At 43.8% G+C, this 285543-nt stretch overlaps 9 protein-coding genes across 16 annotated transcripts in view; 4 read left to right on the top strand and 5 right to left on the bottom strand.

Moving 5' to 3' along the window:
• The window catches only part of TFAP2A (transcription factor AP-2 alpha), a 20822-nt gene extending 8217 nt beyond the window's left edge, over positions 1–12605 (bottom strand). Inside the window, exons 1-3 of one of the 4 annotated variants that reach the window (XM_063325927.1) lie at positions 12488–12605; positions 3983–4417; positions 933–984 (exon numbers count right to left, since the gene is read on the bottom strand). In XM_063325927.1, the coding sequence (XP_063181997.1) occupies positions 933–984; positions 3983–4417; positions 12488–12520 (520 nt within the window). In that variant the 5' untranslated portion in view covers positions 12521–12605. Of the gene's footprint in view, positions 1–932; positions 985–3982; positions 4418–5730; positions 6604–6782; positions 7245–9189; positions 9352–12487 lie in introns of those variants that run through there. The other 3 variants (XM_063325925.1, XM_063325929.1, XM_063325928.1) reach the window with 3 other exon arrangements.
• A 21611-nt stretch (positions 12606–34216) lies between these two features.
• Positions 34217–54009, top strand: GCNT2 (glucosaminyl (N-acetyl) transferase 2 (I blood group)). 2 transcript variants are annotated; one of them, XM_063323959.1, is made up of 3 exons: positions 34217–35207; positions 51846–51938; positions 53118–54009. In XM_063323959.1, exons 1-3 carry the CDS (start codon positions 34286–34288, stop codon positions 53306–53308), a joined length of 1206 nt encoding a protein of 401 aa, XP_063180029.1. In that variant the 5' UTR covers positions 34217–34285; the 3' UTR covers positions 53309–54009. The 2 variants fall into 2 exon arrangements, with proteins under 2 accessions (XP_063180029.1, XP_063180030.1); XM_063323960.1 differs by lacking the exon at positions 34217–35207 and adding an exon at positions 46187–46874.
• Positions 54010–61280: 7271 nt separating this feature from the next.
• LOC134511638 (transmembrane protein 14C-like) lies at positions 61281–65183 on the top strand. The gene is made up of 4 exons (XM_063325924.1): positions 61281–61450; positions 61814–61915; positions 64049–64133; positions 64367–65183. The coding sequence occupies exons 1-4, from the start codon at positions 61375–61377 to the stop codon at positions 64422–64424; spliced, it is 321 nt and encodes a 106-aa protein (XP_063181994.1). The 5' UTR covers positions 61281–61374; the 3' UTR covers positions 64425–65183.
• A 2334-nt stretch (positions 65184–67517) lies between these two features.
• On the bottom strand, positions 67518–101423 carry MAK (male germ cell associated kinase). 4 transcript variants are annotated; one of them, XM_063325921.1, is made up of 15 exons: positions 101287–101423; positions 95654–95992; positions 93883–93937; positions 92840–92961; positions 91723–91802; positions 89151–89283; positions 88890–89061; positions 84360–84527; positions 82249–82569; positions 81008–81198; positions 80335–80465; positions 78628–78759; positions 76631–76705; positions 73751–73879; positions 67518–69054 (listed from the first exon to the last, which is right to left on the bottom strand). In XM_063325921.1, exons 2-15 carry the CDS (start codon positions 95752–95754, stop codon positions 68900–68902), a joined length of 1965 nt encoding a protein of 654 aa, XP_063181991.1. In that variant the 5' UTR covers positions 95755–95992; positions 101287–101423; the 3' UTR covers positions 67518–68899. The 4 variants fall into 4 exon arrangements, with proteins under 4 accessions (XP_063181991.1, XP_063181990.1, XP_063181992.1 ...); XM_063325920.1 differs by having other exon boundaries at positions 101283–101406; XM_063325922.1 differs by lacking the exon at positions 101287–101423 and adding an exon at positions 101057–101162.
• Positions 101424–108124: 6701 nt separating this feature from the next.
• On the bottom strand, positions 108125–113599 carry GCM2 (glial cells missing transcription factor 2). Its single transcript, XM_063323958.1, has 5 exons — positions 113558–113599; positions 111941–112193; positions 111428–111540; positions 109184–109309; positions 108125–109006 (listed from the first exon to the last, which is right to left on the bottom strand). The coding sequence occupies exons 1-5, from the start codon at positions 113597–113599 to the stop codon at positions 108125–108127; spliced, it is 1416 nt and encodes a 471-aa protein (XP_063180028.1).
• A 3723-nt stretch (positions 113600–117322) lies between these two features.
• SYCP2L (synaptonemal complex protein 2 like) lies at positions 117323–144990 on the top strand. Its single transcript, XM_063323957.1, is given in 33 exon segments — positions 117323–117358; positions 118681–118705; positions 119756–119841; positions 119978–120066; positions 120168–120202; positions 120955–121097; positions 121559–121611; positions 121972–122017; positions 122817–122909; positions 123003–123063; positions 123505–123653; positions 124496–124556; positions 126905–127017; positions 127477–127546; positions 127713–127758; positions 128380–128434; positions 129366–129380; positions 129382–129455; positions 131060–131108; positions 132227–132282; positions 132896–132950; positions 133483–133639; positions 134739–134788; positions 135888–135984; positions 136406–136497; positions 136668–136731; positions 138465–138596; positions 139336–139460; positions 141336–141430; positions 142896–142995; positions 143075–143133; positions 143612–143681; positions 144931–144990. Coding segments are annotated over 33 exon segments (2511 nt in total).
• Positions 144991–153100: 8110 nt separating this feature from the next.
• ELOVL2 (ELOVL fatty acid elongase 2) lies at positions 153101–204140 on the bottom strand. The gene is made up of 8 exons (XM_063325919.1): positions 204065–204140; positions 178015–178078; positions 172352–172539; positions 160462–160539; positions 159207–159378; positions 156950–157074; positions 154971–155105; positions 153101–154328 (listed from the first exon to the last, which is right to left on the bottom strand). Exons 1-8 carry the CDS (start codon positions 204065–204067, stop codon positions 154200–154202), a joined length of 894 nt encoding a protein of 297 aa, XP_063181989.1. The 5' UTR covers positions 204068–204140; the 3' UTR covers positions 153101–154199.
• An 8944-nt stretch (positions 204141–213084) lies between these two features.
• SMIM13 (small integral membrane protein 13) lies at positions 213085–226168 on the top strand. The gene is made up of 2 exons (XM_063325918.1): positions 213085–213583; positions 222499–226168. Exons 1-2 carry the CDS (start codon positions 213508–213510, stop codon positions 222690–222692), a joined length of 270 nt encoding a protein of 89 aa, XP_063181988.1. The 5' UTR covers positions 213085–213507; the 3' UTR covers positions 222693–226168.
• Positions 226169–238771: 12603 nt separating this feature from the next.
• On the bottom strand, positions 238772–278859 carry NEDD9 (neural precursor cell expressed, developmentally down-regulated 9). Its single transcript, XM_063325916.1, has 7 exons — positions 278736–278859; positions 261848–262288; positions 246199–246300; positions 244901–245002; positions 243231–244454; positions 242802–242891; positions 238772–241409 (listed from the first exon to the last, which is right to left on the bottom strand). Exons 1-7 carry the CDS (start codon positions 278745–278747, stop codon positions 240900–240902), a joined length of 2481 nt encoding a protein of 826 aa, XP_063181986.1. The 5' UTR covers positions 278748–278859; the 3' UTR covers positions 238772–240899.
• Between the last annotated feature and the right edge of the window lie 6684 nt (positions 278860–285543).

The raw sequence follows: 285543 nt of genomic DNA, 5'->3' as shown, positions 1-285543 counted from the left end.
ACAGACGGGGGGGGGGAGGATGAAACTTTGAGCTGGCTGGCTGTACAGCCATTGAGGTTAGAGAGGAGAGCGGCTCTGTTCAGCACCGGTGGCAGCCGGGGGACCCAAATTCCCGGCGGCTGGACAACCGTGGCACCCCTCGGCGCGGGTACCAGTCAGCTACGCCTGCAGCCCCGCCAGTTTTAACTCCAGCAGCAGCTCCCTACGCAGGATCCAAACGCAAACCAGCCGCTTTACACCGACAACTTCCTTTGCAAACTGCCCGGGTGCCACCTTTCCCAATCCTTCGGCCGTCCGAAGAAAGACGGGAGAAGAAAAATTGAGCGGAAACGCGCCGTAAATATTTTGCACGATTTTGGGGACCAGGCTTCTGAGCAATTCCGTTCCAAGCGAAGCAAGCGCACAAAGCCAACGAAACCCAAACCGCTCCGAAGGACAGACATCAGTTTGCAGAAGCTCGCCCCTTGTTCGCCAACAACCCGGCTCATCACCGCCGTGATTTAAATAAGAAAACCCGAAGAAGGAGGAACAACGTTTTCTCTTTTCACAGCCCAGTTTACCGACAACGATTAAACCCCGCCGCTCAGCCGGATCCACGGGGCAAACCATGAAACCGAATTGCTCGCTAATGCACTCAAGTACCGGCTCGGATTTTCTAGATCATCTGCTAACATTTTTCCTCGTTAACGACAACAATAATTAAAATACCCGGCAAACGTGGCCATTTAAGAGGGCGGATTTCAAGCCGCATCGCCCGTTTTCTTTTCCCTGCCTCCAACCTTTTGGCCAACAGTTACGTGCCAGAGGAAGGAGCCCAGGGCCGGGGGACCGGGGGTGGGGGTGGGGTGTTGGGGGGAGGCCGGGTAAGTCCTCCCTGCAAGTAGTCCCCAGCCTGTGACGACACGTTTGGTATGCGCAAGGAAACGGCTTACCTTTCTTAATTACAGTTTGATCTGGGATGTTAATACCGGGGTCTTCTACGTGCTGCAACAAAAGGAACAGGCAGGGATGTAAACGCACAACCACAACAAAAGGCGGGGAGGGCTGGAGTGCGGGAGAAGTTGTGTGTGTTTCCCCCCTTCCCCGAGAACGGTGCAGGGAGGGAAACGAACACATCCTTCGGCGGGAGAAGGGATTTAGGGGGGATTTCCTTCATCGGGAGGAATGCTGCATCCCTCCCCGCTCTTCCTCCGTTCCCCAAGAAATAGAAAAAAAAAAAAAAAATCAAATCACCCCCACACCCCCGGGGCTTGCCCGGCCGAGCCCAACACCCAAGCGGCCAGCAGCTCCTGCGGGTTCCCTCCGAATCCCCCCTTCCCCTTTCCTCCTCCCCGGGAATCGGCCCCGGCCCGGCCCTTCCCCACTCCCGTGCCCGCGGGAGGGAAAGCACAAAGGAGCGGGGACGGGAGCGGGGACCGGTGCGGTGCCGGGGATGGGGATGGCGGGGGGGGGGGTGTCCCACGCGGCCCCACGCACCCCCGGGCTCCCCCCACTATTGTCCCCTCGCAGGTTCCGCGGTCGCGGCTACAGCTGGGGTTCGCGCGGCGGAGTCACGACGTGATTAGAAAGTCAAATGAAATCATGTTTTCTAATTCCAAAAACTGACAGGCAATATAATGTCTGGCTGTGTTTACAAATTAACACCAGTGCTGCTGAGATAGAAGATTTCGCAATCGTTACAAAACCCAGGCATTACCATTTAAAAAACTATTACTTCCTTCTCTAGTCTTTGTCCAACAATAATACTGATTCTAACATTTTCCATTCTGTCTTGGATTTATGCTCCTGTTAATTGTGCCTGATCTCAATGATTCCGGGTGGATGGTACTAAGTTGCTTTATTACAGGTTTTATTATACTCAATGCTCTCATTTGTAACTTGCCTAAAGTGCTTCTGGATTTAAGTATAATTAAATTGAGAAATGTTCAGAAATGACTACTGCTGCAGTTCTTGTGTTTTAACTATATGGGGAAATATGATCCCTTTATGCATGCACCCTAAACCCATAAAGTAAATGTAGTGTGGCATAATACTTTTATTTGTGTTATTTCTACACATATTCCATACAGGGAGGACTGTTAAGTTTAAAATCCCACAGAGATATTTATGATTAAATAATTTTCACCGTCTATTTGATTTTCTTAAATATTTAGCGGTCTTTTTTATTAAAGGTTAACTGTTGCAGCAACGGAAAAATTAAAAACCGACCCTTTCCTGACCCACATTTCTATAAAGGATTTTTTTTAAATAACTAGATAAAATACTCCTGAAAGATACATCCTCTTATTTTTATGCTTTCCTTCATGCAGCCTGCTGATTCAGTTTTGCAGAGAAAAAAAAAAAATTGGCTGGGCTGGTTTAAGGATTTAAACCAGATGGCATTTGGTTTTCACGAAGTACAGCAATGCTATTAATTCATAGATCCCTGAAAGGCAAATCAAATGATTTGTACTTAAAATATCTGCAGAGGAGGCTTCCCGAATGAGCCCACTGCCACGGAGCACCATTGAGGAGAAGGAGAATTCGAGGGAACATTTTAGGTCATGTTCTTCCTACAGCAATCAGAGGCTTGCAGTCAACAAATTAAGTTTATTCTTACTATTGCCTCCATGTTATTTTATATCAAGTTTAAAGAATCGACCTGCTTTTAACGGATCCAAATTGGTTACTAAATCCTCCACTTTGGGAAACGTATGCGTTTATTGCAAAACTGCTAAACATAACCAGCGATTTTCTGTGGCTAATTTAGCCAGATGAGGGCTGTAATAAATTCACTATTTTTCCCGAGTATAATTTACAAAAGATTTCAAAATGACCCCCAAAAATAGGTAAGTTCATCTGAACATTATCCTTGCAACACGAAACTGTACTCATTAAACTGTCAGCGAATATATTGTTGTAATATTTGATCCTGTAATTTGGGATGGCATTTCAGCAAAAATCACATCCAGATACCACAGTTCCCTCCTCCTCTTTCCTCCTGCAAATCGAGCAGCTTCAGTCCCTCCGCACGAGCACTGTAGGCTTTAATAAATTTATTGGCATGTTCTAATTCCATTTTCGTGGAGAAACCCAGAAAGATGAACTTTGATCACAGCCTATCGCATTGCATAAGGCCACTTTCCTAACTGAACAATAGCCCTGGCTTGCTTTGTAAATAGCCCGTGCGCTAATGTCATGCTTAATTAGAAATCATTTTTTTAATCTGTATTTATCGATAACAGAATTAGGTCCCCCAAATAACGCATCCTCCAATAGGCTCCCAACATTTAATTTAATATAGGGTGTAGCAGGTCTGGCTCGAATTTGATAACCTATAGCTAATGATTTATGAGGTCATCCCTTTGCACCGCTGCTAAAAGAAGAAGGCAGTGTTTTAATATACCTCTTCCCTGATTTGTCAATTAATTCCTTTAGAGAAGAGGATCTGCCCCTATCCTCTTACAACTTCGGATTTCGTTATCCCATATGCCAATTCTGTAATCACGGGAAACCGATTTTTCCGTCTTAGGCCACTTTCACCCACTTTTTCTTTTTTTTTCTTTTTTCCTTCCCCCTTTACGTTTGCCTGGGAGGACATTTAATGAGATCTCGCGTTTCAGACTCGTGTTTTTCCCAAGGCAGCGAGAAATCCCCAAATGCACGGCCCTGTGGTGATATTATATATTCTTCCAATCGTAACAGCTTATTGTCATTGAGAAGGAAAGATATTGTTAACGATGACAGTAATTTGATTTATTTATATTTTAGCGGGCGCGTTAGCGGGGAGGCGTCGCGCAGGGATGGGCTGCGAGAACCTATTGTTCTAGGTGGGGTCTTCGCCTTTCCCTGGGGAGGGGGGTGTCTTTTCTTCCCTCCCCCTTTTTTTTGGGGGGGGGGAGGGGGGTGTCCCCCTTCCTCCCCGTGAAGTTCGTCTCCCGCGGGGATGGGGACGGGGGGGAGAGGGGCGAGCGGGCCCCCGGGGGGAGCCCCTTTTGCTTACCGGCACGTCCTCGATGGCGTGTGGGATGGAGTGGAGGGGCAAGTCGGCCAGCCCCGAGCCCAGCCCGTGGGGGGCGTGCAGCAGGTCGTCGTGCCGCCGGTAGTCCCTGCGTGGGTCCAGCCCCGAGAGCTGGTGGGGCAACCCCCGGTGCGTGTGGAGTAGCCCCGTCTCCTGGCTCTGCCTCTGTCCCGGCCATCCTGGGTGTTGGGGCTGCGGCTGGGCATGGAGGGGGTTGAGGCTGTAGGGGTCGTTGACGTGGGAGTAGGGGTCCTGAGACTGGGGGTAGATGGGTTGGTAAGGCGGGGGGAAGTAGGGGGGCTGGAAGTCGGCGTTGGGGGTGTGGGAGAGCGGCGGGGCGCTGGTGTAGGGAGACTGACCCACGGTCCCCAACTGGGGTAGCCGGGCTGTCCCGTTGCTGGTACTGTCGTGGCGCTCCTGAGGTGGAGAGGGGGGGTGGGGGGGGAACGACAGCGAGGGGAGGGGGGGGGGGGGGAGGGGGAGGGAGAAGGAGAAGGAGGAGGGGGGGAGAAAAGAAAAACAAAGATAAAATCAAACTGTTTCTCCTCAAAATCGGCTTGAGAATTTCACCTATCGGGCAAAGATGGGCAATTCGTCCGCTCCGAGGCGGAGAAGAGCAGGTCTGGGGGTTTCTCTGCCTCTAGTTTCCCTTCGCACACAATTAAGAGGCAGTCTCGCTTTTTAAATAATAAGAATAACGGCAATAATGATAACAGCAATAATAGCAATAATTATAACAGGATTGTTTATAATAATTAATAAAACATTGCGGCGATACAACGTGGATTCCCAACAGATCGCGCCCCGGCATTTCAGGAGCAGGTATTTCCCGCAAATAAAAAGATTAATTCATAAGTGGGCATTATAAAAATAATAATTCTATCACGACCCAAAAATCCTCCCTCTGGCCCTGGACAGAACCGAGACAAATACCGGCGCTGGGATTACTGATAACGCATCCTGAGAAAACCCTGGAAAATCCAAGCCCACTGCCATTTTGTTACCAGAAGACGCCGAAACAGGCTCTAAAACAAACCGTCCGTTCCCCCCGCGAGTTTTACAAAGGTTTCGGGGCGAAGACACTGACACAGTCCCCCGCCTACGGGGAGAGCCCTCCCGGTGCCAGGCCGAGCGATTTGGGAGCGGAGGGGGCCGCCGGGGCGCCGGGGAAGCGGAGGAATGCGCCGGGCAGGAGGGGGGGAGCATCGCCCCGAGCCCCGCCGCACCGACGGGGCCAGCGGCTACCGAAATGCTCCCGGGCGTTTCGGCACGGTTCTGCCGGGTGCCGGGCAGAGGAGCCCACAGGTACGTCCGGGGAAAAAGGCATGGCCTCCACGGAGGAAGAGGAGGAGGAAGAGAAGGATTCAAGGGAAAGAGCCAGGATCCCGAAAAAAAGGGAAACGAGAAAGCTGAAAATATCCCGTTTGCAGGTGGCAAGGTGAAGAAATCGAAGCGGTAGGGTCCAAGCAAAGCCTTTTGCCGTTCGCTCGAAGCAGACCAAAAAATAAAATATAAAAAATAAAAGGGGGGGGGGAGAAAAAAGAAAGAAAGAAGGGGACGTAAAAAAAAAAAAAAGGTAAACCACCGAATTTATAAAAATGAAAGAAAGCAAAAAAAAAAAAAACCCTCTCCGGAAAGCTGGATGCGAAACCCCGACCGCCACCGCCGACAACAATAGCAACACCCAGCACATACCAAACCCCCTCCGAGAGAAACGTGAAGCAACTCACCATAGCCGAAAAACTGTGTACTAACATCTGCGAAGAGTCGGGGGTTACAAGTCAAGGTAGAAAAAAAAAAAAGAAGAAGAAAAAAAAAAGGCAGAGGAAAGGGACCGGCGGAGCCGCAGCCCCCGGCGGAGCCCCGCGGGTGCGGGCGGTGCGCGGGCGCGGAGGGAGCGCGGCCGGACCCGGCGCTAGGCGCGGGCGGCGGGACCGGGGCGCCGGGGCTGCTCCTGCACCGCGGGCGCGCCACGATAATCCATCAGAACTTGCACCGATCTCTGCTGCCCTTCATCGGGTGTTGCCAAGGCGAGCTCTCTATCCTGGCGTGGTGTGAGGAGCCAAAGTTGGTTGCTTTTTTTGTTTTTCCTTTTTTGTTTGTTTGTTTTGCGCTTTTTTTTCCCCCTTTTTTTTGATTTTGTTTTTAGCGTGTGTGTGTGTGTTTCTTAATCCTTTTTTTTTTTTCCTCTGTCTCTTTCTTTCTTTTTCTCCTTTGACTTAGCTGCTGCTTCACTTGAGCTCCTAATAACAGATCTGCTGCCTTCCTGGAGACTCCTAATAGCAGATATTCATGACTATTAATATTACACGAATACTTAATAAGGGAAGAATGGCTGGAAATCGAGCGTGAAGCGAGAAGGCAACTCAAGGCAGAGCCTGTTCTAAATGACGTCCATTGAATGAAGAATCAGTGTATCTAATCAGAGATGGGGGAGAGGGAGAGGGAGAGAGAGACAAAAAGGGAGAGAGAGGGAGCGGGAGAGAGAGAGGGGGGACATGCTGCTGCGTCTGACGAATCACAGGAAAGGGGCAACATTTTAAAAGGTTGCAGGGCATGCAAAAGTGAAAGAGAAAGAGATCCGGAGAGAGGGAGAGGGTGGGAGCCAGGAGGGGGGTGCGGAGGGAGGGGGGTGGTGGGAGAGACGGGCAGAAGGAGAGAGAGGGGAGGGGGCGCGGGATCCCCCCTTCCTCCCCTTCCCTTCGCTTCCCCTCCCTTCCCCCCCCCCGCCCTTGCCGCCGCCTCCCGCTGCCCCCAGCCCCGCGGTCCTTCGCGGGCGCACCTCGGGCTGCGGCTGCTGCGCGTAGCCGGCCTCAAAGCCCAGGGAGAAGAGCGGCTGCTGGCTGCCCGCTTGGCTCTTGCCGCCCTCGGCCGCGCTGCCGCCGCTGCCGCCGCCTTTCCGCGGGGTGGGCTCCGCGGGGCCGCCCGCCGCCGCCGCCGCCCCGTCCATGCCTCGACGGCGCCCCGCCGAGGGGCTCCCCTGGCCGCTGCCCCCGCGGCGGCCGCCCCGCGCCGCCGAGCCGGCTCGCCTCGGTGCCCCGCGTCCCGGAAACCGGCTGGGAAAGTTGGGGTTGGTTTTTTTTTTTTTTGGTTTTTTTTTTTTGGGTGTCTCCCCGTCTGGGTGTCAGCCCTCCTCCTCCTCCTCTTCCTCCTCCTCTGGTTCGAGCCCAGCGCCGAGGCCAGCGGGCTCCCGGAGCGGGGGGGCTGGGGAGCCCAAGGAGCATCCACCGGGCTCCCCGCGGCCCCCCTCTCGGAGGATCCGGGAAAAGACAGGGGGGGAAAATGCAGGAGGCGGCGAGGCGAGGCGGGGAGGGAAGGGAAGGAAGGAGGGCGGGAGGGACGCGGTGGGGCGAGGGAGCCGGGGGAAAAAAAAAAAAAAAAAAAAAAAAAAGGCAAGGCGAGCGCTTCTCCCGGCCCAGACAAGCCGGGGCTCCGGCGCAACCCGTCGGACTGGCTGTGCAACTCCCAAACAAACTCCCTCAAACAGGCACCGCTCCTCCGCCGCTGCCCCGCCGCAGCCTCCGCGCCGCCGGCGCCCGGCTCCGCGCTCCGCCCGCTCCCTCCCGGCCCCGGGCGCGCAGCGCGGCTTCTTGCCGGGCTTTTATTCCGCTTTTCTTTTCATTCCACTCCCCCCCCCCCCGCCTTATTCCCCGTCTTTTAAAGGCAGGTCCTATCCCCGTCAGGGTACAGTCACCCTCTTTTCCATCCTCTCGCTCCCGAGGAAAACGCGGGGAGCCAGCCGCACACGCCCGCACAAAAGCCGGCGGGCTCCGGCGGAGCGGCCGCCGGTCCCTATCCGTCTTTGGTAACACCTCGCTGCAAAGTCCCATTAGCGCAAGGCAACAAAAGCCATTCGCGATGAAATCCACACGCTCGCACGTGTGCACGCTTGAACACCGATCCTGGGGGGGAGGCAGGGGGAGAGACACGCTTTCCTCCCGAAATCCAGCTGAGGAATACATATATTATTTTCTTCCGGCTTACCAAAAATAAAATAAAATAAAATAAAATAAACCCACCCCTGACACCTCATTCCTAGAAATCAAACATCCGCCAGCGAGTAGATCTAAGAGCTCAGCTCCCGCACCGGGAGGCAGCTTTATCCCAAACTCCTCGATCCGGGACTAAACCACCAAATCGTTTAGTCGGCGGCGAGTCTGGCGAGTCCCTCGGTCCCTTCCCTAAGCTACAGCATCGCACAAAGCAGCGGCAGGATCGGATTGGGAGGGTGGCCCCCCCTTCGCCCCAGACTTGCATCGTCGGCAAGGCTCCGCCGAGGCTGGGGGGACCTTCCCGCGTGGGTCACGGCCAAATCACTGCGTTCATTTGCAAAGTGGAGTCCTTTATTGCGCGGTTTAAACGCACTGCACAGATAACTTTTGCGAAACGGGTGGCAATAGTATTCGTTGGTTTGAGACTAAGCATGGGTCCCAGGCATCACTCTTCTTTTTTCCTCTTCTTCTTTTTGTCAGATTAAAAGACACTCGCCTCTTGCTAAAAATACGGATGCACACAGACACATAGGGAGATGCGCGCACACAATCTGTGCTGAACGGCTCCAAAACCAAATTAGGTGGCTTGTAATTTTTTTTTTTTTTCAAGCGGTTAAAATATTATTGCTCAAAGCAATGGAAGTGTGGCCCTGAAAATTAGGAGGCTGGGGGAACACCGCTCCCAAACCCGTGATTTCTGTTCAGCAGCTGACCCCTGCAAATTTGTGCAGCTCGGTATAATCAACCCGCAGCTACATCGAAAAGGCTGAATTTAAGCGTCGGTCCTGAGCCAATTTATTGGGATACCTCGGGTACCTGGCGTGTAAGAATAATTATCTTCCCTTTGTCTCTTTGCCCTTTCATTCATTCATTCATTCATCCGTCCATTCATTCAGCCATCCATCCATCCATCCATATGGATGAGTGTAGCATCCTACAGAGCCTTATCTACGAAGGATCTACCTATAGACCAGGCTGCTGCTGGATCCTGTTTGCCTTTCCTCACACACTTCCAACAAAGCCGGGTTTCCACAAACCCCGAACTTCCCGGGGAAGGACCCCAGCCCCTCTCCAGCTGCAGGACCGCAAGAAAGCCTGGCGAAGGAGCAGAAGTTTTCCTAAACGAAATTGAGAGACGGAGGGATGCTCGCAGCTGCGGGGCCGGAGAGCTCTGCCCCAGCCGGGGGAAGCGCTTACCTCACATTCCTCATACTTGATATTATCCGTCAGTTTCCAAAGCATTTTCATGGATTGGCGTGAGACAGAGAGAGGATTGGGTTCTCCCTGCCTTTCCCTACGGTGGCGGTGCCGGGGCGGCGTGGGGAGCGCGGCTGGCGGAGGCTCTGCAGCGCTCCCGTCCGCGCTCGGAGATCTCCCTCTAATGGTGGAAACTTTTCCCTTTTCCCAGCTCTTTACCCACAGCCTAATCGCCTCATTAGCATATCAACAACAGCCCAATTGCTCGCCAGCACAACAACCTGCAGCGATGGACACAGGTAGAAAGGACCCACGAGCGAGAAAAAAAAAAAAAAGAAAAAAAAAAAAGCCTTTCTCCAACCCTCCGAACCTCGGCGCGGGGCGGGGGGGGGAACAACGGGGCCCTGCCTGCCTGTCGCCGCTCCCCCCGCGCCTCTGCCTGCCAGAGGGGAGGAAAGTGGCCAGCGAAATCAAAGAGGCGACCGTCCCCTCATCTGCAGAGAGTTTAGGGCTAGCCATGAAGCCACCCCCTTCCCCCCCCACCCCTTTTTTTTTTCCACAGGGTTTAAAGATACCAAAGCGAGGAGAAACGAGACTCGGGTCTTGTTCTAACGAAGGTTATTGTCTGCGGAGGCTTCTGTTGCCCTCTGGTTTTGATTTGATCTTTTTGGTGGATATTTGAAAAGCTCCTTTCTTTTGCAAACTGTTTAGTTCCTCTTGGCTCTGTTGGCTATTGGTCTTCAAAAATAATAATAATTAAAAGAAACCCAACCCCAAAAACCCAAAACACAAACAAACCCAACATAACCTCCCAGATAGAAGTGGGCGAGCGGTAATGTGAATGCAGCAGGAGCCAAAAAGTCTTTTGCAAGCGCTTGAGCAAAGGGACAAAACAATGACCATAATAAAACTTTGGTACTTTCTTAGGTGGAGCGCTTCGTTTGCTTAACAATGTGCCGCTAAGTGAGCTCTCAGCCCCCCCTCCTCGGGGGGGTTGCTTTTCCACCCTTCTCCTCTTTTATTTCCCCGGGTGCCCAGCCTTGATCCATCCACCGAAAGGCTTCGTTTTCCCCGGTTTTCTTCTTTTTTTTTTTTTTTTTTGTCCCCCCGTCTCGCTGATCCCGCGCCGCTCCTAACGGCGAGGCATCCTGCTCTCCGTGGGGCCGGCGTGCCTCCCCACAGCGTTCCCCGGGGCCGGGCATCCCCGCGTGGGGTTGGGGTGCCAGCACCTGGCTGCCCTGCCGCTCCCCGAAACTTCCCTCTGCCAACCGCAAAACCTGCCCTGTCGGCCTGGGAGACCCTCCCGAGGCCACCCCCCTCCCCCCCGACGCCGGGGGAAAATGTATTGCCTCCGGGAGCAAACGGGCCCCTCCGCTCCGCGGGGGGAAGCCGCCGTGGGCCCTCGGGGGACCCGGCACACGCGTCCCCACGCCGGGAAGGGTGGCAAAGGCGCCTCCAGGCTCTCGGGCCTGCTCCTTCACACACACGCACATCTACATCACCAAAATTGGATTATTATTTTTTCCCCCCCCTCCTCCTCCTTTCCCCTTCCCCCCTCCTCCGCCCCCCGATGCTCTTTTTCACCAGCGCTTTTGTCTGCAAGTGGCAGGAGAGTAAATTGTTGTTTTTACTCCCATTGAGGTTCAAATGGAGCTGGCAGATTAAGCCTAGTTAATGCCTCCGGGGGGGGGGGGGGGGGGGGGGGGGGGGAGAATGAGAAAAAGAGGAGGGGAGGCGGGTAACGAAGGGGCCCATCGTCCCTCAGCGCAGTCCTGGCGGAGCCGGGCCGGCCGGGACAGCCCCCGACCCGGGACAGCCTCCCACCCGCGGCCGCCCGGGACTCCCGTGGCCAAAGGCGTGGCCCCGGGGCAGAAGGCCCAGCTGGGCCCGTGTGCGGGGATAGGAAGGAAAGGGGAGGCTTTCCCCGAAGAGACACCCCCCAACCCGGGGCAGCGGGAGGCGGCTGCTGCCCCCCCCCAGCGGCGGGTCCACCCGACCCGGCCCGGCGGGAGGGGGGGCCCGCAGCGGCGGGGAGCGGGAGCGAGGAGGGCCGGGGAGTAAGGAAAAGTCGGGAATAGATTTCAAGGCAGATAGCCCGTAAGTGCGATTACATAAGAGTTGCCTTCAGTGCAAAAAATAAAAAAAATTTCAAATCCTCTCTTGGTCGCTTCTCCGCGCCGACCTGATAAAAAGACGCCACTTGTAACTGTAAAAATAATTAAAAATATACTTGTTTACTGCATTTTCTTCCCTTTTTAAAATTTTTTTTGGACGACTTACTGCTACCCTAAAAAAAATAAAAATTAAATAAGGCAGCCCGGAGAAGGAGTTGGTCGCGAGATTTTGAAAAGTTGGGAGCAGAAAAAGAAGCTAGGCTCCCATCTTCAACTGGACTGTCCTGGGGAAAATAATAATAATAATAAAAAAAGGTCGTTTTCGGTAATAAAAGCCCGGGTGTTTGAACGGGACGGTTCCTCTTCCCTTTTATCAGCCGGCAAACGCCGCGATCCGGCCCGATCCGTGAGGCTGCAGGGATTTCCAAGCGTCTCCCGCCCCGGGACCAGCCGCAACTCCACGCGTGTCCTCTCGCCCCTGGTGCGGGTTGGTCCCCCCGGCTCCGCGGGGCTGGGCGAGGCCCCGCCGGGCCGCGCTTTCCCCCACGCCTGGCCGCTTTCGCTGATGGGTGCTGCTTTTCCTTCCAGCCCATCCCCGCGGGAGCGCCTTCCACGGGCGCGTCTACCGCCGGCGCGGGAGCCGGCAGCGTTATTTTACCACGGGACGGGCTCGGGTGGCAGCTCACGGCGAGATTTCAGTCCCCGTCCCCCCAACTTCCCCGCTGCCCGTTCCCGAAGCGCGGCGGGCCCCACGCCACGCCGGAGGGCGCTGGCCCCGCGTGGGGTCCCGGCGCGCTCCGTGGGCAGCCCCAGGGCTCCTCCGGCGGGACGGGCGCCGCCAGCCCCGGGCAAAGGGACGGCGGGCGGGCGGGCACACGCCGCCCTTCGCCGGCCCACTCTGCCCTTCGCCGGCCCACGCTGCCGGGCAGCTCAGCCCCGGGCCGGGACACCCCCGGCGGCGGCGGGGCAGCCCTCGCCCCTCCCGGCCCCAGCCCGCCACTCTCTACCTGTTGCGGCCGGGGGCAGCTACCAGCACGGGGAGCCGCAAAAGTCGCCAACCCCGGGATCGCGTTTGCCCCCGCTCCCTCGCAGCCCGTCACCTTTCCCGCTCCAGCCCTGCCTCCCGTCCCAAAATAACAATACCCCCCTCCCCGCCCCGGCACAGGGCAGGAGGGTCGCCTTACCTGCCAGTCCCCCATTTTGGCAAGGATAGACATCCTGGCTGCAGGCTCCGGATCCCCAGGTGCCTGCCGGTCATGGACTGCGAGGGCGAGCCAGCCGCCCGGGATGCCTGTGGGTAAATCCTCCCCTTACCTGCGCCGGGACTCTCTCACCTGGCCATAAAGAGCTGGGTGCTCCCTGCCTGCGCCTGCGCGCTGCCTCCGCGCTGCCTGCGCGCTGCCCCCCGCCACCCGACTCCCACGGCCACCGGCCCGGCCCCGACGCCCACCGGGGACCCCCTCCCAGGGCACACGGCAGCTGCCAGCTTCGCTGCTCCGCCGCTCCCTGAGTCCTAAACCATAGCGGGGGGCAGCTCTGCCCGCCCGCATGGGGACGGGCGAGCACCCCCCTCCCCTCCCTCGGGGGGGCCGGTAGGTTTCCTCGGGGACAAGTTACCAGTGAGTGTGTGCTCGTAGTAGTAGTAGTAATAATAATAATAGCATCAGCCCCAAAAGACAAAGCACCGGGGGGGCTGAACTAGCCCAAGTGGGTAACGGAGGCGCTGCAAGTGGCCGGGGGCGTCCACGGGGAAACAAAGAGACCCCCAGGTGCAGACGGTGTTCCCATCCCCTAATACGCGGGGCGGGGGGGGCGGGCGGCAGCGGCCGGGGGTGGGGGTTGTGACACCCGGCGGGACGGGGTCTGGCCCGCTGGGCTGCGTGGGGTGAGGATGCTGCCACCCGCTCCCCCCAGGAGAAGCCGGCCTGTGACAGTCTGTGGCCCTAGGACTTCTGGGTGTCCGTACCCCTTGTTCCCGCCTGTGTTTTTTTCCCCTCGGGGATTCAAGTGCCGAAGTGCCCTGGGAAGTTGCCAGGGCACAGCGCAGCTCTGATTTCACGCCCCCGAAAGAGAGGGGGCATGGCCCCCGCCCCATCTCCAGGGGCTGGGCACAGGGGGAAGCGGGGGCGGGAAGCAGTACTCCAGCTACAGGATTTTGGGGAGGGATGCACTTAATTTCCACTTCGCAGTTGCACAGCGAGACCTTCGCATTTCAGAGGCAGAGGAAGGTGGCACCGCGCCCCAGGTGTGGGGGTCACTTTGAGGCCTCTTAAAAGCTGGGGTGCGTTGCCCCCCACCTATGAGGCTGTGCCGGGTCGGGTCTCGGGTCCTGGGCTGGGCTGGGCTCAGCCCGCAGTAGAGAGAAAGGGAATGCACCCTCTTACCTTCACCCTAAAAGCTTGGGGACAAGGACCTTGCAGAAGGAGGGACAAGCCCTGTCTCCAGGCAGGTGGGAAGGGGGAGGCGAGAGCCGGCACCCGCAGCCATTCGGCTCCGGGGGAGGGCCGGGGCCGCGTGCACGTGAAGCCCCAGCTCCAGCAGTGCCGGGGTCTCCGCTTCACGCCGCCCCCGCCCCAGGGAGCCGGAGTCGGTGGGGACCGGCCGGTCCTGCGGGGCGGGAGGCGGTCAATGGGCCGTGCGAGGCGCGCTTCACACCGCCGCTCCCAGCGCCGGCCCGCGGTGTACAGTTAGCGTCAAATTACAGTAATTAGCCGGGCACCGGAATTTAATTACCCAGCCCTGCCCCTTCCCCACCCCTCCGGTGCCGCGGAGGCTCCTTCCCGGGGAAGACGCGGAGCAACGACGGCCCCCTGCAAAAATGGGAGAGGGATGGGGGAGATGCGCGACGGTTTTGCGGCTGTGGGACTCCGCCGCCTCTCCTTTCCCTGCTTCCCGGCAACCCTGCCCCTCCGAGCCCTCTCCGGGAGACGGCGATTTTGGCCCCGTTACGATTGTTTAAAAATGCTTTTTTTTTTTTTTTTTTTTTTTTTTTTTTTTTTTTCGGGGAATTAATCCGATTTGAAGGTGGCCTTCGGCGAAACGTTGCCGGTGAAGTTGGACGCCACTTTTCCTGCTGTCCTCCCGCTGGGATCTTTCCCTTCTTCCCTGCCTCCACCTCCCCCCGCGCAGGGTTAAATTTCCCCGGTCAGGACCCTGGTCCCGCAGCCCGGCTCTGCCCCGCGGGACTTGGCAGAGAGGCGGCCCCGGCACAGCCCGCCGGCGGGGCGGGGGCGGGGACCGGGATTTTGGGACTACGGGGCAGCCCTGGCTCGCTTCGGGCTCATCCCTGCGTGGTTTTTTTTTAGCCCAGGGGAGGAAGGCATGGGCTGGGTGTGCTGCAGACCCCGGGGGTTGCGGGGCGCTGCTTTTCCCCTCCCCGAGGCGTTTGGTGACCGCACTTCGGGGGGGGTTAATTCGGCTTCCCTGTCCCGGGCGTTTAGAGGGCTCCTTTCCCTCGCAGCCTTAAGGGCAAATCCGACGGGTAAAGGTGGAGGGGTCTGAAACCACCCCACCCCGGGCTTCTGTCACCCCTGAGGTGCCAGCTCTGGGTGTCTTCCTCGTCCTGCCTGCCCTGCCGCCTGCCTCCTCCCCGCGCGAAGGGAAGATGAGGCTGAAGAAACTTCTCTCCCCCGACGAAACAGTCTCTTTTACAGCAAAGACATATGCAGCTTTTTTTTTATTTTTATTTTTTTTTCTTCCCCGGTCTTTGTCACACCGGCTGGTTCACAGCTCGGCAGTGATTTTGGCTCCGAGGAACATCGGAGAGAGTCACCGCGGAGCTCCATCGCCTCTGATTTATACCTGATGGACGCGCCAGGTCCCTCCCCGTGTGTCACAGCGCGGGCAGCAGACGGGGCAAAGCCCTGCCCGCTCCCCTTCCCCTCCGCCGGCAGCACTGTTTTGGCTAAACCCTGACACACATCTCTTCCCAGCTAGGAAACCACAACGGGGGGTTGTGGATGCTCCATCCCTGGAGGTGTTCAAGGCCAGGCTGGATGGGGCTTTGAGCAGCCTGGTCTAGTGGGAGGTGTCCCTGCCCATGGCAGCGGGGTTGGAACTAGATGATCTTTAAGGTCCCTTCCAACCCAAACCATCCTATGATTCTATGAAGAGATGATTTCGGGGAGCCCGGTACCGAGTTTCCCCAGCCGGTCTGAGTTACCGGCAGCTCCTTGCACCCCTGAGCCGGGAATATCCCCACCTGCCTGGCCCCCAGCCGCCGGACAGGTCTCCCCTTCTCCCTCCTGCCTGCCCCCGGGAGCAGGAGCGGTGGGATAAACCCGGCTCCCAATGCTCTGCGGGGAGTTGGGAGTTGGTTATTCCTCGCACTGTTGCTTTTCCCTTCTCCCTGCCCCAATGCCGCCCGGCTGGGGAGACGCTCGGCGCGGCTGATTTTCACCGGCTCGCTGCCACCTACATCGTCTTTTTGTCTTTTTTTTTTTTTTTTAAATTAATTTTTGGCCGTGGCCGGCCTGTGCCCGTGGGGCCACTAGCAGCCCAGCCAGGGCCGGCAGAGGCGCTGCTCCGCGCCGTCTGGTCCCGGGGCTGCGGCCGGCAGTGGGGCGGGCTTGCACCCCTCCTGGGGTGTCGGGAGGGACCCCCCCGGGACCCCCCCCTTCTCCTCTCCCCTCCTCTTCCCAGGCTGAACTCCTGGCGCCGGTGTTCCTGGAGGGAGAAAGGCGAGGTTGGTGTGGGTCTGCCTCGGCTCTATGGGGGCGGGGGAAAGCGGGGCACCGGCTGCCCGCCCCCGGATTGAGGGTCTCCTCCGCCCTGGTGACGGGGCTTCTTCCCGAGCGCACCTTTGCGCAGAGGGGGAGCAGAAGGGGCAAAATCCGTCAGGGCATAAAAAAAACAAACCCCAAAACCACCCCAAAACCTACAAAACTAAGACAAAAAAGAAAAAAAAAAGAAAATGGACACGCCCCCGCCTTTCCTCGCCTCGCACTTTGCGGTCCGATAGGATTCAATGAATTTTTTGGGGCCGGTGCCGGAGAAAGGCGGGGGGTGCTGCGTCTCTGGTTTTCGCGGAGATGTTTTTCCTCGGCTTATTTGGGGGGGAGGGGGGGGGTTACGTCTTGCTTTTATGCCCTGCCGTGGGGGAGCCGGCTCCCGGGGTGGAGCAGCCTCAGCCCTCTCCCCGGCGGGTCCGGGGAGGTCCTTCCCATGCGCGACGTGGGGATGGTGTGAAGGGGAGGAAAGAAAGGATAAGAGAAGGAACCCCTCCGCTTCCACCCGTGACCGTCCTGCCCACAGTGCAGTCTCCCGAACCACGACACCCGGCAGCTCATTTTAACAGAGTTTGTTTTCTTTCCAGTCCGTTTCCCACGGGAGAGATGCTCACCGAGTGCAACAAGTCGCTTCAGCCTCTCCCGGCACCTCACGAAGCCAAAGCCCCTTCCCTCCTCTTCCTCCTCCCGCTCCCCCCGCCGCGGCTTTGCTCCGGGACACGCTTTGGAGGGGGGTGCGGAGCGTCACGCGTGGGGCGGGCGAGGGACCGAGCGCGGAGCCGGCGCCCCCGCGGAGGAGCGGGAGGAGGATGACGATGAAGGTAAAGATGCTGCGCACCCAGGTTCGGCACTGCCGCACCTCTCCGCTCGTCCCCTGCTGCGCCCCCCGCCCAGAGACTCCCGGGGCCCCCGGCCCGGCGCTTTCAAGCCCCAGAGTGTTGTCAGGGAGATGAGCAGTTTAGACATCAGCTTTGCGTATAAATAGCTATTTTTAATTTATTTTTTCCCCAATGCCAAATGAAGGGGCAGGGGAGATCAGAGTGCAACTTTTTGAAAGCGAGATGAAAACTTTTTTTAGGGGGTGGCGGATGGGAGAAAAAGCAGTTTTTCCAAGGAGCACGTGGGTCTCGCCTGCCCCTTTAATATTTATTTGCTAAACTGTCTACGCTAAAGCAACTAAACAAGCAAAACCGGGAAGCAATCAAGAGTTAAACCGGAGCGCACACTGCGGTACCAGCGCAATCCATCTACTGAGGTGTTTGCATGAGCAACCACATGGTACAAATTCCCATGCTGTAGATGTCCTATGGAAATGTAACAGGTACATTCAGCTTCCCCAGGTACCTCTTTCTCAACCTTGGCCCTTTAGGGCTGGGCACTATCATTGCCATCACCAGAAAACGAGCTCCTAAAAAGACAGTCTCTATGAATGAAGCATTGGTAGGATAAAACTCTGTGCTTCAGCTTTTTTTATTATTATTATTTTTATTTATTTATTATTACGGCAGAAGCAGTTGTATGGTCTCATATACGAATCTTTGTGAGAAATTTGTCTTTTTTGTAAAGCACAATAAATCCACGCTAAAGGCACCAGACGCTTTTGTCTTCAGAAAAAGAAATCTATCCACTATAAGCATGTCAATATCTGATTATTTGTGTATTCCAACCTGGCCACTTTTCCTGTTGTACATTTCATTTTCTAAACAGAAGAAAACCCCCACCCAGTTTTAATAAAATAGTTGCATTTGCAGCTCGGATATAAAATTGGAGTATTTTCTGGGCAATTCTGACTGCTCACATGTCCTCCAAAAAAGCTTTTGCACAGGCAACTATTTTGCCAACAATCTCATGGCTGCAGTAGACTGCAGTTTTACTGACCATACCACCCCAAAATAAGCACAAATAAGTTTTATTTTACATCTATTTTTAATTTTTCATCAATAAAATTGTCAGATGAAATGCAGAAAACAGTATGCTGCCTAAAGCCCTTCAACACGACCTGCCCGATCAAAGTGTTATTGCTAATATAAATGTTCTAGGAAGGGCTCCTTTTCTTTAGGCGAAGCTTCGGCGCCTTCGCTCCCCCCTCTGCCCTAAAATCCACTGATGCAACTGCACATATCCACCCAACTGCACATATCCTGAGTACGAAACACAAAGTTACGCTCTAGCGTTAAGTCTCTACGCTGAGAGTTTTGCTTGGATTAAGATTTCGAAACTCAGCCTATAATAAGATATGCCATAAAACCTCAAACAACCCTCCTCCCCCAGGGATATTTATCTTACACATTTAATTGCCCAGTAAAATAAATTCTGTATGTGTACACTTATATGGGAAGGATTTTGATCTGGTAATTCTGGCGTATCTTCTGATCTGTAGCAGCTTAGAATGAGTCTGTACTAACATCCCTAGAAGCTGTGGAGAAGCAGAAACTGTGCCCTGCTAAATAACGCCTATTCAGCTGCTAAATATTTACACATAGGCAGGAATAAGCTTTCCTTGTAATGCTATCTCTTAACTATATATTAGCATTCAAGAAGAAAAACAAATGCAAGTCATTTAAGCATAGGCCAAATCCCTGCTTCTGCTAAAGCAAATAACAGAGCTCCGCTAACTTGCGTGGGGCAGAACGGGGCTCCTCCATGTTACTTACCTTCATGTCATATTAACACTGTCATTTTTATAATGACTTCCTTCTCAAAGCACTCGCTACTGTATAATAAGCTTCAAAAACCCTCGAGAGGTGCAGTGTTATTACTTTATCTGCTTTACAGATAAGTAAACCGATGCAAGGGGAAGATAAGGAATTTCCCCGAGGTCTGCAGCTGGTTTCCTGGAGATCAAGTGAACGAAAAGAAGGAAAAGAAAGAAGGAAAAGAAGGAAAAGAAGGAAAAGAAGGAAAGGAAAAGAAGACCAAGAACCAGGACTGAACTAACCACCAGACCAGTATCTGCTCCTCCCACTGCGGGTGACAACACATCCCACAGCCAGGAAAGTGGTATCAAGAGGAGCAGCAGGTGATCAGGATCCATATAAAACAGGTCATTTGCAGTCAGATGCCTAACTGTGCTGTTTTATAGCTAAACTTGGGCACCCGTGTTCGAAACTCTCAGCTTCTCTAATGATACCGTGGAGTTGCATCCATTCCGGCATGATATGATACATTGGAAGTAGAATTTCATTCTTTAGCGCATTGAATAAAACACCCTAATAATTCCAAGACATGTTTAAAAAACAAAGCTTGGTATTACCCACAGCAGAGTTTAAATAAAATCTACTTTGATACATCTATGCTAACATTAGAACTGCTGTCTGCAAGGCGTATATTTTAAAGTGTCGAATAATTACAAAAAGCCGTATTACTGGAAAATGACTGTTGGAGGCTCTGATGTCCAAAACAATATTAATCTGCACAAAAAAAAAAAACCAACCTCTAAGCGATTTTTTTTTTTTAAATGAGAAATTTCCAAAGCTGTAGTCTTTAATCTAGCCCAGCTTGCATGCAGCTGCAATACATTTAGCCTTTAACATTAGCTCTAGCCATTGTCCTAGCACATGCCTACACCCCACGACACTTTATGGTATTAAAAGCAATGCTGTACGGCCAGAGCAACTTGTCACTAAGATGTATCACTTGGAGGAGAGTAAAACAAAACAAAACAGTGAACAGTGTGGCTTTTTTTTTTCCATGGCAGCCTATACTGTGGGTCTAGTATGCTTGGCTCGGTTGTGTTTATGTGGTGTTTTGTACCAGCGTGTGCTGCCTGCCTCCCTGACAGCTACGGAGTAAAACCTCTGGAAGTGAGTGAAAGAGCAGGCCATGTATTGGATAATCTGGTATAATTGCTCCATACAGCCACTGAAGGAATACCAACCCGCTATGTGTGTATAAGCTAATGGCAGTCGAGAGCTGATGTAATCACTCTTACGCTGGCCTCCTCCCTATTCCAAAGGGAAAGGAGGGTGCGGTTGGAGGATGGAGGTTACGGCTGACGTGCACCCACATTACAGCCCTCCCGGGAATTTTCACCTTGGTGTCCATTACAGCAGCTGCAGACACCACCGCGCCAGACGCAACTCCTAGGGACAAACTGCCTCAAAAGAGGTTTGGACCATCATCATCATCATCGCACCCATGAAAGCAAACAGTTACTCAGAGATCAGACAGCAAACTTTTTATTTTCCAAAGGGCGGTATTACAATACTAGAGTGAATTTAGCTGGGCCATTTGTTCGGAGCGAGTTTGGGGCTGTTCTTTCGAAGCGCTGTGCAAGAAGGACAAAGTGATGCCTCAGCCTCCGAGGGGAGCCAGGCCCCCACACCTTCGGCGGCAACTCCTTGGGACTCCTCCTGGGAGAGGCGCAGGGTTATTAGCAGCCAGCAGCCACCCAGCCTGTTTACACCAGGCGAGTTTAAGCGGTTGCGAAGCCCCAGCGCGTTGGCAAATGAAATCAGGCCGGGGCTGATAAGCTGCTCCCTTAACACTACCCGCTCCGGAGCTGAGCCCTCCCCGCTGCCTGACTCCTCGGCGTGAGGAGTCGGCCCAGAAAAAAGCCATGCAGGAAAAGGCTCAGGCTTAGGTTCCTTTTCCTGAGTCTTTGGCGCCCCTGTGCGTCTCCTTTTTGGGAAATCCAGTGGCAGAACAAGCCCAGACTTTTCTTGCTCTAACCTAGCACCAGAAACAACCACGCTTGAAGGTGGGAGAGCTCTGCAAGGGCGGCCTGGGACACTGCTACCCACCAGCCTGACCCTAATTTGAGCTGTGCAACTTCCCCCTCCTTACCTGTCCTCCTTTAGGTGCCGGAATTGCCCTCTTTGGCAACTTCATCTAAAGTGACTAATGTTTTTAGAGTGCCACTTCCTGGAGTCATGACATTTATCATTATCTTTTCTACATCCCTATATCTCCCACTATGCATGAGGTGCAGACTGGAAAGAGCCTTAAAGAAAAGAAGTAAAAATAAAGCATTTGAAGTATCCTAGGCTCTCAAGGGGTCAGATTTACAAATTGGACAGGCAATACTGTGCTTGTGGGAAATACACGCCTGTACCTCTGTATCGGATTGCAGTATAAACCCCTGCATTCTTCAAAGGCAAAAGCAAAGGAAATTCAGCATAAAAACTTATGAAAATCCTAAGAGGAACTGTAAATATTTTTTTCTGTGAGTTAGGTGGCATTATTTGTCACGCATCTTCAAGATAACTGGGACACAAAGGAATGAAGTGAATCGCCTAAGGGTACAGGGACGCTGTGAGACAGCTGGACAAAGAGGGAAGAAACCGAGCCAGCCTGAGTTCTGGCAAGATTTACCCTGTCAGAGGTCTCAGTATAAAACTGAATCTCCGAAGTCTTTGTCCTTTTTCCTGTCTTCCAGCTGTCAGTACTTAGTTCAAAACACGTAAGAGAGGTACATGTCTGAGGGGTGGGGTGTTTATTTGGGGCTATTCAGAAAACACACGCACTCCGCAAAGTGTCACTGGAAAAATATGGCATGCAAATGCAGACAGGCTATCACTTGCCCCGGAATCAGAATCACCTGCTTCACACTTAACCTTGCTAACCTACAACAAGCCCTCCTCTCCTGACGCCTATCTCACCCTTCCCTGCCTTTAGACAGATGGCCCCAGCTGTAGGCAATGTAGATGTAGGCCTGCCCTGCCTATATTTATGGGTGGGTGTTTACCCTGCCTTTGTTTCCCACCTGGGGTGCTTATTACTCCTTTCACCAGCTCTTCCCCCACAGCCTCCCTTGCTACAGGTAAATCTGGCCCCTAAGGCTACAGCTCCCCACACCAAGAGAAGCTGTCCCCAAAGGCATCTCTCACCTCCCTCCCCCTGATTTCTTGTTCTGTTTCCACCCTTCCCCTCCCCTCACACAGTATGGGGTTGCCCCACCGAAGCTCTTGGTAAGGCGCACTGCTGAAACTATCCGTCCAGCTTAAAAATAACTTGGCGAGAGAAAAGGGAGGAGGGTGCTTAAATCAAGGGACTTGTCCTGGGTAAGGACCCAAGACACCTATCTGCCTTGCTGCCCACCTCCCTGCTGGGATACAAGCGTGTCTTAACCTCTGCCCAGTCTTACAACATGCTACAGGTTGAGTTTCAAAACCTGTCAATAAGCTACTTCTTAATCTTCTTTTAGACCCATTAAGGAACCTGAGCTTTGTTAATAGTCCTGCATCCATGTGGACCCTCCCCAGGAGGAAAGCCTTCCCCCATGTTCCTGGGAATCCTGCTCTGGGCAGCACAGGTGATGGGAGGATGGTCTTCGTCTCAACGGGGTGTAGCTCTTCTGCTTACGTCTGTTTTGTGCTCTTCCTGCGCAGAGGGAAAGTGGTGCTTCTTCGTTTTGGAAGGCCAGCGTTGGTTGCAAAAGCTGATGGCTAATTGAGTGGATGAGTGCGGGGTCAAGTTCAGCCCTGGGATGGTGTGAAATTGATTTCCAGTGCAGGAAAAGGGTTTCTATATTTTTCCCCTACGACAGGGCCCGTTAGCTAAAGAAGGGATCTATCCTGCTTGTAAGGGAGCAAAGCACAAATAGAGGTCCTAAGGGCTGTAAGCCCCAACTGCCTACACTAATGGGTCATGTGTTGGCTTGACCCGGTTTACAGGCTGTTGATTGAGCATAAGAATTTAGAGCAGGAACAAAAAATTGTCCCATAAATAGGCTGTCTGCATTTTAAACTAAATTAGCCCCTCAGTGAATGGCCTCCTCTACTGAATTACAGCATGACTGAGCCTGCGTTGGGGATTGAAAGGGATTCATGTGGCTGGTTAAGAGCAGCATTATTAAGATTATTATTGGGGGCTGGATCAGGCCCAATATGAATGCAATTATTCAGGACCTTTGAGCTACAATTATGTGTGACAGAAGAAGCCTAAGTAGCTGATGGCAGAGAGAATTTGGCCTTTACGGCCATGTAACTCATATACAAGCAGACAGGGCTTAGGGCACTGACAGACGGGTTGTGGTGAAGCTTGCTGTGCTGGTTGAAGATGTTTCCATCGCCAGCCGCTCACTCCAATAAAAGAGCTGGCGGAAGGGAATTGGTTCCTGAGCCTCAGTTGCTCCTGGGAGAAGCTCAGCACCTCAGGCTGTGGTTTCACACCATGGAGAGTTCAATGACAATAGTAGCCTTGAGGGATTCACACAGTCTTCCTCAGCCTCCTGTCAACTTTTTGCAGACCTGCTGGACTGATTCAGTTCATTAAAGAAAAAGAAAAAAAAAAAAAGGGTGGGGAAATTACCCTCTCCTCCAAATTTACGCAGATCAGTTCCTGATTATAGTCCGGCCTAAGCCCTCAAGCCCATGGAGCTGAAGGTGTAGGACGGGGACTGCCACCAATTTGGAAACCAGGGCCTTGTCTTAAACTGCTGTCGAGGGTGTTTTTCTCCTGCCTCCCTTCCATTCCTGTGCCTGGATAGTGGCTTGGCTCCTGCTGCAGGACAGGAGGGCTCGTCCTCGAGGCAGTCTCTTCTGGCTGGCCTGTCCAAGCAGGGAGACAGAAAGCAAGTAGGAAATCAGAGTGGAAACAGCATGGAAAAGAGTGTTTGGAACAGCACGAATTTTCGCATGCGTTTTCACCTCCAAGTTCGTCCCAGCTGGTTTACACGCAGCAGAAAACACTACCTCTTTATAATGGGTGACTACCTACAATTTATTGGAACTGAGCTGTTGCTAAACACATGGAGTAGCGATGTATTAACACATTGTAAAAGGCTGTTTGATCACCATGGGATTCCAGATGAGCTAACAACAGAAAATAAGCTGTGATTCACAAATGACTCATTTCAGCATTTCTCTTTGATGCAGCAGTTCAAGCAAGCCCTGTCTATGCACATTCAAATGAGTTCACTGAATAGTCATTGAGCTCAGCAATGCCACGCTTACAAAGTCGTTTTTACAAAGTCTAAGTACAGTTTTTTAAGTATAAAAATTGGGCAATTTCTGGCAAGCCGTGACAATGCGTGACTCTTAGTCGCTCTTGCCCGGCAAGCCCTTCCTACACTTAAAACCTCGACACCAAGTATTAGTTTCCCATGATTCAAGTCCTCCATATCCGAGGGTCCTGAGAAATCATTCCCTGTGAATCCCGCATCTCCTGTCAGGTTGGAAGTAACAGCAAAGGGTGCGATGTCCCAGCGGGACGCGTTTCCCACGGGCTCGGCACGACGCTGCCCTCTCCTCCCCCTCTTCCTCTTCCTCCTCCTCCTCCTCCTCCTCCTCCTCCACCACCTCCTCCCGGCCTCCGCTACCGGTCGCGAAACCTCGTCGATACTTTAGTCAGCATTGCCACCCAGTGGCAGAGGGGACAAGTGACAGCGGAAAAGCTTGCCGGCCGGAGGAGGGGGGCACCTTCGTTCGTTTGTTTGGCCTCTATACCCGCTGATGATGCGGCTCGACAGTTGGCCCAAACTTGGGCAGCGACCTAGTGGTTGGATGTAATACATCGTTTATTGATAGCTTGCGGCATCACTACAGTTTAGCACCAGTTTGCTGTTACCCGGGATGTTGTGGAGAAGGAGGTGAACTTTTACAGTAATCTGGGGAGGGCGCGCTAACTGAAGGGCACCCACCCTGTTTCAGAGAATGTCTGGCAGTGGATCCTAAATCCTACTTGTATTTGGAGGTGTTTGGGGTTTTTTTGTTTGTTTGTTTTTCTGGTATAGGTATTTGGTGCTTTAGTAGAAGTTTGCTTTATTATTGATTTATGGATTGCAGAGCTGAGTAAATTACAAAATGAACTCTCTAATGCATTCGCCTGGCCCTAGAATTTTTTCCTGAGATGCTGCTCGCCAGGGTGCTCCCCAAAACCTCAAGCCTTAAGTAGCCAGTGCAGAAGAGTACTGGTAAAAATAATCTGCAAAAATATAGGGTCATTCTTTTCCCAAGAAAACTTGCAATATTTACGTTGGTTTGGTCTGGTCTGGTCTGGCCTTTGGAACACATCTATCACCCACCCACTTTCATGGCTTGGCCGTGCAGCCATTTCTTATTGCCCAGCGGGAAATCCTCTGAATCAGCTGGGTTGCAAAGGACCAAAGCCCAACCCAAAGGAGCCAATGAATGACGGTCATTTTCCAATACTAATTGGACAAAAATCCCCAAAACCAACTGCTTGGGTTTAAGTGCTTGCATTAAGAATAGTCAGAAGGACTGTTTTTCTTTTTGCAAAAGCCAGATAGATGGAATAGCACAGAGGTTACTCTGCAAGCCCCAGTACAACTGCTGGTCCTGCTGCCACAGCAGAGATTCTCACCACAGGACAGAAGGTGCTTCCTGGTGAATGCCAAGGCCAGACTGCTTGGGGACAGTATGGTGGCCTGCAACAGTTTTGCCACAGAGAGCTGATATATGACACCAGTGCCTATGCAGCTGAAACCAGGGTGGAATATGTGATACTTAAGACCAGGCAGCCATCAGGAAGAAGACCACCCTCCTGGTGCCCCTGTGGAAGCAGTCAGGTCCTAGCAGAAAGCGAGAACATGCAGAGGCTTCATCCATAGCTCCCCAACTGGCTGTGTAGTTTTCCGCATTGGTGTGGCAACAACAGGACTGGTTGAAGGAAGAGAGAGCAAGAACCCACCTTTGCGAGAGAAAGGTAAAGCAGGGGAACGCCGACAAACATGGTGTGCTTTTAGACCCAATCAAATAAGATGCAAACCACCACGAATTTTATGCTGTACACAGAGCAGCATCACTAGAGCTCAGTCCCCGAGCAGGCTGGATATTAAATTGATCAAACTGGTAATGAAAGTGGGAATTACTCCATCTCATTCGACACAAGGCAGGTGACCTTATTAAAAAATATGCCAGTGTATTTAATGGGGTAGGGCAGTTTCTTGGGGAATTCACGATTAATGTGGCTATAACTCCAGAGATCCCACAGCTAACGCCCCTGGAAAAAGTCTTACTTCCACTATGAGATGGCCCAGCTGAAATTTTTGAGATGGGGCTGTCTGAACACAAGGCGCATGAATTCACCCACCGTTTTCTGACAGAGAAGCCAAGTCACTCAAGAACTGCTGCATTGATCAGAGGACATGGTGGCCTCATGCTGGACATGGCAAGCTGGGTATGTGAGAAAACTCAGAGCCTGCTGAGGGATGCAGTGTGCCTTTCTGCGGTCTCTTCAGGCTAACCACCAGGAACAACTTGAACTCCCATGCTGTTTAGTCACCACCGAAACAACAGAAGCTGCTGTCTGAGACAATGACTGCATGTAATGTTCTGAGCAAGACCTAACTTGGAGAAACTTCAGTATCCACTGACAACAACCGGCCTGGAGCAGGGCAGTGTTTGCAGCTGTCTTGAGCTATATGTATGTATATGAAAAGGACCTGAGAGTGAGAAAAGCAACTGTCTGTGCACTTCTTGAGAGAGAGCAGGAACTTAGGAGGATCATAACATCCCAGCCCAGTATTATGTCCCCAGCAGGTGCCAGAAGTTGAGGCCTATGGAAGAGCAAAGGAGAAAGGCAAGGAAATGTGGTACTTCTCCTGACGGCCTTCCAGGCCAGCTCCAACCATTTGCAGACCAGGGTCTTCCCAAGATGGAGATGGTTGCTGTGTATTCAAGAATGGTCCTCTCTCTCATGATCTTACCCAGCCACTTCTTGAACAGAGACCACAGGGAGATGGTGTGAGCAGGGATTTAGGAGTAAAGCAGCCTGTTTTCTTCTGCTTGCTATAGGTGAGGGGAAAGAAGCCTTTGTGCACATTCATTACAAATAAAAAGGAGTATAGCAAAAACTAACCTAAATATAGGCTTGGGTTTCAGGCCAGGGAGCATTATCAGTGTGAGCAACAGGCAAGAAGCTGTAAGTAGCTCCCAAACAGAGAAATTGAGCCAAACTGGAAGAAAAGAAACAGAGACTTGCAAAACTTCGAGACTGTGGAGTGGAATTGCAGTTCAAGGCAGGGTCCAGGCATGCTGCAAAAGGAAGGTCCCAGAAAGCACTGTGAAATAACCAGTCACAGGACATAAAACCCATGCCAGCTATGTATGGTAACTGGGGAACCCAATAAGAAAACTCTGGCCTGGGAGAGGCAGTTGAGCAGGAAAGGACCAGACAAGAAGAGGCTGGCTGCAGGAACTGAGGAATGTGCTGTTGTGCGAGGCAGGAGATTTCCAGTAGTTTTCTAGCCTCTTTACAGCCTTCCAGTGACCCAATATGGGGAGACTAGATTGTCCCAGCTTCAGTAATGCCATCAGGGTCTGTCTTCAACCTCACGGTGACTGGTGATTGCAGCAACTGCCCTTCCCATAAGAGAGCCATAAAAAGTTTTTGCAGAAGCAGTAGAACAAGGGACCAAAACACAAGCATGAGCCTCCACCCAAACCAAAAGCAAACAGGAAGGTGCTTGGCAATTTGAAACACCCAGGAGTGGAGTTTGGGGCTTTTGCTGAACGCTGTTTTGGGGCTTTTGCTGAACGCTGTTTTGGGTGTGCGTACATCAGCATCTCTAGGAGATAATCAGGAAAAAGACATGGAGATGGATGTGGAAACTTAATAGAGCCTGAAGCGGGGCTGGTTCTGAAAAGGGTAATACTGGTTAATTGGTGTAGATGGCAAGGACAGTGGAAAAAGACTGTCTTCACAGCAGGACAGTGGCAATTTCAAGTGCAAGTTTGAGTCTTACACAGTGTGAGGCAGATACATCAACTTGCTTTGCCCAGACTTTTGATTATACGAAGAGGAGACCTTGGCACACAGTAAAGCCTCCAGAGGGAAAAGGAGGCAATGGAAGCTAATCTTAGGCTAAGCCTTAAGAAAAATGTTGTACTTTGGGTTACAAAACGCAGCACTTCTGCTGGAGGGAAGAAAACTGCAGCTGCACAGCACTGGCCCACTTCTTTCCCAGTTTGGCAGCCAGCGTTTGTCACTAGTCACAAGTTACTTGTGACTTGTCGTTACTCACTAAGAACCCTGCAGGCTCTAATGGTCATGGATGTCTAATATTACCTCCTGAGCAGACCTGGAGTGCAGTGTGATGGGGATGCTTTCAATACTAAAGCCCTGTGGGAGACTCTGGAGCCCTTACAAACCAGGTGGTAACTCACTGCTGCTCACCAGCGTGGTGGGGTGGGAAAGAGACTTTTTCAAGGCAAGTCCTGTCTCGATTCTACCTAAACCTAACAAAAAGTCTGTCCCAGCCAGGAAGACTTTAAGGACAACAGATAACTACCGCAGCCCTCCGGAAGAGGGTCTTGATAATTCACTGAAAGAAAACTAAGAAAAGAGATGGGACAGGCATCAAGCTAATTTGTGTTCTGATGAGAAAAGACATGAGAGGTGAAATACCTGTCAATAGGTAAACAGTTACAGATTTATCATTTATTACATTATTTTTCTTTGTGCTTAGGATGAATCACAGAATTTTCATACAAATGCTTTTCCTTCTAGAATGGTCCAGGACTACCCTGAGCTTATCAAAATTGCAATGCTAATGGTAAGTAGTAGAGATGACGAGTATATTTCTAAGTGATGACAAAGTCCTTCTGTTAACAGTTCCTAGATGTAATAGGATCCCCAGCCCGGCTACAGCCAAGCTAAGAGATACTGTAATACAGACAATCATAGGGAAGAGAGCTGGGAAAGACCTAGAAAATTACCAGGTCTGGACCAGTATGACCTGCAAAACTGCTGAAAAAGCTACGCCTAACCTGCTCCTGAAAACCATCAGCAGGAAAATTCCAGCCTCTCCAGACAATGTAATCCACATTTAACTGTTTATCACTACAAAGCTTTCCTAATGTCTGATCTTCACCTCTCCTGATGTTATCTCAGATGATTAGTTCTTGTCCTATGCACTGAGAACATGAAGAATCGGCTACTCCCTTTCTATTTGCATCAGGATTTGCTTCTGGTTTTGCCTTTTTTACATATTTGAAAACTTCCTGGCTACTTCCTTTTTTAAAATGACAACCATATCTATTCTGTCATTCCTGACAGGTCCCTAGATCCCTATGGACTCTCTGCCCATTTCATATCTGGTAGCAAATTATATTGCCAGAATAAAGAGCATGATAACGCTAAACGTTTAGTGGAGCCATTAGAAATAAATACAAGGAGTGACCCGTGTAGCTGCTCTCTCGCTGGCACAGCCAGACACATGAACCAGCAGGCAAGGCTGTGGTTCGCCTTGTTTGGCAGAGGAGATCAATCCCAACCTGCAGATGGAGTTGCTTTACTCCTCTAGCTGCTAAAGGCACCTGCAGCTGGGAACCGGCCCTTGGCCATGCAGAGGCCGGGCTGCAGGGACGCTGCCCTGACCTGGCACCTCCCTAAGGGTCTGGCACCAGCTGCCCCACTTCACCCACTGAGGGAACACCTCGAGTTTGTGTTCATAAAGCTAGCAAGTGCCCAAATATTTGCAAACTCCAGTGTAAGCTACCTTTGGACACTCCTCCAGCGCAAATAATAGCTGCATGTGTACATTTGTACTTTACTGTACATTAATGCATATATTAATCTGCAGTAACAAAATAGATCTCTCCCCATGCCTTGACTACACTGGCGTCACCTATAAAATCCAGTCATATTTAACAGAAGAAAACTAACTTCCCCACCACAGCCTGCCTGTCCTCTATTAGGACATGTTTAATTACGTCTTGCTTTCTCTGCGCAGCAAGATAACTGAGCAGGGAAGAGAATGCCGTGCTGTTGCTCCTGAGCAGCTGATGAGGAGTAGTTTGCACAGAGGCGAGTACGTGTCCCCTCTGGAAATTAATTGGAGAAAGGAGCAGTAGAGTGCTCTGCTTCAGACCAGTAGCAAGTCTGACTTGCAAAATGCGCTCTGCTAGAGACTAGGCAGCTTACCTGTTCCTGAAACCTTTATATCTTAAAAGTCTACTGCAAATTCAGACAAGCAGCGAAGTTCCCACAGTGTAAGAGGCTCTGCGTCTGGAGCTTGGGAGCACAGCAAGACAAAAGCGGATGGGATGGTGTACTGTCTGGCCCGTGCTGTTTGCGCAGACAGATGTGTTCACTGACTGTGTACGATTAGATTACTCGATGATTTTACCGGACCATGTGAGCTGAGCTACTGTTTACCTTGATGTGTCACTGCATCTCTCCTCCCATTTGCTGCGAGTGCTGCTGCGTTGTGACTGTCCGGTGTCAGTGCGTCTGCCTGGAAGCTCCTGTTTCAGGTAGGCTCGTATTTTTTTCTCTTCGAATCACCAGATCATGGCTGACTGGGAAGTGCAGGAATGCCAGGGGCTGCTCTGAACGGGAAAAAAAGAGAGGGCAGAAGAAAAGAGATAGAAATAAACTTTAACTGCTCTTGTGCTAAGACTGCTTTCTCTTTCCCTGTGTCATACAGTATGTATATACCTTCGAGCTCAGGCAGGGCGTGTGTCTAAGGCACGTGTTAGAGAAGATTGCTTCCAGGCAGGGTTGCTCCAAGAGGAGAGTTTTGGGGAGACCGTGCACGCTGCATGGCATCCCAGAGCAGTACAAGACTCAGCACAGAGCAGCACAACACCAAGTTTCATCTTAGTGCAAGAAGGTGTGACGGATGAGGAGATCCTTTACTTAGGCACAAAACAGCGCACCGTGACTACCTGCATTTCCTAACCAGAAAAACCACACTGAGGAGAAGTTGTTTGCTCACAATGGCCTTGCTGTGATTTTAACAACGGTGCCAATTCAAACTGACAGCTTTGCATGCGAGGGTCATGAAAAGGAATGTCATGATACAGATGGTTTTGTCCTAACAATAGAATAGAAAATACCAAGTGACTCCAAATAGACATGAAATGTATAATGTTTGTCACTACTAACCGAGGCCAAACAGGAACTTGAAACCAATGTGCAAAGCCTGTGCATCTTGCTTTTTAATTAGCTGGCAAATTAGCTGAAACCAATTACCTATATTGATTAGGGCCAGGAGCAGTTTACTGAGTACTAACTATATTGCGAAGATAATATCCTCATTATCAGGAAAGGTCGGTTCCCATGCATCCACAGGGAAGCCATTTCAATTGCTAATCCTACTGGGGAGTGCGTTTCCGCTACAGGAGCCACACCAAAAGTTCCTTTCATGCTACAATGAGAATTGCTACAATGCAGGTCCAGGGAACAATAAAGAGGAGCTACACTGCAAGTCTCAGTCAGCAACAGTTTTATTTCTACTAGCACAGACCCCTTTTATGCAGCCTCTGTCAAATAGCATGGTGTATTTGATCTTCTGTTATCGTTTTGGCCAGTAACTCTGTTTTTGCACCCAAAATATGCAGAGGCCCAATACAATCCACAACAGGAGAAGCCATGGGCATCATGAAGTCCACTGCCACTTTGCTGCTCTTTCACTGACGTTTGCCATGATATGGTTCAGATTTGCATCTAGATTTGGCTTCTCCTTCATCTGAACTTATGATGAGCCTGTAAAATTAACAACTCACTAATAGCTGAGAAAGAGTGTTTCCATCGAGGTGGCTCATGTGACTTGCACACTCTATTTCTTTGTTTCCCTGCCCTTTTTGTGTGTGTGTGTTATGTGTGATTTCTGCCTATAATTGCAGGTGTGGATCTTACTTCCCAAAGATCACCACAAGGTAGAACTAGTGAAAAAAAAAAAAAGTTTTGAAAGCTTGGTTTTCCACAGCAATCATTTGCATGCATGTTTTCAGGTTTTTTGATACTAACTGTGCTGGAGAATTGAGGTACCAGGATTAAGAAGTAGAACCACGCATGCAGCCTTCCTTCCCTGAAGGCTCGTAGTACCAAAGGATCATGGTTAGCCTGGATTGCCGCAACGGTGTTGGCAGCAACGTCTGTGCAAGAAAAACACCACCACCAAGGAAAAGCTAAATCTTGCATTTCACTCCTATGATGAGCAGGCCTATGTCTTGTTTTCTGCATGTAGCTTACTTGTTTGCTAGAGACCATAGCAGTACTGCAAACTTCAACACCTAAGAGAAAAACAGTCTCCGTATACACACACGCATGTATAAATATATATATTTTAAGTTCTTAAAAGTCTTCCTAGCTGTGTAGTAGGTTACACAGTGCCTAAAACAGAGTTTTAAAAGCACCTGAGCCGTCAGTTTCAAAGGCATCTAAATGCCTTGGAAGACCTCAGCCTTTGATACTTTAGAAAAGCTACCTGTGTTTTCTGCCCCCAGCTGAGACTTCTCCAAGAAAATAGTGGCTCCTGCAGGAATGTTGGCACCTGCCGCCCCTTTTCCTCCTTCCACATTTTCCTAACTCCAGCTGGATGGAGGTCTCATGTTAAGACCATGGCACAGGGGAAGAAATGGTTCTTGTAGCTAGCTGGCTCACTTGAGCAGTTGGGAAGACATTGAACTCGATGGTCCATGGAGTGCACAGAGGAGAGCAAGGGGCTGCTGGCCTTATAGTCACTGGTGGTCATGGCAGTTTGTGCTACTAAAGTGTTAAGCAAGTGAGTGTTGTTCACTCCTAGTTCACTCCTAACTCACTGTAACAATCAAATTAGGAAGGAGCAGTGGCTTGAAGCGTTCCAGGCAGGTCTGTGCACATCAGGACAGCATTCACCAGTCACTGCACTGGGATATGTTGTCCCTTCACGGTGGTGTTTGCTGTACATTTCTTTGCTGGACTTGGACAGTGGTCTCAGCATCTGCTCATCTCTCTGAATCCCCAACAGTACAGTACAGTACAGTACAACACTACAAGCTGTACCATTGGGCTGTGGCAGCATTTTCCAGATGATTTCTCATCAGGCGAGTAAGGCGAGTCTCCGTTACCTCCTGGGACTTTGCACACCTCCGTTCCAGCCCCTCAGCTCCGTCGGAGCCGTCCTCCTTCCAAAGGTGCTGGTGTCCACAAAGAAGGCTGCACTGGATCTCCAGTGTGACCACGGCTGTCCCTACCTGTCCCTGCTGACGCCCTGGTGAGAAGCTGCTCTGCTGCTTGCCATCAGTGGGTAAGCTTGACTGACAGGTCTGTCCTGCACCGGTGAGCCTCTTGGGGGACAATCTAGCCACAAGTCCTTACAAAGTTTCTCGACTGCTCCTCTCCTCATTACAGCTTGTGACTGTACCTGATGGGTTGAAACTCCTGCTTGCAGCCTTCAATCTGTTTGAACGGAGACTCCCAGCAGTGTTTGGGGCCAGGATGGGAGGAAAGCGCAGCTTCTGTGAGGGACCTGCCAGCGCCTGAGGTGGCTTCTCTGCATGAGCTGGAAGGTTGGTGATAGTATTTCTGCTTTTGTAGCATGCTGGACTGCCCAGTCAAAACATTTATCGGTGTAATCTCAGATCATCTGATATTTCCTCAGCATTACTTCATGTTGCATCAAAATAATGTGATGTTGAAAAAAGTTAATAAGGTCCAGTCATGCTGTCTCATGGCAGCAGATCCACATGAACAGACTCGGAGTTAGAAGAGGGAGAGTTACCAAGTATTTCACTTCAGTCAGAGCCATGCCAGAAGCTCATTGTATAAACATGTTGTTATACCAAATGCATGCAAGGCTTTTAGAAACAAGAATGTCTCATCAGAAAGCCTAAGGTTAGCTTAAGTAGTTTAAATAGCAGGTTTCGCTAACCCAGCTCCTTCTGATGGATGTAAGCCCAGAGCTCATCACAACTCGTCCTTAGCTGAAACTATTTGGCAGATTTCAAATTTACAAATGAAGAAAACATTGCTGAAAAAACCCAATGGCTCTGATATAACTCTACACAGAGGAAAAAAGACTGTCCTGCTTCTAATACGTGAGTGTTGGTGGCCTTACGCAGTGGCATGGTATGCTGAACAAGCCTTTCGTAATTCTGAAGCAGCGATGACTGATACACTTGGGTGGTTCAAAAAAATACTTCCTATAAGTAAAAAAATAGAATAATGCAAGAGGTAAATATGAGGTTTTCCTGCCACAGGGTGCACGCACAGGAAGTTTTACAGCTATATGCAAGGAGAGTGGGGAGGGTGCAGTTAAGATATTGAATTCAGGGACACTGTGAAATATGTAGTGCCGTCTGTTCGTTGCCAAGGTAGTAATTATGCAATGTGTCTGTTTAATCCTCAGGGTGCCATGAAGCAGCTTCTGTCTGCAAGTTGTTCGTTACTTGTGCTGCTTCCACAGCAACAATGTCTATGAAACTATTAATATTGAAAGTAAGGACGGGCAGCTGCATACTATGCATCAGGTGGACGCATGCGTTCTCCGGCAGGAAGCAAGCGCAGCCAGCAAAACAAGCTGTTTGTGGTGTCTGATCTGACCTCTTTGCAATATTTCAAGTGAGACTCTCTTTCTGAGCAGCAATGAATATTCTCAGGTACTGCTTCGTTGCTGTTTTGGTTCTCAGTGTTTCGCTTCCATTTGTTTTCTACGCTGTTGATTTGCATGCACAAAAATCTCTTCAGAGGCTGAACCTCTCTGTGAATTCAACTTTAGCAGAAGCCTGTAATGCACTTATTGAAGATAAGGCACCCTTTCTGAAGGAAAATGCTTTAAAAACATCATTCAGCGAATCCAGTTGCACGGAGTACATCACGCAGAACCACTACATCACCCACGCCCTCTCGGCTGAGGAGGCCGCCTTCCCTGTCGCCTATGTCATGACCGTGCACAAGGAGTTTGAGACCTTCGAGCGGCTCTTCAGGGCGGTGTACATGCCCCAAAATGTCTACTGTGTCCACGTGGATGCCAAGGCGCCGGCCCCCTTCCAGCAGGCGGTGCGGCACCTGGTGGGCTGCTTCCCCAACGCCTTCCTCGCCTCCCGGGCGGAGCAGGTGGTCTACGGCGGCATCTCCCGCCTGCGGGCTGACCTCCACTGCATGAGGGACCTGCTGGCCTCGGCCGTGCCCTGGCGCTACCTGCTCAACACCTGTGGCCAGGACTTCCCCTTGAAGACCAACCGGGAGATCGTCCGGCTGCTGAAGAGCTTTGGGGGCAAGAACATCACCCCCGGGGTGCTGCAACCCCCCCACATCACCGCACGCACCAAATACGTCCACAGGGAGCAATTATACTCTTTCTTTTCTTTCATGTTGAGGACACTTGTGCATAAGGCGCCCCCCCCCCACAACCTGACCATTTACTTTGGCTCTGCGTACGTGGCTGTCACCCGACCCTTCGTGGAGTTTGTGCTGCAGGACCAGCGTGCCATCGATCTGCTGGCGTGGTCCGAGGACACCTACAGCCCTGACGAGCACTTCTGGGTGACGCTGAACAGGATCCCGGGTGAGTGTGCCTTCACTTTTGTTTTCTGTAGATAACACACGTGCACACAGAGAGACATACATCTGAGGATGATTTTGACAAAGCCTAGATGCAAAGTTTAATTGATATAAATTGATCATAATGGATATAAAAGGCTGGTCTATCAAATAAGCTTACTTGCCCTTTTTAACCATTGGGGGAGAGGTGACTGTGCTGTGCAGGATGTGCGTTACCATTCTGCATCTGAGCAGGAAGAAGCCCAGGGGATCTAAGTGCAAATTTAAATCCTTGGACATTTCAGCTGATTTAAGCCTTTTACCTGTAAAAACTGAGGTGAAGAAAAGAGAAGGAATAAAGATTAAAATATGTAAGCTATGTAAGCATTATAGAGAAGATCTTAATTTTGCTGGGGGGAATTTTATTCTTCCACAAATAGAAGTCAGTTCCTCCCTCTCTATCTATTATTCCAGAGCCAGAAAATCTGAGTTCAGGCTTGAATCTGCTTTTAGTCATCATGTGCTTTTCTGCGGGCACACACATGTGCACACACACCAGCTCTCCAGTAACACCTGCAAAAAATCCCTGTACTCATAACTATTGCCTTAATTCCATTGTACATAGTCAACGATTTGTTCAGAGAAACAGAATCAGAACCAGTATTTTCATCTTTACCTTATATATTTACAATTAGTTTTACCTTGTTCATACAACTGGGAAAGGGTCAGAAGATGCACAGGACTTCTCCCCCATGCACATTGCTTTTAGAAGTACCTGGGTAGGACTTTACTGCTCCCGACTCCCTAGAGCTTCACAGCAGCCCTAGGCAAGGATATAAGGAATGGAAGCAAGGATGAATTTCTTCTCTTGTCTTTTTTTTTTTTGCCTTTCCACCCTCTCCCTCCTGTAAACTTGTGGGAAACGAGAACAGGTAGCAGTAACAGAGAGGCAGAGCATGTCTACTTCAGCCTAAGCAGCAGACTGTGGGTCCATCTTGCAAGGCCAGCCTGCTTTCAAATGATCACATAACTCTCTGAGAATAGCGCTTGATCTTCCGATAATTGTATTTTACAACTGGCATGCACATGATGCACAAACAATTACTGATTGAGATATTTACGGTATAATCATCAGCATATATTATTTGTAGCTAGCTGACTTTTCCAGGAAGCCGGTTGCTGTGATCTTATTATAGCTCTTTGCCTCAAAAGCAACCTGGGACCAGATATGTTCTCCACATTCAGAAAGCTTTAGCTGGTTGCCATTTGTTGTACTGCACTGTGTAGTTTACATAGGCTGCGTATTTCATTGTTTATTTCCATGATCATCACCATATGCTTTCCAGTGTTGCACGTTGGCATAACACTTTTTTGTGTGTGTTCTCTTTGCATCCAAAAAAGGAATCCGAAAAAGATGAAACATTTCCACAACAGATACGTTTTCTTCCTCTTCCTTGTTTTCCCTGCCATCACTTTAGGGTACCTGGCCAAAAGTGGCCGTGCAGGTCTGACAGATGTACTCAGGGGCTGATGTGTCCAGAATTTTGAATCCAAACTTGTAAGCATAGCATAGGGTGTCAGACATGCACCTGAACGTATCCAAGTCAGATCCAGAGCTGGGATGAGAAGTCGTCTCTATCAGTGCATGGAATGTTAGCCTGGGACTCAGTTCCCAGCTCTAACAAAAACCTCACGTCCAAGTTTGACCAAGCCACTTCCTTTTAGCTTTTCAGGCATATCAAAGGGAGATAATGGTGTCAGGCAGTGGTCCAGGTGTTAGTACAAATAGTTGTAGGCCTCCAGGCAAGTGGAGACATCATTTAAGGACCAGTTTGGATGTACAGCATATCATGAAAGAACTAAACCAAATAGATATTTGTGATTTCAGATAGCCATGATAATCTCAGTTCAGATAAAAGATAAAAAAAGATTGTTTGGTCCCTGAATCTTAAAGTAGCATGCTTATTAACCGGAGTCATGCAACAAAGACCACGATTTACTTTTTTTTTTAGCCCCACCTAAAGGCTAAAGACTTTCAATTCCCATTCAGTTGGTTTTCAAATAACAGTCTTAAGTTACCTTTGGTATTTCTGGCAGGCCACTTTTCTCCCACGTGGCTCCTGTGTGACAGAGAATTCTTGAAAGTCACTTTTGAGATAAGGAAAAGAAGCATGGGGGAATTAGGGGAAAGTATTTGCAAAGTATCTAGGCCTGAAGTGACTGGCCCTAAATCATTTCCCCCAGCTCTCACAAGAAGCACGTACCACTGCAGTGCAGGTTAACAGCCATGTCCCAGCCCAGCAGCGTAACCACTGGGCCACCTTTCTCCTCTCTGCTCACATAGAGCAGAAAGTAGGTTCTGGTCACCATGGCTGAGGTGGGGAGAGGCGTGCATCCACAGTCCATGCTACTGAGTCCTAGGGTATGTTTACTGAATCCTCTTCCAAGCCAAGGTCCTGTCCCCACTATCATGTGATATGGTCACAGCATATGCATGATTTGGGATGCAGGCAGTCTCAGGTGATAATCCCTCAAGGGTATGCACTATGTACATTGACGTATGCTGGTAACTTACATACACATACTAGTAACTTACACATTGCTCAAGTGCGAAAATAAAGGTCAGGATGAGTAACAGCAGCACTTCTCATTTAGAGACACCAACACGCTTTTACAAGGGAGATCGGTGCTATTATTCCCCATTCATAGAAGCAGGCAGAAAGGAGCAAAATGATATTCCCAGTGTCTTTAACCAGGCCGTGGGCAAAAGCAGCACTGGAGCACCGACACCTGACTTCCAGTCTAATGCATTGGATTAAACTGCTTTTGCAGAATTGTCTCACCTGCAGAATAACTGAGCGTGGTTGCACTGTCGCTTCTGCATCAGCCCCATTTCTGTACTACGGGTGAGGGTGCACAAGACGGCTCAGCACTAAAACCTTATTGTTGCCAAAATAGGGGATTTTCTCCTGCTCATCCCTTCCCACTGCTTTCTGCCCAGCAGTCCTGTTCCGGGACTTTTGCCATTTCAACACACTAGATCTAAAGAAAAACAATCTACTTTTTTTCTAAGTCTCTGAATTGAATTGACTTGGTGTAGAATCTGGTCAGCACTGGAGTCAGCACAAATTAAAGATGGGGGTGAACATGCAGATATGAGCAAAAAGGAGAGGAAAATGGGAAGGAGAGGAGGAACGGGAGCCAGCCCTTCGCCTTTCAGTCAAAGCCTGGCTCGATCCACCTTCTACAATGCCACTTGCATACAGGCATTTTTTAACATCCGAGCTTGGAAGGATAGGGCAGAAATATTTAAAGGCATTGCGTGTATTTTATCAGTATCAACAGTTTCTGTACAATTTTCATTCCAATGCAGACAAGATGTATTTGGGAAATACAACACTGCTAGTCAAACAAATTTTTGTTATTGCATTTAAGACATATTTGTAGGAAATGAGGATATGAGATAGAAGCTTTAACTTAAAAGTCCCATGGGTTATATCACTCTTAGAAACTTTGCCTGTTTAAAACTCACGTGCTCAAGTCTTTGTGCTAAAGCTTTTACTTATAGGAAGTTCTCTCATGTTGATCTCAATGAAAAAAATCGTAACTTTGTCTGCTTTAATTTTAAAAATTATACCGTGCACACCTTCCAACTGACAAGTAAGCTATAAGGAAATATTCAAGAGTGCATCCTCACAGCCAAAATAAACATGTTAAAAGGGCTAGCCCATAGTCTGATGAACAAATGTCATCTGCGTGCCACGGGTAGTTTACTGCAATATCCTGCAAAAATAGCATCTGTTTTCTACTTCGGCCTTTCTACTAGGTGCTGCTGGCACCAGGTTCATCTATACAGATGGTCTTTCTGTCTTAAATGACCTAGGTTAACGCCAGCCTGGAAAATGTAAAAGAGTTTATTTGTAATCGATCCTTGCCCTGGATTAATACACAGTCCTATAAATGGCTCTGCTGGCAGGACCAGAGGGGCTTAGTGGGAATGAACAACCAGGACGTTCAGGGACAGTGAATAAATCACCAGGGCCGGCAGTATTTATTTAGGTAAGAGGCTCATCTCCCAGAGTACTTTAACCACCATCCTCACCCCTTCTCTCAAAGCTGTGATTGAACACACTTGTGCACGTGCAAAGTCTCTTTCCTAGTCTCCTGCAGCTGTTTTCCAAGTTTCTTGTTCAGGTTTCATTTTAGGGAATTTCTCCCAAATTCAGGCATGCCAAGAATGTCCTATTTTATACAGACTCTTTCCGAGTCCCTCTTGACAGCTTCTTGCCTAGTTGGGCTCTGTCCTCTCTGCCCTGTTGCAAAGAGACCAGAACTGTTACTGCAGCCTGGGAAACATACCCGAGGTGCTGCCTCTTACCTGCTTTACCAGAATACGTGCAACAGCTTCTGTTGTTGTGGTGGGGCAGCAGCATTTTAATAGTTGCTGTCTTTAGCTTCAAAACTTAACCAACGTGCATCAAGGTGCCATACCATTGAAAAAGCAAATGAGGTCTTAGCTATTTAATCACGAAGAGATGTTGGCAGAGCATCCTCTACTCCACAGGGCTTCTGACCAGAGCCAGCCCTGAGGTGCCCTCCACTCTGTTCACTAGCGGATATGAAGGACCTCTCCATTCCTAGGGGCAGGAGTTGCTACAGCTGGATTTAGAAGTGAATTGCAGTCAAGACTCAAGAAATCGGGTGGAGAAGCAGAGAAGTTTGGGAATGACTCTTCTGGGAGCACACAGGCGCAGTGGAGTGTTGTACCACGATATCCAAGCAGGCCAAATACTACAAGCAATCTAGGCATAACAAGAAACCCAGCTACCACCAGGAGAAACTGGGTTTTGTGTCTCTACTCTGATGCTTTTGGGGAAGGATTATTCCTAGCAAGGTACCGTTCCCCCAGGCTTCACTGTGTGGCTCCACAGAAACTGCATCAGCACAACTGAGGGCTATGAACAAGAGGAGCAAGAACTTCAGGAATACGCTTCACGTCGCATTGTCACTGAGGGAATCGGTTGGGGAATCGCTGCCGCACAACTAGCCGGTGTGTCTCCAAAAGGCACTGTGTTGCACAGACAGAGCACAGCGCTCTGGATGCAGGCTTTGCACAGATACATTTGCTTTGCTGATTGTGGTTACACAATTAACGTTTTAGTTGTGTCGTAGTTTAACCCCAGCTGGCAACTAAGCCTCACAGAGTCACTCGCTCACATTCCCCAGTTGGGATGGGGGAGAGAATCAGAAGAGTAGAAGTGAGAAAAAACTCCTGCGTTGAAGTAAAGGCAGTTTAACAAGTAAAGCAAAAGCCACGCATGCAAGCAAAGCAAAATAAGGAATTCATTCACTACTTCCCACTGGGAGGCAGGCGTTCAGCCATCTTCAGGAATGCAGGGTTCCATCACATGTAACGGTTACTTGGGAAGACAAAAGGCCGTAACACCGAACATTTCTCCCCTTCCTCCTTCTTCCCCCAGCTTTATAGGCTGAGCATGGTGTCATATGGCATGGAATATCCCTTTGGTCAATCGGGGTCAGCTGTCCTAACTTTTTGTGCACTCCCAGTCTACTCACTGGTGGGGCAGTGTGAGGAGCAGAAAAGGCCTTGATTGCTCAGCAACAACCAAAAATATCAACGTGCTACCAACATTACTCTCATCCAGGATCCTTGTTCCTGGCTGCCACAAAACATCCCTGCATGAGAGCATTCATATCCAGACACACTGCTTTTTTGACCTTACCCCAAGTCCAGCGTCGATAACCCCATCCCAGTACGCATGTCTCCAACTCAGATGCACGTATGGCAGGGAAGTACTGGGGGGACACCAGGCTCTGGGGGGATCACTTGCCAGGGGCATTGATCTCAGTTTTGCAGAGATGCAACGAGTGTTGCCAGTCCCAATATAAGGGCTGTTAAATCCTTAGCAATCCCCTCAGGCTGTGAGCTGCGAGGCAAATTTTGCACGTAGCAAGTGTCTGGTACAGAAATCACCCACTCATTTCCTGTCCTGTGCCTAGTTACGTTCCGGCAACTGAGCAAGGCTGCAGATGTGTCCTGCCCTGCGAGAGCGGCCCTTCTAAGCTCCCATGATAAGACTCCTAACATGTGGTTCCTTTCTCTCCCCGAAAATGCTGGCGATGCAGCAATGGTGCCATGCTCAGCAATGTTTTGTTTCCTGTCACTGCAGAGAGCAACAGCAACTAGTTCGGGGGACATTTGCCCTTACATGGAGTGCAAGATGGTTAGCAGCCATGCCAGCCATTAGCCACAGTAATGCACCCCTCTTCCCTGCTGTCTGGCTGGCTGGCACAAAATTCACCCAGCCACCCATGGACAGTATGGTCCCACCTCTGGGATGTGCCTTGGTCATGCACATCCCTCCACAGAGATCACGAGTGGCGCTTGGCAGTCCCTTGGTTTAAGTCAAGCTGGGGTTCTGCAAGGAAAGTGCCGGGGCAGAACCACTTTTATTCCTGGTTTCTGCAAGAAGCCTGCAGAATGGGGACCTGCTGTGGGTCATATGTCCCAGAGACGGGGGGTAAAAAAAGCACACTTTTGCTCTTGTGCCAGCCCAAAAGGGACATTGGGTACACAGCATGCCATTGCTGCCTGCTGCAAAACTAGACAAACTTTGCATCAGCGTGAATAGGAGGTAGCCAATTACTAGAGGGGCTAGCCCACAGTGTCCTGTGCAAGCCCACAAACCCAGACCGCACTCTGATCTGAATGCACAGATCCCAGAACCACCAGGCCTCCAGCAGCTTCCTGTCAAGCACAGGCATCTGGGGACATCCGCAACCTCAGCCTGGTATCTTTGAGGTTTTTTCTCCTGTTGCTGACAATCTGACACAGAAATTGGGAATCTGTGGAAGATGATGTTGCATTCCAGCTTGTGCGAACTTTTCCAGCTGTGTGCCAAGCACAATTTTAAGTGTTTTTGACACATTTGCATACTGTGTCTATCTAAGTGCAAAAAATCAGACTCACCCCAGCTCTCTCCAGGCAGGATGAAGGTTGCTAACATATTCATTCATTTTACCAATGATCGGGAAGAAATGAAAATGTTGGATAGTTTTGTCTGTGAGTGGAGTGCTAAACCACCCCCAAAACTTTGAAAATATGTCTGCACCATCCTGATGTCAGCTCCACGGTTGGGAGCTGAATGGTAGACAGAAAAATAAGGAAAATAGTTGGCAGACAGTATGTCTCAGGTAATGGCAGGCATGTAGCAGGTAATGCTGTGAGTCAAGCTAGTACGTTCTCAAGAGAGATGGAAGTTGTCCTTGTTAAAATTTCACTGCAGTTTATCTGAAGTAGTAGCTTTACATCCAAATGAGAGCTGGTGGCTCTCAAGGAACATCTCATTCACCTCCCTTGGATATGGGTGTGAGATACAAGAGTAATGCCAGAAAATTCTGAGTAGCATTGCTAGCAAATTAATAAATCACGTTATCCAGCTCCTTATCTTTAAGGTTTTATATGGCTGTTTCCTTGTACAAACACACAGACCTGTGTTTTTTCCAGACAATTAAGTTTGCACTGAGCTTCTCACTACAGCAACTTAATCACTCAAAACTACTTTGGTACCTCTCCCTCCCACTGTAGTTTGTAGACAGGCTCTTGGAACAACCTTCTCCACTACACATGCATCATACTAATATGCAATATTGCGGTTATTTTCTGCCTGTTAAAATTGTTCCTTTTCCTTAGCTTAGTGCCCATCCTTCAAAAGACAGACAGACAGACGCAGAAGTTTTTTGATATGATTCCAGACAGTGATGCTGGTTGAATAAGCCGTGTTCCAGAAAGTATTTTGTTCCTATGTCTGCAGCTTTACTCATATAACTAATCCTTGCTCTCTTGTTCATGTTCTCCATTATTTTAATGAGACTTCCTGATTGAGCAAGAACTTCTCATAGCAATAAGGCACAAAAATATAGGGATTTTCCTGTGACTGTTATTGAGTCTCATGCTTGCAAAGCTGTCGTAATCTCATCATCAAAACCTTCCTCTTTTGAAAAACCTGCTTAAGGGAAGGTGTTGCAACACACTCACAGCAATCACTTTGTGGCAGAATTTCCTCAACAATTACTCTTGTGCTCTATCCACCATTCAGATATTGTAGTTAATCTGAGAAGATATAACTTAAAATAGGGTTTGGTCTCTGTGCAATCCGCAGTCATTGGAATTTAAGTACTGCTTTCAATAGGAACAATACCTTGCTTCTCAACCAATCGTTTGCTTCTCACTAAAACACTACTCAGTGACAACAGGATAAGGAAGGATATATCTTCAAGAAGTCTTTTTGAAAAGCCACAGCTAGTAAATGGGCTTGTGTTCCTTCCCTTGCTTCTCTGTCTTTACAACTATCTGACATTGGTGTAATAGGCTTCGAACAGAAAAACTCCTTGAATAACAGAATCAGATGACAGTAATTTAAGGAAGAACTTTTTTCTTTCTAAATTCTGTCATCAGGTAATGTCTGTCACAACTCATGCATGTAAGCAGCTAAACTCCAGCTCAGCTGCAGTAACAGAGACTTTTCTTGACGTTCCCAGATGCTGAGTTGCCAACAGCCCTTGGTTTTGTTAGAGGGGAACTCCAGTCAGGCTACCTGAACCTGTCCCTTCCTTTCACCTACGAGCAAATTCATCTGACCACGCCTACAGCTGTGTTATGTGTGTTGAGAGACAAACCCCGAGGCCAGCACCCACCTGGGCAGCTCGGGTGGAAGTTGGAAGAGCCATGCCTGAACGGGTGCCAGGGTGGGCACCAGCAGTTCCTGCAGAGCGGCTCTCCTGTTGGCTGTCCTCGATGCCCAGCGTGTCCCCACAGGTCCAGCTCACTCCCACTCCAGGAAGCAGGTGTTTCCTGAACAGCCCCGTAGAGTTCAGCTCCTCTGATGCAGGACTGCCCCTAACCCTACCAAAGACACTAGAGTTAGTTTATGGGTCAATAACAGCTCAGAAAAACTTAATTCAAAACATATAATCAAATGAAGCTACCAGAAATGAGAAGCTTTCCTTATTATCCATCAGGTGATTCAACACAGTAGGTGCAGTTTAGCTCTGTTATGACTGTCAACAGCCTCACAGCTCAAGGAGAGGACATGCATTGCCTTAATTCAGACTGCTGTCTTGAAAGAAGTAGTTTCAAATAAGCTTCTGTTTTTCCTGAGTTTTATTTCATTCTCTCCAGGTTCTGAGGTCTGCTTTAAAGCTTGACAATCTTGAGTTTATTTTAGTTAACCCCTCACCCCTCCACACACACATTTTCGCATTTGCATATCCCAATGAAATGAAAATTTATGGTGGCAAAATACAAAATTGAGCCTTTGTACATTTTTAAGGAGGGGTGGTGGGGTTTTTTTGTCCATTGTTTCAACTTGATCTTAAAAGAAAAATCTCTTCTTCTGAGGACTCCCCCATATCTTTACTAGCCACCTCCCTCCCATGGACAGGTGGGAGAGCTTGTCTCGCAGGACAAACAAGAAAACAGACAAACCAGGATTTCAGAGCAGATTGTTCTTGTATGCTGTCTCATGAGCCCAGTCAGACAAATTTTTGTTGCTGTACAGGGTTAGGAGGCGATCGTTTCCATTGTACCTACATTTGCTCATCAGCTTCTCTCCATCCTCCTAACACTGACAGTTTAACCCTAATTTCTCCCTTGAGCAGCTCTGTAAAATGACAAAAGCTGAAAAAAAAACCCACTCGAAAACAAACCTAATTTACTTCTGGAAAGCCTAAAAATAGATTGTGAGTGAGCCTGGGAATGAAGCCCTGTGTCCAAGAGTGGGACTTCTCATGCAGCCAGGAGGGCCGTGAGGGCACGGCGGGCCCCATGGGGTGTGCATCCCCTTGTCCCCAGCAGTGCCTGTACCAGCCTGGGGGCTCAGTCTGGAAATGTGTCAGATGCAGGGAGCACCCCAGGGTGCTGGGCCAGCCATGGGTGGTGGCAAGGCTGCCCTTCCCCAGCGTGGGAGGCGGCTGGCGGGGGTGCATCTCATGGGTCAGCCTTGCTTTGTTTCCTCTTGGTGTGGGACCGCTCAGGAGGTGCCGGTGTTATGGTTTGAGGAACCTAGGGCAATTTATGGTCGTTTAGACAACGATTCTCTCACCCAACGACCCCTCCCCATCTGGGAAGGGGAATCGGGAAAAACAAGGAAACACGAGGGTTGAAATATAAACACATTTAATAGAGTAAGACTAAATAATCAACATTAATAATACTAAAGAACCAGTAGTGATACTGGTACCAATATAAAATATACAAGGATTATAGTGAGACAAATAAATGAGCAGGAAGCTGTGCACTCCCAGCAGGGGACAGCAAATGTCGGACGCCACGAGCGCTATGGCTTTTGGAGGAAGGCAAGGCCTCTGCAGTCTGGCACTGGGGCAAGGACTTCTCAGGATCACTGCCGTTAAGGAAGAGAGAGAAAACTCCTCAGAAAACTTTCTATTTATATAGAATGTGATGTTCATGGTATGAAATACTCCTGTTGGCCAACTTGGGTCAAGTGCCCGGGTCTTGCTGCTCCTCATCCCCGCACCTGGCTAACTCAGAAACACTGAGACCTTGAAACCCGCGTACCATAGCTGGCTACAAAGTAAATATTTTCACAAATTCAATATTTCACAGACACCCAAGTCTTCTAAAAGCGCAGTTTTCCCAAGCATTAGAAGAGGAATTAGTCCTGTGTTGCTCAAACCGGGACAGCTGGCCAGGCCAGGGGTGGGCTGAGACTGGCAGCGTGGGCCATGCGGTGGCGGCGGGTGGTGGTGGTGGTGGGGCTGCTGGTGGCCACCGTGGGGCTGCTGGGCACTGCCATGTTGCTGTGGCATGGCGGGTGGCAAGGGGTGGGTGGAAGGGGCTCCCAGGCAGCCATGGCACTGGAGCGGGCGTGCGGCACGCTGCTGGCCGGCCGGGCCCCCTGCCTGAGGGGCCCGCAGCTGCAGCCATGGTTGGGGGCAGCCCCCTGCAGCACCTACGTGTCCCGCAGCCACTACATCACCCGCGCCCTCTCGGCTGAGGAGGCCGCCTTCCCCCTTGCCTATGTCATGACCGTGCACAAGGAGTTTGAGACCTTCGAGCGGCTCTTCAGGGCAGTGTACATGCCCCAAAATGTCTACTGTGTCCACGTGGATGCCAAGGCGCCAGCCCCCTTCCAGCAGGCGGTGCGGCGCCTGGTGGGCTGCTTCCCCAACGCCTTCCTCGCCTCCCGGGCGGAGCAGGTGGTCTACGGCGGCATCTCCCGCCTGCGGGCTGACCTCCACTGCATGAGGGACCTGCTGGCCTCGGCCGTGCCCTGGCGCTACCTGCTCAACACCTGTGGCCAGGACTTCCCCTTGAAGACCAACCGGGAGATCGTCCGGCTGCTGAAGAGCTTTGGGGGCAAGAACATCACCCCCGGGGTGCTGCCACCACCCCATGTTACTGCACGCACCAAATACGTCCACAGGGAGGGAACCGGGCACAAAACCTCAAGGCTGGTCACCCCCCAGCTGCGCAAGGCGCCCCCCCCCCACAACCTGACCATCTACTTTGGCTCTGCGTACGTGGCTGTCACCCGACCCTTCGTGGAATTTGTGCTGCAGGACCAGCGTGCCATCGATCTGCTGGCATGGTCCGAGGACACCTACAGCCCTGACGAGCACTTCTGGGTGACGCTGAACAGGATCCCAGGTAGGGCATCAGGTCCAGGGAGGGCATGGAGTTCCCTGCCCCAGCACTTGCCACCACTTGGCCATTGCATGGTGCCAGCCCTTTGTGGTGGCCACCATGGCTTTCTTCTCAATGGAGGTGTTTCCAGCTGTGGCTCTTGCTGGTGCCCACCAACAGGTTGTCGCCACTCCTGTTGTTTCACATGCAGAAACACCCATGCAGGTGACAGCCTGTGTTGTCAGCACTAGTGGTAAGCAATGAGCCTCCTTGCATTTAGTGTCCTGGACGTTTATCCACTTGGCTGACCTGTCTTCTAGGGAGAACAGGGTAAGGGAGGTCCCAGGGATGGTGGGCTTTGCAGTGTGTTGGGTTCAAGGACACTGTACGCCTTCATGCTTAGGAGCAGCTGCCCTGGTCCATGAAGACCTAGGGACACAGCTTGGCATCCACTTGGCTTCCATCGTCTTTGGCCACACTGTCTTACTAGTCCCATATGTACTTCCTTGTACCATCTTGCTTCTCCAAAAGCCATCAAAGGGATTTGTTTCCAGATCCCTCTCACACACTAGTGGGCTGCATGCCTTCACATGTAGGGGAGAGGGTATGCACTTGCCCCCCTATACATGGCCCACCCCAAGTCCTGCATGTTTCCCAAACATAAATACATGGCCCCGAAGTCCAGCAAAAGTTGTAGTTGATTTCAAACAGGTCTTGCAGAATAATATTCCCGAGGGTGATATGTACACCATTCCAGGCAGATTTCTGAAGTACAAATTCCTGTGCACCAGCTTATAAAGTGCAGGAGAAAAGCTTGGATCAGTTGGTGGCACGTAAGTGTAAAGAAGTTGTCCCTTTCCCTAGAGAGAGATGCCGACGAGGAAGCACAGGCTGCTTCAGTGGACTGTCGGAGACTAGCCCATGGGCAGCTAGGTTTGAACTGATGTGTGGGTTTGATCCTGGAATCACAGGTACAGGATTGGAAGGTCAAGGCAAATCAGGCAGCCTTTTATGCTGCAAGATTCCCAGCCCAATGTCGGTTTATGTGTGTGTTACCGAAATGCCAACGCAGTGACTCGTTTTGTGTAAGCTGCCTATGTTTGTCTTCTTAATACACAGTAGCAAGGAGGAAAGGGAGTGGGCTGTCTCTTGGAGCCAACACATACAGATCAGCTCTCAATGGAATTGCACTGGCAAAAAACCAGGAAGAGCTTAGCAGAGAAGCAGGCTCTGCTGCCTTTGTGCTGTGAATGAGGTCCAGGCTCTGAAGCAGTGTTTTTCCTGCCTCCAAACTTCCGCCACCGTGGGAAGACATGAAATTAAAGGCATCGGAGGGGCTGGCACATCTTTCTAGTCACTCGTGTCTGTCTTCACACGCGAGCACTGCAGTTCTGCTGGTGGCTCTTTCTAAGACCTGGTGGTGGCAAACTTGTTTCCAGGGCAGTGCTCAGTACCGCTGCCTGTGAGGTGGCTCTTCCCTTCTCTCCTCCTTGTTTTTGGGGAGAAAACTCCACTAACCTCGATGGAGTGGGAGAACGAGAGCTGGACAAAAGTAGAGTGAGCAACTCATGATGAAGTTTATATTAACTTTTACCATCAGCACCACTTTTCAGACAAGCTGTATTTATAAGAATAGGACCCCCGAACATCTTCTGAATCTGAAATCAGTCGCTCAAACAAATATTTAAAGGAAAATGTGGTAAATCCATTTTTTTTTCCCAGTGCTGAGCTACACATTCCTCCACTCTTTAATTAACTTACAAAAATGCCTAGTTTACTCAATTTGGGAGATGGTGAATAATGTGAAGTCAGTAGTTTTGTATTCCTGGAAGGCAGTGCCTTCCAGTGTTTTTGTGGATGTCCTGGGATTGTTCCTGTTTTGTCCGTCATTTTTCTGCTTTCCCACCGTGTCAGCATTTTCCAAGTCTTTCTGCACACCACCACATTTACTGCCATCTGTTATGAACAGGTTTTTAATTTGGGATAGTAATGCACATCCCAGGCCATTTAAAGTGTTTATCCCCTGCCATCACTGCCTCTTTTTGTCTTTTTATAAAGTGTTATCTTAGCTTAATGCTTTCTGCGGAGGAGTAATATTTTCCGAATTTTCCCCAGGACAAACCCACATTTTTTTGCATGTTATTTTATTTGATAACAGCCCAATATACAGAGGGAGAGAAATAATGTCACGAAGTTCTGGTTATAGCTGCCACATATATCTCTGTTTATGGCAAAGTGCTATGGTAGTTCTGCTGTTGGGTCATACAGTTTTTTTGCATCAGATACAAAAGTCATGACTCGCTATTTGCAAACCACCACCCTTACTTACCAGGAACAAGCTATCCTTAAAAACACAGAGCAAAGCAAGCAAACAGAAGAAAAACCAACCCTGATGTTTAACCTTTCTCCCATCCAATTTCTCAAAAAAACCCAACTCCAAACTCAACCGCCCCTGACATTATCCGGTGCCTTTAGGATCTCCTTTCTCCTTCCCTGCACTTCTCTTACAAGCTCACAAGTAAAACAGTTGTTGCGTTATGGTGACTCTACTTGTTGCCATCTAAGGAAGGAACAGAAAAAAACCATGTATTGTACTTGTTGCCATCCAGGAAAGGAACAGAAAAAACCAAAGTAGTAACAAAATCTTACTTTGCTTTCACCTTTATTTTTTAGTAAATCACCAAAGTTAGGATGATGACACATTCTCAGCTACCGTTTCGGCACAGAGGGCTTCTTGCGTGTGCTGCAGTCACCAGTTGAAATTGTGCTTTACAGAACCGCTGGCAAATCACCCTGTTTAGGATTGTAGCTAACCAGCAAAGTAAATAACCTATATTAATACACATTTTAAATGAAGTTAGGAAAATCAGGAAGATGGGCTAATTACCCTTAAAGAAAGAGAGAGGTCAGAACTGGAGATTAAAATGTCAATTTTATTTTAGTTAAAAATCGTATTTGAAGGGCTTAGGTTCCCTGTCTTTGCACAGGTCCCACAACTGCAAACCAGTGCTATTATGCATTTGGTATAAGCTCTAAAAGGCTTCGTTCTCATCTCACTGTAAATCGAGGAAAATGGCTGTCTTTCAATATACAGAGTTAGTACAAATGACAGATAATAATACAAATGTCATGAAGATGTTTTCATAAAAAGCTGCATGGTTCCCTCCCTGACACTCATACATGCGTTTCCTTTAAAAAGAAAACAGGAGTAAGTAGGAATAACAGGTTTTAAATATCCCTATTAAAAATCTGGAAGAAAAACATTTGAACATGTTTATCTGTTAAACCAGATTAACTTTTGCATCAGCTATGATTAGGGTAGTAGCAGGGTTAATAGTAATTATTAATAGTAATAATACTTAATACTGGCATCACTATTGAACTCCCCAGCCCCTGTGTGTACAACACAGATCAACGAAAATCGCAGTTTTGCTAGTGAGGAGGGCTATCTGCTACGGGGGGCTGTGGGGTAGGGGCTGAGCTTCAGCGGTGCGTGAGCGGCACAGAGCGGCGATGCCCAGCTTGCCTTGTCACCCCCTTGGGCGCGTGAGGAGCAGCCAGGTTGGTACAAATCCTCTCCTCCCCGGTCACTGCCACCAGCCAGTGCTGGCACTTCTGCCGCGTTTGTTAAAAAGCTTGAGTGCCAGGTAATCCTCAGCAGTAACCCTGCAGTAATTCTTTGCACTTGAGCAAGTCAGTCTTCTCCTTTGCTTTCAGCTTCGTTTGGAGAAAGCAGAAATAACATCTGTGGTTTTGTACCTGCTGGCTCCCCACACATTGCCTGTTCTGCCTTTTGATAGCTCAGGTACAGCATTTGTCATTGCTTGCTGGGCAGGAAAGAAGAAAAGACGATTAGTTTTTTCCAAGCAGGCAGATAAGTTATATACAAGTGTTTGCGCTACAGTGAGAAATTGTAGCTTTTCCAGCTTTCTTAGCGAAGCAGTTTGTACATCAGGTGGCAGTTACACAGTCCGTATCATTGTTTTGTTCTTCAATGACTGATTGAGCCAATAAGAAAGATAAAATTTGCTGAAAGGGTTGGGTTCATAGAAAGCTTTTATTATTTTATACCTTGGGGCTTTGGGTTTTTTTTCTGTATTCTGAAGACAGTTTTAGAAAATACTTCAATGAACTTCTTTCACTGAATTGAATACGATACTGCAGTACAGACCAGGCACAAGGTTTCCCTCGCTGTACCTACCTGATCTGCTCTTGCTTTCGGAGGCAAAGACGTCATCCCGTGGCAATGGTCTGGTATAGTTACTGCTTTGTGCTGAAGATACTGAAATCCCTTTGACTCACAGCAGTTGCCTACATATTGCATACATGTTGCCTGTTTACTCTTCAGCAAATACCAAACACTGCATGTTCAGCATTTCCCCCTTAATTACTTAAAATGGATGTTTGCCAGGTTATAGCAGGACTTGATCATTTACTGATGAGGAGAGGTCCTCTTACTGGTTTATCTCCTAGATAGGTCCTGTGACCTGCCTAGACTTATATATATAATTATATAACATTACAGGCTATAATTGAGTTTCAACAGCTCCATCCAGTTGTATCATGCTTGAATTTGTTCTGTTAGCCTCTTTTTTGAAAAAAAAAAAAAAAAAAAAAAAAGAAAGTATTTACCACCAAATTCACGTGAAGATACTAGGTGTCGGTGGCTCAGTGTTCAAATATCCCTTGGAAGGCAGTGCTGGTTGGGAAGGTGACATGAGTACATGCATGCAGTATCACTCTGAGGCTGCTGCAAAAGAGGGGTTTTATTTCTCAAGTGAAATGTTTAGGTCTCTTGGGCTGACATCTTGTTTATGTCACAAAAGCAGCTTTCAATGAAGAAACTTGACAAAAAGGCTAACAGATAGGCATCTGTTGATACATATTCCATACACATCCCAGTTCTGTGGAGAAAGGTCCCAGAGAGTGGACATAAACCTGAACACATAGCTGTTAAAAGAACTAATCATTTGATTTTCTGTTCTCTAATTGCAGGTGTCCCAGGCTCCATGCCCAACGCTTCATGGGAAGGTGACCTGAAAGCCGTGAAGTGGATTGATATGGAAGAGAGCCATGGAGGCTGTCATGGTGATGTGTACTTTTTGCTCTATTTCTTCTTCCTGTTCATACAGTGAAAACACTCGACTGTTGTTTCTGTACTCCTATAGCCTCTGATCATAATGTGATACTGTTTTTAGACAGCACTTCATTGGAGAGAAGACATTAAAAAGGAGTCATCTCCTTCATAGTCCATATATGAATGATAGTAGCCACATAAACAGTGAGGAAGCTGGAACAGTTGCTTCTTCATCAGGAATTTTATTGAATATATCAGCCTTGGAAAGGTGGATATTTGACAGCGCTTAGAGCTCACATGAGTTAGCTGACTATTCTCTTGAAGGCCTTGGGGGAATTTTCTCGCAGGTGGGTGGGAATAGCCCATGTGTATGTTTCTCGCTGGGACACAGATGAGCTAGAGCCAACGGCAGTGTGCATGGAAGGTGTCCTGTGTGGACTCGGATAAATCCCAGCTCTCAAATGGGCACTGATGCCTGCCAGAGCCACAGCTGACGAGGAACCTAAGGACCTGCATGCTGGCAATGATGATTGAGCTTTGACTTTTCCTATGTCATGTTATTTCATGATGTAACATTAGCAGTAGATAATCTTCTGTATGGCACGCTCAATTTTTCAGTCACTTGTTTGTACATTGCGTACTGCTACTAATTCTGACATATCCAAGTGGAATGAGAAAGGGAATGCCAAAATGCTAATGATACGAATTTTATTTCAAGAATTCTTAATCCATAACATAGTTGTTTGTGTTGAGGGGAAAGTTTTTGAGAACTTCAGTCAACTTCAGTTGCAGCAGTTTTATATCGGCATAACTACATTGAAATCAGTGAAATTACACCAATATCAGCCAGAATTAGTTAGTGGGAAATCTAGTCCGAGCAGAAGTATGAGTTTCTCTTCACTAACAGAAGGAACATTTTGGTGTGTTTCAGCCTTGTCTGAGAAAGAGTCTCAAGTAGTAACACTTCTTTTCTGAACTATCTCCTTATTTTGCTCACTATATATTCTGAAGTAACTTTCTTCATTTCATCCCATTTTTCATACTTATTCCCATTGCACGTCCTGTAGGCCATTTGGCATGTTTCTTGTGTAGGAAATTATTTACAGTGGCTTTGCAGATAAAACTTCTCAAAAAAGAATGATTTGGATCCTTGATTTTGACATTGTTTTTTTTTCTTTCTCTTTTGGCAGGCCATTATGTCAGAGGGATTTGCATATATGGAACAGGTGACCTCAAGTGGCTTTTTAACTCTACCTGTATGTTTGCAAATAAGTTTGAGCTTAAAACATACCCCCTGACTGTGGAGTGCCTGGAGCTGAGACATCGGCAGAGAACCTTGTCCCAGAGTGAGGTTCAGGTGGAACCCAACTGGTATTTTTAGCTAGCAAAACCCCAGGCTACAACACCAACAGAAGCAGTCAAGAGAACAGCAGCAATCTTAATTTCTGCTGTGCCAGAAGCACGAACTCATGAGGTGGGTTTCCTTAGGGTGTTCTGTAGATGCAGCTCGGGTCAGCTTGTCTCATCCTGCCTGCAAACCTCACCTCCCACTTAACACCTGGCGGCCAAAGCGCAAAAGATCCAAAAAGAGACACCAGGGAAAAAAGCTTCTGTTGCAGCTGGAGGATCTTTGCACTTTTGACATTTTTAATGGGCTGTTTTCCAGCCCCAACTTTTGTCTTGCTACACTGTCACTGCTATCTTTTTCTATAAGACTGTATCATCCCTGCCACTTCTTGTGTCTAAAAGACAAATGTTCACATTTGGTAAGCAAAAAGGTAATGAGTCACGGTCAGAAAGATCTTAAAAGCAAGAACGCAACTGCTGGTTATACACGGAGATGCCCTTTTGTCAAAGATACTGATATTTACTGCAGAGAACTGGTGGAAAAGCACTGGAAATGGAATAAAGACGCTGCACTTCCCATATCTTACCTGTTATTTATATACCTGTTGGGACAAGGTTTGTAAGAGAAAACAGCATCTTTTACTAAATCAATGGGTGTGGTTAGAAAAATCAGATACGCTTTCCGGCACAGGAGCCCTTCTCCATGTCTGAAAAACAGGGGCTTGCATATTTGTCTTGGCCGATTAACAGGACTGGAAAAAAACCCCAAACCTCTCTACACGCAGATTGTGGGCCACCAGTGTTCTTAGATTGTTATATGTAAGGACACAGAGGGAGAGATGGAAAGCGGGGAAGGAAGTAGCAAGATAAATATTTTCAGGACTGAAAGAACAGTAACTGAGCTTTGGCAGTAACTCAGGAATTCTGTGTCATATGTCGCTATGGCATAAGCCTTCTTCCCAAGTATACTTCCTTTCATCTTCATACAATGTTTAATGCACATACTTAACCTTGGGGTCCACTTCGTCACAGCCCTATTTTTATTCCCCGATAACAGCCACTAGAGGGAGGCCAACAAATAGCTGAGCAGATTTTCCCTTCCAAGTCTACATAAACCTTTCAAGCACACAAAATCTCAACAGACTAGGCATATCGCAGAGAAAAAAATCAGTGCTCGGGAATATTTTTGTATGGCAAACGGAAGGCAAAAGTTACGGGTATCAGTCATTGTGTTCTAAAAAACAAAGCAAGGAAGCAGAACTATGAATACTTCTTCCTGTAGCTATGACGGTTGCATTTATGGGGCGTTTTAGCAGCACTGCTGAGCGACCTGATTAGCAGCATGGAGGCAGTATAAATCGGGATGCCTGAGTCTAAGGAGAGTGCATGTGCTGCTCTCCTGTCTCTCTTCTGAACAAGCGAAGATGGCTCAAAGAGTACCTCTTGAATAACAGCAATTTACCATCAACTTTATTAAACCATTCCTAATTCCAGGGTCTTTTAGCAAACTGGATTGCAACCTGCAGCAGTTCAGAAATGACAACACATCACATTCAGACATCCTGAAGCACAGCTGGTAACCCCCAGGGAAGGGTCTGAACAGGCGGGATCTGCTTCAGTCAGCTTATTCTGCATTTAGAGCTGCCAACACCTAATAATGCTGATCCCTGCAGAAAGGCACTGAGAATTTACCTCCAGAGCAGAACTTTGGTGGAAAACCTGTTTGTTTTTTTGGGGGGAGGGGAGAAGAAGAGGGCTTTGCTAACTTGCTGCCATGGTGTTTTTTTTGGGGGGAGGGGAGAAGAAGAGGGCTTTGCTAACTTGCTGCCATGGTGGCAGCTGAAGAGAGAAGTATTTTGGAGTCATTCTTTTAAAGAGGGAGTTTTAGGGTGTCCAACTTGAGAGGTCTGGAATCAGCCCCCACTTTGTTTTACTAAGCTGAATATTCGGCAGGTTGAAATATCCCAAATAAAATAAAGGCATTCTCATCATCTTATGTGAATATTTAAAGTGGCACAGAGTACAAACAAGATTACTTTTCATTGTTCAGACTCTGCAGGCAAATGGCAAAATATCACCCAACAGCAGAAGCAATAAGCTTGGCAGTTTGAAAATACGAATATAAAAGGGTATTGTACTCTGAACCTGATGTATGAGCAGCTCCATGACCCTGCAAACTTCTGTGCCTGTTCTAGATACTGCAACATTTTTCCTTCATTCCCTAGCACCTCAGAGATTCAAAATACTAAAAATGAGCGAGAGAAGGAGCATGCGTTCCTCTTTTGTCACTCTATAGGTGAGGTAGGGAGGAGAGGATGTTTGGTGGAGCACTTTTGCACCTTCTGTCAGGGGTAGGGAAGAGACATCACCATTGCTTCACGCCTTGCTTGCTGTTGTCTTAGCCTAGGACCAATCTTGGACTTATCATCGGGATTTGTTTAACTGGTCTATTCATACAAGTACGTAGTTGCGCAAGACATGGAGTACTCTGCCCTGTGGCTGTACAGCATCATAGTTGGGCTTGCAATGGGGTGTACGAGCTGACAGGGGTGGTGCTTGCTAAGTCTCAAATTAAGTGGAACTTTCTCCTACAGGGTTTTAAAGTTGCTGTTGGGTGTGAGAGTTGAGAGTTTCTTCCCAAGCTTTCATCTTCCTAAGACACACTATTACTTCAGGTCCAGCAGGCGTTGCCAGGTGCTCGTTTTCCACCCCACAGTGCAGCACCTTGAAGTTAATACGAGAATTGAGACACTCATTATCTCTCAGGGGCTGATGCAAGGCAGCAGAAAGGGTGGCAGGTCAGGTGCGGACCTGGTGCAGTCAGTGCTCAGCGTGGGGTGACAAGCAGAGCTGATGCAGATGGAGGCCCCGTGGCCATGCGTTCCCCAGAGCCAGCCGACATCAGCAGGAGCTGCGGTTTCAGGCTTACACAACGGCCATGGCTGCTGGTCTGCTGCTCCCCATTGTGAATAACTTGCAGGTTTCACGCTATTTCCCTTTCAACTGAACACACCCAAATACCTCCAAAAATCCCCTGCCCCTAGAAAGATGTATGCTCCGCGTGTGCCTGCAACATTGGAGTTGTGCGCAGCAGCCAAAAATGTCCGTCAGCGCGTGTCAGGTTGCAGGAATTGCAAAAGAGTCCCCAGGAGCACAGCTGTGAGAGCGGGTCCAAGAAAAGCAAGATACAACACTGTGGCTCCTCCTCGCGTTCACTGCAGGGCTTGAGGCTGCTATCGCAACCCCGGCATCTGCGCAAATGCTGCTCCAGGGCTCCTGTCTAGAGGCCTGAATTAAATTCCACAAAAGTCCCCAAGCAGGATTTCTTGAAGAGAAGGGAGAACGAGTCTGAGGCCTAGCTTGTGGCTCGATGTCTGGCAGCGGTGCTGCAAAAGCCAGCCTAAACCACAAGACTCCCAGCCCTCCCATTCCCCCTCCTGCTAGATTTGTCCACACCCTAGCTATATCAATTCCTCTCCCAAGAGGCCAAGCAGTACTTCTGCCGACCCAAAAGAAGAGGTGGCAGCGATGATCCCAGGACTAGGAGCCAGGCAGCTGCTCAAGTCAATCTAGTGACAAAAAAGAAAAAAAGAAAAGAAAAAAGGAAAAAAGGAGAAAAGAGAGGCTCACCAGGGTATCCTCTTAACTTCACTTAAGGAATGAAAGTAATGCGGATGTATTCATGTTTTCAGTTTCACCACTACTATCAGGCATCACCTGAGAGGTCATACAGTAGCCAACTAATATGAGTCCAAAATCAATGCTCCCCAGACGAATAACAGAAATGGTATAAAAGAAAGAAGGGGTGACACTGAAGTTGTAGAACAGAGCAAAAGCCAGGAACACTTTAATGGGCTTGTGGTCTGGTTTGTTTTGCTCTCTCGCAACATCCTACTCCCTGTCCTGCAAACCTTGTCTCAATTTATGGGCCCCACAGCTACCACAAACCCAGCATTCTGGCATCCACAAGTGCCAGACTGAAGCTTTGATGCACATGAATGAATCATCGCATACCCACAGGTGGCATAAAACTAAAGTGGCCGGTAGGACTGCCTTCTGACTGGCTTCTGAGTCAGTCGCTGGCTTCTAATTCAAGACTCTGGCAGACCTGACTTCTGTGGGCTGTGAAGTCAGCAGTGACTTCAGCAACGCCAAACAATGAATTAAGTAGAAGCCACAGGTGCTGCAAACATCACGGAGGATGGTGCCAAGATCTGCTGGTTAGCACACACTGATTCAGAGCTCAAGATGCCGCGTTATGCTGTGACGTGCAGGAATACAATAGCATCCTCCGCTTCCACCAGGAACCAGCCTGTGAACACACAAATATCTAATGGACATAACATCTTGACATACGGCTTAAAAAAAATGTTTTGCTGGCTTTGCTCCACAGCAGAGAGGCTGACCCTCTGCAAATAAGTCCATTCTTAATGGATTTGAATGAAGATGGATTTTCATTGCTCCAGATTCATGGTGCCACCCTATAGCTACGGTTTTGCTTGCCATCTCCTTCCTCTCCCCACGCCAGAGAAGCCAGGGAAGATTCAGACCTCTGCTAACAGAGGACCGTCCAAGAAAAGGTCTTTGCCTAGCAAATCCTGCTGGCTCAGGGCTGCTGACTGCCAGCAGGTATTTTAAGGTGGCACGGTGGTGGTTTGCTCTGTGAGCATGAAGGCACTCTTTAGGAATGATAAACAACTGGCTGGTGTGTGAATGTCATTTTTGGGAGGGGCACCTGAAAGAGGCGGGAAATAGGTACTAGAAATAGGCCTAGAAATAGGTACTCAAGGCAAAGCAATGGCATCAAGTAGGTAACAGGTAAACCTTACTATCTGATCTGATTAGGTATGCCAAAGCAAGACCAAAGGTCCTGCTTTAAACAAAGGAGCCAGCCTGGTTTTGATCAGCAAGTCATTGCGGACAGTCATTAGCACTATATTGGCTAGATGCTTCAGGTTCCACTGCAAACCCTACGATGTGCCTGAAACACAAATATTTGGCACAAAAATGCAAATCAGGTTGCCCCCACAAAAGACAGCAAGCTTCAGCAAATGTGATCCATATTCTTAGTCTTTTCCATGCACCCACTACTACAGGCAGTAGAGGGGGTCTTAAGAGGACAGACAGAGCTCAGAGCAAGGGGGACCAGAGAACACTGGGAAGAGGAGGACAGCTGACAAGACAGAGAAAGCCTGAGGACAAAAGTGGGCAGGAGGCAAGAGAAGGAAAAAAAAAGATGGGAAAAGGAAAACAGCACGTGAGAGAATGAACTGAGAATGTGAAGAGCTGATGAGCTAAATAGAATAAAAACACTGTTTCGGTAAGCGTCATTTGTTCAGTGTAAGCCTTCTTTTCCAGATAACCAGGGGCAAACTGCTGGTTTGCCATAGAGCTCATAAAACTGCAATAGGTGGCTCTTTTTTATCTTGTTTTGTTTGTTTAGCGAAAGCCTGATGACCTTTTGGTCAGAATAACTTTCTTTTGGTGAAAATATGTTTGTGCTAGTCTTTTAACCATTCATATACAACAGAACAAAGATCTAGCCTGAACACCTCTTCTCCGGAGTCTTTTATGGAAGCAAGTGTGGAGGAAAGTTCATTGCCTTGTGAAGGAATTGGTCTGACCATAGTTTGCAGTGTGCAAGCTTCAGCTCTTCTGACTTTTTTTTCCTTGCAAATACATCCAGGCCCAAGAATAGCTACCATCAGTAGTACAGTTGGGGAAAAAAAACCCACAAAGCAGAAAGCATGATCGACAAGTCATTTGTGTTGTTCTACAGGCAGGCCTTGAAACTTGCCAAGTTCGGTAAACCTTTGGGTACACATTAATGAACAAGCTCTGCCAGGGGTCAGAAGGTAATTTGCTTCTTGTGTCAGGTGGGCCTCATGATATTTTCCTTTCTGTAAAATACATAAAAGATCTTGTCACAAGCACAAACCTCAGCGCTCAGTTCCCAAAGCGTGGCTGGGAAGGAAGGAGGTAGAGATCAGCTGGGAAACTTGCACCAATTTCACAGAGCTTGTGTCACACAGAATCATGGACAAGCTGAGGTTGGAAGGCACCTCCGGAGTACACCAAGTCCAAACTCCCTTTCTCAAAGCACAGTCAACTTGCTCAGGGCTGTGTCCAGTTGGGTGTTGAGTATCTCCAAGGATGGAGACTTCACAGCCTGTCTGAGTGCCTCTTCCAGTGTTTGGCCACCTTCACAATGAAAATGATTTACTTACATTTAAATGAAATTTCCTGTATTTCAACTCATGCCCATTGCCCCTTGTCCTATCACTGGGTACCACTGAGAAGACCCTGCCTCCATCTGCTTTACTCTTCCCCATCAGATATTTATACGCATCGATAAGATGCCCCTGAGCCTCCTCTCCTCCAGGCTAAACAGTCCCAGCTCTCTCAACCACTTTCTTGTATGAAAGATGCTCTAAGCCCTTAATCATCTTCATAGACCTTTTCTGGACCTGCTTCAGTATGTCCATGTCTCCCTTGCACCGGTGAGCCTAGAACTGGACCCAGCGCTCCAGCTGCGTCTCACCTCAGAGCAGAGAGGAAGGATCATCTCCCTCAACCGTCTACCTTCTTTGCTGCAAGGGCATGCTGCTGCCTCATGAGCAACTTCTTTCACACCCTGGGATGCCCAAGGCCTTTCTCCCAAAGCTGCTCTCCAGCCAACCAGTCCCAGGCACCTCTGCAGCCCCAGAACGGGAGAGCTACACCCTCCACCCTCCCTCGGGAGCTGGGATTGCATCCAGCGCAGTGCTGGGGCGGCTGCTCCATGTGATGCCAGGGATTGTGCCCTGTAGCACATCACTGCCATCACTCAGCATGTGACACTGTGCTCAGCAGAGCTTCTGGGCGATCCAGATGCCTTCTTTTGATATCTGTATTGGGCTTACGTGGCAAGGTTGTGGTAGCGGGAGGGCTGCAGGGAGGGCTTCTGCGGGAAGACACCAGGAGCTGCCCTTGGGCAGAGCCATCTCCAGCTGGCTTCAAGACAGAACCACTGCTTGCCAAAGCTGAGCCCGTCAGCGATGGTGGCAGTGCCTCTGTGATAACATATTTAAGAAAGGGTAAAAACACTGCACAGCAGCAGCTGACAAAGAGTGAGAAAACACGAGAGAACAGCCCTGCAGACACCCAGGTCAGAGCAGAAGGAGGGGAGGAGGAGCAGAGATTCCCCTGCATCCCCTGGAGAAGACCACGGTGAAGCAGGCTGTCCCCCTGCAGCCCATGGGGGACCACGGTGGAGCAGATACCCACACTATAGCTCATGGAGGACGACAGTGGAGCAGGTACTCACACCACATCCCGTGGAGGACCTCACACGGCAGCGGGTGGACATGCCCTGAAGGACGCTGCAGCCTGTGGAGAGGAGCCCCAGCAGATGCAGGTTTTTCTGGCAGGACCTGTGGCCCCGTGGGGGACCCACGCTAGAGCAGCCTGTCCATGAAGGACTGCACCCTGTGCAACGGGCCCACGCCGGAGCAGTCCGTGAAGAACTGCAGCCCGTGGGAGGGACCCATGTTGGAGAAGTTCGTGCAGGACTGTCCCCCGCGGGAGAGACCCCACGCTGGAGCAGGGGAAGAGAGCAAGTTGGAAGGAGCAGGGGAGATGAGGCATTTTGTACTGACCGCAACCCCCATTCCCCATCCCCCGGGGGAGTCCAGAGTGATGGTGAGCCTGAAAAAAAAGGGGACAAGATGGTTTTATTTCGTTGTATTTCTGACTTTCCTAGTGTGTTATTAATTGGCAATAAATTAAATTAACCTCCCCAAGCCGAGCCTGTTTTACCCGTGTCGGTAACCGGTGATTAAGGACCTTTTCTCCCGCGGAACCGCAGGCCCGGGACGCACTGCGGCTCATCCACCCCGCCAGCCCCGCAGGGGCCGCGGCGGCACGGCCCCCGCACCCGCCTCCACCCCGCGCCCCGGCCCCGGCCCCGGCCTCCGCGGCCGCCGGGTCGATCGGCCTCCCTCCGGCTGCCCGTCACGGCCCAGCGGGCGGGCCCTGCGGGGGAAGGCGGCGCCGCGGCGGGGAGAGCGGCCCAAGGTCGGAGCCGGGGGGCGGCGGGGCGAGGCCAGGCGCTGCCCGCAGATGGAGTACGACTGGCTGGGCTTCGGCTACGCGGCGCTGGTGGCGGCGGGCGGCGTCGTCGGCTACGCCAAGGCAGGTAGGTGCCGGTAGCGGCGGCGGCGGGTGTCCCGGGCCTGGGCCTGGCCCGGCGGGTGTCCGAGCGGTTGGGGAGGGCGGTCTGTGTCGCTGCCGGGCCCACCTGAGGCCCCCGGGAGGCGGCGGGGTGTCGGCCGGCCCTGGGCCGCGGCGGGGAGTGACCCCGGCCGATCCCCCGAGTCCGGGTTGTGGGGAAATGGTGCCGAGGCCTGCAAAGTGTCTTAGTTATAAGAAACCCCACTCCAGTATCCTTTTTTTAGATTGTTTATGTGGATTATTTTAGCGATGGACACTTGTTTGGTTTGCAGGGTAGCTTTGTGCGTATACTTAGTTACTAACTGCTGTGTCTTTCATTCTATCCAAGGCAGCGTCCCGTCTCTAGCTGCCGGGCTCCTCTTTGGTGGCTTGGCGGGACTAGGCGCTTACCAGCAGTCCAAAGATCCAAAGAATGTGTGGCTCTCCCTCGGTGAGTTCGCTGGGCAGCCAAGGACTGAGCGTTACCGGTAGCAGTGGGAATAGTAACCTTTTCTTCTTAGCGCGTTTCAGCTGATCTGTGCCCTTCTATTTGTACAAATGTTGTAAGTGGTGGTGGCAGGAGCTCCTGTCCCACAGCCCGGAGGTATTTGTGTAAACCTAAAATGTAGATTGTCCTTGAAGCCGGCATTGGTGAGAAATACCTGTCTCCTCTGCCAGAGGAGATACCGTGTTAAACTAATGTAGGCACAGGAAACATACATGAAAAATGTTCGGTTGTGAAGCAGGGTTTTTAGCCTGTGGCCATGGAATAAGCATTTTTGCAATAGTGACAGCACTGTGACAAGCGCTGTGTGGCTTTATGGAATACTGGCTTGCACAGGCGTCTCAGAAGAGCAGTGTATGTTTTAATGCATCATACGCTGTGGAAGAAACAGTCTGCAGTACGTAAAAGAAAGGAGGCAATGATACATTCTGCTTGCTTACAGTAGGTGGGACAAGAAGTTGTGAGTTTAGCTTGCAGTTAACCCTTCAGGTGACAGAGGAGGATAAAATGCCAATTGAAAGTATTATGAAGCACTGGAAGAGATCAGGTGGGCTTCCATCACTGCAGGACCTTAATAACTGGTTAAACCAGTGTCTGTCAGGAATTGATCTTGCCTTTGGGCACTAGGTTAGCCTAGATGACCTCTTGAGGTTCCTTCTTGTTCTGTAACTACGCCATAGTATTATTAGTGTTATGATACTACAGTATTACAGTGATTTAACACTATTTAAAACCAATAGGACTTGATCACATAATGTACTGAAAGGCTTTAGGAAGCCCGTGGTGGATACTGCGGAGGACCAAACTGCCTTTTCAGTGAGGAACGAAACATAAAATGCAGTGCAACATGGAGCAAAGTTTCCGTTTGTGAACTGTCTCTTCTGCTTTGTGCATCTCCAGCGTGAGTTTTTTAGGCAGTGTCGTGGCAGAAAGGTGAACAGCTTCGCTATGCCCTGATGTGGTGCATGTAGCACTTGCAGGTGGACCTCTTGAAAGCGGTGTTACGTCCCAGTGTAGGACAACTCTTTATTCATCCAGTCCTCCTCAGTCCTGCTGCAGTGTGCCCTTGCGGCTCCCACTGAGCTTGAGGTTGGTCACAGTGCGTCACGGGTAGAAATCCAGAAAAAGAACCTTGATGGAATATCTTTAGAATACCTTTTGCCCTGTCTGATGCCAACAATCTTGAAGCTTTGGAGAAAGTTATAAAACACCTCCACCTGCCTTTCTTCGAAGAAGAAGCAACGGCCCTGTAACTTTTATGTGAATATCGATGGGATTTTTTTCCCAGACTTAGAGATTAAATAAATTGGAGTAATGTTTAAAATGTTAGTTGCTTTTCAGTTTGATCCCTTAAGTTGCTTTCTGTTTACTAATGTGTATTTTCAAATGGGGTTGTTTTATTTCTAGCTGTAGAATTTAGTGCCACCTTCCAGAGAAACAGGAACTGTAACAATATTTGCCTCCCACATAGTGAACTTTGTCACTGTCCCAGCTTTCTGGCAGTTTTGAGCCTATCTGTATTAAAGTAAATAGTCATTCTGCAAATCAGGAGAAGCTGAGGGAGGGAGAGTGGCCTGCCCAGAGGATTGGAGGTGGTGGGTGATTAGACAGTAGTCTCAACCCTGGTGAGATCTACTCGCTTCTACTGAGCAGTGGAGCACGCTTACCAAAGCTGCTGAGAAGCTTGCAACAGCTCTACTGTTTAACAAAAAGAAGTAGAATCATAGAATCGTAGAATGGTTCGGGTTGGAAGGGACCTTAAAGATCATCAAGTTCCAACCCCCTGCCATGGGCAGGGACACCTGCCACTAGACCAGGCTGCTCAAAGCCCCATCCAGCCTGGCCTTGAACACTTCCAGGGATGGGGCATCCGCAACTTCCCTGGGCAACCTGTTCCAGTGCCTCACCACTCTCATAGTGAAAAATTTCTGTTTGCATACGCTTCCCTGCGGCGAGGAGGGAGGCGTTCCTGTCTGTAGACATATGCCTGTTTGGTTGGCACCGCTAGGTGTCCAAGCACTGCGGTGCTCTGCTGGTGTTTCTGTTTCAAATGGATCTGACTGGGCTTCTTTTCAACAGTGGCGTCTGGAACCTTGTCTGCTGTTATGGGAATGAGATTTTACAACTCTAGAAAAGCAATGCCTGGGATAGTTGCTGGTGCCAGGTAAGTCACCCCTCTTTTGTTCTTCTCTCTGTTTTTGAATAAGCATTTTATTTAACTTATTTGTGGATTATAGTGTGATTAAAATGTTATGCGGCAAGTTCTGTGAATGATGAAATCTCCTGGCGGAGTTCAGCTAAATGAAATCATGTCAGTGTTTTCTTCCTCCTTGTTCTTTATGGGATTTTGTCCTCCATCCCTTTTTCTTTTTTTATAACAACTATTCTGTTCAACAGTTTACTGATGGTTGGACGGCTTGGATTGCAGATCATGGAAAAGCCTCTTAAGCCTTAAGTCCGCATCAAGTCACTTGAAGATACCTGATTGAGAAGCCTGAAAATGCAACTGCCTAAATGTGCTGCACGAAAGTGGAAAAGGCACTGTCTGTCCATTGTATTTTTCATATCCTAACACATGTGGGTTGTGTTTTTAAAGGACTGACATTGAGATCCCTTGCTACGTCTTCCAAAATGGTATTTGTCTTAACAGTTTCTGCACTGTGAAGCAAGAAAATATGAGTATAGCATTACCTTAGCTTCTGGTCCTGCAACTTGCTGTAGGCAAAGACCTCTTGGCACTTGCACACGGACAGTTGCAGGATTGAAACTTAAATGTACATCTGGACTTGTCATTCTAAAATCATCTATACCGCTAAAACAAGGGGAGGGGAGTTGCCAATTTGTCACTAGTAATTAATATAACAAACGTGCTTATTACATTACTTCTCCCTTTCCTTGCCAGTTTATCCAATCACGATGTTTGTCAGTCAGGGACTTTGTTCTCCCAGCACTGTGTGCTAGAACCCGGTCCCAGAAAACACAATCACGGAGCAGGCTGTCGAGGTCCTGCTGTAACGCAATGAACGCAAACCTGTTCTTGCAATCACTTGTAAGCGAAAGTGCGCAGCTAAATGTCATTTCTTTCACTTTTACAGATTGTAACTCATAAATCAAAAATATGCTGTATTAGATAATGCTGAATTGTAGGCATAGTCTTGCATTTCATGAGGATTAAAATGTTATTCTAAATAAACGAACAAATTATTATTACAAACTTCTCTGTTCTGCACAACTGTTTTTAACTTTACTTGTTCATCTGGATTTATACAGTTCGGTGCCTTTCCCGCAGTGTCTGGATATATTGGCAAACATGAATTGTATAAATAACCTCTATTCCATTCCCTGACTCCAGTGACTTGTAGATATAAAAATCCCATGAACTGGGGGGAGGTGTAGAGGACAAAAGCCTACACACTACATATTCAGACAAGTGTTCTATTAAAGTAATTTTATTTTCTTTTTTTTTTTTCTGAGAGGAATCATCTATTTCAGATTTGAAAAATGCTCTATGAAAGTTTATTTAAAGACTGAAGGGCTCAGTTGATCAGTCTTTGCCCTCAGTTGATTCCCTTGATGCCTGAAATAGTTCTAAATATAAACCTGCCGTACAGAAATAATCCTGGGAGCTGCACATGGATGGTAATGTATCCCTTTTCTGCTCTCATTTAACTTACTTCCCTTTCTGCACAGATCCTGAGCTTTGATTTCCTCAGCCTTTCTTCTTTGGTGGCTGGTACTGGGAGAGATGGAAGCAGTGGGGTTGATCCATTAGAGTGATGACTCTGGAGTTGGTCAGAGTTCTCTGAATTAATCAGGCTAGTACCTTCGCAGGAGGGTGACATCTTGTGGTCTTCTTCCCTTCCTTCCTTGTCGCCGTAAAACAGGCAGTGCGGAGCCAGTGGGGTGGCGGTGGCTAGGCTCTGCCAGCAGTGCAGTGGTGAGGCAGGGCTGAGGTCAAGCCGGGATGCCAAGTCAAGCAGGGTGGGCTCCAGATCAGCAGGGACACGGCCAGGCAGGGACTCGGCTGCAACGCAGCTCCGGCAGGGCTCTCGGCAGCCTTGCCCCTGGCCACACAGCTTGAGTTAGAGCCGGCTTGAGCACAGGCAGTGAGGTCTCCTGGGAAAAACTACTCGGGGCACCCTCCTAGAGCTCTTATTCCTCATCCTGCAAAGTTTGGCTTCAGGTGCTCAACCGTATTTACTTTTTCCTCCTACCTCTCTGCATAGAAACAAGGGCTGAGCAGGACAGCAGATGGTTTGCTTATAAATAGTCCTTTTAAAGTGCCTAATCACAGGCTGCGGACCCAGCGTTGGCACGCAGGTGTCTGAATGTCTTTGCTCTCGCTTGAAAAGGTTAATAAGCCACACATCAGCATTTAAGATATTTCTCTAAACTACTGTATGGGTTATTTGCCTCTTCATACTGCTTTTGAAGCAGTTATTTTCTGTGGAAGTAAGGTGCAAACATCCATCCATCTCCTGCAATAAGCAGATGCTTCAGCAGTTTTCTAATTGTGTAATGGCAGTCTCAAATCAGGTAACTTGCAAAATTGGCCTGCAATTGTCCTTTAATGGAATAAAGACAATAGAAAGCAGGGAACTGGACTGATAAGCTTTTAAACTCTTAGATCAAAGTGTTAAGCCTTGCTTTAGGAAAGCGGTAGCTTGAATTAAGAACTGCTTGTAGAACTCTTATTATCACTTTTCATGTTCGGGAGAAACAGTAGTAATCCAGACAAATGGGAGAGAGAAAAGCTTGAGCCTTACATACCTCTTACTCCCCTGGAACTTTATCAGCATATACTAAATTTCTTAAGCATTAGATGGCATTTCTGCACTAACAGTTCAATGTGTATCAATGCATCTGAGTTACAATGACTCTACAAAGCCTATTAGCCTCTTATTACTGTTTTTTCTTGCTGTTTGCAAGAATTTCTTAACGCTTGTCATGCTTTGATTATGGACATGTCAAGGTTGTTATGGTTATGTCAAAGCAGTTTCGATGGACATTAGCATATGGTAAGGACAACATGTTTCTTCTAACCGTATTTAGTGCCATAAATAATACCTATTTATTTTTCTGCTCTAGGTGACTTATGGACAGGGACACATTATTAATTAATTCCTTGACCAGACTGTGATTTTAACTAAGTCAGCGGTGTCTTGTACTGGAGATGAGTGATTCATTTATCTTGTTTTTTAATTATGAAACTAATGCATTTATGCCTGTTACAGAAAGTCTGAGGTGGTCCTTCATTGCCATAGCCAGTTACAGATATATTCTACAGATAAATTCAGATGCATTTAAATAGCATAGGGCCATGTGGTAGTACTAAGGGCATGACAAATACTTAAGCCTAGACCAATGGCGATTGAATTAAAGTCTCCAGGGCATTACTAACCAGATATCCCCATCCCATTGTAGCTCTTCCAGTATTAAAGTGGCATTTTCTTTAGGTGCAATTTTCATAACAAAATACTTTTTGGTACAAGTATGGTAGATTAAACGGACTTCCGGTAAGTTAACGTAACCCATGTATTATGGCACATTAGGTCAACAACAGGAATTTATATTTTTATATGCAGTTATAAAAGTCATACAAATACATTTCTTTTTTACAATGCTTAAAGCAGTCATGAACAGCTTTACACCTTTAAAGAACATAACAAATTTTGTACTTTAAAATGGCAGGTTTAATGTAATTACTAAGCCTGAAGCATCTGTTCTAAATGCAGCTGTTAACAGAAAGAGCGTAGATCAACATCCTAAAAACAATTTGTTGTACATTGCAAGGTCCTTTGTGGGATATTACTATAAAACTTAGTATAGAAGCCAGGGAAAGTATTGAATGAGCATATATGGATTGAGGTATTGCATTATTAAAGCTTGTGTTTTCAGGTACCTAAGTTGGCCTTTAAGATCTAAATCAGAAAGCAACAGCCCAATACCCTCCCTCATGTAGCTCATTCAACTTCTGTAGCTTAGGTTGATCACCATCATCAAAAACATGTAGAAGTAGGTGTTAACTGATAATTTATGCCTTTTTGGCTAATTCACCCTTAAAATGATGACAGCCTGCAGTGATTCAGGCTCCTTAAAATGCCACTGTGACACTCCCTTGACAGGACAGATATAAATCTCCACAGATCTTTGACCAAAAATGGTCATAAGTTAATCTAGTAGAATCTAATTTTTAGGCTTCACTACAGCTTGGTGCAAGGTAAGTCTAGCGTTCAGAACTCGTTCAGCTATTTTCCAATATTGCTGTCTCATTCTGTAGCCATTCATGGGCTACATGGGCCAAGTTTTTAGACCTTCCCTGTGTAGTATATATCCGTGGTTTGCTTATGTCCTGCTACAAGGAGTTAGGTTCTCATTGCTGTTATGAATATTTGCACATCACAGACCCTAAGTAACTCTTAGCTACAAGTGAGTTCTGAAATCTTTGTATGAGAGCGTGGTGTTCTTCACCAAGCCCGATCTGTGCTTTCACTTTCTGGTAAGGAACCAGCCTAATACCTGAAAGCCTGATGCTGCTCTGCTTTAGCCCCGCTTCTAGCTGCTTGTGTACATGAAAACAAGCATATGCTGATAGCGGACATTGGATTGGGCGAACAACTGTAACAGTCGCTTTAGGAATACAATGATAGGAGACCCTCTATAGAAAAATGTTGAGTGAAATCTACTTCTCAGTAGTTTTGGCAATATGTGTTATACAATACTTAAACAAATCCTACTTTATAGCCGGTATTTTACACAGCATCATAAATATATATTAATATTTTTCTTCCACAGGTAATAGAACACAAGGTCTTTTTTCCTTCTTCAGTATTGCATAGTCTTAAGAAAAGTTTGAGCAAATAGGCATTTCAGGTTTCCAGTGCAGGAGAATTGAACACAGCTCACGTATCTACACAAGGATGGCATTTTCTATCTGTTTCCTCCGTATTTGGCCACCCAGTCTGTTCTTCCATGTACTGGCTGAATTGCTGGTGGGCGAGTTAAAATAGTCACGTTTTTTGCTGCTGAATTGAAAGTAGGACCTGGTAATGGAGGATGAGCAGCTTTGGTTTTCCAGGAATAATCTGAAAGGAACAAGAACTCTGAATTAGTTACGACTCAACAGGTATTTCACTCTTTTACACAGAAAAGAATGAGAGCTTAAAGATAACCTGTGGTACACAAGGATGCTAACAGAGCAGGATACTTTGGTCTGTGACATGCTGTCTATACTTGTTTTCAGATAAGGTTAATGTTTCCTATAGTTTGTGTATGTTATTAGTCATTCTCATCTACTGGATATTTATTTTGCATCAATCCCCTGAGAAAACACAGACTGAAATTCAGTGGAAAAACTGACGTGTCTGTCTACAACTCTGTATCTCCTATTACAAAACAGCTATAGAATGGAAGTGTTCTTTCCTTTATGTCATATTTGAAAAAACATATAACATTGCTAAACTTACTAAAAACCAAACAGCCTAGACTGAAGGACAGCTTCTGGAGACCCTCTTGTTCCTTTTTGAGATTTTACGCCTTTTATTCCCCTCCTGCTTAGCTGAGAACTCTGGTGTACGTGGTGGTGAGTCCTCTTCATCTCCATTTCCCATTTCTCTACTGATTTCATAGGATCTGTTCCAAGTCCTCAGTTTTTGTTTTTGTTTTTGTTTTTGTTTTTTTTTTTTTTTTTTTTTTTGTCTCTTATATTGGCATCCACCTGGTCTCAGGCACTGTGAGTAGTGCGCTACTGTAGTGCACTACTTTATTCCCAGCCTTCCTACTCAGATTTCCCCTTTCTGCATTTCAGATAGTCACTGCTTCCTCAAGCTTCATGTGATTATAGTAATTGCCCTGCTGCAGGGGCTGACTCCTCATCACCAATTCTGTCATTTTCCCCATGCCTTTAAAGTCAGTCATTTGGGACCTCTCATATATAAAGAAGAAATTCTATTGGGATTTGTGTGTATAAGAAATATATATAGCTCCTACTATACCTTACCACTGTTTCCTTAGCATTCCTCAAGTATGTTCTCTGCCCCTTCCATTCCTGCTTTTGTAGTTTAGTCATCTTTTATTAGGTCTCACTGATACTTTTTTTTTTCTAATTACATTTAACATGTCATGGATAAAATACTTTTTGTGTGTGTGTGTGTGTGTGTGTGTGTGTGTGTGTGTGCGCCTACATATCATTCTGTTTCTTATGAAAGTCCACCTATTTTTGGTGGTATTTTTCAATCCATTCAGGAACGGGTGCAGATCAAGACATTTAAAAAGGAGGAATCTCAAGGAACTGAAACTGGGGGGTCAGGTCCCCACCTCTTTGAAAATTAATACTGTTCCTTTTTATTGTAGGCTGGCATTCCCTATCTTTCATCAGCAAGTACGATTCCAGCCTACCCTTTCTTGGCAATGAAGGTCACTTTTCTCGGGTCCTGGCATTGCGTTTTCCACAGAGAAATTTATCTTTTATACTACATTACATTATTTAAATTATGGCATTAAAAAACTTAACAGAACAAACGAAGAGAGCAGAAACAATTGAGACCATAACTTATTTCAGTTTGGATAATACAAAACAAAGGGTCAGCAAAAATGTTAATGTTCAAATACCGACAGATAGGAGATAAAACCTGCCATTTGCTTCATCTTTATCTCTCTTCCCCTGCAAGTCTGCAGAGTTTCGGCTAAATATAAGGGGTTTAAGCAATAGGATTCTTGCTCTTCTCCAAGACGTTGGAACAGTCTCTTAATTGACCTCCATCTGCTAGCCTTTCTGACTTTTACTACACGTTTTCCATTTCTAATTACAGATTAACAGTGAATTTATTTCCCTTTGGATCACCATACGTAATTCCTTTTCATTCTCACTATTCACAGCAGTCTAGAGATAGTTGCAGATTTTGTCCTCCTGTGAACTTCTTGATCCACACACTGTGACAAATCAGAACTCTCGCTGTTGTGTTTCAGCAGTGAGTTGATAAGATAATGAAGTGCAGCTCCAGCCTTCCCTGGTGGGCTGCTGATCAACTCAGACTCAGAACATGCATACATCTAAGTGTATTTTATACATGTGTGCCATCTCCTTTCTTCCCTCCCCCTCTCCTTCTCACAAGTCACTTGCAAGTCTGTAAGGGGAACAGGTAACTCAGAAAGTCAGCAAAAAGACAACATTATTAAGCAGGACCGTATCAGTTTGGTCTGCTGTAGGTCCTTTATTTAAACAATTCATGACCAGTTGAGGGCCTTGCTATTTTCTCTGAAGTAACTAGAGAGGTGTGCTGTTTGGTTTGGACAACAGTTCTAAATCTTCACTCACAAACCAATTTCTCCTGCAACCTGAGGACTTCAGTTCATCTTCTCTGAATCAGAAACATACCAACAAAGAAGGTGCTCAGTATGTCATCCACACTGCAGAAGATCCAAGGTAACATTTACATTCAGAACAGATTTCACGTTGTTTTTAACTGATGAATAGAAGTGTCTTTTAATGTCTTTGTTAATGCAATGTACAGCTACTCCATTACTGTATCGTAACTATTAAGAACTGGCCATTTGCATTCCCATCTGGCCACTGTAAGCATAGATCAGCATCATTCAGTTGCATTAAGTGACATTAAGCTGATTAAGAGACCCACACAAGACAGCCCCAAGCTACACGGAAGTCACTGTCAAGAAAATTCCTTCAAATCCACTCAATTATAAGGCTTTTTTAAAAACTTGAATTTATCTATTTTGCATACTTAATAGTTGGTGACTGTATCAATTCCTACTAGCTACACAAATCATGGATTTATATTTGTGTGCAGTCTATGTGACCATTTACTATAGAGTTGTGGAGTTATATATTTTTACAATTTGCTTAACCCTTCACCACTCAGGAACAGTAGTTTAGCAAATGATCCAAACCTAGAATTACAGAAGGTTTGCACCTTTATTTTCTCTTTTACCTAACAAGTGAGCACCCAGACCCCTGAACTAGAAGACAGGGATGGGGAGCAGAATGAAGCCTCTCTAATCCAAAGGGAAATTGTGAGGGACCTGCTTCAGCACCTGGAGGTGCACAAATCTATGGGGCCGGATGGGATCCACCCAAGGGTATTGAAAGAGCTGGCGGAGGTGCTCGCCAGGCCACTTTGCATCATTTATGAGCAGTCCTGGACAACCAGGGAGGTCCCAGCTGACTGGAGGTTAGCAAATGTGACACCCATCCACAAGAAGGGCCGGAAGGAGGATCCGGGGAACTACAGGCCAGTCAGTCTGACCTCGGTGCCTGGGAAGGTCATGGAACAGATCCTCCTCAGTGCCATTACATGGCACATGCAGGAGAACAGGGTGATCAGGCCCAGTCAGCATGGGTTTGTGAAGGGCAGGTCACGCCTATCAAACCTAATATCCTTCTATGATAAGGTGACCCACTTAGTGGATGAGGGAAAGGCTGTGGATGTTATCTACTTGGATTTTTGCAAAGCTTTTGACACTGTTTCCCACAGCATTCTCCTGGAGAAACTGGCTGCTCATGGCCTGGGCAGGTGTACTCTTCGCTAGGTAAAAAACTGGCTGGATGGCCGTGCCCAGAGAGTGGTGGTAAATGGAGTTAAATCCAGTTGGTGTCCAGTCACAAGTGGTGTCCCCCAGGGCTCGGTGCTGGGGCCGGTTCTCTTTAATATCTTTATCAATGATCTGGATGAAGGGATCGAGTGCACCCTCAGTAAGTTCGCAGATGACACTAAACTGGGCGGGCGTGTTGATCTGCTTGAGGGTAGGTTGGCTCTGCAGAGGGATCTGGACAGGCTGGACCGATGGGCTGAGACCAATGGTATGAGGTTCAACAAGGCCAAATGCCGTGTCCTGCACTTGGGTCACAACAACCCCATGCAGCACTACAGGATTGGGGCAGAGTGGCTTGAAAGCAGCTCGACAGAAAAGGACCTGGGGGTGTTGGCTGACAGCCGCCTGAATATGAGCCAGCAGTGTGCCCAGGTGGCCAAGAAGGCCAACAGCATCCCAGCCTGTATCAGGAATAGTGTGGTGAGCCGGACTAGGGAAGTGATCATCCCCCTGTACTCGGCACTGGTGAGGCCCCACCTCGAGTACTGCGTTCAGTTTTGGGCCCCTCGCTACAAGAGGGACATTGAGGTGTTGGAGCGTGTCCAGAGAAGGGCTACAAAGCTGGTGAGGGGCCTGGAGGACAAACCTTATGAAGAACGACTGAGGGAGCTGGGGTTGTTTAGCCTGGAGAAGAGGAGGCTGAGGGGAGACCTTATCACCCTCTACAACTACCTGAAAGGAGGTTGTAGAGAGATGGGGGCTGACCTCTTCTCCCTGGTGACAAGTGATAGGACGAGGGGAAACGGGTTCAAGTTACGTCAGGGGAGGTTTAGATTAGATATTAGGAGACATTTTTTCACTGAAAGGGTTATTAAACATTGGAATAGGCTGCCCAGGGAGGTGGTGGATTCACCATCCCTGGAGGTGTTTAAAAAAAGGGTAGATGGGGCACTTAGGGACATGGTTTAGAAGTGGCTCTTGTCAGGGTAGGCTAAAGGTTGGACTCGATGATCTTAAAGGTCCCTTCCAACCTCAACAATTCTATGATTCTATGATTCTAAATAATAGTAGCAATAGTTTCTCTATCAGGACCACCTACCTCTAGACACCTACATTCAATTCACTTATGTTAAAAAAAAATTTATGCCCAAGAATTTTATTTACAAAACTTGAGGAAAACCTTCCTAAGGTGCTCTTTGTCTCAGATATGTATAGTGAAAGGATATTTCTTACCTGATACAGGTGCACCAAGAGGGGCTAGCTGTATCCGTTGTCCAGCTGATCCAGCTTCCTTTTTATGAAAGGATGGGATGTATACTCCTGATGGGTTGTAAGCAGCCCCACTTACAAAGCCAGGATTTCCTGTTGAAATTACAGAGGTTCAGTACTTTCAGTTGCATTCAGAAAATCTTGCCTAGTCACTTTTATATAAGTCACTTCAAAATACATTTGCAGCACCACAAGAGAACGAAGTATGAGCATTCTTTAAAAACTCCCTCATGCTTGTCTGTTGGAAAAAAAGTATATGTCCATTCTTTGCTTTGTACATTAGTTGGACCCTTTATAGCACTTAACAGACTGTGTAAGTTGCAGATCCAGTACATCTGATCTGCAATTCAGCAGGAATAAAGACAAGAGAGGGGGATGAACATTTAATTAATACTTTCATTAAACTTAGACCACAGAGAAAGGTTTACCCTGAGGTTTAGAGAAAGGTAGCATCTTACCTTTTACGCACAGCTATTTGCTCTACTGGAAGCTGGTTTAAGCACTTCAGTATTTGAAAACTAGTGCTCAACAGTACTCTTGTTGTCAACACGTTCAGCCTAAATGTGTCTAAAATAATGGAACCAAACTGCTCTTGTGGGAAGCGGTGCACCGCTTGAAATTGACTTTGCCAGTTCCACAGTTAAAGGCCTGCTATAAAAGTCAGACGCAATTACCCTCTTTCTTTAATCCTGGTTATAATTCTATTGTGCCTAGTTTTGGTTCAGATATTTTTTTAAAGAAGTGCTACCTTGGGAAGGTTGACATAACCATCCTCATTTGGAAGCTGAGAAACATTGCACATTTATATACAAAATTAGTACTGAAATTATTGCCTAATGGCAGAAAGATCTGTAACAGTACTTAAACTCCCTGCTCCAAGAAAATGTCTTACTTTCTCCATGGCTGTCATCACCTGGGACAGTGTTAAGACTGCGCTGGCACAATGTCCAGAGAGAAATGCTTTTCTCTAGTGGTGTGGTTCTGTATTCCATAGTATTAAATTTATGAACTACAAGGCCATACATAGTAGTTTTAATTTGACCTTTATCAAGTGTGAGCATTTTAATCATATTAATATTCAGCATGGTTTCAATGGTAGTTGCAGTAAAACACGGAATATCTGATTTGACAGTTTTTCTGTCTCCTAAATCTCTGCCTTCAGTGCAATCCCAAAATCTTCCTCTTCACACAAATACTCCCAGTTTTCTGTGATAATTTCAGAGCTCAGAGCAGTGGATCTATAAGCTGCAAAACTGGTAATCTACAAACCCAAAAAATTATCCTCCAGCTGTGTTGGGTCATTGCATACCTCCCTGTTCAGGAGTACTAACAAAAAAGCATTCAGATAACTCAGTTTTCTCAGTGTCCCCAAACTGTTGCTTCTATCAGTTCCACAAATAGTTGAGTCTCCGTGTGGCTTCCTCCCTGTGTCCAGTTGATGCCAGTCTCCAGCACAGAAAAGAATGACACAAAAGGCCTAGTAAAAAAATATAACTTTAATAACATATTCTAATACAATTTAACTTTCTTGTAGTCTTTAAGTTGTTCTTCCTTTTCAGGAATTTGCCTAAAAAACAAAACAACACAGTTTTAGTGGTTCGTTCACCCGCCTGTGCACATACACATTCTCTTATTCCCCCAGTGCCTAATTATTTCACTGGGCATGGTTCAGAGCTCTGACGGCTCAGTAGCATCCCTTAAAATTCTGAGGTCTGAAAATAAGAATGTGACAGGCCTCAATATAACTTCAAAAAGACTACTTCTGTCTGCTTCTTACCTACAGCTCAGGAAAGCTGCCTATCTTGTCAAAAATTGCTCAGCCACTTTTTGGTTCTCCTTACCTCTTGATGTTCAATGTCCTTTATGAGCTTTCCTGCAGGAAATGGAAGAGTGCAGCCAGGAAGAACAGTCTGGGTGAAACAGAGAGGTCTGGAGCGGTGATCTTTTGTTGGATGAGAACAAGGGAAGGAGGGAAAAAAAGTTCAATATAAAATAACAAAATAACTACAAATAAAAAAAATAAGCCTACTGAAAAGCACAGTTCCTTACCTCTAACCGCTGCTGTACAAAAGAAGGGGTTCTTGCTATAGAAGTATTGATCCATCAGGCATCCAGGAGGTCTGACAGCAGGTAGGGAAGTACTCACGGCCGTGATGTCAGCAAGTATAAGTGTGGCCAAGGCCATGCCCCCTACTTGATTCTTCATAAAGGACAAAGTCATTGAATTGTTTGAGCTGGGTAGTGAGTTCAAAAAACCCAACGAATAGTTGTAATGGGGCATACCACACAGGCAGTACACCCCAGAGGGGTCAGAAACTGGGGGAGAGGTGAAACATTCCAGCAGCTTTACAATGCTTGCCGTGAACAGTGTGTTTGGATACAAACTAGGCTGCCTGGAAACCTGAGTTTCCACCCTCTTACACTAAGGTAGCTCCACCAAAATCTCTGCAATCACAGGGCTGTAAAATCAGTGTAACACAGAGAATGAGAATGCAGTCAATGGTGCAAGTCCCGAGTGCTGTTAAGAACAAGCAGTTCTTCAGGAGAGATGCATATGCTGCTGCTTTAGGAGCGCTTCTTCACCATTATCCGGCAATAGTCCAGTGACACGCGGTGGATTATAGTTAGGGTAATAAAATACTCTCTGTCTTTTAAAGCACAGTTAAGTGCCAAGAGTCCAGAAATCACAATGAAGAGACCATGATTTTACAAAACAGATTACAACTGAAAATGAAGTACATGATCACCTTGAATCTGCATTATAAATGCATTTTTTTTAACAAGAAAATGTAAAACATAAATAGGTAAGATACAAAGAACCAAGCTATAATTGCTATAAATTACCTTTTGGATCCTCTAATTTTTCATTCAACCTTTCTTTGCATGATAGCTTTTCAATAGGTATAATTAAGTTCTCATCTGTAGCCAAGGAAAATGAAAGAAAGAAAAAGATGGAAAGACAGAACTTTAGAAAAAGTGTATGAAGAACATGGCTACGTGATGTAAAAGAAATGAGGGAAAACAAAGCAAGAAAGAATAAATATCTGATATTTTTGGAACTTTTGTCTCATTCCTATGTTTTCTCAAGCAACTCTAAAAAGTTACTTTACAAGGTCCTTTCTAATAATGGAATAAAAATGTAATTTACCAACAATGCAATAACATTCCAGTCACACAAATGCCTAAATCACAAGTTTAAGCACTTAGACCTATCTACAAAGTTGACTGATCATAACGTTACCATTCTTCACAAATAAATCATTTGTAACTGTTTGCTCTTATCTTATTTCACCGTAGGGCAATGTTGTGGATGAGGAAAAAAAAAGAAGCACTTAAATAAACTAAACATAGTTATTTAAACAGTAAACAGTACAGTGTCAACTTTCAAATCTGTCAATATGAAAAAAGTAAACATATATAATTTACATGTGTTGTATTTCCGTGATGGGTGCTGCAGCTATCCTGGTTTCATGTGTGTCTGTCTTAGATGTTGTTGACTCACCAGCATATGAAACATCACATGCAATTTAAGATACCGATGGAAATGATACCAAGTATTTTCAAACATACAAAATAATCAGTTTTAGGTTTTATTTTCTTTAAACTTTTGGTAGACATTCCAAGTAAGCCAGCAAGACAAATGCAGGATTTTTACCATTAGCATTCATCTTAATTTTATTTTCAGTGCAATTCAGTAGGTAGATGTCTACTGATGCATACTTTTGGAAACAGCTCTTTGCTTTTTTGTGCCTAATTGCCTTGCAAGACTATTTTATGAATATATTAATTAATTCCAAGGCACCTGGATACTATATTTCAGAAAATAAAAAGGTACATATGATGATTGCTTAAAAAAAGTCTCTTGTATTCCATAAAAATTCTGGTAGGCACTGTTATTTTTCCACTGCAAAAAACCTTTCACATAATTTCAGATGAACAGCTTACAGCTCACCTGACTTTCAGAGGGAAAATCAGGTTCGTTGATACTGCAGAATGGCTACTGAAGTTCTATTAGAAAGGGGTGCAACATCTGCATGTAAACAAACCTTCTAAAGTTCTTTCTCTACAAGAATTTAAGGCTAGGTGGTTTACTCGCATTAAAGTATTTGGGAGTGACTCATGCTAGCTGGACAATGGCTGCAAAGTTTTTAAGAAGGTAACCTCCCATAACAGGGTGATGGGACTGTGTACCTAAAGTACAGGGCTTGGTGGTCAGAAGATAGATTTTAGTCTCGAGTATGATGCTTTCCCCAGTGAAATCTTAGATAAGATGTTTAACTAGTTTTAGTCTTCACTCTATAAAATGCTGATAATAGTGTTCTTCACAAAATGCAGTACCAAAAGGCATCTTGCTGCAAATTCCTTGCTGAAAATAAGGGGAATTTTCATGCAGCAAAGTATTTAGGACAAGGCTAGTAGATTTCTAAAAGACATGTTTAGAATATTAGGCAGTACTTTTATTACATGAGCACACCACCCACCGTCTTGTTTTCAGATGTGAGACTGCCGTTTGATTGTGTTCCACGGCACAGTGACCAGGCAGTAATGAGGTCAAACTATTTGCTTAAATTAACACAGTGAAATAATGGTCTAAGAGGATTATGGACAAAATTTGTCTTGATAGAACTTTATAATAGGGCTGGTCTATACTTCCTTTATGCTCTGAAAGCAAAACACATAGTTTACGTATGAAGAAGTTGTTATTTTAAGAGTCTGTCATTAAAACAAGAAAAAAAAAGTTAGCTAATAAGCTAAGCCTGACAACAGAAGTTAAACCAGATGGTCTTAACTAAATTAAGGTATGACAAGATATAAGTGACCATTTTTAATTACACTTTTACCTGTAGTATTTCTATTGAAAGCCACTCCTCCTCCAGTGTGTGCCAGCGGTTTAGAAAATAACTGGTTGTTCCAGGTTCCTTGTGATCCTTCTTTACTGACTGCTACTAAAGAGACACTCTTAGGGTTTACACCTTAGAAAAGAAATTATGGAAAATGTTATAAATATCAATTTTCAAGCATCATTTAAGCAATGAAAAATGTACGTTTTTAGAACAATAAAACAACACTGAATTATTTGTGGTATAACGTAAACACCATTAATGTAAAAGAACAATGTCCATTGATTAGGTCAGATTTTTCAGCCAAACCATGAAAACTAGAGACACTGACTTAAAAACAATTCTCTTCATGCTTTCAAGAGAACTTTTCAAAGCCTTTTTAGTACAGTTACTTGTTTTCCATAAAACCATAATATCATTATTGATACTTTTGACTCTCAAACAATTAACACAAACTAAAAATACCTATCAAAAACTAGGGTTCTCAAGGCTGAAAATAAACTACTTCTTCAAGGGATAAATTAAAAAGTAGGACAAAGAGGTTTTGTTACTTCAGTATGTTATGAGCATTACAAGAACACAGCATGAAAGCAGCTCCCAGATCTAGCAGTAACAGAACTAAAGTAATATGTAATACGGATAAATAACAAATATGCTCCTTGGAGAGCTATTATTCTCTTAAGTGCTGAAATTAATTATTTTTTACACCTATGCATTTCTCATTGAAAACTCTACTAAAATCAGAGAGACATCAGAAAAGATAAGACATACAGATGAACTTTCCATTTGTGTTACCTTTTGATAGGGAAGCTTCCCCCGCCCCCCCCCCCCCCTTTTTTTTTTTCTTTTTTCTCTTTTGGACTTAAACTGTTGAGTCTCTGGGCATCCTATTTAACATTCAAGAAGTGATTTCATATTCAGAAGTCATCACTGGCCTAATGAATTTCTGAGGAATTAGTGATACATTACAACAAAACAACTTGCCTGACAATCAGGAATTAGTCACCTAAATTCTCATATGTGGATTACAGTAGATGTCATGATACACTTACTGTAATTGTGCAAACTATCATGGTAATAAAGAAAAGATACTGAGACACCAAGGAAATTATTTGGTTATGGAATATATTCAGAATAGTAACTGAAGGAAACATTCCCTTTTCTTTCTCCTCCTTCCCATTTTTATTCCTTAGCAATTACAGCATTTCATGTTATTTTCCTGATAAAATCACCCAGATTTAGACCAAGCTATGTATTTACTTTTAAGGAGGATGACTGCCTTGGGACGAGAAGTGAGCGTGTGAATTCCTACCAATGCGAGTGGCTGATACTTCTAAACACTTTCTACGAAGAAGGGTAACTGAGCTTACCAGAACTTTAATCTCAAAAAACCCCAAACCTCCTGACACTGCAAAACTGAAAACTATGCACTGTATTCAATTCACATTACTGAGGGTTTTATGTATTACTGGTCATAAGAGGGCCTGTGAACTTCTACGGTGTACAAGTAGCGTTGAGCTCCCTTCTACATTTACATAGCCAGGAATTTCTGCATCAATTGTGATATGTTCTGCATAAGTCCAAAATTTGAAAATTTAGCCTGGTTATGAAAAGCAACATTATCCAGCGTGAAATCCAAAGTTCAAATGTACTGTACGTAGCTTGTTCACAGCTTGTATTTTCATATGTTTTGACTTTTACCCTTACCAGGTAGATATCTTGATTGTCTTAGATAGTACTGCTTTGCTGATGTATTTGATCTTCCAGAATCATTTCTCATCAGAACCTTATTTTCCCCTCCTGGCTGGATACAGCATGAAGCTTTTGGTTCTGGCACACTAAAAAATGAAAAGTGTTCAAACAACGTGACCAACAACTCAGAATACCAAAAGCTGATCCTAGCCCAAAGACTACAGTGCTCTTTTCTTATCCTGCTTTCATCAGCAGTATTTATTCTCAGAAAGAAACAGCCAAATCTCATACCTCATGAGAGTTTGACCTGGGACTTTGAAGTAAAAAGTGTTTTCCATGCTACAGAATAAAAGCAAATGTGGGTAACTGTGGCAGAACTTAGTACCAAGCTTAACCGACAAAGGAAGTGAAGTTAGTATATCTGATTTTAGTAAAACACACAATTTCTTAATAACATGACAAACACCTAAACCATACAGTGTCTGAAAACAAATTTGATTCAGTTTGGATATTACTGGCACAGTCAACACCACACCCAAAGCAGCTCTGCTCACGGAGCTCTTTGCATTCTTGCAGGATTTTGGTGATTTAAGTTTTAGCAAATTTGTCTTAGTTTATAAATCTACTAGACACTGTTTACTAAAAAAAATAAATAATAATTATGTGATTTTATAATTATAAGACTTACCTAAAAAGACATTCCTTGTTTTTCTTTTCTTTTAACAGTGCAATGCTAGGCTTCTTTGAACATGACATTCCAAATTCAGTGTCATCCAAGTCATCCCAGCTGTCCACAGCCTTTACCAAAGTCTGACCCCATCGTCTTCGGCAGCTTTTAGGACCTACTGCACCGTTCTGAGGGCCACTAGCTGCTTGTTTCTATTTTAAATAGGAAAAAAAAAAGCTTCAATTCAATTCTAAAATTTTGTATTTTGTATCTAGTTCACTTCCTGACTACTGCTTAAGAATTTTGAGGGAATTTTTTCCATTGTGTTGTGCCTATTTTGATCATAGAATGACTTTAAGCACAAAACATAATAATAATGCCAGCAGGTATTTTGAGCGTAGCTCTTTTGGACTGTCATCCTTAAATTGCTCAAATCTACCTGAAGTAGCGAAGTTAATGTTCTACTTGCAGACCCAGTTCAGTGCTCAGCCTCTACTACTGGTATCTTGCTGAACTCATGCTCTCAACGGTGGTAGATGAACCATCAAGAAGTAGGGCACAGTGGTGCAGAACCTTTGCAGCAATCACACTCGGCGTTTAGAAGTGCCAATTGTTGTGGCCCCAAAGTAAATGCAGTAAATAAAAAAAAGTTAGTTGGGCCTTTCCTTAACATTCCCTTCCAAATAAATTATTAGATTTTAAAACTGTCCTTTCATCTGACTGTTTGCTTTCCAGTATTTTCTGAACACCTATTATTTTTAGCATACTTTATATTGTAGTTCAATGAGTATAAGTGGAAAGCAAAATGAAGATTACAAACCAAAGTTTAATATTCATCTTACTAAAAATATTACTTGTTAAATTCTTACAAGCTTAGGAATTGGATGAACTTTCTCAGGTATTTTCCTGCTTGAGGCAAGCGAAGTTCTCCCTTTCCATTTCTGTACTGTATACTAACAATATTTTTGTGAATTGTTTCTCAAACGTCAATAAACAATAGCTACTGTAACTACATTACTGCATAAAGATGTCAGTAAAGGCTATTATAAACGAACATACATTGTTGTTACAAGCAATCTAGTATTCTGATTTGCTGTAAAATTTCAGTTAAGTGGCCAGTTATGTCCTTAGTTAGTACCTAACTATCTGTATTTCCTCAAAAGAAAAAAAGGAAAAGTATGACAATTTTCAAGGGAGCGCCTGGTTGAATATATTAAGAACTCTAAAAAAAACCACCTAAGTATTTGTTGAAGACAACTTACTGGCGATGAGTTTTTATTGATCGTTGGAAAAAATGGTTGTGCCTGTGGCTGCTGCTGCTTTGGTACTTGCTGGTTAGCTGTATTCTGAGGCAACTGAATTTGCTGGAGAGGCTGGTGGTTAACTTTTGACAGGGGCTGTAGCTCTGTTTTGTCAGGTGCCTCAGGTGAAGACAGAGGTTCTGGCTTGGATATAGCTTCCAGTTTAGGTAAAGCTGGCTTTGTCTCTGTTGCCTGAACTGGTTTAATAGGAGTCTGCTTCTCCAGATACTGTGGAGGAGGTCCTAAAACTTGGCCAACTTGAAAGTAAGGGTACTTCAAAGCCTGGAGAAGAAGATATAACATAATAATTTTACTTCAAAAAGTGGACTTTGGTAACCTCATCAAGGATCTAAGCAGGTTTATGGAGCAAGCTCTACAGCACAGATGCAAGATGGATGCATGAGATCATATGTAAACAGTGTGTACTGATAACTGTCAGTTCTGTATTTTAAACTCTTCCCATCATATAATTTAGTAAGATGGATGTACTTGTACATGTTACAGCAGTCATGTCCTTTCTTTCCCACCTTTCTTCTAGGTTTTGTGGAGTCTGTGTTTTGAGGTGCATTTTACATTCCACACTATTCTATATTAATGCAGTAATGAATTTCAATCTTAAAACAGGTAGTCTCCACTACCTTTACCACATGCTTTATTACATGTTTCCACAGCTAACTACATTTTGGCAACTTGATGAAGTGCTTTTTTTTTTTTTATTAAAAAACCCAAAACCCAGAAGTGTGATGATTGCCATTTAATACTAATGCATGGGTTTTACAATTAGAGGATGTTAACAAGCAAAGTTTCTCCCTCGTTTTCTTATCACCAACTTTCCCTGTTTTTTGTTTTGCATTGAAATACATTCACTGTGCTTGCTGTGCCTTCATGGTGTTTACTGAGAAACTACAGCATTTGTCTTCAGGCAGATGTGTATTTCATTCTTCTCTGACCTTTTCACGTCCACAACTAGATGCACAGCACGGACATACCTTATTAGCACAGCTCCTCCTATGTCAAAACACACTCTGCTACTCCTGTGTAGGATCCTACTCTTTGTTACTTCTCAAAGAGATGTTCTGCCTCAGCTACACTTGAGAACTGCTGTCTTTGTACACATTTCCATGTATATGCATTAAACTCTCCCTTTTGGCTGTGCATTACACAACTGCTGCAGCTGCTTCCTTGACAATTCACTCGGGCAAAAGCTGGTTATTTGCTTTCATAAAGCACCATGCAGTATTCTGTGTAGAGATACACAGCACCGGACTACAGTTAGATCTCAGTGACTGTAACAATAGATATGCTTTATAAAGTGAAAAGAAATGGTTGCTGTACTTGGTACCATCTGCTTAACCACTTCTGAATCACTTAAATTACATCCATCTTGCATAACTTGCAATATGTCCTTTTTCTTTCCCAATTGTATTCCCCTTTTATACTTTCTAAATAGGATTGCATTAGGTATGAATAATAAAAAAAAAAAAAAAAAAAAAAAAAAAAAAAAATCAGTAGAATGTAACCATCTTTAGTACTTGAAACATGTTTTTTAAAATTAACTTGGAGAAAAACTGTGACCTTTGCGACCTATTGGTATGTTCTTCACAAAGTTCTTTCCTTATCACTTAGTAGTTTATGTCCCATCTCCAAGTAAAAATAATCCTTAGCTCTTCTATACTGCATTCCATCTGCAGCATCACAAAAACCAATGCTGAATTTTCAATATCCCCATTTGTACAGATGGGGGAGGAAAAAGAAGGCAGCAGAAGTGACTTAGAGTTACAATTCGGAAATTTTCAGCTCAGATTTTTCTCTATCCTGTACAGAGAAAGTTTTAGAATATGCCAATACAGAAGACAACCTTACAGAAATACCTAAAGAGTTTATGATGTCTGCTGAGACAGGTTTAGAACTTTCTCTCCTCACTACTCAGTCTCATTCCCACCAAAGTGTTCAAAATGGGTAGACGTTTCTCTGGCCATCAGTATTATGACAATCAATTGCTTTCTGTATCTACAATTTTTTAACAATGCAAGAAAATTCAGTCTTATACTTAATCATTCAGGTGCTCAGACCTGAGTTGCTGTAGGTCTCTTCTTTGGATTCCAGTTCAGCATATCACTCATAAGCTGTATTGCTTCATTGCTTGCATTTGGGATTAGAGTTTTTAGGCTTATAGGGACACATTGTGGGAAACGGAAATTCATGGCAGAAGCAAGGTGGTATCCTTCTGGCCACTCACTCTGTTTCAAAGGAAAGAAAAATAAGCACCAAAAAAGAACAAAAACTATATATCTTTGAAACATTAGATCAAATTTAATTTTATGCAGCTTGAGTCACGCGTGGTTTGTGTAGCTCCTTCCTGTATAGTGGAAAACAGACATTCCTGTTTTCCATTACAATTATTACACCACCAGTGAACGCAGCCCTTCGCTAGCTCTCCTGTAGGTAAAGCTGTAATCCCCACTTGGATACAGTCCACCTGAAGGAGAAGAGAGTGCAGCAGTACCAGGAGCAGGACCAAACATCCCATCTACCACAGAAATGAGCTCAAACAGCTGACTTCAACGTACCTTCTTTTATGGCAATAGTAGAGGTGAGGCCCTTCCACCCAGCATACCATGGTTGTGTAACCATGATGAAACCTATACAATATACCACTGACTCCACCATTAAGACAGTCAATGATTAAATTACAACTAGACACTACTGCAATAGGAAAAAGCCATGACCACCAGATTAAATTTTTTTTTTTTTTTTTTTTTTTTTTTTTAAGTGTTTCACTTTCCAAAAGTAAACCCTGAAGTCCTTTGCTGCTTGATAACTGCATTGTTTAAATACAGAACCATAGGATTATCAAAGACCTCAAGAGATCATGTAGTCTATGCCCTTGTCCCTTTGTGGTAGGTTTTAGTCTCAAAAAGCTTCCAGTTCCTGGCACTCCAAAACCGCTCTAAACAGTCTATTCCAATGCGTAATTCTCCTCAGGATTAGAAAAATGCAGGTTTCTCTTATAACAATAAAAGACCATTGCTGAGTATGCTATCATCCATGGATACCAAGAAGGACTATTTGTTTCTTGTATCTAGAACAGCCTTTTTATACATTAGAAGGTGTATTTCTTCTCCTTTCTTCCCGTCTTCCTTTGTATAGGCTAAAGAAACCCAAACAATTGAATTCCTGGGTCTAGGCTTTTTATGTTTTTCTTCCTCTCCGGACTCTGATTTTTCTCTCTTGAAAGGCAAAACTTTAAACTGGATATAATATAGCAAGCGGAACAGAAAAATTAGTTCATACGTCAGTTGACAATACTCCCTTCTCTACACACTGGTATGGTATTTGTCTTTATTGCAACAAAACACTGTTGACATACAATGCACTATACAGCTCCTACATCCTCTTCTACAGATGTGTTAGCTGTATAGTTATCCCCAGATATTTAGGCGGATGATTATTCCTGCCTAAGTACAGCTGTCTACACACTACTAAAGAAAATTTTTTAAGCTATATCTCTAATTTTATAAAAAACCCTCTGAATTCTAATCTTGTCTTCTAGCATACTCAGTCCTTCCCAGCCTGCTATCTACCAACTTAAGTAAAATATATTCCATCAGAAGGCCTTTAACACAATTTAAAAATTTCATCAGATGCAGAATGACTCAGGAGTCCTATTAGATCTTTCATTTTGAATGTGAACCAGTAAAACTTACTCTCTGAATAAGGCTTTCAAAACAGGTATGCACTTACCATGCAGTTTGTTTATATAAATATGCTGATGAGAATGTTATGAAGGACAGCATCAGAAACCTTACTGAAGACAATGTACGATATTAGTGCTTCTCCTCTATCCCCAAAGCTTGTTACACTGCTACAGGAGTAAACTGGATTGATTTGACAGAATTTGGTCTTAAGATACCATGTTAGCTATTACACATATTTTTATGTACAACAGTTTTAGCTCTGTTAACATAGTCTATGGTAATCAAAGAACTCAAATATAATTATAAACCAAGTCTGGTTAAAATAAGCCTCAAGACTTCAAGTGACTTCCTATTCCACCTCAGAGAATTACTTGTTCATTTAAATTAATGGAGATAGACAGACTCTTTCCTCCTCAGCTCCATCTCCCTCCTTTATTAGAGTTGGTGACATTCTATCTGCTAGAGGTAGTGATAAAGGAAGGATTTATAACAAAGAAGTGAGGGCTGAGTGTTGAACTGCTGAAGTGCAAGGATAGGATAGGAAACTAGTACAAGTGCAAAAATAAAAACATATTCCAATTTATAAAAAAAAAAAAGAATTTGGAATTATTTAAAGTGCTATTGACAACCTTCAATTAATGAAAGTGTATTTCATTACTCTCCCCTTTTCAGATCATCATCCGCTTTTTCATTAAATTGTCACACTAGAAGCGTACCATCGTTGCCAGTACTTGAATGGTGCAACTTATTGCTTTATTTATAAAATAAATTCTGATAAAATAAATAAAGCAACATTTTATAAATAAAGCAACTTCATTTATAAAATAAAGGAAAACAGTTGCCTGTCACTATTTAAAAAACCCAAACTCACAGAAGTTGTTTGTATGCTATTATGGATTTAAACAAAGGAAGGCAAATTGGAATGAAGGTAGCTTCTGGGCATAATTCCTGCAATTCCTTATTGCAGGATAATGGAATAAGTGAAAATTAATGTCTGAAAAAAATGCTATTTGTAAAACTATCTGCAAAACCAGACTACTAAAGTAACTGTTCATGTTTTTCAGAATGCAGAACAGAACTTCACTTGTAACAAATGCATCATTTGTTGTGATAATTCCTGTCATAATATTTAAGTTCTCTTCTTACACAGTGATCTCCCTGAAGAATGCCTGAGCATTGTCATAAGGAGACAAAATTCCCAAGTCTGCCTAGCAGATGACAGGGGCACAAAGGAACTAATTACTGCTTCCTGATCCTAGAGGGCTAACTTTACAGTGTCTCTAACCCTTAGGGTCTTTAGAAGAGGCTACAGTTTGCTCTGAAATACTCAGCTGGTAATGCTCCCTGCATCCCCAAGCTTGCTAGTCAGGGAACGTCAGAGTGTAACCAGTCAGGATTTGTTTCTGTTCAACTACTTACAAGGTTAGGGAAAAACCACAGCAGTCAGCTCAGCACTGCTCTGCTGCTACACACAGTGAAATCCTCTCTCTGATTGCCTTGCACTTGCAGAACTTGTTTATGCTATACATTGAAAATGTTCTGGATGGAAGCTAGTATGTTGCTCTTTCGCAGATACTCTTACTATACATCAAAATGTTCTTCTTACTATCTTAGGCTTGAGAGCTGCTGAAGAAACTTAACATCTGTGTTTGAAGACTCAAGTCTTAAAATAATGCTCATATTACACGTAATTTCTGATGCATAATTGTCATAGCAAGCACTGGTTTACACATCATAGCAATTTTCACTTAGTCTTCTAGACTCAATTTTCACTTCCATAATGTCTCATCTGTTATTCTCCACCTCTGACCTTTTACTCTCTGCTCTGTCACGAGTTTGCACCTGTTTCTCAGTATGTTCTCCTGGATGTTTTCCCACCAATTCAAGTCTGCATGTTCCTAGCTAAGCTTAATCTATTTCTGTTTTAAGTTTTCTGTTCCTCATTTTTCTACTGATAACAGCTCATTTACTGGACAGGAATTATGCTATATTTTATACCAGTACAACGCTAATGAAATTGATGTTTTTCTCTCCCAACCTTAGATTTTCCAGATCTAGAAACTCTGTGTTCAGTCAGTTACTTCACCAAGTTCTGTTTGCATCCTTACAGTACTGATAAATATCTGCCATCTCTTACCTTATTCTCCAAAAACCATTTATATTATATGGTCTTTTTTCCATTTATTCAATATTTTGAAGGTAAGCTTGTTCTTTTCTTGTGTGTTCATATACCTGTTTGCGCAAACAACTTTCTAACTAAAGTAAATACATTTTTATATGCACTACCCAAACCTTCCTTGTAATTTTAAATAGTATTTAGCCTTTCCAGAAAATAATTGAAAATATTTCCTCTCCAAAATACTGCACATTTTTCCTCCATTACTGTTTATTGCTAATAGTATTTTTGAGATGTCTGTGTTTGAGATCAAATGTTTCCTTTATGCTTTAAAAATAAGAAAAGCATAATTTGTCTTATTTATGGTACCTTCTACAAGCTCCAAATTCTGTGTGCCAGCCTAGAAGAATTACTTTCATAAAAGGAAAGCAAATTGGCTGTGGCAAAATGAAATCCGAAGATACTTCCGATTTTCTTTCCGATATGCATAGCTTAAAACAACTAAATTGAACAGTTTTATCTAGCTTTCATCAGAGGAGAACAAGACTACACATAACGGTATGATATACAACAGGTGCTAATATATAACAAAAGACTAGCATTATATGTCTTAATAGAAGCTTAAAAGAAATACAGTTGAGAAAACCTTAAGTCTGCAAAAAACTTAGTAAAACAATAATTTATACGTACGTTGCAAAAGAGAGATAACATTCAATGTTTTATAACAAATTTATGTAGCTTGTTTTTTGTTTTTAAATACAATTGTGTGAGTTTTTCCTAAATCTTACCTTCTTTGGAGTCCCTAATACTTGGCAAATTTTGAAGATTTCATCTACTTCACTTGTGCCTGGGAAAAGAGGCCTTAGTGTGTATAATTCAGCCATTATGCTGCCAACTGCCCACATATCAATAGGTGAACTATAAACAGACGATCTCAGTAAAACTTCAGGAGCACGGTACCTATAAGAATGGAAAGAAATAACAGAAATTAAAGTGGCAAGAGAAAGGTAATTAGTTAAGATAACGTATCAACTTATTAATATACTTACCACCTGGTAGAAACGTAATCTGTATAAGGTGGCTGAGATCTTAGTTCTCGAGCCAAACCAAAATCTGCTATTTTCACAAGTTCTGGTCCAATACAGAGAAGGTTTTCAGGCTTCATATCTCTATGAAAAAATCCTAGAGAAGACCAGACAGAAAAGAATAGTGAATTATTTTGTCATCATTTCCTAAATAGCAACCTCTAATAAAGTAATCCAAAATTCACTTAGGGATATTTTGGCAGAATACAGCTTGTTTGGTTGGTTTTTTGTTTATTTTTTAAATTCAGCATAGAAGAATGATAACCCTCCCCAAATAAGTGCACACATTTTCCCTCCAGTGATTATTGCACCAGGGGTTCTTAAATTAACAAGTGTCATTAGCACACTAAGGAAAATGAATTGGCAATTGCAGCAATATCAAATAACAAACCAATTTCAGAATGAAATCTTTTGCAAAAACTACAACTGCTTTATCAGTTTTGGATAATGGAAAATTGAGCATCTGACAGACTTACTTGATTTATAAAATTCCTTCAATGATTTTTAGCTAGTTTATTTTTCATTGTGACAACCATTTGCAGACACAGACATATAAGAAATATCAAAATTATGCTACAGAATGCTAATATTAGTGATGCAGCCATATGGAGTTTCTTTAATGCTTGCTGTTGGCTTGAGCACCTGTATACCTGGACAGCGGATAAGTTGCTAAGCAAATAAATTCTGCTATTTAATCAGTACACACAATTTGTTATAAATCAATTTGATAGAAATTCACTTGCTACAATAAAGTGTTTGATTTCTGCATGCAGAAAATGAAAACCACTATAAGAAATTGGCTGAAATGATTACAGTGAAATGTAAATGTTCAAATTTATCATACCCATGATTCCCAAACACTTATGGATGTAACAAAATACTAATCTGTAACTTAGAAATGGCAGTTTTCCTTAAATTCTAATTTTCTCATTTATTTCACATAGAAATAAGGAAGGAAAAGAGAATGCTAATAATCAGAGAACAGTACGTGATGTTGATCAGAAAGATGTAGAAATGGCATTTTTGGGGTATTTGATAATACTATACAGAACTAATTATGTATTTGAATTCATCAACAGGCCTCACCAGGGTAGATGAAAGCCAATCAGAGATCACTGGGAACTTTCTTATTTCATTCTCAGCTAATATTTTATTGTCTTTGGGAAGTTTTAAGGAAACCAATGTGATGTGAAGGACAAGTACAAAATAAAAGAGTTGAGCAAGACAGTAAATTACCACTTTTTTTTTAAATGCAAAGGAGCAGTATTTGAGAATGCAGTGTGCAGACAGATATTAAAACTGGGCATTAAAGGTTTTCTAAGTGCTGTGAAATTTTTGTTGTTGTGGTGAGCACACAGCACCTCTTATTTAGACTGTGTATGTAATTCCTAGAAAAGTTCCTATCTCTTAAAATATTTATATCCAGGTTGTATTTGATAAGGAGACTGTTTGAATTTCTTAGTGAACAAGTTATTTTAATATTTTTTTAGATGTAGGATATCATATTGTTAACAAAGACAGGCCTCTGCTTTGTTTCTAAAATGATTGTTTCTTACTGACCTTCTTACTGTGTAAAAAAATAGTTACTGAGCTGATGTTACAGATAGTGGTAATGAGGAGACAACCTGTAGTTAATCACCAAGGATGGAATAACAAGAAGTAGTTAATCACTTCAAGGTTCTTCTATACGCCAAGTATGTACTCCTATACCAATTAGGATAGTTATGGCTACTTCAAAGAACATCCTTATTATCTTCAAGAAGTTGGCAAACTTACAGTAAACTTTTACTGTCCTGAGATGACTCAATACCTTAAAAGGATAATGTGAGGAAGGGTCTCCTTACCCAAACAACCACTGAGACACTCACACTTGTACAGAAGTGTTTTGCTGATGCAGCAAAATTTGATACGTCTGTGCAAAAAGACTATTTGGTCATCCTAATGAATATGTAAGCCTAGGTGGAGTGATGTATTAGGTAGGCGGAATTATGAGAATATTTTGTGTATAAGTAATGGGTGAATATCCCCGGTAAGGTGTGCTAGATTTGTGGGTTTTCCCCTAGCACCCGACGTCGAATAAAGCAATATCTCCTCTCTAAACTACTTTTGGTTTTGAGGGCTTTTATTTCAGGTAACAATATTAGCTATAGTATCTCAAGACAGGAGAAACTGCCATCTGTAAAGTATCAATGCTCCTTAAATAGATCTTTTTGAGGAACAGAAATGCATAGCACAGCACAGCATACAAGTTTCTTGAGTTTGTTTATTCATCTGGTAAAAAAGGTGGGAAAAAGTACTGAACAGTGTATGAACAATATCCAATGCTTTCAAAAAGGAAGAGAAAAAACTGATTATAGGAAAACAGTGTGTACCTTCAAGTATGGCTTAAAAATGCACCATACTTGAAACAGGTAAGAATAATTTTTATTAGAGATAAGTAATAGCTTTTGCCAGATATTTTTATTCATGTTATTACTGTGCATTACCCCGTTTTCTAAAAAAGCACTACATAGTTAAACTCTATAACGAAACCTACCGTGTTTATGGATAAAAGCTAGCCCTTGTAAGATCTGATACATCATGTTTCTGATGACCGACTCCGGGAACAACTTGTTTCTGTGAAGAAAGAGATTAACCACTTCACATAACTAAAAAAAAATAAATGTATTTTGAGAACACATGTGTTTCTTCATCTTGCACAATACATCACGAGCAAACAAAAACAGACCCATCCAGTTTTGCGCACAAAATAAGATAGATGCAACTAGTTCTCATCTCAAAACTCACTTGCTGCCAGGCCTTAATTTCACTCACTTTAAGTGCTGCACAGAAGTTCATGATCCTGTCTCTTCTGTAGAAGCTGGGTGTCAGTAGCGTGCTTGAACATGGAACGCACAGTAATGTAGCAAGGAACAGACTGCACCTGCAGCCCTATGGTAGGTGTGCTACCCAGTTGTAACCTTAACAGAACCCTGATTGAGAGCAGTGCTTCTCAGCTGCAGGGTAACATTGTGTTAATATCGCTAGCGACTATCTCATGGGCCAACCTAAGAGCTTTGCAATTAGGAAATAAAGGTGCATGACCATGCCTGAAAGAAACACACATTTAAGGCAAAAGTATTCAGCAAAGAGAAATGTCACTGAAAAGGCAGGTCCTATTCCAAAGTCCAGCTTGCAAGCCTTGCTACGTACTGTTTGTCCGTGATTGCAACATCACACAGTCCATATATAGGTATTTCTAATGAGCATGCATGCATATACATGCAGATGACCATCCCCACCTTAAGACAAATCCATGAGCAAAAGCAGAACGAACAGTGTTTATCCAATCCTTCATACATTAAAGTGAAGGCTAATAAAGAAAAAAAAAATATTTGGAATTTCTCTCATGGCTCTACACACCAAAGACATGCAAACTATTGTGTTAACAACTGAAAAAGCCTTATTTCCAAAAGGCATTACAATATGAAATATTGTAATGCAGAGCAATGCTGAATTCTACCCTCAGATAAGCAAGTGCAGCAACTCCTGTTCACATCAGTGGGACTGCAAGAAGGGCCAAACCCAGAAATTCCAATGTGTTCTTCAGGATAGCATAAGAATCATTAAATAAAGCATGACGGCACCCTATTTTTTCCATGAAAAATACATACCTGTCCTTCATTAACTGATAAAGATTTTCCTTCATGTATTCAAATACAAAGTAAAGGTGGTCATTTTCTCGTATGACTTCTTTCAATTTTATTACATTGGCATGATTTAGCTTCTTCAGAGACTGTAATAGAGCAAAATATGGCTTCAGAGAATTCAACAGTGACTTTGATTCCTTATCAGAATTAACATGTAAAAATTTCTAGCACAGAATTTACAAAACGTGTCCATCTGACAGTCTGTATTTATCCTGTAATCTGTGTCAAAGAACAACAAAATAGCATTTTAAATTAACTTCAAAATAAAAGCAGCAACAATATTAATAGTAGTTCAAAACTTCTATTTCTAGGGATTACATCATAGCTGGGGTGAAGATTAACACAAAAACCTAATTCCTTGCAATGAAAGACAGTTCTGAAGCTGTAACAGCTCTTGCTCACAGGACTGTATAAGAAAACCCAGCAAGTATTTTGTCACGAAACTTTCATGAACAAGGACTCTCTTACAGGTGTTCTTTTTGAAGATACTGATTACAAGTTAAACGAACTTCTTTGTTATGGAGTTTTGTGGTTTGTATATACAAAAAATCAGATGCCTGAAACATGGGATGACGTGGAATTTAAGTGCAGGATTTCAAGTGTTATTCTATCATTTGGCTAGTCAAAACTCCCAGTGCTTTCTACAAATGCCTCAAATACAAGCTGTAAGGACTGGATATACACCTAGAAATCTGCCAGTAAAATGAAAGACTAGGATGGTAAAACACAGAAACATACACAACACACACAGAGAATTAATTTCTTTATCTTCTCTCAAAGACAAGAGGCTTGGCTATGAGACATGGCCACTGCTTGAGAATAATGAGATATTCCACAAACCAGCAGGAGCTCTAGGAGTGCCAGCAGCCCATGGTTTTGCAGAATCTGTCACCCCCATTTAAAGTGTGCACAGTTTGGCCTTATGCTTGGACATTGTAGATGCCCTTTTCCTTCATGCAAACCTAACCAGACACTTGTTTTTAAATGTGGTGTGTTCACCACTTTACCTTGACTTCTCTCAAATTCATACATTCATCCCATGAATAGAACTTTCTTTTCATTCTGAAATATAAGTACAAGATAAAGTGTTTTCAGTGAACAGTACAAAATACTTTTAGAACAAAAAAACCGAACATATTTTCCAAGCGTAGCATAAGCTGTATTTTGAACTCAAAACATTCTAGAATACCCATCATCAACATAATTAAAACCAAACTCAACTCTTAGAATTGCTAACATATTTTACAGGAGTAGTTAGCCAGAAAGACCGTGATACTCCACAGTATTTATAAAAACATCAGGGACACACAACCCCTTTGTATCATTTTAAGTGTGCTCTTAATAACAAGGAAAGCAACAGTGACGCTGCACGTAAGACATGGATATTTCAAACCAGAAAAAATCCCCTCTTTGTGCCTAGGTTGCACATTCTAGGAAAAACAAGAAAATTATATTTTTGGAATCTGAAAAGCATCTTGACTGCTTAACATTATAATTAAGCATCTGACTTGATCAGTCATTTTTACAATCCTGTTCCAAGCTTTTAAATACAAAATAAAAATAGTTTCATTTTTTCAAGCAATACTCATACATATATACAATAGTCTCTAAACTAATCGTTATATATAACAGTATAATACATTTATTTGTAAGTCTTGCATAAATACAAATGTGGATATTCCGTGTTGCTCAGATCTTGGGACAGTGTTGGGAATGGCATGTTATTTGCTGTGTTTCTGTAAAGTTCTAGCGCCTAGAGCTAAGAGATTTAAACCCAAGATTTTCACTAAAAATAAACGTATCTTCAACAAAAACTGTCCCCCCTCAAATCCCAAACTTAAAAAATCACACAAAAGGATTCCAAATCCTGAAATAATGCTAATGAAAAACACTTCCCACAAAATGTTGTTGCTTTTGCCTAAAAATGATGAGAACAATCAACCGCAGATTATTTTTTTAGCTTAGATTAATATTAATAACTTAGGTAACAGTACTAGCAGTATATGGAGAAACCTGAAATTCTTAAAACAAAAGTCAGTCAATTATATTACAATTATCTTTCTGCAGAAAATCCATAAATGGAGGAAAAAAAAAATATCTCAGCAACCTACAACAATTTCTGCTATTTCAACTTACACTTTACATCCTGCTTGCAATTCTTCCCCACTTCCCTAGTACAATTTTTCTTGTTTTCTAATAATCTTTTTAGGCAAGTATCATAATGCCAATGATTACGCACAACACAACTTCATTAGATCCAAGGAGACCGTCTTTATTTAGCCAACCAGATCGTTACCTGGTATTTATCATGTAGCACTATCTGAAACTTAATGCAGGACCTATAAAGATTTGGTGGGGTGGGAAGGTATTGCAAATCTACCCATTGAGATGGGTACTGTTACAATTCATATAAATAAACAAACTCCCTAATTAATCAACTGCACATTCAGTTTTGCTTTTCCTTTGGTGTTAGCCTAACAACGTTTTTAGAAGGAAGCACATTCAAACTGAACAAAACCAGCATGCAATTTTATAAGCCAAGATAAATCAGTAACTTATACAAACTGATGTGTATCACTATTGTTCTGTTAGCTGAAATGTGATCCACAGTCACCTTGTTAATCATCTTAATTAAAAAAAATAATGTTATATTAATTTCCTCAGAAAAAAAAGTCCCTTTTTTTTTTTATTCTACACAGATGGCAGACAACAATAAAGTTAAAAGTGAAAATCTTTAAGCTTTTGCAAGTACCTTAACTAAATTTAGGTGTTACATACCTTTTGATAGCCACAAGTTCTCCTGACTCGTTGCTCTTCCCCATCAACACACTGCCATAGGTGCCATCACCTAGCTGTTTCATGATTGTATAACGGTTCATTTTCTTTTAAGACCCAGATAGCCAAAAGCTTATGAAATTCTAAATGTCTTCTGTTTTAATAAGAGATTCTATGCTCTTTGATTTTCTTCAGGAACTCTTCTTCCAGACTGTTTTACGTTGGTGAATGTCTTCTCATAACGGAGCAGGATATTCACTAATCTCCTCCAAATTCCAGCTACTTTGAGATCCAGATACAAAGTTTAAGAGACAGAACAACATGGTCATTCTCACATAGATCCTTTAAAAAAAAAAAAAAAGGAAATATGTAATTTTATAGTATTTTAGTAAAGGGTCACTCTACTATTTGTATCTAACAGTAAAAACTCCCAAACTCCCAAATCTGTATCTGTTCTTTAAATAGAACACTTCAATATAACTAGTTCCTTTAAATCCTTCAAACCACAGAAGGTGCCTAGTCTAGGATTAGGGTTAGAGTAAGCAGGGACCAGAGAGTCAAGATTACCATCATAATTCCCTAGAACCAGAGAAGCGTGTTTAAGGTTGATGTCCTCTGACGGAACTCTTTATTCTTGATTTGCACACAGCAGCAGCTTCCTAATCTGTAATGAAGGCAGGGCCGAAGTTTGGGAAAACAGACAGAAGAACCCAAATTTTGCACAAGGTGCTATGGTAAACCTAGGGTCTGAATGCTGTGTTTTGGATTGGTAGTGCAAGCAGGCTCGCTATGCTTAAAGTTAACTGAGGAAGGGAGGTGAAGAAGCAAGATAAACACTGCCTTCTTCACCAAGGTAAATCAAGATGTTTTAAATGTACTTGGATACCTTGCTCTGAAGTTCACAGAATTCTTACTCTGTAGCCACAGTTAGGATTAGGCACAGTAATGGCTGAAGAGTTAAGCTTATTGTTCAGTTTTACAAGGCCTGGAGAGAGAAGCATAGAGCTCACGTGCATTGGTATGGAAGACTAGATCTGAACCGTCATTTGGAAAAGAATCCACATTAAACAATTTTGAATCTTCGTCTTTGAATATATGTAAACCTTAATGTAAATCCTGATCCAAACCTGAATCTGAACCCTAGCTTTCATTATACACAACACTATCTGTCACCAACGCTTCAGATGAAGGCCAGTTCCCACAGGTCATATGCACAAATCCTAATTCTAACCTTAGCACCGGCTGCCTACTAGATGCAATCCTAAAAACTAATGTTAAAGCACTTATGCAAACTCATAATAGTCATCCACTTATTTTTGCAGACCTAGGAAAATGCTACCAACCAATCACTGTACCATTTGCTCACCATAACCCAAATGCTTAAACGCAATAGAAGCACTGACTGCTAATCAAATTCCAGCATTATCTCTACCTTTTTCCTCTGCTATCTGAAAATGCAAAATAAAGCTCAAATCAACTGGCATCCACTGACAGCCTACCTCTATAGAAGATGCAGGATTCCGCATGCAACTCTATCCTGTAGTCCTTATCCTTATGCCAGAAATAGCTACAGGCTGGTATGGCTGTCCAAACAGATTAAGGAACTGAAATTCAGCTGGTAATACGGGTCAACCCTGAGATTCACAGGCCTGGCCAAATTCAACAATAAAATCAGACTCTTACAAGTGTGAATGCAGCATTCTCGAGCAGACTAGCCTACTGTGTAAAGGAAATATCTCCTGGACAATACACTGATGTTTCTAAACTGGTATTACTTGAAAGGGTGCTTACCCTTGGAGAAGGCATAATGTGCACCTTGTTACTCCCTGTTGCTTTTGTTACCAGGGAGGAATCTTACATCAGCTGTTAAGATGGCAGTAACAAGTGACCTAGTGGACATCTCAATTTATAATCTTTGTACCAGACAACCGCCAGTTTGGCAGTGAAGAATATAAATAAGTTTTTATCCATCCCCCCACACCCCCAAAGCCATAGCTACGGTAAAAAAGATCGCTAGTTAATAGTGTATTCCATAACAAAACAACAAATTTACCAAAAAGTAACAATCATAGACAATTCAAATTATGATTGGGTTTTAAGTTAGGTTTTCATATATTTAAGCCTATTGTTTTTCTCAGAATTCAGCTTTATAGCTTATTCCCCAAAGTACCTGCATGCACTCTTTAATACCTTGGTCTTTAATACCTTGAATAATGCCATTTCTTCACCAAGACTATTTGGTGACTCCAATAATGAGGAGATGATCAAGTGTTTATGCCAAGCTAAGATACATACCACATACATATCTTGCAAGTTATCAGTTGTTAGTTTTATATATACATATATTGAAAAAACAAACCAAAAACTTTCTGGAAGTATTCTACTACACATTTTAAAACACAGCATCTGCATCTAAAGCATCAGCAATGATAAACTGCTTATGCATTTTATGTACAGGTCTACATAGGCATATAACACCAAGTGAAGTTACATGTAACAGCATTTCAGCGCCTGTGTTTCTCTCTTTCAACAGGCATCATTGTACATTGTTTAAGACATGGTTTTCGGAGGGGGTTCACCAGTGTCTGCCAAAGATGGCCCTAGCCTAAACTCCTAGAGTTACATACATTAAAAATTTGGAGAACTTGCATGCATTTCATGTCCAACCTTTTGTTAACGAAGTGACCCAAAATGCCAAAATGAAAACCTCTGTATTTGCAATAAACAGACCCTGATCTAGACACAAACCGCAAGTTTTGACCTTGAAGTCCTCTAATTTTGATGCCTAAATCCTATCAGCTTTCCAAGTAATTTCTGGAATATAAATTAATCACATAGTTTTACTTTTTATTCCTTTTGTCCAATTATTCCTTTTGTCCAATTCTATTATTTTGGCATGTGCACTTGAAACCGCATCACATAAAGTGTTTCTTCCCTGCAGAAATGCTATGCAATGTAACACATCACAGACACAATTGTGCATTTTGTCTGTTCTGTAATATATTTTATTGCCTTATTCCTTTTCTGCTGTATACTGTAATTTTTAGGGTATGAAAACACTAATCAAGTGAAGCACAGAAATGTCAGCACATTCTTTCAATAATCAAATGGAAACGTCAAAATTACTCTACTGAAGTGCACAAGACCAGGTGTGAAGACTATGTACCTTGACAACAGTACCATCATACATACCACATACATGCACCACCACGCTGGTGCGCACTAGGCCATTCCACTAACGACTCTCCTGAAAGAGTTGTCTTGGTCACTTACAGTTAATAAGAAAGGCAAACGAGGGAACTCTTACAGTGGGACATCATCAACTGAAAACTAACCAAATGCAGTGGGGAAAAAAAGGACTGCAGGTATCATGCTCGACTCTAGGCTCTTCTCCAACTTCTTAGAGAATTCATCCTTCACACAGAAGTATCTAAAAAAATGACAGAGTTCTGTGGACAACTAAACAGTCATTTTACGGCAATGCTATGGCACACAGTAGTCCATAAGAAGTGGTGGAGAATGGCAGAGGTTTGCTGACCAAAAAGTACAGTGCTGGATCCTGCAAGACTCTAACCATACTTTGCACTACAGGTACTCAGCTCAGATGTGCAATTTTTTCTCTGTGGTCTCTATTTTTTTCAAGTTTGGAGTTCAGTTTTCTCTTTTGTACCAACCTGGGGAAGAGCAAGGGCTCAATTTATGGTTAACACAAGCCTCTGAAGTAACTTTTCCCATCATGAAGCTTATATTATAGTATTTCCTCAGTTACATGAAGCTCAAAAATGTAAAATTGTCATAATAGTCAGCTACCGAACTGAAAAGAGAAATCCTACTGTAAACAACAGCTTGTTTTATACTCTTAATGACATACTGCCCATAATCTCTTCACACAGGATTAAGGAAAGATTAAAGCAGGGGACAAATAGAGGACAAAATACAATAAGTTGAAAGAATCTAGTAATCTGCGTAAATTTAGAGAATCTGAACAAGTACTAAATAATTTAAGCAAATTTCCACTTTTACTGTATTACTGGTGTTTTATTTTAAGCACTAGCAACAACTTTAAATTATTTTAATATCTGAATTACATTTCAAAATTCGACGAACAACAGCAAATCATCAGCATTTCTGTTGTATACGTATTATGCATTACCAGAAGTTTTATGTTTGCATGCTATCGCCTACACTCAAATTAAAATACAAACTAGAATATATGACCCAATAAAGACCTCCCACACAGATAAGCAAAACACATACAACCCAATTTCACCAACCTGTTTACAGCAACCGTTGAAATCACCAAAACCATTCAAAGAAAGTGGTACTACTCTCAATGATCAAAACTGGCAGTATTACACAGTACAGAAGGTATGCTGATACAAATTTTAAAAGTCAAAAAACCCAACCAAACAACCACAAACCAATGAACAAATTGTTGCTACAAGAACGTTCTTTGTAGTGACTGTGTATTAGTGAAGCTGGCAGTAATCAGGTCGCATGGCAAGTGGATTCAGTTCTTAAGATTAACTACAAATCCATTACTCTAATCAAAGACCAGTCGTTATTTAGATGCATGACTGCTCAGCTGCAAGCAATAAGTTAATAACACTGACAATAAATACTTGTACTTTCAAATATTTACTGCTTTAAATAATTTTTTTTTTAAAGTATCTTCAAAAGTCTAAAATATTGTTTCACTTCTTTGTATTGGGCATATCAACAAGCAGCTTGCTGGAAATATTTTCCCTCATTTTGTTCCAAACTAGCTTTGCTTTCAAAACAAAATGATCCACACTAACTTTTTCAGGACGTTTCAACAGCAACCTGCCTGGATGCTGCTGCCCCATGCCAGCAAGGTTACCTCTTCCCACCCCCTGTGAAACCTCTTCCCGCAGTGCAATGACCAGCAAGTAGAGTGAGTTTCAGGACAGCAATGGTTTCAGCGAGACCTGCTGATGGACTTTCAAGTCTCCAGCTTTAGGCAGCATCCAGAAGGAAGAGCGACTACCCATCTTTCAACAACTCCGCACCACCGCAAGTTTCAATAAATGCCCGTTTCCCTGCCAATTTTAGTTTCGCCTGATGACAGTCATCTCCCACAAGTGCACAGCCGCCTTCCTTAATATATGCTCACAGTGCAAAGGGGGGCACAACTCTCCTCTCGCTTACTCAGGCCACGAAACTCAAGATCACCCGGCCTGAAGTTTCACCCTGGTTCTCATAAATAAAAATTCACCTCCTCTCATTAACCCTGAACTTGTCAGACTGTCAAGGCCCGGACCTGCCTTACTGGAGCCAAAGCAGGCAGGGTCCCTACCTACACACGCTCCGCACCCAAACAGAGCCCACCGCTGCAGAGCTGAGCTCTCACACACGCGAGGAAAGGCCACTCGTGACCCGGCCCACCTCAAATCAGCCTGCGGCCTGGCAGAGGCCGTCCCGCTGAGGGACGGACGACGCACCCCAGGGCTGCTCCCGCCTAAACCGGCAGCTCCTTCATCCTGGTGGGACCTCAGGGACGCCCCAAATGGCCCGGCCCCGGATAGGCGGGAAAGGCTCAGGGACGCCCACCGCCGCCCCCGCCGAGAGACCCAACCCCTTCCCCGTCAACCGAGCGCGGCCGGCCACCCACTCACTGCAGCGCTGCAGGCGGTGCCGGCCGGCCGGCCGCCATCAAGATCCCGTCCCACCCGACGGCCGCCGATCGCCGCTGGGCCGCTCTGCCTCGTCGCCGGGGCGACGGAGCGGGGCGGCGGGAGGGGCCTGCCGCCGGCCCCGCCCCTGCTCGAGGCGCGGGCGGTGCGCAAAGCGTAGGAGGGGGACAAGATGGCGGGTGGCGGGTGAGGGGCGGTCACGGGAGAGGGGACGAGGCACAAACGCAGTCAGGCAGCCAGCAGCGGCCGGCGGGATCCCTGCCTGGCGACGAGAGCCGTGTCACCTGCTTCCGGAAGGTGGCACCACAATACGCGAGATCACCTTGAGAGTGTCTTTGCAGTTATTGCTGTTCATGATAATGAAAGGCGCCAGCGAAGCCGCTGCGGCCTCAGGATGTGCACAGAAACTCGTGTCTGTCATACTCGTAGCTGCGATGAAGCCTGCCGGCGTTTTTATTATTTACAGCAAGCAATTTGTTAAATGCACACTGCTGATACTGATGCAGGGGGGAAGCTTCGAATGCTCTAGGCATTCTAAAATATATATGCATATTTCTATTATAAAAATAAACGTGAAGTTTCTTCTCAGTCCTTCGTAACCCACATTTTCCCAGGGTGAACAGAAGGCACGGTTAATAAAGATTGCGTGTTTAGCGTCAGAGTCGGAGAATAATTTTGGCAGTCAAGTCTCATTTTAAGCTTTCAATTCTCAACGTTAGTTTGAACTTCCTATTTTTTTTAAATGTTTTTGAGAGCGGGGGGCAAGGAAAGGAGGAGATCTTTTCAAGATGGTAACTACTAGTGGTACTGTGGAGGGAAAGGCAGAAAATTTTTTTAGAAATTCAGATTCATATCTGCTTCAGCAAGCAGGCTTGCTGAGTGAAAACGGGAAGCTGTCTTAATTATATATTTCTTTTTTATTACCTTTCTCCCTCCCTCCCCCCCCCCCCCCGGTGTTCCTCATTAACTGGTGTGGTAACTTTGTGGTGGTTTAAACGGCATTGACAGATTAATTGCTTCTACCTCAAGTCAACTGTGTGGAACGTGGGGCTATGGGAATCGGTTTTCTGGAATCCGAAGGATTTGATTGCTTACACATAGTTTGCTGAAATGAAAGTTAAGGAAAACAACGTTGTATTTTTCTGAAACAGAATATGCCCACTTCCTGTATTGAAATGAAAACATCAGCCGTGCCTCCCCGGGTAAGATGAAGTTCAAAGGTGAGACTTGGACCTGGGGAGGGAGAAGGTGCCATCGCCCACATGGGTGAATTCAGGCAGAGGTTTGACAGGAGTCGATTATACGTGGCAAAACCTTTAACCATGTGTTCACCTGTAAGGATGTGTTTGAACGCTGTTCAACGCATGGACGTACATGATACTGGGCGTACATGACGTGTGGAAGTAGCTCTCCACCGTCAGTGGAAACGGTGCAGGTTGCCCTGCAGTGTCCCCTCCCTGTGCTTCTGTCCTTTCCTCTCCCTCTCCTCAGTTTAGCCTCATCGCACATCAGCCCTTCCTTCCCTGTGGTGGGCTCCCTCCTCCTCCTCTGGTGCTGCCACACAATTTCTGTGGATATCCCTCTGGCTGCCTTCCTCTGCAGGGTGCTGGGGCTAATGTGAATCTTCCTGGGACCTTGCTGGGCTTGTGTGCCTGAGTGTTAGGTGGCCTGTCAGACTGGTTTGTGAAGCCATAATCCCTTCTCCAAGGAGATTAGACCGTGGAAAGGAAGGAAGTTGCAGTTGCTTTAATGCTCTTATCCAGGAAGTCCCTAGAACAATGTTCTTCGTTGCTTCTGGGGCATTTCTGGTCTAATTACAGTAACTTATAAGAGATCTGTCACTGACAAGGGATCTGATATTTAAATAATCTCAATATCAGTTTTGCAGAGGTGCAGCACTTAAGTCTGAATTCTGTTACCAGGACTTTGTGCCTGTCAGTTGTTGGTACCTTCCATAAAGCTCCCCAGCATCTCGCGTGGGTGAAGGCAGAAAGGCTGTAGACAGAACTTGCCAGCGTTTAAGCCAACCTGCAACACGGTGTGGAGCCGGAGGACAAGCGCTGCAAGCCAGTCACTTCACACCCCCATGTTGTCACAAAGATTGGGGAGAGAGGAGCTGCCCTGTGCTCTGCCTGTGAACCGGGAAACCGAAGGAAAGGCAACAGGCTGGAACAGAGGCCCGGGAGCTGCCGGGATGTTTGTGAGCCTTGTGAGAGGACCTCCAAGGGGACATCCTCCTGCACCTGCTTCCCTGCTCATTTTACACAACAAAACGAGCAGACCCGCTGCTAATTTTCTGTTGAAAGAACCCTCTTTGGTTGTGGTCCTTAAAGGTGTCAATACTTTGCTCAAACTCCAGCCTAAGTACCCGAAACCAGCTTCTCCCCAACGCCATCACAAGTGCCAGCATGCGTGTCGAAGATAATAGGGGGTTGTGTAAACTTCATTTGGTTTCTGCTTGTTTGAATGAGTTTGAGCCAGGCTTCTGTGTGATTACTTGTTCACACCTGTATCATCCCCCTGATGTTCGTGTTACGTCGGACTCTTGTGAGCCCACGGAGGTGTCCTGTTGAAATGCACTCTCCGTTTTGCACAGTCCCAACTGTAGCCCTACATAAACGGTAACAGGTTCACCTTCCCTTTGCTCGTGACAGACAGGTGTTTACTTTACGCAGCTAGAACACCTAAGGCTGTTATCCAGACATGGGACACCACCATACACCAGTCTCATTACTTCTCAGGCAGAGGGGTTTTAACCTACCTGTACTAACTTTTCACTCTGCGTGTTGGGAGGAACTGCTCCAATGTTAAATGTCCCAGTTCTCCCTTTTTTATCTGCATGTGACTGCTACTGAGAAGGGTGGGAATGCCATGAACTTTCCTAAACGCATCTCTAGAACTGCGTTGTGCATCCTGCTAAACAGTGTCTCTCAAGAAACATGATCTACGTTTGTGAGTGGGAGTCACTTGGTTGTATTAGATAGCTTCCCCCAAAAAGACAGAAGGAAAAACCCTAGAAATCCAGAAGAAATCCCAGAAAACCCCCAGGAAAAAAAAACACCACACCAAACCCAAACCAGTGTCAGAAATCATATTCTGCTCTGTTGTCAGTGTCTATAGAGTAGCTCTGGTTTCTACCCGCAGAGCTCAGAGAAAAGCTTGCCTCTGTCTTTAAAGATGATATTCTGACCCCCAACATGAGATCACCTGCTTCAAGCTCAGTAAGCCCCAAACAGCCAAGTTTCTGCACGCTTTGTTTCTAGTATTTAGTGTATTTGAAGAGCCCAGAGATAACCTGCTTTCGGAAGAGGAGTGAGGGCAAAGCCAATTGTTCAGACTCTCAGCGGAGGTCTTTGGCAGGACTGACTGGGTGGACACACATGGCCTTGGAGTGGGACAGTGTGCCCGGCTCTGTCCTGCCCGCAGAAGGAGATGCGACCACGGAATGATGCCCACGTGAAGTTGCGCCTGTCAGATGTGTGACATACGGCTGCATTCGGTGGGTACGCGGTTGAAAAACGTTGTCAAGCAGCCTCTTGTCTCTGGGAGGCATCCATTCAACACTTGGGCTTTTAAACTTTACCATTAAAAGGCTGCTTTTTGGGTACAAAGGGCAGCCTCAGCATGGGGGCAGATGGCACTTTACCTCAGTAGGGCCCTTGTAGTCCATATGAAGCCGGAGGCACAGGTGGCTGAGGTCTGAAAGCACCTTTTCCCCCCCCTGCCTCGGTGGCTTTGCCATAACAACTGGAATTTGTTAGATGAAGACGTCTGCCGCAGTACAGGATGCGGGCTGGCGAGGGGCTCCTCTCATGTGCTCGAGGCAGGACCAGAAACCGCGCTTGAAGGGGATGATTAATGGAGGAGAAGCTGCTTACTCAGGGACTGAAGGGATCGCATCTTTCTTCAGGATTGCTGCTTGGCTTGAGAAACACGCTTTTAAAGTAAATTCTGTAGCTATATAAACCAAAAAGGAGGCATTCAATTTCAGCTTTTTTTTTTGTTTTGTTACAGAAGCTCGCATTGCCTTTATATTTATATATTTTGGAGAGAAAACTATGTACAGCACTAGACTTTATCCATCTGATCCTTTATCTGAAAGAGGTAACGTATGTCTATCTTGTCCCAGACACTTGTGCATGAAAGGGAGCAAAGTGAAGAAGGATTGCAATAACCTTTAGAGTAGTTTTATTTGTTCTAGTGCTACAGATGATGCAGTGAGGTAATTGCTACCGTAGCTTTTTACTGTGCTTAAACAGCTGTCATGTTTATTAGAAATAAGTCCACATCTTAGCATCTTAAGCAAGTAGCATCTTAACACAACTGGCTGCATTTTCTTAACGCATGTACAAAGTTCTGCTTAAAAGGCTGCGTTTAAGAGCATAGCATAATGGTTTAAGCATACAGCTACAATGACAAGTTTTATACCAGTAACATTAACAGCACAAAACCCACACAGCTTAATATTTTAATACACTTGAAGCTTGTGTTGTGGTTGTCTAACTCTTCTAAAATCAATGTAAAATGGAGCAGTTTACAGCTTTAAAATTTTCTTCGGCTTTCGCATCTGCTGTGAATCTTTCCAGATTTTTTAGTCATTTTGTTTTGCCTTATTCCCCTCCAGTGTGCTTCTTTTAAACTTAGAAGGCTGTAAATCTCAATTTTTATTCTACACACCAAATGCTGTAATATGATTTGGAGTACAGATGAAAAATTTCAGTTTTGTAAACTGGCATAGCGTTATTTATTCCTGAACTCTAAAACATTACATCAGTCTTTCTCGGTGGTAACTTGGTGGGGTGTTTTTTTGTGCCCTCCCCCCCCCTTTTTTTTTTTTTTTTTTTTAAGATCAGTGTATGGGGTAATTATCAAGCTGATGTTGCTCACCTGAATCTGTTCTCATCAGGAATTTAAAACACCTGGTGGAAGAATTGCTATGAGAGTTTAACATGAGCCAAGTGAGGTATACAGCAAATACCCTAAAAGACAAGGTAGGCTTGCTGGAGATGAATTCATTTAGTGTTTTTGTAAATTCCAGCTTTGCATGGCTTGAATTTTTAAAATGCTGGACAATCCACTACTGAAACAGGATGCTATTAGCTAAATTCTGTTGGGGCTCAGTTTCACTTATCAGACTGTGCACATTGTTTTCATAAAAATACAAAAAGAAAGAAATAATGATTTTTAAAACTTGGGTATTTGTACACCATGCTTTGCAAGTAAGATTTGTTTTGCAGTTTGATGATAGCATCACAAGGTTCTGTATGTTGAAGCCAATTAGCCAGCTGCTCACATTAGTTTATGTGGTGCTTTGTTTTTAACTGTGATTTCATGTTTATTGAAAGGATACAGTAGCATGCTGTTACTCAAAACATAGCAAAAATATACATAAAACTGACTTTTCAAAAATATTTTAGTGTCCAAAAAGTTAAAGATACTTAGTAACTTAATAATTATGATGATAATAAATTCTGTCACTCTGACCAATCCGCTGTGTCTACATAGCTCCCTTGCTTGGCACGCACAGTTTGGGTATGGGTTCCATTCCCCCTTGCTAGACAGCTTTCAAAGTACCTCAGTTTTAAACCAGCAGTACTCATCCATTTCTTCTTCTTTCTGGCCTACTGGAGAATTAGCTAAGAACTTGGGGATGCCAGTCCTTACGTTTTCGTTGTTTAGCTCAGAGTGCCTAGAAATTTTGTTTTCTGAACTCTCAGTTTGTTGGTTGCTTCATTTCCAGAACAGTGCTGTCATGGGGAGTTATGATTGCAGAGAGAAAAATGACTAGGAGGAATCCTTTGGAGGACGGAGAAGGATCCAGTGGAGATGCAGTGCAGAAAGGTGTGCCAGGAAGGTGTGTTCAACACTGATCTATACTGCTAAGCAGCTAGCATCTTGCATTTTTAGACAGGATGGAGTTCTATTCATGGATAAAGTGAATTTCTGCAGCAACACCTGCGTAGCATTGGTCTGACCAGCTTGCCAGACCCTTTTAGACAAAAAGCGGTTTCACTGCGAATGCTTTTGAGGACCATATGCGTAACCCTGACACGCACACAACGCCGGGCATGCTTGGTGGGATCACCTGAGCCTTCTTGCCTCCAAAGCCAGATGTTGTTTCTCAGTGGTGGTGGGGCTATGCCTGGGCTTTCCTTTTTGCATAGAAAGGCTGGATAGTCAGAGCCCTTGATGCACGGGATCAAAAGGCAACATGAAGTTGGCACGTAGGTTTTTCATTTCTCATTTCAGAGAAACCTAGCTGTTTTTTCCATTCATCAAATGGATCACAGCAGGTGAATGGACCATTCAGATCAATTATTCATCAAATTGTCTTGCTTTCATTTCTTTTATTTCTTACATTTTCTGTCATTTCTTTCAGTTGACTATAGTCTATAGCCACCTTCCTTCGTCTTTTTTTCCCATTACCTGGTAAGTGTTTTCTTTTTTAGCGATGGAGTGTTATCTCTCAAAGCTGGAGGAGTCTGGCAGGAGTTGTGGCTACAAGCGGATTGCATCCCCCGTCAGAGGTGGCTGTTGACTCCCAGCGGTGCTGTGCCTACCCACTGCCTTCCCCCAGGCATGTCTGGGGCTCAGCTCCTTGTGCCATTTTAGAGAATAGGTGGGGCTGGTTTGAAATTTTGTGCGAAATGCGCTTTGCTCAGCACAGCTCCAGAAAGGCACTTTTGGGGGATAAGCTGTTGTGATGTACTGCCTCCTCACCTCTCCTCAAATCCCAAACCACTGGGCTTAGCATGCACATGGTCAGCACGAGAATATATTTTGCCATGTGCACGTATTTGCCATTTAAGGCAACATTTAGTCAATATTCAGCACTGTCAAACTGTAAGGTCTCGCCTTCGTGCTCAGCATAGCTGTTCCCCAGCGTTGGTCCATATCGATAGGTCTCCATACTCTCAGCTGGTTCAGACTTTGTGGGGACTGGGTCATGCTGGTAGAGCAACGCCGACTTTATCATTCCAAAATCCTCCTGAATCTTCATCCCTGAATAGATAGCGCCTGAGACGTTTTCTGCCACGTGAGTATAGCTCTGAAGATTTTTCATGTCGCAGAGGTTGTCGCTGTATTTCAGCGTGGACGGCTTGTAGGCCTGGTAGGACACCTTGGTGGTGGTTGTGATGACGGTTTGCAGTGGCGGGGCTATGGGAGAAGGGCTGGGACCATACCTGCAGGGGTAGTCCCCACCACAGTAAGGGTGGTTAACACTTGTTTGCATCTGTCCATAGTCACTCCGTTCTCCACTGCTAGTTTTGCCCCAAGCTGGTTTCAGTCCGTAATGTCTGCCAGGGTTATCAAAGCTCTTATCATGGGCGGTCACAGTATTGTAGTGAGATCCATTCAAACCAAGGGGATCAGCATCGATGGCAGGACTTGTCAAATCTTTGTAAAATGTTGGGTAAGGGCTGGAGCTTATAAAGGTAGGAACTCCAAACTCATAGCTGCACGGCCTGGGCACATAGATCCTTGGATTGGGGCACTTTGGGTATGGCAGTAGCTGGTCCTCTTGGAAGCTGGCTGGGTCGTAAGAGGCTTTGTAGAGGTCAGTGTTTTGCAGTGAAGGGTAAGACTGGGCTGGAATCGGAAAACCGGTGTCTGTGATGATACCGACCCTTTCTGGGCCATCCATGCAGGGCAGATTCTGTAAGTTATTGGCGTAATTGCCGGTGTCGTGATACCTTCCTGCCTGACAAAGGCAAGAAAATCTTTGAGATTCAGGAATCAATACTGCCTGCACATCCGTATGTGTCTCAACACTTGTGCTACTGCTCATTTCAGCCCCAAATGAATGGATTGATTTTGCCCTGGGATCCCCAGCACATGATTCTGACATCTTTTTAATTGACTAATGACTTTGACTTACCTCCGAGTTGAGAGGTCTCTTTTTCTGGGAATGATGAGAAGAGGACATTTGTTTCTTAATTGTACTTCGTCTTGCCTCTGCCTCCAATTTGCTCTCTGGCCTGGGGTGGTCATGGACTCCTTTAGCCTAAATTAGGATTAGCAGAGAATTAGATGTGAACGGGCAGGGGGTAAGAGAAGAGAAGTAAGTTAGAATGAGAGGTAGCCACGGCACCATCTGTGGTTTGGCACAAGAGAACAAAGAGGAGAAACTAACCAACAAGGAGGGATTAAATGTAAAAATAAATAAAATAAATCATGATTTGCAGGTAGATAGATGGAAAAAGTACGGGAGAAGTCAGAGAGGACTGCAGGGCTGATGAAGGATCAAAGGTGTTACCTGTCTTTGTGACATTCAGGAGTAGCTGATTAGAACCAATGGAAAAAAAAAGATTATAAATTTAGTTTGATTGGTTTTCTGCAGTCCAGGGTCTCAGTTCTGCTTTAGAACAGCCACTGTTAAAACAGTATAAATAGGCCTTAAAGAGGTTTCATGCCACCAGATGACAAATGTTCCCTACTCTAAAAATAGTAAACATCTTCTGAAAAGGACTAAAAAGTATACCCTGGAAAGCCATCCAATGATGCTCTGCTATTGAAACATCTATGGATATGCAGATCTATGTACCCAAAGCTATATTAATATATGGTGAAACGATATATTCTACATGTCCTTACTCATTACATTTGCATAAATGGATCTGCATATAGGCTCTGATACAAATTAGGAAACTTAAAATAGCTTTTAAAATGTTCTCCTTTCTCAAATAGAAATTAACTTCTAAGTGAGGATTTTTCGACAATTTTGATGGTAAAAATCTTCAGTTTTTGCATGTCTGTGACAGAATATCTGAATAGTAATAATTATAATAATTCAGTTGAGAATTTGAGCATGTGGCCAGTTTGCTTCCATTTACCGACTGGAGAACAGAATTCACTGCAGTGTGGGTCAGGGGAAAAAAAAAAAAAATCATCCATCAGAGAATGTAATCTCATAGAACAGAAGCTTTTCATGAAATTTTTGTCCTAATGTTGCTAAAAAAGAACAAATCAACCTGAAATTTCAAATTTTAGCTTTCTAAATTTCATTTTTTTTTCTGGCAATTTTTAAAATTCTCTTAAAATCCAAAGGTTATTTTCACATGAAGTAAAATTTTCCCATTTCAACTTGTGCAATTTCAATAAGGCTCTTCTTTTCCCATTTATTTAGTTTAGTAGGAAATAAGTATTAGGTCCTTGGTGAGATTAAGTTGTCAGATGCGCCAGGGTGCAGGACAACCTTTTTGTTCATATTTGTGTACTGCAAACAGGAGAATTTTAGACATCTGTAATGATGTTATAGTTAAAATTGAATATTGTTAACACTCAAGTGCTGCTTTCAAGCAGACAGCCAAGTGTTATTGTTTTATTTGTTCTTGTCAGGTTTGTACTACAGAGGAATTCAGTCATGGACCAGGAGTCCACCAGGCTCACCATGGTCAGTGTTACACTAAAAAAGAGAAAAAAGGGGGGTGGGGAAAAATCTCTTTCTCTGGATATAATTTATATATGCATTTATGTATGCATGCTTTTTATGGAAAAAAAAAAAAACAAATTACCTGACTGTCTCTCGGCTTACAAATCACTTGAAGACAACCTGTTTGTGCTTAGCCTGTTCTCATCCAATGTTATCATTCCAAATGCAAGTCATAGGAACCATGGGATCTTCTGTTAGTGATGAATTTGTTCCTCTGTTACAATAGCTATGAAATTTTGAAAGTTTGCTTTGATTAATTTTCAAAGAAGGTGAAAAGTCTTAAATTTGTGTAGCATCTTTTCTATAACTGCACCAAGCTATCTGGTATTAATCATCGGTAACCTTATGTTGTTGAAGCTGATTAAAAAATAGTATAAATATGAGCAAAGGTACATAGTGATTCTACCAGTCAAAAAAAGGGAATTAAACATTAGTGAAGAATGTCAAGCACTGGAGAAATAACTTCTGCTTTTTTGAATATCCTAGGAAAAAAAATGTTATTTTTGTATTATTGAAGATATAACCTAAACCACACCGTTCATGGATTCCTTCAAAACAGTCTGATCTGGGGAATCCTAAAATGTTTTGTTGTGATTGGATTTAATGCCTTAATTATTGGTAATTCCAGGGATGTGAGTAATTTGTAAAACTGGAAAAATGCGTGTGCACGTATGTATGCATGCATTTTACCTGGAAAAATATTGCTTTGCCATCAAGCCTCCAGAAGTTCGTGACTGGGTAGCCACTGTGTCCTCGGCAAGGGATCAGCTCAAGGGCCGAGTTACAGTTTGGGCAGGCTTTCTCTGCAAATAGAGATAAAGAAACTACTGAAGACACCAGTTAAAGGCAAGGATGTTGTCTGAGAGTAAACAGAGCTCAAAACCAATATGATCAGTCTTCAGGGAAATTCAGATCAAAATGCAGTGTTCAAGGAAATGCAACATAGACCGCCAAGCATAACTGAATGGTATGGACTAGAGCTGCGTACTTGATATAAATGCTAATGAGTTAAAGGATTTTAGATCCATTTGCCCCCTGCAGTATTTACAGACAGACACTGGTGAAATTTGGAAATAAATGTATTCATCACAGTCTTTGCAATTATCGCCATAGTCTGCATGCAAGTGAGGGCGATCCCAGTTTAGAAACCAAGAAATCTTTAGAAAGAAAAAAATGGGATCCCTCGGGCATCCCGACTCTCACTTTGCTGCTTCTGCCGAGCCTTGTCGCATATGGCGGGGCGAAGCTGCAGCCGGGCTCCACCGGGCAGAGCGCAGCTCCTGGCACACACCACCACCCCCAGGCAGGACTTCTTGAGGATCTGGCAGTTGTGGTTGTTGGTGTTGCGCATGGCCCAGCCGCTGAGGTGTCTCTGCGCGTTCTTCTCCTCGCTGGAGTAGATGAACCGCACGTAGCCGTCGGGCCATTCCTGGAAGGCATCGAAGTGCTTGGGCTCCTGTGGCAGGGCAAGCAAGGCAGCAAGGGAGAGGGCAAGACAATATTAGCAGGATATTGCAACCTGATGGTTTTGCCCTGTAACAACATACATAATGGGGAAAAAAGGGCTTTTTCTGTGACCACTCAAGCAGCAGGAAAAGAATAGCTCATTCAGAAATGCTTTATAAAAGGGGAGAGGCAGTCTGAGTTTCCACATCTCAAAAGAAAGTCAGGATCCTTTCCTCTTTTGCATTATGACCGCTGCGTGTTATCACAGATGCCTCTTTGCAGTAAGGTTACCCAGCTGTAAGAGATCAGCCTTATTACCAGAACTGATCTACCACCGACGCGCCCAGGTAGGACAGAAGCTGCCCTGCTCCTACTTGCTATTAATTTCTCCTCACTGTGGAATTGTGCACCTGCAAACTAGAAATTAGAAGTTTTAGCTAAGGAATGGTTTCTTCAAGTGCATCTACTGTAAGTTGAATAAGGCTTTGGACAAAAAATAAAAGTTAAAAAAATTGTCATTGTAAATGTACTTCCAATATAAGTATAGTAGTTTGGAGAAAGAAAATTTGACCAAAAAAAAAAGTTAAAAAGATTGGCATCTTGAATATACTTTTACTATATACATTGTAGTTTGGAGAAAGAAAATATCAATTTCGGATGTCACTGGCTTTCCGGAGTTCCTTAACAAAATGTAATTATCAGAGCAATGAAAGAATGACCAAGATTTTAAACTCCAAATATTTACAGTATAAATAAGACTTCCTGCAACACTTATTTGACATACATATGTACCACATATGAGGAATCCCAGTGAATGGAGGTAAACTACCAGCATTTACAGGCTTCAACCATTCTGTAATTGCATGGGCTCTGTAAAATTAAACAAACTCTAAGATGAAAAAAGTTGTGAATTAACAATGTATTTGGAGCTCACAACTAGAAAAAAGCAAAGTGCTCATTGACAATAAAACGTCACATCAACAAACCAATGAAATATTTAGAGAGCTTGAATTATAATAGCAGAAAATAGTCAATCCAGGGTTCTTTTTTACTTTTCTTTAAATGGGGAATGAGGGAGAAGGGAAACACGCTAAACAGCGGAGCTGAAGGTTGTTTTAGGAGTTCACAGACAGCCGGCCAAAGCTGCGTATCAAATCCGTATTTTATTACAAGTCATTTTGTACGGACTACTGCAGCCCATCAAAACCCATATAATTATACGTGGAAAGGGGAGAATTGAACCAGCCGTAAAACGAAGCTTTGCTCGGGGGGAAGGTTTTTCTTGTCTGGCACCCCTGCCGCCTCGACCCGCGTTATAGACGGCCGGGGATTTTTCTACCGCGTTCCCCCCCAACCCCGGCCCCGGCCCGGTACCTGCGGCAGCTTGGGGTCGTTGATGTCCCAGGTGAGCTTCATGCCGGGGGGCAGCAGCGGGCGGCGGCTCCCGCTTTTTTATGCGATCGGGGCGTCCCCGGGATGTGGGGGGACTCCCAGCCAGCCCCGCCCCCCCCCCCCCCCCCCGGGCAGGCAGGGTCTGCTCCCCCCTCCGCCCCCCAAGCGGGCTCTGCTGCGGCTACCTGGAGATGGGGGGTGTGTGTGTCAGCTGAGGGGGGTCTTGCTTGAATCCACACCCCCAGCATCAGCGGGGGAGGGCGCGACCTCTGCAAATGTGAGTAGGGTCTGTAAGTCGGGGGGTGCCCCTGATGTTTGATTTCGTAGCTGTCTGCGGCTTAAAAAAAAAGCCTCTGGAGGGGGTCAAATAGGAATAACCGGCTCTTCCTCCAATGCGGGCGTATACCTGCGCTTCGGATTTGGATGTAAACGAATTAAGGGTTTTTACGCGTGTTCTCCCTTCCCGCTGTGCTCCGTGACACAAGGCTTAAAACAGAAACCCAGAGTCGGTGCGGTCCTATCCATCAGCACGTTTTAACTTATTAAAAAGTTACAGGTAACGTTTTTTTGTTACCTTTTTCTTTTAGGAAGAAGTAGCTGATGGGGCTTTTGGGGGCGGGGTGGGGGAATTTCTTTTTAGCTCTCAGAAACAGAAAGAAAAAAAAAGTATGGGTAATATAGAGACGGAATCGTTGAATGGCTAGTGCTGCTATAATCCTTTGAAGGATCCCACCTGTTACAAGGGATTTTCTCATTTGCTTCCGTCCCCTCTAAACATTTACTGAACTTTACCTTTAGTTGTGCAAAATAAAATAAAACCTAGCCTGTAACAGAAAATACTAGCTGTGACCCACCCCCACCAGAGAGGAGCCCCCCCCGGCTGCTCTTTTGTACCCCTCTGCTCGGACGGGGGTCCCAAACGCCGCCACCGGGGTGCGGGGGTGGCCCTTCCCCGCCGCACAGGTGCGGCTTTTTAGTGCGGGTGCGAAAACTGGCCTCCTCCCCCCCCCCGCTTTTTTTTCTCCCCCACTCAGAGCTGAGGGCGAGTTAAGTTTGCCGAGGGAAGGTGGGCGCTGGGAGCTGTGGGAAGTGCTGGCTGAGCGTCTCCCCTTCGCCTCACTCGCCGGTGTATCCAACATCACCTGGCTACTGTCGTGCGAGGGTTGTGGAGAGGGGGCGAAGTAGCCCCAGCACCCTTTTCCCACTCCCTCCCTGGTTCCCGGGTCGCCCCCCGCGCTGGAGCCGTAGCCCAGAGCTCCCCCGGCCATGGACCAGGTAAGCCCTGCTCCGTGCAGCAGGGAACTGGCAGCCGGGATGGGGGATGAAGTGGGAGTGGCGGGGAGAGGGGACAGGGATACACAGCGTGGTCCCCACGCCGGGGGACACCCGCGGGGCCCCGCTACCGCCTCTCCTGGTCACGGCTTTGGTAAACCTCTGGTCTGGAGGTTTTGTGGGGATTTTGAAACTTTACGTAGGAAATAAGGAAGGAAAAACGGCCCTCTAGGAAAGATGGGGTGAATCTTCAGGGGTTTGGGCTTTTTTTCTGTGGTTTTCTCTCTTTTTTTTCTTTTTAAAGGAAGGAAGAAGTGAGGACCGTAATAAAGGGATGAACAACAACATGGGAGCTATAGCAGAAGACTATGTAAATATCTTTAAAATGTATCTTTAGCTTTATCTTACAAATAGCTATGTATATATTTAAAGGTGTGTTCTTAAATGGATGTGGGATGAGCTAGAGTTTTTAGTATCTTAATGTAATGTGGTAGGTGCAACGGACACCTTAATCTTGTCCTCAGTAAGCGGGAAGAAATGATTGTAAGGGTTGCGGGGCGTGGTAAGAATTACAGACTGAGAAAACTAAAGGAGTTGCTTGTTTCCTTATTGAGCATCCTTTAAGATGACTCAGTTTCAAAGGTCCTGTCTCTTTTGGAGATTAAGACTGCTATTTCACCTTCAGATGCAACAGTGAAAGTAGAGAAACAAAGTAAAAACAAATAAACAAAAGGCTTACAACTTTTAAAATAGCATTACAAGTGTTTTCTTATAATTAGTGCCGCAACAATTCAAATGTCCTACTTAGTTGTTTGCTTCCCCTTGCTCCGCAGCTTGAATCGCTTCTCACTGATGCTTTTAAGGGGAAGGGATTTCAGAAAATAAGCGAACTGCTTCAGGAGAGAGAAATAGAGCCTCCCCAGAAATACAGCCAATCTCTCTTCAATCAGCTAGACAGAGCACTGAGAAAGGCGAGTACCATAAGTAATCTTAACCATTTTAATGCCTGGCTCTATGGGTATCAGACTAATGAAGCACAGCGCTTTGTGTTTCTGTAGGAGCTGGACAAGAATGAGTTCCAGAATGTTTCGCTGCTGCTGAAATGTATTCAGGTCTACTTTAAAACTGATCTTCAAGAAGGGACGAGTTTGTTTATTGAGCAAGGACTGGTAGAAAAGATGAGTATAATATTGTATACAAGTTACTGATGTGATTTAAGGTGGCTTACATCAGGAAAAGGACTCCAAGGAAGGGAGAACTAGAGGATGGCTTGTTGGCCATGCAGAAATGAAATATTTTTTTTGATATATTGCATGAACTGAGTGGAGGAAAAATGCTTACTTTCATTTCATTACTTTTAGTACAGTAGCTAACATCGTGGCATCACTTATTACCTGACTTCATGGGTTTATGGCTTTTTTTTTTTCTTTTAAACTGACAATGCAAGGAGAGGATGAGTTTTGATGAATCCCATTTCTGAAATGATACAGACTTTATAAATGCATTTTAGGGGATCCAGCAAAATACAGTTTTAGTGATAGAGTTGATGAGCAGTTTGTGCTTTTAAAATTTTAAAAGCTGACACGCTCTTTATTAAGTTCCCTTTTTAGGTATGTAGAAACCAGATGCATTTAATCTGCAATTGCATTGTATCTTCTGGCACAATACTGATTTCAGCTTGTAATACTTGTAGTAGCAGAAATGTACTTGTGCCGAAGGTGAGCAATAGCTGGATCTAGCATACCTAGGAGGGAACAGTTAACACTTGCTCTCTGTTTAGCAGCATTGTACTAAGGAGTCCTCAGTCCAAAATGTTGTAATCCTGCCTTGTGATTATGCTTCTCAGGGATACAGTTGCTCAAAATTCACGTATGGAGAGCTTATTAATAAAGTTTTACCAATCTGAGCTCTGTATCTCTAGTGAAGCATAGATTTCTAGCTAGCCATAGGTGTGTGATGCTGTGCAATATGTTTAATAACATAAGTATTAAAATAATGACTTTGAAAAAGCTTCATGAATTTTTAAAAAATTATTTCACTGTGAATTGATGTCCTCTAGAAATTTCCACAGGAGTTTGAACGCCACTAGCACTGTGCTTTGTGTCAAGGAGGTCCTGAGCACCAAGAGTGGGTGCCTTGAGATAAGAAAGACAGACAAAAGGAGGGAAGTGGGGGGGATAAGTCCTGCTGAGTGGGTGTGAGGGTGGGACCTTTCATGTCCTCCTGGCAAAATTCGAGCTCCTTAATGCTGTGTAGCTTTTGATGCAGTTACATGACTCTGAAGTTCAAGGACTAAAATAAAACCTGTCTATGTGTGTAAGGCTTCCTGCAGATATATCTAGTATAAGGATTATTAACCCTTCTTTCCGGGTTTTAACTGATTTTTTTTTTTCTTTTAACTTTTACCTGGTATCTTGGTTTGACAGAACAAGAGCATTTCTGATCCTCATCGACCCAGACAAGAATAAATTTCTGATGTTACTACTTGAAGACTTCTTTGACTCTGCATTGGTATGTACGTGCATTAAGGGGGCAGAAGGGTTGCCTTTCTTAGATAAAAAAGCCATCATTTGCAGGCAGTTTTCTGTTAAAAAATGAACAGTCACGCAGACCTTGTGCCCCAGGACTGAGCCTGGGACGTGGCTCAGGTGGTGGTGACGGGCAGTGTCCAGGGGTGTGCTCTGGGCTGGTGTCAGGCTGAGGTTTGACACACCTGGGAGAAGCTGCTGCAGGGGGGCTGCCCAGAGCTGCAGCGGTTTCTCATTTTCTAATGTGAAGCCAAGTGCTTGTTTTTGCAGGAAAACGTGCGAGAAGTTCTGATGCATTCTGCAAATAAAAGCTTTTGTGCTGAAGCTGTCTTTTAAAAGCACAAGTTACCGACACTGAGCTGGACCTTACATGCAAACGTGTTTCCCAAGGTGGTCCTGGTGACTTGTTCCTATGGTATTTAAAACAGCTGACTTAACTTTTAAAGAACAAGCTGAGCTGCTCCCAATTCTCATTTAGGTTTCTATTTTTAAATATTTGTAACTTTGAAGGTATCGGAGGCCTAGTGATGTAAATTTTCAGTAGGAAGAATGCCTTTATCTTCCTTCCCCAAGCTGTTCCCCCAGTCTTGTCTGTAGCTTGCCAGAACTGTGTCACTTTGTGCGTCAGAATTTATTTGGATACTCATGACTCTTTTTAGGAGACCTGATAAAAGATATTTGAGCAAAATCAAATTTTCTTCTTTCCCTACTAACCAGATTGAATTTATATGAAATACTCTATAAATTATTTATTTGTAAAAATATGATTTCTTTGTCTTCCATGTCCATTTTTTCCATATGTTTTCACTGTGGAGGATTAAGTGGTTTTTTTTATTTGTGTTGTGGGTTTTTGTTCATTATTACTTTTAATTTTCCTCAGTGGACTTTAACGCTCTTCAGATATCATATGTTACGATATCTAGTACTGGAGTGTGTAAACATAAAGTGTATTTTTACATAGGCCCACATGTGCAATAAAAGTAATGCAGTGATGCCAAGATGTGGGTTTTCCAGGGAAGCTGAGAGCATTGCACTCTCAAGTGCTGCTGAAATCCCTGGGGGAAGTGGGTGCTTCGTTCCCTTGACCCTCCCTGCATAATGCCAGCCTGTATGATCAGGGTGAGCATAAGTGACATCCCTGTATCAGGTGGCACTGTGCTTTTCCTGATGTGGGTACACTGATGTTTTATGTTATTTAGCCCCTGAAAGGTGTGACAGTGGGGACATAAACACCTCAGCACTTTGAGTATTGCTGTTCTTGGGTTGTCATGTGTTAATGAAGGCTTCCTTTACTTTTTCCATCAGGTGATTTGCAAGTGCAGTAAAGAAGGTCAGTATTTTTTTTTCTTACCTCCATTCCTCGATATCCTGAGTCTCAGTCTCAGGAACACCTTTCTTTATTCTGCTTGAACTCTATCCCCTTTCTCTTCTCCCCTCCATTTCCTACCTCTTCCTCCTCTCCTCTCTGCAATGTTTTCTTTAAATTCTTCTGCTGATTTCTCTCCAGTTAATTTTCATTAACACATCAGAACACAAAGCCTTTTACTGTTTCTTTTTTGTTTGCTTGTTTTAAATATGCTGAAAAAAAAAAAAATCTAGCTTGGTGTAGTTGTAATCTAGTGGTATCTTGTTTGAATGGTCAGCATCAAATATTTCAATTGGTCAGAGTAAGTGGTGCTTCTGAAAGGAGTTCAGGCTAGGTGGTCTGCTCTTGCATGTCTGTTCCTAGTGGCTTCAGGTGTTACTCCATTGCTGAAGGCTACCACCTCTGCAGAATAACATGGTAACTCCTTCAGCCGTCCCAACCGGGCAAGGGGATGTCTGTCTGTCTCTTATTCATCGCAGTGGCAAGACTTTGTCTGTGGCTGCAAATGGCTTTCCAGTAGGGTGGGGGGGCAGGTGCTCTCAGAAAGAGCAAGTATCTGTGTGCCCAGACATCCAGGCTCACAAGTCATGTGAAAATGAAGTGTTACATTGTGGGCCAGGTAACTTGAGCTTGTTCATCCTTGTAGCTTATTCCAGTGGGAGCAGAATGAGCAAGAGTGTCTTGAGGTTAATACTCTAGTGGTTTGTTCTGTTGACTTTGACAAAAGCTGTATATTATGGATTTATCTCTTGTGGTTAGTAAGTAGCTTTTCCTTTCTGTACCTATTTAAATAGTTACCCAGGTCAGCAGTTAAAGTATCTGGAGCTTTTGTTACAGAGAAGTTATGAGTTCCCTTTTCTGTCTAGGATTAGATTGTTGGAAGCTTTGTTTTAAAATGCGTTCTGAGTTGGGATATTTTAACTCCTTCAGCACAACAAACTGTAGTTGCTTCACCTGTCTTTTATATGGAGACCAGCTCAGTGCTAGCTGTAACCTTTCAAACGATTTTTCTAGGGAAGAAAGAGTTGGTGAATTTATTTTTACCCGAACTAGGGCATCTAGTGACAGAAGAAAATATTTGCTGCGCTCTGCGTCAGGAGGTAAGACTCCTACTAGGAGAAGAAAATTACAGATACATGTGCACACAGGAGTGTGTAATCAGATACAAAATGTGAAAAATATGTTACTGAATTATTTCCCTTACTTTTCTGCCCCTTTTTCTGTGGGGGGGGAAAGGCTTTGAGGACCCTCAACTCTATACTCGATAGTGTCCCACGGGAAGAGAGAAAGAAATTCCCTCTGTCCGAGGAGATGTGCTTGCTCACGTAAGTGGCTTTCCCTCCAGGTCCTGTAGCTAAACACCGTCTTCCCTGCAACAACGTTTAAAGTTATTTCCACTTTAACTTGTTGCATTATGTTGTTCCAGGAAAGACCTTGCAAAAACTATACTGGAGGCTGGTGGTAAGAAGTGTTTAGTGGTTATTCGTATGAAAGTGGGGTTCTCTGGCTTTACTTCATCGGCTTCTTTATTGTAGATGGAATTATAATTTAAATTATTTCCTTATCAAGATTTTTGGGGAGGAAAATCAGGTGGTACTTTAAGAAAACATTAATCAAAAATTGTTAGGTGCAACAATGCATTAGTTCCTTCTGATTAGTATTAGTAATTTGTATTAACTAATAAGAAAAGCTAAACTGATGTATGTAGAAAGGCAATTAGACCAGGTTTATGTATGTGTTTACAAACCATGCTTCCTGTTAGTCTTTAAAAAAATAAATTTTAACTGCTTCACCACAATGTGGACAAATTGCAGTTAATAAGGTTTATAGCCTCTTGAGTGAAATCTTTTTTGTTTTCTCCTAGCGATAACGCTTTCTAGGTCATTACCGTGGTATGTCAAATGTAACTGAATCCTGTTGAGTTAGTGATGAGGCTTCGCTCTCATCCCCTCCCTGATCCCCAAGAACATCACGCACTCGTGCGTGTCGTGGTTAGCGGTGCTCTGCATCTCAACCTTGCTGAGCCAGGGGGAGCTGAGGGTGCCTGGAGCTAACACTTGGCTCTTACCCTCAAGACACGCTGTCTTCCTAGGTGAAACTGAAGCTGGCTGGTGACTAGGACTGTGTAGTATACAAGTGCAAGAGTAGCAATGCTATAACCCTCTGTTATGCTGGGGGGTGATATTTATCCTGTGCTTATGTTTACCACATAGATTATGACCTTCAGGTTGCCCTTTCAGAAGCACTTTGTAGGTTAATGACAAAAAAATGGAGGGATGACCTTGTTCACCACTGGTTTGAAGATAAGTATCTTGCTGAAGCTTTCAAAGAGATCAAGGATAGAGAATTTGAGACGGTGAGGGTCCTTATTTTGAAAACAACATACTTGACAAATCTGTATAGGGGCTAGTTTTGGTTGAGCTCAGTCAGGATGTCCTTGTAAGAAGTTCCTACAAAATCGATTTTATAAATACACAAAGTTATTTAGTTATTTGTGGATGGAGGTTCGTTTTTTAAATTTTTTAATCTGGCAAATATAAAATGGCATATTGTTAAAATAGCTCTTATTTCTAAGTTATTTTACTTCTAAAGCATAAACAAGTTAATTTTTGTGGTTTATGTTTGGAGGCTTGCTGGTCATAAGTGGGGTCCAACCATTTGTAGCAACTTGAGTGTTTCTTCCCCAGTGGCCTTTGTCATGACACTGACTAGCCAAAAGTTTATAACCGCAGTAGAGGTTACACAGCCCAATAGAATAACTCTTTGCAAAGGAAATGTAGCCTGACTTTTTTTAATAAGATGTCATTTATCTTGAAGGACTGCAGAAAATTTCTTAACCGGCTAAATGAAAGGCTTGGGGATGAAAGAAGGTAAGCTGTGAACCAACAGACTAAGCTGGTGCTGTCGTTACTGCGGGGGGGGGAAATAAGGATTGTAAACTGACCTCAGTTATATTCCAAAGAAAAGGATTTGCATCACATATATGAATAATTAAGTCCTTAAGAAAGTGATTTTATTCGTTTTATGGTGGTTCTTTTGAAAGTGAAATTAATGAAGGCAATGCATTACTAAAATACTATATTCTCTAAGCTTCTCCAAGCTTATTTTACTCTTAGGAATTTATTAAATATTTTTGACAATAAGATTAGTAACCAATCTTAATGATTTTGTCTTTCATAAAGTCGGACTCTGATGTTGAATGTGTCATGTGAAGTCTGCTTTTCTTCCAGAGTCTATTCATTTCCTTGCATATCTGCTTTTGCTGACATGAACGAGGTAAACAGTCCTTAACACTGTGACACCTTCCCTGCAGTGTTACTGCTGTTAAAATGTTACTTTCTGTCATATATGGTTTTGTTTTTTTCTTCCCTGTTTTTCATAAGAGAGCCTAATTTTCTGGAGTGTAGAGCGTAACCTTCTATTCTAGTTGTACGGCCTGCTTGTTTGTCACTTAGTTCCCAACTTACTGCTGCTGACTTTGCTTTTGTGTCAGCCAAATGATAGAGGCAGCGCTTCTCTTCGTGGTGATGACAGACGAGAGATCTCTAAAAGGAAACAGGAGGACAGGACAACTCTGATTCCTCTGGCAGAGCTGCTCCCAGACTGCCAGAAAACAAGATTAGCCTGACACCTGTGTAGGAGAGGTCACAGTTATAGATCCCGCAGATTGCTTTACTAGCCTTTAAATAAATGTATTTGTGGCACCGTTCCTGACATCAAATCAAAACCAAGTCGATGGAAGCCGTTTCCACTCATTCTGCTTATTTCAAGTGCTCAAAAACACAGAAAACTTTCAGAGATTCTTTCCTGCCACAAACATGTGGGCATTTGCGTGAAGTATTGCCTGTCCCTTGGCTGATGTAGAGCAACATCTGACTCTGCAGGTCCAGTTGGGTGAGCAGTAGGCTGGGAACTTACAGGTTGATCCCAACTCTAATTTCTGTAAGGTATGCGTATGTGTACACATGCACATAGGGCAACTTCTTCCCATTTTGTCGTCTTGAAGAAAACTGAGAATAAGACAGCAGTTGTGTGGTTTTCTGGGAATGGCAGCACTGCTGTTGTGCTTCTGCAGGTGAAGAAGCCATCAGACGAGAAGCTGGAGGAGTTCTGGATTGACTTCAATACTGGTACCCAGAGTGTGACTTTCTATGTGGACAGTAACGAGGTAATAGCAAAGCCCAAGTGGCCTTGGGCTAGCTACCAAATGCAGTGGGTCGCTTGCTTAGTCCTTCTGATGTGGTGGTTTTGGTTTTTGAAGGGTGCTCTTTGGGAGTCTGTGAGGCTGTCGAAAGAAGCAGTCAGCAGTTACAGCCTGAAGGGTAAGGTTTTCCAACCAGTGTTATTCTCTGTTTGGCTGTGGGCTCACAAGACAGAGGGAGCCAACCTAAAATCTCACCATCACTGAAGAGAGTTCCTGTATCTCGCCCTCTCCCTGTTGCGCGCTTCAGTGGTCACCTTGCACCAGCTCTGCGTGTTGGACTGTCTGTGGGTCCATAACCTACTTGCTTGAGTTGAGGGGTCACTTTATAGATGTGTTAGGGAACAGCATAATCATCTAGATCCGGTGAGAAAGAAATGAGTGAACAGAGTAACTGGAAATGTGTGGGCAAGATATAAAAGAAACTGCTTAAAAAAAAAAAAAAAAAAAACACAACACCAACCCAACAACAAAACAAACGCCCCCCACTTTTTGGTTTTTGGGGTGATAGAATGAATGTCTTGCACTAAAACGACTTAACTGCTTTTTTTTTTTTACACAGAGGAGGATGGGCAAAATATTGTTAAAATTTACATGAAGATTCCTGCTATTCTTAACAAAACAGAAGCAACAAAAATCAAAATATCTTTCAGTGCAAAGTTTGAAATCTTCAGTGTAGTTAGAAAAGTCCTGGGAGACGAAAAAATGATGGTAAGCTCTTAGTACGAGTTCTTCTTTTCTAAACTATATTACTTGATATACGTTGGGCAAAACCACTCAGGTTTGTTTTTTTGTTTGGGTGGCTTTTTTTTCATGTCTGTTTATCATATATCTGTCATCCCCTTGAGGATTTGTGACTCTCTGTATAGATGTTCTTAGTTTTGGCCTGGAAGAGAGATTAAAGGTGTTCAGGGGACTCAGACTTAGGGTTTAGAAGCTGGAAGGTTAAACTGGTTTGTTAATCAATTCAGTGTGATACGATTATTTTTGCTGCATTTCTGAAGCAGGAAAATAAAGCCTATAGCATTTAATTTCATAACTTGAAGTGTATACATTCTCTTATATTAGCTCAAAGCGTTACATTGCACCGGATGAGCAAATTGTGACACAAGAACCTAGAGAAGAGAAACAGAATGCTGCAAGACACAAATCTTTGATTTTATATATGGTACTTCTAGATTAAAAGTAGAGTACTTTTAAAACCTCAAGTTTTTAATAAGCTAATGTAAAAACAAAAACCACGGGGGGTGATTTTTTTTTAAAATGTTAATATGGCTAATTTTTTATACTTGCGATTCATCCACATAACGTGATTGGCATTTGCAGAAAATCTTCCATGACAGTAAATAGCCATAGTAGAGCGGCTGTCATTTATCCTTCCAGGAGCCGAGACATTTCCAAATGGTCAACTCCACTATCATCCAGTGATTTGACGATGAATTGTTGCTGGTGATAAACAACTGTTAGTTATGTTATTAAGTAGCTGACTTTGCTAGATAAAGATTTTACTGTTTTTAAGGTCACTTTCACATGAGATTAACTCACACCAACAGATAAATTTGACTGAAGAGGAGTCTGTCCATGCTGGGAAGCAAACCAGGCAGAATGAAGCAGGTGATTTTTTTAAATTATTATTTTATGAAGTTTAAATTGTTCAGTTTTGAAATGAGTATCTTCACTTGCAGTCCACAGCTTGCAGTTAACCACATGAAAAAAAAAAAAACAAACCAAACCAAAAAATGGTGCAACCCCCAAGCTCAATCTTCTACTGTTTGTATCTGCTGAGCTTGGTAACTGGTGTTTTTGGTGGACACTGGGTCTCTCTAGCTCAGGGAGTGAGGATGGGGCACCATGGCCATGTGCTGTGGGGCTTGCATAGGCAGAGGAACGGCTCGTGGAGGCCAGATCCGTGCACCAGCAGGTAGCCTGGCATGGCACATCTCAGCTGGTGGCAGACCTCTGACATGCAAAGAGAGTGCAGTAGGGTTTCTCCACCTGCAGCTGCAGTGCAGTGGGATGCACATATCCATCCTCTCTTGCTTGCCCCATGCCTGGTTCCTGGTTTGGCTGTGCTGTGCGGGTGCCTGTGCGAGATTCCCCTCAGGAGGGGATTGTGGCGTCTGTGTGCCCGTGGGTGCACAGGTCCCCTGATGGACCAGCACTTGCACTTTGGCACTTGATGTGTTCTCTGTGCAGCGGGTGTGTGTGGTGGGGCAGCCTGCAGGGCTTCCTGCAGGGAGGCCACTTCTGTTTCTTTCCAACAACAAGACATGATAGAGAATGGTGTGCTCTGGTCCCATTAGCCCACGCAGAGCAGATGATGCCCTGGAGGTGCTGGGGGCTGTTGTGGAAGTGCAGCCAGGGGAGCAGAAACACTCACCTGCAATCCCTGTTTGTAGAGGGATGAGCAGTAGCTCAGGTCCTCTCTGCAGGAGGTGTCTTGCTGCTGTATGCAGGGGCATTGTGAGTGCTGCTGTAAATATCCTGTGTTGCAGGACTGTCTCTGTGTGCCCCAACTACAAATGTACATGTGTGCCTTACAGTAGGAAGGGCTCTTAGCTGGACCTGGAATAGCCGTTACTTCCTTCTCCTCACCAGCCCACAGCCAATGCTTTGTATTTCTTTGAGTTGGGAATGTTGAATTTTCTGTGATCCAATAGTGTCACTTTCCATGCTGCCAGTGAACATCTGCAGGATGTTTCCTCCCAGGAACACTGGTCTGAGTTTAATTTTGTTCCAAATACGATAGATGTTGAGGGAACGCAGAGCCTGAAGTAAAGGCATGATGCTTGGGTGCCTGCCCAAAAGGAAGGTCCAAGGCCAGCACTTGTCCAAGGGGAAGAGAAAGTAGCTCCTTCCTTTCCCTCTACCCTGCTCTGAAGTTCTTCTGCAAATCTCCACCAAGGCTGTGATCCATAGTTTGAGGAAAAAGCTGCTTTCAGCACAAAAGCAAGAGGCATGCATGATCAAAATTGGTATTAATCAGGAAATGTTTCTCAGCTCAATTTCAGTATCAATTTGGGAGATGGCTTTTTTCTGTATAGTTGTCTGAAGACTGGGATATGTCCTTGATACCAAATTGGCTGTTCTTCAGTTTTTAAAGTGATTATTTTTTGTGTGGATTATTCCTTGGTGTAACTCGCTTAAGGGATCCTTCCAAGTCTTTTAAGACAATGAACTCACAGCTTTCTTTCTACTGCTACAACCCATCATCTCAGAAAGTGAATCAGAAGCTTGAAGAGCTCTTAGGTTAGGTAGCGTTCTTTATGTGCTTATGTTAAAAGCAAATTTTTATTTTTCTCTTAGTTACTGTGCATTTCAGATTCCTCCAGGTGAATAGGCAAAAGGGATACTTGCAGCTCTAGATGTCTGAGACAGTAACTTCTTCGGTAGTCCTTCCTATTTTCCTCGGGTTACAACCCAAAATGAGCTAGAACGGAAATCCCAGATTCTGGAGGTGCAGGTGAGGGAGAAGCTCCTTCATCAGTGTCCACCATGAAGCACTCAGAGGTACAAGGTGGGCACTACTACTTGAAGCAATCAAGGAGTAGAGAGGGCAGAGTAGTGAAACAACTTTTGCAGTTGCCTGGTGGAGATTCAATGGAGGGAAACAGAGATGGTGGAAGATCCTGCTGCTCTGTTCCTTTAGCCAGACACAAAGGGTTGTTCTATGTCTTCAAGAGCTAAGAGTGAAGGTAGCAATAAGATAATAAACTTATTCATATAGTACGAGGGGCTTAAAAGGAGTAGGCTCAAGATGATGTTTATTTAGTATTGCAATTCTGCACTAGGTAATTTGGAGATGGTTGATGTTTTTGTTCTATTAAACAAGATCTTGAGGTGTTTGTGCCTTATAAATTGTATTGTTATGCTTTTATACACATGTGTAAGAATGGAAAGGAAATGCGTGTGTGTGTGTTCAGTAACTGCAACAAAGTTCTCCCCCTGTTGCTGTCCTGCAGTGGTACCCGAGTCCACTAATCCAGAGGGCAGGAAAGATCCTTCGAACTCTGAAAACATGGACTCTATATCAGACAGCTTAGCCTCTCAGCAGAGCCAACAGTTAACAGGCACCGTACCAGTAAGTGTTTGGTGTATGGTGAAACAGTCCATGTGCCCCTTTTCCCCCTCCTCTAGTCTGCTTTTTTTATTAGGTGTCGTTAAAACCTTCTTTCAAAGAAAACTAGTCTGTACCCAGGTATGGCAATGTTTTCAAACTCCGTCTTATATTGGTGAGAAGTCACACAAACACCTGCCTCCAGAGCTGCAATTTTGTCAAAACTGCTTTAAAAAGAAATAAATTTTGCTCCCTCTTATTAGGGGATGGTGAGATGCTTTTAGTGAGAAGCTCGTAGTATTGCTTTTATATGCAACCTAAAATGTTTTTTTTATGTGTGGTTAATGATGAACCTGTCATCCAGCTGTTGCCACAGGCTAGCACTGAAAATCTCTACTCTGCCCCACCCCCCCCCAAACCCCCGCTTCTTTATTGGTGTTATGCATGCTCTGTTCATGGTTTCATGTCTCCGAGCAGAAAATGGTTAATTCTGGTGTCGCCATGATTACAGTGAGCCAGCGGACTGATGTGGAAGATGCTAACCAAGGCTCAGGTCAGGCATGGCTCCCTTCAGTTCCTTAAGTCTGACCCAGTTGTGTGTCACCCAGGTGACATGGTGAAGGCTCTGCTTTTGTGGGCCTTACAGCAAAAGCAGATAAAGCATTTAATAGTAGCTCCAGAGGGTGAAGCTGTAGTTTCCTTGCCTCCTTCAGCAAAAAAGACCAAAACTCCGTCTCCATGGATGAAAACTAAGCCTAGGTGAGTGTCTCACAGACAAAAAGTTGCAAGGTGTGTTTTTTCTGGTTTTGTTTTTTGTTTTCCCTCCCCTGGGTTTTAATGCATGTGATCTTGAGGTTTATTCCATCAATTATTAAATTGAAAACAAAGATTCTATTTTGCCACCGGCTGGTTGTCCAGAGTTAGAGCACTTTGGTGTTGCAGGATGGTGATGTTGGGTTACTGGCTTGGTGGCTACTTTGGTGTGACCTGTTAAACCAAATACAAGATGAGCATACAGCTGTATTGCGGAATTTAACTTCAGCTGTGTAACCGGAGCTCACCAGATATGTAGCTGTTCATAATGAGGATGATGACTTTTGTGAAAGATCATGTGAATTTGAGTTCACCTTGGCATTAGTAATACCTTTTTTCAGAGCTTTGCAGGACAGCATTTCTTAGAGTTTACGAGCTGGCCTTCTGTAGAACTACTGATTAGCTGTCTTCCCTATACACCTTTTAAATCACTGCTTTGATACTAATTGGTGCAAGTGTCTTTTCCTAGTGTTTTTTTCCTCTTAGTACTTCGCAAACTGACTCTTTGGGCTTTAAATGAACAGCCCCTCAGCACTGCATTCCCCTCATGTGTCCTCTTGTCCCCAGTGAGAAGCCCCTGGAAGAAGAACCCATGGAGGAATTGACCTCCGTGACACCAAAGGTATGTTTGCCTTGGGGCCCACCTGAATGAAGAGACATAGGGCACGGAAGAGGTGCTCTGGTGGAGTTGCAGAAGAAAGCTGGGATGCGTTGACGCCCTCCTGCCCTTGAGTAGTGTCCTAAGCCCATGTAGTGTCATTTGTACCTGATGTAACATGCCATTCAGCACCAGGAGCAAGCTGCAGAGGGTAATGGCTGCTGGCCTCAGCCTAGTGTGGCCCAGCCATGTAATTCAAGCTCAGCTGAGTTCATTCAGTATATACCTCCTGGCGGTGGTGTGCTATGCTTATGTCTAGGAACATATGTGGGCAACCAGCCTGGCCCTTTGTGGGACAAACTCGCATGTCACAGTCTTGGGCATGGTCTGCAAGGGCAAAGGTTTGGTTTCTGAAGGGAAGTGAGTCTTGGAAGTCTACAGACATATTTATGCAGTTTTGTATCTGAACTCTAATGATCCTCCCGCACTAGATTTGTCTCTGTACTCCTGGCATAGGAGCTTGCAACCTGGATAAATTAACAATGAGTAACTGAGAGCCACCTGCAGTTGTGTTTCTTCAGACAACTTGCGCACTTGGAAATTTCTTTTGATATGTCTAGGTATAAAAAAAATAATCTATGCTCTACATGAGAGAAACTAAATTTCCAAAGCAATAATTTTCATTTGGAGGAAGAAATCACATTTTAGACTTGTTCTTTGGTTTACACTTCTATGGACTATGTTTAGATTCAAAGCTTATGAACTCCTCCTTTCTGTATCCTCACCTTCCTAGTTTTTAGTTTCAGGACTCCAGTACTTTCTGGTAGGAAAAAACTGCAGGAAACTGAGATGGATGGCTGTTGCAATAGGGGTGAATGATGTTTCCTGGCACTCCTTATGTCTGCTTTTAGCAGGCTCTGGGATAAGAATGTGACTTTGCATATTGTAGTTTTAGATCCTGCAACTCTCTTTCTTTTCAGAAGAATGTTACCTGGGAAAAGAGAAACAGAAAAACAAGTTTGGCTAAGCAGAGGACTGAAGGCAGGTATGACACACAAGCCCCGTATCTATGCAGGGTCTCATGTACCTGGTGATTTTAGAGCATTTCTAGCACTAATGGAGGGAAGGAGTGCCCGCAGGCTGGATCATCTGAACAGAACAGACAGCAAAACAAGCAGGAGGCTATGAAGGGTCGTAATGTCTCAATAGGAATCTTTGGGTCCCCAAGACAATAAAGACTTCAGAAAGTAATGCTAGGCTGCCAAAAAAATGCCCTCACCTCTGTGATACTGTGTCAGGTTGGCTTTTCTGTTTTTTCCTCACCCAACTCTAATCCTGCCTGTCCTCCAGTGAGTTGGGTTCTGAGTGGCAGCTTCTTTCACAAATACCTAAGCTTTTTCAGATATTGTCCCAGTTCTTTGGCATTGTGCGTCCTAGAGTTGCAGGACTGTCTCTTTCTCAGTTTGTCCCCTTCCCTCACACCCATACCTGAACGGTCTGCTTGTATTCAAAGCTAGTGGCACTGCCCGCAGAAGCACTCGAGTTTGAAGACCATATGCTGTCTGTGGCACTAGAAGTTTTGTCTTGTTGCACCCTCCTCCTGTGCTTTCTGCCAGCAAAGTGTTGTGCGCGAGTTAATGCCTGCTGCTGGGCAAGAGAGTAAATGAATTGTACGTGAGGATCCCTGCTGCCATTCTGGCTGCTCCAGGGCTTCCTTGGGTGTCCTGCTTAGGTCTACTGGCTCTTAGCTTAAAAAAACAAGTGTTCAGAAGTTTTGGGTTTTTTTATTATCGCTTGGAGATAAGAATTGGAAAACGTGATGCAGGACTTCATCATTACTACGAGTTCTGTGTTTTAAGACCAAATAGCTTGATGCAGCAAATAACTGTAAACAGGACTGGCACTGTAGAAGTTCGAGATGGAGAAGGTTTTAGTTCGGTCGTTCTGCTCCCTCTAGTGTTTTACGTGAGAATGACCATGTCTTTCCTTCCGGAAGCTTTAACGAGAAGAGCTTAGTTCTTTACTCTTCTATCCTTTTGCTTATAAGAAGGGAAGGGTGTACTGTATGTGGAGAGCTAATTGTAGGATTTTTTTAAATAGCTGCGATTTGGAGAAAGAAATAAAAGTACACTTCATCTTAATTGTTGAAAGGCATGGAAAAAATCTACATGCATACAGAGAAGGGATTAGGGAACAAACATCAAGTACTAGAATTTTCAAAAGGGAATTAAATGGATTTTTTCCCCTTTTAAGTACTTCTGAAATTTTGTCTTTAAATTCATTCATGACTTCTTCCTACCACATACTATTAGTGACATGTGGAAAAAAAAAATCCCTCCACTATATAAACATGGATAGGCTAACCTGTTTGTATCTTCTTCATATTTCTCTTAAAATTAAAAATCTGTAATTGAAAGAAATAAAGTGTGAGAATTAAATAAGACGATAATGGAGGCTAAGAAGGAAAGGAACAAGTATTTCTTAGAAGCTGAGTAAATCGCATTTTTAAGCATAGAAAGTATTTGACTGTTTATAACAGACTTCATAAGAGAGTGGGGGAAAAAGTTATTCCCCCCATATTCTCAATGAAGTTCTATAGGGTAACTGTTCATGATAGTATGTCACTGCCATGTATACGTTGTCTTGCAGGAAGGACTTCTATGACTTTGAAAACTCAGATTCTGCAAGTCATGAAAAGGTAAAGTCACGGCAGAAGCTGTTAGGAGATACACTAAGGTCCCAGCTCAGCAGCTGACAGAGCGGTAACTTGAAGTGGGGGATATCTCACTCTTGGAGTGAGGATGGACATGCTGTTCTAGCAAAACAGGCAACTGGGAATCTGAGGTTCTCTTTTTTTCAGTATTGTGCTATGCATGGAAATATCTTTTTTTTTTTTTTTGGGGGGTGGGGAGAATGCTCATCACTACTTGAATTTTGTGGTGAGTAATGTATGATAAAACCAACTGCAACAAATTTGAGCTGTTGGTTGAGTGAGGCCAAGGGATATCTTTGCAACTGAAGGCCAGCCTCTGTTTGCATCTTACTGAATATTGAAAGCAGATTGCTGAGCATCCTTTGCTTTGCGCTCCTAGGCTAAACCAGAAGAGACTGAAATCTGTGTTGAGCCACACTTTGCATGTTGGGAATCCCTGGTTAAAGCTAGTCCTCACAAAACTTATGTTGGAAATTCTGCTTGACTTATATTTGCAGACTGTTAGGAAAATTGAATAAAAATGAGTGGCTCTGCCTGCTTTGAAACTTTGACCAGTTTGGGTTTCCCCAGGAAGCTGAAAACTTGCTCCTGGTGGCTTCCATCAAGATGGCTTCACCGTACAAACACTGCTGCCTGTTAATTCAGAGGCGATAGGTGCTCAGTGGGACACCCCAAATTTCGGTTATAAACTGGGCACCGACCAATCCTCGCTACTGCCACTGGGTGTCAGCATAAAACCCTGCTTCATGGTACCCTGCCCTATGTCCTAGCAGCCCTGTCCAAAGGTTGTCCAGGTACTGTATGCTGCTACTAGTGGTATTATTGCTTAAAATGACGCTTCTTATGACGTTATTGCTTAAAATGAGCGTTACTCATAAAGCAAGGAAAAGAGGAAGTAATTCTATTTAAGAAGACAGATGTTGGCCTGTTACAATTTATGGCACTTCCAATGAACAAATCCCACTCCATTAAAAAGTTGGATTTTCATGCTGGACTTGTAATCCATTCATCCTCTAGCCCTTCTGGGTTCTGATACATTTTAATTTTGTAGATTATTTCATGGGGTAATTGGACTTTAAGACAAATGCCTGCTTCTCTTTTAGGTTGCTGAAGCCAAAGGAAAGATTCTTGGCCAAAAAGTTTCTTCTCAAAATCAGAGGTACAGGATTATACACGTACCATTTATGAACCTTTTCTTCCATGATAGAAGAGTTCATTGCTTTAGTTAGGCTGTTTTAAGTTGGGATCAAAAAGGTTGTGAGATGTTTCTAGTAAAATAGTTCCTTGCTTAGCTGCCACGGTATCTGTGTATGTTGTCAATACTAATATTTAAAATAGTACCTGAGAATATAAAAGTTACTGGAGAGAATAATAACTCCTGTCCACTTTGACAGTAATAAGACTTTAACTCTTAAACATCCTCCTCCCCTGATCATATGCCTAAATTACTGATTAAATTTTCAAAAAATGCTTAAACCCTCTGCCTCGCCTTGGCCACTTCCAGTTATAGCAAGCTCCCAGGGACTTGCCCCTCTAAGGATGTAGCCTGTTTTTTTTCTTTTAAAAGGAATCTTCTAGGTATCCCTGGATTGCTACTTTCAGAAATGAACCAAAGAAGAAAAACTTGGCTAAAGACTGTGCATTAACAGTTTGGTTCTCCTGCTGATCTCTATAGGAACCCTCCTGCCATTGCTATTTGGCTGTGCTCCTTCTGCACTGCACTATCACAGTGTCTGCTAGTCTAACTCGGGTCTTTGTGGGTTACTTGGCAGGAGTTATGAAACAGGAAACAAGAATGAGGAATCAAACATGCTCAAGAGAAGGCTGGTAGGTTGTGGGTGTTTTGATGGCTGCCTGTATCCGCCTGTACGAATTGGCTGAAGTGTAAGGCGTACCCAGCCCAGAGGTGGAGGAACGTGAGGCTGGTAGCCTCAAAACGGCCTGCTTGTTGCTGCTGAAAGCAGTGCTCAGGGTGCGCCAGGACTGACAGACCCATGAGTGAATGTCTGTGTTCGTTGTTTTTTTTTTTTTTTCCCCCTCACTGTGGTGTTGGCTGCAGTTCAGGCATGCCAAGGCTTTCCTCCTTGTGAGAGCTCTCTTATCTCGATGCAGGAGGCAGGGGGAAGGTGAGGTTGGAGGATGCTGTAGACCCCATGTTGGCAAAGGGCAAGCATGTGTCTCTTGGTATTTTTATACTGCTGTTTTCGACAGATTTCACAGCTTAAAATATTTTAGGTCTTGCACTGTGGGGAGTAAGAAATGGAATAATTTGGGAGTAAATGAGGGGGAATGGCTGGGGGCCTTCTGGGTAGACAGAGGGAGCTGACTGCACAGGACTCACTCTTAATCGTATCTTTAGTCCAGTTACAGGAAGCATCTTTTCTCTGCAAGCAACAATGAAAACACAAGTACTGGTCAGAGTGAAAAAAGCTGGATCCTTGACCCTCAGAAACGGTCATTGCCAAAATCTCTTGACTATACCCGAAAAAGACCCAGGGTGAGAAGTAAATTGAAAGGTGAGCTTGGCCCCCCGTTGAGCACGATGTACTGCACTGCAGATAAGGAAGTGGCTGATGATGATTTGAGAAGGAGGATTCAGCTGAGTCCTGATCCAAGTAGGAGAGAGCAGGCTTGAGGCTGGCAGTACGGGGTGCCCTGTGGAGGAGGTGCCTTGTGCACCCTTGTGCTCAAAGAACCGGGCTCCTGTCCCTTTCCCTTCAGTGAACGTACTGGAGTTCAAACATCTAGGTGGAAATTTGGCACCTAAATGTCTGTGTGGGTGCAGCCCTTTGTAATGGGGCTGAAGAGCTCGTGGGTGCTGACCTGGTGGCTGCATTAGTGCTTTTGAATGCAAGGAGACAAGGATCTCTCTGGAGCTGTCATACCTCCTCCCTACAACTTTCCACTCTTCATTTCACATGTCAGTTGTATTTCTGGTGAATAAAACTTGAGAAACCACACAGTTTGCAGAGCATGGCACCCTGCTCCCCTGTTTATACATTGACAGGCCAATTGTCCTCGGAGTGATTTGCAAAATCAGATGTGATAATCTCTAATAATAGCATCCTCTGCTCAGGCTTGACCAACAGCAGACCTCCCCTGCGGCCATGCTCCATGGCTGTGTCAGCTTCTGGGATCTCCAAATTCAAACTAAATTGCCCAGAAAGAGCTGGAATCTCTCTGTCTCTCTCATGGAGGATGAGCCTTGCTCAGGTAGCTGGTGGCTTCTGTAGGGATGAAAAAGCAAAAGAAAGCTGAGGGAGAAATTATGCTTTGTACTGTGTTTCCGTGGAAGTTGTTGTTCTCACTGCAGTGCCAACCCGTGCACCCCAGCTGGGGTTTGGGGACCACTGGACAAACTGCTCAGCTTGCTTCCTTTTTTTGATAACTGCTCTGGATGCAGTGAGTCGTGTACATTTGCACCATCATTTAGAAGCTTTGTTAGAAAGGGGCTTTGAAGCTTAATGCAAGTGTTGTGAAGTTTTCCTCTTGTAAATGCTTAGAAAATCAAACTCGAAGCTGAGCCAGCTGTGATACAAACCTTATTACAAACCCTTATCTGGGTAAGCCACACAGTTATATTGTCAGTAACCAGGTAAACTTTTCTCCTTGCAGTGCTTCCAATGTCTTCCCCAAGTAGCGGCAGTGACTACGAGACAAAGAAGGTAAGGAGCTGTCAAGCTTAGGTGCCTCAGATTTAAAACACGACGTACGCAAAACATGTACAAATGAGTAGGAATTAAACAAACTGGTGTTATCTTTCTTATCAAATGTTCTGATGGACAAATTTGCCTAGTAAGTGTTGCTGAGACTGTGTTGGTGTACTAGAGGCTGGGGAAACAAGGAGGTCTTAGGAAAACACAGGAAACTTAACAGAAACAGCTGTGCGTGAGCCCTAAGCAAGTTGTTCTAAAACTATAATATTTACCTGTGATAGATGGAAAATTGGGCAGGAATTGGCATGCTTGGTGTGACATCTGCCTTGGATGACGTGGGTGTCACTCCAACAGGAATGAATTTGCCTCTAGGGCTATGCCGATAGCTACAGCTGCCTATCCAAATACCTGCAGAAATCCCAACTGAGTTGTACCAGACTGTGTCTCCCTATTCTATTCTGCCAGCCGGTGCCTTGGAAAAGTTCATTTTCTCCTCTGTGTTTTTCGGGCAATTTCCAGGGCTTTTATTCCAAGTCCTGTGCTCATGCTGAGTCCTGTTTCATGCACTGTCCTGCTCCACTTTCAGCTACAGCTCTGGGAAAACTAACCATGGGTTATTCTAATAGGAGAATTGGTGGACAAGACATACATCAGGCAAAATAAAATACAGTTTAGCAATGCCAGACTTTTCCAATGCCCAGCTGTTAAGTGCTGTATATCAAATGTTTTGGAACGGTCCCCACATAAATACAGAAAATTTGGGGAAAAAACTCTCCAGAACTGATAGTTGCATTGAAAGCTTTTATTTTCCCCCAAACCTTTTCTCTTATTTTTTTGACTAAAATGCTTTGATTCTGCTATGAGAACTTCATCCACTATGCAACTATAATGGCTAAAGGGAGAACTTCTGTGTGCATTGAACATCAGGGCACAGATCTCCCTCAGTGTTGGAGAGAGCTATCAGTATGTTATGCATATTTCAAGTGTATCTCTGCTCTTAGTGTGTTTAACCAACCAAACAAAGTGTCCCTCCCCAAAATCAACTCAACCCCCTACTTCTGTATTAATGTTTAAATAAATTACATGCTTAGACTTGATTTTGTTTTAGCAGGAAACATCAAGGCAAAGAGCTCAAAAGGAGACGCTTAGGAAAAAAAGCAAATCCAGCTCCAAGGGAGACAACTTACCTACAGTGGATCTTGCTGGTATTTCTTTTTTAATCTTCTTCAATGTATTAGAAAAGTTGTCTTGATATGTGTGCGGGTGTGTTTGCTGTTTTTAAAATTTTGCCTTTTTCCTTCACGTTTTCTTCATAAGCATTCCGCTTTGTGATATTTCTTGTAATGGCTATGATGGCTGGATATTGTTTGTAGATAGTCTCTTGAGCAGGGAGAACATTAGCTGGGGCTAATGAGAGGTGAAGAAATGAACTTAATTGACAGCCAGAAATAAAACAATCTTTGGACTGAGTTTGAGCCTCTGTCTCTTTTCTGTGTGAAGAGATAAAGGAGCAGGTGGTGGATTCTTCTGTTTTTTTTTTCTTATATATGTCATAAAATTGAGCTTTCTAGTCAATACAGGATTCAACCTCTATTGCTTGTGTCATTTGGCTGATCTCTCATGCAGATGAAACGCTCTCAGAGGAGCTCAAAGGGGGACCGCTATCACTTGATGCATCTGCCAAGGGCTATTCTAGTGATGAGGAGAAGGCCACGCAGGTGCAGTACATGGCGCTTAAACTCCTTCTAATCTGCTGTTAGTCATCTAAAAACTGTCATCTAAAAACGGTGCATTGTGTTGCTTTGCTTCCTGTAACTAGGGAAACCCCTGACAGCTTGTCTGCAGTGCAGGGTGGTACCTTCTTACTGTGTTTTCCTTCTCTCCTTAGAAGTTTCTTGATGCATCTGGCAAATTGTCAGGAGAAGAAGAAAGTTTTAAGCGGAAGGACTCAGGTTTGTTAGTCTTGATAACATGGAAGAGCTGTTTGAAAAGTAGAAGGGGGTGTCGACAGAGTTCTAATTTTTCTTTCAAAGACAAGTAGGCACTGAGAATTTTGATATTTGAAGGATACTTTTTTTGCACAAGAAATATCTTCCATTCCTCTGTTTTGTATACCACGACAGGCTATGGCAAGATGCTTTTTGTATACGTTCCCGAGTTTATCACTAACTCTTAAATCCTATCCTTGGATCACAGGGGAACTACTAGGATAGCTATTAAGAGCTGGGGATTTACAAACCCGCTGACCCAAAATAAAATATATGAAATAAATAAAAGAAGAAGCTTGAAAACTAATTTTTAATGATGTGAAAGTGCAGTGCAACTTCTTTTTTAAAAAAATAAGCATCTCTGAAAGTTGTTGACTTTCTTTATACCTAAGAATATAGACGCTCAGACCATGATTATAAGCATTTGGTGAATGATGACTTGTATTACTGCTGCGGCTTTTTTAATGTAAGTGGTATTTTGGACCTTTCTTTAATGAAGCAGAACTTGCACAAGCTAATTCAAAGCTGTTGCATAGTCTCTTTGGTGATTGGAAACAGCTGAAATTCAAGAAAGTTGAGCAGCAATGGGCCTTCTTCATCCTACTATTCCCCACGCTGATGTAGTTAAGGCTGTCTTACAGGTATTGTGACTATGAACCAAGTCACTGAAGCTTTGGTCTTGGACAAAAACATCCCCTTTCTCATGAACTGACAGTTCTGTATTCCCAATATGTCTCCTACCTGTCCAGCACTTGTAGGATAAGGTTTCACTGCACCAACACATCTGCTTAATTTTGGGGGAAGGTAAGTGCTGAGGACTTAATTTTCATCGCTGTTTACTGTACAGTCTTACAGTTGGAGAGAAATTGATACCATGCAAAGGTGTAAGTAGGGTTATATTCAGAAATTTCAGATGTGGTCTGTGACTGCATTTGAACTCTTGCTCTGTGAACTCTAAATCTGCTTCAGTGTGCTCCTCATGATCTGACCGTCCCCCTTGTCCTGGGCTCCACCACCTTCCTGCTTTCTGCCCTATGGAGACTCCAGAGAGGTGGTTGGTCAAACAAACACCTCACTGAGCTCAGGAATGTGGATAGTGAGACAAAGGGAGGATGCTTTTTTGCAAGTTTTCCTTGAAATACAGGCTGCAGCCTCCCTTACCAAGGGTTTTCTTGGGTTAAAAGTAATTGTATAGCAACTCTAGTGAAGATGCAGAAAAGAAGGCTGTTAATGGGTGTGAATAGTTTTCCTCCCTCTTCTGTTTTTATGTGTGTCTTCTTTTTTTTTTTTTTTAAGGAGCAGCTGAAATTAACTTAGGAACAAATGGGCATAGATTGTGAGCTCGGGCTGGGAAAGAGAATGGGAAGCAGCTGGACAAGAGGGTGTTTTCTTTTTTTTATGCTTAGAGAAGTGGGCCAAGAAAAGAAATTGTCTTTAAGATGGAGATACGGTAGCTTTCCAGTTATTTGCATAGCATTATGCAGTCTAGTTGTTGGCTTTTGTGAGTGAAGAGACTTGCTGGTGAAGTCTTATCCTGTTCTGTAAGTGTGATGTCAGACCCTAAAATGAAGTTGCTTGCTTTTCTGCAGTATTGGTAATCCCAGTGGTGGTTTCTGCTTGAGTAGTTGGTAGGTACTGCCATGTACCTCATGCAAAAGAACAGGTCTTTTCTGAAACATCTTCTAGTCTCTTTCTAGGTATATTAAGGGGCACTGACATTAAAAAGCCTAAATTTTCCAGTTGGGAAACAAGTCATTTGACATCTGACACTTTCTATGTACGAAAGAAACTTTTTGATTCAGTAGAGAATGAAGCAGATATCCAAACAGGTAAAGTCAGGCTAGCAATTAAGGTTAAGCGTTTAAATGCTTTCAGCTTTTCTTTTTTTGATGGTAGAAATCATAGTCACATGGAAGCTTGAAGAGAGGTATCTGTAGGGAGGATATCTTCTCCAAAAGTCAAAATGTAGCAGAGGGCATGTATTGCGACACTGCCATTGGACACTACGTATGTAGAGTAAGGAACTTTGGGTTCCCTAACCACAATCCACTTGGAAAGCTGCTCAATGATGTCTGCACTTCCTAGTCTTTCTGTATAGTGTTTTTCCAGAGCTATTAAAAAAAAAACCCACAAAACTGAAAAAACCATGCATAATGAACAAACTAACTGCAAAACACTGCTAATTCTGAACAGAAGAGAGGGTTAGGCTTTCCGTGCGATGAACAAGTAGAAGACAGTGAAACAGTGGCCTGACTTTTTTGGGGGGTTGTTGGTTTTGTGTTTTGTTTTTTTTTTTCCTCCCCTTATGCTTTGCTTTTGCCTCATTATCTGTAAATATGTTGCTCTTTGTGTTTGATTAGTATTGTGCCTCTTCTTCCATGCTGCTTTCTAACATGACTTTCTTGATGCATTTTGGGGCAGTTTCTGTCCTGGAAGAGCAAGACTCAAATTCCAGCTCTATAACAAACGTTATTGTTCACATGAATGATGAACCCTTCAATAGCAGGAGGGTTTATATTCCAACAAGCCCTCCAGCATGGTACTAACTGAGCATACACTTTCTTCTAGGTCAGAAAATGGATGATAGTGTGACTGATGAGTTTTTTTCCAAGATGCTGCATGAAGACTTCAGTGATTCAGGGGTGATTACTGCATTTGAAAGCTTTATCAGCCAACTAAAGAAGTTGTTCTGGGTAATGCACACTGTCTTAATGTGTGTGCCATGTGTGGTGTTTTCTCATGAAAACACATGAAATTACCTTCTTATGACCAGGGGAACTGGTGTTAAATATCCCTTCAATATTTTGTGGCCCAGAGCAGGGTTTTGGCTGCAGTGTCTGTTAGCCTGGAGCTCTTAGAAATATTCTGCAGTACCTGTATACTCTGAGAAGTGTTACAGGAAAGGTGGAAAAGAAATTTTCATTAGCTTTTTCCTTTTTTGTCTTATAGATATGCTGGAACATCAGATTTGGTTAGGCATTTCAAATACTTTCTTCAGAGGGAAGGGATCAAAGCTTTTTGAAAGGTAACCCTTTCAAAAGTGACAGTGTACCTACACTGGAGCTGTGGGTCATTGCCCTCATGGGCACATATCAAAAATGCAGAAACTCCCTTTTGGACCACAGAGCAGTTTCACTGCAATGTAAGACAATGCAACTTACTCGTAATGAAAATCAGAAAGCAATACAGGCTACAGCTATTGACTAGAACATGTGTAGATCCATAAGGACATGCTTGTATCTTTGAGATTAATGGTATGTGGAGGTGTTGGTTGCACAATTGGTGGTATATGAGCTGTGTATTCTTGGTTCACTCAACTATATAGACATACTTGAGATGCAGTGCAAAAAACCAACTGCTACTGTTGATTTAGCTATAAAAAGGTGAGCATTAAACCAAGTTTAATATGAGAAGACAGTATCTGACCCATCATGAAATCCCATGTTTAAAAGCTCTGAACAAACGAGATGTGTCAGAGCCAACTTATACTGGATCAGCACTTTGTATCATGCAACCATGACCCTTTTTTCTTTGAGCTGGTGCTAGGTGCTCACACTAAACTTTTTGTCACGAAGTCCTTGAATCAAGGCTGGAGGTGGTTGCATTTGTAAATCAGTTATGATTAAAATGCACACAGTTTGCATTAATGCTGATCTAAATTAGTGCTAACGAAGACCTGTTTTTGTGCAGTTGTTAAGTGTGTTGCAGTATGGATGATGCACACTTCTTTGCTAGCTGGATAATGTGACCCTGACCTGAAGTCGCATGGGTTACATAGAGGTTTGTTGGTGTAATTAGCGTGGGTGAACGAAGTCAGTTCATATTTGCAGTATCCTGCCTACATGTCATAGAATCATTTAGGTTGGAAAAGACCCTTGGGATCATCGAGTCCAACCATCAACTCCACTCTACAAAGTTCTCCCCTACACCATATCCCTTAACACCACATCTAAACGAGTCTTAAACACATTCAGGGATGATGACTCCACCACCTCCCTGGGCAGCCTATTCCAGCGTCTGACCACTCTTTCTGTGAAGAATTTTTTCCTAATGTCCAGTCTAAACCTACCCTGCTGCAGCTTCAACCCATTCCCTCTTGTTCTATCGCTAATTACCTGTGAGAAGAGACCAGCACCAACCTCTCTACAATGTCCTTTCAAGTAGTTGTAGAGAGTGATGAGGTCTCCCCTCAGCCTCCTCTTCCTCAAACTAAACAGTCCCAGCTCCTTCAATCACTCCTCATAAGATTTATTCTCCAGGCCCTTCACCAGCTTTGTTGCCCTCCTCTGCACTCGCTCCAGCACCTCGATATCTCTCTCAAATTGAGGTGCCCAGAACTGGACATAATACTCAAGGTGTGGCCTCACCAGTGCTGAGTACAGGGGGACAATCAACTCCCTACTTCTACTCGTCATCTTGCTTCAGCTTAAATTTAGTTAAGATGGTTTCCACTAAGCTAAATGGAAGCCAGTGGAGGGATTTGTATTCCAGGGAAGGGTTTTGCAAACTAGAATTCTAGGTTTTGGCTTGGGCCATTGCTTATCCCTAACGGTGCATCCTGTGTCTAGTCCCGGTACAAAAGGATGGAGACCAGCGCACAGAACACCCTGAGGACTTCGGAGAAGAATGTGGCCACCTTGCTGAAACAGATACATGAGCGCAGGTAAGTTGTCTGCTGCTGGCTGAAAACAGCATCAGCTTTATGTAAATTTTGGTTGATATGAAAAAGAATGCCTCTTTGTAAGCAAACCTGACAGTAAGATACTGTGCTTACTATGGTTTGTAAGGCAAAATAGCGTGTGTCTCTCCTGCTTTTCTGTAAGAGTTTTAGAAGCATGGCTCCTGTGACTTATCCTGCTTTTCCTGTTAAGGAGAGAGGGGATGTATTAATTAATGCAAAACAAGCTTGAGTTAAGAGCAGTTGATGAAGCAATCCTTAGACTGTCTTCTGATTGCTATTGGTGTTCACAAATCTGTTTAAAAACCCTCTTATTACACGTAGGAACTTCTGTTTCTACATGTTTTAAGGAAGAAGCCAGACTCTGATTTACTTAATGAAGTGGGGGAGAAGAAAAGTAAGGGGTCTGTTACAGACACTTTTCTGTAGTTTGTTTTGATGTACACAAAATAAGTGCCAGTTAGTGGACTTTACAGCTACTCGCCAGATGGGGCTTTAAGAAGGTCCTTTTGCCTTACAAGTTGTCCAATTTCTCAGATAGGAGATAGATAAAAAAGTCAATTATAATAGTTATGGATTTGTTATAAGCGAAATACAAGCGCAGCCTACAGCCTAAGGTATGAGTAAGTCTATCAGGCCTTTCTATCTACTACACTTTTAGTTTGCAGGATTTAGATCAAACATAGTATGAAATAATAGCCTTTAAAATGCAAAATACCTGGTATCAATAGGATATCTATGAGCAGAATTTGCTTGTCGTTAAGGTACGTGCTGAAGTTTGTGTTCCAAAAACAAAAAAACAAAACCAGGGAATGTTTTGGGGTGGAAGATAAGAGTTTTGATGGTACTGAGCTGCTGCTATGTTTGATGTTATTAACTAAGTAACCCGGGGCCAACCAGAGCCGCAGGACAGCGGGGATAGAGCTGTGCCAAGTCTGTCCTACCCCAGAAGGATAGTTTCTAAAGTCACCATCAGATGATGGCTTGGCATCCCACTGCCAGGGGAAAGGTGGCAAACAAGCGAATAGAAATCACTGGCGTCCTGTGGCAATGCTGTATATGTATATCAAACCTATGGTAGGAAAACCCAATCGGAGGTTATTTGTGCCAAGATGCTCTCTCAGCTTGGGAAATCTCTGCTGAAATCCCTGGAGGCTGGGCGAGTATGCAGGGCAAGTATTGCAGTGGGAATCCCGTTTTATGCTCTGTCCTGGGCATCCGTTACTGGCTAGTTTTTAAGACAAGCTATCTAGTTAAACTCGTGCTCAGTTTGACCTGGTACAGCTAGTCACGTGCTCTGTAACATACCTGAGAACAAAACTGCCTCATGTAGTTCAGCAAGGACGTTTGCTTCTGCCTAAAGGCAGGTTTGGTGCTGAAGGGATTGTCATCTGCCTTGTGCTACTCCACATTAAACTGTCAAACTTGTTCCTGTTCTCCCCATCACTAGGCTGAGTAAGCTGGAGACCTTTCAGAAGATTGTTGTTGAAGAGCTTGCCAGCCTTGAGAAGGAAATTCAAATCTTAGCAAACATGGAGAAGGATGTAGTGGTATGTATGACTTCTTCTGTGCCAGCCCATGAGGTACCCCTTCCCAAGTAATGGGGGTTTTTTTCGGGGCTCTTTTTAGGACTTCTGGAATGAGCAGTTACTCAAACTGAGTTCTTTCTGCAACCAGCAAAAGGAAAGGTATGTCTTTACCAGCTGTCCTGCATGCTCACAATTCCTCTGGTGGTCAGAGAGCACTAGTTAGGCTCGTGGTACCCTTGCTGGTATACAGGGAAGTATTCTGAAGTCAGCATGTTATCTCCACTTGGTGTCCATTGATGGAGCCTTTGCAGCCATGTGAGGATTTTGAATTGGGACTAGGGTGCAATGAAGGCCTCTCTGCATGGGAAGCTGTGTAAGACAGGCACATACCTCGAGAAACCTGTACCAGGATTTGGAACAAGAAGTACCCTCTGGTCATCTCTGTATCTACAGGTCAGAGGTGGTAGGAGGCGGCAATCATTTCCTGTATAAAAAATACTGTTTGTACAAATGCTGGGCAAAAAGCTGCAAAAGGGGCAATCTTGATGTTCACTTTTATTGGTAAATGTCTGTTCAAGTTTCATCAGTAAGTACTAACATTTCACAGACAAACTAGCCAAGCTCACTTTCCTTCCAGAATTCAGTCTGTTGACTCAGCCCTGGGTGAAACAGCAAAGAGTTTTGCCACCACTATCCGGAACACAACGGTATGTGCAGTACACGAGCAGCTCTGCACGGGTGGTGGACTCTGGACTGTGGCCTGACTGATAAGTGGTGGAAGTGAAAAGATGAAACTGAGGTCCTGGGGAGGGGAAAGCTTTGGTTAGCTGATCTATGGGGCTGGTTCCTTATGGGACCCACAATCCTAATGCGTGAAAAGCATTGAGAAAGCAGTGTTTGCCCTGCTAGGGACTAGGGAAAGTGGTGAAGAAGCACTTGCCTAAGGGAGAAGTTAAGAACAAGGATTATCAGGTGGTGATGCATCTCCTGGGTTAATAGCTCAGGGATTCCTTCATCCAGAGGCTGGCTTCTGTGTTGCTAGTGATCCTTAATGCAGTTCTCTTCTGTCATTTTGTCCCGCTTGCCCTTCGAGTTGTGCATCCGTGACATCCTGTGGCTAGGATCTCTGCAGCCTAACAGCACCCTGTATGCTTTCTCTCATCTGCTTTTTGGGTCTGACATCTAGCCTTGATGCCTCCAAGTTTGCTTTCTAAATACCAGATGTATTCATTTGCCTTTGATCCCAGTTAAATATTCTGTTGAAGTTCTTAAACTCTTCAGAGTCTAATCACTAACTTATGCCCTTGTTTTAATTAGTAGGTTAAGCTGAATACTCTAACTTTGATACAATGCTTAGTTTCCATCTTGTCCACCCCATCACATGGGCATGTATATTTGCTACTGCTGCTGTTCCAGCTTTTATGCTCAGACCCGAACGCTTTGGGGGTTTGGCATTCCTGTAACAAGACTGTGGGATTACTGTGATGTGTGCGATGCTCTGTGCCTGCACTGCACAGAGCTGAAGAAAGCTCCCTGTGTCGAAGCCGTGTCTGTGGTCACCACAGTAGACTGGGCCTGGGATTTTAGAAGAGACGCTGAAAACCGAGGGCTTGTTTCCCTTAGTTGTTAAATTTCATATTCTGAGCCTTTCCGGAGGGAAAAGTTTCCATGATGAGCACTGAGCTGCTCGGGGACACAGGCCTTTCACTTACCAGAGGTGCTCCTGGTGAAGGACGGACACCCTTAAAGAGGGACAGGGCTGAGGAAAGAGCAATTGTATCATGGGAGCTCCTCGTCCTGCAGCGTCTAGTTCTAGGCTGGGTTCCAGGCTTGAGAATTAAAAGCTGAATCTAAACGTGCTTCTAGGATCTCTACAGTTTCTTTTCTTATGCAATATAAATGTTTTAATAAGCTTTTGAAATGTTATTCATTATCTTTTTTTTTCTTTCCCTGCAGTATGAACAGTCAATGAAGAAGACAGTAGAGAACAACGTGTTCATTGTTCCTTCTGACTAGCAAACCCCTGAATTCATTACTGCTCTTAATATTTGAGCACCTTATACAGTGTAGAGAAGATGATCCTGTGAAGGATGTTAAGCTATTTTAAATGGGAAGAAAAAAAGGGAAGCAAAATAACATTGATTTTGAGGCTTTTTTTGCTTAGGAAAGAATATACACTGAGTAGTCCAGTTTTGACCCCTGTGTGTTGATAACATCAAGTTTTTCTGATGAAATAGAAAACGAACTAAATATGATTTAGCCACCAAACTGATGCATATACTGGCTTTCTTTTGAGTATTCTGCTAATACCTTTGTCAAATGTAAAAGCGTTTAGTGACTGATTCTAAGTAAACTATTGTTTGCATAGGATAAAAGTCTCCTCATTTCTTTTGACTTGATGCACTGTGCATGCCTATGTTAAGGTACTCTAGAGTTCTGCGTACCCTGCATGGGGCATGTTAAGGGTAGCCTTTCTCGTGTGCATCCAGCACTGTGGGAACCTCTGGCTTGAAACCAGAGCCACTCAATACTGGGTATTGGCCGGATGCCTGATGGCATACTGGAGACTGTGGAGGGCACGAAACTTTGGAGCATTGCAGAGAAAACAGCAAGTGAAGCTGGAGAAATTATTTTTAAAACCAGTGACTGCTGATTTCTGCGAGAGTTTAAAGTACAGTGAACAATGCTGAGATTAGGTAAACTAGCATCAAAGGTCTCTTGAAAGCAAGTAGCAGAATAAACCATGCTATTTAGTGCTGTCTTCTGCTTCGACAGAGTTCCCTAATCTCAGTTGCCCTTCACAAGCTGCCTTTAATGCTGTGGCAGACTTTGCACGTGCTAGTGCATCTTAATGAATTTGTGGGAACATGGCATGTTTCCAAGCTCTGTGTTTCTATCTACTTATCTCATAAAACCAACCTCAGACTGTTGCGTGGGTTGGAGTGGAGGGAATCATTCCCTGCACACAATGTACCTTCATGACAAAAACCCACTTCTGGCAGGGTTTGTTTCACCACTGAATGTCTTTCGGGGAGGGGGCTGAAACCATTCCTTCTCAAGAAGATCATGCAGGGTAGTGCCAGTGCAGACAACAGCGAGAAGCTGCTGTTGCCATCACTTCATTGTTGTCTGGAGATTATGCTTATTCCTTTAGTTTAAGTAGTCCTGACTGGAGTTGGCATGAGTCAGGCCTCCACCTTTATCCCTGTCAAGGGCAGTGGTTGAATCTTTCCTTCTGGGCTGGTTTAAAAGAAAAAAAATTCTCCATTTCTGCCCTTCCCGAAGCTCCAGATGCACAAGTCTGCTGTCTCCTATTCACAATGTGAAGGGCTAAAGCTGTGCTTTTGCATACAGTATGTTGCACTTATTCCTTTGAGGGCTGGCCCTGGTGACCTGACTAAGGTGCCATCTTGCTGCTGCTCTTCAGTGTCTTCCCAGCTGCTGTTTGAACCCGGTCTCTCAAAGCACTCAGCCAAAGTGGCTGTGTCTTTTGGGAGATGAAGCTGTAACCCCTGTGAACAGCTCTGCTTGTGCCTGGTAAAGCTGTTTAGTTTTGCAGCCCGGTAACAGAGTTTTCGGCATGCTTTGTGTCCCGCTGGTATGCTGTGGTTGCACCAGCAGTGTCACTAACCAAAACAGGCTTTAAGATACCAGCCTTGAGGGATCTGAGCATCTCTTCCTATTGCCTGGCTGTAGCAGGTGCAAAACAGAAAACCATTTGGGGCTTTTACTACCTGAGTAGTAATGCAAGGTCCTGGGCCTAGGAGTGTGGTAAGGGCTTGAACTGCCCTGTTGCTTGTTATCGTAACCCAGAGTTCACGCTAGTGAATGTAAAGGGATGCTTCGTGCAGTGTTGTTCCCTGATCTAACTACCGAGGTTGAGCCTTCTAGTAGTTCCTGGGTAAATGCCTACATCCTATGGTTTTATTCCCCACACCCTGGCCAAATGTGATGGATGCAACCAGGCCTAACGTGGTGCTTGAGGTGAAGCAGACCTCAAGAAGAACTGAGTGGAGCTTTCCACACTGTGCCTGTTGTTGTACACTGAATTCTGTAAAGCCGCAGAAACAGTGTTGATAACCTGCATCTTGGGTCATGTGTCATCTCCTTCGGGGTGGATGTTGCCTTGGCTGGTTTGGGCTTGCTCATCTGCATCTCCAAGGAGCTTACTGCCCAAAGGGAAGGTTTGAAATAGGAAGAGGGTGACATGTGATGTCCCTCTATGGTTTAAGGATTTTTAAAAAAATCTTTTTTTTTTTTGAAGTATGACAATAATGGTTGATCTTTCATTTCCAAGATACTGTTTGGCTTCATTGCTCTCTAAGTTAGAGCTGCTAAGCATTTAAACTTTGTCAGCACAGGGGAGTAGATGTGTAGCAAGTCTTGTTTTGCTACATTTCCCCACACTTGATGTGTGCTGACAGAATGCTCTCTTGATGTCTCCTGCGACTGTAAAAAAATTTTTCATCCAAGTATCTTTGCTAGATAACTTACAGAAACAAGACCGATGCTCACCATCTCTTGCTGTTGGTTCCCTGTGTAACCTGTCACTTGGAAGGTGAGTGTTGAGCACTTCACAGGGCGTGGGTGAAGGAGAAATCAGGATCTCTTACTTACCAGAAGTTATCATAAAGTTGTATCCGCTTACACTTGCCTTTAACTGTTTTATTGGAAAAGTCTGAACCCTAAAAGGCTGCTTTTAGTGATAACTATGGGAGAGCAGAAAGGGATGCCATACAGCTTAGTTGTCTCTTACCCCTGCACTTCTTTTTCTACCCCTTCATATAAAATGCTTTACCTATTGAGAAGCTCAGTGAATTCTAGCTTGGTAACCTGTGAACTGCCCAAGCTGGGAGGACATGCTGGAAATTTTGGTCTTTCCTAATGATCTTACCATCCATAGTCAGCAGCAGTTGTGTTTGGAGACAGCATCTGGGGCAGGAATGGCTTTTTCTGATTTTTGGACAGCCCATCTCATACCACTTCCTACACTGTTGGGTCAATTCAGTGTGTTTGAGCTGAAACCTCCTGAGGGTCTTAAGTCCATTTGGCTTCTGCAGATGATATCTTTGCAACACAGACCTGTAACTGGGTTACCCTAATGTTTCCTTTTGGAAAGTAGGTAGCTGACCTGGCAGGTTTCCTTTGCCTGCTTGCTTACACTCTTTTAAGTGTTATTTATCCAGCTATTTCTTTTATATTTTATTTCTTTCAGTGTAAATAGATAAAGCTTAATTTTCAACCTGTTCTTCTGAACCAGAAAAACAAAGATGATGCAGGTGCTGAAATGCAAAAGCCATATATCAGTACCCAGAAAAAGAAATGGGAAATACAAAGTGCAGGTTAAGGACAACTGCTTTGTGCGTTTTAAGTTCCTAGCCAGCTTATTATTAAACCTCGTTATAACCTCTGCTGTCTTTATGGCATATCTCTTTCAGGGCACGATGCTGTGCCAAGTGCTTGTTTACCTGCACGTTTCTTATCAATGCAATGGTCCATCCAAGGTCTAGAGGGCTCCTGTTACCCAGTGGCGAGGCTGCATGAAGGCTATGCAGTGCCAGCGAAGGGGGTGTCCTCTGTGGCTGGAAACAGGCAGAGTGACCAGAGGAACTGCCTGTTTGTGCTTGCCCTGGCCTGGGGTCGGCTTGCCCCGTTCTCAGTAAGGTGTGCTGATAGGGGCTGGCAGTGCCGCTGGGACAGGTCCCGCTTCTGCAAGTGGTAGGGCTGTGTCTAAAAGAATGGTGCATTGGAAAATACGCAAATTTCCAGGAACAGCGGAGAGCTATTCTACACTGGAAACAAACACAGCAACAGAGCCTTTCCTGGTCATATATTACAGGGCGCATTTTGTTTATAATGAGCAAGAGTTAAAAAAGCATTACTTATAGCCAAAACATGAAAGAAGCCCTGTAAAGCTGAGCCTTGTCACACATCAGCAGCCTGATTTCTCTTCTTTAGTCCTAGTGTTCCTGGAAGGGCCTTAGTAAAGCTCATTCCTTCCTCTCCATTCCTTGGGAGGCTGCTAACATCCAAAACCAGTGAATCAAACTGAATAGCTCTTTCTCTTCCTCTTTACTTCCCTGTACTCCCACGTATACGCTCAGGGGAGACCCAAGCAGGGTCAAGTGTTTGCACATCTCCCACCGTGTTTGTATTTTCAATCTGCAAGAAATTATATTTTTGAGATTGATTTTTCTCTGTTCTCTCTCCTCTCAGTTTTCTATTATCAGGGCCCAGCTGAAAACAATCTAAGAATCAAAGGATGACTTTTGATGGGTAAGTACAAGCTTTGAACAAGCGAGTTATTGCAACCTTAGCTTTGTTCAAAAGACAAGTTTTTACAGGTAGTGGGGCTGCCTGAAGAGAGCTAGGAGTTCCCAGCTACAGTATTGTGCCATAGGAAAAAAGTTCTAATTGGGTTGGTAGTTCGGTCCAGTTTAAAATTAAGTCAGAAGAGACGTGATGTGTATGGCACTTCTATGGGCACCATATCTAAGTCTAGAAAATGTAAATTGGCCAGAGGTAGGAGTGTTAGTTAAATACCCAAACTCTCATATCTTGTTGGAGAACAGCCTTTGTTCTTAACAATCATGAATCCTTGTCGTGCTAACTAGTGTTAGGTGCGAGACTGCGGAGCTATCCTTCTTGAGCCTCAGCTTCTGATATTGCAGTCTTTACCAAGCTGCTAGATATCAGCGTGCCCCACCTGAAGGAGCAATTGTACGTTGGCAGAGAAGTGCTTCAGCCTTCCAACTGCAAGGGTAGGAAGTGCTGCCGGAGTTGTGTTTCATGCTGGATATTTGTGGGTGAAGGAAGCTTAAAGCTACAGTATCTGATCCTTTCATCAATCCATGATCTCTACTTGGCTGATGATGACACATAACGAAGGGACTCGTTTATCAGAGTCTTGAGGCTTGATGTGGGTATGAGCATCTAGGTGCAGACATTCCACAGGACAGAGGAGCTGCTGGCAGCTTAAAACTCTTGTTGCGTCAATTCAGAGTAAAGGCAATGCCCTGAAAACACACTAGAGCTTGGTAAAATGGGATGTTGGGTTTTTTTCCATACAACAAATTTTCCTTGGTGGACGCAGGCAGTCACGTGGTTGTGGTTTTACCTGTTGGGCTGGATGAGGTGCTTTCCCCTCTCCCATTCCTTTGGAGTGCTCCAAGCGTGCTACCGAGTGAAAACATGCCCGACAAACTTCATTTTTGGATGATAGGATGTGGAAATTGCTTCTAAACATAGCACAAGGAGGGATTGTATATGGGAGGAGAAAAAAAGAACTATTTAAGGACTGTCAGTCCTTGCAAAGAAATGAAATACAGAGACTGCTGCTTTCCACGAATGTGGCTTGAAGTGTCCCATGAACACACAGTTGCCAGAATTCCTACTCAGCCTGTACGTTGGTAGGAGCAGCTTTCAGACTGGATCCTCTTTGCCACTATCAGCTGTTACAGCTCTTACCTCTTTTCATGAGTAACACCAACTTTTCCCATCCATGGTGCTAGACCTCACGTCCGCGTGTTAATGTCTAGTATGGGGCTTTACAGCAGCGCTCAGAATTGTTCTAGTTATGTTTTGAGATTGTTTTTATGATCATAGAATTGCCTAGGTTGGAAGGGACTTTTCAGGTCATCTAGTCCAACCATCACCCTAACTCTGACAAAAACCATTGCTAAACCATATCTCTAAGCACTATGTCTACCCGTCTTTTAAATGCCTCCGGGGATGGTGACTCAACTGCTTCCCCGGGCAGACTGTTCCAATGCTTGATAACCCTTTCAGTGTAAAAGTTTTTTCTGAATATTCAGTCTCAACGGCCTTGAATTTAAAGTCACCATTCAGTCTAAACTCACCATGAGTGAGCATGGTAACTGTGGAGCATCTCTGCCTTAGCGTTTTCCATTTCTAGGTTACCCTTCATGGCTGGAGCTGGAGGTCAAGGATTCCTTTCCACGTGGTTTCTGCAAACTAATGGCAAGTTGAGGTTGAACAGCTCAATCCAGCAAGACTTTTTCAGTGTGATTCTCTTCATGAAGGAGAAAGATGCTGTACTGATGCTTTTATTTTTCTTGCAGTACAAGTGATTAGATCACTCATGGGGAGAAACCTGATTTCCATTCTCTTCTCTGGTAAAACAAACTAAACCAAATATCTTCCATCTTTGGGGAGATGTGTGTCAATTAAAAGCCTCTCATAGCTGCCAAGTCTGCCCAGGAATTGCTGTAAGTTCGCATACTTCTTTCTAGGTGTTGACTGCTGATTTATTTTTGTCAGATAGAACTCCCAAATGAGGTGTTTTCAAACCTTTATATGGCAGGAACAACAGGCACAAGAAGCTGTGTTGCTGGTGAGGAAGTCTGGACTGATTGACAGGATTCTACATCTTGGCAAATAACAGGTAAGCCAGGCTCTTTCTCCCCGGGTATGTATGTTTGGGTGGAGAGCTGATGTTCTGTAAATTGTATCTCCACCACGTCTCAACTATGATGCTCCAGTTGTGCTTTGCTAATGCCCTCACGCTATCCTATGCAGCAAAATCTAGATATTTTTTTTCTTTTGGTGTTGTGTGGCACGTGAGAGTGCATTAAACGAAAGGTGAATAAAAGTAACTGGGAGTCAAACTCGCTTGTCCTAATGAACGGGATGCATGCATTTTTCTCTCATGTGGTACTTGGAAATTTTCTTCTGTGAAAGTCAAGGCTGCTCTTTTGACCCATTTACAATTGATGAATCAAAAGGAACTCACCTGCCGAAGTGCGCAAGGCAGGAGAGCCTGGGAACAGGGAGGCAGCAGGGCCAGGATAACTTTAACAAGTCTGTCTGGATTGAAGTTTGGGCTGAAGGTGTATTTTCTCTCCAATGGAAAATGCAAACTCAGTATGAGGTATTCACGCCATCTACTTTGGGTATCTGAACTAAATCCCAGAGGAGGAGAGCTGGGAGCCTGTGTTGCCTCCAGAGCCACTGTTAAGCAGCAGGACTGTCCGGGAGGGACAGGGATGTTCAGTCTACCAAAAAAAAGCCATCTCAAGTAGGAAGTCTAAATAAACATCTTGTGTCTGTATAGTGTAGAAAACCGTTTCCTATCAACATAATTAGTATGTGTGTGAGCATGATGTGCAGAAATGCCACCTGCCCAGTCAACGAGGAGAGCAGAGCACAGCCAGCCGTTGCACAAAAGCACGGGGGAGCTTTACATTGGTGTGTGTGGAGGTGGTGTGTGACGTCATGGAGGTTGTTCCTCAGTCTAAACGTCTGAAGAGCTTTCCGAAAAAGTTTCGTAACAAAAGTAGCCTCAAAAAACTAGTTCCCAGCAGTTTGATGCCTTAAATAAAGGGGAGCGTAGACACCCTGATAGTAAAATGTCTTTATTTACAGTGTTATGTATTACAGGAAAATCAGTTTAAAAAGTCAACGCTTCTTTTTCTTCAAAGTTGCAGCATTTTGAAGATGTTAAGACAGATCTGAAGAATTGAAAACATACCTGATTCCAGCCTTCCTGGCCGGCCTGGATCTGCAAGGTGAGACCATCTTGGGTTTTTTTTTTCCTTCCCTGCCCCACTCCCCCCCCCCCAAGCCCTTTGAGTTTCAAGTAAGGCATTTATTTATTTCTATTTCTTTTGAATGCAGTTTCAACACAACAAAAGACAGTATCTGTGGGTTTGGTTGTGGTAGTAAACTTTAGCAGTTATCATGCTGACGTTGTCCACCTTGATGGTCAAATGCATGCTTTGCTGTCAAAAAGTTAGGGACTCCACACAGACTAAATCCACGCTGGAATACATAACCATGTTTTTGCCTGCCTTAGATGAATGGATCAAATGGATCACCTGTTGCCTTGTGTGCCATCTTGACAGTTCTTCCAATTCCCTCTGCCTTTACCTGGTTTCCAGCGTCAAGCTGACATCAGCAGAGCTCTGAAGCTCTCCCTTTACTTATGGTCACGTACGTCACCTTCAGTCAAACCCACTAATTTCTTATAACTTCGGAGTTTTACAGTATCAACCAGAAAGATCTGCAAAGCAAAGTTTCTGGAAGGATGGAAGGACCAATGAGAACTAGTATGCACTTTGAGTCCAGGCTTTGTTACTGTGGGGTTTGGGATTTTTTTTTTGGGGGGGGGGGAGGGGGATCTCCTTGCTTTCCCTGCAGAGGATTGTGCCCCAGTCCCATCTGTTTCTCCAGTCAGAGACCAGTCTGAATAAGGCCCACCTATCACAGAAATTCCTATTATAATGTGCTTTGCTTATTGCTGAATTCACTTTTAAGATTTTCTATGTCTTCCAATCTATTAATATGTGGGATGTCAGTTTGCTTCAGATTAGCAGTGCTTGGATAGGATTAACTTTGTGCACGTTTGCACTGAAAGGATTTATCTTTATTAAGTTGCTGGGCTCCTGTTTCTTTCAAAATCCATTTAGTCAGAACTCCTGTTAATTTATCACATCCAAAGTGACTTGTTTTGCTCTGGCTAGAGCTCAAAACCCCTTATTGTCGGGCAATGTCCTATATTCTAAATATCATATGGAGCAGCCCCACGTGCTACTAGTCCAGGCTGCTGCCAGCCTTTGTGGTGTTTGAGTCAGGTTTGAGTCTGTCTGCCAACTCTGGGATGGTGCACGTGGGCTCTGCTCTCTGGTATATCCTTTCCCAGGGCTCCCATGGGACCAAAGGGATGGCTGCACCTCGCTGGTGTCCACAGAAGGGAACGTGCTTTGGGGAACGGCTGGGAAGCAGCAGAGAGGGTTATGGTGATAGAAACAGTAAGATTATCTTATCTTCCCCCCCTCCCCATCTTTTTTTCTGACCTTGACCACAGTTTAGCTGAATGCGTCGGGTGCGAAGCCTTGCCTGGAGACCTCTCACGGGTACGGAAAGCGCTCAGCGTGTTAGTCTGAACAGAGTCCTAACGTTTTGAAGGCATTGATGGATTTCTCCATCAAGTGTTTTATAAGGCGTTTTTGTGTCAGCATTAGAGATGAGGAAAGAGTTTCTTTTTTCATGTGAGAAAGATCTTGGCCTTCTCGTTCTGATGGTGATTTTTGACAGGACAAGTACTTCTACTTGTTTTGTTAAAACCTAAATAGCCGTACATTAATAAGCGTCTGATACAAAGAACTGATAAACGTATTCAAATAGGTTTTAAGCTAAAGCTTGTAATTCAGTCTTTTTCTTTTTTTTTTTTTTTTTAGAAAAAAAAATCATAGGAAATGCTATACTTATTGTGCTTTCTTATCATTCAGGAATCCATTGGCAGCAGCAAAGTAGTCCTTATGGAAACCGTTCTTGATTTCTGTTGTGACAGGGGTTTCCTTTGTAGCTGTTCTCGAAGGTGCTTTCCGGTATGTCTATAAAAGCAAAATCGAAAGTAAATGCTTGGATTTATTTAGTGCCCTCCAAACACTAATGATTAACTGTAAAATGCAGCTGCCTGGTGTTTGTTGATGCGGATGTATAGATTTGCTTCAGACTGCGTTAAGGGAACTCTATTATTTTCACTGCTGTGCGTGATATTACCTTACTAGTATTACTGTAAACTTCTTGATGTCAAAAAAGATTTTAAGCCCTTTTCGCTAGAAGCTCTATGTATGCAGGCAGGCTGGAGCAGTCCCTGCTAAAAAGACAGGGCTGCTTGCTTGTTTTTTTCCAAGGAGGGAGGAAGGCTCGAAAAGTTGCCCAACAGAGCAAATTCAGACCTCCTAAGTCCTGAATGCAGTGGTTGCTATGCGAGTACGGGATTGAGCCCTGGCACAAGACTGCACCTCATTGCAGTATGGAAGAGCTGAGCTGCAACGGGGAGGTCATCGTTACTAAGCGTCTGTTTCTTGCAGAGGTTGCTGCATCTCTCATTCTTAACCGACGTACGTATTTTAATACAAACATATTTTAGGTACTGATGTTAATTCTACATGTGAGTTCATCAAGACTGCTGGGCAGAAAGTTCTTTCTTTTCCCCACCCCTGTCAGAAAGCTCTTGGAAGGCTGATTACCTTAATGTAGAAGTTTATGAAGAGAATGACCAGTGTGGCCATATAGGAGGACTGGAACATGAGGCAGCCAAACGGGAATCCACATGGCTTCACAGCTGCGCTGAGCGTGTGCACAATAGTGAGCAGAAACTGGAGCTGTGGAGGAAAGATCGTGCACGAGTATTTGCTGAGAAAGGGTTGGTGCTAGCTAAATCAAATATCACAAAGTCACCTAGTCCTGCTCTTTGAAAGTTCGAGTACTCCTGAAAACTATCCCTTTCTGAACCTGTGACTGTACTGCGAGGGTGAAAATGGCACTCCTATGAAACTGAAAAAACCCTAAGGGGTCAGATTTCTAAAAATACGAGTTTATGGGCCTAGTTGGCAAAATGAAAACCCTTTTTATTGTTATAAATCCTTTTATTTATTATTACATAGGGATTTTTCTGTCTTTCGGACCACGTCAAGGCAGGTACAGAGTTGTCTCTGTTACTGGGCAGAAATTCGAGAAAACTCTAGACTCCAGGCAATTGCTTTAGCAGTCTGAACTGAAACTGGAAATCCCAAGGTCGGAGGAGAAGTTTAGGTAGGCTGGTGTTGGCGTTAATGGAGTTAAGATGGGGATAAATGAAGCAAAAATGAGCTGGGGAAGGAATTGCTGAACTGAACGGAAATCCCAGGTCTGAGGAGAAGTTCAGGTAGGCTGGTTGGTTGTGTTAATGGAGTTAGGATGGGGACAAGTGAAGCAAAAATGAGCTGGGGAAGGAATTGCGGAAGGCTGTTGGTGTTTAGGACTGTGAACCACAGCCCACGCTGGTGCATCAGTTTCTCCCCAGCCAGCCGAGCGTGCCCTCGGTCCTGCCTGCTGGGGTGCACTTCAAATAGGGCAGCGTGTTTCAACTGCAGGGATGGTCTCGGCTCAGAGGAGCAGCATTTGCTAAACGCATTTCTACACAGGCATTTTTAAGCTCACTGCAGACGTCTGAACTCCCAAAATGATATCAACAGGCCCTGAGATTAAAAAAAGTGAAAGGAACTTTATTTCACATCAGGCCTTCTTGATGGGATATGCCTTCTTGATGTTCCCTTGATAGAAGACAGCTTCTGCCTTCAGGGCTGCTTCTCTCGTGTTTTCTCGCTTCTCTCTCTCAACTGCTGTGCAGCATTTTTTACATTTTATTAAATATGATATTACAGAGGTGCCCCCAGCTTTGCTGATGGGCTCAGCTTTGGCCAGCAGTGGGTCTGTCTTGGAGCCAGCTGGAGCTGTCTCTGTCAGGTGGTTTTTCTAACTTCTTAATCTGTCTATTTGCCATGATTAAGCAATGCCCATTTTCTACGCAAGAGTGAAAAAGTAATGGAATTTTATGGACTGTAGAGTTTCTACTGTATTGTAGAAAATATTTCTGAGTGTCATCTCCTTTATTAAGTTATGCAGTCTGTACTAGTGACTTAACTCTGCATGATGGGGTGGAGCATCTCTCCTACGAAGAGAGGCTGAGAGAGCTGGGGTTGTTCAGCCTGGAGAAGAGAAGGCTCCGGAGAAAATTTATAGCAGCCTTCCAGTACTTAAAGGGGGCCTACAGAAAAGCTGGGGAGGGACTCTTTATCAGGGACTGTAGTGATAGGATGAGGGGTAACAGTTTTAAACTGAAGGAAGTTAGATTTAGATTAGATATTAGGAAGAAATTCTTTCCTGTGAGGGTGGTGAGGCACTGGAACAGGTTGCCCAGGGAAGCTGTGGCTGCCCCATCCCTGGAGGTGTTCAAGGCCAGGCTGGATGGGGCTTTGAGCAGCCTGGTCTAGTGGGAGGTGTCCCTGCCCGTGGCAGGGGGGTTGGAACTAGGTGATCTCTAAGGTCCCTTCCAACCCAAACCATTCTATGATAGCATTTTGATTTGAATTCTGTCTTAATTCTGCAATTGACAATATTTATCATTCAACTCTGGAATTTCGAAGGACTTCTAGTCATTAAAAAAGAGATTAAAATAGTTACATACCAATTGTGCCTGAGTGAGGTATTTCTTCCACCACAGATACTTGCGCATAGAAGGGATGACTGACAGTCCATAATAAGAATACATGAGTACGTGGATAAAGCTATTCAGAGTGGGTCCAAAGAAACCTATAAAAATCCAACATGGGAAACATCTAATATATCAACTGCTAAAAGTGAGAGAAGATATTGTTAGCAATGCCTCCTGCATACAGCAAGTCTTCCTTCTGCGCTTGTCCTTTGCTAAATAAATTCCTGATGTGGAGAGATGCTGTCCTGGGGACAACTGACAAACTGAATGATACTTCCTACAGGCTTTTTCTCGTGATGAATATTGTATTTTCATCCCATATCTTTCATTTTCTCCACTTTCCTTTTCTATTCTGTAGTTTACAGGTTGTGGCTGCTGTTCCCCTCCCAAAGCGGAGGGGGGAATGAGTCTCTCCGCTATCCCCGTAAGCTTTAGACGCCGCTGTGGGTGAGCGCTGCTGGTACTGCAGCTTAGTGCCCTGGGAGGCACCCGCTCCCCTGCTCCCTGATGCAGCAGCGAGGGCTTTACTCTGAATTAAACTCGCCTCGCCTGGCTGTGTTTGAGCACCCCTCTGATTTTCTTCAGTGGCTCTTCTGCTAGATGCAGATTGCCAGAATTTTACCCCAGATAATACCTTGCCCCTCTAATCAGCTGTAGTTAGTAACTACTAATTCTACAGCAAGTTAATTACCCTCTGTACCTTACAGACTATTGGCAAGCAGCAGCACTACTGCATCTGCTGTATGTTCATGTGTTTGATGGCAGTGCTTGACAACTACAAGACGATTTCACCAATTGTTTTGATTTTTTTTCCACTGATTAATTACTTAATAATTACTAATTAATTACTTAGCTACTGAATTTTTCACTCTTAATTAAAATAGTGCAAAGTTAGTGCCACGTGTGTGAAATACGTTCAGACACAACAGAAAGCACAAACCTCTGCGAAGTTGTTTAAGCCTCTGTAGGAAAAAACCAAACACCTTGATCTCCGCTTCTAACTATAAGAGTGGTTTGCTTTGATTTTTGTGCTGTTCAAAATAAGTACCAACAAATGGGAATTCTGCTTTTTGTTCTGAAAAACACCTGCAACAAGTTGCTTTACAAAGCATTGCAGTGGACTGGGGTGACTCCCTTGAATAGCTCAGAGTGAGAAAACTGATTTTCTTCTCAGGCGTGGTAGTGCCACGCAGAGCCTCTGGCTCTATGAAGCCCTGGCAAAGCGTGCATGTTGTGAGACACCTGAAGTAGTTCTCTCCTGTTTGGACTTAGTCTACAACTACCAAGTGAAGCAGCTTGTGGAACATCTTCCCCACCTTAACAGGGGAGATAACAACAATTGCAACATCTTCTTAAGATCCAAGTCATTTAGAAGTTACTGTTGTGAAATATATTGGACCCAAGGTATAATGAGCCAAACGCTGCTGCTATATCAGTATGAAATGTAAGACCTTATCAATTACTTCTGGCAGTTCTTTTCAACGTTCAAGTAGCAGTTTTGGGTTTTGCTACATGCTTGCTTGGAGGCAGTGCTGACTTAGTTTGGCCTGCTGCCACAAAATTCCCTGAAAGTTTTATAAATTAACGTTTGAAAAGTCTCTACTGCATAATGATATGAACTGGTAGCTGCTAAAACAATCCCTGATGGTAGAGAAAACTATTTTTTTTGGGTTTTTTTTTTTGCTATACTACTAGACAGATGTTGTATTTTCGTTTTAAAAAACCAACAAACCCGAGCCGGTATTTTAATTAGTGATTATTTAAGTGAAGTATCTTGCTATAGCAGAATGTCAGATTGATGCATCCAGGAGTCAAATTTGTAAAAGTACTATCGATTCATTTGTCGTGACTGATGCTGAGTCATGATTTCACCCTGCATCCGCTTTTGGAGCACAGGTCCTGTACATGATCACTCCTGTGTACTACTCATAAGTATTACCCTGTCTAAAAGTGGTTTGAAGAGAAGTAAATAATGAGAAGTTGTGGCAGCTAAGTGAAAAATCTAGGGCCTAACACTCAGATATTTTTTTTTTTTTCCCCCCCTGAACTTTTAACTGTGCTTCTAATTTTACTGCGATCTGCAGGTGTTTGGCAGTTCTGAAAGACGGGCTATGAACTTTTAAAGGTGCTGCCATATGGCACAGTGATGCCCTTGCTTTGCCTGGCGGTGCGGTTCCCCTCCCGCAACAGGTGACTTGTACCCCAGGTGATGAAGCCAGCAGAGACTTACTTTGCCCACAAGGTATCCAGTTCAGGACACACCACCAAATGTTAAACATAGTGGCGTGGTGATACACGTGAAGGAAGGTGATCTGGCTGCTTTTCTTTCTCAGTACAAAGAAGATGGTGTCCATGAATTCAATTACTTTGGAAAAATAATACCACCACAGCACCTTGGCTACCTGTATGAGCAAGAACAAAGGAGCAGGAGATCACTATCTGTCAATAAAAGGGCTTAAATATTGCTGTACTTCCTCAGTCCCTAGGCATGCAACTTCCAAAAAGGCATTGATATCCTATTGAAGGAGGAGCACAAGCTCTTGCTTCGATTTTATTTCCCTTTTCAATGAGGCATTTTAGAAAAAAAATACATCTTTTCTTATGTGACTGTATAAATATGTAATTATTTAAATATAATTTAAGAAATATAGGCTTTGAGGAAGGATTTTCTAATTGTTCTATTTTTTTTATTGAAGATACAGTTGTGGGTGGGTTTTTGTGTGTGGTTTTTTTTTTTTTTGAAGGTTGTTACCATTTATACTTTCTTGGCACTGACAAGATTTTTGCTGGCAGTTTCTTCATTTTAAATAATGCATCTCTGACACTCAGTACAATGGAATATACCCTCCTCTAGAGTTGAGATACTTTATCAGAGCTCAGGGTATGACCCAGGTCAGTTAAAGGCAGTTAGTTAAAACAGAAAGGGGGAAAACACCTTTTATATAGGTTAACTAATCTTTCTGCCCTTGAGCTCTAATGTTGTCTGGAAAGTGAGCCTGATGTGGGGAATGACAGAGGGTTAATACATGAATTGCTGGGATGCAGAAATAAGGGTTGAAACTAGAGATGAGTCAGGCCAGCAAAACATCTCTGCAGTTTCCCAGAGTTTAGAGCTGGGCTTAAATCCATTTCCAGCTACAGCCCAACAAGTGTTACATTTTAGATGGCTGATTTTTGTTCCAAGTTTTAAAATATCCATATTCTCTATTTTAATAGTCAGGCAACGCTGTTTTGATCACAGATCTTGATATACGGCTTTTCAAAAGACTCCCTGTCATGCTTTCCACAGCGTTCAATGCAGATGCATCTGTATTGAATCAGAAAGATAACACTTCTTGTTTGCTGCCAGCTGTTAGGCAACTTGATTAAAACCCTCATGTTGAAGATGTCACTGATAATGTCGTTATTGCTGTGAAGGCAGCTATAAGGATGCGTAGGGAAGGGCTGCCGTGGATGCTGGGGGCTGAGCTGCTGCTGTCTCTCACCCGGATATCGGCCTCCCCGGCGCTGTGGAGGTTCTGGCACTGCAAGTTGTACCCTCCTTCCCACGTGGCAAGGATGAGCTGGAACAGAAAACACAGCAACGATGTTCGTGAAGAGACATAGCCATTTGCTTTTACCCCCCTGCGGCTGTTCTGTGTTTATTGAAAAAAAATCAGTGCGGAAGTACAGTAGGTTCCCACTCCTTCTGTGAGCTGATGCTCTTAAACCCAGACCACTCGCTAGTATCTTCTGCTTTGAAATGGGAAAGGCGTCAGGCTGTGTTGGAGTCATAAAGTGAAATGGTACACCTCTTGCATTTCTCTGGCTTTAGAGCCTTCAAGGCATCCATTAAACTCTCTCATTACTTAGCGCAGTGATCCTCGCTCCAAAGCTCGTGCTTGAATGTTGTGTCTCTGTCCTGACGCACTATGAACAGAGCTTAACACAGCTCCTTGTGCAAAACCGTCCCTGAGAAAAATCCCCCATGCCAAGCAAGCAAACAAAAGGCCAGTCCGAAGCAGTGCAATGGGAGAAATATTTCCTTATGCCCTACATCCCTTTATTCTGCACCGCTAAATGCAGGAGGAAGTAGAGGAGAGCGGGCATAGTGCTGAACGGAGACGTGAATAGACACACGAGCAATTTTTTAGATTCAGCACATGTCATGCTGGGAAGCAGACAGAGCAATGAAATGTCGGGCTACCACACTCTGATGGAGCAGAAGGTTTCTAGAAAGCCATAGGGTGGCTTTTGATAGGGAATATTTTTACAGTAATGACCACCTAAAGCATTCAGCAGCTGTTTTGGAATAGGGAGCATAATTTATTGCCCATAAATGCTCTGTAGAGCCCTTTGATGATTTTTTTTTTTTTTTTTTTTTAAAAAAAAAGGTCTTGCTTATTCTTGAATGTGTGAAAAGTGGGTTTTGAGGCCAAACTGAGCAAATCATATTCTGGGGTCTGTCTTCCTCTCTACGGAGAATGCAGTGAGCGATGGTGGGAGAAGTACATCAAATTGTTAAGCTGTAAGTGGAACTGCAAGATGCTGTGAGAAGTGAGTTGCTTTCAACTCTAGCACTGCATTCATGGGGAAGGTGTGTATCAGCGTCTGTACGGACTTTTCCCTCCACTTCAGACTGAAAATTAGTCTCCTGTGTTGAACGTGTGACAGTCTATACAAAAGCAAAGCAGAGAGATTCTTAGTAATCAAAGTGAACTAATTCCCAAAGTAAATACATTTAAAAATTATTATTGGTAATATTATCTGGAGAATTAGCAAATAGCCCAGAATGCTGCTTATAAATTCACGTTAAAAAGCAATAAAATCTGGAGAGACAACGTCTCCTATTATTTTTCCTCTAAATTGCAATTCAGTGATTATTTCTCTAATTCAAATATAGTTTGTGTATGTGGCTAAAATAACGCATAGATATTGCAGAGAGAGATGAAAAGACAATTATGGAGTGTTTTGCAGATAACTGCTACGTAACAGCTGAAACAAGCCCACTCCTTTTTGGAACAGCCTGTGTTTCGGTGGATTTGCCTATAGCATGTGCGGGTCACCAAACCGAACAGGATGGGACTGGAGCCTGAAAACAGGGGCAGCGGCAAAAAGCCAGCTAGAGGTCCTCATGCAAGTGCTCTGCGCAGCTGAGATCACAGCTTGTCCTGCCAAGCTGGCCTCTGCTTGGGTGCTGTGCCTGCAGGCCTGGGATGTCTGGGCTCTTCTCCTTCCCCCCCCCCCCCCCACCACTGCCATGGCAGGAGGGTGGGAAGGGGAGGCACGGGTCACACCTGCCCAGCTCTCATAACCTGCAGAGGTGCTGGAAGAGAAGGGAGTTAAAACTCCTTGAGGGGAAAAGCAAATTATGCCACTTCGTTTCCCCGTTTTCCGTATTATCTTCCAAACAGCAGTGGAAAAGGGGTTATTTCTGTTCTCTGAGTAGGAGGCAGAGGGCTTGCAGCTCACCAGCTGTCCCCTCCTGTGGCACGTCCTTGGTCCCCAGCTCTGTGCCTACACTGTAGCTGGCAATAGGTAGCAGCTTCGTGAGGGATGGGGAGATGTTACTGCATGGTGGCTTTTCTGGGTAGCTCCTCTCAGTGCCGCCTTTCTGCACTCTCTTGCCTTGGATTTTCTCTGCAAATAAGAGGTGACTGAGTGATCCCCAAACTGAGATTTTTTTTTTTTTTTTAGAAAAAGCAAGTATAGCATTATTGACAGGCTGTTGTTGAAGGTTTGCTCTCAACTCTGTCTTGTTACTTGACAAATACTGAAGAAAATGGAATTGTCATCTTCTTGGCTGGGAGCAGTATGGTCAAACAGTGTCAGCAGCTCAGCTGGAGGCAGCATCCTGGATCCTAGCCTGGATATGATGTGCCTATAAAGTTTTTTAATCTAAAGCTCTTAAACAATTTTACCTTATGAAAGGTATGCAATTCTTAACATTTTCTTTCAAGATCAGTTAAAACAATTTAACTTAGTTGATTCTGTTGCATTCTATATCTGCAAAGTCATACTTTTCCTCTGCTTAAATTCTTCAAATTTGTTCATTCCTCTCTTAATGTATCTTTGGGAATCTGCTTTTTTCAGGTTCCAATTGCACAAACACTTTACTCTTTCAACCTCTTTTTCTCTTCCTTTAACAACTAACACATTTTTTTTTGCTTTGCTGAAGATACCTAACCTCATAAAATCTTCTGTTACATTTCTGTGAAATGTTGGTTCACAGAAATCTGCTAGAAAAATTTACTATTTTAAAACATGCTGATCAAAAGATTTGCAAATGTTCAGATTTGTATATGATTACAATAGGCTGATTTTCAAAAATCTATTTTTGTGTGTTGTTTTCTTGTGTGTCAAAGGAGGAAACTTTCCTGCTGGTGCTGAATTGGCCTGCTTAGCTGTATCTCAAGTTTGTTTTGTTTTGGTTTTTCCCCTCAAGTATTCCATTCATAGCACTCATGTTGGAAAATGAGATGAAAACCCCCTTAAATTAGGCTCAGAAATAAAATAAATAAATAGCGTTTGAGAAATCTGCAGCTCGTCACAATTGGTCAGCATGCAAATGGAGAGCAAGCTTTGGGGTAAGAATACCACTCCGACTGCAGGGTTTTCTTTAATTTCTCTTGTTTGCTCTTCCATGATTCTGTGTAATGCCAAATTTTGCAGGTCACACTGTGTGCCTATTCCCCAGCCATTTCACTTGGCAGAAGAGTTCCCTCTGATTTGCCTCTGTGTTTGAAGAGCCAGCAGCTTAGAGCGAAGATCTGTTTTGGCTATCTTAACCTTACTCTTTCATGTCAGCTTTTCTGGAGCTCAACATTTCCGTTCTCTGTTGTAGGTGCCTTACCTACTGCTGGGTCTCCTTTAGGGAAAAGTGGAGAATCCACTTTGAGTTTTGACTGATCTTCTTTGCAAGCTAATTTTCAAGATTTCTATCTAACTTCCTAATAAAAAAAGTAAAAAAAAAAAAAAAAAAAAGTGGGGAAACTTGGAAGGAAGAGAGTAATTTTTTGCAATTCCCATGATTCTCAGCCATGACTTTCACGTTGGCTATCAATGATGTGAAAGGTAAGCAGCTTAACCGGTGGTACCAAACGAGCCAGATGCCTATCTGGAACAGAAGCTGGTACCCTGACACAAGATATTCAGTTATTAGGTCTCTTTTTCTCCGATACCAAACTCATACATTACTTGCTACTGTTTCAGTTATGTTCCCTTTCACATGCTGAGCACTTTAGGACTGTGGAGATGGTGGTACGGTTAATCATGCAGAGATGGTGCAAGTACAGGATGTATTAAAGAGACGAGATAGCCCCTCTGTCTTTCAAAATACAAATTCTCTCTCTCTAGAAAACAGTTCTTTGAATGCTTTGCGTTCTTGGCAACCTATCCTGAAAATAATATTAACACACGCATTGTTTGAAGCTATTTAGAAACACAGATCACGTAAAGAGGAAAATGCTGCCTTGTGAAAAACTTATACTAAGTAGCAACATCCTGTTATTACTCAAGTTTTCATATTTTGCTGTTGCTCTAATGTTCTTAACAGATTCCAGTTGTTACACCAACAAACGACCTTTACTCATCTGCTCAAGTACAAACAGCACAAGGATTCACACCACTTGCTTTGCTGCAGCCATCTAACTCTTGCCTTTTTTTTTTTTTTTTTTTAAATGGGGAATCACGTTCTTCAGGAGTGAGAGCTGGTTCTTCTGTAAGAAATCTCAGCAGAAGGGGGCCAGAAAATGGTGAGCAGCAAACTAAGCACAAAGAGCCCTGACCTAGGGGCCTGAGCCCTGCTCCTTTCAAGGTTTCAGCCTCGAAAATCTCACAAGCTGTAGCTTGGTTCTGCATCTGTCCTCTGTAGGTAAACTAGAAAGGAAAACAATGATATTTTCTGAATGGATATTCCTGTTTCTACTGACTGCGGTTTCTGTGCTCTTGAAGTTGTAGAAAAAGCTCTGTGCACATTGGGCTTTCTCAGAGAGAAAATGTCTGGAAGCAGCAAGGTATTCTGCCTTGTCCCAGGGCAGGAGAAAGACAGAGGATGAGGCACCAGCACCTGGAAGATGAGCAAGCCTTGTAAGGCATTTGGAATATTTTCCGTTTGCCCGGAGAGAGGGTTGCTGTTTGCAGCCTCAGGGAAATGCACAGATCTTTCCCACCCCACCCACCCTTCTAATTTTTCAGTTCATTTATTTGTACTAATGTGTATACATCCGTTCACTATTTATTTTCACCAAGTTTTTACCTCCTAGTTACAATTCCAAAATCAAGACTACAGCAAAGCTTTTCATATATCGCTTTACCCTCCCAACGGATCCCCTTTGATTTCTGGTTCATGACTGTAATCTCCAGCTTGATCTGCCTTGATTTTTTCCCTAAACAGGCTTCTGCAACAACTTGGTACCTGTGAAATAGTTCAGAAGAGGAAGCCAAAACCAAATATTGGAATCAGCATTCAAATAATTGGAATTCCTCTCAACAGTTCAGAACAGGAGTGTGAACACTAGTGTCCTTGTGAGGAAAAAAAGGAGCAAGAAGCCTCTTGTCATTATTATGTATATGTTGTTTTACTGGGTTTTCTGTAGGACTCCAGCCCTCAGGCCGATTAAAACATCTTGATCTGACCCCTGTCCTCAAGAAATGGAGGCCTTGCTAAACTAAGGAGACTGATCTATGGTAGTGGATCAAAGGGTCGAAATTGCAGTGCTGTGAAATCACCTATTTCCTTGGCTGTAGGAGGAGGTTTTTTTGTTGGTCCTTGTGAACAGCAGCTCCTCACTAGGTCTCTGGACTTCGACAAAATATTCCTAAAGCAGTTATGTGCAGGTCAGATCCCAAAGAAACGGAGTGTAAGCAAAGGCTCAGGTCAGTGACTCGGGAAGGAGAGAGAAGTTACTTTGTTTTCTTTGCGTTCTTTGTTTTAAGTGAATTTTGGAATGAAACACCTCATAAGATTATCAATGTCTAAAAACGGAGGCCAGATATTCATCATCTCACCTAACTTTCCTTTTTCAGTTCTCAAAGGGAGAAATCAGCTCCTTGACTGTAACACGGCTCAGTTCCAAATGCGTGCAACATCCGAATTATCTTCCCATCCCCAAGAGGCTGGGGTGAAGGCATGCTCTGCTTTTATGTGATGAGTAGATGAATAGAGGAAGGTACCATTAATCATCCTTGACTTCTTAAATCATTCTTAAACAACACCTAAAAAGCTTTCAGATGGTTTTTTTGGCGAGGATGTTCAATAGTAAAATAATCTGTGAATGGTATTTGTTGAATATCTTTCCATATATAGGCTGCCAGCTTTTAGATGAGTCTCCAAGAATTGTGGTATAATCCCAATTTCAGATGAATAGCTGAGATGCAGAACAGCCTGTGTTTCCAAATTGCTGCTCCTGTATCCTGAAGATCTCCAATAAACTGTAGTTTAAGGCAAGATCATAAGGCCCACAGGGAAGCAGCATGGGTGAGATTGTTCAGCCTAGGACTGGAGGATTCCAGGAGCCTAATCCCAACCCTGCTGCTTGGCCAGTGCCTCAGTTTCCCCAAACGTAGTGTTACTTAGTAATGGTGTTGTGCCAAACAAGAAACAGGTGCTGAATGGGAAATATTTTGTTGTCCGTCTTTATGATGCAGCAGAAAGATTTTTATTTTTTTTTCATGGGGACGGAAATGTAAAGATCATGCTTTGGGCTACTCCTTAGTAAGGCTCTCCATCTCTCCATGGGGTCTAGTTAGAGGTCCAGTAATTACATGCGTGGTGGCCCAAAAACCGATTGACTAATTTCATAATACGCCAACTGGGGTTTGCTATTCTGACCTGCAACACGCACAGCTGGGCTCCATCCTGCCCAGGTATCCGAAATAGAAGGATGCTGATTATTCCAGAGCAGAGGAAGTAAATGGTCCCATGCTTTCTTCTTATTTTGAGGTCAGAAAGCTTATAGTTTTGATAAGGATCTGAATTTTTTTTCTGTCAACAAAAACTCTTTCAAATGTAAAGCCCTGTTGTTGAGAAACTCCTAGCTGGTTCTATTTAATACCTCTTAAGTAAATAGGAGGCTGCTAGAAGGATTAGCGAACTAATGACTTCAAAATTACTTGAACTTATGAATGCAGATTCTTTTGTGTATTGCTGTTGTCTGGGGTAGTGAAATAGGCTAAACCAAATCCCTTCCAGGCTTATTTTCCATGAATCTTTGATTACGTGTCCCATTCTGAATAGCTTCTGTATATTGCTTTATATAGTACCAGTGGTTGTATCGGAAGATTTGCACATGTGAAAAAACCAAACCTCCTTGTATAAAATTTTACTCTTGATTTCCAATAAAGTTCTGCTGAAATCTATTTGTATGGGGCAGGTGAGATCCAGAGCACTGCCTCTTTCATGAGCAGGCTAAATGTTTTACCTAAATGCAGAGCTCAGAAAGGTCAGTAGAAAAGACACGGAGAACTCAGAGGATGAAAACTGAGAAGTGAGGACAATGTGTCCCGTTACAATAACTGCAGGTGAGAACAGCGAAGTCAGCTCCTCAGTTCTCCAAACAAATTATCTGATTAAGATCAAAGAACACCTAGGAATTTAACTCTATCCAGACAAAGTTCTTACTCACTCAAAAAATCTGTTTGCTTTGGTCCTTACGTTTCACCGCGTTACGCTGCACTCTCAGCAACCTTTTTGCTGTCCAGTTTGTCTTTCTCACTTCTCCCCTCTAAATGATAGAAAAGCACACCTGATTTATTCTGGTTTCTCACTTTGTTCTTTTCCTCTTGCTCCCCTAAGGTTAAGACAGACTTTCTGTCCCAATTGAAGAATTAGTTCAAAAGAAACCTTCACCTCAAGCACCAATTCTAGAATCTAGCACCATACATCTAGAATCATTCCTTTCTCCTCTGCTAGATTTACATTCGTTAACACTTAGACAATTAATGAAGGACTAAATAATTTATTACAATCTTAAAAAAAATTTAAAATATTATATTGAAGTTGTATTTCTATAATAAAACTCCAGGATAGTCAAATCAACTAGGTTCTATGTTCTTTTTTAACCTTTCTTCATCACCTGCACTATTTAAATTAAACTTAGACCTTCTGTACTCAACCTCTATCTTTTTAACATTTGCAAAGTTAGGAAGCAAATTTTTCTCGCGTCAGCCACTAGGATGATGGAATAAAGCAGAGCTGAAGTGCTCCTCTTATTTCTGGTTTGTACCTTTCATTTTGCCCACAGTTATCCCAAATCCAGGCACTCTACTGGGATTTCTGGCAATTTTGTAAGATGTTATCCCAGTTGCAATGTGTAGGGCTAAAAACGGTGGCTAGTGGCCCTGATCGTTCCAGCATTGTGCTTGTGACCTTTCCCTGCTGTCAGAGGATACAGATAAGGCAATTCTGATACTGTTGGGAATCCTCATTTTTTCTTGGTGCTTATGGTTCTGCATGTCATTACTGTAATTCAGAAATTTGACTTACTGTGGGGTGAATTTTCAGCTCCTAGAAACAGGAAACTCCTAGAAAGCTCCTAGAAACTCCTTTTTTTTAATCCTGTAAGGTAAAAGACTTTTCTTCTGGCTTCACTAAAAAGGTTAATGCACTGGGCTTGCAATACTTGTGCAGTTCCGCTCTCTCCCCTTCGCTCTGAATTGAGGGTTCCTTACATGCAAGTCCTGCTTCCCCACATGGATGTGGTTGCTTGCTTACAAATCCTATGGATTTGTAAGAAGTCTGTGAAGCTACCTGGGGATACAGGCAGTTTGAGACATCACGCTACCCCTATGCTAATGACACATATCTCTAGATCTTCTTTTTAATCTGACCCAGATGGTGCCAGTGTCCTGGTTTTCTCAGTGCCTGATCAACCAAAGGACTTGGATGAGAGCTGGATGACTAGCTGAGATTTAATTTAAATAAGGCAGAGGTGATACTTACTGCTGGGGAAAGCTGCTGTTGAATCGGTAGACTTGATCTGAGTCTGTGAACACTTAATGGTACAGAAGAATATCCATCTAATAGCAAACCTATGATGCAGCTTTCCCTTGAAGAGGCAGGGGTGGAGGGATTTGTCTTCTGACCCCTTTGGCAGTGCTCCTGCAGTCTGCCTAATTTAAGTACAGGACTTGCGTCTAAGTTTCAGGTACTTGAAAAAGTCATGCTCCAAACCCAAGTACACCACTTCTCCATTGCATTCAGTGGGGAGAGGTAAGTGCCTTTGACAACTTCAAGAAAATATCTTTGCCTAACTCAGATGTCCAAATTAAGGTCTAATAAACTGTTCTTCTGGGAAGCCTTCAAAGGCACGTAACTCTTTCATGACACAAAAGTTTTGAGACATCTCAGTAGGATAAGGGTGGCTGGGCAGAGCTGGGTTTGTTTTTTGCGTCCTTCAGGTACAGTAAGGATACCTGACCTGATGCTGATGGCACATCTTGGAGGAACAGCTCCAGGACAACTCTAAGTACTTTAGGGATTGGTTGACCTCTAAGCTCATGGAGCTAAATTTGGCTCCGAGATGCTTCATGCCCACGATGCAGCGCATGGAGCTCTGGCTGAAAAGAGGAATCTGCCTTTGGAAATTTAAAAACAGCCCTTTTATTATGACTCCTTGCTATATTCTTTGTCTTCTTGCCTTCAGGTTGTACAAATGAACTGTAGTCAAGGGGCAGCTAAACTAGGTCAGGAGATGAAGACTGCAATACGGGTACCCCCCTCAACTGGTTTATTGTGTATCTCATTAAAGCCGTCATGTGGGACAGTCTGCATTTGGAGATAGACCCTTTCTTTTGAATGAGATACTTTTTCTTTTGCATGTCTAAGAAGCACCTACTCTATTCTGGAGCTATCACGAGAAAACGTGTGTGGCACCTTATAAACAAAATCAAGAAGAGATAAGAACAATGCCAATAACTGGTTTGTTTTTCCTTTTTTTTTTTTTTTTTTGGCTGATTTATTTCTACTATAGAGCTTATTATTTTGTGATTTACCTCTGCTAGAGAGACCAGAGGGGTTTGGGTGCCGTGGGAGGATGGGGGAATATGATAACTGTTATAGATGTCTCTAGGAATTAATCCTGAATCATACTTTCTGGAGGGATCAGCTCTGTTTACATAAGAAACCACTGCACAGAATGCTTTAAATATAGGTAGATCTTGCCTTAAAGAGCTTACTGTCCATAAAGGACTGAGAGAATAAGGGCCGGAGAGAAGCTTTGGAAATGTGACATTTTGAAATGTTAAGTCACCGTAACTTTATTGAGTACTGAAGATGATTTCTGCTCTCCCATTTGCCTATTTTCCTTCAGCAGGGATGTGCAAGCTACCTCAGGCAGGTCTGCAAGTCTTGACTTCTGTTCTGTTCCTCCACAGGAGAAGAGAAGCTGTGATAGGAACCAGGCAAGTGGACCACGAAAAATTACGGAAGAGTGTTTTGTACAGTGTAAAACCAGCCTGGCTAACAGTCTAGAGCTGAGAGTGAAATGTGCCGTAAACCAGCTGGCAGTGCAGATCAATCGTGATGTCCCTCCGGGTTCCCAAAAAATGTGGACTGTGAAGCTACGAGCCACTGCCAGCTGTGCCCAGCTGCAGCCTGGGGGAGGCATAAACTAGCAGCTTCCAGCTATGGAATCAAGGTCTAAAGGGACTGATCCGAGGACTCACACAACTCAGCCATCATCTGCAGCAAAGTTAGCCTCAGGAAGGACTGGGCAGCGAGGTGGCTGAATGGGAGCTGGCTCAACAAAGTTCCTACAAAGGTGTAAAGGTGCCAAAACCCAAGTTTGCTTCACGTAAGTGAGACCTGCTAAAATTCTCTTTGTTCGTTTATTTACTTGTAGCAGGCCAAATCAGCCTGCAAGGGGAAGGGAGCCGTGCTTTTGTATTCAGTTAATCCTTTTTGCTGAGTCCTGCTACTGAGGACAGATAACTCTATACCTTCAAGCAAAATGGGGATTTAAACGTCAAAGCGCTAATTTAGATTCTGGAGGACAATCAGTATGGTGTCGTCAAACCTTCCAGCACTTGTGCTGGTTTCTCCTTTGCTCTGGGCCTGATCCTGCACCCTCGGTCACCCACAGCAACCGCAGAAGCCAGCAGGAGCTTTGGCCGGGAGGAAGCTCTGTAGCTCCGCGTAGCACAACGGGTCCTTTGCACAAAGGCGCAAACCGAAACTGCTGCTCAGCCTTTTGACCAGGGCAGTCACCCGGTGTTTAGCTCAAATTAATTTAAAACTTGAAATCTTGGGGGTCTTGTTTGGCTTCTGCAAAGTCTCTTCTCCAGCTTGGCAGAACAGTGGCTCCTTGTTTTTCTCGTGGAAACTGCTGTTGTGGCCGGGAGCCCGGGGACCAAGAAGTGCCGTGAGGCTGCGCAGGCGAGGCGGCAATGTCAGCTCACGCCTCCGCAGGTCACACCATGAAATGAAGCACCTCCTTCAGCCAGGGCTTCACATGCCCGGGGTCACTCTTTAAACCAAGTCAGAAAACGTTTTGTGGTTTTTGTCTTTTAGTGTTTGTTTTTTAGGGCCGCAAGTGATGGATGTTAACGCTTTAATATTAAAAGTACCTCACTTATCACAAGGCTGAGAATGAGGAGCTCCCAAATAATATCAAAATAGCGACTTTTGGCTTTTGCTCCCCACTGGGAAGGTGAAAACACATGTGTGTCTGCTGAGGAGCACTGTTCAAGTCTTCTGCTGTTGCAAAATCATCAGACGCATTCAAACCTCTCTTCTGGTTCTGAACGGATTCCAGTTTCTGTGAGCATGTTCCCCTCTGATAAGTACTTGGGAAATAATCTGTGTGACCATATTCAGCCTCCAAGTCCCACAGCACTTGCTTTTGGCTGAAGTAGCAGGTTTTTAACATCCGTCTCTTACCGTCTGACTATATGACGAAGGCTTCTTAGTCAGGAGAGCAGAAAAATAACACTGAATTGCCAATACCATAAAAAAATCAGTACTTACTCTCATTTAGAAATCTGTTCACATTTCAGCATGGGCATTTGTACATAGGAAAATCATTCCATAGACAGTCATATGAATAAAACCCAATCCATGGGCATATTCATGGGTGCTGAAAAACGAGGTGTCACCACATTTGAGCTGAGCGACTGCTGCAGGTTCAAATTCGTGCTTGTAGGCACTGTCCTGGTAGCAGCCAGCAGTGCCCAGGTGTGGACTGTAGCGCAGGGGGGACAGTTAAAACATGCCGAGATCTAAGCTGAAAAGCTACTGTACAACTCACTGTCCAATTGCGAAGGGACTGTTCTTGATCTTACATTTACTTAGCTGTTGATGTTAAATTTTCTAGCAAAATTGTCCGTTGCTAAGATATTTCTGCTAAAAACTGTATATCGCTCACCTTTCTCAGCCGTGCTGCATGGAAGAACACTTACCTCTATGAGCATGTACAAGGAGAGCAGTGTAATCCCAAGGTTATATACAATGAGGTGAGCCCTGAGAGAGAAAGGAGGCCTGTCCCTCATGAACTTGTTGCCCAGCCATATGCAGAGTAGGTATGCTCCAGTAAGGAAAAACGTGGGAAGGTAAGAGTCCAAAAGGAACCATCCTCTAACCCTGGCATCTGGAAAGAAACACATGCAGCAGGCAATTAAGGCGGCTATGGTAAAGTATTGCTAAAATAAGGCAGATCGCATTGTGAAAAAAGTTTGCTAAAAGCATGAGAGAGAATCTGCCAGGCTTTGTTTGTAAGAGCTACCCATTGCTTTTACCCTCCCCAAAACTGCGTACTTATTCCGAGAATGTGTGCTGGAAACTGCATGACATTCCCTAATAATTTCAGGTGACTTAAATCTCCTCATTTTAACAGAAAAGAGAAAATTAGAAGAAGAAAATATTCCTATGTGCTTTTAAAAATGTAATTTAATGTTTTAACTTAATATTTAATTAAATCATATCTCAATCTGCTCCATGGGCAGTTTGCAGATAGTATTAAATACACGGTATGCATGTAAAGTTGCCAGTTCATATATTATTTCAATTCTGCCTTTGTCATACAAGTATGAAGGTATATAACGTTTGCTAGAAAGCATTTATACAAGGGGAGGATTTTTCAAAAAACCACTAAATATGGAAAACAAATGGCAAATGTTTGATGGTTATCAAAGCTATTTGGCAAGGCAAGGGCTTGCTTTTTCACAGTTTCTGCCCCATTTGCCTAGCCCTGAAATGAAATATTAAGGTCAAATCCTGCTTGCCTTATTCACACGAGTAATCCCATTGGCAGTAATCAGATAGTTCAGTGTATGTGAGCAAAGCCTAATCCTGTATGCCAATCTGGAGGCACCGCTTCGTTGTCTTGTGAGCAACTGGATGTCATGAGCGAAAGGAGTGTTTTCTTTTTTCTTTTTTTTTTTTTTTTCAAGATGGAGCAAAATTTAGAGTTAATTTTCCACAGCAACGATCTTCAGATATTTATCTATGAAAAGAATGAGGGACGTCATGGCTAGTTTTTCAAAAAAGTTACTCTAAATCTGTTATGATTTATGGAGTAAGTGAAGAAATAAGTCAGTGAGAAGCTATTGTGCAGGTCACGGTACTTCTTTCAGCTCTTAGAAACGGTTTTAAACTACTTATTTTATTTTTTACAAAGACCAAGATTATGTTAAAAATTGTAAAAGAAGAAAAGGCATTCAGAGTGCATGAAAAAACATTTTACTATTTTTCCACCTGTGTTGAATTTGGGGAAGGACTGGGCAATGGATGATGCACAAACCAAATGTGCCCAAGCATTTAACAAACTGTTGCCAATTGCAATTTTGCTGTACTGTATTCTGACTATTCTTTCCTCGGAAACGTATGCATACAGGTATACACAGTGAGATTTGTGAGTTCATCTGCTTACAAACAGGGCTATGAACATCAGCTTTCTTTCTCATTACAGTCTCCCTCCACTTGCCACCTTGCTTCCATCGCAGTGGCTGTAACACTCATCTGTTGGATTTGGGCTCCGTGTAGGATGTTAGCACTTTTGCAGGAAAGACTTTCAACCAGGCCTAAGTTACTGTGGCAGTCCAGTGCTCTCCTCGTTTTGACTCTCCCTTCTGGATTCCCAAAAGTCTCTAGGAGAGGAGAGGTGCAGGATGAAAGTGGTCACGACAGCACAACCATCTTTGACAAAGCACCATCCCTCCTTTAGGATGGCCTTGCTTTGTTGTGCATTACCAAGCTAAAACACCTGTTTTCTGTCTTCAGATCTCAGTGTCTGTTTAATATTACCCCAGTGTGAGAGTAAAACACTCCCAACAGTCATCTTAAAGTTCATGAGCCACTTGTGAATCTCTGGAATGGATGTTTTTGAGGAGCTTCTACTCCCATGTGGGCTCCAAACAGGTTTTCCTCACATATGGGCTCTAAACAGGACGCAGGAGTCATAGGACAGGTGAAGGTTATGCATGTGTTGATCTAGTGTATGTTTTTGGAGCATAAGGATTTAATTGATTTAACTGATATCCTAAATGAAGATGTAGAAAGCAGTCGTGTCAGCAAGGCTGCTATCTGGAGAGGGTCTCCCCATCCAAGGATTGCAACACTGGGTGTATAAAGGTTACTTGCACAAAAGCCAACTGGCATCGGTACATAATGAGCCAGCATGTTTGCTCAAAGAGGAAAAGTAATTGGAAGAGATAAGAATACAAATTAAACTAAACAGCATTAAATGCTGCCCTAATGTGCCCTCAGAAAGTATTCACTCTGCTGTGAGTGGCCACGAGCATATGGGCTGATCCACACAAAAGCAGAACTCGTGTGCTTGTTCAGGTCAGCATGTCGAGTATTTTTAAGAACTATACTATTTCCATTTCAAGAGAAATTATTAACATGTGTACCCTCACTGATTATTTTCCACCCCGACCTTGGTACCTTGAAGGGTAAGACAGAAAGTGGTTTATTGGCAGAAAGTGGTTTATAAACAGCAGCCAGGGAACTTGACTATTCTGCTTCCACTTACGCTTATCCCTGAATGACAAGAAGAGGGAGGTTTTTATGTGGCAGGAAGGGAAAGGAAAGGAAGTGTATTTCAGAAGAAGGAGAGATCAAAAGTATCTCTGTTGACTGATGGTTCGCTCTCCATGTTCAAGTACTGTAAAGATACGCTGTCAACAGGAGAAAGAATTACTTTTACAATGTTGAACCCACACAGAATCTGAATTTGAGACCAAGGCAGTGAATAAAGCCACAGTGTGAAAGCGCTGGACTACGGCAGGGGAAGGAGCAGGCGCCCACAAGCTCTGGTCACTCCATGAATAAGCTCATTGACGGTCACCGGCCACAATATGCCAGATCCTTGGGGCGAAATCTTGGCTCCTGTGAAATGAGTGGCAGGCCTCCCAGGCTCTTTAAAGGTATCACGCTTTTATCAGTGAGGTTTAGAACCGTTTTAGTTCAGGTTTCTGTATAGCTTTGGCCAGTTGGTATCTGAGTAGACTGAGACCTTTACAGGTGCAGAGCGTAGACGGTTTTGCACCAACACCTTGCTACTGTTCATGCTCAGTTGAAGAGAGGAGGAGTGCTTATTACTTTTTCATAACTTTATTAAAATACATTTATTCTTGACCACCTCTTGTTTCTTTCACAGATGAAACAAGCAACCAATTAACTAGATTTGGCTCCTGCAATTCAATATTCCTTAATTTTGCATAACAGCAAACAATACTCTGCAGATGAATGTGACCCTGGAAAAATGCTCTCTTAACAAACAATATAGCTATTTCACTGTTTCTCATTCTGCCTTGAGCCTAGATAATCTCCTATGCAGAATAATATGGACCGACACCAAATTGTAAGACCACTTCTTATTAAGAGATGCAACTGATGGGCATGTATGTGCCCTCTATTCCCTGATCGAAAAGGACTTGGTCTGCTAGTTCAAAAGCAAACATTGAGATAAATTTGTGTACAAAGTCCAGCTGACACCAGTGAACAAAGGCACAAAATATGCCTATAGATAAATCAAACTTAGATCTTTGACGGTACGCCCCTTATCCTAGTAGTGCAGTACTGCAGCTTGTGTTAACCTGGTGCTACCAATGTGAGCAGAGATCGCCTCCAGGAACTAGCGTGTGGCTTTCTGTCTCATCTCGTGCCCTCAGCTGCATCTGGTAATGACGACTAAAACCAGTATAGTGATACCAGTATTTCAGGAGTTACTACCCAAAATATAAATCTTAAATATGGGATTGATTTTTTAAAAGAATAGAGCATTGTTATAGTTCCTTTTAAGCCATCTTGCTACTGAATGAAGTGTGCGCTGTAGATGACAATTGGTGGAGAGAAAGAAGGGGAATGGTTTGTTGACTTTAGACATTTGGGGAAGCTCTTAAGAATTCATTGGATTTTCATTTGTGGCATCATTCTATCCAATTGAAAACTGTTTGCAGTTTATTGTGAATTATTTACATGTATAAACACATCGGAGGGAGCTATGTTATTCACGAAATGGCTGATACCGTGTCATTATACCACCAGTTAAATTAAAGATCACAGTGAAGAGGCACAGACAAACAAATGCTATCTTCAGCATTGATGTCTGGAGAGGGATTGCGATGTACTTGGCAAGTAATACAAATAATACTTGTCTAACTGAAGTGCTTTCTAAAAGCCCAAAGGGATCTGTGTGGTATTCTGCATTGGATTAACTACAGTTCATTCCTTCAAACAATTTGTTCTGGACCAATGAGGAAAGAGGCAGGAAGGAGAACATCATGTCCATTTGGGAAAAAAAAAAAAAAAAGTAGTACTTTTATGCTTGTGATCGCATTTCTTTGTTAATATTAAAATGCACTATTGTAGAAGCCATAATAAAACTTATTCTGTTTTAATCACTTCTGATGCAGTTCCCAAGCTGTTCAGTGTTTCTTCACCAGAAATCTTTCTTTCAAGCTTCACATCTACTCTACTGCAGAGATGAGGGAAAAGGTTTTGCAGCCGGCCAGCCAGCTAAGAAAAAAACAATTTTCTTGGTTTTAAGAATGCTATAATTTTCTTTCCCTTGTCCTCCTAATTAAGCAAGAACAGTTTCTGGGACCTGGAGGACGTTATTGCAACAAAGTGATAGTACATAAGCATTTGTCCATCCACACCAGCAACTGTTCTGTATTCAACCATGGGGAAAAGTTTGCAAGGCTGTTCCCGAAGTTGAATGTTTAAGTCCAGCCCTACCAGCGGCAAGGTGGCCTTACAGGGACCTTCTCTGAAGACTGTCTGCACTCTAAACTCCTGTCATACCTCTTTCCTCTAGTTGCTTGGCTCTCTTAACCGTGCTCCATCCTCACCTTCTCATAGCCGTTCTCTTTCTTTCTGCACTCCTACTTCAGGTTGGGTTGGGATTTTTTTGACCGTTACTTGTTTCAGCCGTAACAAAGCATGAGGCACCTCCCAGCCACAGTTATTCAAGTTATTCTTGTCCAAACTGTTTTAGAAATCAAGAATGGGAAATAGAAAGGCACATCTGTTCTCCTGCTCCGTCTATTGGTGATCCCGCAGGCTGCTAAAAGCCCTTTCTTGATTTTGCTCCAATCATCCTTCTGAATTAGACTATTTGATAGGTAGCTGGACCAAAAAATAACTGGATTATGAATAAGAATCAGTCCCCAAACAGATCTTCCACTTTTAGAAAAATTCAGGCTTTCAATTTTTTTTAATCTACATTAGCGTTTAAAACTGAAATCCTTTGATATTCTCAGAAACAAAGGAGACTCAACTCTATTGATTGTTTTTTTAAGTTTCAAAAAAAAATTCAGTTGCATTTCTTCTTTCACCTTCAGTATAATATGTGATTAGTTTTAATTTGTATTACAGATAATATTATGTCAGACAGTCAAAACAAAAATCCGTTGGCTTTCTACAAATGCAGTGCATTGATAGATTTCCTACAATAATGGTGTGTTCCTGTAAATACTGTGATTCTGCCTCGTCTACATTTTTCAATGAGAAATTATTCATATAGAAGATTTTGACTGCTTCTATTTATTAGAATATTTTTGAGTAGTATTCTGGGTAGGTAATATTTCCTAAAAGGGCTATAGGTGGAGAACCTTACCTCGAGGTCCGAACATGTAGTCCACAAATGCATTTACTTCCTGGTCAAAAGCTTTCAGGTGCTCCTAAAAAATACAAAAAGGATGTGTGACAAAGACATCTCATGGCTCACATAGACAATACAATTAAAAAAACCCTAACAAACCGGCAAAGAGCATGTCATGCTCAAGTATTTCCAAAGTACGCAACAGCATATCTACTGAAAAAAAACAAACCTCTTTAAAAATTGATTTAGGGCAGATTGCGGTTCAGATAACAATAGAGGCCTTGTTACTGGAAACTGGCCAAACCAGAAGTCTTTAGGAATGGAAATTAACGTTCTACACATTAAAAAGAACAAGTATCACAGCAAACCTGTCTCCGATGGATGTCATTTTCACTCTACTGAAGATGTTTTTTGTTTGTTTTTGTTATGTTTCCTCCAATTTATTTTATTTTATTTTTATTTTTTTTGTAGAGAGGAGCTGGTGATTCCTTTGGTAAGCTTCACAAAGATGAGTATCTCGATGCTTTACTCTTAAAGAAGGAAGGCTTTGGGGTAAACCACCTGAGATTTCTCTAAATCAGGCCCTGGATTCTTACAAAAAGTCCACAGGAGAACCCAGACCTCCAGTAATGAAGTTCAGGCCATGTAGGGAGGGAGGAAGAGGAGGCAGGAAGAGGAGGGCTACATTACAGAGACATTGTTTTTTGAGGTCTAAATCAATAAAGCTGCTAATCTGGCAAGCTTGTGTCTGTCTGTGACTGAGTTGGGAGCTAAGCCATGATCAACACAGTCCTTCCCTCAGTCGGATGCGGTGGCCTCTCCAAAATACTTCTTCCCAGACGCCAGCTCTGGGCAGTGGCTTCCTGCATGCCCGTGCCTGCATAACTCTTTGCCACAAGCCTGAGGTCAGCCAGGTTCTTCCTCTGTTCCTTCCAACAATACCCTGCTCTATGAATTAATTTTAACACTGAGCTAACGCAGCCAAGCTGAGGGGAAAGACGCAGAGTGATGCTGAGCATCTCCACAGGGCAAGAGCTGCCGAGGGCTGTGTGCGCCTTTGAATGCCGGATATCTCCATGCCAGCCTGGGCTGCAGTCACCATTAGCAGATCTGAGTTGTGAAGAACCACATTTGCACCACGGCAGATGCAGAGCTGTGGTTTCTGCATTCCCCTGCTGGGGCTGGGTTGTGGTCTGGGCAGGGAGAAGCTCCAAGCCCCTTGTGTTTCTTCTGCTCTTATGTTTTGGTCCTCAGGATGCTCAAAGTGGGCAGATATTGTGTGAATATGTGGCAGCAAGAGGTTTTGCAGCACCCCAGGCTGTAAAGGTCTGTCTCTGCAAGATGCTGTCGTGTTCATCTTATCTTAAAGAAAAACCCAACAAAACCTCCAAAACTGAAAGTATATATATATATATTTTTTTTTTTAACAAAAAAATATAGGACTTGCTCTGAAAATGGAGAGAATGAAACTTGACGATGCATGATACAAAAAGATTTTGCATGCTTTGCAGCACTGAGGAAACTAAACTAGCTTTTAGGTAAGAGTCCTGACTACTGCCCCTGGAGAAAGGCCTTTTTGTCAGTTTCAAGCAATTTCCTCAGCAGCCTGAGGACGGCTTCTGTCATAGGAGGTGGCTCCGTGTCCAGGTGGGAGGCCTGTGCCAAGATCTGCTTCCATTTTCGCATCCTTGAGCTGTGCAGTTTTCCTGCTATTATTTCACGACGAAGGTACTGCCGTTTGGGGAATGCCACGCTGCTGTTTGTCTGTGATGAGCCCACCTGCTGCTTTAATTTTAAACAGAGCTACTCCTGTGCTCCATGGTTTTGTGGTTAGACTAAACAAATTGCTTTGGAAAAAACACTTTAATGGATTCAAGTGGCTTGTAGGAATGAGCGTGCAAAGCTACTTGCTTTCATGCTTACGTTATATAAACAAAACTGACATGTCAAGAACAAAATAATAAACCTTGTATATTCCTTTTGTATTAAAACACTATAGACAAATCTGCATAGGCTACTGTTTTAATTGATCCAAATTGTGGTAGGTGACCTCTTACACCTGGCTAGGATGAGCAGACAGCATGATGAGTAGATGAGCCAGCCTAAAGTTAAATCTACCTCCTTATGAATGTGCTTAAATGACACAGTGGGGACTTGTACCAGCTCCCAGCCCTCCTCTGGTCTATCTTAATTAGCACTAGATCAATTCGGTGCCTGTTTTGCTTTCATTGGTAATTTAAGAGTAGAAATTTTTCTAGGAAGTGCAGCAGAAGAAACAAATACATTTCATAAGAATGTCCCAGCATTTGCCTCCCTTTTAGCTTTTTTACAGCTTATCTTAGTTTACAGGAACAAAAATAGAAAATTACAATATATAGATTTACAAGGTTGTTAAAGAAAATGTTTATATACCTAATACTAGTACTAATGTTTGGGAAAAAAAAATTTAAAAATTTTACTTTAAAAAAGGTAGGTCGTTTTGTGTGACTAGTCTTGTCACCTTGCTGTCAACACTGCTACAAGACACCATACTGTATTGATGGGTTTTAGAACATGTCCTTAATAGTACCTCTGGGCAGATTAGATGCAAATGTCTCGCTCAACATGATCTGTTGTATTTCTAAAGAAAAGCAAATAAAAACACATGTTCAGACAACTCACTTCTCTCTGGCAAATCACTGTAATAGTCTTTATCAATGAAGGTATTTGAGTTACAAGGCTAAAGATTAACGTGTATTTCATGGTTTTCCTTCTGTTGTACAGGACATTGCTCTGGGCATTGGCAATGCTAGGAGTTTGGCAGGATTTCAGACAGATTTGTGGAAGATCTATTTACCTACACCTACAAAAAAGACATTAGGTTATCTGAGGAAATCAAATCACCCAAATGGAAAGATCAGGAGGGAGTGTAAAGCCAATGATGATAAAGCAACATAGAGATCTCTAATGAGTTTTGATATTTTTGCAACAGAAATGGAAATAAGTGAATAAGTAGCGTGGTGCGCATGTGTGAATTACTGTTTTCATGCTGATTGCACTTAAAACACTATTTCAAAGTCAGCAGGTATGGAAAAAAAAAATCACTTCTCATTCTGTGCTTATATATGTTTGTTAGGGTTGGTCTTCACTGAGAGACCAATGTCTACTTGTTTCCTAATAGCTTAGTAAAAGTAGTATAAGCTACGCAAAAAATTAAGTACTTGCTATCTAAACAGTGCAGGTATCAAAATACCTTTGATTTGTCAAAATACCAGTGATCTTTAGGCATTATCTACCACCCACTGAAAACACTGCCTCAAGTGATTTAAGTTTCTCTCTACACAGCTATAAAAAAAAGGCTAGCGGGATCCAATAGAAGCATGAAAAACCTCCTTTCTTTTACAGAAGCAAGTGGATGGACGTGTCTCTGTCAGCTATTGCTCCCAGTGACAATCTTCAAAAATCTCCCAACCTTAGCAAACTAATACCACAGTCTAAAAGCAAGGAGCTTATGGCCAAAGTAACTTGTTTGATCCTTTGGGAACAGGAATGACCACCAACGGGCTAAAGAGCCCACTGAAAGTCCTAGGTCTTAGCGGCTGCAGTCACAAACCCTTCAGAATGAGAATTTGTCCACACGCATGGGGTCTCCGTAACCCATTAGTCTGAGGATGGATATTCTAAAATTAAAGGCTCCTTGAAGTTCAGAGTTGGCAATACCAGGCTTTTCTGAGCTAGAGTGGGAATTCATATTCAAAGTGTTCTTCATGTGCATAAGATACTGTTACAGACAATAACTGTGATTAAAAGACAATTATTAAATATAGGCATACATGATGAGGTATGTTTGTGAGGCTTTTTATTTGAATATGTGGATTTTAAATGGCTTTCTGAAATAAACTTCCTACAGAGGAATAAACTGCATTCAATCTCACTTATGCTCCCTAGTAACCTCTGGTATTATCTTCTATGATTTGTGTTTTATATCTATAGGGGAAATATATGTATAACAATCCCTAAAGAAAGCGGCAGAGAAAGATGAAGCTGAAGGCAGAAAGGTGAGCCAGAGGTTGCTATGTATTGTGTCATTAGGACAAGGGGGATATTCAATCAAACTGGGAGACAGGACATCCAGAAGTTGAAAATAAACCGTTGCTTGAGGGAATTTATAATTAATATATGGAACTCACTGCTAGATAATCTCACTGAGAGTAGGAACAAGCTGGAGTGAGCTCACGAGAGAAACAGACCAACTAGCTGGGGGATGAGATTGCTCCAAAGCCCCACAGATGCACAGGGAGGGAGCAAGGGAAGGAGAAAGATTAGCTAGAAGGGACATGATCTCAGATCTTTTCTGGCATTTCAGATTAATTGTTTCAAGAAACAGAAACTGGATGCCTTATTTGACACGGTAATTTCTGTGTCCCGTGGTCTGGGACATTCTTTCAACTCTGATGGCTGACCAAGATTAGGAACTAGCTATGTTACAAAGCCTTAATCAGCACAGCTATATTGCCAGAGCTCCCAGTAAAAACACAGCCCTCTGACTGTGGTAAACTGGGCTGGCTAAAGGGCTCTTTTGCCAACGTCAGATGCATCCACTTGGGATGTTTCTGCTAGCGTAGCAATCTCATGGCATCAGTCCTTCCTAACAAGCGGCACTGTAGAGCTGCCAGACTTTTGTAACTGGATCTGTGCTCAGAAGGCATGTAATTTGGCGTGACAGAAGTGACGGACACTAAGCAAGGGAAGTTCTGCTGATGGTTCGGGTCCAGTGAGGTCCATATAATCTGTGAGCAATGTTTGTTAATGCTCCTGTTTTGCAGAAGATAACCAAGAATAGCTAACAGAAAGAACACTTGATGACTCCATCTAAAGATATAGTTATTATGAGTTCCAAGAGAAGAGAGATCTATATCTTTGGTTTGGAAATGCAAGTTGTGTAATACATTTTAATTTAATGCAAAAATCTCTGTTTGAAAAATACAGTATGGGTGGAGAAGAAGCAAAAGGCGCCTGTTCCAGCTTTACCACAGAAAATAAAAAATTGAACGGTCTTTCTATATTTCTCTTCCTTTTTCCTTTCTTCTAAAAGCTTTCACAATAAACTGTAAGCACTTCAGGAGAGAAAGATGCTGTTATTCTGGTCAGTAAATTATTTAAAATACTTCAAGAACAGCTTTGAAGGTAATGAAGAACAGCACTGCTTATACTTGAGAAACACATAGTATTTCTAAAAGATTTCAGTTAAACCCATGTCCGCTCTGAAAACAATTTATTTGATCATCAGCATTTTTCAAACAGATTATATTTTATTCCTATTATTTTCTCATCCTATGCAATATATGCTCCATTCCACTGCTAAAGCTTGCATGCATAGTTGGTAATACCTGGACATTTTCCCGTTGATATTACCAAATTAAGCACTTTCTGTGACAAAAACGGCAGCATCATTGCAGCTGAGGGTTATTTTTGCATGTATTTGGAAATTACCGACTGCAGGTTGGCAGCCTGGTAGCTCACAGGCCTGTCTGTTATCTGACAGAGTAAGCCAGTGGGGAAGCTGACTCATCAAATAGGCCAGTTTTCTCTAGAGGGGATTGAGAACAGCTGCTTGACCGGTGATTACAGCCAAAAGTGCTGAACACCTTCTCCTGTGCTGATTTTGTCACTGCAGAGAAAGCTGAGATGATGATGATGATAGTGTTCCTGAGGGTGAAAAGAGAAGGGGGAGGCAGCTGTAGGGGAAAGGAAGGTGCACGAGTTTTGCCTCAGTAGCTGCTCGGGTTTCCACTGCCTGCAAGAAAATGCTGTGGTTTTGGTGGCTTCCTCAATAAGAAGACCAGACAGCAATTTCTGGTATGAAAAATGAATGGAAGGATGTAAAGTTTGGTAAGCGTGCAAAGACATAGCTAAATGTAGCCAGAGGTTTTATTCTCAACAGTTACTGAAATCGGGCTGTCTAGGTGCCTACAGTTTGAACAGTAGATATTTTTTTCTGAAGTACTAGGTTCTTCTGTGTTCTTGTAATTCTGAAGCGAGGGCACTTGTGTCTAAAGGTTCTTTTATCTTATTACTATTTGGAGACATTCACCACTTGGTTTAGCAATGCCTGCAGGAAAGGGGTAGGCTGCCAGAAGAACCTGCGCCAAGCCTGAAGCAGAACGTCTGGCTGGCCTAAATTACCAGGAGCGTGCTAAAAGAAGCTACATTCATAGGCAAACTGAATTTTTTTCAATGTCATCTTGATTTTTAGTTCTGCGTTCTCTCTGCTTGAGCATCTCTTGCAAGGAAGAGTTAAATCTTCGAAGGACTCTGGGGTGTAGTGTTGTGGTGCGTGATGCGGAGGTGTCCCAATGAGCTCTGTGGTCCCGGGTGAGATGTCTAAGCTCCCCGTGCAAGGCACAAGACCTGGGTTGCTGTCTCCCTGTGCTGTGCAGACAGAAGGAGAGGGTCCAGGAGCTCCCTTTCTGGAGGGTGATACCTAAGCCTTTTACTTGCAACTTACAGACGGCGACTGTTTCTGGAGCTGGGCACCTACACAAGTCTTTCCCCTTGCGAATGCAGCCAAGATAAGAAAGTGGTACCTGTGTCCAAGCAGCAGGCAGCGTGCCAGGTGCTCCTGTGAGACAGGTGTTTGTGCCCGCCCTCTGCTAATCTGTCAGTGGGCTTTCAGCTTGTGTCCTCCCTCTGCTCTGAGCCTTAGACTAGCAGTTAACTCTGGAATTTATTTTTCTTCATTTCTTCTACTGCAGCTCTTGTGTCCATAAGAAACGCTTCATAGAATCATAGGATTGCCTAGGTTGGAAGGGACCTTTCAGATCATCTAGTCCAACCATCAACCTAACTCTGACCAAAAACATCCCTAAAACATCTCTCTAAGCACTATGTCTACCCGTCTTTTAAATACCTCCAGGGGTGGTGGCTCAATCACTTCCCTGGGCAGCCTGTTCCAATGCTTAATAACCCTTTCAGTGTAACATTTTTTCCTATTATCCAGTCTAAACCTCCCCTGGTGCAACCTGAGGCCATTTCTTCTTGTCCTATGGCCTGTTACTTGGGAGAAGAGACTGACCCCCACCTCTCTACAACCCCCTTTCAGGTAGCTGTAGAGAGTGATAAGATCACCCCTCAGCCTCCTTTTCTCCAGGTTAAACAACCTTAGCTGCCTCATCTGCTACTCATAAGACTTGTTCTCCAGATTCTTGCCCTTCTCTGGACCTGCTCCAGCACCAAAATGTCTCAGTATATGTCTGAGCAGGGACTAAAATCCAGAACTTGAGGTAAATATCTTAAATTCTGAATCTTCCCCTTTCTTTGGTGCTAGCGGTGGCTGACTATGCTCAGAGATCTAGGGGGACATGCCAGACCAAGTGTTTAGGGAAGTCACAAAAAGATGTGAGATATGAGTCAAACTGGGCAGAAGAGCAATTTGAAGTGTGGTCTCCAATGCAACAGATGAGGGCTGTACAAATGGAATTCATCGGAATAAGGTAGTGGGTTTGGCAGCATCACAAATACTTAGTTTTAGGGCTGCATGTGGCAATCTGAAATCCAAGCTCAGGAGACTGCATCCCCCGGGGGAGGGATGGCAAGGAAGGCATGGCTCAAGGATGATCCCCAGGGTTTAGGCGCTCAGACTGATATAGTTATATTCAGAAATACAGCTGCTGTTACTGCTGGAAACAGGAATGCCTCCAGAGAATTTAGGAGCCTCCAACATTGTCTGGCAGCTGGATTCTGAATTTTGGGCATAGGTACCCTAAAAAGGGAGTTCAATGATTGAAGGAATAAAGACACCAAATAGCCCGGTGCAGCATCTAGTTCTTCCTTCACATCCACCCCTGCTTTGCCAGCATTTTTGAAGGGCTCTGTAGTTTCCCAGCATACGTGCTTCAACCAAGCAAAAAATCTAGTGTCATGGTGCTGAGATGTGTCAGATTTAAACTGCAGTTTTGAAAAGGAATCCAGAAAAATGGCACTCAAAGCATAAAGGCTAGCCTGTTTTGTTGGTTTTTTTTTCTTCTTAGTTTGCTTCAACTTAATGTTAGCCATTTGCTGTATTTTTATTTTCAAAGCCATTCTGCTTTACCTCTAGAAAACAAAAGCACCACTTAAACTGCTGCTATTATCCTGCAGTTGCAGTCTGTTTAAAAAAAAAAAAAAAGGAAAAAATCTAACTGGTTAGTATTTTGTTCCTTAATTACCCTTACTACAAGCTGTCTTCAGTAGGTCTGGGCTTGTGGAAAAATCTTAAAATGAACAGGAATCATCCTGTAAGACCCATGAAGAGAATTCAGAAAAAACAATTCCTCACTGCAGTCTGGATTGAGGACCACAGCATTTGTGCCTGTTAGTGTTTGACAATAAGGACAATCGTATGTCATCCCGTATTGTAAAATCACATCCTCAGCATGCCCGCGCTCCGTAGCAGATTGCAAGGACTGGTGTTAGGGATCTGCCGTACAGGGAACCCCTCCTACACCCTGTTTTCTCCCACTAGTGTTTTTTGGGGTATTGCTGGGTTCCAAAGGCACCCTGTATAGTGCCTTCAGTGACACTATGTAGAGTAGACTACGGAGTCTCAGGTTAATTTTTTAGGGAAAGGCAATTCTCTGTCAGATCTCTTCTTAGCCTTATGCTGCCTGATAGCAGGGGGAGTGGAGTTGTGTGTGCTGCCTCCCAGAGCTTGTCTGTGAGTCCCAGTGTGCTGAGGTCTGTGGGAAGCGGGCACACATCTCTCTGAGGGGAAAGGGTTTCTTTGGGGCCTGAAAGTTTAGAGGAGTGGCCATACATTAAGTAGTGGCAGTCTTGAAATATTCTACTTTTTCCTTGGAGTGCAGGCAGGCAGGAGGTTCTCAACATGCTCTGCCATAAGGAAGCGTGAGGCTCTTCAGTTAGTTTCTCCCATCAGCTGCTCCCTGAACGGTCAGGAATAGTACTTCAGAATGCCTCTTTATCCTGTATCAGTTTTCTTCGTTATTTCACATAATCTCAAGATCATACTCAATATTAAAATAGTCTCTGCCTGCCAGAGTTGATTGCCACCATTCAGCAGAAATCTCTCCTCTTGATAACATCTCCCTGTTCTTTAGGGTGTTAGAAACTGGTCTTTTGGCTAACGTGCACCTAAAGCAGGTTTTCCTGGGGTCTCCATGTGTCTCTGGGGAATGATGCCACCTTTACGCAGTTCCACTTGTGCTGATGGTACTTTTTGTGGGTGTCTTTTCCCCCCAAACCAGACTGGAATATTAAAGTGATAGGAACCGTGGGCCCAGAAAACAGCCCTTCTCGTTGCCTAGGGTGGACAAACAGCAGAGAGTCTCAAACCAACAGCTTCCATAGGCAGATCTAGAGGCTTCCACAGAAAAGAGTAAGGTCAAAAGGGATTTACCACAGACCTGCCCTGAGTTAATTGCCATTTCTGCTAAAGCAGCTAGTATCAGAAAACCAACCCCATCCTTTGGTATCTGTTCCTGTGCTATCTTTAGTATTATTCTCAGTGTTTTAAATAAAAAGTGCTTTCCTTCAGGTAAGCCTTTATACTGCTGAGACATCAAAGGGAAGCAGATGACTTTGTGGGTTGAAGGTTGAGAAACTTCCCCGTCCTCCTCTCTGGAGTGTGAGTTTGGGTGGCCTACATAAGATTCAGAGGACACAGCTCTCTCAACAACCCCCTGCTTAGGCATCTTATGGCTCTCAGGGTATTATTCACAGAGAGCATTAAGAGAAACGGTGGCCTACTAAAGGCAGAGTCTTTGCCGTGCCGCCCACGTGGCACTCATAGCCCCTCAAACAGAGGAAGCAGAGCCCCTTGAACTTGCTCGTTGCCCCCCAAAACAGCATGCACTGTGCCAGGGTCTCCCTTTCTCTGGGTGGACTGCAATGGGTTCCTGATGCAGTTTGCTGTTGGTAGCAAGGCAGCCTCATCCACTGAGTGTAATACAAAGGGCAGCGTCTGTCAGGAGCGGACGAAGGTGCTAGGAGTAGAAGAGGGCTTGGTGATGGGAGAAGCAGCGTGTTTCCCCATCTCCCTTCTGCATCTCAGCCCAGTTTCCAGCCACGTTTAAGTCAGTCATAGTGTAAAAATACACAGGCAGAGCTGTGCAGCTCCAGTGTTCCCTCTGACGGGGGAGTTTCAAATCCAGCAACAACCACAAACTCCAGGTTAACGTGCTGAAAGCTAGCAGGACACATCAAAAACAAGTTAAGCTCCAGTATCTCTCATGGGTTCAACACCTTTCATTTTTGCACTAAGACCTGTTGTTAGTGGTGGTTCCTGGTGAACCTGCCCTTTCTGGGAATTGCCTCTGATGAAGCAGGAAGGAAAACACCTCTTGGGCTCGGCTTCCCATCCTGGAGCGGAACAGGGCACACACCTGCTTCAGGTTTCTGAGCTCTGAGCAAGGCTTCAGCTGGTCACCTCAGCATGGGAGACCGATGCCAGGAGACCAACTGTGCTTGGTCTTTTACACAACACACCTGCACTCCATCATCAGTTCTAACCACAGTGCAGATGCACACCCCATGTCAGCTGTAATCCATCTCATCCTTATCTATGCCTCCTGTGGCATAGATTTTTTTTTTCTTGTTTTTAACAGGTGTGAATCTAGAGGCAACCCTTGCTGCTGCTGCAATGCTTCTCTAAAATGAAAGCTTATGGAATTATAGGTTTTTTTGCATGTAAAGTGCTTTTGGGAAATGCAATAGATGATAACTCAATGCAATGAAAGGAAAAAGATTAAGTTTACTTTTGGGCTTTCCTAACATTCACCATTCTTTAAGAACCGTCATATAAAATGAAGATCAAACTATAATAGCTTTGTGTGTGTGTTTTCGTTCTGCCTTCCTAACTAACAAAAAATACCCTGCTTTTTTTTTCTTTCCCCTACAAAAGACTGTGTTTTAACTCTTGATTCTATAGGGCACCACAAACTATCCCAGTTATTATGTCTCTCCGAAAATGCTAGGTTCTAGCTGTAGTGAAGTAGGCTAGCAAGTTCTGTCTTGTACTGCTAAATTTATGATAATATATGAAGAACCCCCCCCAAACCCAGCATGTATTGCTTTAGTGCGGTTATATTTGCAGAGTGAGTTGTGCAGCATTTTACTTGGTGTGAAACTCCTGAAACCGGATTGCCTGGCTTTGGGAGTCGCCGTCAGAAGCGGGCACTTTGTGAGCACCTCAGTTCTGTATGACAGGCCTTTAGAGCCAGGATATTCTGGAGAAACGCTCGTCTCTTAAGCTTTATCAGTTGGTGGTTGGTGTGCTCCTGTAGGAAATGGGAATTTGAGCTGTTTTCAGTGGAGGAGCCAACATACTCCAGGCTTTTCACTTCTGGAGTTATGGCACTAATAGTTAGGCTGTTTCTGCTCTGGGATATTTAGTTTTGTTTAACAAGAAGTCTCTTTTCATTTGGTTTTGTAGTTCTGCTCGGTGCTACACATGCTCATCCCACACATGGGAATAAGGACCTAGGTGAAGGAATGTCTGCTTTATGGCTTCTGTCAGGACTTAAATCAAGTTGAAGCACCATGAACCCCAAAGATGAGTAAGTCCTAAGAGGCGGAAAAATTTTCATGGAAACGCTGTAACTACATGAGCTATTTCAGACATCAGTCTCTGTTTCTGGACTATGCAACCTGCTAGGAGTCATAGAAAATATTAATTTCTCACATAAAATAAAGTAAGTCTTATTTTACCAGCCACTCCACTGTGAGATCCTATATCATTTTGAGATAAATTACTTCTGCAAAATTAATCAGCTGTTTTGGTTTGGGTTTTTTTTTTTTTTTTTAATATGAGGAAAAGGAATTTGGAAGGTTTCTGCGCTACAGTGGCATGAGTTAGAATGAAAGTGATTTAAGAATCCATTAATATTTACTTGGTTTCCCAAAATCTATTCATAATTTAAGTACTTGAAAACAATCAGCCTATTACACATTTTTCGTTGGTTAATCTTGTAAAAGGCTGAGTCTCCAGGACGAAAAATTCCCTTTCTGGAATCATTGCTTGCAGGATTTCCTTTCTACAGTTTCCAAACTTTTTTTTGGTCTGTTCTTTACAACCATGTCGAGTAATCGCTAAAATAATACATGGCAACTGCTGCGTTCCAAATAGAACTCATCTGGTCTTAAAAGAAGAGTGGAAAGGAAGGGTGGCTGTTGTGGCCCAATTTTCAATATGTGTCAGTTGTGTACCCTCCTGAAAACAGTATCTTTATAATCCATCCTCTTGCTTGTTATCAGAATTTCAAAATGAAACTGTCACCAAAGCAGATCGGTGCAATCCTTTTAAAAGTAATCCTGCTCAATTCTACCTACTACACTGGGGAACATCAGCTTAACTTGTAATTAAAGAAGATTTCTCTAGGGAGACCTTAGATGCAGCCTGCCAGTTCCCAAAAAAATGGTAGCAATTATTGACCTCGTTTTTCCTTTGCACTAACAATCAGATTTAAAATGACAGTATGACCTGAGATGGAGCATAATTCCTGTCGGTGACGATGTGACAAGACCGTATGACTGGGAGGGAATAAACTAAAAGGAAATGAGTCAAAAATGAAGGGGTAGATAAAAATTCTGCCTCCTCCTATTAGCCTGAGTGAATAAATCACTTCCTCGGGCAAAGCAAAGGTCCTTGGGTCGTGGCTTGAGCAGGAAGGTCCTTAAGTTGCAAGCAAAGAAAGAACGCCAATGATTTTTTTAAGAGAGGTTAATTCTGTTACAGTTGCTTCCTTAATGGTCTGTTCAGCTCCTGTTGACTTTACAAAGGGTTGGGAAGACAGATCAGTATCAGAATTGATTTTACATCAGCAATACGAAAGCCTGCACAGCTTAACGTACCTGCTTCCAAACAAGTAGACTTGGTAAAGGATGCCTAACCAAACTATGTAATGAAGCATCAGAGTATCGCTCTTCGTTATATAAAGGCAAGACATCCAGCTGCGCTCTGAGAAGCACGGGAAAAGAGTTGTACCAGAGTCAGGGAGGGTAACTACTGTTTTAAGGCTTTGGATTTACCAGATGATTTGGTTTTGGAACAGAATATTCCCCAAAGATGTGTCTGTGTATACAGTGTCTGCCTGACATATGCCATGTATGCAACTAGACAGATTTTGCAGCAAAAAGCTTGTATCCTAAATTTAGACCCGTGACATGAATAAAAAAAGATGGGGACAGGGAGTAAATAAAATGGAAGGGACGAATTACAGCAACAAGTTTACAAGGCCGCTCAGTTTTCTCAGCGCGCCGTATCATGATAATTTTGTTTTCCCCGCTATTTGCAGACAGATTTTGTTGCTGCTGAAAAGCCGATTTGATAAGTTAGTATAATGCACGTAGGGCTTTATTTTGTACTTGGCGTACACATTTCTCCTTTTTTTTTTTTTTTTTTTTTTTTTTTTTTTTTTTGGAGAAAGCAATAGAGACAAACGGGCAACATAACCTTTCTAACACTGTGAAAAATCTCTTAATTTTCTACTGTAACAAACTTCAAGGTCTATGATGAATAGAAGGTCCTAAGCCTCTGCACAGGATCTCATGGCTTGTTGGACAATGAACCTTAAACCAAAACAAAACAACAAAAAAAGCAACCCCAAAAGCAAGAGCTCTGTTTTTCCCACAGTCCTGGCAGCGCAGCGAGACAAAGGGCACTCTATACCCAAGAAGTAGGTTTCTTGGTTGCCGTCCCAGATGTCTGCAGTGTAACACTCTGTCCCCACGCCGGGGATTAACGTGCAAGGGACTGCCTGCCCCTCCTGTTACAGGCAAGGGGGATCAAAAAGGATTTTCCAAAATGTGTTGCCTGACCGGGGCTCCCCTGGACTGAATGGTTTTGCCCGAGTTTCTTAAAAAGCTGGTACTGGTGCTGCGGGGCACTCGCCTGCTGGGAGAGGGACAGGACAGGAGTTTTTGAAAACCCGCGTGGGCAGCATTTCTAGTTCCTCTAGGCAGGCATGAAAGTAGGCCTGTGGGGTTCTTGCTTTACACTACAACAAATTAAAATAAAATATAAAAATACAGACATAGAAAATAAAGCCTTAGGGGTTTTTCTTTATATCTTTTGCTCTTTGGCAGCCAATAGTCAGCAGCCCTTCAGAAAACTGTAAGTCTGAAACTCAACTTGTAAAATATTAACTGATGAATTGCTTAATTAAGACGTTTTTCCTGAAATGCTGATTCCCTTTATAGGCACGCTTCTGCTAAGGACAACAGTGGTAAAAGTTTGAATACAGCCTGTGAAGCACGTAACAAAAAAGAAAGACTCTGAGAGCTGTTTGGAAAAAAAACTGACAGCTATATACATATATGTAATTAATACCTGTTTCAAAACAGTAACAAATTCACCTAGTGAGGATGTATGAAGTAAAATGGGCTTCTAATATATATATTTCTAAAGGTACTGTACATATGAAAATGAATCAAACGCGGCACATTTTGTTTGCATCACTTAACTGTGTACTGTATTTGTAGTCAATGTATTATGAATTTCTGAAGTTTGCTACTATTAACTCCATGCTCCTAAAGTATTTTGAAATGGCCATAGCTGCCGCATGTGTACAGAAGAATGTTTTAAGTATAAAAATGTCTAGGAGCACATAGACAATTACAACATAGGATACCTTAGCTTTTCAGAAAAAAAAAAATAATGTTCCTGAAAGTACTTGCATCCTCATGAGCAAAACCAGCTCCACTTGACGCAGTTATTAAACTGCACTGAACTCCTTATTAATCATAAGTAAAACCCAAATCAGAGCTAGACAGCTGTTGTGTTTTAGGCACCGTGAGAGTCGCTGTGCCGGCTGGAGAGTTGGGTCCCCGCGCCCCAGCTGCTCCGCTGTGCTTCCTTTGGGCAGGGGACACCCCCACAGACCTCCCGGCAGCGCTGGTTGTACGACTGCGACATATTTCTGTTAACGTGACCCTGGTTAATTGAAACTACCCAAATAGGAGCTCTGAAAATAACTTATGCAAAGCTCACGTGAGGAGCCGTGCAGGACAGGGACCTGCGGCAAAGGGATGGTGCTGCGTGTCCGGCAGCGGTAATCTCCCCTGCTGGCACAGCTGGCACAGGAGCAGGCAGATGCTCACATCCTTGGCTGGCTTTTGTAGTAACTTCTTTAGTATAGACCCCCCAGACCAAAGGCCCTCCGTCCTGCATTTTCACTGACCTAAAGCACCAAGTTATTGTTTTCATAAATTTACATGCTTTAGACGTTAAAGTCACACTTTTGCTGCCATAGTAAATCTAGAAGTATTTTTAAAAAGAATACCTGTGAGTTAAGATTATTACTGACTCTGTAAAGTCAGAAAACCCAGAAAGGAACAAAATGGGATTATAACCTGCAAAAACGTATCTATAATAATGCCTATGTGTTTGCTTTGTTTCCCAGACCCCCTGCTGAATGTTTTCTTTAATCCTCATGTAAAGCCTGAATGAATTCTGCCTGGCTCTGTTTCCTCTGTGGAAAATTGTACCTATAAACCTATAGTCGAACTGGGCTAGCTACCTTCCCAAAGGCACCGTGCATCCAAATCTACCCGGATATATACCCTGTGTAATCTTCTCAAGTTATTGAATTATAGGAGGTATAAACCAGGACGTATTCTCATTCCTGTGCCACGTGGGAAGGGACCTGGAAGAAGCAGGAGATTTACGAGGGGGCGTGTTCATTGCATAATTATAACCCAAGATGTAGAGGTAAATGCTGTGGTGGCTGCTGAAGAGACCAGCAGAGCCCCACAAGGGAGCTGTGGTCCACTTGGCCAGACTCACGAGACCCGCTGCCAGGAGTGGAGCCTTTGTATTTTAATTTCTCTTCAAAACTTGGAACAAAGGAATCTGGCGGAGCAGCTTAGCGCTGCAGGTTAACGTCTGTGCGTGTTTTCTTTCTGTTGCTTTCCATTCAGAGGCTGGTAAGATAGGTCACGTTGTGGCCGGCTTTAGCCACATCCTCAAGAGTTACAACGCTCAGTTTACAGATTTTTTTACTTGTTCTTATAGTCTGGGTGAAGGAAGTAGGCTTGTGTTTATTTGCCTGTTAGAGAATTGTGTTGTTCTTGTTTTGTGGTCATTTGCTACACCATTTCTTGCCTAGCTGCTGCCCAAATGCATAGACCCTTTCCTGAACTATTTATAGGGCTGTAAGTGGAAAAAGAGGAAGGAAGGGAATGGAAGAGGAGGAGGTGTTTGTAGCATGCTGCTGTGGATTAGAGAGTCCAGATCCCAGCTTCTAAGGTTTCAGCCTTAATCTTCCAACACATGCAAAGCCTTTCAATTTCACTTTGAGGTCATTAGCCACGCACAAACACAGTCTAAGCGCTGTGTGAGGGATGCAGGTACAGAACTCGGTACAGGGAGCTTTTCAATTAGGTAGTTACAATTCACTGTAAGAACCAACCTAGGTTTTAGGTCAAAATATCTGCTTATAAAATCTAAAATCTGCACATTTAACTTAAAATCAAACAGATTTCAAGCTTATGAGTTTTAATAGACATTTATCTTCTAATTTATGGTTTGATGGTACGTATCGTTCACAAGTAACTGCTCATTAAAAGAAGAAAAATAAAATCAGAAAAAAATCTAAAGGATAAGCATGTCACAGTATCTAATGTTATGGAAAGAAAACAGGACTGGTGGCTATTCAGTGCTTCAGTGGGTATGGTATGCTGGTCTTGCAACACGTTTTGTACCTTCATGATTACGTCCAGTATTAGAAGATCGGCTTTCTCGGTAGAGGCTTTTCACACAGCTTTCTTCATCATTCGGGGAGATCATCTGACAGGATCAGCCTAAGCTGACCTGTGAAGTCAAGTGTCATCGAAGTTGGGAATTTCCATGTGACACAACATCTACGCGAGAAGGCTGCACTGCAGTGACTGCCACACCCTTCTGGACTGATTAAAATATGAATGAATGAATGAATTAATTCTTAGAGCAAACCGCTGCTATAAAGATAGGGGTCATGTGGAAAAATACTGGTTCCCTCGATGGATAACTATCGATGAGGTTCAGCGCTGCCCTGTAGTGGACAGACAGCGGGCAGGGGGAAAACAGAGTTGCTGTTGAGGTCAGCTTGAAGTGCCTGAGACCTGATACACATCACAGGCACCGATCGGGTACCTCTTTCCAGAAAATGAATATCCTCATGAGCTCAAGTTTCCAACAAGCGCAGCAGATGTTCCAAGTCTCTTCCATTTTACTACTGTTTCAAAGAAGGAGAAGCTTCGCTTCTCCCTTTGCACTAAATGTCTGTTGTTGGGAATCACTATTTGAAGAGATGACAACTTCTTACAAGTAAATGTAATAAATTAATTACAGGACAAGTTAGAAGTAGGATTGATGGCACTTGCAGTTGATATCACTACAGATATCCTTGAAGACAGATAAAATGGGAAGATTTATCCTCAAAAAAAACCCCCAACAACAGGGCAGGGGGGAAGAAAAACTAACAGCAGACACAGAAGAAATATTTGCCAGCAAAATGTGTTGTCTGACAGAAGTGGCAAGGGTAATGATGGTAAATCTAGTTAGTAAATATCGTCGAGAATTAAGGCGTTACAGGAAAAAAAGCAGCAACGAGAGTCTTTCCCCTGGAAAACAGACTATAGCAAGAATTATACCTCTCTGTTTAAATCTGCGCGACCTGTAAATGTGGTGAGGGAGCAAACGCGCGATAGCTGTGAGAGATAAGGAAGCAAGTAAAATAAAATAATTGCATGTATTACTGGTTTCAAAGAAAATCCATCTATTTGAAATGATTTATTTTAGGAAGACGCTAGAAAGAAACCAGGAGGTGATGTCTGAAGATGTCTTTGGTACTTTTCCCAGCCAGGTATAAGCACAGTGTTATTTGAGGGCTCTAATGGAATTGAACGCTTCCTTCATTCTGATTATGGACATTTCTCCTTTGTAATTTAGATTCAGTTACCTGCAGTATTAACCTGAAGACCTGATCAACTGAATGTTGATCAAAATATATCCCAAACTGGCGTATTGCGTCAAGTGCAAGATCATTTCAGGTAACAAATTCTCAAACCTCTTCTAATTCTGGATTGATGAACAAAGCACCATAGGTGTTTAATGATCGCACTTCACTTTCCACAACACAGATGCCCATGTTGCAGCAAGTACTTTGTTATTTAGCTCAGTATTGTTAATTTATGTGACATCCCTATTTCAACAATATTGTAGACTCTTCACTTAAATAACCACCTTATTGCATCCAAAGAGAGTTGCTGAGAACCACATTTGCATCAGTGTCTAATCAATGCCGTACGTATTTGGAGGAGGAGCACTAAGGGGTGTGGGGGGGGACGTCTTTGTTAAAGACAAGAGCACATGAACCCCCAAATTTGCTGAAGGCTGGGGAACTGGTGTGTGTTTCGTGTTTTCAGCTGATCAGGATGTTCCTTATCCTACTGAGTGCTCAGGCATTGATGCGTATTTTCGAGTGCTTGCAGCACGCGTGCCGAGTTTCAGCAAGACCTAAGGTTTAATGAGCCAGAATTCTGAAATATACTTACACTCCTTTAAACTCATGAAAACACACCTGGAGGAAAAACGAGACAGCGCTGTGTTGTTTCTCCCTTCTACACCCGTCTTCCTGACGTTGTTCTCTGGCTTGGCTTTCAACTTTGCACCTTTCCATCAAAACAGTTTCTGATCTGAATTCTGCCATCTCCCAAAGGGGTCTGGCAAACAGAAGGAAATGACTTCCTGCCTGAGGAAAATAAATTATTCTGTGAAAAAAACCTGTATGAAATATAGTCCTGAGGGAATATTTCAGTGATACCTGATTTGAAATGACATTATGCTGGTAATTTAGTAAATGTAAAAGGGGAAAGAAGCGGTGCTTTTCCCTCTAGGGTAGGCTATGTGGGATATTTTTCAGTTTTTCTTTTAGTTATTGTAAGCAAAATAACTCATCTAGTCTTTTATCTTTCAAGTGGGTTTTTTTTGCAGATACTATTAAAATGCAGGCTTACGAAGTCTCCAGCAGTAAGGAAGAAATAACTGCATTAAAACCAAGAGGTTCTCAATATCACGTTTCACTGAAATGGAGAGCTACTGGTATTTTGGGGAGGAATAAGGCTAAATGCTACCTTTTCTATTTCCTTGCACAAATTGCCCATTTTTGAGCCAAGTTTCAAATGTGTTTCAGCACCAAGAAATCACAAGCTGTATCTCAGCTTTCAAAGGGGAGCATGAACATCCTGTGATGCTTTTGACACACATGAGAACAAAAATTTAAAAGAATGAAATCTTAAGAGAGGATACGTAACCAACCTTCTGCCACAAGAGAGAGCTCTGGAAAATTAAGAGAATGCCATAAAACTAGAGACGTGTTATAGTTTGACTTGCCTGGTTTTGGGGACGGATTGATTCAGTGCTACCTTATCATGGCTCTTAATCATCAAGCTTCCAGATAAAGCCAGTAGCTTCAGTATTTGAAGAGGCAAAATTTCCAAGGGTGCATCTGAGGGTGGATCCAGAGTCTTCTAATACCTTTTTCAATAGAAAGACCTGATTTTCGGGAGGAGATTTAGATTTCTTAAGTAACTCGTGTAAAATAAGGTGTCTACTATCTGGAGAGTGATGATAACTGCTGAAATCGAAGCCACCCGCATACTGGCAGGTGGGAAGCCATCCCTTGTTTCCGCTTTAAGCACCGGTAGAAGGTGGGAAGAAGAAAGGAACCTATAAGCACTTTGCAAATCTGAACTGGTTTTTGCTATGCTCGTTTTCTGATGTCTGATTTTTCTTTTTCCTCCATAAACTTGAAAAGATGAAGTTTTTGTCTGTCTTCGTGCATAGCTTTCTGTCGGTGTTAAAAGATGCATCTCCGAGAGAAGCCTAGTCAAGGTAAAAAGGTACTCCTAGGTAAGAAGGGCTGATTTTAAGCCATGGTTCAGTCTCTGGTGTAACAGCAAAGTAACACTGAAATGCTGCTCTAGGAAGGCGCATAATCCTAACAGCCGAGAGGAGAGATTCAGCTGCTCCTAGAAGCATCGCATGGGATGTCTTTCATACTAGAAAAGCTCCTGAATTTGGAGAGGAGGAGAATTTTGAGGAGCCAGTCAGCAGTGCAAATTGATTAAACTACTTAGTCCACAAAGGGATTTGAATAATAGATTGACAAGCATGTAAATATGAAAATAGACTGCATGGGTTTCTCCCCTGGAATTGTACGGACTCTTGACAAACACTGAAAAAATTGAACTGTGTACACAGTAAATCACTGTTCTGCCACAAATACCAACTTCTAGCAGATGCAGAACTCGCACCACCTCACACTTGATCTTTTAAACTGCCATAGAAGTAACTTGGCTGGCTGCAGCCAGCAATCGGAGAGAAAGTGGGTATGGATGGCATTATTTAGGGGACACCTTACCGAAAGATGTGCCAATTCCCTGACATGGAAATCACCCTCGACAACTTTGCCAACCATTCATTCCCTGCCAGCTTAGAGGAACTTTTCTTTTTGGAACAGTTTTATCTGTGCTTACAGCAAAATGCAAGAAACAAAGTGGTTTTTTTACTTCAAGCTGGCTGTGAAAATGAATGTGTAATATAGGGAAATGAAGAAACAGAATCTGATGTGTGTTTTCCAAAGTGTCGCTTGAGAACACAAAACAACATTTGAAGAGGAAAATATCTTCTAGTTCTGTTAATGGGTCCTTAATTTTTTTTTTTTCTTCCATTTGTCCTGTAAATCCTTGAGGGCAAAAACCTGGATTTCAAATGCTAATTCATGTTTTGGACACTAAAGCAGACTGGGTGAGGAGAGGAAAGGAAATGACAGTTGGTTTTCGAGTTTAATAGGGAAAACAAAGAGAGCGGGGAAGTTGTCTTACATTTCCTCCTCCAAAACAGTTCTAAATTTACCTCCTTGAAAACCTTAAATCAGGCTAATGAACTCCAAGGACACCTCTTCTTAAAAGTGTATGGAACCCCAATAACAGAGCACAGTCTGCTGGCATGGGATAAGAGGGTGCACAAACTAATTAGCTCCCGTCCTCCATTAATACCCACAGTAGGTATCCTAGAGTTTAATCCACACATAACTGGAATTTGAAAGCCCAAAACTTTTAAACCCATTATGCTATGGAAACACCCAGACTGACGCTTCTCACAAAACAAAACAAAAATGCTAATGACTGCATGGTAAGACCCTCATGACACAAAATGTCTGTAAACTGCATCGGTTATTGTCACATGGGGGAAATAAAAGCAAGCGTAGACTTTTCTTCATGTGTGTAAGTTTCACCTCCCATTAGGTTGCTGTACCACGTTGTCTTTGCTATCCGCAAAGTGATGTGAATGGTGACTACTGACTAGAATACTTCATTCAGGGAGCCCTTAAAAACTGGGAAAAGAATGGTTTTGTTGCTCTTTCTCATGCTTGGTTTTAGGATGTTTATTTAAAACTTGGTGACCCTACTTCCAACTTGCATTTCTCGCTGCATTTGGCTTTCAAATAAAGACACAGAATATGAGGTACTTCTTGTTTCATTTCCACATCTGTCCTTAGGGGAAGGAAAGCAAAATGTCTCTCTCCAGTGATGAAAACAATATTGATTTTTTTATTCTCTAATTACACATCTTCATATAGTAATTTCTGCCACATGGGTCTTGATTTCCTTCGGTTTGGGACATCTGACCCATAATATTTTATCACGGTCAGTTTTGACTGAGGAAGAGCAAATGCAATGCATTTTCAAGTCATTAGCTGGAAGAATTTAACATATTAAAAAATTACTCAGTTGTTTGGCATTGGCATCTAATCAGAGTACTTTCAGCATTAATGCCGATATAAAACTGATTATCATATTCTCAAAGATGTAGGATGTAAAGTGTTCCCTCTTCCCCTCCTAGATCTAGGATAACTAGATAGCATAACTAGCCCTCAAAAACTAAAGCGTGTTTTGCTGTTCCTTGGGCAGATAAGAAGCCCCACAGAAGATGTAAGTATTCGCTTTATTTCATCTTGAACTCAACTTGTCAGCCGTGCATCAGTCCTGTGGGTAAGATGCTGTCACTCAGATATCGTGGCCCATGTGTTTAGCATATGATAAGGCGAACCGTGGGGGGGTGTATGCAGATAATGGCTTTATAAGCTCAGGTGTTGCCAGGCGCTTACAAATTGGCTGATAAATTTGATATGCTAGAAGTCGGAAGCATGGCATTTATAATGTGGCAGAGCTGCAGGCCCCAGTCTCACAAGGTGTTTCTTCTCTTGCAGCTGGGCCATCCTTCTCCTGCCCTTCCGCCATTGCCTCACATGGCAGACTCGCCCAAGAAGGTTTCTGACTCTGAATGGCCAGTGGCACGCTTGCTTTCATCCTCCTAATGGCCCTCCCTTCTCCTTTGTCTTTTTTAATTATAAGTCAGGCTGCACCTGTGGGATACTACTTTACCAGTGAATATGAACTTCACTCAATAAACCAGCCCTTTATATCGACATTAATCTGGAGTTTACTAATACCTAAAGAAAATACTACTGCATTTTTTTTCCCCAACTTTTGAATCAGAAGTTCCATTTTAAAATGTTTGCATCTGATTAACTCTTTTCTTTAATAAAATCGAGGGATGCTATTAAACGAAATGATTGTAAAATCGAGTGCCTGATGAACAACGGGAGTCTGTTTCTTTTCACAGGTCAGAGTGCTTGTCGTGAAGATACAATGGTCAGTCTTGAAGAATCAGAGGATCTTTCTAGAGATGAAAGGAGTCAACACCAAGGCCAGCATGCCAGTTTTTTTATAAGTAGGTAACTATGCAAATGAGACACTGGATTCTTACTTCAGGTCCTGGAGAATTTTTCTAACAAATCCCTTGTCACTGCATCATGTGCAAATAGCTTCAGCACATCTTCTTGAGTTTCTGTGCAAGTATTTATGTCCCTTTTTCTGTTCTACGTGCAGTTTCTGAGCATGTTTTCTCATAGCTTACTAATTCTGCGTCAGCCCCTGCTTGCTGCCGTGGTTCCAGGTGGCAGGGCTGCCGAAGTCTGCTACCTTTTCACTCCGATGGAGCTGGAGAGATCTTGTTGACAGTGGGTGCTGTAGCATTGGCTCCTGTGCCAGGCATGGATTTGTGCTGGATTGATCTCTGTCTACAGAAAATCTCTTACAGTTTGTATGTCAATATTCAGGGGCTGGAACATTAGCTTTGCAATGCTCTTTTTCAGGAGGTGCAATTAACAAGTACTAACGGACAATGAGGCAAGGGTTTTTTTTTTTCGGTTACCACCAACAAAGGAGAGAGATTTGTTGCTGTCTAGGGCCCTTTCTGTATGTTCTGCGATCAACGTATGCCCACATCAAGCATCATACCCCGGTATGGTGGCCATGATGCTTACGGATGCTTAGAAGACTTTGGTGTCTGCCTTCGTTGATTTCAGATTACACTGTTTCTCTTAGGGAATTTGAAAAATATTCTAGCTCCTGTCTATATAACCCCTCTGCAACTGAATTATCATAGAAGTTCAGATACTTGAACCTATTAAATACAGCTTCGCACCATCCTCATGTTTATGCTTACCTTAGTGTTACCTAGCCTCTTTGTAAGCATTAGTTGCCGCGCGCTGTGCAAGGTTATACGTTCTCTTACTCCGTAAAAGTGGGATTTGACCCCATGGAAAATACACTGACAAATCAAAATTTATAATCGGTTTAAAGTTCAAGGGTGCAGCCAAATCCTGAGCCAGTGTAATTTGACCTAGATTCACTGAAGTAAGCAGAGCTGCAATGAACTACATAAACTGAAGAATTGTCCCACTGTGGTTGCCCTCATACAGTGAGGATGACAAGGAAATGTTTGAAGCCTAATGAAGGCCATGGTTTGCTGCTTCAGGAAAAAGAAGTTTCAAAAAGTTTGTTTCCTTATGCTACGTTCTACAAAAAATAGTAGCTTAACAGCCAGGATGCTGAGGAAACTCTCTCAGTTGAGTTGAAGGGACACTAGCAACATACTCCTGCTTATTTCTGTGCCACTAGAGAAGGGAGCGCTAAAATACTATTCCCACTAATTGGCCCCAAAATCTATGTTTGTCATTCATTTGCTGCTGAGACCTTTGGTAGTATTGTCCCATGTCCATGTGTGTGTCTCCAACCTCCAGGTCCACTTAGACATTGACGCACTGTAACTTTTGACCCTGCATTACTGTCATTGCAGCAGTTTTCATCAAAAGTTCAATTTTACTTTCAGTAGCTAATGCTCCAAGGACTTTCTTTAAAACTTTTAGAGCCAAAGCAAACCTCAGCCTTATACCAGTGTAAGGATTTTCCAAAATTGTCCATTCTCCCCCCAGAATATTTATGTGAGTAACAAGGCTTGTGAAATCTCAGCAACTTTTCAACACTAAGGTTATTGGAGGGGCAGAAGGGCAAAACTTGTTAACAGAAACCCATGGGTAGCTCTGAATGGTGATTTCTGGATATTGCTGCCAGCTATTTCAAGAATAGTTTCAGGTTAATTAAACAGCTCCAAGAACCAGAAATAATAGGTTAGCGATCGGTCTCAGCTATCATTTCCATTAGTACAAATACAGAGTTGCCAATGCCTGTGTTACCAATTATTTTTTTCTTGATTTTCACTAGTATAACTGGCTTAATCTCAGTCCTGGAAGGAGTCAAAATGAAATATTTTAATTGGTTCAGGCAATTTTAACTTTCATTCCAGTTGACTCTGCACAGCGGATGTTAGCTGTACCAGTTACTGATAAATAATGCACATGACCTTCTGCAACAGCAGGTGTCTTGGTAACTGCTTTCACTGTATCATAAGGAATACATTATCAATGGCTGGTATTAACTTAGGTTTTGTGTAGTTATGGGAATTTGATCATATATTTTGTATTTATGCCCCACTATATATGATAAGAAATAGGAATTCAACAACATAGTGGAAAGTCATTCTGGGGGTCCCAGACAGCATAAAGTACTGCACCATTTCTGGTCTGTTTCGATAGGGTCTTTTCCTGTTTATCATCCCAAGTCTGAGTTGATTGCAAACACATTAAATAGGAGAAAGAGATTCAAACTGACGGCAGATGGATACATGACTGAACTGGGCGGGTGAAGGAGGGAATTCAAATTGATTTTTATGCGAGGAAGGCAGAATTTACTATACAGGATGTAAAGACATTTGGAAAAAAAAATTGTTCTTAAATCATATGAAGGAAAAACTAGGTTCTATTGTTAATCAGGTCACAAGCTTTCAGCCCCACTGTACCTCAGACTTTAAGGCTGCAAAATACCTGTATAATACTGTCCCACTTTGTAAGGTCAGCGTTACACTTAATGCACTACTGTCTATAAACAGGATGAGCTCCTTTGGGGAAGTTACTATGACTGCAAAGCCACAGTGCGCTATGGGGCAATGGTCCTACTCCCTAAATAGGTGACTTAATTGTTCCACTTCAACTCTCTTAAAAGCTAAACTGGAATCTAAAACTCTATTGTTCATTCATTACATGGAAAAAAAAAAAAAAAAGAAGAAAGTGTTCCACTACAGATTGCATGATTAACACAAGAGCTTCTATTAGCATGCCGCTGGGAATAATCTGTTTATGTAACACGCTCAAGCACACCTCGAAATAGAGGAGAAGGCACCTGCTTCTCTGTAAGAACACGGAAGGGCCCGGGGGCCGTGGGCGCCCCGCAGGCTCCGCAAGCCGCCTGGGGACCTGCACCCACGGGGGGGGAACACATCGCTGGCTCCCTCCCACCACCCCGCTCCTCCATCTGCCCCTCCCCGCACGCCTCCCGGCTCCCTCCCGTCCCTTCGTCGTGGGGCGGGGGGCAGCCGAAGGCGTGTCGTGTCCCGTCGTCGTCCTCCACTCCACCCCCCCCCCAAAAAAAATAATAAATCACGCCCCAAATCTGACCCGTGGGAGCGGGTGCCTGAGAAAGAGGAGGAGGGAGGGCAGCGGGGCCCGGGAGGATCCGGGGGCACGGAGGCGAGAAGAGCAGCGGCGGCTCGTTTCCTCCCGGCGGAGGGGGGGATGCGGGGCTGCCATCAGCCCGCGGGGAAAGGAGGACAGGGTCCCCGGTGGCGGCCCGGCGGGGGGACACTCACCATGGCGGCGGCGGCGGCGGCGAGGCGCTGTCCAGGGTATCGTCCGACTCGGCTCGGCTCGGCTCTGCCGGCGCTGCCGCCGCGCCCGCGCTATAAGGCGCCGCCTCCGCCCCGGCCCCGCCGCGCCCGCCCCCCGCGGCGGCCGCGGGGCAGGGGGGGGCCGCGGCTGCTCGCTGCCGGCGGCATCGGCATGGCGCGATGGGGTTCTCCGGGTCCCCGCCGAGCAGCAGGAGGACAAAGGGGATCGGGGGATGGTGGTGAGCAACGGCTCACGGTCATAGAATGGCTTGGGTGGAAAGGAACCTTAAAGATCATCTAGTTCCAACCCCCCTGCCATGGGCAGGGACACCTCCCACTAGACCAGGCTGCTCAAAGCCCCATCCAGCCTGGCCTTGAACACTTCCAGGGATGGAGCATCCACAGCTTCCCTGGGCAACCTGTTCCAGTGCCTCACCACCCTCATAGTGAAGAATTTCTTCCAAATACCCAATCTAAATCTACCCTCTTTCTGTTTAAAACCATTACCACTTGTCCTATCACTAACTCCCTGATAAAGAGCCCTTCCATCTTTCCTGTAGGCCCCCTTTAGGTATTTGAAGGCTGCTATAAGGTCTCCTTGGAGCCTTCTCTTCTCCAGGCTGCACAACCCCAACTCTCTCAGCCTCTCTTCGTAGGAGAGCTGTTCCAGCCCTCTGATCATCTTTGTGGCCCTCCTCTGGACTCACTCCAACAGGTCCACGTCTTTCCTGTGCCGGGGACTTCAAAGCTGGATGCAGTACTCCAGGTGGGGTCTCACGAGAGTGGAGCAGAGGGGCACTCGACCTGCTGGCCATGCTTCTTTTGATGCAGCCCAGGATGCAGTTGGCTTTCTGGGCTGTGAGCTCACATTGTCAGCTCATGTTGAGCTTCTCATCAACCAACACCCGCAAGTCCTCCTCAGGGCTGCAGTAGCTGAGCAGGGGAAGAGGTTAAAGATGCTGCCCTGCATCGCCCTGAGTGTCATTGTGGGTAGTGACAAAACCGTTGGCAAGATTCATTTCAGAGGGGTGTCTATTGATGGGCCAGTTTGGGAGCGGACAGGAGCACTGGCTGGCTACTGTGATCTTGACGTGTCCCTGTTGCTTTTAACAGAGGGTTCAGTCAATAGCCCAGCACTCGTGTTTGCAGTTGAAGTTCTCTGACCTGACGCCTTGAGTCTTTCACACACTGTGACAAAGTGAGATCGATGTTGCCCTACCTACCTAATTGTGGCATGTGCCTGGAGAGCTGTCTATTAGGGATGAATTGATAAACAAAAGGTTATTTAGATTGGGTAGGGAAGAGGCAAAAATCACACAGAGCAGGAGCTACTGACCCCGTCAGAACTCTGCTGCTGATATAAAACTGAAAAAGGTCAGGGAAGAGGAGAGACTTCATGCTTGGTGGAACAAACACAAAATTTCATGCCTTCAAAACTGATTTTTGTTCTAAATGCTAACAAAGCCTCATATCTCCTATAAAACATTTATTTTAACTATCAAAACTTACTGAAAATGTTGTCCTTCTTTTCCCTTGTTTTTAACATAGCAGTCTTTGGCATGTGAAATCAAAATAATCTTTCTTAAAATATTAAAATCCTTCATTTTTCTTTTATTTGCTAAATGAAAACTTGTCAAAAATGTCATGTTCATACATGCGCTCCCATTGCTGCCCTCTCAGTTCTGGATCTTCAGAGTTTTGTTGCCCAGAGCTCAGACAACAGTCTTTCCTGGTTTCAGTGGCACGAGCAGGGGAAATAAGCTAAGGGGACCATGTGTGCTGCAGGACAGGTAACATCTTCACAAACTAAAGTGTACTTGATGTATAGATAGGCTATATTTGTCCAAAATGTAGCGCTGATGTTCCACACCTCAAGTCTTCCTTCCTGGTAGGCTCTTTGTCCATGTGCTATTTCACCCCTTGCTTTCTCTTGGGCCTAGACGCAGAGATACTCCAAAGGCTGGGAGAATGGCTGTTGTGCCAGGGCTGTCTGCCTGCCCAGAAATGATACTGCCAGAAGCTTCACGTGAAAGCGTGTCCTCATGTAACTTCTAGCCCACTTTTATAGATGCAGACTTGTTTGCTTGAGCTTCCAAATTCTGGCACGTTAGTCTACGCTGAACTGCTGTAATTCCTGAGGTTGACCTGCCAGCCTTTCCTCTAATTCATCTTTTTGATAGGTTATTCACTTAATTATTTCTGTGTTGCTACAGACTATCTTGAAATATTGAAGAGAAATACTTTTTGATATGCATTCTGTCCCCAGAGAAGTTGTTCTCTAAGCAGAAAATTGTCCTCTTTGTCCAAGAGACTACTCTTTAGGTGCTGTAGAGCAAGGAGCAGTCTGAAAGCTGACTGACAGAGAAACTTGGTAGTAACTCGGAATGCTTCAGCCTCACAATTTTTATTCCAATTTCTTTTCAGTCCAAACCGGCTGGAGTTAGTGTGTCAAGCCAAATCCAGACCTAAGAACATGGTAATGCAAAACATTTTTTTCTTTATTCCTTTTCTTTGTCTAAAACAGAAAAGAAACATATGCTCAAGTTTGGTCAAGATGTAATATTTCTAATTTCTTGAGTTTTTTGTAATTGATACATTATATTAATACTAATTAATTTATTTTCTTTCTATAGTAGCAATTTTATTTTTTATCAAAACAGTAATGTCTCCAATGAAGACACACATAGGAAGCAAATAGGATTCTGGTGGCATCTAAAAGAAGCTGTAATAGTATTACGGATATTTTTAACACCTCTCTAATGACCTGAATTTGGAGATTTAAGGGCTGTGACAAGATTTGGATTCATCTGTTTTGTATGGAGGGCGATGCTAAGTATTTAGTTGGATCCCAGGCACTGAGCGTAGCAGATGTCTGCCATGCACTTTAGCTTTGAATGGTTGCTGAACAGCATGCTCTGCTGAGGGGAAAGGCAGAAAAATAAGTCAACGTGTGGAAAAATGGAATCACTTAGTTCCAGATAAAATTCCCTGGAAACAAGGAGAGTACGTGGAGGCAATTAAGACAGGATTTCATTCTGGAGCGGTGCTGTTACACAACAACTACTCTTCATGGTGAAATACCACAGGGAGATAGCTTGAGTCCTGCTGATGTAGCGGTTGTAGGTTGGACCTCATCACAAGTTACCAAGCTTACAGAACCACAGACTGGTTGAGGTTGGAAAGGACCTCTGGAGATCATCTGGTCCAACCTACCTGCTCAAGCAGGGCCACCTGCAGCTGGTTGCCCATGGCTGTGTCCAGCCAGATTTTGAATATCTCTCCATCTTAGGAGAAGCACCTTTGAGTTGCAATGACTTCACAGGGGCCGAGTCCCACTGGGTTTGCAGCTCAGCAGGAAACAGGCTGGACCAGGTACCACTGATCCAATTATCAGTAACCCTCAACTCCTGATAAGTTTCAACCAGGATAAAGCTTTAGTTTGGGAAAGAAAAGTGAAATCAGCCATGCATCCCATCACTAATCACTGCTCTTGATCACAATCTTGTCCAAAATTTGGAATTTAAACTCAGGAATTTAAACCCAGGATGTGCCTGTTTCACTAAACTGTCCTGTCAGTGCTATCTCTCCAGCTCACTGACAAAATGTCTCTTCTTTCCCTGAGCAGATGAAAGAGGTTATCTTTCTTCTGTCATCCATTCATTTTCTAATTTTATTGGCACAGAACAATGGTTATGTACCTGAAGTGTTACCTGAATTTTTGTTAACTCTCAGTGAGTGCTTAAGAACTGTCAGTAATAAAACTGCGTGCAATCAAATCTGAGTAATCAGGCTAAAGTGAAAACACTTCGTAATTTATCAAAACAGATTTGAAAGTTTGTCCTCTTGTTTTTCTCTGATATGGTTAGTTCTTTCTATAATGTCATTTTTCCTATGTTTTTCATTTTTGAAACTATAGCTGGTGTAATATGTCTGTACAGCTAAAGCTAAAACTTGTATTAAATTGCCAGCTGTGAAGCTGTGAGGGCATAAAATAAAAAACTAAGCCACAATAAACTTATGCTGCAGGAAGCATTGAGTCGAACAATTGCGCAGCTTTCAGTTTTTGTAATAAATATTATGTTTTAGCACCCTCTTTTGGAACAAAGTAATACTGCCAGTATTTACTCTTAAAGCCTTTGCTAAAGCTGGAAAGCAATTGCAACGTGTCCAGGAAAAGTCCTTGGCTGCAGTCACAGACAGAGTTTAGTTGTGGAGTTTGGTATTTTCTAAATTGACATAAATAGAATTTTCCCGTCCCTCCTATACTTCTCATCTTTATATAAATAGTCCATATTGTTCATTTAAGTCAGCCACAATTTGGGAGAAAATGATGGCTCCAAACCAAAAGCTGAAGCTGAGTTGTTACAAAAGACCATATTTAGATGCGCTGTTCCACATTGTCTGCTCATCTCCTCTGAGGAGCCTGCTGGCGTCAGCTTGCTGGGAATTGTGGGTGGACCTGAATGGCGTCTCTCACACCCGCCAGTATTAGTGCTCAGGTAGCATACGGAGGTGCCAGTCTGAGTTCATAGTCTTGATGTGCCGAGACCTACATCAGAATCCTCCTTATAGAGCTCACAGTGTGATGCATAAAGGTGTAATGCAGAGGGAAAGGGGTGGAAGGAAGCTGTTCTCTGTACTTCTGCCCTGGGAAATAGTAACGTATTAATGCCAAAAGGCAGGTAGTGGGAGGGAGGTCACCAAGTGTATTCTGAATAGAAGAAAGGGCTACACTTTGCACCTTTCACATGAACTATCACTACCTGGCTAGCTTCTGGGGTACAACTGATAGGCACTCAGGCTCCTATACGTTGTTTTGGCTAAAGTAGTTGGTATGGTTACCATTTACACTCAAAGATAACGTATGTGCCAAGAGAAGGATTAAAAAAAATTAAGACACCATAGAACAAAATCTGCCTGGATTCCTTCAACTTGCTCTTCTTGTGTGTATTCACTTTAATGAGCATTATTTACAATAACAGCCTTTGGCAAGACTCCTGCTTCATCAACGTATGGTGCGGACGATGATAAACAAACAGGAGGCCATGAATGATGCAAGGGTCTGGAAAAGGAAGAAAGATAATCTTGTTGAAGTGGCTGAAATTCATTTTCAGGACTAGAATACACTCCTTAGATAACATAATTTCCATGTCATTATAGGAGATCATTTAGATACCTTTTTTTCTACAATTAGTCAATGATTTTATTCTTTCTGCTGTCCGCCTCAGGGTAACTGAGTGTAGGTTTGTCAAAGTGCTGAGCACTTACAGCTTCACCCGACAACAGTGAAAGCTGTGCTGCAAATAAATTAAATGCAAGGGAAACACGAGGTTTTCCCCATATATCAGCTGAAAAGGAGGCCAAAAGGGGCACATCCAAAATCAGTCGATACTTCAACTGTATATTTCAACCTCAGTCCTCTCCCTGGTGAAGGAGGAATAATAACATCCCTCACCTTGTCTTGCTGTGCAAACACAAACACTAGTTAACTGACTGCTGTGAAACAACTGGTGAGTCTAGATTCATCGTCTCTCACACCCTGAAAATAAGGCTCGTGCCCTCAGCATCTGCATCTCTCTTCTTGTCACCAGTCTTTAGCTCTCTGATTTGCGGCATTTTGCAGCCTTGCTGCTCTGTGGAAGCAGGTCAAACGGTCTGGGGCACTGGTTGGCAGAGGCCCACTAAACGCCGGCTCACCAGCCTCGTGCTGCAGTCCCTTTGTTGCTTGATGACCTGCCCAGCCTCTTTCCTCCACCCACAAAACATATCTCAATGCATATCTGGTCATACACACCAAGAGAGACAATGTGAAAAGTACGATCGGTGTTGAGCATCATAGGAAAAAGTATTAAATGTAGAATATTGATGGTATGCGGTGAGCAAGTGTTGCAAGATAATGGATAAAAGACCATAATGACATTATCGGTGAGTTTTTCCACCCTCTTCAGGGAACAGATGACGTATATTAAATTCTGTAACTCCATATTGCACACATACACATAAGGAAGTGGGTAGAACAAGCTTAGATTTGCATGAACAGCTTTAATTCTGAACTTCAGTGATGAGAAAACCTAATCTGTCCAACACTAATCTTTTTATATTTTCTCTTTTGTGTGATTTCACAGGCTTTTGAAAAATAACAATAACTCATGTTGTGTCTCACTTATCCCAAATGCATCATCAACAGCATTGGTATTGGCACAGGTTTCTGGCACATTGGTACATGAAATGATGTGTAGCAGGACTGATGTGTACGTGTTCATATAATTTAACTTTGGTCTGAAGAAGTCTTAGATAAAATACATAGAATATCATGTTCAGGGTTTTTTATTCAGATGGAAATCTGTATTTATGTTTAATTTGACACAACGGATTCCAAGTGTTCCAAATAAAAGGCTTTATTTCATGTTTTAGGAAAAATGACAAACAAAGACTATTCACCAAATCGCTGGAGGCGGAAGTGTTTCTCCTTTTGTGTCATGGCTTGGTTAGTGTGTAACACCCGCAGTTACCCCTTGCCTATGCCTGTGGGGTTTGAACTTTTACCTCCTATTTAAGTGCTTCAGCCATTGTGCTAGAAAGTCTTTTCTACTTGCTTGTTGTCTGTCCTGAGGACAATTTCAGTAGTTCATCCATACTGGCCTTAAGCAGTCTGGGTCCCCAAGACCAGAGGGAAAGTCTGGAGCATGGAAGATTTACCCCTGGTGGAAGAGGACCAGGTTAGGGAGCACCTAAACAAACTGGCAATCTGTAAGTCCATGGGGTCTGAGAGGTTGCATCCACGGATGCTGAGGGAGCTGGCTGATGTCACCGCGAGGCCACTCTCAATTATCTTTGAAACACAGTGGTGACTGGGAGAGGTTCCCGAAGACTGGAAGAGAGCAAGCATCACTCCTATCTTTAAGAAGGGCAAGAAGGAAAATATGGAGAACTACAGGTCAGTCGGCCTCACCTCAATCCTGGTGATGGAGAAAATCTTCCTGGAAATCATATCCGAACAGATGAAGGACAAGAAGGTGATTGCGAGTAGTCAACATAGATTTATGAATGGGAAGTCATGCCTTATCAACCTGATGGTCTTCTACAATAAGGTGATTAACTTGGTGGATGAGCTAGAGAAAGGGAGACTTTCTTTACGGTCTAGAGAAAGGAATGTTTAAATAAATAAAATTAAGGTTTTCCAAGCTGAACATATGTCAATTTAAAGGCTGTCCACCTGCCCATTTTAATATGAGAAATCTAATTGCTACCTGTTTCATCTTTATTTCCTAGTATGTTGCCTTGGATGCTATCAGGTATATTTGATCATATATATATAATCCATGTATATGGGCCACGTATATTTATCACTCCAAAATGACTTCATTCCAAAATATTTTTTTCTTCAGTTATGGATGCTGGGTGGCTCTGCCATGCTTGGGGATGTGATGTGAATTAACTGCTATTAGTAAAACAGTTTGGAACTGTAGGGTGATGTATATGAAATATTTTAATAGCCCTAAAATGTGGCAGCTACTTTACAGCAAAGAGAAAGTGGTGGTCCCATATCCAGAGAACTTACTCTAACTGTAGATGATACACAAAAAATCAGAGAAGCAGAACAGTGTGGCTAGGAAGGAACTTAAATATTTCTCAAAAGTTAATATGGTACTAACTGTTACTGGTTTGCTGTTTGCTTGCAATACAGAAGAAACTTGGCTTAAGTGTGTGCAGCAACTGCTTAGGCCAGAATTAGAGTGATATTTAAATATCGGGAGACATGTCAAAGTATAAAGTTATTGAGAAATAACCGAAAATATGTTTCAGGTGAAATTATACTTGAAAATGACATTCTAAGTAGGTTAGGCAGGGTATTAAACAGGGCTGGGAACGCTGGGAGAGAAGGCTAGGAATGTAAAGAGAGAATTTGATTTGGTGAAGTGATAGCAACCTTAAGAATGGGAATTGGGAATTGTGTGTGCGGGTAATTTGGGTTTACGGGTATCTTGAAAGGAGGCGGCATGTGGCATGCTCAATGAGCAGGAAAAACAGTAAGAATTTTTAAAATCTCCTCTTTTAAGTAAAGCTAAATAATCTGTGAAAGAAACACAAAGGAGAATGGGATTAGCTTTCTCTGACATCTCACTGCAATGGTGACATCTTCATGGGAAATCAGGCTTCTGTAGTAGTGGACTTAAACACACGGATTTTCACTAGTTTTAGAAACATTAACCAGTATTTCTTACACTACAAAGGATCCTGTGCTAAAGGCAAAGTCCATATCAGGCTCAAGATTATCTCATGCTTATCTCACAATTCCTGGAAGATATTATTTCCTCAGATTTCTCTTAAGGGGAAAAGACCAGCTTTGATGTATGGCTGCAATGCCAACAGAGGGCAAGAGCCAAGGTCATGTGGAATTTGAACCACGCTGGGCTGGCACGGAGGTAAAAAGGCTGCCTCGGCTAAGGCCCGGTAGAGCCCTGCTGTCCCCTTATCGACCAAACAGGGGGGTGCACGGGCAGCAATGACAAGAGGGACAAAGAGGAACCGGAGACCAGGCTGCCCCATCCTTACGAGTGACCTAAAGCACTGCAGAGGAAGCAACCTGTCCTACACAGCTTCTCTTCTGCTCAGCGCTTCGGCCACCGCCGCACCCGTTTTACCACACCGGCTGCACCCCGCTGCCTCACGCAGCCATGACAGGCCGCGGCCCCCCGCCCAGCCAAGCCAAGCCTGCCTTCACTCAGCGCCGCCTCATCCAGCTGTGGTTCATCCCTTCCCCAGGCGGCCGGGCCCGCTGGGGAGGAGCCGCTGCCGACCTACCCTCGGCCTCCCCCGCGCCCGGCCGCCGGCGGCCGTTTGGCGCCGCGCGGGGGCTGCGGCGCGCGGGGCACGCCGGGAGTTGTTGTCCGCCGTCCCGGGGGTGCCCGCTCGCTCCGGCGGGAAGCGAACTACAACTCCCAGCATGCACAGCGCTCCGCCACGCGTCACCGCGGCGCGCCTGAGGGCCCGCCCCCCGCCGCCGCTCTTGACGCCGGGAGGAGGAGACGAGGCTGGGGCTGCTGCCGCTGGCTCAGCCCGGGTCTTCCCGGCTACTCTCGCCCTCCCGGCTGGGCCGCGGAGCTGCCCGCTCCCTTCCCCGGAGGTCAGCGGGCAGCGATGCGAGGCGCGGCCTCCTCCTCCCCATAGCCGCCGGCGGGCCTTTGCCCTCGCCTCAGCCCCGGCGGCGCCTGAGGGGGCCCCGCCGCGGGCTGACCCGCCGAGGGGCCGGGCGGGCCCCCCGACGGCCCCTGGCGCCCCTCCCGCAGGGCTGAGCGGGCCCTGACGGTCGCTAGTGGGGCTGGGCCCAGCCCGGCCGAGCGGCGGAGAGGCGTCTTCGAGGAGAGCCCCCCCCCGCCTCGCCGCTGCTGCCGCCGGCGGCGGGGGGGCGAGCGGCCGGCGCCATGTGGCAGAGCATCGGGCTGACCTTGCTGGTGATCGTGGCCACTCTGGCCTGCGTGCTGCTCTTCATGCTGTGCGGTGAGTCCCGCCCGCTCCCCTCTGCTGGGGAAGACGGGGGTGGGGGTGCGCGGAGGAGCGGAAGGGCCGGGCCGGGCCGCCTTGGGTGTGCAGTGCCCCTGTCTTCCGCGCTTCACCCCCGCACCCGCTCTCTCAGTCTCTGGTGGTTCCTCTTTGCTCAGATTGACTGAAGGAAATGAAAGGGCGCCGTGCCCCGCGGTGTGGGGGAGCCTGTGCGGTTCGCAGCGCCCCCTTTTCTTTGTTTCCAAATAATTTTGAGCCTTGAAATGCTTCCTAGAGCTTAATTCCGTGACTAATCTGTAGCTAACAGCCTTTTTGGTGAACAGACTACTGAGCACTCGCTTCCTGCACCTCTGCCTAGGTCTGAAATGCCAGTGAATGGAAGTGGTACCCGACAGCTTTTGACATAGCTTTGCTGGAATAGATTGAGAGCAGCTCTTGGGAGTTTTTGTTTTTTTTTTTTCTTATGAGGATCTAAAACTTGGACTTACTTTAATGAAGAGGCAAGGGTTATTTCAATGGGAGGCACGACTTGCCGGTCTGTTAGTGTTCTTGGAAGGAATCAGCAGTGTAGTGTGTGTGGGTGTTGTGATCAATATACTGAATTTAGAGCTCTAAAAAAAAACCCAAAACCCGCACCCCAAAAACGCCATCACCAAACTCCCGCTATGCCATAGCCTGTGCTGAAAGGCCTGCAAGATAGAAAGCAAATGCCTGGTGGATTTATAAGTGATTTTTGAAAACTAAGGGAATAAAGTGAAGACTCAGCTGACATTTAATACTTAAAAATACCCTGTTAATGGTGGTCAGAACAGCTGAGCGTTGTGAAAAGATTTTGCAATATCAAGGAACTGGACAGTAGAATGGGAGGTGAAATCCAGTATTAACATATATGGAGTAATGCCCATGAGAAGTGTGAAATATATGCATGTATAATTTATGTGGAGAAATATAATGGCTTCAAACTGAGCTCCTACTGTTCCAAAGAAAAGACTGGCTGCAGTAGTTGCAAGCATTTCTCCAAAATATCTGCTTAATGCTTTGTAGCAAACAAATAGACAAATAAAACATTAGAAGTTTAAAATAAAATAGAAAATGACATTATATTGCTACAGGAATCTACCATGTGCCTGTGTCTCAAACCATGTATTTTCTTATTAAAGTGTTATTTAAAAAAAAAATAATAATCCCAATTTCTTTTTAGAAAGATAGGATGGTGAGAGCTATGTAAAGATTTCTGCGTGAAGAAACTCTAAAGAGATTAGATCTGTCCAGCCTGGAAAGCAGATGATGAGAGGAATGGTGATGGTTATTATTGTGTAGAATGAATTGTGGTTATTGTGTAGAATTCTACACAATTATAATTGTGTAGAATGAAAAAGGTGAACTGAGCACGGTTGTGAAATTTCATCATTGTAGAGGAATTGGAGTACATAAAGTTAAATGATCAGGCTTAAACCAAGAGGTTTTCTTTTACACGGTGGGGAAATAAACTACAAGTTCATTAACATTAACAAAGAATATTTTGGATGCTGGAACTTTTATCGTTTAAAGTTCACAGAAGAAAGGAAAACGTCTTTAAGCCATAGTACTAATTAGTAAGGCAATTTCTGAAATACAGACAACTGGGACTGCAAGGGTATATGAGGGTGCACCTTGTGTACATTGCCTGGTCTTGTGCTCTTTTCCTAGGTGCCCTGTACTGTTACCTATTTAATGGTGACCTTAGTGGATATTTATTCTGAGTGGGTTTTTATTCAAGTTTCTGTGTGCTCATTAGGTTGTGTCTGTCCACTTTTCATCTTTTAGAAGATGAAACATGGTACTTGCTAGGCTTTTTAATGTTTTTAGAGTATGTGTATGAAATATTTGCTTACTCTCTTGCTGAAAGATTAAAACGATTTTGCAACATGCTGTTCAAAATGAGAAAAACGGATCACTTTCTCCAGGCAGGCCTTTCTGCTTTTGTCTGTATGTGACAAATGGAATTGAGATGCTAGGAATCTCTTTAACTTTGCCTGCTAACTTAAAGATCTCTCTAGTACTTTCTTGCTTAAAGAGAGCAAAAGTAATTAATAAATTTTATTTTTAGGTGGCTTATAAATACTTAGCACCTTGGAATTCTGTATTATACATTCAGCTTGGATTCAGTGAATACTTTGCTTTGAATCATTTGTTGTATTTTACTTTGAACAGTATCAGAGCTTACAATGATTGCTAAAAGTCACCTAGATTTCAAAAGTACTGAACACAGGAAGCTGACATGTTCATTTTTTGGGGGGGGGAATTGAACTGTTACCCTGTTAGAAGTGACTCAATAGGATTTGATAATGATTTGCAGTATTCGCAATTATTTTTTCCCATCATACAGCATTTAATAATTAATATTGGTACACTCCTAGTTCTTTTGCCGTGATTATTAATAGAAAATATTAAAGGAAAACAGTGTCAAGAACACTACTAGAAAAAAAACTGTGTACAAGCAACTTCCAATTTAACTATCTGTGCCAGTGATAGGCAGTTTCTTACTCGCCTTCTTACCTAGAGGTCTCCAGTCTTTACAGGCTGTTAGACTCCCAGGGAGACTGAGTGCTATGTATGAGAGGATATGAGTAAATGCCGGCCAGTAAGACATACAAATTAATGGACAAACCTGACACAAGAATGGCTGGATATAATCTTGAGTAAGGTTAATCTGATAAGAATATTTTACAGCCATCTGATAAGAGATATTGAAACAACCTTATGAAGAGGATTTACAGGGTCAAGAGCCTAAAGAGCTGTAACTTGGATTTTGAGTGGCTTGTAAAAGGACTCACGGTGTGACTGATTGCAAAGTACAGTAGACTTAATTATCCAGGAGACGCCCTAGGATCACGTGGATTTCTGCTGCTTATCACAAACATAGAATCGCCTCGGTTGGAAGGGACTTTTCAGATCATCTCTTCCAAACATCAACCTAACTCTGACAAAAAACGTCACCAAACCATATCTCTAAGCACTATGTCTGCCCATCTTTTAAATACCTCCAGGGATGGTGACTCAACCAATTCCCTGTCATAAGTGCTATCAGAACTTAAATAATGGGGAGAAAATGTCACTTTAGAATAAATGATAAAAGTAATAGACAAAATTCAGGGCATGAACTATAAGAAGTTATTTGGACCAGTTCTTCAGCCATGTGAAAAGCAAATGTTTATACCTGAACTAGGCATTTATGTCTATGAAAGTACTTTGAATAAATGACCTGATTTCATTTTCTTTTAAACATTTCTGGATGCTTGCAACTGCTACTTTCAATGTTAATCTGAATTTGTTAGGAAGCACACAAGGCTTGCAGCTAGCAACGTCTCTATTTGTAAACTGGTCACATCTGACATAGAAACCGTTGAGGGACTGTAAATAGCAATTTTTCAGTTGCTCTTTTAAAAGTGGGACTGAAGTAAGTTGCTTCCACTTCCCCCCCCCCCCCCCTTTTCTGATACATTTTTTCCCCGCCCTCTGGTTTCTCTCTGGTGGTCTCATTGCTCCTTTTCTGTATTACATGTTCCTCTGCAGATGGGAGGAATTCATGCATATAGGATAAGATAAAATACCAGCCAAAGTCAAAGTACTGCTTATCGCTGTGTATTTGTTTTAGTTTCCCAATGTAGTAACGCATGGAGCCATGTGAAACTGCGGAAGTGCCTTCACTGGAACAGATGGAAGTGTTCAGCTCATTTGGCGAGTGAGGTTAATAAGATGTGGCTTGAGAGATGCGACCTTAAAACAAAAATCATGGAACTCAAAGTGCTTAAAGCGTGTGGTTTGCTTCACAAGTTGGAATTCAGTGGCAGATAAGAAAACACTCGAGCCCTAAATTCTACCTGAGTAACTTCTCTTTAATGCTTCGTTTGAATAGTTTTGTAATTATCTTAAATGAGTGGATCTTGTAAAATACTTCAAAAGATGAGGGAAGTCACACTTGCTTAGACCAGCAATAAAGAGAAGATACCCTTTAATTTGAAGTTGAGTTTTGAAACTGTTATAAATGGGAGATCGGAAGAGAGTGAGTTTCCTTGTGATCCGTCAGCAAGCAGCAAACGTGTTGCAGTAAATGGGACCACGTTTAAGGAGCTGTGCAGAACCAAGCACTGGATCACCTGATGTCTTCTCTTATTCCAGTATCAGAGTAGTGTATGCTTCCTTCAGTCTGATCTTCTCCATAGCAAAGCTGTCCACTAAGGCGGTATATTATCTACGTCTTAAAAACAGCACAGCATTAAAAGGACTCGTCCGTGGTCACAGAAGAAATCTTACACAGAGCTCTGTAGAACCCTGTTCTCGCAAATCTCAGGTTAACATTTAGAGCCCCATGCTCTTCCCGCCCCGAGCTATAGCTGCTTAGTATTTTCTGTGGTGGACACTTCAGCATTTGAATACAGGCAACATTTACCTTGGTAATAACCCAGTTCTAAATTGGTCTTCATGTGCTGGAGTAGTAGCATCCTATTTTCAAATCAGTAGGGACGCAGAGGTAAAATGATCTTGCAAGACTGCACCAGGAAGTCCATAGTAGCGTCAGAAATAGAAGCCAGATTTTCAGACTGTCTTGCACCATTACTGTATCACCTTCCTTCCTTTCTTTGTTTCATTTGTATTTCACATAAGAAAAATCAGGTTGCTTTACCCCAGCACATCATGTTAGCCCTGTTTTTTTTGTTGTTGTTTTGTTTGCTCCTCCTCCTGATTTAAATAGAAGAGGAGAATGTGTTCCAGTATAGAAATCTCCCTCTTCTCAACTTTTGCATACAAGCCAGTATAAGGTGAAGGAAATGGACAGACCTGAGACTTGTACACCTCACCTTTTGAAGGGGAGTGATGTTGTAGTCAGATCACTTTGTTTCTTTCCCCTTTACAAAGAACTAAGCACAGGTGTGGGAAGTAACAGAAAATGTAGCTTTTGATGAAATGTAGTCAAATCATAAAATCTGTTTAACATCCTGGTATTACATAGGTGTTACATACATCTGTGTATGAGTCAGTAAAAGAGGCTTTGACTCATGGTGCCACCTTCACAAACACATTGCTTCATGATTTATGAGGGGTTGACATACTGATGTCTCAATACCAAATGTGGCTTAAATGTCTTCGGATGGCACCTGGCTGTGGCGTTTTAAGTGAGACAGTGATTCCCAGCTTCTAGTGAATACTAAACTCTGCAAGGCTGGGAGCTGCTATTTTACCTAAATGCAAAATACTCTCTGTATTCTGCAACTTCTTTCATCAATTAATGTAGAAATGTTATATGTATTGTAGTCTGCATATCGTCACTGCTTGTTTGCTGAAGATTTATTATGGGTATGGTGTTTGACTTCCCCAGGTTCAGTTGAGCTAAGAATGATTCGAAAAGGTAAATCAAATGGCTAAAGAAAATAAAGTAAGCACTGGAAGACTGATTTAAATCAAATATTTTGTGTGTGGTGAAGTTAAACCAGTAGGACTTCTTTGAGAGTGGCTTGCCTGAACAAACTGGAAGCATTTAAGGTGCAAACTGGTGGTATCAGTTACCTGTTCAGAAAGAGCTCTACAGCAAAATCATTGCAAAGCTAAACTGAGCTGCATAAAGACAAGACTGCACAGAAATGCCCCACTTTCCTCTATTGTGTATTTTAAATTACTTCACAATTACTTTATTTGTAAAAATATGTTATTATTTAGTGTATCTTAGCATACAATTCTTCAGTATGGCATGATGTTGGGTGTTACCATTTTGCAATGTTCTTGAGAGGCTGTGAAATTAATAGAAAATGCATTGTCGTCTGGTTCAGAAGTAACTCAGTACTGTGAATCTGCCTCCAGGCTTTGTCTGTGTGTGTGGTTTTATTGAATGGTGTATTTAGTTGATATTGTTGTTGGAGAGAGTTTCTCTTAAGCAGAATAATTTGTTCTTTAGTAGTCTGGTTATTTCCAAGGAAATTCTAAATTCTTACTAAGTGTTTAGTAGCAGTGAAGCAACAGGGAGTCTCAGCTGAAGAGGCAGTCTTAACTTGATTCAGACAAGTGTGTTTATTTTGGGAATTATTTTTATTTTTTAACTTTTCATCCAAGCTGGCTCTGTAACTAGAGCAAGTGAAAGAAAGAAATCGTTCTACTTTGATTGTCTTGTACCTAAATGTCTCTGGTACAGGCTGGGAGACCTTATGAGGTTTTGAAACTCTAGTTTTCAAGCCTGGTTATCTGCCCACTATTATCGTTGGCTAAGCCTGTTGTAATTTTCTTTTCAGTGCATTGTGTTGTGGTTTGTTTCACCTGTCTGTTATCATTGGTCTGGTTGTTTGTTGACTATAACCAGTCCTCTTGGCTGATTATTCACACTGTTCTGTTTGTCTTTTAGGCAAGAGAGCTCTAAAGTCTGTTTATGGCACTCAGTATTTTGGATACTCAGATCATTGTGCTCTAACTCAAACCAAACGTAGAAAAAAAATTAATGCTGCTTTTCTTGGAGTGTCTGCAAATGAACTGTGAATGTTCTTTAGTATTATAATTCTGTGTTAAGTGATAGATTCTGTTTGCAGTGATAGAGGAAGCATATGGTTGGCTTTATGTAGCCTAAGTTAAAATACTTGACTTAATGGAGTATTTATTTGTGCTAAATATATTCAAGTTATGGTTCTGTAAAGTGCCCTATAATTCTTTTTTTTGGGGTGGCCATGAATATTTTTTTGTTCGCCCCCCCCCCCCCCCCCCCCCCCCCGTTGTCTGGAAGAAATGTCTGTTTCACAGTAATTCACTTTGTGGGTGTTTTAGGTAAGATTTAAAAAAACAACAACAACCAACCAAAAACCCCCAAAACAAAAACCCAACCAAACAAGCTAAGAGTTCTTCCCCACACACATAATGCTTCAGTGGACTTAGCAAACGTTTACCGCATGCTTTTCATGCACTTCTAAGTCTGGTGTCCTAAACTTTGTCAACAAATTGGGGAGCAGAAGACATTTTTAAATAGCTTGTAATATTCTGTGTAGGTCTCATTTCTTGCAAGGTTCTTATATTCATTTGCAGTATTTCATGCCTTTTGTTGCCCATGTGGACTAGAAATGAGTGTGTGTTTTAGAAATTTGATTACTCTTTAATGAGGTTTAGATCTGTGAGAGAAATGGATTGATGTACAATCTTCGGAATGGATTGATTTATGATCTTCAGAATTCACAAAGCATTGTTGGTCCCAGAGACCTGAAATACCCCTCAATGGACAAAATTTTCAAAAAGCAGCTACTTCAATTTTTCACCTGTAGATATGAAAGAGAGAGAGACAGCAAAACCAGGCATCTGCCACTGAGGTTTTTTTCTAGGTGCAGGGGGATTTAATGCATTTGTGGGACGTCAGATTCAATTTAATTACAAATCATTTAAAGGTTTATGTATTAATGGAAAAGGACATGCTTGGTGTGGACTTCAGGAATTGATTTAGATCATAAAAGGCTGTCATATAAAAGCTTTCCTCCAAATCTCCTCAGCAGCAGAGAAGTTACGGCAATTAAAACTCTGCAGGATGTGAAAAGTATTCCAGGAGGGAAGGGAAGGGTGGGATCTTGTTTCGTCCTAAGCAATGGCCTACTCCTATTAGCATGATTCTGATGACAGAAGAAGAAAAATAGCGGTGCTGTGGTTACACAATTGCTACTTGTTAGTATTTCTTCCTCTTCCCTGATATGCCCCTGTTGTCCATGCTCAGAAGTCTGTTTGCTGGCAGCTGTGTAATTGGAAGGATGGGTTTCCCTAGGTCTGTGAAACACTGCTCTTAGTATTTGTGTAGGTCAGCAGTATGGGCTTGGATAGCAAGACCTTCTGAACAGAGAATGGGAGTATTAATTTTTAGCTTTATGCAAGACAGATGGTTTTTGGTGTTGCAAATGATCCTTATATAGCATATGTTTTCAAATAGCTGTTTTACATTTTGTACTGCTTAACTGTGTATTTCACAGAGATGTTGCACTCTTGTTCTACATATGGTGAAACTTGACTGGTTGGTTAGAGGGAAAGGGATATCACTAGTTCTCAGCTGGGTAAAACTCGGTCTGCCTTGACCTAAATGCTTAGGTAAGGGAGACCTTTTAAAAGGAATATTCTGATTTAGGTTTAGATATACTTATATCTGCTTTTTAAAATTCCTTGGCTACCTTATACAAGAGAGAGGAGGAGGTGGATCATAAATATTTTTCAAGAGAGATTCTAGAAATGTGACTGTCTCAGCTCTCTGCTTGCATAGTTTTGGGAGCAGAACACAAATTTACCAGAGAATGTTAGTTTCGCTTTAATGCGGTGAGGGAACACTTTGAATTTTGGGGATGTGGTCTTTTAGTGAACATGATAAGAAAGACCTTGTGCATTTCAGTATAGGATTTATTCTAAATATGGTATTCATTTCAAGATCTCCACAAGTGTGTTATAGCAATTATGTAGTGCAGCTTTTAAAATGTGGTTTTCAGAATGATGTGCTCACTGAATGAGGGTAGAAATCCTATTGCTGCCTTTTTACACTGCCTGTGTAATGAATCCTGAGCCCTTTTTTATGTATAACCACAGAAGTTCCTTTTCTCCTGACAGGTATGACCTTTGTCTGTTTAATGGTGATCATCCACCTACTGCTTGCTGTGGCAGTACAATTTGGAGTGTGTAGGTCCTTGCCTGCAGCTTAAATGTTTGCTTCCGGATGAGGACAAACTTTATCAAGTTGAACTGGTATTTATAGGACTGTTGAAAGGAGTGGATGTGTTGTGGAGGGGTGTTGGGGTTGAGAGTTGGCAATTAGAGTATGGGAGCTGATCACTCTTTCCACACACACCCCCCACTTCACTGGTATGCTTTACCCAAGAGCTGACTAGCAATTTGTATGAAGAAACTAAGCAGTGCTTTCTTTCTTTCTCCTGCAGGCTGGTACGTGGTCTGGCAATTGTTTTTGTCTAAATTCAAATTCCTGAGAGAATTGATAGGTGATACGGGGTCCCAACAGGGAGACAACGAACCTTCAGAGGCTGAAGCTGAACAGGAGACTCCACCCTCGCCTCAGAGAGGTAGACAGAAATCTGCTCGGCAGCGAAGGGCACCTACAGAAGACACAACTTAAAGTACTCCATTGAACTTCTTACTAATTATGAATGGTTAAGCACCTCTGCACTGTGTCGTTCAGTGGTTTGATCTTACTGGAAAACTGACTTAAGAGGTAATACTAATACCTGTGGACCTTGACTTCTGAACTACCAATGTATGCTACTTCAGTAGAGGTTCAGGGAGGGCTTTAGCACCAAGTCATAGAATGCTGGAAGAAAGGAGGGGTGGAGAGAAATCTCCATCAGAAAAACGCTGAGCTGCTGTAGCTCTGTCTCCACACACAGATTTAAAACAGGTCCTGGACCATAGGCTTAGCCTTTGCATTAGTCTGAACATAGTAAACATTTCAGACTTGAAATGGTTTCTAAATTATTTTTTCTTTACAGCACTGTAACTGCATATAGTGAAATTGAGTTTTATTTCCTTAGCTATACATGAATATATATTTTTTCTTCAATCTTGAGAATGCATGTGAACTTGGAAAACGGTCGAAAGAATATCCTGCATTAGAAAGTATTCTAAAGTGAGATTTTTAGTTATGTTCTTAGAGATATAAAAAGTATAAATGAAATATGAAAAATCACTATTAGATGCACATGATTTGGAGGTTTTTATTATCTCCTTTTTAAAAAATGAAAAAGGCAAAAAAAGGAACCAGGTGGTAAGGCCTGTTTTCTTGCTTTTGGTGTAAGAAAGGTTACAGGTTAAACAGTCCTGCTAGGTTCTGTATGTTTTTCCTGAACCTTTTACTCTAAGTCCAACTTATGTTGGAGAGGGGAGGGTGCCTAGGTTATGTGCTCGCTGTTTAGTATTCTGAAGTGTCATCTTTGGTTTTTGGATACTAAGCACTTCTCTAGTTCACTTTGTATACCTTTACATCAGGTATACGTTACCTGACATAACTTCTTTCCTGGACCCAGTTAAGGCATTCTGACCAATTTGGTAGACGTCACTGTAACACTTTGATAGTGTTATGGCAATGAATTTGGTACCTCATGTTTGCTGGAGGACTTACTGATTTTTACCAGTAATAAGCAGTTGCTCCTGTTTTCTTTGAGAGTGAGTTACGCAGCTATTTTGACACTTCACTACAGAATGAAGAGCTACACTTCTCTTTATCCAGCAACTCTGAAGATTGATGCATGAGATCTTTGGAAAGAGGAGGAACATGCATGTACCACCTCTGATGTGTGTGTGAGAGAGCGCTACTGACATGTCTTGCCATGAACAGTTTCAGTTTTCTCTCAAAGCTTGGTTATGTGGTGGTGTTTGGATCATTGTTCCCTGTATAAAAACTTTGAAACAGGACTACAAAATTGGTCTTCTACTTTCAGCTGTTAAGAAATTTAAACCTATGACTCCCAGACTGGTGGTTTGGTTCATTTATATGGCTAAAAGCAGCAAAATGCAGCTTTTTTCATCAAGTTGGCCTACATCTGGGAAAAGAGCACTCTTTTAGTGCCTTTATGTTTTAATTTGTCATCTGTGAATACTGTTCAAAAGCTAATGAGAGCATTCATTTCATAAAATGATTTGGATGTTTCAGTATTAAAATATATAAGATCAGCCCTGACCTTTCTTTGGAGTCTAAAAGTCTTTGTTTTGTTTACTAGCATGTATGTATAAGCAATCTTTGTATTACAGGGTGGCAATTTCAAGAAGGATTAGGCAGTGCTATGCACATATCCTCTAAACACATGTAGAAATATTGATAGTCTCTTTCCTCTATCCTGTCTGCTTTCAAGGGAATGCCTAATGATGTTTTTTTTTTTTAATTAGTAAAATTCACATTTATTCAAACTGAGCAAAAGCAATCAGATTCTATTCCCTGCTGCTTTCAGTTGTTTGCCTTGCACAACTTATACAGACACAAGGATATTGTGACATTGTTTTTTCACATGATGAGACTTTCACTTTATCAGGGCTAAGCAAGTACTGGGACATTTTTCTTAAGAAACATCTTTAGCATCTTTGTCTCGAGCTTTGCTAATATAGGCTTACAAATAAAGATTTTTTTTTTTTTGTACTGACATAGGATGTTGACACTCCACTGCACTTAAATTTAACCTAGACTTTACTGCACAGAAGATGGCAAAAGGCTGGTGTCTGTAGTCTCCCTGGCTGAGATAAGTAATAGTTAGCTCAGTCTCTGCTTCTAGTAGCTGTGAAGAAATGTGAAGTTTCAGCAATATACATAGCTAGTCAGGGTGTAAGAATCAAGACTCTGGAGCAAGTTAATGAAGGAAAAATCCATGTGGATTTGAATGCTGACACTGATCAAATATGCAATAAGATGGATGTGGAACCTCTGGGTAGCTCATCTGCTCTGGCCAAACAACTTCCTTCTCCCTTCCTTGCTGTACGTAGGTGTACATTTCACTCCCCAAAGTTATTTTCAGTCTTTTTTTTTTTTAAACAGCTGATGCTATTTTTTTTTAATGTCGCTGTGATATAGCTGCCAATAATGCTGTCTGCCTAGTGCATAACTTTAATGATCTTATTAGTAGCAGGCCAAAGGTTTATATTATGTGGTTTGGAAGAATTTTGGAATGCTGATGTCTTCTGTCAATGCATAATTTTTCCTGAAGGAGTCTGTAGTAAAAATCTTTGTACAGGGCACTTCATGCAAACCTGTAAATGCAAAGCTATACGTGTGAAAGCGTACTTGTGATAAGACCTGGGTTGTGATTGCTGGCAGTCCGATATACTCATGTCTTTGAATATTTTTACCAATGTACTTAAACGTTACTGGTGGGTAAGCGCTTAACTCTGAATTGTCCCATTCAAGTCTGAAACCTTATGAAGGCAACAAGTTACACAGTTGGTCTTGTTTTGTTTAGTAGGATCTATTTTTAAAACTGTTTATTGCCTTATTGTTGCAACTACTCTCTTGAATGTATTTTGGGTTCTTATTTTAAATATAGTCATATCACCTTTGTTGCAGGGGCTGTGTAACTTTGAATAAGCAGTAATTACCTATGTTGTATGTGACAGCTAATTGAAAACAGTTACTGCAATGAAGGCTGGAACAAACAGTGTAGACTGGTGGAAGAAATACAAGAGCTGTTGCTAAAAGTTGAGTGGTGTAAACAACTCTGTTCATGCTGAATTGTATAATTCAGACCTGTTAGGGAGCCACTGAAGTTATTATTGTGGTGATTTAATGTTTGCCCGTGAGGCTAATTCTATGCAGTTCATCCACTAAGCACTGCTGCTGTAGCTATTTGCGGTAAATGCCATATACTGTGCCGCAATGTGTGAGCACCTTGCTGCTTAATATCGGGTTTTACACTGAACTAGACCTCTGTGTGTACTTCTGTTTTGTTTGGAAATGACCAGCATAAAGAATGTGTTCAGTGTGGTCATTTGCTTCTTCAGTGTTACAATACTGTACCTAAAGCTTCTGTGGTTGTCTGTTTTCATCGTTAACTGTTCTTTTAACTGACTGCACAGATGAAAAATAAAGTAACCAGACTTGATAGGAATATTTGACCTGAGTGGATTTCTGACTTTTTTTTTTTAAATGGGATTTTGCCTGTAGAATAAGACTTCTTGTTTGAGTGTGCAACACTGCAAAAGAAGACTTGTCAAAAGTCACATTCTACCTGGTGTAATACCTACAGATTACTTCATTTTAAAGGGCAGGTTGGGGTATATCTTGTAGAGCAGTCATTTTCAAAGGTGTTTTGTCTGCCTTGTCCTTGAAAGTTGTCATTTCATTTTAGCAGTTAAAAAACCCAAACAAACACCAAACCCAACAAAAATGAAACCACCTCTTCCCTCCTTTGTTCTTGATACTTTTAAGATTGGTTGTAGACTTCTTAGTTTTTCTAAAAGTAAGTATGTTGGTAAAGTAGGAAGTTCTTTTGGAAATGAAGATGTACAGGAGAAGGAAATGAGAACATATTTCATCCCTATTTGCTTCTGTTAAGTAAAATGTGTACAAAGTGTTATCTCTGAAAGCTGGATAGAATGAGGCTTTCTCACACCGCTTCTAGGCTGCCCACGAGAAGGGTTTGCATCTGGTCCAGTGCTTATGTTGACATGTAGTGATGTTGGACCCTGCTTTGAGCAAAGGGAATGGCAAGATGGACCTGTGGCTGGGTGGAGGAGCACCATGGAACGAACTGGCTGGGTGGAGGAGCACCATGGAACGAACAGGACTAACCAGCACTAGTTTCTGAGAGCTTTTGGGGTGTAGTCACCTTTGGAGGAGGTATTGCTATGGAAATATGGGGGAGAAGTCTCTTAAAGGCAGGAGACCTCTTTCATCAGTAGAATTCAAACCAAGACTTAACACCCTGGGTTTTACAAATGGGGACACTGAGGTGAAATACTGCATCTTGGGCTTTATTTTCCTGCATTTCTATTCCCAGGGCTTTTCAGCTTCCACAAGGGGAAATGGATAATACAAATATTCCTTTAGCTCTGGTAGCAAAGAGGCCCTAGTAGCTACAGGAGGATGGAATGGGGCCGTAACGCAGTCACTTTGGAGTCATTGTCAAAGTATTGCACATACCCTTTGTGGTGTTTCTGCCTCTGTGAGCCCGCTGTGTGTGTACTGCCACAGGGGCTTGTCCTGAATGCTGACACTGTACTTGAACTCGGAAGGGTGAGAAGATGTGTACCCTCTATCAGGGAGCTGTGGCGTGAGTGGTGCTTGTCTCCGAATCCCTCCTGGCTGGGTCTGTGCACTGTGCAATTCATGCTGCTGACTTCCACCCCCATCCCATTAAAACTTCCAGCCTTCTATGCAGCTGACTGCAGAGTTTTGAAATGAGAAGGTGTGTGCGCCCTGCGTCCTCCTCAGAACCGCTGCAGAGGAGGTAGCTTGCTATAAGTCGTATCAATTTCTTCTCCTCTGCGCTGGAGTATTTTAGCATCTTGTGTGGGGAGTTGAAAGCTTCCTACCAGCAAATGCGTTTTTTCACAAATAACACTAGCTCTGACTTGAAACAAGTTTTCCTGCTACGGAGTGCTAGGTTGAACCACGGGGGCTACATTAACACTAAATTTTTATTACAGTCGGTCTTGAACTTCCTAGCACAGTGCCCAGCTCCTTATTTAAGGATCTAATCAGGAGACTTCTGTCTTTCTGAGAATTTTTTGCTTGTTTTGAGTTAATTGCAGTTCCTGTGTCTCAAATCAGCCCTTCAATGCCAGCTGAACAGCTGTTAGCCTTTTCCGTGTCTAAAAATGTCAGGCAACATCCTTGCTGTGATAAGATGCATCAAAATAGGTCTCTTGAGTTCCAGTTGTTTCCAAAATTAGTGGTTTTGGCTTTTGTAAAGAGTTGGCTGCCCTCAAGTTCTGTAAGACCTGGCTTTGAGAACGTCCTAGAAGACACAGGAGATGCTGCCTGGGGCTCTGAGGAGTTGTGAGAGGGCTGAGCTTGCTGCCGGGCGCTGATGTCTCCAAGAGACGACATGGTCAGTTCCGGCATGCCAGATCTGCAGCATCGATTGCGTTCTCCAGGGCTGATAACCCCCTAATGCCTTCTTGGTTTTGTGGCTGGATGGCACCGCGTCTGCTGCGACTTCTGATCCTGGCACAACTTTGACCTTTGTCTCTCCAGGAACAGAACTGGTCTGAATTGGCTTCTGGTGCTGGTGGGGTGGGGGCACGTTTGCAAACAACCGGCAGACGTATTTCCACATTCGAAAATGCTCATCCTTCCTCCAGAGCAGTGGAGGGGGCGAGGGGGACAGGCCAAGGCAGAAGGCAAGGAGCTGGGAGTTTCACTTTGTGGCTCTGATTTGCAGGTCTTTTACTGACTTCCTGTGTTAGCCTCTTTATTTTCCAAAATCACAAGGTTTATTTAGCAATTGTGACATTTAAGTACTAGCAACGGCGCTTATTGTAGCCTTAGTTTTTACGCTTTCCAAAGGCTTCAGATACTGAGGGCAGGCTTGATTTTGCTTTTCCTTGTCCTGATTTCCAGGATGTCCTTGTGTTTCACCTGAATCCTGGAGTGATGGCATGGATAGGGGAAAGTGCTTATCCCTGGGCTGGCTGCTTAAACAGGTGAATTGCTCTCAGTGCAGATCCAGTCTGAAATCCCGGAGGATTTCAGTATCCAAGGTAGGTAGAAAAGGAGCTTTGAGGCTGGCTTTTCACCACTAGATGGCATGGGCCTTCAAGCTTTGCGGGTAGAGGTCCACCTCGCAGGAGAAACGTTGAGCATCCGTCAGGGCCAACACCATTGAGCTCCTTCATGTTTGCTGTCGCTGTTTTTAGTAATTCTGTTGGGGTTTAGCGGGGCTGGGAACCACAAGGGCAGCTCCTTGCACGGGCTGAGCCTGCTTCTTGTTTGGCCGAGTGCTTCATGCCAAAAAAGCTGTGGGACACGTGGAGTCCCACATCTAGGGGGCTTGTATGTTGCTCTGCGGCACAGGAGGAACTTTGGATTTTGCTTTCTAAAGGAAAGTGACCTCGTAACCTATCCCCCCCAAGATGGGGAGGTCTCAAAGTGCCAAGAGAGAGATCTGACTTGCTTACCTCTCACCTTATTTAAGAAAAATATCCAAAATCCAAAACACACCACAGCAGCATTTCTTCTTGTCTCAGGGTTACAAACATACTCTAATGTTGTAAAGAGCCGTTTAAAGAAATGGTTTGGGTTTGTGGTGGGTTTTTTTTTTCCCCGCAGTCTAATTGCAAAGGCATGTTGCCCACCATCCAGATCTCTTCAAAACCAATCCCCAACTGCGCGTCCTCACGCCTCTCATGGCTGCGCTGCAGAGATGTGAGGTGAAACGCCACCCCACCAGAGCTGGTCTGAATCCTGCTGGTTTACTGAGCAGGTAAAACAAAGCCTCATGATCAGTTTACTTTAATATGTTCCCCCCATTATTAATATTAGACTTGGGGACAGAGATCCTATGTCACTTTTTCTTTGCAGCAAGGACAGAAATCCTCGAGAAGAGCAATGAGAGAACGACAGAGCGGGAGCCTCGTTGAATTACCCTGCTGATGAATCGCTGTATTCAGGCTAAGGGAGGTGGAGGGAGCACTTCGTCGCACAAGGCTTTGGAGAAAGCTGCTTTCCCTTTATTGAGCCTCTCGTTTACTGCCTCCGAGTAGCAGCGAGTCCCCATTAGCAGATCTAACATTTACACATAGAAAGCAGCTGGCATTTAAAAAACAATAATTCTTTTTTGTGTGGCTCGCCAGGAAAACAAGGCTTATCCCAGCTGTGCAGGTGTGCGTCTTCGTCTGCTGTTTGGGTTTGGAAGGCTCCTGCTCTTGTGTTAATGATCCCTAGCACTTGGCGAGACCGTCTAACTCAAAACTGAGAGTAAACGCATTAGGATTAAAAATCGGGCTGTCTGTAATCGCCTGGCAGGGCTGGGGCTGACACTGGCTGTTCCACGGCAGCTCTGCCTGCCGGCAGGCAGCTCTACAGGGAGCAGGAGCGCTCCTGGGGGCACGGGACCACCGCTGGAAAGGACTTGCTTGCCCATGCCCTGCACCACTGCAGCTGTGGCCGCCTGCCTGCCCTGTGGGGGCTTGGGCAGGGGGAAGAAGCCTCAGCCCTATGGTCAGCAGGAAGAACGGCTGAAGGTCATTTAGGTCCTAAACCAGACAGTGCTTCTGTTTTTTTTTTCTTGTGCGTATTCCACCCTGAGGTTGACTAGCCAGGATCCATCCATCACATCAGGGAACACAACAGTCACGCCGGATTTTTTCCCCTCTCCACTACCCTTCCTGCCAGTTTACGTTAGGTGAGATGTGCTCATCATCCACGCTTTAACCAGGGCTGGAGGGCGCTTTGAAAGTAACTGTGAGGGACAGCGGGGTGAGCCTGTCCTAGGGAAAGGAAGAAAGTGTGTTGAGAGGAGGAGAGTGTGGGGCTGGCGGGGTTTGGTGTGCGCTTCCTGCTCTGGGAAGGGACACAAGAGACCAAGGACACTGTTTCAAGATGCAGGTATTGTGACAGAAGCTGTGATTTTTCTAGGAACAGCAAGTACTTTAGTGGTAGCTGCAGCAACACTAAAGCAGCAACATTCTTGAGATGTCCCACGTGTAGATAAAAGAATCCACTTCATACGGTAGGTAATGAAAGCCTGCAACCTGCTGCCACAGGATGCCGTGAGGATAGGTTTGTGAACCTGCAGACACAGGCTAACAGAGACTTCCATGGGCAAATCCCAAGTTCGCAGGGTAACGAGAGGTATAGGCAGGGCTGTATTTCCTACCATCCCTGGTCCAACGAGTGCAAGCACTAGGGAGAGTCAGGTTTGTGAGTTTACCCTGAACATACCCATCCACCCCTGAACGCAGAACGTGGGGCTATGTGCACCACAGCCTGACCCAACGGGGCACTTCTTACCTTCTTAAACATTGTCCGACAGCTAGAGATGCTCGGAGAACAAAACCAATGGAATATTGCGCACACGCATCCCTTCAACCGAAGAAGTCTCTGAAGGCTTGAGAATGAAAAAAAAAAATAATAAAAATCCTTTGTTTTACAAATAGCTGTCATGTTTACTGCTTCGAATGACCAGCATTCGGTGCAGCACAAGGGAGGAGATCCCAGCCCTTCCTGCCCACCCGTGCCCCACGGCTGGAGATGCCCTGCCTGCTGACCAGGGCCAGCAGAACTCAGAGCTGGGCTCTGCTTTTGGGCTTTGTGCTGCGGTCAGCGGGTGTGAGACCGTCCCACCCTCCAGGTAGTTTCCACCTACGTAACAAAGCTGTGAAAAGCTAGTTAGTTCCTACTTGCGCAAAAGGTAGGGTTTAAAAACTCTTTTTTCTTTTAATTTTTATTCTTTACCTAAAGTGCAAGGGCTAGAGGCAAATCAGGACTGGAGGACTTGCTCCTGCGTGCGTGGAATGAGCTTCAAAAATAGATGCGTCTCAGCTGGTGATGGGGCCACAGCTGTGGCTCTTCGTTGCATAAGGCTTGTGCCTTTGTCTTTGTGGCTGTGGAAAAGCAACGTTGCTGAGGAATGGAAAGGGAAGCTTGCTGAAGTGCTCTCCTGGCTGCTTGTCATCTAACTTTCTCCTGGGAAGCCACGGATGTATTCAGGTAGAAAACACTGTATTTCTCTTTTCTACTTGACTGCTTTTCTTAAAGGAGGGCAAGCTGAGCAATATTCACAGGGCACGGAGGTTTTATTCTCTGTTGCCTCGCCTGGAAGCAGAGGTTGGCATTTTCTGCTGAAGTTATTCCTTGTGAAGTGGGTTGGATGGGTTGCGCCGAAGGTTTTGGTTTGCTGTGGAAGAGGTGCCACAGGCTCCTGTGCTGCTCCCCCATTGTGGGACTTTGAGCAGAAGTTGTCTTCTCTAGCAGAGCCCCTCTGATAATTAGCTGATGAGGTGTAATGGCTCCGTATGAAATACGTGAGTTGTGGGACTTCCACCCACCCCCACCCCACGTTGCTAGCACAGCCTGAGGCAGGGCCATCTGCTGGAAAACTAGTCAATTGCCGGAGTCTGGATGGCATGGTGATGGTCTGGTATCTCATGCTGGCCTCCGAGTGGGGGCTTTTGTTTCCTCCAGTAGTGGTGTCGTGGTTTGTGGTACAGGAGCAGCTTGTGAGTGTCTTGGAGCTTCACTATCTGGTGAACTGCTAATGAGCACAGTGCCCAAATGCCTGCCTGTTTATTCCCGTGTGGCCAGCTGCCCCTGCGGTTCACTGCCCGGGCAGTTCCTTGCTTGATACAAGGCTTGGCTTCGTGTCATCAGGTAAAGCATTGCAAATTAGCTCTTGGAGGGTTTGTTCCTAAATATTGTGAAGAGAAAAACAAAAATGTGGAAACTCGTTCAGCTGGATGTACGTGTTCGCTGTGTAAGGTACGTGTTTGTAGTTGTGTCATCCTCATCCCCATCTGAGGGAAAAAAAATCAAACGTGGGGTGAGGCATACATGCTGGTGGCAGAGAGGCAGTCAGGGTACATGAAAAAGAACTTTCATGAAAAGCTTCTAACTAGTAAAAGAAAGCAAACTCTGTCAGAAAATAATTTTGAAAATTAAATGCTGTTCAATTGCATGAAGCTCCTTTAGCCTTCCTTGGCGATTCAGCCCTTCCTGTGCCAAAGGACACTCACACCAGATGTGTGGCTACTTAACTCTGCATCTGGCACATGCTCTCCCTGGAAATCGGGGTCTGAAACATGATACTACATTTTTCCAGCAAGGCAGGGATGTGTGCAGGGTTGCTTATTGAAGGGGAGCTAAGCGTCACCTAAACACTGTCTCTGTGACCCTTAAGAACATCTGCCCAATTTTCCTGTCCAGACCCCCATATTCCTCTTCTCCACCCTGGTATAAGAAAGAGCAACCCAACCCAGGAACGCCTTCAGGCCGGCTTCTCTGAGCTCCTAAGCAAGCTCTCTGTAGCTCCCTGGACTCCGCGCTGCTACGAGCCCCAAGCTGCCAAGAAAACCGGTGGGAGGGTGGAGGCACAGAGTTGTGAGCTACCCGTGTGTCTGGCTTTTCCCCCATCTGGCACAGCGCATGTTTTGGTTGATGGGACTTTAGAGTCAGGTCTGATCCCAAAGCCTGGAGGCTGCCTGAGCGCAGGGGGAGGTGGCAGGACTGGGGGGATTCAGCTCAGACGTGGGTTGTGAGGCTCAGGCTCCGGGACTGCTCTGACTTGCTGAACCCTCGGGACCAACGCTTTGATGGTACCAATACCAGCTTCAGGCTTGATGGGCCGGGGGGGAGTCCACGAGTTTCTAAGGTATTTTAGTGTTCAGGTTGAACTGCATATGTGGCCACACCAAGTTTCAGGTGGCAGGTGTAGAGTCTGTGGGGTAGAATTCATCATCCTCAAAACGTAGGAGCCTTTGATATGGTCATTTGCAGCTGAGCCACTTATCTCAGCTGCCCTTGAAGACCTAAGGAGACCTAATCATTGGAGCCTGGAGAGGGTTTATCTCATCCTGAAGTAGATTTAATCACATGGCTTGGTGTCTATTCAGTTTAAAGGGGACCCTGATAATCTCTCACATGCAAATGTTTTCAGGTAAGCGAGATGAAGTGCATCTGGGGTGTCTCGCACTGGGAGCAGAGATGGGCTAATCCAAATTGGGGCACTTCTGAGCATCACCATCCCCATGGAGAAGAAAGGAGGGAGCGAGAAAGAGGCTTCCTCATTTGTGCATCTCGGTGCCTTCAGCAGCTTTATCCTCTGATGAAGTTGGTGGTTCTGTGTGCTGCTGCGTTCACGGGACGTGTGGATTTCCACGTGAACTTCTCCATGTGCAGAGGCAGCTCCACCTCCTGCTGCTGCAGGATGGAAATGGTGGATCCTGCATCCACCTCCAGTGTATGTATGCAGGAGAACTTGGCGTCACGTGCAGGGCAGCCCCGCTCGAGGAACGTCCTTTTGGTAGTCGTAGCAGTTCCTGTGGAAGTGATACGAGTTGCCAGCGTGGCGAATAGACAATTGAGAGCCGTGTCTTGAGCGGTGAGGCCTGAAAATAACTGCAGGTCAAGCACGGCAGAATGCACGTGCTCATTCTCATTTGTCAAAAATTAATTTCCCTTTGAAATGCAGCATGAAGAAAAGCCAAGTAAGTTAACTTCTCCTTCTGGAATGCAAGTTAATTACAGGTACCTCTTTCCAGCTCAAATCAGCTCCTGAGATAAAAGGCTTTTGGGTGGGTTGCTCCTGCCATCCTTCATAAAAACAAAGCGCAGGGTGAAAAAAAAAAAAAAAAAACAAACAGTAAAAGTCCATTTTTTTTTTTTTTTTTTCCTTTTCATGTTCATGGCCACTCACCCCTGTGGCTTGTTCTCTTTGAGCTTAACTGGGAATAAAGGCAGGCTTGAATCGCTGTGTGGGGAAATACCCTGGAGCCTTCTACCTGCACCAAAAGTTTTAAGATATACTTTGATTCCTTTCTGTAAGACAATCTAAAGCCAGAGCAGGCTCGCTCTCTTTTTTTTTTTTTTTTTTAAATTCCTTTTTTCCCCCTTCCTCTCTGCGCTCCTCTTTCAGATTTTTTTCTGCTTGTCCTTCCCAGTAACCTTCATCTAACCACGCTTAAGTCTGCCTTCATGCAAATAGTAGATGCTCCCGGGAAGGTTGTTACTGCGCCTCCCTGGTTGGCAGTGGTTTGGGTGGCCCTGGCTGCGGCATTGAGCAAGATAAAGCCGAGTCGGCAGCTACGAAGGGCCCCTTGGATTTGGTTTCCTGCAGCTTTGCATCAAGGGAAGAGCTCCGATCATTTTTTCCCGTAACTAAGGGAAATTATGGGGGAAAGAGAAAAATCTCAGGGGACAGCCCCCCGCGCCCTCCCCTCCACACGCATACACCCCCAGCAGCAAGATTTTTACATCCCTCCCTTGGCTGGCAGAAGCTGATACCCCGTGGGCGCGAGCGTGCGTGGGACCAGGGAATCGTGATTTTTATTTTTTTTTGTTGTTGTTTGGGCTGGTGGTACACGTAGCCTTCTGTGAGCCCGCCGCGTGCGGGGGCGGCTGCCGCGGGCGCCGCAGAGCTGAGGCAGCGTGTTGCAGATGAGATGAGCTTTACAGATCTGCCCTAGACCCCATGCTTTGTGCTCCCCGTTCCGTTTTTTGCTGTAGTCAGCCCGATGCGTCGAGTTGCTGCTTGTACAGTGGGGAAAAAAAAAAAAAGATAGCGGTCTCTTGGCTTTCGGCAGAGAAAAAGAAACCCCTGCCAGGCCAGGCAGGCGGTACGCACGCTGAGCCCGGTGCGGCCGCAGCAGTGACCCTGGGGCACAGGTTTCCCGGGTGCTGGGCTTCCCCCTCGGCACGGACTCGGTGGACTCATGGAGATGGAGAGGTCAATAGCAACGAGGCGGACTCCTATGAGGAACATTGACTTGATGGACTTTGCCTGTGGGGCTGCAGGGCCAGAAGTTAAACCCAGAGAGATGCAGAAAGAAGAAAGCAAACTTCAGATCCGTTCTGGGTTGCGCCTAGCTGAAAAGACACCCTTGAAGCACAAACTCCTGTGAGGAGGCTTCTATTGCAAATGAAACCCCAGGAGAGGTTGGGCAAGTCATGTTCTGCTCGGCATTGCGTCTCCCTTGGAGCATTTCAGCTTCTCCTGCTCAGAAATCCACAGCAACCACGAGCCAAGATCACCTTGCTGAAGAGACATGGCCTTATCAGGAGGCACAAGGAGCTTTTGTCTCCTTGCTTCTTGCCATGGAACTCCCAACTCCTGATTTTCTGCCGCCCTACGAAGCTGAAGAGAAGAAAAGGGCTCCTCAACACCCAGCAGCGCGCATTGCCCAGCCATGCCCTGACAAGGTCCCTTCCAACCCGAACCGTTCTATGATTTTGACCTGAAACTTTGGCACCCCTTCACTTTGGGAGGCTGTCCCTCAGTGGCCCTAGCCACTGATCCTGGAAGGTGGTGGGATGAAGAGCGCCCTGCTCTGAACCCAGCAGCTCCCCAGAGGCACGAAGCCCGGGGAAGCCATCTGCTCTGACATTCGGCTGCTGACCAACTGTAATTCCCTGTCTAACTCGGGAGCACCAAAGACTAAATATTTGTTTTTGAATGGAGGACGATGTGATTCCAATGGCTGGCAGCAGGTCCAGCATGATCACATCAAGATGCGAGCCATGCTCATAATTTAGCTCTAATTTAATCAAACTGCCTCTGGGCAGTTCATTGGAGGTGGTACGAATTTCTGAGTCTGTGCTAGCCCCCACGCTAGCTCCCTGGAGGCTGAGCTTCCCGTCACTCCTGCTCCCTCTGAAGCCAGTGGGTTTACGCTAAGGCTGGATTAGATGTTTCTCCTGCTGCCATCCGCTTTATCCAGGTACTGTCAAGCTTGGATTCAACATCCTCTTTGAGTCGGAAGAACTTCTGGGAGGACTTTGCAGAGCTAGATATAACTGTAGATTAACTCTGAGGTTGAAAAGCCGTGCAGCTATATCCAGGGCTCCTCAGACAGAGAAAGCAGCTGTCTTAGGTGGAATTTGGGTGCAAATAGCAAAAAAAAATAATAAATTATTAAAAGAAATAAAAAATCAAGGTTATCTGGACAGTCGATCTTTGAGATGGGAAAATCTTCTGGCAGAAAAAGGGCTCCCTTGATTTAAGAGCGTTGTGCATGTGTTGCTTTTGAAACTGCCAGCGTAACAGGTTAAGATGAAAGGAGTGGGCGCATTTCAGAGCTGGGAGGAATGCTTTGTGGTGTCCGTCCTCTGTTGCCCTGGAAATGTTCCTGTCTAAATACGGACTAATGCTGTGAACATTGTGAGAGGAGAAAGGGGCAAGGGAGAGTTAAGAATGACCTTTGGAGTAAATCCTACGAGTTTCTAAAGCCTTTTGTTTGAGACTGAGGCATGCAAAGATGGAGCAGGCAGCCTGGAAGTGGGGTGCAACAGGGGAAAAACTGGATTAGGAGCAGAACAGCTATGGGTGCGGGGCTCCTGGGCAGGGGGGAGGTGTCACCGATGTAGCAATACTCTGAAGAGCGCTGGCAGTAGATGTGGGGGCACGTTTCTGAAACGTAGCCCAGATGTACGTGTTGGAGAGCCCCAAAAGCTCCAGGGGGTAGAAGTTATGGGGGATGTGGAGATGCTGGGGTGCAATCTAGCATCGGGTGGCGGCGTGGGAACTTGGTTTCCTTCGCCCGTGTTGCCCTTGCTGGGAGGGCAGGCGGTGGGTTTGCCGAGGTTGCAGCGATGCACAGCTAATGGAAACGTAGAAGGTGCGCAGCTCTGGCTTGCAAGAGGCAGCAGCAGGGGCTTGTGCAGCGTGGGGCGCAATGAAGCGTGTCCTGTGTCATATACAAGTATGAACTGAGAATTCCTCTAAAACCTCTTAAAAAATTAAATGAATAAAAAACTTCAAGGCTGCCTTTTGTCTCTCCTCTCTCTCCCTTGCTCATTGTCCTGGAAGAGAAAGGAAGCATTTTTCAAATTAATACGAATTAGTACTTAATTAATGCCTGGAGTAAGGAGCCAAGTGTGTTCCACATTTGCCACTAGTGTGAAGCAGACTTTTTTTTTTTTTTTCCCCCCACACTGGCCATCAGACAGTCATTTCACACTGGCTACCAACTTGGTTGCCAAACAGCAGCAGTTTCTTGGCAGCTGGGTGGGGACGTTGTGGCTCAGGGAGGAGAGCAAGGATTCTGGTTTCTGTTCTGAACCATTTTGTTTGTCCAGTTCCTCCTTTGTTGTTAGTTGACCTTTTTAAATTTAGCAGAGGGGCAAAACGGAGGGCTCTCGGGAGGCAACCCTGCATCCCTGGCTGTCCCCTTGCCGAGGATGCACCGAGCCAGACCAGGCACTTTGCTCTCAAGGCTTTCTCTGCACTTACGCTCCCCAGCAGGAACGTCTTTCTTTAAAAGCCGAGAACTGGGTGTAAGCACAGAGCCAGTCCCAGGCTGCTTCTCTCCTCCCTGCACACCCAGAGTGTTTGACAGGACGTAGGGCAATGCCTCGGCAACAGTGAAATGGGAAAGTAACTTTTGCGAAAGTAATTTATGGGAAAGTAACTTATGGGAAAGACTCCGCAATCCTTAAAGCCACATGGTTGTTTCAGATGGAACCCGCACCCAGATAACGCTCGACTTGGCATGTAGTAGAATAGGGGTGCTCTGACCGCTGGGCTGGGGAGGAAGGATGGCTACGCTGAGCAAAGCTGCTCTTCCAGTTCCTGTGAGGATTGTGGCCTCACCAGGAAGTGCTGGAGCAGGCCAGAATGGGTGGACAGTCACGTCTGTGTCCTGCCACCCCGCCTCCTCGTGGGATTGTGTTGAGAGGAGCTGCCCCGTTCACCCCAGGGACCAGCGCCTGGGCTGTGCTGAGGTGGTTCGGGATGCAGCTCACGCAGGAGGAATGGACACCAGGAATGGGGCGGGAGCGTGTCCCGGTGAACTACAGACCCTGCTGGCTGTCTTTTGGACTCGATGCCTTGTGTAGCTGAGTTGGATAATTGCTTCACCTGCTTCTTCTGGACAGGCAGAGAAGCTGTCTGCCCCTTCCTCTCACACCCCCAAGTTCTCACTTCACTTCAGTGAAAAGATGGGAAGTGAACTTCTCGTTTTAGAACGGCTTTGATAGTATTAGCGAGCAGCAATACTTCCTTTTAATATGCTTAGAGGACTCTGAAAACAAGAAAAAATAAGACCAAGCGCTGCTTTTTCTTATATAAAAAAGCTAGTAATTTAATAACTTTAAAATGACTCTCTACAAGACAACAAACTGTAATACAGGCTTGCAGTAAAGGTTCTGCTTTGGAAAGCACAAACTATCGACATATAAACCACTAAGCTTCAAAACACTTCTTCACTTTCTAAGAATATACAGTGAAAAAAAAAAAATAAAAATTGGACAGGGAACTCCAAAAGGATCCCAAACGACACTAGTACAAAACAGGTTCACATGGATTGCTTTTTGGCAACTGGCTATCGGTTACACCAGCGTTAACTGCCCTTTCTGGACGTTACGCCGGAGCCAAGCCCTGGAGCCGATCCTGCGCCAGCTGAGGTTGTGCTGGCTCCCGCTGCCCTTCCAGGAATGCTCTGCAGACTCTGGAAGTGACATTACGGTAGCTAAGAGCAGTCTCCACTCCGAGACAATACATTAAGGCTGCGAGGTATCATACACTGCTGAAGCGGTTTTGTCATCCGAGACAACAAAGCCCATTTCAAAAAGGCACATGTTCGGATACAACCCGGGAAAGCGGAAAGTTAGGCAGAAGCGCCCGTCTTCTGGGCGCTACTGATCTGAGCGTGTATTTACCAGCGATCTGCTTGCTGATGCAAACACTCGGAACGCATCAATGTGGGACTACCTTGAATTATGCAAGGACAGTAGTGTTTCTGCTTTAAAAATGCCAGAATCACCTGGAATTCACCTCAACTATTGCTCACACTGAAGCATGGCTTTTAGTTTGAGGACCGCAGGCAAATGGCGTTCTGTGACTTATTTTTAGGGGGTTCACAAAAAGGCAACGAACACAAATAAGTTGATATGTGTTTTGGAGCAGCCAGCGTACATGAAATTTCTAAAGGAGTCTACTCCTTTGCTAACAATTTTTTAGGGTGTGAATTGAAAATTACTGGGTGGGATCGTGTGTACTTACTGATGGAACGGCCCCGTTAAAACAGGAGGTCATTTTTGGCAATGCTGTAGTGCAGAAGGACCAGCCCCTATGCAACAGAATTTGCAAAAAAAAAGCCCAATAGTTGAATGGAAGTCAGAATTGCCATAGATGCAATTAATTGACAAGAATATGTCCTAGAAAAATAAGTGCTATTTCTTTATGAAATTGTGTATATACTACAGAGATGTTTAAATAACTGTTATTCCAAATTAAGCTGTTTTCTTTCCATACAAATTACAATTTATATGTTAATCCCTCTGGAGGAGACTGTTATTTTGAGACGCTGCTCATCTGCAGCCTCAAAGATGAGCCCGATGGATCCTGGGATGCCCTCAGGATAACTCTGAGTCCTTGAACAATAAGGCTTTCGAGGCGGACTGTTAAATTTAATTGCCAATGCACAGACATAGAAGGTAAACACGTAGGAATTTACATGGCTGGGAATCCATCCGTGTTTTGAAATCCCATGTTGCACAGTTATTAGAAATAGTGATTTGAATGCCACCAGATATTAAATATATTCAATTCTGCTTTCCTCCTTAGAAGGTTCTGTTTCTCGTACGGCCTAAAAATGCATTTCTCCCAAATGCTGTACGCCTTGCTTGTTGCAGTTGTGCACGTATGCTAGTTGAATGCTGTACATAACAAAGTAACATCCAGACGAGACTTAAATTTCACGGAATTAACCAATAGAAAGTAATTTCTAAGAAGGGAATGGAGTTCTATGAGAACCATTACACTTGCTTCATGGATTGCTACAAGTAGGTTTCACAACCATGTCCATGTGCCAAAATCAAGATGGAATGAAACAAGAAGAGTGCAGCATCCAGTTAACAAATATACTGAGGAAACAGGCAGTATATACAAAAGATACGCACTGCTTACCCGATGCATAATTTTTAAGGTGCTTACTTGATGTTTTAGGGAATGTAGCAACATATACATATATGCAGTGTATACAAATCTAAATGTGTATTAGAAACATAATACAGACCAGATATATTCCCAAATCCCTGATTTCATTAGATTCTCTAACGCATAAGAATGTATTTAAAAATATTTCATAAAAAATATCTAAAAAAAAAAAAAAAAGATAACATTTACATAAAAATAGCTCCAGTTTGTTTGCTTTTCTGTTTTGCTGCTCACGCGTGGGATTCCGCTGGGTTTCATAAGGACGCCATTTGGACCAGCGAGCGTTTGAACAACTGCGCGTGATGAGACAGCTCCGTTACTCGGTCCACCATCTTCTGCAGGGCTGCTGTGTTGGGGTACTGCATGGCAGCCGTCTTGGTTGCCAGAACAACGCTCTTCAGCAGTTCGCACAACTGGTTGCTGGAGTTCATCACTTTGTTGCGTATGTCCTGAGTCATCACTTGCCTTGTGAGCATGTCCCCAATGAATACAAGTTTGTGAGCGCTCAAAATGACAAATTTGCTGTGAGCCACGAAGATGCGGGGGGGCTGAGAAGCGTTGACGCAACTGAAAAAGGCGTCGATGGCATTTAGGAGGAAGTTGAAATGAGTCTCGCACTGGTCAGAATAGAATAAAAGCAGCTGGCTGTCATGGGAGGCGGCGGTGCTGTTTGCAGCCTGGAGAGCTTGAAGAGGCTTCCATTTTGAGATGTCATTCTCTACTGGCTTTGTAATCTCTTGCTCCAGACGTTGAAACTGATTGATCTGAAAGGCAAATTAAAAAGCTCTCTTCAAAGAATATTCTCGTAAGACTTTGTTAGGTATTACAATTTCACTTTATGCCTCAGGACACCCTTGGGTATCCTAGATTGAATTTACGCTAAATAAAAAGCTGTATAAATGTTTTCTAAGATCTTTCACTTTGGAGAGTGAGGGGTAATCAAATGCTTTGTTTATGATAAATCCAAATGCACAGAGTTCAAAAGAGAAAAACATCTAAAATACTTTATTTGCATTAAACAAAACAAAACCAAAACCTCTCCTGGATTTGCAGGCTGTTGCTCATTTGGAATATTCTGAAATCACAAGTGAGAGAGACGGATCCAAGTGGCAACAACTCCTACACAATCTTTAAAAAGCTGTCATCTCTGTGGGATTTCGAGATGAGAAACCTTTACCTCTCATCTCCACGTTGCTTGTACAATTTTCTGCAACAACATATTGAAGAATTAATATGAGGGCAAAGTGAGAGCCCTCAATCTTATATGACTACTTTTTTTAGCGTTTAAAGTGATGTTAAGCACGGTATTTAGGTTAATACATTAAGTTAAGTATTGATGTTCACTTAACAGATGTGCAGGCAGCATGTGTATTCGGTGTGGTCCGGTGATGAAGGCACTGGATTACAGCTCAGGAAAGCCAAGTTCTCAAGCTGGCTTTGTGACTGACCCACTGTGAGACAATGCAGAAGTCTGTTTCTCCTCTGTGGTACATTTTTGGAGACAGAGACTGCTTTTTATCATATGTATGCACTGGGCACACTGCAATGGTGCATTCTATAAAAAAAATTATTAGTCTCTTAAATTGAGATGGTTGGAAATTGTTTCCCAGGGAAAGGCTTATTCCTGCCACATGAGAATGTCGTTCTGAACGCTATGAGCTGTGGCTATGCTTCCACTCAATTACTAAGTGGCAACAAGGAAATGAACAGGGCAGAGATGCCGATCTTAGAATAGCTACTCTGCAGTAAATACTTAAGTTTCCTTTCCATAAGCAATCACTCACACAGATACGCAGGGCCAAGAAGGTGCTAAAATCTTGATGCTCACCATTTCCCAGTTGGAGCATGACAGTGCATGTCCTCGTTCTTTGCGTTGATAAATCCATTAATGGTAGAGCCTGACTGGCTCAAATTCCACTTGGAGAGAAACTAGCCTGGAGCTGCTGATTAGCCAAGACCTAAAACCTGCTGCCTTCACCATCTAGCACCTGGGACTTTCCAACTGTGTGTGCTGGCACTCATGCACACCTCGCAGCCATGGTGCTAGCAGCTGCACGCTGCTAAGGGAAGGGCCCCTCCTGCATTATTTGAGTAGTAGTCTTTACGTGCAAGGAACACTGCATTTCAGTATGACTGTTGCACCTGAGTGAACATACCTGATGGTGCTCTAGCTCCGTTTTGCTCTGCTTGATGATATTTTCTTTTTCCAGCAGCTCTTTCTGTTGCCTTTCAAACTCTTCTTTCCCCTGTTTTGCGTAACACAAGACACTGGGTTAAATCAAAACCACTCCTGAGCTAAATGACAACTCATAGGGTCAAATAACAGGTTGCTCTGTATTGGCTTTTTCACTGGTAGCGCAGCACTAGGAGTACAGAAAAGCAAAGGATAGTGTGGCAGAACAAAAGGCTGTCGCTATTATGCATGCAACAGTCCTATTTGAGAGGAAGTAATCACCCTGATGAAATTACTCTTTAATATATATTAGTGTGACAATCTGATTGCTACTTCCCTGCAAACAGCTTCTGCAAAAACCACAGACAACTCTGACTTGGCCTTGTGCAGAAAAAGTGTTGGGTTTACCTACCTGCAGGTGAACATAATCGTAGTCATCCATCCAGCTCTTTTCTGAGCTCTCAGTGGTGGTATTGTGAGGGTGCTGACCTTTACTTAGGAGTGGAGGAAGGGAACTGCAGTGGTTTTGTGCTTTTTCTCCATGACGCTGCATATGAGGATTGTCATATACATAGTCAGGAGCGTTCATGATATTCTCTGGTACGTTTTTGAAACGTGAGCTGCTCAATGCCTGTTTGAAGAGCACCTCTGCGTTGACGCTGATGGTAGTTGTCAGTTGTTTGGCATCGTCTGGGACTGTCCTTGCCACCATCACAAACCGATCCAGGTCATCACACTTGTTCTGCAGCCTGTTGACAGCTAGAACATTCAAAGACCAGTTGTAGCTGCTCAAGTCGTGACTGGTTTGGGTAAGGATCTGGTGAGAGTCCTCCAGCCTTTGCACCTCCCTCTTCATTTTGTTAAGGAGGCTGAACTCGGATAGGCAGGAAGCATTGGCTGCTGATCCTTTTGCAAACTGGAGGTACTCCAACAGCGACTGCTCTACCTTATCCACAGCAGTGTGAATTTCATTGATGTGTTTCTCCATATATCCATAAGACCGCCAGTCTGCTGTAATGAAGGCCATGAGGTTATTGACAGCTGTCTCCACCATCTGCTGGAGGCGATAAAGCCTCTCTATAGCAGTGTCTGGATCGAGGATTAGTCTTTTGTCCTGCGCAGTTGATGCTGAGAAAGAAGAGTCTTTTGATGTTGTTGAAGATGTGGACATGTTACTCCTTGTGCTTCCTGTGCTGGAGAAAGACAACCTGTTTATCCCATCAGTCACATCCTGTAAGCCTTTAGTGTCTTGGAGGACTGGTGGTGGCACATCATATACACCTTCTTTTCCTTCTGGGATGAGATTTTCGCTGAGTCCTGTCTGTTGTCCTGGGAATGCAAGTCCCCTTGGGGTATCATAAACATCTTTTTGAGGTGCAATTTGCTGTCCAAGAAAATGGGTTTGATGATTCATAGGGATGTCATAAACATTCTGTTTCTGTGGCACTCCATCCGGTAATAAAAGGCTCTCAGGAGAAAATTTATTAAGTTCTTTCACAGTTGCTTTGGTGATGGGAGGAGGAATATCATATACTCCTTCTGGTCTTACACTGTGGCCCACTGGAAACGAAAAATCCTGCAAATTTTCCCTCAGGCCTGTATCATCTCGGCATGCAGATGGAGGTGTAGCATAGACCTGAATCACAGAAAGCAAACCATGAAACCTTTGGCTAGAATAGCAAAATATTTTACATCTTCTATATGGCCTATAAAATCCTGGAATGGAAGATCTGCCGTTGACTTTCATGGAGTCAGATACTTATCCTGAGTTTGACTGAGCATCAGTTTTAATATCTCACTTGTTAACATTCATCTTGATGCAAATTCTCATAAGCAGCAAAATCCAAACAGGCAGCATGCTGCCACAAAGATAATGTAGGTCTAATTATCAATTCACACTCCGTAACATTAGTAATTTTGATGCAGTGCATCACTGCACCAGTTTTAACAGTTTAAAAACCTAAGGAAATCTTTAAAGTATTGAATCTCCTTTTCCTCAGTATGATATAGGAACTCTCGTTTAAACATGTCTTTGGTCAGATGTGAAAATACAGGATCTTGTGGAAACAGCGTAATACCTACCCCTTTGGCAGGTGGTATGTCATAGACTCCTAAAGCTTTTGCTTCTCCCATGGGAACTGGAAGCGCAGGCCCCTTAACCGATGTGGGGGGAATGTCATATATCTAAAGAAAGAATAAATTGGTTACAGAAACAAGTCACCTCAGGAAAGCTTTGATCTCACATGAGCTTTCTTAGTTTTCATGTTTCCTCTCAAACAGCCTGAAGATGATGGGAGCTCTTCAACTCTGTTTCATATGGGAGAGCTGCTTGGATTTGCCTGGTATTTTTGACAGTTACAAGGAAATGCACTTTGCTAGGTCCCCTCTGGGCAACTGTGTGGACAGCAGGCTAGAGAGATGAAGTCATGGCTGACTCCCATCCCAAGAGTTAAATCAAGGCCAGCCTATTACAGATACCTGTTGGGGTGAACAGGGGAGAAGTATATTCATGTGACCAGAACTGATAACAACTTTACTGATAGAGATTAGAGGGGCTGAGGAATAAGCTTGTACTTCTACATGCTAAACTCTCTGAAACTAAGGCCGCCCCTGTCAGCATCACCTGTCTGCTTTATCAGGTGCAGCGTGAGTCATCTTACTAGCAGAGAAACAGCTGCCAGATGTTTCAAGTGTCCCAGTTGGTGGCATGCCCTGCATTACAGTGGGTTCTGCGTGTGGTCTAGGGCCACTGTCTGAATGTCTCTTAACCCAGACTTTCCAACAGTTCCAGCCATTTGGTGTCAGTGTGTGTTATATACTATTGGGCTTCAGTGTTGTTCCCTAGAGGAGCTGCTCTGTCAAAAAGCTATGGAGAGATGCAGGGTTGTTGAATTACAAGGTCCTGCAAGCATCCACTCTAGATGTCTGTGGTCTTGCGGACTGAATGCTAAGGGTGTTCCCCAGAACAAAGATATATTTCAAGTTCAGTGACATGGTGCAGTAGATATGTGGTGAAAACAACTCCCTGCGTAGTAGCTGTTCATCTAAGCAATAATTTTACTGAGTGAATTACCATCAACTATGCAACAACAAAGTAAGGGAAAAAAATTGTTCCCAGGCAGCTATTTTATTCCGTTTAGATATAGTCTTTGATCAAAACACAGAAAACAAATGGGACTTTTGTGTTTGGTGTGCTGCCAAATCTTAGTCAACACCAAATACTTTGAAATACTTCTGCACTCTGTGAATAAGCCACAGCATCTAATTAAAACGTATTTTCTCTCTGAAAAGAGAGAACTCGCTTTGCTCATAAACTTCTGGTAGGAATTCACCACCTTTTGTGCCCTGTCAGTGCTGTTGGCAGTTTTATTGGTACCTACCCCTTGGAGAGGGCGAACAGGGGGGATATCGTAGGTATCCTTTTGGTATTTGGGAGGGAATTCATAAACATAACCTTGTCCTGACCTGACTGGAGTTATTACCTGTGGGATAAAAGAAAAAGAGGAAACGTAAGTCTCTGAGGATCTTGGCATGTTCTCTCTGTAACTGCACAGGGTATAAACAATCCAGTACCATTAACTTTCACACTTTATGTGGCAATGTTAGTAACACAAGTCTACATATAATTCTGACAGTTTAACACAGCAAAATGACTGTTAGTAGCTACAAATGCACCATCTTTTCCTTCCAGACCAGTTCTGACATGGCTGCTTGCTAGCTAGCGCTACAGTATCTTCTCTTTGTCAAGCACAGATTCTCCAGCATGTCTAAGAAATCTTGGTCCCTTCTTCCCATTGACCACCCATTAGCACGGACCACACGAGGTGATGATTACACCACCCACTCACTGAGATCAGGGCTACATACACGCTGATCCTACCGAGGTGTTGAGTGTCCCCACTTACTGACAGAGGCTTAAAATACTACGTTCAGGCTCTGTGAGTCCACCCCTTTCCTTGTGAAGGTATTTCCCACCTGCTCTGGCAGGACGCCTTGTGTTCCACACTGTGCTCCATAGCACAACATCCTGGATAACTGAGTGTGAGCTGTGGCTCTGGAAACTCTTTACATAGAAAGGCTATGCTTAAACCTTCCAAAGGGGGATGCTCAATTTTGCTGTCTCCATTTGGTTTGTCTATCTTAGCGGCTAAGAGATAGGAAATGTTAAGCCATTCTTGAAGTATATAATGCAATAACAGCCTCTGAAAAAATATAAATATCTTAGAATTTACATTTTTTGACATTTTCTAAACCATTAACTGCCATAATGACTTCAAATAAAATTTGGTGAAAAATAAATGCCTTATGTCTTGGACAGCATCTGCACGGCAAAATTTCAGTATAGTGTGGTATAAAAGAAATGTTACCTAACCCCAAGAAAGAGCTGGGTTTATAGTGGAAATGCTGACATCTTAACCTCTGCTGGTGCTATTTAGCTCTAACAAAAAAATATAAATACTGTAACCCAAAGGCATAACATGGCAAATTACATAGCCCTGTACAAGATGTGGCTTTGTACTCAGCTAGGGAGAATTCTGTACCAGAGTTACCTAACTGTCTTTAGAAATGTATGCAAGATGTACAACAGAGTTTCTGCCCAAATGTTCAGTAAAGATCCTGTAACAGTTTTTGCTGTAAGGAATCGCAACATCCTGGCCAGATTTCACAGTGAGTTTTGTTTGACTGAGATCTGCAGGGAAAGTCCCTGATGCTAACCTGCCACCTCCTTCCTGCTATGTTAACAACACAGGCTTTTCTTCTTTTTACTTGCTGCCCAAATATTGCTGTGTAATCTCTGGCCCTGTACCATGAAATGATCACTGGATTTTCCCCTGGGGGTGACTGCCATACCAGTATACAGTACAGGTCTGATTCAATGTGAGTAACCCAAGGCAACGCGCCTGCTAGTGCCAGCCACTGCACTGACTACACGTGGCTTAAGTGAGGGAGGGATATCCACATCTGGGGGAAGACAGCACTTTTTGCAGCTGCTTTTCCTTGAATTCGCATCAGACAACAGGAACTGGAAGCCATACGGTCTCCAGAGCGCTGTGTCAGTTCGCCGCCCGTGAGAGAACTCCTGCTGAATTGGGTGTGGGGTTAATAGGGCTTACAGACATGAGAGCTTTTAAAAAAGAATCTAAAAAATGTATGGAATTTATGACAGATCATTCCTGTCCCAGAGTCAACTACTGCATTATAAAAGGTATTTACAAACAAAACCTTTAAGAAAGTTCTCCCTTAAGCTTCCCATAATGGATCACTCCAGACATTCCCCCCTCCCAGGCCACTCACGTGTAATATTGGGATTATTTTGTTTGCCTGAGAAACTTCTAACTTGTATCAACATCTCTTCCTCGTGTTTTTTCTGCCAATTGAGGGCTAGTGAGCAGACCAGCATAGTTTGCCATATTTTTTGCATCCTTTTTTTTTTTTTTTTTTTTTCAGTTGGGTGCTGCCAGTCAAATGCTTTCCACCCAAGTCAGGAACAGAAGGATTTGGTTTTAAGCAATAGTTACTCAGAGGTTCCTTCCAGGGGCTCCAAAATTACAACCATGGCACTGCTTCAACAATGAGTCACTGGGTGTTTAAAAATGATCCTCTGGGAGAACAGACAATGCACAGTAAAAACAAAGGGCTGTTTCCTGGGTAGACCATCTCCGTGAGCCCTTCTGCTGCTGGAACACCGTGGCGTTAGGCTGCTTTCTAATATGCTGGGAAACTGCTTGACCATGCAAAGAAAAAATCCAAGACTGTTCACAGCTGTCAGCTGGAGGTCCCAAACCAGCCCTGGACGTGGGGAGGACCCGCGCACTGCTGCAGTTTGGCTCTGCTTTACCTGCTGATTGTTGCCTATCTGGACAAGGCAGGAGTCAGGCTGCGTCAGGCTCCAAAAAGATAGGTATTGGTCCCTCAGCCTGAAATTTTTACAACCCTTGCTCAGTTGTGGTCTACTCCAGAAGCTGAACTCTATCCTAGATCCAGAGCAGGCGTAAAATTTGACCATATCTCCTCCAGGCATCACAGGTACGATGTTTCTTACAGTCCTGTCTGTGGAGGCAACGTAGAAGCTTTTTGACACCTCAGTTCTCCAAGGTTTGCACAGCACGTTAGAGAAGTGCCTTTACACAGGCTCAGCACTAACTGTCCTACCCACCTCATGCCTAAACTCATTCAGGATACAAGACACCACCGCTCTCTCCTTGCTCAGAGAATTAATTTCCATGAGCAAACTCAAAGAAATGTCACAGGCCTCTAATACAAAAAAGGGAGCTGAATCGAGCAGTACAGATAATAAGGCATAGGATCACAGACAGCTGGAAAAAACTTTAAGATCAAGTCCAACTGTACAGCCAACACTGCCAACTCCACCATGAAACTACATCCCTAAGCAGGCACAAGTAAAACCACTTCCTCTTGTTGTTATAGGTAAACTTGATATTTTGCTTTTGTAAAAAGAAGCCCTGGTGGCAAAGCAGATGATGTCCTTACACTGTGGAGCCTGGAACACACATGGAAGAGAAGCTGTGCTCACGCCCAGTATTTAGAGAGAGATCCTTCCTCACTCTGCATACAGGAGTATCATGCAGCTGCGGTTATTCTTCTAGCTCATCCTTGGAGACGTTTCCCATTTTTCAGAAAAGGCTGACGTACTAGATGCTCTATGAAGGTTTAAAGTACTACAAGGCTGCTATTTTTAACTGTGCTGTGATACCATCCTAAATAACTACACTAAAGCTAGACTGGCCAGATGAAGGAAGCCAGTTTGATCCAGCACTGCAGGACTTTTTTTACCATGTATCTTGACACATTCACTTTTTTGCAGAGTCAACCAAGCTGATGCAGTGATCAAGCAGGGTCACTCTGGGTGCTTCCCGCTGTTGCCAAAGGAAGTGAGATGTTAAAACGTGAAGTGCCTGATTCTGGTTATTCATGAATACAGCCTGCCTACATGGGTGCTTGCGGACAGAAGACCTGAGCTGTCTGCAGGGCTGCGCTTAGCAGTGCACTCTACTTAAGATGGCATTTATTTTCCAAATAAAAATGCATCAGAGGCTTTTATGTCTGGTCCTTTTTAGGCTTCTGAAAAAGCTATACGAAAGACAGAAAATAAGACTTTAAGAAACCCAGCAACAACCAAGGTTTGTTGATAACATGAAAGACAACTTTTTTCTCCCAGTGACTCAGGTATATTTTCCTGTGTGGAGCATTACTATCCTGTAACAACATGTTCTGAGTGATTTCATCATAAAATCCTCTACAAATGCTGATCTGGTCTGCACTGAGTACAAGAACATTTCCTGTTGTACCTACACTCCTCTTCCCTTCCAACACTTTTCATTAGGTTAAATGTGCCTCTGGACTGCTCATTCCTAGTCAATTCAGAGCAGAAGCAGCTCATCACCAAAACACATCTTGAGTGAACGTTTTGTAACAACAATTAAAAGAATACCCACGCTACTTGACAAAGTGAAAATGTGGAGCATTTGTTCTGACCCTTATGGCCCCAAGACAGGACCTCACACAGTAAGTCAGGACACGTGGTCACACTGCTGCTTCTGCGTGAGGAAGAGGGAGGTAGCTGGGTAGGTGAAGTAAGAAAGGTACCAAACACAGTATTTTCAGAAGTCACTTTTGATTTTGGATATTCACCCATAAATATATTAAATGAAACTACTGCTTCTGAACAGGATGCTCAGCCCTTTCAACGCATTGTTGAACCATTTTTTATGGTTTTGAATGTTTGACGGCAATTTAGTTTTGAAGACGGACCTCAGAAGGAAGGAGGTGGCTATAAAAGAAAAATTCCCCTTCTCCCACTTCTGGAAGAGGGATAGCAGCCCCATCTGGTACTTAGGAATTTATTTCCTAACAAATGTCACTGAACTTCAGACCTCATAAGGATTCTTTTTTCTTTTACCTCTTCTCATTTAAGAATGCCTGTGGTCAGCCAAGTTTAAATAATCCTGCATTTCAAACCAGCAATTTTCCTTGTTTACGCGTTAAAGGAAATAGATGGTGCTCCCACTAGCTATCTAGCCCAACATTCTCAAAACATTGTTAACCACTTAATCCACGCAGAGCAACTAACGGGGACCAGGTTTGGCTCTGGTGAAACATGTAACCTACTTCAAACTTTCAGTACTGCAAAACAAAGACAATTGAGCAGAAAGTTTGTTCTGTTCTTGCTGAAGACTGTGCTCTTCCAAAGCAATTACTTGGGTCTTTTCCATGCCAATGGCATGCTCCTAACCAAGCAAAAGAGCTGAATATGCATGTACTTTGCAAAATATCCAGTCCTGCGGTTCGTTAAATCCCTCTTCCTTAAATACAAGGAAGAACACACCATTCTATTTCTTCTAGGATTAAAATGGATGTTAGGCCGCAGTAGAGAACATTCCTGACTAAGGCAGCAACAAGACAGTTGTCATGCTTATGGCAGATGCACAACATTGTAGTTTACATTGTTTAACAAGGACAAAGAGTGAATAAACCTACTAAAGCCAACAGAATTACTCTGAATTTATAGCAGCACTGTGGAGGGCAGAATTCAGCCTGTTCCCATGAACAGAAATTCCTGATATGCAGAATGATGGCAAACAAGCTTCACTGAGTTTTACAGGTGAGAGAACTGAAGCACAGGTACGCTGCACCTCTGCAACACCTTGCCCCAAACCACAGGCAGACAGGGCAGCTGAAAAGGGCTGCTTGCTATTTCCCAGTACGGCCTCTTAACCCCAAGAACCTACTGACGCCTGCTGACTGCTTTTAAAATAGATCAGTGCTTTTTGGAGGTGGAAAAGAGGAGGCACGTGAGGTAAATTTTATATATTTATTTTAAATCTGGATGAAGAATTGTATTAAAATATATTACTCTCTTCACCCCATGGGTAACTCTCAGCAGCTGATGAGCTAATCTCAGCAGCCCGTCCCGTATCTATTAAAATCAGCTGTAGCTTACCCTGGTAAGAGTCCTGCCCTGGAGGAGGTTGGTGGTGCAGCATAAAATGGGTCTGTTATAAAGCTTGGACATGGGAAAAAATGAATCAAAATGTAAGTAAAGGAAAAAAAGCATGTTTGTTTTTTGTTGTAAAATATTTCTGTAAATTTAATACAAAACTCTAGTTGTTGAAATTCTGTTCCTGTGGATATATAACACCTACCTGGGCTCTCTAAGGCTTGTAAGGAGAATTAAATAGCCAAAGAGAATATGAGGAAATTATAAAAGAGACAGGGGAAAAAAAAAACCAACTTAATCCCTGTTCTCTTGGACTCCTAGTCCTTTGGAAGGCAGTGTCAGGAGCCGCAGTGTCAGGATCCAGAATGATGCTGGATCAGGCAGTGAGCCGCTTCTTGGCTCTTGGCCCTCCTTTCTATTTTGCTGCATGTACTTAGGAAACTAGGTGTGCCTCCTTAAATGTTTTTTTCCTGGGAAAGGTCCTGTGGCTAAGCGGAACTGCAAGAAGGTTGTGTTGAAGAAAAGAGTCTCTAAGGTAATCTGGGTATTTGAAAGAAGCTAGCTAGCTGGCTAAAACTGTCCTTTTTATAGAAAGCATATAGGGTTTCCTCTCCTGTCTTTTGCAAGCTGCATCGAGATTTCCAGTGACTGATAATGAATTTCCTGACAATAACAACTATTGTATCACTCAGTATTGTCTGCTGTGAAAAAAGAGCAAAAATGTTTTTATGAAGCAGTAGCCTTGACTTAGTTATTTGCTACATACTATGACATACAATGTGTTTCCCAGCTGTCAGCGAGTAAAGGTCTGGGGTTTCATTCTCACTTGTGCTAAGGATACTTGCTCTTATAAACATTTGTTTTTCAAAGTTCCTATAGGTCTAGGGATTATCAAATCAAAACAGTTTCTTTTAAGCTAAGTAATGTATGAACATTGGGCCACTATAAAATGCTGTAGTAGAGTATTTTCTGCGAAGACTGAACTGCTGGAGAGCTTTTGATCAAGGCTCACAAGCTGAAAGAGAGGGGAGGAAGCCTATAGAAGTATTCCTTCTAATGCACCAGGCTTGTACCTGCAACCATGAGTTGTTTCTAGTGCTATGAACCCAAATGTTTCTGCAAGGCAAGAAGAAATCAGCAGAAATGACTGTATTTTCTCTCTGGGGCCAAGTGAGTTATCAGCTCTGCTGTGCAGCGGAAAGAAATGTGGTATCGACACATATAGTGACATTGCAACTTGTCTTTGATTGGGTGCTCCCCAGTGAATTTTCTGAGAAGTAAGATTCAAGATGTGTGAAGATAAGGACGCATGATAAATACAACCCTGATACGGAACTGACTTATAGTTGTTGATGTTGTTTCCACCTTCAAAATACCTGCTTATTTTCTCCTATGCTTTATATTCATTTGTTGTCCAGGACCTATACCTATGAAGATCTGATTTTTTTTCTGCTCTAACTGTATATGCTCTCAGGGCTAAAGCATGTCCAGATGTCAGTGATTCATAGTGTGTTAAATTAAAAATGTGTAACTTTGCAGGCTCAGGGATTTAAACGGAAACTTTTAAATGTGGCTATGAAGTGCCTCACCAGTAGATGCCCAGTCTTAAAAAGTGATCCCATGGTATTATAATGCAAATAACAACAAGTAATGAAAATGGGTTTTATACTTTCCTCCTTTTAAGGTCATACTATTTCAACCAGATTTATGGAAGTTATAGCTAACTGCTTTGCAAGTAGCCTAATCCTGACTTTTCAATTTCTGGTGTGACCCTTTCCATTAGCCAACACACAAAAGCAGGTTCATTACAATGTTTTTCAGCTTTGTATTTTTCCTGTATCTAAAGTGCAGGTTTATTGTCTTTCCCAACAACTTTTTTTTTTTTTTAAATCTATGAAGTTACATAAATGACCTCAGCTCCAATTAGCATAAAATGACAGGGCTGTATTGAGTGTAGTGGAATGGTGCTGACTTGCATCAGCTGTAGCTTTGGATTACGGTGTTGAATTTTTGCTTGCTGCCGGTGTTCGTGATCACGAGCTAAATGCAGATACAAAGGCCTATCCTCTACAGATCTTACTGAATGAGCAGTACAAAGCACAAAGAAAAAGCTCAACAACTTTGTCACTGACAAGATTTTACTGCTTTTCTTTTTTTCTTTCTTTCTTTTAATGATGCTTTCGTGACCTGATCCTACTCTCACTCACATCAGCTCTAGGACTTTCTGCCAGTTGTGTTGTGAGCAACATTTCTGCTTGGTGCTGGCTGGCCTTGAATTGCAAGGCTGACTGGGAAGGGGTAATTCCTAGCTTCTGGTGGAGTCATTCTTGCTTACAAAATGTGATTAAATAAAAAAGCCAGACCCACGCTTCTGAGGATGTCCCGTTTTTTGAGAGGAAGAGAACAAAAGACATGACCAAAACATAGCTGTTATTATCATCAGCATTTTTAAGAGAGGTGCGAAAGAGGATACTTGTCCAATACTCTTGCTAAGAGTTTTACCAGTACCATCCCCTGACAATTATTCATTTTTAGACAGACAGTGACATCACCATTTCTGCATTTGTTGGACAACAGGGCTAATGAGCTGACGTGTTAACAGTACTGGTGATAGAACAGGCATGCACTCTGAAATAAATGTCTGTGGATGGATCTTACGGAGAAACAAAATTCCCACATTACTGTGTGATAAGTTCTTCTAGTGGAGAAATAAGTTTATCTGATAAAGCATTCTCTGGAAACTTGTGATTAAATTTGAGCTGGAGTTTTGATTAATGAGAAGTGTGTGACAAAACTCAGCACCTCAGCATTTTGGTATCTTGCCCACGATAAATACTTAAAGCAGCGTCTTGCTTTGGCCATCCCAGTCTGTCTAGTCTTCCCATTTTAAAATGGTTGTCACATGAAGAATCATTTGGCAAACATGCACTTATTTTCTATGCTGGTAATACTATTACTGTCTCTCCTCAAAGATAGAAGCCTAAATTTAGGGAAGGTTTGGAGGAGGAGAGGAAATGAAGAAAAGGGATGAGAAGATGAGGTGCTGGGACAGGTAGGGCAGAGAGTGGTCTTACCGTTACAAATGACGTGAATTCTTAAAAGCTCACAAACAATAAACAAGTTTGGTTCAGTCCAAACAACTCCTTTTAATTCTTTTGAGGAGCTTCATCTTATTTCTGTTATTTCTTCCCTCCTATATTGAATTTCTAGATGGAAAGTTGCGGGGAAGGGGGTGAAGCAGCTTAATTTGGGCATTGTTGAAAAGGGTATTTCCATGACTTCTTGTTTCCTTTCAAATATTTTCTTTCTTCCTTTAAGACATTTCTCAGAACAGATCCCTCCCTGTGACTAGTTTCAGTTTTAGTGAATCGGCATTTCCCAGTGGCCAAAAAAATGCCTGAGATGAAGCATTGCCCAAGGGTTTCAATTCCTCTAGAGTGCTCCCAGAGGTACACTGGGGCAGAAACAATGGAAGCATCCCTAAATCATTTAGGTTGTGAACTATGTTGCTCTGAGATAAGTCAGCAAAGAAAATCATCCATCAGGAAGAAGCTCAATTTAATTTGATTTGTAGAGGTCCTCCGGCTCAAGCTATATTCTGGTTCCATTTCTGTATGGGTTTCTCAAGGCAGCTGTACAGAGAAGTGCTCCTATTAACTGGTGTTTCAATTAGCATACCTTGCTTTGGCAAGTTTATGGAAGGTATAGACACCTTTTAAACATATAAACTCCATCCTTAATTGTCTGCTGCATCTACATGACAATTATACCAGACCTCAGTCAGGACTGATTGTGCATATATAGAAGTTGTGACGGTAAGGGCAATGGGAATATGTTAGTGTCTTTTAAGGATTAGGAATGGACTGTTTTATGGAAGGTTTCTGTTTCCTAAGAACTTAACTACATTAATTTCACTTTGATTCCATTCTATAAATCTTTTTTGGGAGAAAGCTTAATTTAATTAATTTTTTGTAAAAAAAACTGATGCAATATTACCACTGCTATTTAAAAAAGAAAAACGGAAATGTTCCATGCCAGACACATGGAATGATGATATTCTGGTGCTAATTAGTCTTCCTCTAAAAGAAAACATTGACAAAAATCACTGAATGCCTGCAAAGCCTTTAGATTTCAATAGAACTATGTTTTCTGACTGTCAGCAACCTGTTTTCATCTATCCTATCTCCAGAAACCACACTTCTTCCTTATGCTGATAGTCACTTTTTGAATAATCAGTTTTCCACTCACGTTTTTGTAAAATGCTCCACTGCTGTGCTTGGATTTTAGTACCTACAGGGAAATCTAGATTAGTGAAATTTAGCGTTTGGTTAGTGTGTTATCAGATGTAACCAAAGGTCCAGCTAGAGTTTTGACCCATCAAGAAAGAGCCCATAAGCTTGCATTTTTCACTTTATTATTCTATTTTTAGCTGAAGTCTGATCCTGCACTTGTGCCTGTGCCAGGCAGATTTGTGTCCCTGGGAATCTCGTTGTTGTATGAGACTGCAGGACCGGCCTTTTTTCTGATACTACAGGGGAAAAAATGCATGCTTCTGGTCTGCAAATAGAACTGATTAAAAAGAGCCCTGTGCTTAGGGAGAAACAGGGAATAATGTTGAGCTCATATATTTGCTCAGCCTAATAAAATGCAGTCTCTTTCTTAAAATGCTTCTCTTCAAATCGCACCAGTGACCAACTACTGCTTACTCTGACTTGTGGATGAGGGTTTCTTCACTCAGTGGTTTTCATGGAGACCACTGAGGATAGATTAAGTGCACAGGCTTTTGATCAGTAAAATGGCTTTTCTCCTTTTAATGTCACGTGGAAAGCGACAAGTGAAACTCCTGAGTCTAAGGAAAAGGATGTGTGCTGTTTTTACCATTGAGCTTGCATTTAATTGAAGAGAACTTCATCCTTTAGAGCGCACTTTGTGAAACAGAGCTCTGAGTGTTGAGGTATGTGTTACCATTCCTGCTGCACTCAGCAAATTTGCTGTGTGTTCAGCAATTCTAACACTAAAGCAATATTTTGTTACAGGGGATACAAATCCCCAAAGTAGAATTTGTTATATGAAAGCAGAAGAAAAGAGGGACTAAAAGATGATTGTTTGGGCAATTTAAGTAAACCATATCACAGGAAGCCATCGTATTTCAGACTTGAGGGTAAATGGGGACATTATTCTGTCTCAGAATGTAAATACATTTTGCCATCAAACTACGAAATACTAGATATGCTCCCACTCTTTTTGATGACAAAATATATCTGCCACACAACTCTTCACTATGCTTAATGCTTATGTCTCTTTACTTCATAAATGTGAAAATAGGCAAGAAAAAAGATAATAATGTAAAGGCAGGCTTATTTCTGGAACAAGCGTTATATGCAGCCATTTGTTTCCTCCCAGCTAAGACAGTACTTGTTTAATTGGAAGGAAAAGCGTCACAGCATGGCTAACTGGCTTCTGCTGCTGAAGTCTGTGCCAGAACCGTCAGGGTGGTGCTTCTTGTGGGGTGGTGTTTCCACTTTCTCATGGATTCAACCAACAGGACTCTGACATAAATAAAGACGAGGGAACAAGCTCCGTTCCCTTAGCTGTGGTCTACCTAAACCTCCTGCTGAAGGCAGTGAACTCTGAAAAAGGTGGAGGTCACAGGATGGCATGGTGTAAAACCCTTCATCTGTCAAGGGCATGTTTATACTTGGAAATAGGCCAGGGATGTTCGCGTGTGAATATGAGTTCCTTCCCTGTTCTGCTTTATCCACTTCTAAAAGGTAGATAAATCTGAGTGTTTCCTGAACTGTAAAGTTCTAGTTCAAACAGACCAGCAAACAAAAAAGCTGATGTGTTCCAAATTGGCATTAATCTCTATTTGTCTGAGTTAGTCCATGCCTTGTGGGAGCTGTAGTTCAGGGCTGGTAATCCCTGCAGTGCAGCCTCTTCTCTGGTCAAACAGCTGTGCTGCATCAGCCTCATATTCTGCTTTGTGCTGATTTCCCTTGATCAAAAGTTCTCCTGAAAGCTACTAGTTTCTACAGAAAGCTTTCAAAATTTGTCAGAACTGTTTTCCAACAAGGAAATGTTTCCCCTAAGTTTTCTGGCAAATGTTATTTTCTGGATAGAAGGGACAGCACAACAGACCAGTTATGGGAAACACTGAACCAGAAAGAGTGTTTAAGTGATGATGGTGATTCTTTTTTCACATGTAGCTTTCCCTAGTTTGAAGCTCATGTGTGAACGAATGATTCATCACAGATGCAAAGGAGACTTTGTGCTTTCACAGCACCTTTCCCAAAGGATGTTCTCAAAGCAGTCTGTACAGAATGAGTTCCCTCATAATTACTATGCATATTTTGCAGATGAGCTTGCTGAGGTGCAAAAACACCACTCAAGACTATGCAGAACTCTGGCAAGGATAAAACCCGGGTTTCCTGAATGTCAGATTTGTCTGAAGGTTCCTTCTCTTTGCTGGTTGCAGCAAACGAGAGTAAATTTGAACGCAGAGCACAGAAAGAAGGAATAAATTCTAAGATGCAGCTTTTGTATCTTTATGCTCCTTGGACATTCTTCACACTTAGGGGTGTAACCGTTTTGTGACTAAACTTGTAGCACAGCTATAAAAGCTTGGGGCTAACCAAATCTAATCTTAAACCATCCCTCATTATCTCTGTCATTTGTAGGGTGAGTTTTAGAAGGCGGTATTTTTATTTGATAGAAGGAGCCGATACACCTCTGTTGTCAACAACAGGCTTAGCCAGAATCAATTCATCATTATAATTACCTGCCTCAGGACTCCTTTTTGACTTGCTTTGCCTTTCTGGCTAATGAGATGCCTTACCTCAGCACAGCTTTATAACATGCCCGCTGTTGATTTACTGTTGCTTGAGGCTATACAATTCCTGCCTGACAGCAGTTCCTAAGCTTTGCCTGTAAAACTTGTATGGCAGCCAAACCACACATTTGCAGAAAGACAATAGGCAAACGTGCACAGAAATGGATGGGATGGATAGAAATTGCTGCCGGTCCTGCTTAGAAAGACGTCTATAAGACATGGTCTTCTCTTGCTACTGCTATGGGAAGGGAGAAGGCTTATGTACAGGACAACTGCATTGCAAAACCCTTCAACATTCTTAAAACTGCCAAACACACAGCTTGCTAACCAGCCATTTCAGTTGATGGAAGAAGGCAGAGTGGCTCACTTAAGCCATTGGGACAGGTGTCACATGTCTGAGAAGAGATTCATAGTTTTGGATGTCAAAACAAATATTCCCAAAATCAAATCTTCAAGATTTCCAACTTTCCTTAATACTAAGGATTGTTTTTACTGATCCCTAGAGGAAGAAAATTTGGAGGACACTTTCCTCAGACAAAGGAGACCACTGCCAAAGTACTTCCCCTTAATTAGGCTTTTATTACACAAAGGCATTAGCAGGTAGTTGTAGCTGTAGCAGTAGAAATCGTTTTTTGCAAGGTTAGGATGATAAAGAATGGAGTATGTTTTACCTCAGACTGTTCTGTTAATAATAACCCTACAGTACTCTCTTTTCTATTACCGTTTCAATCCCATGGTCTCTTTTTAGTGTAAAACTGAGCAATTCCAAGGGATTAGAGACGTGCCTGCCTCTGATGGAAGCAGTACGCTGCCATGAGGTTTGCCATCCAGCAGGCCTGCCACCAATACACAGCGAATACTGAGTCTCAGGGCTCTTAGGCAAAATAAAGTCAGGATTAAAGCAATCCTGTCCTGAGTAACAAGAATTGGTTAGTGCTAAGCAGGTTGGTAGCTACTTTGCTGAGGGTAAAATGCTTTATAAATGTGCATGTTTAGTTTATTCTACAGTTGGCAGCGTAGCTATTTGTTCTTATGCAGCATAGCTGACCTTTCATAGGTTGCAAGGAATTAAATAAAACAAGTTATAAGTCAGCCAAATAGATGGTCTAAATTTTCTAAAGAAGGTGACTTGAATTCAGAAAAATGCATATTCAAACTTGCTGAAAAATTTCTAGGTAGAAACTTAGAGAAAACAGGTGCTTTAGTGCCTCTGATTTTTGCATCTCATCAAGAAGTTTGCATTTAACTGAAATCTTTATTTTTTTCAGTGTAACTAGGGTTTTAATACAGGCCCTGTAGCAACCAGGTTTATGCAGAATGTCCTATTACTTTCAGTGGAGCTGTGGAAGGTGGGGGGAGGGAGAAGAGACTTCGCCATGCAGCGGGAGGAATTTTTCCCCTTTCGGGCTTACACTGTGCAGAGCACACACATGCACATTATGCTAAGGAAACTAGGCTAATGGTCATTTAGGCGGGTAAGATCCTACAATTAAAGTACATAGCACTTATTCCAAGCTATTATCTTGGGCCTTCCAACAGACTTCAGCGCAGCTCTGCAGTATGGTGCATCTCCTGTGGCCCAAGCTGGCTAGCTGAGGCATCTCTACATAGTGCTGTAGTGCTGTACTGCTTCATGCAAGCATACAATAAAATGTGATGTCTTCTGTGCTGTCACATAAATAGGCTATTTGCCATGTGTTCACTAACTACCTTGGAAGCTATTTAAATGCTACCGTGGATAGGTAAACTGTACCGCCCCAGAAAAGTTCACTATACATAGTGTATAGGGGAAGAAGAAAGGAGAGAAAAGACATAAGATTTCTCAAGAAAACTCAGATAATTGCTCCAACAAAGATCCTATCTCTACCTGTGCAGCAAGTGCAATTTTCTCATTTTATCATCCCGCACAACCTACAAAGCATAATTGTGGAAAAGCTGAGCAAACCAACCTCTTTATAACTTGACTTGGAATGATTTCACAGATCTTTTTCTCTTGCTCAGAAAGAAAAAAAAAAATCCATTTATTCTTATCAAGGAAAATTAACTTATAACAAGGAAATCAAAGCATTAGAAGATGCCTTCCAAAGGTCTGATATGGAAAAAGGCCAAGTTGAGGGTGAGGCAGGGGAAAAGCCTGAAACAGACCATCTTGCCAATCTAAATTAAGAGATGAAAGTTTAAACCAGTCAGGAACTTCCGGACAAGAGACATCATCTGCTCACATAACTTGGATATAAATACCATGCTTTAAGCTCTAAAGGTAAGGCAAATGCTAATAGCTGGAGCTGTTGAGCCGGGAATGGGGGGCCTGTAGGAACTTCTTTTTGGCCTGGCAACAAGGGGTCTGGAAGGCCAGGAGAATCTCCTTCCTACCTCAGGTACCTTTCCTAACTATTTTCAGCCATCAAGGCACTGTGTGCCATCAGGCTACCTGGCAGGTATCCTGTGAAAGTAAAATGAGGGAGTAACAGGAAATGGGGAAAGCCTGAGAGGGACAGCAGGAATAAGGGGGACCCACATAATGCAATGCCTCTCACTGGAGCTTTGGGAGCTCTCAGCTGCTGCAACAACGTCTGCACCATAGAGCCGTTGCAGCTCTTACTTTCAATCAAGAAACTTTGCTGTAGATGAACATCAGGTGCACTCTTAAAAACTTTAGGTTTGGTACCAAAACATCCCTCATTATCATCATCATCTTGTTCCCTCACTCTTCCAAGTATGGCCCTTGTCTCATCAATCATTGCTTTCCCTTTGTAGTTCAGATCCACTGGGACTTCTGCCGCAAGGCAGTACATCATTTTTAATTAAACAAAAATTACTTGGGCAGATGATGTAACTGTTCATTAATTTGTGGGAGAGTTAATCTTACCACAGCAGCTCTCTTTTGAGTATATAATGCAAGACTGCCATAGGCCAGATATGCTTCAGCCTCCCTGGGGAGCCTGTGAGGACACAAGATCACATACTTCCCCACACCTTTAGCAGCTGCGGTAGCACAGATCCAAAATGCTCTACTGTGTCTATCAATCGAAAATTAAGCAAGCTCTTGCGAACCAGACATTTCTTTTCTTCCTCCAGCAGTAAAGTTACTGCTGTAACTTTATATAGTTAAGATACAGGAAGTATAAAAATATATATATATATATATCCCACAGGCTACCACTAGACGTTAACCACTTAATTGGTGGTCAATGCAAAGTGTCCTACTTTGGAGCTATGACATGAAAGCAAATGCACACACCTTGTTAGTCAAAGCTGGACCATCAATAGATCTCTGCATGGAGGGTGGCACCTGGTAAATATCTTGTCCCACTAGTCCATGACCAGTGGGTATTTGGTAAATTCCCTGATTCAGATGGGAAGGTGGCACTTGGTAGACAGGGTCCCGTGCTGAAGCATGTGAACTTGGCACTTGGTAGATCTTTTGCTGGTTGAAGGACTGATGCATCAATCCTGAATTGGACATATCTTGGCCAGGAGGACTGTCCTGTACCACTGGACCTATCAGGAGTTTCACACGGTTGCCTGGAACGATGCCTTGCCGGCCATGTAAGGAGCAGAGCCACCATCCTTCAAGACCTTCGGTGTTCTGTTCTATCACTGTCAAAATGTCTCCTTTGCGGAAGGCCAACTCTTCTGCGCATTCAGGGACATTATCGTACAGGGCTCTTGCCATAAGATTCTGTGGAGAAAGAAGGGCAAGAAAAACAAATGAACAAACAAACTAGAATTTTCTAAAACTTCAAGCACATTCTAGGTGGAGAGAAGTAAGAACTGAATTTGAAAAAGAAGCGTGCAGAAAATCAAAATAACACAGAAAATAATGTAGCACAGGATTCCTCTGTCACAGTTTGGAGAAATGAGAGGCTTATGTGTTAGCAGCACTGCTAGTGAGAAATTTTCTGGTAACACTAGGTCAGATAGAAGCTCTTTATATGGTCTGTTCACCTGGACGGGAGTCAGGAGAGTTCTGCTCTTGGCACTAAGATGCTGTTCCTGTGACTGGGGGCTTGTACCTTGATCTATTGACATTATAATAGGGAAATCAATGTGCTCTGTGTACTGCTGCAGCTAGCTAGCTGGTATTTAAAGTAAAACTTGAAACAGACTCTCAGGGACGTGTTCCAGAGCAATTGTTTCCAAACACTTTTACATTTGCTGTGTCCCAAAAGACTTTCCAGTAGAGGTGCAGATCCCTTTAGTGTAAAGACAGTGGGCTGGCTTTTCTTAGTTGCCACCTGCAGGCTCCTTAAAGGCAGGGATTTGTAGACCACCTGGTGAGAAAAACCAGCCTAAAATACAAATTGACAAAATGTCACAGTTTTTGAACTACGATCCTCATGTTGGTATGTAGCTCTGTGCCTTCTCATTCTATCTGTAAACTTCCTTGGTGACACTGCAACACAGCACTAGCTTAATAGGTAAAAAGCTTCCTTCCCCATTGCCTCAAAACCACCACCACCAACAACAAACCAACCACAAAGGACAAGGTTCCTCAGCATCCCACTCTCCGTATAAAGATCTTGAAGAGAACATTATTTAAAAAATAAGGTGCTCAGTGACGCCAGATGGAGTCATGCCTCTGCCTTTGGGAAAGCTGTGCCAATCTATGTGGGCCTGTCCTTATGTCAAAAAGCGTAAGACGTTAGGTACCAAACATTACCATAGAATGTGTCTATGTGTAACGTGGGAGGAGTCTAAGGGCAGCCAAGAAGTGTCTTTGACCTGTATCAACATAGCTTAAGCATTTGTACATGTGTTTTGCTTGATCATGTCAAGCAGAGCAGTAAAACTAACACAGGGAACTTCATACAGGTCTACTCCCAAGGATTTGCCTAGTGTTTCAGGCATTCTTTGCAGCTTGCCGTGACCTCCATTTGTTGTGGCTATGCTACCAGCAGTACCTCTGCTAAGAAGTTTTAGGCCAACTTTGAGTTAATGTAAGATTGTGGTCTGTGAGGTACAGATGTGTTACTAACAAGTGCCGCCATCTCTCACAGACCGAACCAGCTCCCTTTCCTCTTTCTTTGCAGGCCTGCATGGCACATTCAGTTCTGAATAATCGGCCGAGCTCAGGTATTCGATGGAAAGTAGGCAGGCTGTCTGTACTGACATTCTTGGACCCCACACAAAGGCTGTGAATGCTTAATTTCTTGGCTCTGGTGATGTTTCCAAATGTGTTGGCAACAACTGTTCCATGCCTGCCTGCTTTTTGGTGAAGGCAGTCAGCAGAGATGGCTATAAAGTAATTACAAACACTTGAAAAAAATATAGGGAGCCCTGGATCTGAAGCGACCCAGCTAAAGTATTTGGATGCAGCACACAAACTGAAATGTTGCTAATCCACCATAAGATAGGATATGCAGCTGCCTTGAAGATTTATCTTCCCCCTGTTAAAGGGACAATGTCGAGTACAGTTTAGTGGTTTTATCTGCCGTATTTATCCTCCTTCTCAACATATCAATTCTTTTTTTTATCCCCCACTTATTATATCTTTTCCCATTGACACACACTGACGTTTTTCCATCATCTCCGTGTTTCATCAAGACAGCAGACTTCCATTTGAACTTGCTCAGTTCAACTTTTCTTAAGTTTAGCATTTGGACAGGAGGTTGTATGAAGGGCTGACTGGTGGATGGAGAAAGGGGAAGCTCAGATGTCACATAAAAGGTAGATGAATATTCTTTTCTCAAGATGTGGTGGTGAAACAGGGTGTATGAGATCAGTTTTCTCTTCTCTGAATAGGGGATCAGCTTTCAAATGTATGAGAAACACTGGCTTTGACTTTCATCAGCATCATTAGTGAGGTCAGTATAAATTAAGTTTTGGCTTGGAAAAGTAGGACTGCCATCTTGAACTCCCATGTAAACAGCAGCACAAGGGCCCACGATTGTCTCTGATGTATGTCTACTCAGCTCATCAGACAACAACACTAAGAAATGCGAATAGAGATAAAGCAGAGAGCAATTTTGTCAATGCCATGGCAGAACTGTAAAATTATTCTTTAGCACGGTCAAAGCCAGTGGTCTCTTCTTGTACGCTACATCTGTGCTCTTGCTACGTTGACCTGGCTGCTCAGCTGAGCCCAAGGAGCTCTGACAAGAAAAGCTCCTGTCTAGTCAATATAAAAGTTCAAGTTAATCTCCTATCTATCTACATTCTTTGTAATGTGTCTTTCACAGGCAAAATCTATGAACATAAGTAGCTCAGCCTGTGCAACTGACTATTTAAAGGAGACATTTACAGAGAATGTTGTTTAAAGAAGGGGGAAGATGTTGGGGAGGGATCACAAAACAAGCAGGTTAAATCAATGATAAATGCTTATTCTTCTATACTGGGTGATTAAAGGTATTTGAAAAGCCTGATCGGCTTCTACAGCAAAGCGATTCTCACAACAAAGCTGGAATGGTGGTAGAATTAGAGCAGATAAAAGTTCCCATGTGAATTTTTTTTTTCCAGTTGCTCATTATCTCTGTCCCAGTGACCTTCTCACCACCTGGCATGCAGCATGTTAATACTTTCTGGATGCGCTTCAAGAACTTCTTTGCTGCAAATAGCTTCAGATTCTCATTGTCAGTGTTAACTCAGGCACCAGCATGTGAATTACACTAATTGGTTGCTGCTTGTTTCACAGCAATTTCCCCCAAGGCCTTTTAAATAGCCCACAGCCATGCCACCAGCATCAGTCACTGATGACACAGTGAAGCAGGCAAAATATTCCTCCAAATAAGCACTGGGACCAGAAACACTAAGCCTGTTGCTTGTTGCCAGCAACACCAGCACTGTTCTTGCTAAGCAAGCCTTCTGTGTCTTGAGTATTTCCCTGACTTCAGTCTTCCTTCACAGGATTTCTTACTATGAGTTTCAGGAACAGTGTCACATTGCTTTCATTAGCCAGCTGAGTCAGTCTTGAGAAAAATGAAACTGTCACTGCAGACTGTCATCAGGAAAACTTTTTGAAAGCCACAGAGGTACCTCTAACCTGCTGTGATGATCAAAATGGTAGTCTCTACTTTTCCACATATAGAAAGAATTCCTGATCAAAGACCAACACTTGTGGGATTTATCTGGATTGATTTGTCAAATTCTAATAGCTTTTGAATACTGTGGGCATCATAGCTTGCATCTTGCAACACTCCCTCTCATTGGTCTCATCAGCTGGGGAGGGTTATCTGTAATTAATTGGACTTGCTCTTGGAGGCATCGCTCTGTCACCCATCCGTCTGTGAAACAGGCACGAAAGCAACACTAACATTACATATGAGAAGGCAGACACACATCAATGACCTTTTTGTATGACTGAGTGATAAAAACCCCTTGTCTACTTCCTAAACAAACTGGCAATAGAGAAAGGGCTAATGTGAAACTTGTCTTGGATCTTGTTTTGGCAACTGTCAAGTTGCACAGAAGTCCCTTTATATTTCTAATACAAAGAGGAAAAAAAGGAGGACAACAGATTCAGAACTACAAATTCAAGTTCTGTAATGGCAGGGGAGAAATGATCTGATCCTAGACGGGGAAAAAAATTTCGTTTGCCATAGAAATCAGCTGTGCTTCATAAAATGAATTTACTGGCAGCTACTACGTTCTTTCAGTAAGGTTAAGGATGGGAGTCTGTTGCTCTCCTTTGGTCCAATTAAATTAGCTGCATGACAGGTGCAGTGGTGCTCTCCTCAAAATCTGAAAGTATGCGTGATCTATATACAGCTCCATTCTCCTGAGCCCTGTGTTACAGCAGCCGTATTTCAATTAATGAGTGCTTCTCTATAACTTGTTGACTGGAAAGATTCAGTTCAGCTTTTGTATCCTCAAGCCTTGCTAGTAACACTGGTATGTTTGGAAGTTGAAGCCAGGGTCAGGTCCCCACGGTGTTAACACTCTGTACAGGCAAAACAAAAAAACCCATTTGTTCTCAAGAAGCTTAAATTCCTCTTAACCTTGGACTCTTCAGTGCAGTAGAAAGCATCTTCTGTAAAATCACCTTTTAAAAAAGGAAGTTTTTCTGTCTTCTGTTAAATAAAGTGCTACCCCAGTCATCGGCAGGTTAAAGAGAAAGGGAGCCAGACCTTAATGACTGCTGCCTGGGGATTTCAGCTGGAACGTGCTGCAGGAAAGGGCTCAGCAGACTTCATTGATGCCTTGTGTCAGAAACTCTGTCTAAAAGAACTAAAATTGAAATGGATACTCTCTCGATTGAATGCAGATTACAGTGCCCATGGTCCAAACTTTCTACATTGGTTGAGACAAAAGTAAAACTTTCAAGCTCTCTCTAGGTAAAGTGAACCTGGGATTTAAAAATTCTCCCTGAATTTTCCTTTAATGCCAGCTGCAAGTCCATTAGATAAACCCTGGAAAGGTGTAATTCATACTCTCTGCACACCTTAGATTTTTCTCTCTTTTGTGTCCAGGATGCATGTCCTAGTAAATCCTGACTAAGAGCAAAAGAAGCTGCCCTGAAAGCTGTCAGCTGTTCCACTTGGAGAACCTGAAGCAAAAAAATAAGACTCTGTAAACTATCTGTCTTCTCAGATGCTGAAGGGATTACAGGCTATAAATGAGGTCTGCTGCAGAACAGGCAAAAGTGTCTCCTCTCTCCTTAACTGACTGCAAATGACAGTTAACATGCCTGCAGCTGAATAAAGATGCATGAAAGTACTTTGAAAAATATGATCTGTTTTGGTTGACCTTCCCTGCAGCTGTTGAGAGGTATTAGTTGTTCAGCTTAAATAAGTAATTTTTAATTAGAATACATTACTTAGGGTTATAATATGGTGTGATTTATGCTGTTTGCTTAGCTTTACTTAGCATAAGTAGCTAGATTTGCTGAAGCCTTTAGGCTGCAACAGACCTAATTTTCTTAGTGCATTCCTTAGCAGCTGGTACAGTGCTGTGATTAGTCTTTTAGTATAAGAAAAATGTTAATAATACACTAATGTTTTGGTAGTGTTTTCCCTAAGTCTGGGACTTTTCAGTTCCCCATGTTCTGCTAGTAAGTGCAGGTGCATGAGAAGCATAAACCAGAAGATAAGGAGGCCACATCCATCAGCAGAGACTGCAAATCAAAAAGATAAGAGCAGTCAATGGCCTGCCTGCACACAGAAAAAAGAATCCAACAAGGTGTTAGAAGACCCCAAACCAAAAATTGCCACTGGATTAAAAGACGCATGAGGGGCGGCTGTATAGATTGCAAGGGTACAGTTATCCAGGGATTTCTTTGTTCGAGGTCTCTCCCTTTGCGGAGGCACCCAGCCCAGGCTGACCTTGCTGCCGTACCTTTCAATTAAATTACTTATTTTTATAAAATCTGATGCCTGAGACTCTGCTGTAGGAAACCTAGGGTCAGGTCTGAAGAAGGAGGGAACACACCTGAGAATAAGCATGTGCGTGAGGATTCGAAAGGGGCACCCGTCAGCCCACTGGGGTCGCCTACTGCGAAGGGGCCCTGGTCCGAGCAGTTAAAGACTCAGGTGGTGCGTGTGTGTGCGAATCTTTGAATGGTGTGTGAATGCTTGGGCAGCAGCTTCTCCCTTAACACAGCTAAGGGAACTGATTTCTGTAATTTGAAACTTGAATTCTGTAATTCGTGGCTTGGAGGAGATGAAAAGGCTGTTTGTTGATGAGGCTGAATGGCAGAAGAGGCAAGAGTTAAAGAGAGCGGTGGAAACATCTACTCCTTCTGTTAGAGTAAACACATCCAGTGACGTGGGTAACAAGAGCGTGTGAGGTGCCCACAGCCATGGAAGCAAACACAGGAATAATAAATGACACGCTATGAGATTAAATACAATGGACTCTTTAAGGGCTGAGCGTCGCGGTGCCAAGCTCCTGGGCAGTGCTGCCGACTGGACTCCTCAGCCAGCTCTGCAATGAATGAACACTCGAGGAAAAGGTTCAACCAACCATAAGCTTGAAGAATTTCAGTCGCTTCCCTCAGAGGTGCAATATGAGGATGTTCCAGAGCATGCAGGCTTGTGGATACTGATCCTTGCTCTGTGCTTGGCTGGTGGGGCATGTCGTTTTGTTCTGTGTTGCCTTGTTTTTAAATATCGCTTCCTATGCATAAAGTTTATGTGAAAATAGAACCAGGGAAACCGCCTCTGCCCTTAAACTGAAAAAGGGTGGGATCCCTTCTTTCTATTACTGGACAAAGGGTTTCTTAAAATGCAAAATGGCTTCTCTTCTATCTTTAGCTAGCTTAGGAGAAGGAAGGAAGAGAGGAACAAAGAAAGGAAAGGTGGGGAGAGTCACCCCAAAGGAGAGTCTATGCACAAACCAGTAGCTTCACTTTGGATTTCTTTTAATTATCGATCACACAATATTTTTAATAAAGATTCCCCTCTCTCCTTTTCATTTTCACTATGCTTTTTTCTGCTTTAGATTTCTTTAAAATGAATTGCTGCTGTTCCAAAGTAAGCTTAAGCATTTATGTACCCTTGTGGTTGTAACAGGCCTAATAGTAATGATTTGCCTATGAGACTGAAGAACCGACCTGAAAATCCAGTAAAGATTTGAGTTTTATTTTGCGAGAAATAGTTTGACTACAAGCAGTACTGGTAGAAGAGAGAGAAATTTGGGCTCTGTTGTGCTTTCTGACAGAAGGGCTTTGGTGCAAGAGTCATTGGACAGTTTAACATTGGTGCTTTTTAGCTTCCATCTCCTTTTCTGTTTCTCACTGTTGCTGCCCCTTAAATAAAGAATTTATTGTGCTGTCTTGGCAAGGAAAGAAACTATTGAGGCAGAGCAGGTAACAGGTCTATTTATAATAAGCAACTTTTCATTAAGGCTACTTAATACAAGTTGACAGAGGTTACTGTGTAAGACATTCAGCCTTGAAAAAGTGTCTGTTGCTGGTCTCTTCAAACCTGGAAGAAGACAGGGCAAACAGCAAAGCTAGTATTTAGTACACATGAAGCTGCACTGGCATGTTCTTAGACATATCCCTGGGGGCACTGCCATGGGGAATGGACTGCAAAATGGCACCTTGCTGCTTGGCTGTAACGCCCCCCCCACGTGTGCAGACCTGTAACAGCTAACCACCAGCAACAAGCTGTGTGCAGGTACTTTTTATCTGAAGTCGGTAACTACATAGAGGAGGCAGGAAGTGCCACCACAATATATATGAAAGTGCTTGCTGCACTACCAGGGTGTTGCAGTTACTATAACTTCAGCAAGAGGACCCTGAAAGGCTGTCAGCATCTAGCTCAGAGTGTGGGTCTGCCTGCTGGCCCTGGGGACTGTAAGCTTCCTTGGCTCACAGCTAATGGTAAAAGAGGGAGCCTGGTGGCAAAAGCTCAGCATAGTAATGTTTCAGTTGACTATTACAGGCAAAGTCCACAATTCCACTTTTTAAGTACTCTCTCGCTTTCTTCCTTCTTGGGAAGGAATCCCAATGCATGAACCCAAAAGAACTAGGAGGGTAGAAAAGGTGGTGGGGAAGTAAAAAAAGGGAGAAGTGCAAAAGCGAAGGTTAGAGCAAGAGATCCTAACTGAAGCTTTGGCCTGTGTGAATGAAACACTTCACTGCTCTGCAATGAGTGCACCGGCTTGTTACTGTGCCTGACACTTCAAACTGGACAAGCGAGTTGAAAAGAAAGCTTTCTGTCTCTCGATCTATCTCTAAGAGCAACAAAATGGTAACTCTATATTGGCTAGAATGACAATAATCTAGGCTTCGATTTGTTCGTTTGGATGATATTCTTTTGTCTCTTGAGTTTTTGTGTTTGGCTTGGCTTGTTTTATTTTATTTTAGTTAGAGGGAATGTGAGGTATGGAGGTGCTGCTCTGATTTCCTGGACATTACAAAGGTAATTATAGAAATGTAATTTGAGGTCAGATGTTAAATAAGGAGTTTTTTTACCCCCTTTTACCCCTTCTGTTTCTGATGCAGTGAAGGATGGATGTATTGTATCACAAACACTATTTACATCACACAAAACCTCTGAGGTGCTCAGTGAACTTGTAGGGGGAGTTTAACGGAAGTGGCAACTCCCTTTTACTACATAGCAACCTTCTGTTTGGAGCCTGCGCAGTGAGACCCAACAGGTCATAGCTATGCTAGAAAAGGGCATATCTGAGGTAATGCTCTTTCGCTCAGCCCTGGGGAACACCCCTGAGAATAATGCACACTGCTTCTGTCTTGTGAGACCACCCACCCTGTTTTGGAGCTATCATAGAAGGCAGATGCGGTTAGCGACAGTAATAGTTACAGTGAAGCAGAGCAGGGATTCACTGATGACATATCCTGATCTTATTCTCCTGCCCTCTGAGTTTCTGGGGTTTTACAGGAGTGCCAAAATACCATTTTCTTTGGTCTTTCTGGGAATACAAACCACGTCCCCTGACTTACCTTCAAGACCTATTAATATTTTGGGAAATTCCACCACACCTAACTCGCAAAGCTTTCTGTGTATGTTTTACCCTCGTAACCAGTTTCCTTTCCCCCCACCCAAGGAAGGGTGTGATCTAGTTCCATGACTTTAAAAGGCCTTTTCAAATCTGAGGGCTGTGTGCCTTCTGTGACATCAACAGGGGGGGAAAAATAAAGCATGCAAACAATAGCCTTAGAGTAAATATGATCTCACTGTGATTAAACTGCAGTACATCAAAATCAAAAAGCAGATGGAAAACCTAACCTCTTTCCCTCAGGCAAGCAATTAAAAACTTAATGAAAGGAGATCGGATGTTGAATGCTTAAGAATTGAAGGAGCAGAGCAGGAGGGGAAGGAAAAAAAAAAAAAGGATGGAAGGAAAGAATCCTGAAACGTGTGTTTTGAGTTCTCAGTTTTCCATTTTCTGGCATTTGCGAGCAGACTTCTCCCAGACAAAGTTTCCTTAAAAAAAAAAAAGCCACCCCTCCTCCCAAATTTAACCCTTCTCTGTGCAGCTCTGGGGAAACAATCACAACTCAATTGTCAAGAAACCATAGCTGTGTAGACATAGGACCTCAGTATTGTCACCAATTTATTTCTGTCTGGTATCTTCAGCTTTGGAAACTATGGGGGTTTTATTATTTTTTTTTTTAAAATCTAGAACTTAGCTAAACTGGGGCATGGTCTTCTTCCCCTAAGTCTCTCCAAAAATTCTCCATAGAAGAGAAAGTCACCCTTTTCTGTCAGTTTAGTGTTAATATCTGGGATACCACACAGGAGCCACAACTTGGGATGCTCTGAGAGTCCAGCTTACTGATGAAAAACAAGCTTGGGAATGAATGTTTCCAGGCTCCTACCAGTCCTCAGCAGGCTGGGGGGCAGGGGATTGCAGCAAGCTGCCTGTGAATCAGACATGCTTCCAGGGGAGCGGGGCCTGGCTGGCAGATGACACTTGCCACGTTCGGTCAGGGTCTTCTCCATACCACAGGGCACTGGCCAAAAGTCAACAAGCCTCCCAGAAGAGCTCAATTTTGCCAAGCTGACATTTTCTAGGGAAGCATAGCCCTGGAGAAGGGAGAGGGAGAGTGTGGGGGCACGTTTTAACCGTTTATAGTTACTGTGCTTAGTCTCAGATTGAAATACAACTTTAACTGTATTCTTGATCGCGTGAGAGATTGGTTTGTGCAGCTTCTGGGCTGCATGCAAGATAAAGCAATATAAGCAGGCAGAGAGAGAAAAAAAGCGAGGACATCTGCTTGTAAACTACGCCCTTCTGTAACACTAAAAATTGGTTTATTATCCTAAGCATTTTAACTGGATGTGAAGTCCATAGGACAAGGGTGTTCATGACCCTACCTACTGCAGGCTGTACGTTAAACAGAGTGCACGCTTCCAGTTGTTTTGTACTTAACCCTTTGGATCAAAAAATTCCTTTGAAAGAGAATCGTTGAAGGAATTGAGATCTAATCCAAGGATCCTTCAGCATTTTCTAAGATTTGTTGCCACCAAATGATTCACAGTATTGCTCCTGCTAAAATTTTCAACTTTGCTGTGACTGAGGCCTGCTTAAGAAAGGGCTTCTGATGTGCTGACTGCATTGCTGTAGAGTAAATCCATTCTTATTACGCTTTTCCAAGCAGGCTAATCCACTCTGACTGTGAATGAAGTGTTTTTAAAACAAACACCAAAACAGAAAGGCAAGAACAGTCCTCATCCCTATAGAGAAAGAAAATACACATTTTTTGTCATGCTATGCACTTGTGTTTCTAGGACTGCAAACGATAGCTTTAGCAGTCCTGTTTCTTGTCAAATGCAAGCTACGTGCAAATCTGCTGTGGAAAAATGAACTCCTTAAAATTAAGACAGTTTCCACTACTGTAATGTCTAGACCAACAGGCAAAAGAAAAAGGTCACTTGCCAAGAGCAGCCTGTGATAGACAGGCAGCAATATTCAAGGGCTGTACTCTTAGCTGCTACAAAGTGACCCAGTTTCACCGATACTGAGAGCTGCAGCCATTTCCAGGCAGCAAGGAGTACCTCTAAATGCCACTTTACTCAATGGTAACCTGAGTTAACAAATACTGCCAAATGCATGCCATAAATATTCTTTGGTGATACAGTCCCAGAGGACTGTCTGATCAACCCTACTGAAGACTTAGCATAAAGCATCTTTCATGTGTCAGAGTACTGTTGTAACAGGTCCGTTGCTTTCATGGATGCTCAGAGAGCACTTATTACATAAAGAAGCATCTTCAGAAGTGACCGGCATATTTACAATTCCAAGTGTCACTGAATGTGGGCTCCTACAGAGGTGTGCAGACTTTAGTGTCTCAAGAAGTCCAGCTACTTGTCTCCATCAAGGGCAGCTAGAAATGGGAACAGTAGAAGATAAGGGTTCTCAACAATCACTGCTGCTCAGGCAGATACCTGTGCATGCTCCTCTTAAGTGCTCATGTCGCTTTGAAAATGAAATTAAACTCGATCTTGGAGACAGGCAGGTTCCTAACTCCTGTTGGTACGAATAGGATTTAAGTACTTAAATGTCTGTGATAAGCTGGTCCAAAGAAAATAAACAAAACAAAAGTGACTTTAGCTAGGCCTTTAAGTGACCTAGGCCCATCTACTGAATGCAGATGTCATTCCCATGCCCCCAACACCTTTGATAACAGCAATGTGACAAGGAGGAAGCCCTAAGCTCCGGTCATGCTTTTGTACTTTTTGTATGCACAGAGACACAAGACTGTTTGCTATTTGCAGATACTGAGGGTACATCCTCTTTTCCCACACTGCTGTGCAAGAGCAGGGCCCCATGCTTGCCTGAGGACTAATATGAGTGCGGGCTCTTTGCAAGAAGACAAATAGGTTTCTTGTCTCCTACCATTTCTAAAGCTGGCCAAAGCAGCAATTAGGTGCACCCATTCCAATAGTGGTGCGTGGAGGTGTGTGTGACTCAAGAGAATTGCCTCATTCAAAGTTTTACTCAGGTCACTAGATGCACCTGGCCTTGTTGCAATGACTGGTATTTGTAAGGGAATACAAGCAGTTCAGTAATAAAAACTTCTCCTGTGCCACCACACGCAGGAGTTCAATGTTCAGTGATAAGATATCAGTGCAAGCATAATCTTTTCTAACCCTGCTTATTGCTCTGCTTGAGATTGTAAGATTCCAAAGGTGAGTTTGTGCGTGGTCTCACTAACTGTAGACTAACACTTAATGAGTTTACAATAACGCTTCATGAGACTTCTCTAAAGTCTAGCCTGCATTCTGCAAAATGGTTAGCGGCTTAGAAGGGGGTACCAAACTCTCCTGTAATGTCCTTTGATTTTTCTTTGCAGAAGATGTTTCCATGAAGTCTTACTATCCAGCAGTTCTGCTCTCTGATCTGGTAGGACCCAAAGACTAATTGGGTCTTTTGATAGTATGGCACTGTTTGGAACAACTAATGCTGGGTCAAGATACCTTAAGGCAAAGTTATAGTTTAATGTGACTGCAACCTCTAGTAGGATCTTAAAAGCACAAGCAAAAGCCGCAGATTAGTATTCAATGCCCCTTGTACTATCTAGGGTCAAATTGAATTGGAACTATCAAAAATATAAAGAAGAGTGTTCATGTGGCAGTTCTGCTTCCCCATCATATACTAGGAATTACTTGACAGAGACAGATTACGCTACCAGTTTCTTGATGAAATAGACTTACAGCTACATTACTCATGAGCAGCTGTTAGAATAAAACCACAAAGTTTTAGAAATCATGCAAATTACCTACATGCTGTTAGCTGTAACAGCCAGGAGCCAGTCCTACTGCCACATCTCACTAGTGCTGCTGCTGATTTAGGCCTGACCCTGATAGACTTCTGCCACCTCCCTCCGTACACACACAGAGAAGATAAAAATCACAGAACTTCCACTGCAAATTCACAGTAATAGAGACACCACAAACTTGGACAGTTTTTCCCTTTGTTGGTTTGCTCCTCTAGTATTACCTTTGACAAGGTTTTACAGTTCCTATGTACTTCTAAGTTTGACTGTCACCCTGTGATTGCTGAGATACCAGAAAAAAAAAAAAAGGAAAACAAAGAGGAGTGTGAGAAACAAATGAAACAGAGAGGATCTGGTTAGTACAGGCAGTTCTTTTCCCTTGACATGGCCTGACACTTAAAAGTCTTTCATTGCCAGGGTTACAAGCAGCTTTTCACAAGCATTTCTGGTTGGGAATATAGTATTTCTTCCTAGTGACACTATTTTGTTTATCTTGGCATGCAGGCATTGTAATCAAGTCTATATATTATAGGACTGTGCCTTAGCACAAATGGCAGGCATTTCAAACTCTTATTTACTTAGGTTTCTTCCTTGCCCAACAAATTGTCTAAAAATAGATAATCAAGACCTCATACTTTACATCTACGTCATTCCTTTCGGCTTAAATGAGGTAAGGAATGTAGTTTTCTTTTCCTCTCCTCTTTCACTAACAGTTTGGATCTTTTAGTAAAAAGATAAGTCCCCCTTTCTCCTTTCCCCCTTCTTTTTTGTCTTGCTTGTGAACAGCCAACAAGCTACAAAAGCCTTGCTATGATAATGTGATCTCCCTTTTGCTTCTGTCACACTTCTATGGCCTGAGATAAGGGTGTTGGAATTGCTGGCCAGATACATCCTCTCCCATCCATGTTCTTCTCTGATCATGATAACCGACTGGTATTTCTGTTCCTACATACTACATTTTAGCTGTAACTGCTTCATCCTTGGAATCACAGTCTGGGTTTGCTTTCAGAGAGGGTTGATCCTACCTTCCGGATTACAGAATACTGAAATGGCATCCTGTGAGAACTTGATGGGACGCAGTTTTGCAGTATATGGAGATTTAGTGCAAAAGGATGCTGCTGTTGTCGTCACATGAAGAACTGGGGTATTGCCATAATACAACTGCACCCTACAGGAATTAGTTTCTGAAAGTTGCTTTTTAGACAAGTAGGGGTAAGAAATGCTCACAACCAACATACAAGTATTTGTTATGCTTAACAACTACCATGGCTCAGAGTAACTCTTGTATTCTCCAATATTTAACTAGTACATGAACAGTAGAACAGGACCTAACCTGGGATCAAGTCTGTCTTTGCTTTAAACAGTCACATCTTCACTGAATCATATACAGTGCACAAAAGATACGCAGAAATGTAGACACATATATAAGGTAAAATTCTGAACTTGCTGAAATGCAGACTGATTTTCCCAATGGCTTTCAGAGGACTCAGACTTGAGTATTATGTTGGAAGAATGTTTAAAGAGTGGGACAGACAATAAAAGAAATCTAGGTGAAAGAAGAGAGGGAACAAGTTTTCAAAACCTTTATAAGCCCCAAAAAAGGGGCAGACCAAGTACCAGAAAGGATTTCTAGATCAGAAATGACCTTGGGATTAGTCACACTGAAAGTGAAGCCAGGAGTGACAGAGACACATACTCCAGGTCTCACACATGAGTCAGTTCCTGTTCTGTCCAACTGTTAATACTCCAATTAAACCATAACAGGCATCTCAATAATTTCATTAAATGAGGTGTTATCTTATGGACTATCACAATGAAAGTAAAAATGGCAGGCCCCAACATAACACCTGGAGCAGGTGTCTCCATTTAAAGACCCAACTCTGCACCTGGAAGTTAAGCCACCTCTGAATGTGGTGTCATTGGTGTGTCATTCATATGTCCCCATGGAGGCCATGAACATGCTCTGTTCCTTTATTTTGTGTATACAATAAAAACTACAGGAATTTTGTTTTTCTATACCAAAATAAAAGAAAGAAAGAAAATACAAAAAACCAAATAAAACAGACTGAATGAGCAGGTATTTTCTTTATATGTTACTCCACCTATAAGAAATAAATCTAAGGATGTTTGTCCTAGTTAAACAGTGTAAGTAACTACTTCACATTTCCCAGGGAAAGTAAACACCCTAGTCTGACAAGAAAGTTTTTGAGGCCAAAACCCTCAGTCTTTTTTTTTTTTTTTAAACATCTTGTTCTTTCTTTGTCTAGAATTATGTAATCACAAACCAAAATGCTCATTCCAACCAGACAGGGCAAAAGAAACATTACAGAGAAGGAAAGAATTCCCCCTTTTGAGCCACCTTATCAGTCCCTGTTCTTGCAGTGCCACTGGGCTACACATGAAGCATGGTCTCCTTGCAGCAGAGTACGGATGGATGGTGACAACAGAAGTCAGGAAGCTGTATAACTACGCAGGACCGTTATTTTCCCACTGGGATACAAGTGTCGCTTAGCCATGCGCAGTTGGAAAGCAGTTCATGAGATGTCGACTAACAGTGACACTGCTCTTCTACCCCCAAGTATCTGACATTTTATGCTAAGAGTCACAGCTTTTCTAAGCAGGCATAAAGCATGAAGCAGAGTAGAAAGCGACAGGAGATGAATTTAATCTCAGGCTTCAAATCAGTCAGTTGCCTGAGACAGAATTAAAAAAACCAACCAACCAAACAAACGCTCAAAAAAAGTCCTATCATATCCAGATCAAAATTTTCAAAGGCATGGAATATCTTTGTCCATCTATATTTATATAATTTCTTTTTCCTTGTTATTATTAACTACCATGAGATGGAGAAATCAGCAGCAGCTTTGAAAGCTTAACTCTGACGTTTCCCAAAGTTTGGGTATGGGAGATCCTGAAAGCTTGGGCTGAGCTCAGAGATATATGGAAAAGCATCAAAATCTGTGTATATTTACCTAGGTATGACTCGCATATCTCATTCTGACCAGGTTTATAAGCCTTATGCAATGTTACAGCATCAGGGCTCTTTTACATTATGCTGCCTAAATTCAGTAAGAAGATGGACTTCACTTCCAAAGCAAGTTAGTCTCCAAGTAAGTATATAACGTGTGATATTTCCAAGTCACCCTTTTATTGAAGTTATTTTTGGCAGAGGAAGGGAAGTTTTTTCCTTCCCTCCCCCCTTTTTTCCAATCACATAAGATTACGGTATGTCTGTACAGTAATCTAATGCCTCGTGGGCAATTCAGTACCTTGCCCAGACGTTTTTTAAGTAGAGTAGTATTACAATGAAAGTCTCCACATTTGTGTCTTCTGAAAAAAACCCTCTGCTAAAAGGTTAAGCTAACTTACTTATTTTATTTAGCATGGGAAAGGGGGGGATAGGCTATCTATTTTTTTTTTAAAATATACAGTTGTATTATTTTTTTTTTCTTTGCTTGTCACCTACCAAACAAACCGCCCTGAAAAACGGCACTGCGAGACCGAGACATTCCCAAAGGGCTGGAAAACCGGGTGAATTACAATTACCTGGCGGGGAGAAGCGCCGATAGATACCTGTCCCAAACCGATGCCGGGCATCGCGTACGAACCCGCCTTTCCCGAGATACCGTTAACCGGAGAGGAGCCGAGACACCGGCCGGGGACCCCCGGCGCTCGTCGTGTGTGGTGGGAAGCCCCTTTCCCCCGCCACCAGAGCACCCGGGGCGGGGGGTCTCCTCCGGCTTGCCGCCGCTCTCATTTCCCCCCGACACCTCTCTGGGGCCCAGCGGGCGAGGGGAGGCTTGGCCGTTCCCCCGGGCCAACGGTTGTAGCCCCTTGCCCTGAGGCGGGGGGTGCCCAGGGGACTCCCGAGCCGGCCACCGCCCCCCGCTTCTGTCAGCGAGGGTCGCCCCGGGGGGAGCCGCTGACAAGCCCGTGAGACTCTAAGCGCCCGCCCATACCCCAGCCCCAAGAGACGGTGCCTGCCCCGGCCCCGGCGGCTCACCTTGTACTTCATGGCTGCGGAGCGCTGATGAGGGAACGCGCGGGGCACTCACACCGCCGCTACGCGCCGCATCGCCGCCGCCTCTCCCCGCTCGGCCGCCCGTCCCGCCGCCAGGCTACCCCGCTCATTTGCATAGCGCCCTCCCCATTGGCCACGCTCGGGGAGAGAGAAGGTGGAGCCTCGGCGGCCCACCCCCCCATCCCCCCCCGCTTCTGCCGCGCGCGAGCGGCCGTTAGCGGCGCGCGCGGGGGCGGTTATCGCGGCGGCGCTGAGGGGCTGGGGAGAGGGGAGGGCTGGGCTGGGCAGGGCTGAGGTGAGGGCTCTTCGGGGGGATCTGTTTCCCCCCTCCCTCCTCGTCCATCGCGAAAGAGGGAAGGTAAGCTCCACACACATAGAGCGAGGAGCTGACGGCCCTGCTTCCTTGTGAGCCGGCGACTCCGCCCGTACCTTTTCAAAGGCGCTCACCTCGAATTCTCCCCGCGTGAAACGGGACCCCCGGAACAAAAGGCCTTGTGTCCGCCCCCGCCCCGGCTTGCTGCCTCCTCCTCTGGGCTTGTCGAGGTTCAAAGCGCCCTGGCTATCGGTGGAGGCAGCCCTAGGAAGAGTGGCTCTGAAGTGACAAAAGTGGAGAGGCACCAAAAGCGCCCCTCGGAGCCTAGCCTGGTCTGGCACCGGCACGGCCAGAGCCTGCCCTGCCAGCCGGGCTGCACAGAGGTTCCTGCGTGCTGCCAAACAGCCTGCTGCTGCTAAAATCATAGAATCATGGAATTGTAGAATTGTCTTTGTTGGAAGGGACCTGTCAGATCATCTAGTCCAACCATCAACCTAACTCTTGACAAAAACCATCACTAAAACATCTCTCTAAGCACTATGTCTACCCATCTTTTAAATACCTTCAGGGGTGGTGCCTCAATCACTTCCCTGGGCAGTCTGTTCCAATGCTTAATAACCCTTTCAGTATAAAAATTTTTCCTATTATCCTGTCTAAACCTCCCTTGGTGCAACCTGAGGCCGTTTCCTCTTGTCCCATGGCCTGTTACTTGGGAGAAGAGACTGACCCCCACCTCTCTATGACCTCCTTTCAGGTAGCTGTAGAGAGCGGTAAGGTCTCCCCTCATCCTCCTTTTCTCTAGGCTAAACAATCTCAGCTCCCTCAAACGCTTCTCATAACACTTATTCTTGAGACCCCTCACCAGCTTTGTTGCCCTTCTCTGGACCTGCTTCAGCACCTCAATGTCTTTTTTGTGGCGAGGGGCCCAAAACTGGACACAGTACTCGAGGTAGGTCCTCACCAGTGCCAAGTACAGGGGGATGATCACTTCCCTAGTCCTACTCACCACACTGTTCCTGATACAGGCTGGGATGCTGTTGGCCCTCTTGGCCACCTGGGCACACTGCTGGCTAAACCTCTTCTATCCAGCCCTTCCATAATTGCCTTTTTCTTGTGCAGCTTTTGGAGGGGTTAAATGCTTTATGCTGCTCCATTCCATCTTTCCTATCAATTTTTGTTCTTATTTTTCCCCAAAAGATGGTCTTTTAGTTGCTACCAAGTATTCACTTTGACTGGGAAAGCCTGCTATTTAAACATTGATTAGAGACCAGAGGCCAAGATGGCTTTAATGATGTAGCGATGTCCATTATAAAGAGTGACCATGGCAAATAAGGATTATTTAGAAGAAAGTAATAATTAACTCTGGTATCTTAGGGGCTGGAAAGAGCAGGGAAAAGAAATGTGTGGTGATCCTCCATGCTTTTTAAGTCAGACCCCTTAATCAGGCATGATTAATATCATGCACATAATAGGCATCTGTGTGTATGGGACATACTCCAGCTTGTTTAGATGAACAGGAAATAAACCCTGTCCTTTTTGCCCCAGTTGGATCTTACCCAACATTTCTAGGTCACAGATGGACTCAAGACTATTTCTAGTGCCCTAAGGAAAACCAGCAAAGAATAAGCTTGTCCTACCAGATTACAAGCATAACTTCATTCTGTAGTACAGCAATATCCTTAAATTGTCATGTGACTAATCCTCTAGAGAGGGATCCTATTGCTAAAATGGCTTCGTGGCTTCTAAAGAATGTCATACTTTTATCTGTAATCTCCTTCGTTCTCTAGTTCCAGCATAAAATATGTGGTTGTACTGTACAGATTTACTAAATGCATGCAAAAATTTTTTTTTTCTATACTGTCTTCTTGACTGTACATGCCCTAATAGTTCATTGGTATGAGTGCCTGTCAGTACAAAAGTTATGAGTGAAAAAAGTGATCTTCTGCTTTCTGAAGTGCAGAGCATGCCATTGTGACTGGGATCCCTATGCAGTGCTGTAGCTTAATTGTCTGCTTGGCCTCATGGTTTTTTTTTTTCTGGGTTTTTCTTTCCGTTTATGTTGTTGTTGTTGATTCTTCTGATTTTCCAAGAAGATACTTGAAGTAGATAATATATTATATATTCTGAGTTTGGAGCAGCATTGTTTTAATTGTAACATCAAAATAAATTTGGGTTTCAAGAGAATAAAGTTCATTTGTACGCTGTGTCCTTAGACATTTAAGGGTTTAAGAAGAATGTCCTTAGACATTTAAGAAAATAATTCTAGTGATTATGCATAACCAGCTTACCATTAGGAGAGTGCAGATCTCTTTGGAGTGTTTCTTAACTGTAGAGTTTGGTCTTTGATTTTCTTTTTGCGTGTTTTTGCCCTTCATACTCAAAGGATAAAAATTTCTCCTGGGATGAGAAGGTTTCTCCTAAGTACAGAAGATGCAATGGCTAAGGTGTTAGCATGGTATTGGACTAGCAGCCAAATCCCGTTCCCTGAATGAGCTCTGTATAATCTCTTTATATGGTACCATTGTCATTAAGATAAACACATTAAAGATTGTAAAACCACTTTAATAAGAACTGGATAAATATCAGAGACAAAAAAGAGAAAAGTAGAATCATATTTCTGACTTCACCTGTATTTAAATGCAGTGTATCTGGTTTCTAGTCACTTTTGTCACCACGTAAGTGGTGTTTCTACTTTTTCAGAATGCTTTACAATTACGTTATGAAACTTAAGCACATTTGAGAAGCTGTGCCTTCTGCTTTTCTTTTAGCTTGCATTGCTTTTAATGGATGTAAAATGTCCCTGACTGATCTTAATATGAGGTAAGAGGTGTGTTAATGTAAAGTTTTAGTTGGTTTGTTCCCTTGTGTATATTGTTTTGCCTTTATCGCTCTCCATAACTCTCATTAAAAAATTTAATTAGATGCCACTGGGATCATACTTTGGGCATGAAAACACAAAGTCTGTTGATGTTGATACCTGTACTTTACAATTCTGAAGAAGTACATACAAGAATTGTTATTTTACAGGGAGAAAAAGAGATTGCCAACGCACACCACCTCCTCAGGGAAGTCCCACTGCTCACTTTATTCACGCACCCTCCCTTTCCCTCTCTCACCTACTCCATTTACGGTCTTAGGTTTTCTTTGCACTTTGAGGGGAGGGGGTAATTTCCCCAAGGGTGAAATACTCCTGCTTGGTGCAACACTTCTAGCAGAGCTAGCAGCATGGTGGAGCTCCCCAATCTATCACAAATATCAGGAATTAGATATACCTTGAAAGAGAGATTTGTAAATATGACCCTCTAACCTTGACACATTACTATAAGAAGTCAAGATTGTGGCAAACACACATTTGTGTTTAGCGCAAGTACTTGCTCTTCTTGATGATGTTGTACTTTGCTCTTCTTGATGATGTTGTCGACTGCCGTGCCTTTACTATGTAATATTGTATTTCAGGCATAGTCTAGGAAAGTTTTGAGTTGGTCGCCTTGGATAATCAGCTCAGTTATACAATGGAACATGCTGATGAGGAAGCCAAGACCTGGCGTTACTGATGTCTGTGTTGTAGAGGCAGCTTGAGCTATATTACCAGGATTTATAACTACAGGGCCCTATTGAAGTTCTCAGGAGGGTAATTCATGTAATGTGTATTTTTGCTTCACAGCACAGCAATGGCTTGATTCACTGCCTCGTATTTTATGCCGCTGCAATTCTAGCAGAGTAGCAAATGGGTTCTGTGACTTTGTCTTGTGCCTGCATCAATGGCTTTTGTTTCTTTGCTTTTGCTGAGGACAATTAATATTTCTCCGCTCATTTGGACAAACTACTCGTTGTCTCCTACTCTTGTACACCATTCTGGTGAGCTTAGCGCTTGCTTTATTTCTCACCACACCGTTGGTTTGTATCCTCCGGGTGCCCTCCTGATCGCCAGCTGGTGTTCTGGGTGTTCTGGGGTATTTGGGGGACGGCAGCAGGCGAAATGGTGGGGCAGCTAAGGGGAGTGCTTGTCAGCCAGGCTCTGCAGCTTGCTCACCACAACTCTGCACACAACATGAAACGGAACTGTCAGATGGGCTGGGAAGGGAATACCCATTGAAGCAAATCATCCAGCTATCACCCTGTGACAATTGATAGGAGAAGAACATGAGGCAGATATCCTGCTCTGAAAGGTTACTCAAACAAAAATCCCTTGTTCCTATTTTCCCCATGACACAACCTGAGAAAGGAGAGACACAGCAGAGTGTCTCCCTCACAGTTGAGAGAGTCTTTTCAGGAAGCGTCTGTGAGCTCTGTGTTTGGGAAACACTGAGCTATCTTTTTTTTTTTTTTCTTTTTTCCCCTGCACAAAGCCCTAACTATCCTTTGGATAATTTTGTGCGGCATCTGCATCACTTCTTGCTGTGATACTTGGCCAGGGGATTGGGATTAAAATTAACCTAGTTATAGTGCCACTGCACTTCATGAGCAAAGGAGTCCTGGTAATTAGCCTTGGTCCTGCCGCCTCTATAACACTACCCAGATGTGTTCAGTGGGTACACAGTACATGGAATTTTTCAGTATAGAATGGTTTTATAGAGTGGTGGAATTTGCTTGCTTGGACAAATCTGTTAAAAAAGATGAAATGCTGCTGTTTCCTGAAAAGAACATTAACAAAAATTCACCACTGGCGTGGGCAGGCTTCTGTGTCTGTCTGCATGGAAAGGCCCCCTCTCCCACCTAACTAGGAGATAACGAGAAAAAGATTTCATTCTCACCCAAAGAAGGGAATATTTTGCATTTCAGCAAACCAAAACAAAGTCCGCTCTGTTTTTTTGACCAGTGATGGAAATCTTTTCAAGCAAGCAGACTATTCCATTTAGCAGTAACAGAAGTCTGATCTGGCAGACAGAGGGGTGGGTAGCGATTGCTGTAGTGATCAGGTTTAAATATAAGGGTCAAATTGTGAGAATAAAAATTGTTAACAGAAGTATCTTTTTAATTTTGACTGTCCTTCACCATTCTACCTTAGATGCCTTTTAACCACAGAGGTAGTTCACTTGCCTTGCTCTAGAATTATACATTTCCTTTAATATATATGAACTAATCTTACAGGCATCCCATCTCCTTTCAGAATAAAGCACAAAAGCTGTTCACATTCTCAAGAGGGGCATTTTATGCAGTGTTTCTTCAGGAAACGCTCATTTAACTTTGTAAGTCAACCATCAAGGCCTTGTTTAGTGACCCTCCTTCAGATAAAGGGAATAAATGCAGCTCCCTGTGTCCTCTCTCTTTTGCTTCAAATGCCAGCCAGAAACATACATACTGGTGTCCTCCCACCCAAAAGGTTTTGAAAGTGAATCCAGCCTTTGTTAGCTTCAGAAATCATGGAAGGCAGTTGGAGTTCAGATATTCTGGCACTGGCTATCGCTAAGCCACCAGCCTGACTCAGTGAATGAAAACTGAAGTCTGTTCAGTTTAAAAAAAAAAAAAAAAAAAGGGAGGAAAATAAATATCACTACAATTTTCACTTGTTATGAGAAGCAGGCGGTCACCTTGTCAGAGGAAAATGAACATGGGAAAGGGAAATGGTGGAATCACTATTAAAACAGCACGAGGGACCCATCTCACCCTGGGGAAAGGAAAGGAGAGAACGTAGAATTAAAATGAAGCAAATTTATCTCTGGTCCAAAGCTGCGTACTAACTGCCGGTAAGGATGGAAAAGAATAACTTTTCCAGGTTCGTGCAGCACAGCAGGTCCCCAGACGTCCGGCTGGTGTAGAGCACGTGGGTCAGGGGGACTTCATGTTCTCAGCAGCTTTGGCAGGATTTTGTGGAAGACGGCAGCAATCGTAGCTGAGCTGCCACTCACACTTTGCAAAGCTGGGGAAAGTAAGAGCTCTGTGAACCTTGGTATTTGCACTGTGCAGATAACATCGGTGCATTGGGTAGGAGAGATGGCAGAAGCCGGTGGCTTCAAGATGGATGCAGGACTGTGGCAGAGTGGGTCCCCAGTGCTTGCCTGCCCAGGAACCGGTGGTGTTGGGAGGGCAAGAAGAATGTAAGGTATGCAGGGAAGACTGGAGAGGGAAAAGAATGTCAGGAGGGAGCACACACTGGCCTGTTCCTTCCAGAGATACTGTCAAAGGCTTATTCATTTCCCAAACAAACAAACCAGTCTAACAGTTGTGCTTGCAGAATACACTCCTTTATTTTCCCCTCCAGCACTGAATATTTTTAATACATGGGTTAAAAAATCCAGGCTTGCTTCCAGATGTGTGGCGTGCATGCCATTCAACATACTGATGCCAAAAGAGGGATTTTTTTGTTTTTCTTAAGAAAAGCTGAGAAATAGCACAACTATGGAGACTGCAAAAGGCTGTTCTCTCTAGTTCACAATTGTGTGGATGAAATACAATAAATGTAATACAGGGAGGTTGCTCAAGAGGAAATGTATGTTTAGGCATCACAGCTCGTTTAAGATGAAAGGAATCCAGAAT

The sequence above is a fragment of the Chroicocephalus ridibundus genome, chromosome 2, assembly GCF_963924245.1.
Source record: "Chroicocephalus ridibundus chromosome 2, bChrRid1.1, whole genome shotgun sequence".
NCBI classification, from domain to species: domain Eukaryota; kingdom Metazoa; phylum Chordata; class Aves; order Charadriiformes; family Laridae; genus Chroicocephalus; species Chroicocephalus ridibundus.
Note: the sequence above shows the minus strand (reverse complement) of the source record. Positions and strands in the feature narration are given on the sequence as shown.

Excerpts from the sequence above, each read along its gene's own strand:
- GCNT2 (XM_063323959.1), top strand. The coding sequence starts at position 34,286 with ATGAATATTCTCAGGTACTGCTTCGTTGCTGTTTTGGTTCTCAGTGTT. Across the intron at positions 35,208-51,845 it reads GACGCTGAACAGGATCCCGG|GTGTCCCAGGCTCCATGCCC; the intron begins GTGAGTGTGCCT and ends CTCTAATTGCAG. Across the intron at positions 51,939-53,117 it reads GAGCCATGGAGGCTGTCATG|GCCATTATGTCAGAGGGATT; the intron begins GTGATGTGTACT and ends CTCTTTTGGCAG.
- LOC134511638 (XM_063325924.1), top strand. The coding sequence starts at position 61,375 with ATGGAGTACGACTGGCTGGGCTTCGGCTACGCGGCGCTGGTGGCGGCG. Across the intron at positions 61,451-61,813 it reads CGTCGGCTACGCCAAGGCAG|GCAGCGTCCCGTCTCTAGCT; the intron begins GTAGGTGCCGGT and ends ATTCTATCCAAG. Across the intron at positions 64,134-64,366 it reads GGGATAGTTGCTGGTGCCAG|TTTACTGATGGTTGGACGGC; the intron begins GTAAGTCACCCC and ends TCTGTTCAACAG.
- MAK (XM_063325921.1), bottom strand. The coding sequence starts at position 95,754 with ATGAACCGTTATACAATCATGAAACAGCTAGGTGATGGCACCTATGGC. Across the intron at positions 93,938-95,653 it reads GAACTTGTGGCTATCAAAAG|AATGAAAAGAAAGTTCTATT; the intron begins GTATGTAACACC and ends CTTATATTTCAG. Across the intron at positions 81,199-82,248 it reads TCAATAAAAACTCATCGCCA|AAACAAGCAGCTAGTGGCCC; the intron begins GTAAGTTGTCTT and ends TATTTAAAATAG.
- GCM2 (XM_063323958.1), bottom strand. The coding sequence starts at position 113,599 with ATGAAGCTCACCTGGGACATCAACGACCCCAAGCTGCCGCAG. Across the intron at positions 109,310-111,427 it reads GCAAAGCAATATTTTTCCAG|GCTAAAGGAGTCCATGACCA; the intron begins GTAAAATGCATG and ends ATCCTAATTTAG. Across the intron at positions 109,007-109,183 it reads AGAGACCTCTCAACTCGGAG|GCAGGAAGGTATCACGACAC; the intron begins GTAAGTCAAAGT and ends TGCCTTTGTCAG.
- ELOVL2 (XM_063325919.1), bottom strand. Across the intron at positions 160,540-172,351 it reads CCTTGTACATGCTCATAGAG|CTCATCCTTGCCACGTGGGA; the intron begins GTAAGTGTTCTT and ends TTTCTGTTCCAG. Across the intron at positions 154,329-154,970 it reads TCATAAACTTCTACATTAAG|ACATACCGGAAAGCACCTTC; the intron begins GTAATCAGCCTT and ends TTGCTTTTATAG.
- SMIM13 (XM_063325918.1), top strand. The coding sequence starts at position 213,508 with ATGTGGCAGAGCATCGGGCTGACCTTGCTGGTGATCGTGGCCACTCTG. Across the intron at positions 213,584-222,498 it reads GCTGCTCTTCATGCTGTGCG|GCTGGTACGTGGTCTGGCAA; the intron begins GTGAGTCCCGCC and ends TTTCTCCTGCAG.
- NEDD9 (XM_063325916.1), bottom strand. Across the intron at positions 246,301-261,847 it reads GTCCAGCTTTGACTAACAAG|GTAATAACTCCAGTCAGGTC; the intron begins GTGTGTGCATTT and ends TTTATCCCACAG. Across the intron at positions 242,892-243,230 it reads ACGATTATGTTCACCTGCAG|GGGAAAGAAGAGTTTGAAAG; the intron begins GTAGGTAAACCC and ends TACGCAAAACAG.